General features: G+C 40.5%; 11 protein-coding genes across 20 annotated transcripts; 6 read left to right on the top strand and 5 right to left on the bottom strand.

The window, feature by feature from the left end:
• The first annotated feature begins 9756 nt into the window (after positions 1-9756).
• On the top strand, positions 9757-46271 carry plekhh3 (pleckstrin homology, MyTH4 and FERM domain containing H3). The gene is made up of 13 exons (XM_085271758.1): positions 9757-10381; positions 16692-16747; positions 28801-28895; positions 32685-32867; positions 34330-34487; positions 36954-37077; positions 37807-38104; positions 40059-40266; positions 40477-40604; positions 41229-41349; positions 41788-42276; positions 42394-42585; positions 44102-46271. Exons 1-13 carry the CDS (start codon positions 10247-10249, stop codon positions 44270-44272), a joined length of 2358 nt encoding a protein of 785 aa, XP_085127884.1. The 5' UTR covers positions 9757-10246; the 3' UTR covers positions 44273-46271.
• A 309-nt stretch (positions 46272-46580) lies between these two features.
• Positions 46581-54005, bottom strand: tubg1 (tubulin, gamma 1). The gene is made up of 11 exons (XM_085271761.1): positions 53728-54005; positions 53255-53367; positions 52825-52992; positions 52640-52708; positions 51335-51414; positions 51119-51245; positions 49419-49505; positions 48710-48859; positions 48469-48621; positions 48217-48378; positions 46581-47678 (listed from the first exon to the last, which is right to left on the bottom strand). Exons 1-11 carry the CDS (start codon positions 53774-53776, stop codon positions 47481-47483), a joined length of 1356 nt encoding a protein of 451 aa, XP_085127887.1. The 5' UTR covers positions 53777-54005; the 3' UTR covers positions 46581-47480.
• A 1133-nt stretch (positions 54006-55138) lies between these two features.
• retreg3 (reticulophagy regulator family member 3) lies at positions 55139-62985 on the top strand. The gene is made up of 10 exons (XM_085271760.1): positions 55139-55248; positions 55473-55749; positions 57162-57268; positions 57639-57669; positions 57789-57915; positions 58751-58835; positions 59310-59447; positions 59773-59852; positions 60504-60636; positions 60724-62985. The coding sequence occupies exons 2-10, from the start codon at positions 55502-55504 to the stop codon at positions 61269-61271; spliced, it is 1497 nt and encodes a 498-aa protein (XP_085127886.1). The 5' UTR covers positions 55139-55248; positions 55473-55501; the 3' UTR covers positions 61272-62985.
• Positions 62986-64204: 1219 nt separating this feature from the next.
• On the top strand, positions 64205-67380 carry psmc3ip (PSMC3 interacting protein). The gene is made up of 8 exons (XM_085271757.1): positions 64205-64574; positions 64938-65038; positions 65135-65224; positions 65298-65409; positions 65612-65757; positions 66546-66599; positions 66756-66815; positions 66904-67380. The coding sequence occupies exons 1-8, from the start codon at positions 64556-64558 to the stop codon at positions 66958-66960; spliced, it is 639 nt and encodes a 212-aa protein (XP_085127883.1). The 5' UTR covers positions 64205-64555; the 3' UTR covers positions 66961-67380.
• A 226-nt stretch (positions 67381-67606) lies between these two features.
• mlx (MAX dimerization protein MLX) lies at positions 67607-73764 on the bottom strand. Its single transcript, XM_085271756.1, has 8 exons — positions 73651-73764; positions 72683-72722; positions 72451-72540; positions 70719-70825; positions 70537-70639; positions 70009-70108; positions 69471-69672; positions 67607-69377 (listed from the first exon to the last, which is right to left on the bottom strand). Exons 1-8 carry the CDS (start codon positions 73762-73764, stop codon positions 69321-69323), a joined length of 813 nt encoding a protein of 270 aa, XP_085127882.1. The 3' UTR covers positions 67607-69320.
• Positions 73765-74990: 1226 nt separating this feature from the next.
• Positions 74991-89086, top strand: fmnl1a (formin-like 1a). The gene is made up of 25 exons (XM_085271755.1): positions 74991-75585; positions 79966-80049; positions 80393-80479; positions 80577-80650; positions 81308-81391; positions 81501-81644; positions 82373-82481; positions 82663-82739; positions 82818-82911; positions 83255-83329; positions 83414-83524; positions 84850-84999; positions 85096-85197; positions 85688-86258; positions 86347-86471; positions 86580-86782; positions 86913-87147; positions 87246-87314; positions 87393-87473; positions 87567-87696; positions 87780-87943; positions 88031-88132; positions 88218-88313; positions 88450-88564; positions 88686-89086. Exons 1-25 carry the CDS (start codon positions 75400-75402, stop codon positions 88748-88750), a joined length of 3333 nt encoding a protein of 1110 aa, XP_085127881.1. The 5' UTR covers positions 74991-75399; the 3' UTR covers positions 88751-89086.
• A 4865-nt stretch (positions 89087-93951) lies between these two features.
• Positions 93952-208846, bottom strand: srcin1a (SRC kinase signaling inhibitor 1a). Of its 3 annotated transcripts, none has more exons than XM_085271754.1 (21): positions 208384-208846; positions 140291-140320; positions 139042-139403; positions 132724-132750; positions 125371-125566; positions 123894-124189; positions 121446-122266; positions 121027-121128; positions 120479-120606; positions 118886-118906; positions 118065-118225; positions 115733-115908; positions 114672-114802; positions 114217-114364; positions 112988-113279; positions 112586-112847; positions 109764-109903; positions 109448-109600; positions 103404-104291; positions 100928-101065; positions 93952-94619 (listed from the first exon to the last, which is right to left on the bottom strand). In XM_085271754.1, exons 1-21 carry the CDS (start codon positions 208403-208405, stop codon positions 94101-94103), a joined length of 5013 nt encoding a protein of 1670 aa, XP_085127880.1. In that variant the 5' UTR covers positions 208406-208846; the 3' UTR covers positions 93952-94100. The 3 variants fall into 3 exon arrangements, with proteins under 3 accessions (XP_085127880.1, XP_085127878.1, XP_085127879.1); XM_085271752.1 differs by having other exon boundaries at positions 94545-94986; XM_085271753.1 differs by lacking the exon at positions 118886-118906 and having other exon boundaries at positions 94545-94986.
• An 11799-nt stretch (positions 208847-220645) lies between these two features.
• arf2a (ARF GTPase 2a) lies at positions 220646-231620 on the bottom strand. The gene is made up of 5 exons (XM_085271750.1): positions 231507-231620; positions 223614-223768; positions 223373-223483; positions 223160-223284; positions 220646-222776 (listed from the first exon to the last, which is right to left on the bottom strand). Exons 2-5 carry the CDS (start codon positions 223756-223758, stop codon positions 222615-222617), a joined length of 543 nt encoding a protein of 180 aa, XP_085127876.1. The 5' UTR covers positions 223759-223768; positions 231507-231620; the 3' UTR covers positions 220646-222614.
• Positions 231621-233664: 2044 nt separating this feature from the next.
• Positions 233665-238575, top strand: wnt9b (wingless-type MMTV integration site family, member 9B). Its single transcript, XM_085271749.1, has 4 exons — positions 233665-233848; positions 234262-234515; positions 235949-236214; positions 237585-238575. The coding sequence occupies exons 1-4, from the start codon at positions 233763-233765 to the stop codon at positions 238044-238046; spliced, it is 1068 nt and encodes a 355-aa protein (XP_085127875.1). The 5' UTR covers positions 233665-233762; the 3' UTR covers positions 238047-238575.
• Positions 238576-251356: 12781 nt separating this feature from the next.
• Positions 251357-255049, top strand: gosr2 (golgi SNAP receptor complex member 2). The gene is made up of 6 exons (XM_085271748.1): positions 251357-251556; positions 251778-251842; positions 252460-252568; positions 253715-253847; positions 253968-254108; positions 254573-255049. The coding sequence occupies exons 1-6, from the start codon at positions 251528-251530 to the stop codon at positions 254732-254734; spliced, it is 639 nt and encodes a 212-aa protein (XP_085127874.1). The 5' UTR covers positions 251357-251527; the 3' UTR covers positions 254735-255049.
• Positions 255050-255836: 787 nt separating this feature from the next.
• gpatch8 (G patch domain containing 8) lies at positions 255837-285883 on the bottom strand. Of its 8 annotated transcripts, XM_085271744.1 has the most exons (11): positions 285733-285754; positions 281760-281837; positions 280802-280837; positions 275142-275160; positions 272036-272108; positions 265138-265179; positions 262743-262810; positions 261618-261704; positions 261382-261525; positions 261157-261287; positions 255837-260880 (listed from the first exon to the last, which is right to left on the bottom strand). In XM_085271744.1, the coding sequence occupies exons 7-11, from the start codon at positions 262767-262769 to the stop codon at positions 257040-257042; spliced, it is 4230 nt and encodes a 1409-aa protein (XP_085127870.1). In that variant the 5' UTR covers positions 262770-262810; positions 265138-265179; positions 272036-272108; positions 275142-275160; positions 280802-280837; positions 281760-281837; positions 285733-285754; the 3' UTR covers positions 255837-257039. The 8 variants fall into 8 exon arrangements, with proteins under 8 accessions (XP_085127870.1, XP_085127866.1, XP_085127872.1 ...); XM_085271740.1 differs by lacking the exon at positions 265138-265179; XM_085271746.1 differs by lacking the exons at positions 280802-280837; positions 285733-285754 and having other exon boundaries at positions 281760-281827.
• Positions 285884-286185: the final 302 nt, after the last annotated feature.

Here is a 286185-nt window from a genome sequence, read left to right as displayed (position 1 = left end):
CATTAGTATTATGTACGTTGAATAATAGACACAATTACGTAGACTTGATTAGAAAAACATATGTTAACTTAACAAAAACATATATTTTAAGTAAAATGAAAATAAATAATTAATATACACTGAACAATCCACCTCATTCATTTTTTTGAGTGTACAGTCAAAGTAGAAATTTCTTGAAACCCCCTACTACCCCAAATATTCAACTGAGGTTTTAAAGTAGTGGATTGTACAATAATCAGTAATATTTTACAGATGTACTTGTTTCCGATAAGATGACCTTAATATTGAGAGGAAAATAAAGAGTTTAACACCCTCACACAGCTTGGATAATTTATAGTTCAGTATACTGTAATTTATGGTAAGGCAGCAAGCAAAGAGGATTACTTAATTTCAACGGGCATTATTTTAGATATAATGTGGTGCATGCAGTAGATGCATGCAGCACATCTGCACCTAGCTTATAGATATGGCTGGCTGGAGGCCATCTCATTCTCTAATTACCTTTTATATTTGACCTTATAGTGACTTTAGAGAGCTGATGATAGCCTAATGCTGGCTGAGGTTAAACAGTTCATCTGGATAAAACAACTCAATGTTAAAAGTGATAAATGATTAATATGACCAGTTCGTGGTGGACTTTCCAGATAATATGTGTGAGGGTTTTTTGGAGGGGGTGTTGTGATTCTCAATGGTTCTCAATGGTCACGATTAAAAAAAACTATTAAAATATTTTAAATATTTTGTTAAAATGCTCTTAATTAATCCATAATAGGGAAAAACTCCACTTCACTTTACATTTAGTTGTTACCCCAAGTAATATACATTACAACTCAGGTAACAGAAAGAGAACTTAGACTTATTTAATTAACGTGTATTTTTTTAATGTGCTCATGTGCAGCATTTTTGCAGGTTAGGTACAGGAGCAGTTACACAAGAGTAACAGCAAAACTGCACAATTCACCACTAGATGTCAGATATGGCTCATACTTGGGTCGCTGCTTCTCACAGTACAGTGGGTCTGCTCACATTACAACACTTGAGCAGCAGTTTTGCTGGTTGCCATCCAACTATCTCACACAATATGTTTGTTTTAACTCTGTTTTGCAGGTCTTTCGAAACATTTCATGTTGTCAAAAATGTTCAAAATTCTAAATTCTAAATGAATAAAAGAGGGAGCTTTCATTTTCTAAAATTAACCTGGCACACCTTAAACCATACACAAACAATTATTTATAATAAAGAAGTAAGAAGGTATTTCCATAATCGTGTATACATCAGTCTCATGCTTTTTTTTCTCTTTTCAATTCAATTCAATTCAATAAAACTTTATTGATCCTGAAGGTTGACCCCGAAGGAAATTGGGTTTTCCCATTCAACCTGAATCACAAAATATTCTCTGTCTTTAAAAAACACACACATGCAAAAACAAACTGACAATTGGAGAACTATGATGGTCTTGTTTCTCACAAAGCCCTGGATTTTAAAATAACCTTTTGTGCTTTGGGATCGCATTTTACTGTGGTCTGCACCCATTAGCACAATGTGTATTTTCCATAGGGGTGCCACTCCAGAATAAAAAGGACATGTGCTATAAGGGTACGAGGGTACACTGTCGAGCCCATATCAGAGGGCATATAAACACACATTTACGCATAAACAAGGGTCATGCCTAGATGTTTCCAAGAGCTAATTTTGCTGACCTGTTACCATAGAATAACACTGTCATGAGGATGGATGGAAGGATCTGGAAAGGTTTCTATGGTAAGTGCCGTCTTTATTTATGTGTAGCTGATATGTTAACGCAAAACAGATGTAAATAATGCTGATGGTGTCTGGTTTTCAAATGTTTGCCAGAAACCTGATAATTCAGCAAGATAGTCAGACACTGATGAGACAGGTGTTTATTTTTATCCCAAACTATGGGAACCTGGTGTCCCTCCATACTGGTGGGTAAAGGGCTGTAAACAGAGCAATTAAAACAGCTTCCTTTCAGGTGTCCATACACTAGTATGACCTCCTGCTGGTGAGGGCCAATCCCAGCTAACAGTGAGCCCAGCGGGGGATTTGCAAACTAGTACAGGGGTCCTGGAGGCTCTCCCCCAGTGTTAGCTCAAGACAGCTGCCACAACCTCTTTAACCACTCACACCAAAAGTGGATGCACCAGCTCAATTAACAAAACTAGAAGCAAAAGGAAGCACTCTTTGTCCAAAGTAACAGAGCCCATCATCTAGTCTTTGCAAAGCTCAAAAATTTGATGTTTGTTTTTTTTGTTCTTGTTAAATCTGTGCAAGCACCTCAGTTCAAAGAAAAATGTGGTTTTTGAGAGGTTGTGTAGAAGCTATACGTGCGTTCTGGGAGAATATAGTTGACTTGCAACTTGATTTTGCTAAGAAAAAAATCTGTCAAAGGGTCAGCAAAGAAAACTTGTTATTTTTGGCTTTATCTCTTTTCTAAGGATTAGAAAAAGTAAAGTAAAACAGTGATTAGTGAGCTCTAATGGTGCTGGTGAGTAGATGTGCGTTCCTCCATGTTTATAGTTTTAATGCTGTGTAAGGAATAATGTGGCCATGGAATCATGAGAGCGGTATAGATTCTGTTGAAATTTCAACAAGCAAAATGTGTTACACAACACTTTTATGTCCTGTGTTTGAAGTATTTGAAGTATTTATTCAGTATTTCAGTATTTATTTTTTCATGCAATCAATCACCAGCAACACTTCAGACACAAGCTGTGCAGTCCTGTCAAAGATTCAATGTCAGGGGTTTCCAGGTCAACCCAGCATGCACCGTGTACTATACTTAGCTAGGCTGATAGGACCCATGTAGAACCCTAAACACTGTAGTTCCACACTTGATCAACATTTACATTACCCCTTTAAAATCCAATTCTCCTATTGTTTTGTTTTTTATATATATTTTCTATTTATAGGTCTTGTAACCTTTCTGTATTACTACAGTATCTGTATTGCTTAGCAAATACCGTATAAAAGACATAGCACTTGAAGATTAGAGTACATGTGGTTTATATTCTGTTTTAATGTACTTTTATTCCTTCACTTTGAAAGAAGAAAAGGACTGATGCCAAGGGACAACATCTGTTGCGCTCCGTCAACCGTTTTTGCACAAATAGTGACCTATATTTGTGAATACACACACCTGCACATGTCTTCAGATTTGATTTAAATACAGACAAGACAGGTTGGTATAAACACAATGACAAGTCCACAAAGACAACAGTACAGGCTCCTGCATTGGGTTTAAATACCATGAGCAGCTGTGGCCTGAGTTACATGGAGTCGAGACACTTTTGTTTCTGATGTTTGCTGCCAACACGGCACACACGCAGAAGTTCACATATAGGCACATGTATAGCCTCAATGAGTGATACACACTCCTTGGCTGTATTTCCCTCACGAAGCAAACAAGCCGCAGTATTTAGTCTGCCTCCCAGTTTGTTTGCCCACTGTCTTTTTTTCCTGTGTTGCACTGCCTCGGGCTTTGTTTAATCTGAAACTGTCTGTAGTAAATGACAGTTGCAGCTGGAAGGATGATGAGTGAGGATGAAAAGGGTTTATGCCAAGTCACAACGTATAAAGGTGGTCAGGTTGGCTAACCAACAATGTTTCTGTGCTTGTTTTTTAAAAAGTGGCAACTGAATGCTTCTCTCTTTGGCTAAAAAACACACCGGAAAATACTCCAGTAATTGCAATAGTGCAATTGCTAATTCTCAAGGCCTGTTTTTCTTCAACGTTCTGCCGAACCCTCTCTACAATACACTTTGCTATGCATGCACACACTCTTTAAATATCTGACTAGACATGCAAAGTGTGTCCTTCCCTTCCACAGCTCAGCTCTGTGCTCCAGTAAAGTACCTTTGGCAGTGAGGTTACAGAACAACTTGTCCCCTCAACGCTGGGCCCCACTCCACTCACAGCTTCTAGGTGGGGTGGGGGCTAGGGCATCTGATGGGCAGCCAAAGCAAGGGAGGGCTATTTCTTGCAATGTAGTGTATAAAGTAGCCTATTTAATACTAAAAACTTAATCACTGGGGGGAAAAGACTGAAATATCCTACCTCTTAGGATCATAGACTGCACTGCTTCCTGTTAAGAAACATCATTAGTTATGAGAGATCATTAGTTATGAATATAAATGGATGCTAATGATGAACTTGAGTGAACGAGCCTAGCCAGAGGCCAGGCCCATTGGGACTTTGTGGTATACAGTGTGTGTTTGTGGTAGGGGGAGGTGCAGAAATAAAATACAACCCTGGTCCTCCTCACAGGGTTCACCCTCTCTACCCATGAATGTTGCTCTTGGAGGTCATGGCACCTAGCAACAGCTTGGCTCAAGCCCTCAAGGAAACACGAGACAACACATGGAGGGACGCCCGTGTGTTGTCTCAAGCACACACCGTTTATTTAGTAAGGCACAGTTCCTTAAATGCAAACAGATTAATCAAACTTTGTTACGATACAGTAGTGGGTTCAGGTAAGTGCAATATGTGGTGATGTGTGGGCTAATGCTGCCAGACTAAGGAAAGAAAGAACCAGTAGGCTGTTAATTAGCATCCCAACTAATGCAAACAAGTTGTAAACTCGCGTATTTACCTTAAGGCCAGGTTAAATTTTTGTGTTTTACGCTATTCTTTGTCCCTCTGCTTTAAACTGAAATACAGAAATGTCTCAAATCCCTTACCTTGTTCTTTTTCAGGTGAGCCTATGAATCGCAGACCTCCACTCTTTGTAGCATCATCGTATATTTGATTTCCTCCTAATAAAATTCAATACCCATTTATTGAAACTTTTAGCTTCTGAGAGATCCTGTTTACAGAAGTGTGGAAAATCCCAAAATCACAGGAGTGTGCAATTATTTTCTTCTGCAAAAACATCCAGATTCATACTGACAAACAGGACCAAAGGAATTGAAGTTTACTCAGTTGCTCTGTGAAGGGCCACTGCTCAGACTGAGGGAAAGCAGTGGGCACTTTTTCCATATTCAGTAATTATACTGCTTGTACTTGTAAGAGCTGCTCTCGAGGCTGATCTCTAAACACAGGAAGCAAGAGCAAGCCCTTGCACAGATGCACAGGACTGGACTCTTTTACAAACAGCAGATTGTTTCCAGTGATTCTGCAAATCCCGATGACACGTCTATGGTGACTACCAACCAACCCATTCTTAAAATGCAGAGTAATTTTTTGCATTATTTCCATCAAATAAGTGTTAGAATATGCATACATGTGCCTCTGTGCCAAGGCACGTCTTTTTCGCAAATGTATATGCTTAAGAACAGAAATTCAAGTTTGCACAGACACCACTAATGCAACGCAGGTTCAGATTTTGGCAATGTGTCATCTATTCTGCATTCAGCATACTTTCACACAGTCGGCATCCAAAAATAGCTGAAGGACTCTGGTTCTCTGCCCAGCCTTCCTAACTGTCAATATGTTATCTTCTCCCTCACTCTAACACTCACAGTGTTTAACCTACTGTATCATTGACTTCCAGACACCAAAAGTTTATAATAAATTATTTCAATTTGGATATTCCCGAGTACGGGATGATAAAAGTTTTAGAAAAACTATGGAAAAAAATAGAGGACTGAGGGAGAGCGTGATTGTCCTGTACGATTAAATTGTAAACAGCAAGTAAGAAGATATGTTCAGCACAACTATTTGAGGAGTCTTATTGGTTTTTTTGGTTTTTTTACCTCTTCTTTGATGTAAAAATACCAGATACTATGAGGGCATATCTCTGCTTGTTTGTATTGTCAGATGTTGTGTCTATTCTTCAGTTGCCCTGGCTGTTTATCTACTCCAGTTGACTATTGATTTTTATCAGTCTCCCATCTTTCTCTATGCCTCTTTGATTCCAGTACATCCCCTCCTCATTTGTTTTTTGATGACAGTTAGTGATAACCACATTTCTGCTATCATGTCTGCTCCTATTTACATTTTCACCAAAGCGGAGGAATGCGTGCTTTTCAAATATAATTACTAAGTACAGTAAAGTCTGAAGAATTTAAACAGTGAATCAGCAATGCTACAGTTAAAAGCATTCATTTATCTGCTGGAATGAATAATGGTATCAATATATCTAAATACCTAGATTGAAATCTTTCTAACATCTAGTTGACAGAAGCTGCTGTATAAAATCGCTTTAATAGACTGTGATGTTTCTTGCACATTTTCCGTACTTGGTACTTGCGACACATGCTTCGGGTATAGAATATCACCCTGTCTCTTAAAACATGAGAATCATTGTTGCGAAACTATATCTATCCATTGCACACGTTTTGCTGTCAGTTAATGCATTGACAGGTTGAACCGGTGCACAGTAATCTTGAGTGCTGAGGGTCACTGTAACGAAGCCAGGAAAGAAAGGGAAACGGGGAGGGGTTAACTGGGGCGAGAGGGTCAGAAGTTGAAGCCAGGAATGTTTTCTCTAGCCTTGCCTGTCACTGATACGATCGTGTACACCATGCAGTCCCCAGGAACAGATGTACCCACAGCCAGGGTTAGAAACACTTCCTTACCTGTGGCATTCATAACACTGTTAAACACTATCTCTGAAGTACTGTAGAACAGGAAAGGGTAAGAAGATACTTGACATGGCATGGGTGTGAGCCCAGGTGTGCACCTAAGAATCCCACTGTCTCTCTTGTTTAATGTTTGATGCATAATTTGGTTAACAAATCTTTTAACAAGGCCCCCTGTGACTGGATGTTCTGCAGTTAAAACCAGATCCTCAGGTATGCCAGGTATTCTAGTGACTTTATTATTCATTTTTGAGTTCTCGTCCATCTATATTTTCACTCATTTTTTGTACATAAACAACTTTTCTGTCACAAGTAATCTCATGCACTGCTGGATATTTCACAGTTTGAAGTTGAGGTCAACCGGCACAGGGGTTTACAGAAGCCTATCCTATTACATGGGCTAACAGCCATCAAACAGCAGTCCTCTGTCCTCTAACCTGCAGCCTAAACTTTTGGTCACCCTAAGCACACAGGACTGGTGTCAAAGGGGTTGGTGCCACAGCAGGATGAGGGTTAAGTTCAATGCTGAATACAGCAGGGAGGAAATCCTGTCTGAGTCACGAGTCAGGGCCACAGAGGGTCCGTTCCAATCCTAAATCCTTACATGGGGGCTGTCAGATAAACTTTGACCTTGGACCTGACTTTTGAACAGAAGGTGCAATTTACCAGATGCGGAGTAGCTTTCAAATACAGATATAGAGCTTCTTACTGTTTGCTCTGTGTGTCTAGAGACCCCCTTGAATGTTCAAATTAAACCTCAAAAGCAGAAAGCTCTTGAAACATATCAAAAGATTTTATCAATCATCACTCAGAGAAGAAAAAAACAACAAAAAAAACCATAACAACCACCCAAATGTGAATCATGCAGGGAGCTTTTTGGCAGGCCAGACTTCACATCTTTTTCTGTTGACAATCAATTTGTTTCACCAACATATGAGTCTGGCTGTGATGCGGGCAGCAGTGAAACAGGATCCTGCAGGCAGACACTCAAAGGGGAAAGAGTGAGAGACAGAGAGAAGGAAAGAAAAGAGGGAGAGGCAGAAAGAGAAGGGAACAGCACTCTGCTCTGCTCTGTCTCTTGATGTGTGTGATTTGTGTCTACTCTACGTCTCAGTTGGAAACCCCATATGCCAATTTCAACAAATGGTGTTGTGAGAAGTTGGAGGCAGGAAGTGTGTGTGTGTGTGTGTGTGTGTCTTGGGGATGGGGGTAGTGATTATGGGGGTGGGGTTGAAGGGTGGAGGACTGAAAAGAAAAGAATGAGGAGAAGTAAAAGAGAAATGTCCCTTCATGTTACCTGCAAGAAATCCAAATTCACACAGTGCTTTAAAAGCAACATCACATTTTACTCGTTGTTACAGAGACACAAGGAAATACTGCAGCTCCACTACATCTAGCAGCTGCATTCCATCACATTTTCAGATTTCAATGACTACCCTGTTACTCCAGGTTCACACTTTCCTCTCCTCTGCCATCTTGAGGCCAGCCAGCTTGGCTTCCGTTCAAACTGGGAGCCCTACCAAATCATCTGCCCTACTCCTGATCTGGTTCCTCAACCTGACACACTGTATCAGGTTATCTTGTTTCTATCCAAGTATGCGTGCGTGAGTGTGTGAGTGCATATATGCATACGTGCTAATAGAGAATCGTGTGTCGTCTCTTGGAAGGGGGAAAAGAGAGGAGGAGGAGGTGGATGGAGACAGTGAAAGATACTGAAAGACTGGGATAAAGTTTGTATGACACAGAATAGAAATTTTCGGATTGCTGCTTTTGTACCAAATAAAAAAAACTAATTGCAGATCATATTTGGGTTAAGTTTTTTACTGATATTTGAAAAAAATTATGCTGTAGTACTTTTAGTCTTTCTTTTCTACTTCAGCTCTTTCAGAAACCATACACGGAGGGAGGGTTTTTCTCTTTTTTTCACTTTACTAGCGTGGGCTGAGAGAGAGGGCTCTAAAAATAAAACATATGTTCCTCCAGGTCTGTGGGAGCAGAGGCCCCCAAGCGTATTGTTTTGGGATATGGGGGAGGACAGGGAGGATCTGGCCTTGAGAGCGATACTAAGAGAAAAGCTATGGCTTTCAGGCAAAGAAACATTCTCTTCTGTGTACTAATATATGCCATCTTTTTTTTGCCGTTTGTCAAAACAAAATATACTTAAAATGAAACCAGTTTGCTTCCTTTCCTCTTTCCTTTTTGACAGTGGGAGATTGGGTAAAGAGGTGGCTACGCTTACGGTCCATAATGCTAAGGTGAAAATGTGACCCCCATAAGCCTTCTTATTGATTTTTCAAAGCCCCAAGGGAGAATGCAGAGTGCAGAGGTTAAAAGTATCTGAAGTAGTGATGTTCCTTTGTGCTCACAGTGCAAAAATGACCCTTAGTTCGTATGTACTGCATTTGAGAACTGAATTAAAGAAGTATACCTATTGAGCCGATGTGGGTGAACCAGCTGCTGGGAGCTCTACTTGGTGAGGAATGAGTTAAAGCCAAAAGTGTGTGGGGGAAGTCCACACTGAGCAGCAAAGGGGAAATGAAGGCATATTAACGGAGAAATAGCCATGAGTGCTGAGGGGGCTGGATCTGTCACGTGTCTAGTTTTAGCACCAGTGCTCCTGCCTCCTACTGCTGCAGTTTTGTGGATTTTAGTAAAGTATAGTATAGAGAGCAAAGTAAAGAGAGTGTGAAAGATTCCTAATTATACAAACATGATACTGACATAATGTAGCGTAACACTAACAAGTCTGTGAAGAATTTTGTCATGATTTTAGCATATTACTATTTTGTAAAATGTCATCTTAAAATACACTTAACGGTCATTTAGAAGTGTATTATTAAGATACTTATGATTTTGTGTTCTTATTCAATATATTCACAGACTAAACTGGCTGCTGAGACATAATGAGTGTCTGTATAAATACTACAAATACTACATCAGAGAGATTTATGAGCGGTTAAAGACACTATCCCTACAAGTGAGCACTAGAGACAGTCAATATTAGAATATTATAATACATCATGTTGATTCTGGATGATTTGATTACTGTCATCTACCACAGGACATGTGACGCTGTGGATGATGTTTGCTTTGAGAGGCGTGCACCGTGGGCGTGGTATCCCGGGGAGTGTCTGTGTCCAGCCAATAGCGCAGTAGAGCTAAAGTCGATGGGCGTGGTCTATTTTCCCACACGGTCCTGTCCAAGCAGCAGCACGCTTTTGTTCAAACTCGGGACTCAGACATCGCTGAGGTACATTTCCAGGTTACTCGCTAAATGTGAGCAAACAATGCTGATCTCAATAGCGGTGCTCCTGTCAGGGTTACTCACACTGGTGTTTTTCACTTAAAGTACCAGGTTGGGATACTAACTTTGAGTTTTGTTGCGCCTCGGTTTTGTGAAGTCTAAAGCAGAGTATTGCGAATGAAGCAGCTGGAGCTCTGAAAGCGGTGGAGGATTTTCCTTTAACCACATCTTCGTGTTGGAGAACGATTGCTGTCATGTACACTTACTAGACATTTAATGTTCCTTTACATAAAGGAAGAAAATAAGCTTATGCTTTCCATCACCCTCCTCGCTGGACATCTATGGAGAGGATTTTCTGTATGCGCTCACGCAGCTTTTGGAGTTACTTACGGTCGAGACGACACCGTGAATGTTAAATTTACCGAGCTGGATAGAAGAAGACGACACACTTAACCTGATTTGAATGCCTTTGCAAGGAGTTTGCTGGTTTCTGTGCTGCAGGCAGGGCTTCAGTTTGCTCGGACGGGACTATGGGGAGAAAGAGGAGGAAGAATCTTTTGAATTGCGCAACAAGGAGGACTTGACTCCCAATGGACGGGTAAAAACTTACCACCTGCACTAGAACAGCTTCAGAGCACCAATAAATTAATAGCATGTTTTTAATGAATGCCCACACTACATTTAAAACATCAGTATTGGTTTTAAAAACTGCTCAGTTTTTAAAACCAATACTACACGGGAAATTCAACGAAAAGAATGTTAGTTCAGTGTTTGAAAATGATTTCACTTGGAAAACTACTGTCCTGTGCACAAGTCTTGAGTCACCCTTTACTTTAGCGTAGGTGCAACGGTTCATTTGTACAAACATACATGCAGTATACAAGGCAGAGACAGACTGTTTAAATATAACAAGCTTAAAAGTCAATATTTGGTATGATCAATTTCCTTCTTTAAAGCAGTCTGAACACTCTCAGCCAAGCTTTCTTGTAATTTCTTGAAGTAGTTCTCAGGAATAGTTCTCTTCTTCTTAGAGATCTTTGGCTTTGTTCTCTGTCAAGATGATCCCACACCACTAATGTTGAGGTCTGGGCTCTGGGGAGGCCAATCCAAGGCAGACTGTGTTCCGTATATGCTTTATCTGCATTGGTAGTGTGTTTGAGATAATTCTCATGCTGAGAAATGAGGTCAGTTGCCAAGTAAACACTTTCCTGATGGTATTACATGGTGGAACAAAAAATGTTTGTACTTCTCTGTAGTTGTGAGTCCATCAGTTTTGATAAGAGCCACAAACCATGACAGAGCCTCCACCATGTTTTGCTTTAGGCATTCACTGTACCTCTCTCCTGGCCTTTTCCATATGTGTTGATGAACCCAACATTTCAAATTTAGATTAGTTTTTGTCATTTGGCCTTTTGTCCTGCTTTCCTTTTGCTAAAATGGCTTCATGGCAGCTGCCCTTCCTCTGAAATCATTTCCGAAGTTTGGTGAACAGTAGATCAATCAACCAAGGGTCCTGATGCTTTTCTCTGGTCCTGTCAGATCTTTGTTGTTTTTTTAGGGTTTCTTTAGGCTTTTGGCCTCTACTTGTCAAGTTTTTCTTGCTTGCTGTACAGGACATACAGAATGCCATTCCCATTTCGGCTAACAGCTCTTTGGGAATCACCTTGTTGGTGCAAAAATACTTTTTTATGCCTGTCAAATGGGCATCTTTGGCTGAAAATGAGCACATACAAGGACTGGACTGAAAATGACTGAAAAAGCTGCCAATGTCCAAATAAAAGTTTGAAAGACATTGAGACCTGTTACTAAAGACCACTTAAAAATTACCAAGAGGGTCTGGCTTCTTGTGAGCAAAATATTAATAAATTAGACTTTTACACAGTACTGTACATATAGGTTGGAAATTCAGGGTATGATAAAGAATTTATCATGCTCCCGTTTATGGCATTATGTCCAGTGAAGTGGTGAGCTACAGTGTTCACGTGCAAGTTTAGATACATGTTCACTGTTAACCTTGTTGTCTGTTCAGTACAAGCCTCTAAAACTGATGCATGACACAGAATCTACTGATCCTTAGTTTAACGTTTAGGTTTGTGTGGTCTTTGAGGCCTGGGCAACATTGAGCAATCCCACATGCACACACTCTCTGATGTAACTTGTCGAACTCTGTGTTGAACTGATCCTGTGTATTTGGCCTCCCATTTGCTCAGTGGCAAATAAGACTGTGGCCTTGTATTCTCTGTAATGTTAGTCATCTGATCAGCCACAGAGAGTTCAGCATTGTCCACCCACTTGTAAGGGGGCATTGTTGCCTTGCATTAAGGTAGGCTCTTTCTGTACAACCCCACATGCAGCTCTTAATGTAAAGTGTCCCAGGAAAAAAAAATGCTCTCAAATATTTGTTAGGATTTTGTGCCTTTCCAAACACCAGCTCTTTTTTTTTTTTTTTTGATCATATTTTTAGACTTTGACTTCAGTGCACACTAAATAACATTATGTGCTGGTTGAAATTATAGGCACAGCTATTTTGTGCTTCTGAGATAAACTTTACACCAACACTAAGCCTTTGCAGATGAAAGTAATACCACCTGGAGCCATTACTTGCAAATCCTGCTTATCTGTTTATTGCCCCCTTTGTGTTTTTGCAGCCAGCCAGTTATACACTACAGCAATTTGCATGTAAACGATGGAAACAGATAAGTTTTACACAGTTATTGGCTCAATAGAAATCTAACAGTTCCAAAAACCACCAGATAAGAGCAACATCTGTTACTCAGCATTATCCGAAGAGGTGTTGGTGTGTAGCACACACTATCTTGGTCATAATCTACCATCTGTTCTACCATTGGTGGTCAGAGGAACCCAACGGTGCTTCATATTTGCAATCAATACAAGATCACAGTTACATGTCCCAGTGGAGATGGCTGATGGCCTTCTAAAGTGAGACACCGAGATCCTTTTTCCTCTAACTTTCCCGGATTCCCTCATTAAAATGCAACCTATGATGCATGTGCATAATTGTGCTCCTCTGGGGGCTTTGGTTTAATGTTTATTGAATTATAGCTTTTTCAGAGAAACTTGATTGAGACTTGAATCCTGGCCTTTTAAAAACATATAAAGATAACCAGAGTGCCATTATTGACTGAACAAAAAGGAACCAAGTGAAGTCGTTGAATCTAGTTTTTACTATAAGAATCCAATATGACTTATATGAGCTGATACATAACTGATAGTAACAGGGAACAGCAAAATTATGATTACAACTAAGTTGTTGCATTTTTGTTTTTCGTTTTTGAGAGTTGAACCAAGCCTACTGAACTCCTATAGTAATCAGAGAAGATAAAGGGCTTATTTAATGGCATATAGACTAACAGTCTTGTTCAAATGATGAGCTGAATACAAGACTATCCCAATAATGAAATGATACAGCGACATTTTAAAAGGTCAGCTCAAATTTGTAATCTATGCAAGAATAATTGTTTAAAAACAGCTTTTGTTATTTCTGGCAGTTTAAAACTCACCACTCTTAAGCTCATAATGCTGCTTTGTTTTTAGAGCTACTGTATCCCCAACATTGATGTTACATCACCGATTAGAGTCTTGGCTCTATTGATTTCTGCTCGTAAATATTTATGAATATGAAAGGCGTGACCTGAGTCATAAAGTATTTGCCTGTCTGTATTAATCTGAGTGATGTATTTTCTTTTGAGGGACATTTTGTCTTAATCTATCATGTGGTTAGGCATGTTCAGTTTATCACATTACTTGTAAATGGAAGGAATCAAATAGTTGACTGTTGTAATTCACAGTAACAATTGGCAGTAAAGCATTATTTTGGTCTTAGAGATCCTTCGCCTAATAATAAATCCCCCTCATGCGATGGAGTTATTTATTGACGCTTCCAGGCGCTTGACGCATTTCAGCAAATCATGTTACCTCTTATTTTGTGCCACTCTGATTGTGACAGTTGTAATTCTGTTATCAATATCTTAAGCTGAGCCAATAATTAGGAACACAGCTGAAACTACTCCAATCTCACATCAGCTGGTCAATCTTAACTGTGTTACAGTCCCCAGAGTAGATCCAGTTGATACTGTTTGGTTTTCCATAATTTCTACCAAGGGGGTGAGGTCAGTTGAAGGGTTGGTCTATAATGATTTCTAGGAAAGCCATCTGGGCTGTGTTCGATTATTAACCATCATTAACCATCCTCAAGACATTCAAAATCACGAGCTCCTGCATTGTTTTACAACATGCTGCCAGAAGACACCATTATGTGTAGAAACTGAAGTACCAAAGCCATAGATGACACACTCTTCCTTGCCAGGACTTTTCTTACTGACGTTGGGATCATGAGTCAGTGCCGATGCTTATGTAGGCTTGGCCCTTGAGAGCACAGGGCTATGCCAAAACCTTTTCTCTTCATGTTTACAGTCGCCATTCAAAGAAACTACTCTTTAACAGCTGCCCAAACAGTCACACCAGGCTGAATGCCTCCAGTGTAGGAATACTTGGGCACTAATTTTAGGGCAGGATATCCGTCATTCTCTTTTCTTTCCATGTTTCCACTAAAACCATTATTCAGTATTTATGTAATATGTATGCAGTTTTACCAATAAACTACCACCACAGAGGTTTAGGCCCAGGCAGTTGTAAGTGTGGACTGGAGTACCGCAGTGCATCCTGTTGCTCGGAACAAACAGACACAGTCCTGCTTTGCTGAGAGCAGGTCCTATTAGCCATCCCTGCTGCCCTCTGCTTTCAGAGGTGTCACGGTACGCTGGTTTATATTTGGTTTCCGCTGCGTCTCTGCCTCACCACCTCGAGGCCACACATCTGGTCTTCAGGCCGACACTGGCTGAGCCCAAGCATTTTCTCATGGTTACTCAGCCTCCCAGGAGAGCTGAAGGGAGAGAGAAAGAGAAGGAGAGAATAAACTGGGAAAAGCGAGAGCGGAAGTCAGCCACGGAATGAACACATCACGGCATCTTTCCCTATTTCTCTTCAAGCTCTGCTCTAGTCTGGAATGATTCATACCCTGCCGTCCACAAAGAGAGATCTTTTGCCAGGGCTCTACATCGCACGCTATCCTTGTTCCTCACCCCACAGCCCATTAACTCTATTGGAAAGCATTTTTCTCAGTAAATTGTAAAGACTTGTGGGCAATGACTCAGACTATTTTGACTGTGCCTACCTGTCTTATTAGTTTACTGATTGTTTGATTAGTTGATATTATTAAATTATTGCTTTTATGTCACTGATTTTTATTAAGGGTTTCCTGTCATTGATGTGATGTCTGTCTAGATTTTTTTTTATTAGGCCTGTTGGCTTGGCTAAATGATTTACCATACACACACTGTCTGTTCATTTGTTCGCATCAGTATGGTTTGACATTTACAGTACTTCCCTCTGAGTTAAACATTAATGAGATCTCATTATCCAAACTGTAATCTTTTCCTTATTTGCATATGGGTCCGTCTGCCTTAAAAATATAACATAGATTCCAAGCTAGCCTATAAATTTGCAGTTCATGTTTTCTTTGTTATTTTTGAACCATCTAAAAAGAAGCCTAGACTGTTTTGTGGGGCAATGGTTAAACTTAGGATAGTTTGCCCTGTAGTAAAGTGTGGTGTGTGAACTGTGAGGAGCCCAGAACTGACCTGGATAGTGTTTCAGGTAGGCCAACACCCCTGAGTTGGGTCAGGGCAGCCACAGGAGCTGGCTCAAGGCTGTGGTTCACAGAGACAACAAGTCAGGCCACAGGGACACACAGTGCTGCTCTGCACACCAGGGAATCTGTCCAAATTGCACACAGGCAAGCTGTCTGATGGGGTTTTCCAAGGTCAGGTTGGGAATCTAGGGGCCGGAGCACTGTGAAAGGAAACATCCTCTTCCATCTTCTGCTTCACAGGGGAGTCCTCGAATGAAAAGTTCATTGTTTCACCCATGAAATCTGATTTTACATGTCTGCCAGTGGTAGGCTCATTTTAGTCAGTAGAGGAACTAATTCCAATTTCCACACAAAACTAACGTCCAAGAAGGTGTTTATGTGATTTTTAAATGAATAGCTGGCTTGCAGTTTAATATCCATCCTTCTATCTATTCTCTTCTGTTTTTCCTTATCGAGGCTATCAGCCTATCCCAGCTTCAGTTTAATATTTAAGTAAATAATTAATCTGTTCATCAGATGATTATTAGGGCACAATAAATTTTACTAGGTAAAGTGCAGTTAATCAGGAAAACCTTGGGTCTTTAAGGCTTCTCATCTCTATCATAATCACTGCTATTGTTTGATTTTGTTTTCTGTCAATAGCATAACCGTAAAGACTTTATCTTTACACTTATGTGTTTATCTTTAGTGTAAAGATTCTGAAAGGCACTTTCTCAATGCAAGCTGTTATAATTAAGGCTAAAGGGTCTCTTTGTCTTTCTTGCTGTTTTTTTTTCCTCAAACTCTCACAACTTATAGCAATCAACTCACAGATAGAAACGATAAATACAATTGTTCTGGCTGTCCATGAATTCTCAAAAACTGATGTTATTTTTAGGTTAATCTTCTTAGAGAAACGAATGGAGAGAAAAAATCACTTTGGGTTGCGAATGTTGGGGTGCACTCAGCTTAAGCATGAAAAATTCCTCTGTTCCCATCACTTATATTAAATTAGCCTGTTTTGCATGCCCTATTTCTCCCATCAAGTTTACTCCTTGCAAGTAAAAGCCAAGCATTACAGGAATAGTGCAGCTATGTGCTGAGGCTTGCCAGGAACAACTGCATGCCCTATTGTAACATGGCTCCTGAAGGCAAAGCATTGAAGGATCACTTCAAACTGTGGCCTATTTCTGAAGCTAAAGCAATGTCTGTGGTGCATGATTGTCGATTTACCCTTTTCTCTCTTTTCTGTTGACAGACTCCAGCTGAGGTGATTGTTTCTCAGCCATCTTGCACAGCCAATGGAACAAATGGGTAAGGAGCTACAGAAGCCAATTTCACACTTGAACGTTGGTCAATTTTGGGAGATTTGGATCTGGACATTGTCCAGCATTGTCTGATTTTTGTCCTTTTTCACATGTAGCCAATAGCAAGAGATTGTACATGTCAGCTGCATTATCTGTAGTGGAAATGGTCCATTTCCAATAGAGCGTATATAGCTTCTGGGAAGAGCATGCCGGAGACGGGGCATGTGACACCCAATCTCTCACTATGAATTCTCCAGGAAATTATATGCTCTATTATCACATGGGTTTGACTGGGCATTACATAGAACTGGCAGGGTAAAGTCCATTTTATGTCCAATTCGATTTGTTCCCCCATTCAGCTCGACTTGGTTGCAGGCTACAGTGCAAACGACAAGGGAAGTAGTAGTTCCGTCTTTTACTTGTATACTTCCTCTGAGCGCCGGGGATTTCTGTATATATCCGCAGGCGCATGTGTTAATACTTGATTTCTTTCAGTTCCTCTTCAGTATCTCATGGTGTTGTCATGTGTGCATGCAAGTGGTACAGAGTCATATACATACTGACAGATGATCTGTTATGTGGTGATATTTGATTTCTTTTAGGTGAAATTAGTTTTCAGTCTTTCAAACTGGTTGAGCTTTACCATTAAGAAGTTAACCTGGCTGTTATTTGGGGCTGTTATGGCTGTTATGTGTTATTTGCCAATAATTTTCCATGTGAAAGATGTCTGATGGAGGTTTTTGACATGTTTAAATTTCCAAACAATTGATTTTCATAGATAAATCGGGTGCATTCAAATAATGGGAACATTAAGGAAAACCATACATTTATTACACCCCCAACCTCCTGAGGCATTAATAGATGGAATTTGTCTTATTTAAATTTCGGATATCTAGGTCATTTGCTATTGTAGTGTGCCCTGTCATTCGGCTAAGATATAAAGGCCCTCAGAGGGGAAAAAAAGAGATTATGGCTGCCTATGAACCCAGCATTATTTGTTGTATCATAAGAGAAAAATGGGCTGAATTTTAAACAACTTGCAATTAGTCAAGAACAGACTTCACCAGATAATTAGCTGAAGAATAGACTATTTGTTGCAAGCACATATACTATTGATGTCAAAGTAAATGTTTTTATAATTAGACAAATATAGAACATATTGGACCTCTGTTCAAGACGTGTCTTTTCTGAATAGGCAAAACCTACAGTTTGTTAATGATTATATTCTGAAGACCAGGCCTTTTGCACAGACAAATCAAAGACTGGGTTGCTTGGCCACAGTGATGCTGGTTGATGCGCTATGTTTGGACCTGGGGAGCCTGCATTCAGTAATTATGAACTATGACTCCTGCATCATATCAAAGGGTACTTGAAGATAATGTGTAGCCAGCAGTCTTAAACAGATAAAACTTTAACTGGACCTTTCAACAGGTTTTCATCCTCCCTGCAAATCCACTGAAGAATGGCTCAATAAGCCCATTCAAATTCCTGATTGGAATCCCCTTCAGATCTTGTGTGGGGTTTTGAGTAGAAAAAAAAAACAGTGCTAAGGATCGTACCACTGAATGAAGCGCAATCAAGATTTTTAGCAAGCCTACACCAGAGTGAGTCATTATGAAAAATGCATACAAGAAGCTAATTATTTCTGCTAAAGGGAGCAATACTAGTTTCTGTGGCTTCCTGTATTTACTTTTTCCACAAAAGACAAGTAATTATTTTTCAATTGGATTGGATTGAACTTATTTAAAGATATTGCTTCAAAAGGGATGAGATGTTTGCTTATCTGCATATGTGAATGGCAGAGGATTTCCTTGGGATGTACTTACTTTTATTACATGGTTAATGTAATCTTCATCTTAGATGACTTTAACCAATCACCCTTTCAATATCAGGGCATCTTACTGTAAATGACATTCAAATGGCCATGTGGATTACATGTTAATGCAAATGAGAGTCAAAAGTGATTCATGGAGGGCTTGATCCAGACTATTAGTGCATGGCTGTGATCTCAGACAGTGATGTAGCCAGGCTGTGCTTCTCTCTATCTCTGGCATCGTGCCCTTATCACCACCCCGTTCTCCCTTCCACAATCGTAACTGTACATCTGCCGACTCACAGGCAATGAATCACAAAGCTTGACTTGTAGGCCTATCGCCCATCACAAATGAACAGACGAGGATCTGCAGAAACTCTCAACAAGAATAGAGCTGTCCCAGGAAGTGGTTATGTGAGATGAAATATTTTGCTGTAGTCATACGTGACATGGTGTCTTTTGAGGCTTGAGGGGGGAAAATAGGACGGAAAGAAGTAAGGACTGGGTGACTCAGTCCTGCCTCAACAGCACTCCTAAAAGAGGTGTGGCTCGGGTTCATGTGCGTGTGTGTGTGCATGTATGTCATTTCTGCACTGTTGTGGTCCGCATGGCATGATTAACTACTAGTTTGAAGAGTCTGTGTGTTTGCCTGGCTGTAATCATCACAGTAAGTGCAAAGATTAGAGAGCATAGCGCTTGCTCATTACCTGGCCAATGAATGGACACACCCAGAAGTTCAGCTGTACGGAAGGAATGCCAAGTTAGGCTCTGATAAGCCAGAACTTTGCTATTTTAACAAATTGAGTCATATCAATTCATCTTAATTGTTGCATAAGAGGAGACGCAAGCTCTGATTTACATCGGACTTTGACCAAACTATTGGATTGCATTGTGCACAAGGAAATGTTAATCTAAACAATTAGATGGAATAAAGGTGTGACTGTGATTAATTAGGGTTTTTTTTTTTGTTAACATGGCTATACTCTGCTAATTAGCCGTGCTACAAGCCTGATGCATTAGCTGATTTCAGGGGGTCTCACAGAATCCATGCCTGCAACTTCCTAACATATTTCCTCAAAATTAATTGGACAAACTAACACAATTTGAAATGAAGTAACTGAAGACTATAAGCCTGTTTATAACTGTTTATGTGTTGTCCTTCCTTCTTTTAAGATGATCTGCTAGGCCTTCACTGCAGCCACCTTTGGTTGCTGCTTGTTTATAGGGCTCTGCGTTCAATCAGATGATGAGATCAGATGATGTTGACTGCATCATGAAAGAATATCCTTCTTTTTGCCTTTAGAAACTCTTTGGTTGCTTTTGCCGTATGCTTCGGGTCTTTATCTACCTACACTGTGAAGTGCTGTCTGATGAGTCTTGCAGCATATGTGTGAATTTGAGCAGAGTATACCCATGTGGACTTCAGAAATCATCCTGCTACTTGTATCAGCACCAATCGAATATTTAAAGATGGCCTCCTTCAATTGTATTTATATATCTTAATCAATCTCAATCATCAAGAAATCCCAGAAAGATGATTGCGTTCATCTGGACGTAGCGTTTCCAGTGAGAGAAACGTTTTTGCATGCATCCAAGCAACTTCTTTAGTCTCAGTTTCCCCAACTTTATAAAAAGTCCATTTGCACAATGACCAAAACCAGCATGATTGCCTAACAATGGACCATGTGCTCAGTTTCAGCATCATTAATATGCAAATTGTCCTGACCGCTGAAGAAAATGTGTCCAAGCTGAGGATCGGGGTCCCCAACGCAAACAGGAGGATTACTGTGAATTATACATCAGTGAAACCAAACAACCTTAGCTACCTTGTCAGGCCAAGACTCCACAGTCTATTTACACTTACAGACCAGTGGCCACTCTTGAAATGATGAGGATGTACACATCCTGGACAGGGAGGAATGATGGTTTGAGCAGGGAGTCAAGGAGGGCATTTATGTGAAAAGGGAACGGCCATCTCTGGACAGAGGAGGGGGCCTAAGGGTAAATCCTTTACCATATTACAATACTATGATTGCAGCCATTTCTCATTTGTTTGTAGTCATGACAATTTGCATATTAACAATTGTGAAACTGACCTCACAACACATTGGTAAGGCCCCAGTTGTTACTTTGCGTGCTGCCAGTAACTTCTTCAAAAGCAACTTCTGTTTTTGCTCATTGTTAAACCTGCAGTTAGTTGAGACTGCAGAGGTCGCCTGGATGGGTAGCAAAGTTCCTCTTGAGGTCTCGTGAATGGCTCCCAAGTAAAAGTCGAGTACTTGGAATCAACTCTAGATCTTTCATCTGCTTCATTTGTCATTGAATTACAAGGAAACGGATCGAACCTGGTCATGAAACTACTTATCACTCAACTGTCCAGTTGCTTTTGAAACTTTAAAAATGGGAGACTGTATTAAAAAAGGGCTGTAATTCCTAACCAGTTAATGCAATACTTTTGTTAATCTCCTAAAGTTAAAGTTGAAAATTTCCCAAAACCTACTTGGGTGGTGTGGAGACACAAAATTACATAAAAATGTTTAATTGTCCAAACATGGGTCTTCAGGCAGATGACACGAGGCGTTGGTGTTTCGGTCAGTAGGAAGTGCCACCCAGCTGCCACCTCCCTCCTTGCTGTTCTCATGCTGAAATCCATTTTACATTGTCACTATTTATTTATTTATTTTATTAATCTTCCCTTTCCTCACTCTCAAGTTCCTTCTCATAGCTGAGGCAGGGGAGAGTACAAACTGTTCTAAAAAGAAAGTAGACACTTGAAGACTTTTCTCTGTTCTATCTGTTCTGGAATTAGCTTCTCCTCTTCTTCGTTGACAGCTCTCTGAAGTAGTCAGAAGCTTGAAGTTTTTGCCACTAGATAACTAAAAGAGAACAGTATTAAGGAATGTATTTCATGTGTGTAAATGTATGTACATGCAGGACAGAGGGTGTGTATGCATAACACAAGTGAGTGTTTGCGTGAAGAGCTTAGGAGTGGGCCCCCAGTAATTGCCTGTCTGGATGTCTGTCGTCCTGTCTGTCAACCATCCAACCATCACAATCTGGACTTGTTTACAACATCAACAAATATGGAAAGTTTTAATCCGCGTTACTAAGTTTCACAAGTAGAATGGCTTTATTCAAACTAAAGAGTCACTTACTCTCTATCATAAAATGCCTTGCTGACAACACTTCTTCAGTCACAAACTCAGACTTCCTGTCCCTCCTACTCAGGTCTCATAACATGACTTTGTTTTCCCTCTCCCCTCTGCCTAGTCCAGAGCTTCTTGGCAGTGGTCTTGAGAAAACAGTGTATTTTTAGCTGGGAGGTCATATAGGCCCAGTCTTAATCACCACATTCCCATTTTCCCACCAGCCCAGTTTCAGCCAGAGGCCCATGCAGTCAGCCTATGCACTCTATGGAGAAGGGAAGAGAAATAGATGGATTTCTACAGGAAGAATGATTATTAAGCCTCTGATATGAGCATGATTTTAATAAACTTTGGTTTATTTTACTTGGTGCTTTTTCTAAATGCCTTTCTGGGCACATCCTGAGCTATTTATCCATCAGACAACTCTCCCAAGTATTCCTGTGACTAATCAATGCAATGGTCATTTTTGCAACCGTGCATGTTCTTTTGGGTTACAAGGAATGTTTCATTTCACTGCGGTCATGCAAGCCCGAGAGCAAGGACAGTGGCTCTTTAGCTTTAATTAATGTCTCAGCAGTGTGATTAGATCCTGGACTGAAATCAATTACTCATTGCCACAGAAACTAAAACCAGGCAGACAGACACAAACTAATTAATTCACTGTGCTGCTCACACTGCTGGATGTGTGTCATGGTCATTGTACAGATTTCCTAAACGTTGGCTGCTTTAAAAAAAAAACAGTGAAAAAATCATGCACAATATTGGGAATCCTTTTCAAAAATTTCTCTTTAGAGAAAAGTTAGAGAAGTGACATTTGGTTAATTTGTTTAATCTTTAGACTTTTATAATATTACGCTGTTTAATTTTTTTAAATGATGGTTACCTTTTTATCTCCATCTCTGCTCTCTATCTCAGTTAGAGATCAGAAAGGTAATCTTGGTTTAAATAATTCCACAAATGTCCATCTCCATATCTGTACACACTGAATATTCACATAGTCAGCAGCATGTTTTTAAGAGTATTTTGTTTTTTAAGGCATTCTTACTTCCTTTAAAATGCATCTACTTCTATAAGATGGATCATCTTGCATGCATGCTGCTTTCAGGTCTATCTGGAGATTTTGTGGCATTTAGGGCCAATGGCAAAAGCTTGAACTTGTGTCTCTTCAGGTAGTTTATTGTTTAGTTTGAAATATGTTTAGGATCATTTTTATCACCAGCTTTTAAAAAAAAAAATTGCTGGACATCCTTTCTTCCGGGATTTGCTGGCATTTAAATGAATCTAATATTCGCTCCAGCAGTAAAATATTCCCTAAGCTCAGTGTTGTGCAAGGTCACCCTTTGCAAGAGCTAGCTCAAAGTTCAGTTCACACAGATTAAATTGAAGTAGTTCACATTTCTCATACCAGCAAGCTGTATTGTTGTTCACAGAGCATCATGTGCAGTTCACGCACTCAACTGCACTCCTTGGCTTTAAGGAACACTCACATCATGTACATCATTTTCTTCAGTTGAAAGAACCATTTATTTGGGCCAGGGATCACTGAAAATATTTGTGTTCAAAGACGTACTCTTTTTAGTAGGTATGCAAACTTTATGGTCACAGTACCGATACATTATATGAATAAAACCTACACAAGGTCAAGGCTTGCATGCAGTAGGCATGCCTAAAGAAGCAGCTCGGCCACGGAACTTTGTAATAGGAAGCTCCCGACACACAGTTTTTGTGCTGTTGTTAAGAGCTGCGCAGTTATTGAGTCACCAGAGCATTGGCAACTTTGACACACTATGCACCTCAGTACTCCGCAACCTCACTCTGTAACTTTACATGATCTGCCACTTAGTGCCCGAGTCGCTGCGGTTCCTAAAACACTTCGGCTTTGCAAATACTACTTAAAGATGATTGTGTAATATGTTGGAGGAAATACATTTCATGAACTAACATTCTATTAAAGTACTGTGCTTGGATTCTTTGAGCTTTGTAGAATGGTCCATTCTTTCACAAATGTTTATAAAGGCAGACTCAATTTTTTTTTTTTTATAACTGGAAATAGGACTGAAAAAAATGAATCAAAGATTAAGAGGTGGGGCCCACTTTTGTCCATAGTATACCTTTGCTTTGGATATCTGCTGATACAAGTACAACTTTGATAGCACTGCTTCATTTATAGACTGTTAGAGACCAGCAATCTCCCTCTATGTGTCTTTAATTTCCCAACTTTGTAAAAGAAAATAGAAGAAATAAAAATATATAAATGTACTAAATTGCTTTTGGGACAAAGATGAGCAGCAATCTATAAAATAAAAAAAGGGTATTATTGTCTAGTTTATTTGCAGTTGCTCGGCTTAGTGCGGGACTCCTTGTGAGTCTTTTCTGTGGTTTGCTGTCATTAATGGTCTTTCTAGTTTTTCTCTGCCTCCTCTCAGTTTCACTGGGTGTGTGTCTGGCACACACTCCACTGAAGTTCAATAAACATTCAATCATTGTCAGCTTACTTCATCACTGTTTGCTGTTAAGTCACAAACTGTTGCAAACACACAAAGAAAATCTCTTGGGATATCAAATTACTGACCCTTTGCTGTTAGCTACGTCCCCGGTTAGCTGTACGACTAGCATTAAAGTGCAAAGACATGCGGTATGGCTTGATGTGATGTCGTAAACACGGAACAAAATAGAATAGAATGGAGCTGAATAGATCATATACCATCACAGATACGTGACCTATCTCTTTAAATGAGTACTGGACCAAAATCGAATTTAAAAATATTCGACTGATGGCTTGTTAGCACATTCATGCAGCCGTGCATGTTTCTTTTCAGGAAATAATTCACTTTTTTGTTGTTAGGAACCAAAACTGTATTTCTACTGATGACTTATGCATGAGGATAATTTTTGTGTTGGTGCCACTGCACTTCAGAACAGTGGCACCGCTTCTCCAGACTGTTAAATATTCCTCACGTCCTTTGGCAGTCAAACCGGGGTTTTCCTTTCTTTCTAGCAATGAGCAGTTTTTTCAAAAGGTTATTTGGTCTTCCAGACTTCCTCTTGACTATTCCTAGCATTGCTATTCCTATATTACATTTACTTTACTTTACTTTAATTCGAAGTGAGGTTGTGGTTAGGACAACTTTTGATATTTTATAAACCTCTGAAATTTGCCTCAAGTGACCTAGTTATACTATGATTGTGGAAAACTAAAATCAAAACCCAAATTAGGGTACGAGATCTTACAAAGCAGAGCACATAATCATATATGGACAAGATTAGCAGGTAATGAAGTTGCTGGGAGGAAGCTAAATTCTCATATGGCACTGACTTTACCTGCTTTGGCTTATTAGATATCTTCCTATTGCCTTTGTGGGTGTGTACACACCCGTGGCTGTTTGACATGTTCTTGCCTCTCCTTTTAGTCTTGTTGCACCTGTAAGGGTGAGACATTTGAGACAACATTCAAGTTTGTCTTTCTATTTAGTGCATGGAATTTGGTGACCTCATTACTAATTACTACTCAATCTCCACCCAGCTAAAGAAGGTAGACAAATTCAACTGTATACACCTACATGAGTGTTCAAGACCTTTTATTATCATGGGTATGACATAAATGGTATTGGCATAAGTCATCTTGCTAAACCTTTATAATTTCTTGACGTTTATTTACCCCCTGAGATTTTCAGGCCCTCCAAATAATCATTTGTAAAGCAAAAGAAGTTACAGTGTTGGTATTACTGGTACGATGTGGCAATTTTCACCCTATTAGACTCTAAAGCATGGTGTCCTTGATCCTACCAATAAAAAAATGTAAAATGGAAACACATTTCCAAATTGAGGTGAAATGAGTTCTGCATTAGTTCAAGCTATATTGTACTCTTAATCTTTTTCTTCCTCTTTTCTTTGGTATGTTCTTCTCTATTATTTTGTTCCCATTTGTCAAATACATCACAAATAATTTGCTGCTTGTAACCACATCGACTCCTGAACTGTGTATTGACGTTGCCATTGTGGGGATTAGGCATAAAAGAGATGGCAAAACAAAATTTGTTACATTGGAAGATTTGGGATACGGCAAACGCAAATTGTTACATAGCCCAGTATTTAAGGCCTCATTGGCTTTACATCACGCAGGCAATATCTTCTGTACAGAGGACAGAAGATATTGCCTGCATGCAACTACACAGGTTGTTAAAACGTGCTTTGTATTCGCTGTGGAGTCAGATATCTGTGGTTGTGTGATAATAGGGAAATATGTCCCTTCCTCTCACAAATCAGGTCTCTTTTTTTCTGAGCCTTATTTTCATAACTTCTCCCTCTTCCACTTCACAGGATAGCCAACAGTTTTTATTTTCTAGTTGAAACTGACCTGTGTGATGTGAATCCTTTTTTTTTTTTGCTTTCTTTACTTTTCACTTTAACGTTACATGCGCTGCCATATTGGTTTTAAAAGCAATACTGCCGTACAATGTGTTTCTCTGAGATTGCAAATGATTATAAAAAAAACTGAAAAAAAAGTCCTCTCCTTGCCTTCTAGGAGAGGACAAATGAGAGAGAGGTGCGGTCTATAGAGGTGTGGTCTGTAGATCTGCGTTAGCTCTATTCGTCGTGGTGTCTAATCCCCATGTTAAATTGCTTCCTGCACTCAGGAAGTTGCCTACCGCCCCACCGTCACGGCCTGCTGCTGCAACCTCTGGGAATGTGGGGGGTGGTAGTATGGGGGCGAGGGGGTTGGACTGGGGTTGTACTGTAGGGATGCTGGACAGCTGTGGAGATCCAAAACTCCCACATCAACTTTACTTAGACAATTGCCCCATTTGTTACACCATAGATTGCCATGAAGAAATAGTACTTTTTACCCAGTTTATGTATACATAGACAAAATGGAATGTCCACATGTGTCTGTACCTACACTTGCAAAATACCAGAGTAATAAATCTGTTGAAGCAATTTTTTTTATACCTCCAACATGTGGTCAGAGGACAATGATGGTTATTCTCTGATATAGCCTACAGTGTTGTTTTTTTCATATCTTATAATGTAATTCTTCTTGAGTTAGAAAAAATGTTAGCCACAAAAACAGCTTGTTATATAGAAATAACAGTAGTAATAATACTATACCGCTGTGGTCTGCAGCCACAGTCAATGATGTATAGATTTCGATGTTAGAGTGGGTTTTGGGACAATAGTGGCCCTGCTTATAAATCATTTATTTTGAAAGTCGGGCTTTCGGTGACGCTAAAGTTCAAAACGTTGGACAGAAACCTGGCCTCCTACCTGAGTTTCTGTCCTCTTTTAATGTTCCCTCTTTCTGTACATGACCTTGTAGCAGTGACTTTTGGCTTGTCTGGTATTTCAGGTTCATTGTGGGGGATAACACCATTAGGGGTCAGAGATAATATATATGAATGTGCTTGAAGTGTAGCAAAAAAAATGCACACAAGAGCCAAGTTTTCTAAGATGGATAACCATTAGACATGACCTGAATGTCACTTGTACTCAATTCTCTGAAACACCCCTCTCAAATCCTGCTTTTCTTTAGAGAAGCTATTTAGAATTTCAGACTTAATATTCATGTAGACTAAACTGATATTTATAAACAGAAACAATAGTACAGCTACGCACTCCTCTCATAGTTATTCTATAGATCCTTTTCCCATCCTGTTTGGGCTGCTTTGTCTGCGTGAATGTCTCTGTTATGTAGAGGGAGTTAACAACCTCAAAAAAAGAGATGTCACATTTCTGTGTTTATTTTAATACATTTAAATGGGGTCTGTAGATGGACGGGGTGATAGAGATCCCCATAGGCTGCTGCTGTGGCAGGCGAGCAGGCTTAGTTTTATAGCATGGCTGAGTATAATGTGACAGTCTCTCTCTCTTTCGTTCTCTCTCTTCTGCCTTCTGATTATGCGTCCTACCAATTTATACACACATATGGAAAAAATGGCCTGCTAGAGTTTCACGGTGTCTGGACATTAGCTTAAATTAGAGATGCCAGTTAGTTAGAATCAGCCACTGCAAATAAACATCATAAAGATAACATATGCATAAGAGACAGCATTTCAGAAATCCTTTGACCTTATCTCGACTCTCCCCTGTGATCAGTGATCAGGTCAAAGGACAGAAACTGGCAGCTGCTGTAATCTGAGCCAGTGCAGATAAAGGTATATTCTGACCCACTGATTATTGCTGCCTTCAATGAGGAGGAACCTTCCTGAATTATCTGATCAATAATGACATAAATCAGCTAGCAAATGCATAGGTAAATAGATGAGAGATAACCCGGGGAGGGAAGGAGGGAGGGCTTGATTTCATTTCCTGAGTGGTAATCCCAGGAGGAAGAAGAGGTGGAGAGGACAGGAAGGAAGGAGCGCTTCGTCACTTGTACCTAACATGCTAGTTAGATCCAGGAAATAGAGAAAACAAACGAGTAATTAGGTAAATAAATGACAAGAGATAAAACGTCTAAACAATGTAATAGAATTGAAATGGGCCTTGGCCAGAGATAACAAGTCTGAAGTTGTCCACAGCATTGCTGACCAGATGCAGAACAGTCAGTGTGCGTGGAAACGGCTGTAGACTTGATTGTGGGGCATTAAAGGGCGAACAAGAAAACATCCATTCAGCAGATTTAATTATGTTTTTGATGTTTATGCTTTAAACTATCTAAGGCGGTGACCTCTTGAACCTTCTGCTTTCCTGTGACCAGCATGAGCTGGCTGGCTGGGAGTCGGGGCCGGCGTCGCTCTGTCACATTTATTTTCAGTCGCCCCTTTGGCTCGCCGGCCAAAGTGATAAAAGAGAGACGAGCTGTCCACAGTGGCGTGGTATGTATGAGTGTGTGTTTGTGGGCTTGCGTGCTCCTAGGGAGGGAAAGTGGGAAAACGCTAGAGGACAGATATTCGTGGCACCTCTTTCAGTGTGATCCCCCTCCCCACCTAAGAGTATCAGAGAGGCTCAACGCTGGCAAAGAGTCACATAGGGGCGGGGGGTCACAGCCAACTGTGTGTCTTTGAGCCAATTAACTGTCTAATGGGAGGGAGTAGTCAGGGGAAGACTTGAGTTGAGAGGGAAGCAGGGTTATTTACATTCTCTTTCTCCTCTTCCACTTAGCCACACTGTCTCGGAGTCTTCTGAAGAGATGAAAAGCCTGATCATTGACAAGAATAAGATGGGACAGGAGGAAGAACCTGAACTCTTGGTAAAAGGTGAGCCTGACACACACAACTAACATAGCACCACCGTTTATCTTATCCTCCTTAAATAAATGCATCTACCTGCTATTATCAGATATTCATTATGCTGACATCATTACTAATTAAGTAGGCTTCAGACAGGAAAATTATTTTTTAAAATGCCAGTCGTCAGTTTAACAGAAATACTTAACTTTTTAGCATTTTTCTAGCAATGCAAATTGTATCTGGATAGTTGTTTGGCCAAATGGGGGGGGGTGGAATGAGCTATTTTAAGACTTCCCTTTGGTATATTAAAATTTTTCATGTAATATTTACTATTATTTATTTTTTAAGGCTAAACAGTTGATTGAAAAATCCAAAACCTAACATGAAGAACAATCACTAACAAAGTGAAAAATCTCTTGTTGTAGTTTTGTTTTCCAGTTTATTCACCAACTCCCTGCAGGGCTTAGTCAGTGCTGTTCATGTCTTTTTGTATGGTGTATATTTCATCAGGCTAATTGCCTCCTGTCGCAGCTCCATACTGGGCTGTTGCCCTGTAGCCAACCCCTCTCTTACCACATGTGGCGCACAGCTGCCCCCACCCTCCCCTCTGTATATATTAATGCAAAGACAGCTACTGGCATCAGGAGCTCTATCCTGCATGTCTGATGCTTTTGAGGAATGATCTCATAGGATATTTCTGTGCTATTTATTTTTTCCTTTTTTTTCCGTTCGGCCTGCTGCTGACAGGGAGCAGTAAAATGCCAGTGCTTAGATATGTTACGTCCTGCTGGGAATGGCGACAGTCAGATTGCCTAATTCTGACAGCAGTTACCATGCACCCTTGGCTATGGCCTCCTCCCTTACTGCTGTCCCCACTGTTTCACTGTTAGAAGAGTTTCCCTGTGAAACTGAGGATGGCTACAGTCTGTGGGCAAATTTCATTTAACATTTCAGCTCTTGCACCACATAGCAATCCTTCACTACACTTCACTAGGCACCACTATTACAGCCAACAGCAGGCAACCTCAGGGTGTTAGATAATTCACTCTGCATACTGCACAAGAATATGTTTTGAAGGATGCCTCCATTAGGACTCTCTCTCTTTTTTTTCTCCCTTTTTTGTAGGGCATCCCGAGGCTACATGGGCCGAATGTTGCCCCAGTATCTAAAGTAGGCCAACAACATTACAGATATAGACTGACGAGTGCTGACAGACAGAGATGTTGACATTGGTTTATTGATATTCCTTTGTTGATTTAAAGTTAAAGTTGTTCCTCATGTGATGCAGTTTCTCATGCTGCAGTCGTCTACAGCTGAATCTGTCTGCTGCTTTATGATTCAAAGCAGGGGAAAGGTTTAGCTTTACATTTTTTTTAAACTGTTCCACACAAAAGTAGTTCAATGCCAGTTTGTAACGTATTATTTTCCTGAAATGCTGCTCTGCTTCCGGAGATGGTTTTTATGAAATGACGGCAAGCACAACACTGCGACCCATTTTCTCAGACGTATGTATTTTTATCATGGAGTTCAATGTTCAGTATATTGAACAAACTTTCAGCGGTGAGAGCAGCAGGAGGCTTGCAGTAAAAAAAGATGGAAATACACAGAGAGAGTGTTTTCTCAATCTGTGTTTGAGGGGGCAGGGCACTGAAGGGTCAAGGGTCACAAATGAAACAAATTAAGGGCGAGCTGTGGCCCTCGGGGGAGGCATTAGCTGGCTACAGAGATGAGATCCAGATGGAAGATCATCAGTGGGCTATACATGGGGTCTCCAGCTTTATCTCTGTCCTTTTCACATCAATTCTTATTGCATTGTTTAAAGTTGCAATATTAAGTGCAGCCTATGTGGTGTATATCCCATGCCTGCGACAGAGCTGCGGGGCGTGCAGGCATGCCTGTGTCTTGTTTTTGATCCAGCCAGCTTGTCTGCCTCCTGTCCTGCGTGTCGTCCCAGCTTTCTTTGTGATTTTTATTTATCCATTTCACATTGGGTTTTGATGCTGACCCTCTCTGATGTGGTGTTAAGTACCTCCTGGGTTTTCACTTTGGGCTATATTTGAGGGTTGGTTATGGTAGGTTCAAAATCCCCTCTTATATCATATTGAGGCCTGAACCTTCACCCCGTCCTTTCTTTCTTTCTTTTTTTCTTTTTTTTTGTTTATTTGAAGCAGGAGCAAAGCAACAGTTTCTCTGTACTTCCTGGGTAAACCACATTTAAGCAAGGTTAAAAAGAGGGAGAGAAGAGAAATTTGGGGCAGATGAAAGTAAATGAGAAGAGAATGAGAGCAAGAGGAAGAAAGATGCAAGCAAAATTATCTCTGGGTAACAGGTGACACACAGCTCGCTGACCAGAGAGGAAGTTGTGATGCTGGGGAAGCGTTATTACAGTTTCACAGGGTTAGAGGCTGAAGATGTATTGCCTAATTCTTTCTTCTAAAACCAATCTCAAGAATGCATATGCAAGCCATATGTATTGTCATGCACAGGCACCCCATGTACGGCTGACTGCCACTGCATCTCAATGCCCTAGCCCTGCATATAGTCCTACACAACCCAGTATCAGTCAAGGTGGCCAGCCAAAAGTAATTTAGTTTATTTATCTGCTCAGACATGAAATGCTTATGCACTTATGTAATTGTTCCTTATTAAGAACAATTTGTACACAACTGGGGATGCAGAAGAGATTTGGGATCAGTAGATCTGGGCTGTTGCAGTTTTCCCAGTCCTCAGAACTTTAGGAACACAAGAGTCTTTTATTACAGAGAGAGAGACCTGACAAAATTAGCAGACATGCCTAAAAACTAGCTGCCTCATTCTCTTTGTGTCTCTCTCTGTCTCCTTATCTGATTCTGTCAGCCTCAAAAGTGGCAGTTATGGTGGCTTTGTGCTGCCTTTAATGCCTATGCTATTATCTGGCCTTATTTTTAGCACCTAGTATTTATTCCAGCAAAACTTTTACTCATAGATTTCTGCGAACTTTAGGGACAGTTAGAGCCCTTGGAGATTATTCTTTGTGAAGACAGGGTGTAGCAGCATTTATAGACTTACAACCTGCCCCCAAAAATCTTTGAAGGGAAATGCTTGCCTTAGTGTGAAAGTCCCATACTTATGAAAGAAAGTTGCAGAGCATTGTTCCTTTCTGAGAATGTACAACTTGCTTGGTGGTAGCAAAGATTTCTTATAGGGGACACAATCTAATGGGTTTTTTCTTTTTGTTTTTAAAGTCATGTGAAACTACTGCCAGAGATTGCTCTAATAAAAAGGAGGTATTTATTCTTTACTGAAAAAAATAAAATAAACAGGACAAGAAGCTGCAGGCTCGCTTGCTTGAAAATTTGAAAACATCACATTTCAAGATTAATTTTCTTTTGCTGGACTAATCAGTTTAAAAAATCCTTTACTGCAGCTGAACTGGCGTGTGATCTTTCATTTCAGGGTTAAGTTGTAACATAATCCCTTGTGTATATCCTTTTTCAAGCCACAGCAGACAACTTCAAGCCCCCTTTCCTTGTATCTCTTTTGCAAAGATTGAATTGTTTCTTATTATTCTTGTGTAAATGCAATAATAAGGACTGAGTTTGCACAGTTACTCAGGTTTTCCACCCTGTCAGCTAGCTGTGAAAAGTCACCAGTAGCTACCAGTGAAAACAAAAGCACTATTATCGTTCGGCCTTGATTATAGGCGGCCAATCTTTGGACCCATGATGTCATCATTCTGTAGCCACTAAAATGCACTATATACTTACTATATTTTACTATATATTTACTTCATATTGATAAGTAAAAGCCAAAAATATGCATTCTGCTTGTTTAAAGGTTGGTTGTTACGGGAGGTGCGTGGCAACTGGATTAAGCAACGTCGATACTGGTTTGTACTGACCCAAGACTCTCTTGACTACTACACCGGACCGGAGAAAGGTGCCCGGAGACTAGGCACATTGGTCCTCACAAACCTCTGCTCTGTCATCTGGCCAGACAAGCAGACATACAAGGAGACAGGTGAGCAAGACACACTTATATTCCTAACCATATGCAGACGGGATGAGACATAGCTGACTCACACTCATGCAGGCTTTCCTGTAATCTCTGTAGAGTCCAGTTAGTTCTTTGTGTTAATTCCCTTTGTGGTATAGTGATCATAGGCATTATTTTAAAACTTCCCAGTAAATTGTTGGGTCTTTCAATATGAAAGTGGTGACTTGTGGCTAGCTTTCCCCTTCCCATGAGTACTGTAATTCTTAGTAAGTTTGGGAAGCCCCGGCTTTGTTTGGTCAGAAATGCGGGTCAAGGTTGGCCTACAAGTGTCTCATTCGCGTAACCAGCAAGGCAATCTCTTGGATGCAGGAAACAAATGACAAAGATTTATAAAAAGAGTTGCTTTTGAAAAGACACAGGGATGACTTGTGTTTTTTCAAATCTGTATTCCTCAGATACCCTTTATCTATGTTTGTCTGCCTCTCTGTGAATGGAGATTATGCCCTGCTAACTTTACCAAACCGCTTAAAATGCCAAAACCATAGTGCAAACCCAAACATAGTTCTAACTCAATAGGCCAGGGAACTTTTCTGGACAGAGGAGGACTTTCAACAGCGACTTTGTCACAGACTCCCGGCTGTTTCACTACTGAGTAGATCTGTGTTCCTCTTAAGCAGGGAAATTTGTCACAAAAGAGTTGCAAGAAATCTTTACTTCCTCTGTATTTTCTGGTTGTTGCCATAAAATAGGAGTTCACTTTAAGGGCTCCGTTTTTGGTCTCATAGACCCTTGAAAGCAGTGGTTAATATTATATGTGAACATATTCAAATTGGTCAGTGGCAATAGTGCAGTGTAATGATTTGAGTAGTAAAACTTTTTCATTTTGGGGTTATACTTGACTAAGAACTTTAAACAAAGAAGGATGTGGTGCCAAGTCACGTAGCAGGAAAGCCTGATAACCGCCACGGGGCTACAGATCAAGCTAGGCTGCCTGGGGTATGTCTAATACTTCCTCTGTAGAAGGAGAAATGTTCCCCTTTTTTAGCTTTTATTATGTTACCCGAAATGAAACTCACTAAGGGCTTTCGGACTCGTGTCTTAAGACATCTGCAGAATATCTACTCTTGTTTGGTTTTGGTGTGGTCTGAGGTTTTTTTTTCTGAAGTTGACCTTTGATCATCAGTGAAGCTGAGTGAGTAAAGGAGAGAGAGTCTGTATGGAAGATGTGCAGGAATCAGTTTATTGTCTCACATTGTAGGAAACTGGATCAGGCCTAAATCCATGCTGTTTACTTTTAAAAAAAAAAACAACAAAAAAAATCAAAACAAAACCATCCCACACATGTCTGGAAAAGTGTCAGGTCAGATAAGGTCCAGTTTAAATTACTAACTATGAATTATTACCATTACATGTCATAAGATTTGCAATGGTTTTTAAATGTGTTGCTTTATTATTATTATTATTATTATTATTGGGTTTTTTTCAGGTTACTGGAGCATTACAGTTTATGGTCGGAAGCATTGCTATAGGCTGTACACCAAGCACTTCAATGAGGCTGTGCACTGGGCTTGTGCCATCCAGAAAATCATTGATAGTAAATCACCCGTGGAAACGCCAACACAGCTCCTGATTCGAGACATTGAGGTGGGCCACGCAACGCAGACACACAAACATACACAGGGTTGCTGCCAAACTACCTATGATTACAGCCACCAAACACAAACGGCCATCAGGCTACATAATGCTCCACAACCCCTGCCCCGTTACCATGGAAACCACACGACCACATTGCACCAGGGAGTCCAAAGTTTATTCTGCTTGCCTTTCTCTTTTGAATGACCTCATTTCATTCTGTCACACAGGGACAGGAAATAATACCAGACCTGCAGTTGAAAGGTCATTCCAAGATAAAGGCATTTCCAGCTATTTGAATATTTAGAAAAACAGGATTTGTGGCTTTTGAAAGATACCTTAGTTTGTGCAGGGAGTGTGTTTACAAGGGATCGTCATATTTTAATGCACGGTGTGCTAGAGAACACATTGTGCTGGAATGTCATTGAGCAGAGAGACGACTCATCTTGCATCAGTCTGCCTCTTGGGTGTAGAGAAGGGCAGTTCTGGCAGAGGAGATGGAGGAGGGCTCTGCATGAAGCAGCAGGACGAGATAAGCAGTCCTTTGCCTGGCCTCCTCTCTCAGTAATCTCCCAACGAGAGTCTCTAATCTCAAAGAAAGTGGTTAGTCTGCTCCCTCTACCCTCATCTGGTTTGCAAAAAGGGGTCAAGCTTTTGTAGGAATAAAGGGGTCTGCTTTTCATTTATTGCTTTGACAGTCACTCATCCTTCCACCTAAAACCTTTTTCTCAGTCTCTTGCTTTCTCTCTCCCTCTCCCTCACCTTTATACATAGGCACTTTTCCTCAACTGGACAAAGTATTCTCTCTCTAAAGTGTGAGGCCATGACTGGAACTGTAAAAATCCAGAGAGACTAAACAGAGGCGGCGTTGTGTGAACAGGACTGCTTGCTTATCTTTAAAGTATAGAATCAGGTTACAGACACAGAGGGGCGAAAGCCTGGCAGTTTTAGCAATGGATCTATAGCCAGAAGTCATATTTGAAAGAGATTAGGTGTGTGAAATGTTTTATTTAAACTGTGACTTTATCAGTGCTTAGATCATAAACACATTCATGCTCTTAACCATTGTCATCCAGTTCAGGGTCACAGGTGGCTAGAGCCTAGCCCAACTGTCACAGGGTGAGAGGCAAGGTATATCCTGGCCATGTCACCAGCCTGTCACCAACCTACCATGTAGAGACAGGAAGCCAATTTAGAATCACCAGTCAACCTAACATGCATGTCTTTGTGACTGTGGGAAGCTAGAGTATCTAGAGTCCACACAGAAAAGTCTAAGGCTGCAGGGGCATTTGAGCTTCTTATTAGCTAAACTGATAATTGAAAAAGCATCTTGACACAACCGTTGTTGTGATTTGGTGCTATATAAACAAAATTGAATTTATTTGAATGAGGCATAAAACACAAGCAGCCCAATAATATGTTAGACAGACCTTTTAGAACCTTACCTTGATAACTGTCCATGAAAAAAAAGTGGGAAACCCTGTTTATTTTGTCTTTTCTTTTACCACACTCTTTAGTCGTGCTTGGTATATGAACACTCCAAAGTAGTGTAGCGTGCTTGGTGTATTCTGGAATATCAAACCTTTTCCCAACCTGGCAATGAGGCTGACAGAGACCAGAAGAAAAAAAAACAATCGTGCTTTAGAGCTTGTTATTGCAAAGCATTTCTTTGTAATATAAATAAGATGAACAGATTTTGTTGCCGTTGTACAGGCTAGCTGTTTGCCCCTGTTTCCAGTCCTTCATAATTACCATTCTTGCTTTTGGCAAGACGGCTAATAAGCGTATTTCCCAAAATGTCAAACTATTGCATGTGGCAGTGGATGACCAAATGGAACAAAAACAATCTCTGGCCCTGGATCAGTGGATGAATGTCATCTGGGATGTTGAGTTGCTGCATCCCACTGCACGTGGTCCATAGAGCAACATGTCATTCCCATAGTTCAAACAGACAAGCTTGTCACCAGTGTGCACCAAGCATTTCAGTGGAATGTGTCAACTTTGCCCCACTAAGGAGGGAGAAAGCTGACTTGTCTCATAGCCAGAGAGAAAGATCGGGGAAGTTGCAGAGTCAGGAGAGAGCCAGAGCAGTGGCAACGTTACTAATGAGCAACAGGTGCTAGGGCAGTAGCATGGAAGCCATCTGTACTGCTTCAAGGTATCTATCCACATACCCAGTAAAAGGCACAAACACACGCACACCAAACTCATTGACACCAGTGTATAAAATATAACGTGTCAGTCATGCTAGTGTGGTTTGCTGGGTCATCACTTGACCTTCCTGCTGTTTAAAAGATGCCAGAGCTGGATTGTGACCCCGGTCAAATCGACCTCAGTTACCCTTCATAGACAAACACACAGACACGCACTCACAGAGTGTTCTCAGGCTGGCTTCGTGCTTGTTGACTGCACATGAACGTTTATTTTCAAATGTGTTTGTTTATTATAGATTGGTTTTGTTTTACTTGTGTGTTTTAGGAGAATAAGTTCAACCCTGAGGTAGTGGAACACATCTACCAGCACAACCCCATCCTGAAGTACACCCAGGGACCCTTATATGCTCCTCTGCTGCCTTTCCCCTATGGCAGTCTGGAGCACACATGTAAGTGCTTAAGATTTTTACACTGCCATATCTATATGTATGTGAAAGTACCGGTTAAAAACAATAGCATGATTAGCATTTTTTTTAGCACTGTTTGAGTAAGTGTCAACTGGCCGAATTTACCTTGAAGCTCTTACGAAAGAGATAACCAGTGCACATGGCCACTCGGTGTGTGTGCAAAGCTGGCAGCTGTTTTCTATAATTGCAGTGTGGCTAAGTGGAAAGAAACTGTTTTAAAAACTGTGATTGCTCTGCAGTTTGATTTGTTTAGCGGAAGAATAAAGCTCAATGCAACGCAGATTGCTTTTCATTTTGCTTACGTATGCTTCCTTGCGTGCACTCTCCTCCTGTGACCCTGAAATCGCTCTTTCTTCCACCCTAATGGACAATCTTCCAATCACTTAAATGCACTGGGAGGAATCTACCGTGGGAGCTTAGTGTGAAAATACATGCCTGCAGCTCTCTCTCTTTCTTTCTCTCTCACGCACATCCTCTCTGAGAGTTCAGGGAACACACTTTGTTTTATTAAGCTAAAAAATCATGATACGATGATAAAACTGATGAGATGCTAATGTAATAGGTTGCTATATTACAATACTTTACATGATTAAATGTTATACCATTCCTTTAAGATATCTGCAAGGTTCAAATGTCTAGAAAAGGGGTGGGGGAGGAAGAATATGTCCTGACAAAAACTTTTGACACACTGTTCTTTGTTTATCTCTCCAGACCACAGTGGGAAAGGCTACGGCTCGGTGCGTGAGGAGGCCGTGAAGCTGTTCAACTGCCTGCAGCAGCTGGAATCAGCAAGGGAGCCGGTTCCAATCATCCAGGGTGTGCTACAGACCTGCCTGGACCTGCGGCCTCTCCGCGATGAGGTCTACTGCCAGCTAGTGAAGCAGACCAGCTACACGCCTTCCCCAAACACTGCTGCGCATCTCCGTTACTGGCAGCTTCTCACCTGTATGAGCTGCACTTTCCTTCCTGGGCCAATTGTGCTCAAATACCTGCGATTCCACCTCAAAAGGTGAGATGCTATGATTGAGCCAAGACTAAAATCTAATGCTGCTTGCTGGGAAGTCAGGTGCAGCGCTTTGTATTTACCTTGCAGTATTTCATTACAGTACTATTGTAATGAAATACTATTTAGCTCAAGTAAAGCAGTTCTCACAAGTGACCGCTTCAAGATTGTTGTTTTGCTTTTGCAACAGCATTCAGACAGGATTTTTTTCACATTCAATTAAGCACACACAAATGCTCCGAACTTGAGAAAGCTGCTCACCTCGTCATCTCTTACTTAGAAGTGGAAAACTTTCTTGCTTTTTCTGGCTCTGATTTCTCCGACTGGGAAACGTGGCTTGTGGAAGTAAGGTGGAAAACACTACAGCGTATCCACCCATGTTGACAGTTTGAGGTAACAGACTGCAGTTGTCAGTTAATAGAAAAGTTGCATTAAGTCGTTTATATAGTCATGCAAATTGTTTTACATGAGTGTTTCAGCAGTACGATGCCCTCAATCCCATATGAGACATCAGACCTGGAGTACACTGTAGATGATAGACAAGGGTATAAGAGAGGAATGGCTTGACCTGGGAGATAAAGGTGAACCAGTGTTGCGTGGTAGCAGCGAAACATGGGGTCTAGACATCGGACAAAAAGCAGGCGCCAGCATCCCTAAACACTTGTTTAGATATAGTAGCATGATATGCCTTCACATTGTTAGCATGCTTCCCTAGACAGATCCAGTTTTCAAGGGCTGGATTTACAGGTCTGAATTAGCCCTTCTGTCAAGAATGCTAATCTAAGTTATTAGAAGCACTAATCTCCTGCCCTTGATTTTCTGTCTAATGCCATGCCATGAAACCACTACAATTTTCTATCTATATTTCTGTACTGGGAATCGCGCTCTGGCTAATGGAACAGTTGCATGCAACGGCAATTCATAACAACTCTGTGGAACTCGCTGGCTGTGTGTTTTGATACGTCTTGCTGTCACTCTCACGCACTCTCTCACTGTTTGGACCACTGCTGAGGCTGCAGCTGGGCAGAGCTAAGACTGGAGCTGGGCATTAGGCCCAGAAACCATCCTCCACTCCCCCAGTGCCCTGAGAAACCCCCAGGGAATGTCTGCTGTCAGACAGATTAGGCCAAAAGAAAGAAAGCAAGGGAGAAGGAGAGGGAGAGAAAGCAGGAAATGGTACAAAGACACAAACAAAGGAGAGTATAGGAAATCTCACACAGATCAGTGGGACATTCGTAGTTATGTTTCAGCCACCCTTATGAGACAGCAAGATGTTAAAGTGAATAAGCTCGTTTTCTTCTTTCTGCCCTTGTTTTTGCGTATTTTGGGACGAGTACTGGAGTGTAATTGTTTCCTTCCTGTTTGTCCCCCCCCTGTGTTTACAAAGGGCTTAGCTAATCACTCAATCAGGTTGTATTTCACACCTTTCACACTCGCAAACCTCAGCCTCCCGCTAGATTGGTTTGCTGCTTTTTTTTGTCCCCTCCTTTAAAACAACAGCACACAGACATACACTCACCTTCCACTCCTGGACACTCCGTTGGGAGGAAGGAGGGGGTCACTCTGGTTCACAGGAGCGGAAACGCCTTTTCCTGTTTCGTGCACTACCCAATGTTTTCTTTGCCATTTTCCTTTTCTTTGAAGAATTAAGGGATGTTGAGTCTTTTAAGTTCCTAACAGCTAAAGTGAGAACATTTGTCATTCTTCGCCTCATTGACTTTCTAGCACTGCCAGCCCAAACAAAATAAAAACTTAGTTGAATCAATGGAGTGACGCAAAGTCCATAATCACACCGTAACACCTAACAGATTTTGAGTCGCAGGCATGAGTAAATTCTCTCTTTTATGTGCTTAATATTTTCATCTTTATGACAAATTGCTTTCACAAGTGCATGCACGCACACACACAGACACGCACTCACAGCAGTATCACTTTCTCACACATTTAATCTGTCTTGCAGAATCCAGAGCCAAAGTCCTGAGTCTGAAATGGATAACTATGCGTCATTCATCAGTGAGGCTCTGGAGAAGACAAAGTGTCGGGAGTGCGTGCCATCTTGGGAGGAGATCCAGATGCTGATGAACCGACAGGAGATGCTGTGCACCGTGCACTATCCAGGCCCTGGATCCTGCCAGCTCTACATCAGCTCACACACTACTGCCAATGAGGTTTGGAAGCATTTCCCTGTATTCTACTTGGCAGCACAACTTTTCTGAGCTGGCTTCGGAGTCTTTCAGCTACTCACTAGTTCCAATTCAAAATTTCACAGTGCAATCAAGAGCCTAGTAAAATGCTCCCTCTTCTGCCTTCACCCTTGAAGCCCAATAACTTATGAGTCCATCTGTCTTTTCAATCCGCTTCTCCTTCCTCCTCACCAGGTGGTTCGAAGGATGCAAGAGAAGCTCGGCCTACAAGAGAGCAAAAATACATTTGCACTATACGAGCAGAATGCACTGTGGGAGCAGCCAGTCACAGGAAGCGCTCTGGTCGCAGACATCCTAACCAGGTTTGAAAAAGTGACTTGTCAGTCTTTACCTGGGAAGATAGAACAAAGAAAAAAGTCAGTCATAATAAAACCAAGCAGACGTGCTATCAAAACATTGTGGCAAAAAGCCTATTTGTCACTCTATAGATGAGTATGGACAGAGCAGCACACTGTTTATTTATCTCCCCCCTAGTCCAAGTGCTATGCTGAATGTTAACCAGTGTCCTTGATATCTGGTGACCTTGTCTGTTCTTGTTGGTCAAACATGACACTATGCTGGGAAACTAGATTTGTCTCTATGTCTGTCAGCAGTGCCAGCCAGGTGCTAGTCAAGGTAAAGATGATGTCATTTAATTGTACAAGGCAATAGTCTCAAAACGAAAACAATGAGCCAATTGGAAAAAAGGGCGCTATGCTTTATTTTTTTTTCTTTTTAAACAGGCATGGGTGTGTCTGTCCTCTCAATGTTGAGTGACAGGGTAAACATGAAACTGTCGGGTTACTACACAACGGCATTACACAGCAGGGAAGCAATAGCTTGTAACATATTAACAGAAGGCTTAAGATTCTTTGTTTGTCATATGTGTCTTTAGTGTATCTTTTTTTCTTGACCCAGATTTAACTTTCTGTCCCTCTCTTATGCAGCTTCTCTACTAAAGAGTCAGAGTCTAAATCCCAGTGGAAACTGTGTTTCAAGCTCTACTGCCTGTTGGATGCAGACAGCATATCAGTGGACAGCATAGAGTATTTATTCCTCTTTGAGCAGGTAATGGAGTGGAACATGAGCCTTCTCTTTTCACTATTTCTTTGTTGTGAGTGACCAGTGATGGTGTTGATGATGGCATCTGATTTATTGTCATTCAGTGATTCATCACTTGTGTTGTTGTTGAATCGTGTATGCTTTTACTAAACAATCTGCAATCACAGTCTGTAATTTCCCACTGGCTGTGAGTGTTATAAAATGGACTGCATAAAAAACATGACTAAGAGCACTGGCTGGAGTGCAGAGGGGGCAAAAAGCAGCCAGCATTGGCTTCATTATAATTTTTTCCTGGGGAATTCTATAAAAGAGTTACGGGATGAAATAAAACAAGGTGGGGTAGAAAGGATGGATGAGGGGACTTGAAGTTATTACTGACGACCTTTACCTTCTTTGTGTTTGGTTCTATTTCTCTCTGTCCTGGTTTTGACCTTTGTGCTGCAGTGCCATGAGATGGTCGTGCGTGGTCAGCTACCAGCCTGTGAAGAGGACCTGCAGGCATTAGCTGCCCTGAGGCTTCAGAGCCTAATGGGTGACTTCAGCACACATGCCCCCTGCCCGCCTCTGGATGAGCTTTTTCCAGGTCATATGCTTGAAACTCGGGTTCTCATGTCAATTTCTGCACCGCAAGATATGCCTCCTTGTCAGGTAGCTGCTCAGGGCTGTCCCACGACGCAGCGCTTCCACACAGGACTCCTCGCGGGGACTCTGTGGAGCCACACAGCTACAGCAGTACACAAGCAAAAAGTTGAGCAGGACATGCGTCTGCGGACCCGCCTGAAGGAGGAGGCAGCGGCTGTCATGACGTCCATCTTGGAGCGTTGGAAAGGTTTGGCCGGCTACAGCCGCAGGGACAGTATGGCCGCCTACCTCACAATTGCACGCCAGTGGTCCGGCTTTGGATGCACTCTTTATGAAGTGGACTTTTATATTGTGAGTATTGTGTGCTTATGCTTTAGTATCACTCTTAAACGTTTTTTTTCCTCAAAGCTCAAGAGCCACTTGGATCCTGCAGTCTCTTGACATTTGCACGCCTCTTTCTGCCTGCAGAGTTCAACGGGGAGTTTTTCCCAGAAGTTATGGCTGGGTGTAGCTGCTACATCTGTATCCTTGTATAAGCAGGGAGAATCAGAGGCCCTGGAGTCCTTTCCTTATGGCCAGATCTGTTCTTATGGTGTATCTGACAGCAACACCTTCAAGATTACAGCTGGGGACCGGGATCTGCTCTTTGAAACCACCAAGGTATAAACAGAGTGCAGAATTGTTTAGTTTAAGGGGGGAAATGTCATTCTTAGTTTAAAATTTGTCATTTTTGTGATTTATTTAGATAGTAAAAGGTTTTATTTTAGCTTTTCTGGATCTTGGTCTGTGAAGAAAGAGTTATGAAGTATGAAATTAGAGCCACACCTTTGGATGACTTATTGAAACATGAGCTGTGTAGCAGCAAATAAACTTTCAAAGTAAAATATTAAAAAGCATTACAATGTCCTAAACTGAGCTAGTTCTGACTTTGCCCTGTAAAACCAACTGTTAGTCCACAGGGTTAGCATCTCTGAGAGTATGTGTCACCCTAGTATAATGGCTCACCTCCCAGGATGACACATACAGGGTGAGGCTGAAGGTGACTGGAAGGAAAATATTAATTGAAGCTGGTTCTGCTCTGACCTTAAACATAATGTGTGTCAGCTGTAGGCCGGATTCAGTTTATGTATAGTGCAGAGCCAAGGGGCCTTATCACTGTGCAGTTTTCTGCAGAGTAAGAGAAAGACACACAGTGTCTGCCCATGATACCCCCTTCCCTCCGCCTCTTTGACCCACTTTAAAAACCTTCATTAATTTGGTCTAAATAGAGAGCACACAACCTGCCCATATTCCCCAACAGATGGTAACCACCAAAAGTCTCACTTCCTGGCATTTAATAGCATGGGGGTAAGTTTTATTGCAGTGGTTAGATTAAAATATTAGGCAAAACATTTCTCAGAAACATAGATGTGCCTTTTTCTTCTCCCCCCCAAATCAAGAACAAATCATGCCTTTCATTGGGCCGCTTTGCTTGCATCTTCCCACACACAACACAAAAGCTCTCTGTGATCTCTCTTGAGGCACAAAAGTGACTTTATTTATTTATTTATTGGACACACAGGCAAATTGAAGTAAGGTTCAGAAAGACTTCTACTTTATGAACTTAAAGCCGTCGTATCCTTTTGACATAAAAGTGGAAGGTTTTCAGCCGATGGGCAGAGGGGAAAAAAGGAAAGACCAGATTTGCAGGGGGTGATTATGATTAGGCCTGGAGTTGAGTGTAAGATTAGCAGCTGATTCCAGGGTTATAGTTGAAGTTGAAAAGCAGGTTGAAACTCAGGGACTTGTCTTATGCACAGACTATGTTTAGCCAAGAATCAGTAGGACTAGAGTAAGGGTAATTGTTGCTTCTGGTGGTTTGGTGGTTATGTCCTCTGAGGTCTGTGTAATGGAGAGACACATGAAGAAATGAACTCCTCCATAGTACCCTCCCTTAATTTTTCTGCAACAGCTGCTGAACAGTGTGGTGTATGTCAAAGTGAAGAACTACCCAGACACAGTTAAGAGATGTGTATGTCCCCTTAAATCTGCCAAACATCACGCTTTACTTCTGGAGGATCTAGTTTTTCTGGCAGCTGAATGACATCATCTTTACCCGCCCTCCTGTGACAGTGCCAGACAGACACTGAGACTGCCACCAATTTGACCTCTCTCTCTCTCCCTCTCTCCATCACAGCTGACTGAGATCATGCAGCTGATGAATGCTTATTTCAGTGCCATCCATCGCCAACGAGGAAAAGGGGAAGATGCAGACATCACCATAGCAGACAGCACAGAGGTGGGCTTCCGTCACCTCCGATCAGCGCCGACACCCACACTCCTAGAGCTGCCCTCGCACCCTGTTTGAGAGGGACCCATACCCGGACACTCACTCCCCAACCCCTCAGCCAACTCCTCCGTGTGGTCCCCTGTGAGGCCCAGTCCCAGGCCCAGTCCTCAAGACACCTCAATGCCTCCTCCGCTGGGAATGGCGCAGCAGCCAAAACAAAGAGAGAGCTGTTTTCATTCCCCATCTTTGAAAATAAACCCTCGCTGAGCTTTCCAGCTGAAGGAGCTGGCCAATGTAGGAGAGAGGGGGGTTGGGGAGAGGATGAGAAGGCAAGGGATTCTGTTTTGCAAGTGAAGCCAGAAACCCACAGAAACCAATACGGCTGCTGATGAGGTGTCAAACACCCTCCCCCCACCCAGTCCTGTCACGCAATCTACTAGGTTACCCTAAATGGCAGTATCTCCCACTCCTCCTTCACACCAGCCTTCAAGACAATGTGAGTAGTTGGGGAAACACAGCAGCTGAGAGCTGAGACTTACGGCAACAATAAGCTGTGGTACCCACCTCATAAAGGTATGGCTTAGAATAAAGACACTACTTTGTCCTCTTTCTTTCATGAAGAGTGCCATATGTGCGCTGCCTTTTGTAGAAGGCAGCGATCCCTCACGCACTGCTGGCATAGTGCTGAGAATATTCAGTGACACAGACATCTCCCCTGTCTTTGCTGCTCTCCGTCTCTGCCACACACATAGAAACCCGCTCACTCTCACATCCCTTTATGCTGAAATGTTCATCAGAGACGTTCAGTTTTCACAAGGTCCCGGCTGAGCTTGCATTACCTAGAACTGTTGATGCAGTGAGCCATGTGAACTTGGAACTGGAAACAGATGTTGAACTCTATAGTTGAGTCATGTCGGCCGCCACTGCTACAAAACCCCTTACCTATGTGCGCTATTTGATCGAGAAATCAGAAAAGCCGTGTCATTTTCTTCATGACGCATTCAGGATCCGGATTAACTGTTTCTTCTTTCACAGAAACCAAAGGATTTTGGAGTCCTTTCTTCAGTGTCTCTACCAAATGCTCTGATTCGTCCTTCGTTGTGCTGCTTGTCTTGACTTTAATCCTTGAACTGAAATTTGGTTAACACTTGACTGATTAGGTAATTTTGCTTATGTTGACAAATATCCTAATGCAGCTGTAGTCTGCTGAAAAAAAAGGTGCTTTTATGTTATACATATATAAATATAAAAATCTCAGCCCCAGTCGGCAATGTGGATCATCGAACAGTGCCCCTACTTTAAAGAAACACTTTTCTAATCAGGCCACAGATGCTGTCTTAGTATTATTTTGTTTCAACGCTCCTTTTATGTCTTAATTTCAGACCCATACATATATTCATTTGAAGTTTGCTTTAACTGATCAGAGCTGTAGATGCTCCCTAAAGCAGCTCTTATGTGTAAATCTTATGTAGCTCCTCCTTTGTGTTCACTGGTTATTCTGAAGCCAAAGTTTCACCAAGTCGTGGGTTTGAGCACGGACCAAAGATGTGCGTATTTTAATAAGCTTTTACAAGAAGAAATTAACCAAATGCGGACAGATTCCCTAATTTATATGCAACTCTTTCCACTTGTATTAACATTTTCCTGCTGTACACGTCTTCTTAGTGTAGTATTTACAATGTAGGAATTTAAGACAGTAGATGCTTTGTAAAGATAATAGTCCAGTACTGTCTGCTACACTGCCCCATGCAATATAACCAGCCTAATTTTCTTTTTTTTTTCTCACCATGGAAGGCCTTGACAAGTCATTGCAGTCTGCCCTGTATCCTGCTCAGAAGCAGGTCTTTGCTTTTTCTACTGCAGCTGCAGGCAGCTCCAAGCTGTATGAAAAGGAAAGAAGAAAAATCAAACTACACGTTTTTTCTTTGTATTACGCTTGTTTGTATGTTGCATGGTACCTTTCTATTTGTGTATAGTTAATTGCACTATTGTTTGTTTTGAAACTAACTTGAGAGTGCAATAAAAAAAACTATAAATACTGTATGTAATTAATAAAATTTTTACCATATTGTCTTTGGTGCTGTTTTTCAGCCTCATCTATCCTTTTTTATTTTGAGAAATGTACGTATGTGGTGCCCAGACTTGTGAAGCATTAGGACTATTGTCTTCCTGTAGTTTTGAGGTAACTCAGTTGTGCTGTTAGTGCCAACGCTTTTTACTGGTTTATAAGAATAGCTGGTTGAACAAGTAATGCCAACTGTCTTTGTTGCCCTGTGGTTATGCGCCGTTTAATTAGTCGAATGAACAAACATCAGGAGCACAGCTCTATTCCATTCTCATACAACCGACCAGGTGTGTCTTCAGATAACATCTGAGACATTTCAGGTAAGAATTAAAATAATAGAAAATGTTTTTATTCAGTTTAAAACAGGTCCAACAGGCAAGCGAAATGTAGCAGTATATTCACTTTTAGACAACACAGGGGAAGCCAGTGAATCAAGAATATTTACAGGCATAGAGATGAAGTGTTTAAATTAGATATATCCTTGTACTGTGTTCAGCTGCACAAACTCATTTTCTTTAGAGGACAAATGCTGTTAAAATGTCAATGCTGTTTTTATGGCAGGTATTTCAACACCATTTATGGCTCCAATCCAACTTCAACTTGACATTCTTGTTGGTCATGTACTGTGATAACAAATGAGCAATGTGTATCAGCAGCATACAGATGGTACAGCGCACCACATTAACCAGCATGCTACTGCTTTCTGTCAGTTCCATCTATATGCAAGGACACCTCTCTGCCTACCAAGTGCACAAAAACTAAAGTACAGTACTTTGTATAAAAATAGACCAAAACAAGGCAAAATGTTGATTTAGACTGAGGATAACTGTAAATAACATTGCTGCAAGAGATTAACAATAAAAATACAGAAACGGGTATATTTACAGATGTTTTGGAGACAACAGCTGTTGATGCTTTGTACAGGATTTTCTATAATTAGTGCTCTTTTATTTCACAGAGCTGTTAAGGTTGAGAACACTTCATATAAACTGGGGGTTCAGAATCTGCAGGATGTGATGCATTTACTTTGTCTGGTTAATAGTCATGAAAGTCTCTAATTTGGAGACACAAACACTATGTTATTACATGTTAAAGCAAGCCAATAAATATCGTTTTTATCCAGAAAAGCAGTTATAGCCAAATAACTATTCTGTGATATCTGTGTGAAAGAAAACTATTTTTGTCCAGAAGCGAGAATTAAGTATAAAAGACAAAGTCTGTTCACTGTTCTTGCGTGCCCCAGGAAATATAGTCAGGCCTTGTTGCTGCGCTGTACTCGTCTACCAGCTGTTGGACAACTTCCCTCGAGTTGTCCAGCTCATCAAAGTTGTCCTTGAATATGTCCTCTTTGCGGAACTGCTCCAGGAAGGCCTCGCGCTTACGCAGTTTGTCGTACTGCCTGCATGTCCGCTCAAACAACTGCGGGACAGCAAAAAAGAAAAAGTGACATCAACGCTAACATCCCAAAGTGAGAAAAGAACCAAAAGGTTCTTTTTCAGATTTTTTTTTAGAACAATCACACTTTCTGTTTTGTTTCTTTGCCTTGGTGTTACGGGAAAGAAATGAAGTCTATTGCATGACTGAAACTTCTGTGTAACACTAATTTCCCCTTGCTTTAATTTTGGAACCTACATTCATGAGAAAACAAAGCACAGCAATATAACCACCAGTAAAGGCTTTCTAAATCACCTTAGATTGAGTAATATAATGAAATGACATGGCTATAGCTTCTTTTAGTTTTACAACTCGTTTTAAACCAGTAAAAAGATTACTTAGTTTTGAGGAAATGTCTTGTTTGGCAGCATGATAATCCAAAACCTAATTTTTCCTGGAATCCCCCATGAAATGCTGCTTGGGCAGCTCACTGCATATCCTCAACTATGAACAAGGACAGATTAAGGTCTCCACTACATAGCTACACACTGGAACTGAACATAACTTTCCAATATGCACTTACAGAGGAGATACTTGTGTGGTTGGCCATCATCAGGCCGCTGACTCGGTGAGCTGAGGGCAGGTACGGGGACTTTCTGGACAGAGCCACCTGGATGCTGGCGGGACCCCAGGGAATAAAGCTGGCAAGTTTACGTTCCCGGATCCTTTGGAGGCTTTTATGTACCTAGAGTCAGTTCACATATGTTTAAATATAGTCCTAACATAATTATGTTGGATCAGTTCAACACCTCAGACAACAGATGTACAATTGTACCTGTGTTGGGTCAACCTCCCCCTGGATGATGTTGAGGATGGCGATGTAGCAGTGGCTAGGCTGCCTCTCTCTTCCTGTGGACACCATCACATTCTTGGGTTGTAGGAGTCTCCTCATCACGTCCAGCACTGTGGTTTTCCTCACACTAGCAACCTGAGACACAGCAGGGTGATTGATTTCAAACGCAACACCATCGGGATTATTTTCTAATTTCACACGCATCACAAGGGACGCAACTCACCGACTGGTCAGTAGTGAGAGGTGTGTATCCAGTCATAAGGAAGTGGAGACGTGGTGTGGGGATGAGAGATGCGATCAGGCCAATAAGGTCATTGTTCATATAGCCTGGGTAGCGCAGAGTGGTTGTGCTTGCAGACATAATGGTGGAAACCTGCATGTATGAATGTTAAAGCAGACATTGACAAATTAAGCTCCTTTGAAATGTTATTTGTGCACTATATGCTCAATAGCTGTGTTTAAAAGACAGATACTTTATTGATAGAACAACTAAAATTATTGATCAGCTCTAGTGAAAACACAAATTTTTCATCTTCCCACAAAATAATAAAAATATATTATAAAAAAAAACAAACAACAACCACGCACCCAAATGTAAATCAAACCCTAAGCTTTTCTTTTTTTTTGCCACTTGGCCCTAAAAAAAGTGTAGCTCAAGTCAAGCACTTTTAAACTGTTTGGAAAGTGAAGCCAAGTGTGGTTCTTTTCAAGAAATCTGAAATCCATTTTAAAGTTCAACTAACTTGTCAAACTAGTTTGTGCATCTTGTAATTTCTGCATTGGGCGCCACGTCTCGCGCAGTCTGTCTCAACATTTGTCTTTGTTCAAATACATCAAGGAAGACTGCAAACTACACCTATAACTAAGACCTGCTGACTGACAACCAAAAAGAGAGGCAGAGGCTCTAACACAGTGTTATATCACTCACTCACCAGCTGATTGATCTGGGAGAATGAGGGGTTCTGGATATGCAGCCTGTCGGTGGCAATCCGATTTAGAGCGGTGTTATCCAAAACCACCTGACGCACAAGCACAGTTCACATACAAAGGGCAATGATTAGACAAATGAAGAGGAAAAACAAGGGAGAGGGAAAAACTCTCCAGCAAAACAGTATAGTGAAAGCCAATACACTACTACAATGTTAAAGAAAGGGTGAGAGGATATCGCAGTAATGATGCAGTAAAGGAACCTCTTAAGAAGCAATACAGTGTGCTGTTGTTAGAGGAGTTGAATATAAAAGACACACTGTACAGTCTCAACAGAGGGACCAATTCTTGGGCAGATTCTATTAGCTCTGCGGCTAATTTAATCAACATGGGGGCCTTATGCAAGACCCTGGAGGAAGTAGGTATTAAAGGGGAAACACCATTAGACTGTCAGAGCATCTCAGACTAATACAATCACCAATTCAGGACTTAGATTTAATAAGTTCGATATTAGATAGGATTTGCTAGGGCTCAAGGCTGGCACTCCAATTTGCTTCTTTATTAGCCTGCTAGACAAGTAGTGAAGCAGCCTCAAGAGTAGATCTTCAACAAAGGAAAAGATAAGAGTTAGACAGTCTCTATCTGTCAGTAGCATCATAAAACAAGATTGTGCAATTCAAAATATAAACAAAATGCCATAAAAAGCATCCATCAAAGGCACCGTCAGCAATTAAGCTGTAGTGCTTAAAGCCAAGTGTCACATAATTTCACTTTAAAAGACAAATTCCAACAGAGTAGTCAAATTGGGGGGAAAATATTTAACAGTTTTTGTATCTGTGTTATAATGTCACACTGAAAAGTTAAAATTAACATAAAACAGACCTTAAAGAAACCTTTTCAGTGAAGTATGGGTTCCTTATAAAAGGAGATAGCTACAGTAGTATACAGACTTTAAGTACTCACTGGCCACTTTATTAGGTATACCGTGTTAGACTCCCTCTGGCCTTCAGAACCACCTTAGTTCTTCATAACACAGATTCAACAAGGTGCTGGACACACTCCTCAGAGATTTTGGTCCATATTGACATGATAGTGTCTCATAACTGCCGCAGGTTTGGCCTAGCCCTTCTTCCTCTGACTGCTGACAAGGCATTTTTGGAGAACTGACACTCCCTGGATATTTTCCTTTTCTTTTTGGGGGGGCCCCATTCTCTGTAAACCCTAGACATCGTTGTGTGGGAAAAAACCCAGTAGGTCAGCAGTTTCTGAAATACTCAGATCAGCCCATTTGGAACCAACAACCATGCCGCATTCAAAATCACCTTTCTTCCCCCATTCTAACTCAGTCATGTTAACCAAGTCTAGATGCACAACATGCATTGGGTTGTTGCCATGTGATTGGATTTTTAGATGTCTGCATAAACAGGAAACTAAACAGCTGTACCCAATAAAGTGGCCAGTAAGCACATGTTAAGACATCTCATCTCAACATGTTAAATTTTATTGGGTGGAATAGCTGAACAATTTGGTTTGTTTTAACTTTATTTTGCATGGCATGGTTATAGGGTTTCCAAAAATGCTGATTGCTATATCCCTATGCCATCTTGTGAGATTATTTATGTCATTGGTGTGTAATGATGCCAAGAAAGCAATGGGATTAATTAGTATCCTTTCTTTTTTTCCTTTTTATAATGCTGCTGCTCACCACGCAGTCTGCATTCTGAGTGAGTCTCTTCAACGTCAGCAGTGAGTTGTATGGCTGAACAACCACATCACTCATCTCATCCTGGTTTGGGAAGACTGAGTAAGTCTGAACCAGCTTCTTTGGGTACCTGTGGGACAGAAATTATATATTATTTGCTCGTACTATACTGCAAGAAAAAGAAATACAAGGGATCAAGTCGAGTATGTGCATGCGGACCTGTCATTGAGCCTCTCCAGGAGATAGGATCCAAGCCCCGAGCCTGTCCCCCCAGCAATCGAGTGACACAGGACAAATCCCTGCAAAGACAAAGGATCACTCAATACCTTCAATTTCAAGCTACAGAGTGCGCCACACATGTGCGAACCTTACTGTGAACTCTTCTGAAGCAGAACGTTAAATGTGCCTGTGGGTGTGCAAATGCCTCTTTTCCTCTGCAGTTATATAAATGGGAACGCAGCCCCACCTCACAAATAGGCTCCCTCACCCCCCCAAGACAGCCCAGTAATACCTGCCTTCTTCACTCGCCCGGCTATTATCACCAGACATACCGCACGCCACACCCTGCCAACATACACATGCCCACAGCAGCTCGGCCCACCTTCCTATCCAATGCACACACGAGTGCACACACTAAATAATAATGTGGGGTCATAATGTGAATGAGTTACAGAAATTGCAGACCTTCGAAAGGAAATGCGACTGTTATTTTATGGGAGGTTGGCAGCTGAAGAAAGCTCACCCCAAAAAAAAAAAAAGGACGCTAAGAATAATAGTGAGGCATGGCTAGGGCTGTGCTGGTTTTAAGATGACAGGCTCTGGCACCATTTTAGCATGCCGTTTCTATCAAGTCATTCATTTCTACATGCATTTTACCACAACAAAAACAAAACGCAAGCCTTAAAGACTGAGAGAAATCATGCCTGAGTAAAATCCACCACTCCATAACAGTATTCAGACAACGAATGGGTTTACTCAGTCTAGACTGAGCTTCACCTCCAAAAAGTCACTGAAAAGAAACACAAATCAACCCCAGAGACACCAAAACTGCCCACGTGACCACAAAGAAAGACAAAATGATCGCAAAATGACAACAAAGAGACACTGAGACACCAACTGCTCCACTACAAAGAGACACAAAATGACCACAGAGCGACACAAAATGATGACAGACATTACCAGTTAACCAGATCACAAAGAGACAAATGGAACTGCAGCATGACCACAAAACTACAAAGAAACACAAAACAAGCTACAAGGTGTAAGTATATCCATATCAGACAGAAAATCCCTGTAATTTCAACAGGTTCAAAAGTAATCCCCTCACATTAACAACAAATACCTGACACTTTAATGCATGAATAAGGTTTAGGCTACAGTTTCAAGCTGCTCTTAAAAATGTAATATTTCTACACACATCCATATCAATTTACTCTTAAATCAATTTTTAAAATTCCACACTGCCACAGCCTCAATCGTCCCAGCCCTCTGGGATAGTCAGTATGTGATAAAAGATAAACTTGCCTCCAAGCTGTCGCTGCCATCTGCCTCTCTGTCAATAATGTCGAAGATGTCTTCTTGAATTTTTTTTCCCTAGAGGTAGAGAATCCAGAGCAGATTTTAGATGTGTTATTAAATTTTTTATTGAGATTAATGGGGTAAGGGTAAAAAAAACAAAAAGAAAAAAGTAGGTTATATCAGGTGATCACCTGTGCATAGCCACTAGCCCAGTTGTTCCCAGCACCTCCACCATGCTCAGACAGGTAGATGTTCTCTGGGTTGTACAGGTTTGCATATGGGGAGTTAAGGATGGAGTGGATCACGCGGGGCTCTAAGTCGAGGAGAACTGCACGAGGGATGTAGTGCTCATCGTCAGCCTTTGGGGTTTTAATCAAAAACAAGCGGTTAGATGAAAACACTGCAGTGTTGAGCTTGTCGTCTCCCTGCAGGAGCTTGGTTCTTACAGTTTACGATACAAGCATGCCACCTAGTCGCAAATAATATGATTGCACTTCAGCTGCATAGAAGCATCATCACACTGGAGACGTTGTACACTCTGCGGTGCAGAAAATGTAGGCTGATTGTAACACATAGCAAGAGACTATGTGCTACGAAGCAGAATACTTCTGCTCCACTTACCTGATAGAAGAATACATCCTTTCTGTCGGTCCCTTCTGTAGCAAACTCCTCAACAATCCCCTCTGGACTTATGCCATGCTCAGCACACAGCTGCTTCCAAAACTCAAATCCGACTGAGTAACAGGGAAGGGGCACAAGTAAACAAAACATGTTCATTTTGACTACTCAAACTGGTACAACTTTACTCTAAATGCACGGATGCCCGTTACCATAAAATGCATATCATAAAGGCACCTGATGGTAACCACACAATATGCACAAGTTAACATTATGTTTATAGACACTATTAGTCAATTGGTAAGCTAGGATACAAGGTCGTTGTTTCTGTTACATTTAAAGTTAGCTCGACTTATTATTAGCAGTTAGCTACTGTCGTTACACAGCAGAATACATGGCAATCTGATGACATCTCGCACAGCTAACAATAAAAAAAGCTGTAGCGGTTTCAACGCTATCAACGTCTTTGCACGTACTTTGGTTTCCGCACTGTCCGAGCTGAAGCGTTATGATTTCCCGCGGCATGTTCCGTCTTCAGTCGCCCCTTATTTAGCTAGCTCTTGTAGTCTGCCTGCTAGCTAAATAATAGAAGAAAATAGCCACTGCTTTCACACCGCTTCACCTCTGCCCGCTCCTTCCCGCTTGGTCCTGCGGTGACGCTTCAAGCAGACTTCTTCTACTGTTGGTTAGCGAGTCGCAAGGCGACTCTAAACGTGTGCTGCCACCGGTCGTGTCGGAGTGTGTAGTGCTGTAAGGAACCGTAAAATATGCCTTACATCATCTGTCAACCTGTCCATCACCAATGCAAGCAAGAAGGGGCTCAGAGACACTCTTACTGCACACCCCAGCTTGCTTTGTTGCCTGGTCTACACAATGCAACTCTTTCTGACCGTCTATATGCTTTTCAATCAAGACTCTGAAAGCAAACATCGCATCTGTATTGTTCTTTTTCATTTTTAAGCCAGACTGCAGCTTCCTGATCATCACCTTTATTCAATTTCTCTTTCCCATAGCTTCATTGTATGGCTTATCAGCTTTTCGCCCAAGTAGAGCTTTGAATATTATCCCTTGTTCTTGAAAATGTATACCAACACACTTCTCCATTCCTCAGATTCTCCATTCTCCAAGATTGTGTTAAACAATATGGTTAAAAAATTCCACTCTCATAGACATCTCCATACCTCCACACTTATGTAATCTTGGCCAACTGCCTCTCCACTCTTCATCCCCTTCATTCTCTTCATAGCTACTTCCTCCTTACTAATCCTCTGCCCTTCCTGATTCACTAACTGTCCTCCATCTCTCCCCTCTGTTATTTTCGTTATTCATTAGCTCTTCAATGTACTCAGCACACTCTTTAGTACAGCTTCCATCTGTAATCAGTCTAACCTGCTGCACATCCTTTCATTATAAACATTATATAATAATAATAATAATAATAATAATAATAATAATAATAATGTTCCCCTTGTTTGTATTCATCAATGTCATTATAGAATGTGACCACAAGGGGACAGTGTAGACACATTTTAAAATGCTCAACTGTAAGCCCACTGTCTATGAGATAAATTACAGTAGCTAAATAAACAGGTATACAGTTAAATTTAGATAATTTAGACAGGGAAGTAAAGTTCTTTTCATAACAAGCCGTTTTCATTAATAGGTCGTAAGTAATGAATTGTACGAGATTATATTTTTAATAGGCTTAAAATCATGATGAATAAAGAGGGAAGAAGTGGGTGGTTGTGGACAGCTTAATCGAAAATGGGTTAGGTTTTTGGTGTGGAAAATTACAGTCGCAATAGCGCTTTCATTTTCAACTTTGCCGACGAAGTGCTTCAAAATAAGCAAAGATGTTCCTACTGCACCTGAATGCCTCATGACGCAGGGCCAAAGTGTATTGTGATTGGGCCGCTGACGGCTCAGAAAAACAGGTGACGCCATATTGTAAGTTCTCCGAATCGAGCGCCGCATTTCTGCAAAAAAATGACAAAATAGTAAGTGTTAGCTGCTTTTGAAACGTTTATCCATTTGCTTTGATAAAATATTTTATTTTAATATAGTCAAATGTGTGTTGTTAGACCATAATAAAGTGGTTTGGCTGGCGTCATTTGCTTTTAGCTTAAAAATCCGTTAGCATAAATGTTAGTGGAGCGGCGCTGTGGCGCTCCTTATGAAGCTGTTTACATGGTTCCACTTAGCTTAAATCTTTATTTTACAGGCTTACTTTGTCAGGAGTAGGACGCTGAGATGACTCACACTGGAACAATGCAAGGGGCAGACGTGGGGGATTGCTCTGCTAATCAGAGCGCTGATATCTGCCTTCGAAGTCGTTCATGCTCTAGCGAAAGAGATGGCCAAGTACGAGCTGTCAAAGCTGCTCTCCAGTCCAGGCTGGGGCCCTATGAGCCTGTCCTGACCTACCTGCAGTCTGTCCTGGTCTGGGAAAAACCCTTTCATTGTGTCCTCCTCTACATTGTGATCAACGTTGTGTTCTGGTAAGTTTTAGCTTGTGTTAGTTTGTGAGTTATGTTTCCTCAGTGTCTCTGTGTTACAGTTGCCGACATCCAGACAACACCAAGAGGCAAGACAGCGTGACTGGAAGCAGATGGTTCTTATACACAATGCAAATATTTTGCCTGTCAGTTCAAGATAAAGCAGCTGGCTGAGTGGCGGTACTATTTTTATGCACACTCTGCAGGGACTTTTCACTCAACTTTAATGCTCCAAACTGTTGCTTTTAATCTTGAAATCTGTGTAATGCTGTGGATTATCTCTACCAATTTTACCAGTGAGCCTGTAAAGGTCAAATCTACAGTTAGTGTCATGGGGATAAGAGGGGAAGTTGTTTCACTATATGAATATGTAAGTATGTTTGAGTGTTTCACTGGGCCAAATTTTGGCTTACTTAGTTGACCTGGGTATTGCTAGATGTACAGGAAGGATCATTGACCTGACACATGGAAAGAAAGCCTGACTGGTGGGCATGTTTGCAGAGTTCTGGCGTTCAGCCTGAATTTGATTAGACCACCAAGCGTTTCAGAACGTTTACACTGCATCTGCTTTATCTTTGCTTCTGCACACACATAATGGTGCAGGCCATTTTCAGCCCAGAGTGATGCAGCTGTAACCCCAAAGTGACTGAAAGTTAGACATTAACAAGGGCAGCCGCTCTCACAGTAGGACAGGGTTGTCCTGATTTTCAACATACAGGTGGCGGATGACAAACTCGTGAAACCACGAGCTGCATTTTCAGTGCTGAGCACTTGTTGTGTTCTCATTTTTCAGTGACCCAACTTTCCATAAACATTTTCACATTGCTTTTGTTACTGTCACTTCTAATTACAGCATTAACCCAAATACTGACACCCCTTGTTCTGCCAGCAAATTCTTTGTTAGGTTAATCTCTAACCGGTGATTGGCAGAATCCTGCAGCATTGTTGTTCCCATTACATTTTGGAGTCTTGTGATCTGAAAATGGAGCAGCAGTTGGGATTTAGTTAGGGTTGTGTGCAAGACAGAAAGATGGAAAAAACCCTGAAACCTTATGTATAGTTAGACCACATTTTTTACAATATGAACATCTGTTAGTCTGTTGGATTAATATCATCTAAATGTTTATTGATATAATTGATATTACAGTAGTGTGTGGAGTTAAAAGAAATGGTCAAATACTCTACTTACTGCCAACCTTCTTGTTTAAAATACATTTGTGTAAGACACCAGAGGGTGGGCTTTCTTTCTTATTCTGACTTTGACAATAATAAATGGAATTTGCTCAGACTGTCTTGCGGTTTAATTAATTTTGCATTAACTTTTTAATTACATTGCTCTGTGATTGTTTATGCCTATGAAAGCAAGAAATAGATGCACTGTGTTCATGTGTTTTCTGTGGTTTATCCCCTGCCAGGTTCTTCGCTCTGACCTCACTGCGCCTGATATTCCTGTCGGCATCTGGCATGGTTGTACTCGTCTGTCTAGATACCTGGAGAAATAAGATCTGGCCAGAGATTAGAGGTGCTAAATTTTGTCTCAATGTATATTTGTATATTTAAGAGAATACATCATATTCTGCATTTTCCTTTTTTTCCGCTTCTGGAATGTCATAGATTGTGCAAAATGCAGCCAATTCAATCCCTAATGTACTGTGGCTGTAGCAAATGTACTTTTGTTCCTAGAATAAATGTGACATCAGTCAGCAGCCTTGTACTCTGGACTTTGAAAGTGATCTGTATTAGTCATGAAACGGTTCATCTTTGGCAGTGGTTTTTAAAATCCCGAAGACACTGTAGATGAAAGCCAAGCAAATGTCTAAATAATGTATACATAATGTTACACAGTGATATTTAATGTTTCTTAAAGTGATGAATGTTCTCTCCCTTTACAGTCAGAAAGCTGGATGAATCAGAAAATGAGAGGTTTGTAGCCACTGTTGTTTTTTTTTTTGTTGTTTTTTTTATTCTCATATTGCAGCATTAGTTGAATGATAAGGAGTTGATTAAGCAGTAAGGAGTTAAATGATTGTGTCCCTGTCTAGCTGGGGTCTGGTGCATCCTGGCACCCTCAGTGTGCCTGAATTGTGCCACCATATTGCTGAGGCCTGGGTCAGTGGAGTGGTTGTGAAATCCAGTATTGTGCAGTACAAGCGTCAAAATCCTGGCACAGTGAGAGCTACACACAATAACACAATGACTTCATTCTGTATCACAACACCTATTGTATGATTTTTAAGTTATCCCTGTTTGATTTACCTATTATCCTTTTCTAATTTTTTTTCCTTCACTGGTTTATTAACTCGGTCACACTAGAGGAAAAATAGGCGGTTGACCAATGATTGCGCAGAATTTTTTTCACATTGGGCGAGCAACTTGTGGTTGAGCATGCAACCTTTGAACATTCAACCATCAACCTTTGGGAGACCATTTTTTAATCACAAGGCGACCTGTTGGGAGGCAACACCCAGTCACAGTCCAAGTTGGACTTATTGGAGTCGCTCAGACAGTTTGGCAGAGGCTTGAAGAAAATTGTTGTCTAATTTGTAAACACAAACAGTTGGAGTCGGTCTGTAACGATGGACACAACTTACATGTGACGATTATCTTTGCAATAGATCGTTCTAGTCAGCTGCTTGTTTTCTTGTTATATTCCTGTATAATATCAGTTACTGAGCAGCTATCTTTGTCCAGTTAAATCACAGTTATTGCTGTTTTATCATTGTCACTTTAAAGACTGCAACTGACTGTGATTTGTCATTGTCCTGCTCGCCATCTTTAAAGTTACCATTTCGAAGAGATTCCACATGTTCATTGCACGGGGTTGGAATACTTTTGGTCGTGATACGGTCTCCTGTTTTCCCTAGTGTGACTGTAGCTGTGGATAAGTGCACCATGGTCAACACGATATGGTGTTGTTGACTATTTTCTGTGTGTGTGTGTGTGTGTTTTTTGTTTGTTTGCTTGTTTTTTGTTTGTTTTTGTTTTTCCGGCTCTTCTGTGACAGTTTTGCATCGTGACCTGTGGAGTGTTCAGCTGTTTGGCTATCATTGGACGCTACATTCCTGGATTAGTGCTCTCCTACTCTGCTTGTGAGTCCGAGCAGTTTATCCAGTTCTAATTAAAAACCCACGCCTCTTCACAGAACTATGTTGGCAAAGAAACTCTGCCTGACTAGTCTAATTAAAAGTGCATGGGTGGGGAAACCAGATCTGTGGGGGCTCAGTACCGGGGCCTGATCTGTGAGGTGATTAAAATGTGGATGAGGCAGACCAGGCAGGAGTGAAAGAGCCAGGCAGAAAGCTAAGGAGGTCAGACAGAGACCAAGCTAATCTCCTAACCTTCAACCAGTAGGCTGCAAAGCTGGGCAAGGAGGACATCTGACGTCTGAAACAATCCAAACATCAGCTTGTACTCTACATATTAAACCTCTATTCCCTGTCCCTCAGTTTTTCTTTATCACAAAAAAAAGTCAACAGGCTATCTTTCTGTAGTGAAATACTGCACTTTAATAGAAATGTCCCTCTTCTCTATCTTAACTAGTATTCTCTCTGCCCCTCCTCTAGTGTTAGCTACTCTCCTGACTCCTCTGGCAGCCTATCACAAGCTTTTCCAGCATCTTGGCATCAAGCTGGAGCCAGTCCTGCAGCGGCTGGACTTCAGCGTTCGTGGATACATGATGTTAAAGCCCATTGACAATCAGTGTAAGTTGTAAACCAAATTGTATCGTGTATATTTTTACTAGAATTGGCAGCTAACTGGATTTTATGTAAATTTATTCGTTTGAGATGAAACTGTTGTTAAGACAATTTCCATTCCAGTAAATGAGACCAAAGTGCAAATATCAGAGTAGAGATAGTGATGTAAAGTGGGTTTTTTTTCTTTGTTTGTTGATTAATCTGTTAATCAGTTCTAATTTTACAAACCATTTCTAAAACTGGTTGTCCTGCACACTGTGTATTTAACTACTACAGTTAAAATAAGCTGGACTCAGTAATTATTTGTTGTCTTGGTCACTCCACTCTGCAGTCCTACGAAGACCTCTACATGGTGCAGCCTCGGGTGAAGCCAGTGACAGTGAGGAGGAGTTGGCCGCTTTTTGCCCAACAGTAAGGCTGTTGCACTTCTAAAGCTCTTAATATTTTAATCAAACTGTTACTCACTATGCCTGCCTTTCTATTGTTTAAAGTCGGGGACATCATTCCTGAAATTTGTCTTCAAATATAGTTTTTGTTCATATTGCGATCTAGTAATTATGTCAACATACACAAAATGCTTCCTAAAGCAGAAGTAAACTTTTATATTTAAAGTGTTCATAATGAGTAATGTGAATTTGTGAAAAAAATCTTAGTCTTTACAATTCTATAAATTAAAATTTAAAGTCTGTCCAGGTTTTTTTTTTTTTCTCTTTTAGTGAACATGAGTTGTTGTTAGTCAACAGTGTTGGTTACAAGGTTATAAAATGAAACGAAAGATGAAACATTCACTGCACCTATTGCTTTTTCAGCACACTGTTAGCTACAGCAGCACGTCAGCACCATTTCCTGTTGTGGTTAGGAACGTCACAAAATGTACCTGTTTATTTTTGTGTTAATGTGTGTTTGTGGCAAAGCCTGCAGACGGTAAAAGGATGAGAAACAAGCAGAGAGTCAAACTAAGAATGTTTCTCTGTTTATGTCAGAGTCGGAGTTACCAGCTTGACTGCCATCTTAAAAAAATGCACCACAGCACAGCCTAAACCATTTCATTTTGTCTCCTAGTTTGATGATGCTGTTGTTGCGAAGGAGCTTGCACTGACCGACTCCGAGCATTCTGATGCTGAGGTTTCTTATACTGACAATGGAACATTTAACCTGTCACGTGGCCAGACCCCACTGACTGAAGGCTCTGAGGGTATGTATGCCAAAAAGACGGACTTCTTACCTCGATTTCCTGGTTAGTTCATGCTTCTGATCTTCTCCCTGTCTGTATTCCGGCCAGATTTTGACAGGCATAGTGATGCTGAAGAATCCTTTGCCCAGGACCTCCCAGACTTCCCCTCCATAAACCCTGATGCCACTCTGATGGATGATGATGATGACACGAGCATTGGACTGCCTAGCCTGGGTCTGTCTGGGCTAGCTAGTCACCGGGCTTCAGTGCTGGATGTGGAATCTCATCTTGACTCAGACCAAGAGGATCTAGATGCTGAACTTTCTCTTAGCAGCCTGCCACCTGCCTCTAATATCACTGGAGACTTGGCTGGAGTCATTGCCAGCAACATGATCCAGGCAGCAATAGTCGGGGCACTGCAACCACGGCCTCCTGCTGCCCAACGCAGAGAAGGTCCCCCCAGGGCCGGGGCCCACCGAAGCTATCGCAAGCAGTCCAGCTCTGAGCTAGACACAGACTTGGATGGAGAAGACTTTGAGATGCTGGATCAGTCTGAACTAAACCAGCTGGATCCCTTCAGTGAAGGTGCAGGTTCTAGACGGGGAGAGAGCCAGGGGTCTAACTTTTTGTCTAGCCTGCTTGGTAAACCACAGTAAGGTGTGTGTGTCTGTGTGTGCACAGCTTGAATGTGTGTTGATAAAGTATGAGAATGTGTGTGGGAGATGGTTTTAGGTTCCAGCACCCCTGCTCCTGATTAGCATCAGTTTATCACTGTGAAGTATTTCATATTTTCTATCTTTTCAGACTCTCTTTGCTGTAGTTTGAAAATGTGATCATCCAGAAAACTTTTACTTCGTAGGCTGAGCAATAGGTAACACAATAACATACATAAAACACATTCAAACATTAAATATACCAGCATTATTGAGCCTTTTTGCAGTCTTGTAACTTTACACACCACTCAGTTACAAGGTACAAGTACTTGTTGACTTCAAATGAAAGCCAGAGGCCATCAGATCTTTTCTACACCGAGGTCTAGACATACAGGGCTATTAACACAGGACCAAATGTGACATTCCTCTTGGTTGAGCTGAGCCATGTTTTAGTACTGATATTGTGCAACAGCCTTTTATATAAAAGCTTATTTAGGCATTGCAGTATTTGGATGTATCAGCCCTTCAATAAGTAGTAGCTCATGTTCATGTTGATACTCGGCTGTCTTTAACACGATCTGATGGAAGAGGATTAATTTGATGGTGCACCATCGAATTCATTTAGAGAATCATTTAGACAATTTAAACACTTGACAGCAGTTGCATATTTAGTCAGTGATTATGTTCTTCAATGAAGGTGAATGATATCTGGATAAAGTTCAACATTTTCTATTTTCCTTTTCTCTTGACTAACAGGAACGCATTCAAAGTTTATTTTGTCACAATAGTCTTATGTGGCCCAAAGTAGCTCTGTTACATTTGTGTTAATGAATTTGTTCCTCACATCAGAACATGCTTCTTTTTCGCGTGTGAGTAATTTCTGATTTTATTTTTTTTTCCATTTTCCTGCCCTTTAAAATGGCTCAATTACCTTGTGTGCATGTTAAATACCTGGAATGAGCCCTCGGGTTTGTTTGCGATTCAGTTTTTTGTTTGTTTTTGTTTTGTTTTTTAAAGAAAAAATTTAAAATAGTCTCTTTATGTCTTACCACTCTTGTATTCTATCTGGTTGACCTTCAAACTGACCTTCTTTTTTTTTTTTTTTTTAAAGAGAAAATTATATTCTCAAGGCTCTTTTACAATCTTAATAGGCGACCTTGTTTACATCAAGTTTGGATAGGAAGTTAACCTCATATCTTTTTTTAAGTGTTATTTTATAGTGGCTTTTGCTGGTCGGCCTGATTTCCTATACATGGACAAACCATGTCTGTATAGTGTTTTAGAGTGGAAATGGCACTTGAAATTTCCATGAGCCACAAGTGAGATTTACTGAAATGCACATATGAAAAGTTAAAATGCTGGTTGTTTAATAGAGGGAAAAAACATCACTGTTTTCAATTGTGTTATTTTGAGAAGAAAATCGTAGCTGCAATTTTAGCACAGTATAGAAAAAAATCTGCTGGATTCAGAATTTAAATAGAACAATGTAAACTGATGGGAAATTGCAGAAAATAAATGTTACTAAATTAGTTGGACTTGGTTTGACCATATCAGTTAACAAGAATGTTTCTGTAGGCTGTTCTATGAGAAGTCCTCATCATGAGGGATTTGTAGGCTGTTTGTAATGTAATGTGCATAGTAGTGCATTTCCTTCTGTGTAACTGGTTTTGATATGTTTTGATGTGCAAATCATATTAAATAAAATGTTTGCAATTAACTGTCTCTCTGTTTATCAAAGGTGCTCTTAAGGCAATTCAGATGTACTTCATTTAATACCGAAAAGCTCTGGAACAACTAGAAAACCAGTCACGGCCTAATTTGACATTTGTGTTTTATTCCGTTTTAGATGGATCATCATAGCTGTGGACTTCAAAGAGCTGCAAGGGAATTTGATTTCTCTAAAGCAGTCTTTGGATAATAAAAACATTTTGTGTCACATTTGGTCACATGTCAAAGGTGTCCTGTTGGCCATTTAAAGTACAGTTGACTCATTGCCATTGTGGTCATAAGGTGATAGACATAGTCACTAACAATACACAGGTTGGCTGTGGCATTTAAACAATGCTCAGCAGGGGAAGTCTCAAATGTCCCAGGAAAGGGTGGACCAAAGACCAGCTTTTCAGTGTCATTATGTTTTTGTTTAGGAATTTTTTTGTTCTTCAATTCCTAATTTTTCTGTTTTGGAGCATTATTTTAGGGTCCCCCCGTGACACGTTTGTTTTCATTTTGTTAGACATGGCACAGTTGAAAATAAAAGAAGACCACACTAGTTTGTCATGTTGTGATATTTTGATATATTTTGATGACATACTTTTTGTTGATCTTATTATATAATGGGTAAATATCACCTGGCAGTAGTGATTGTGTTACTATTTATTGCGATAGTGTTCTAGGGTTAAGCAGCCCAAACTGTGCCTAGAAAATATGCCACACATGATATCACCACCAGCACCAACATTTGTTTTAATGTTTAGATCAAATTCTGATCCTACCATCTGAATGTTACAGCACAAATTGAGACCCACCAGACCAGGCAACGTTTTTCTAACCTTTTAATTTGATGAGATACCCAGTAAGATTTTCTTCTGTAGCCCATCTTTCTTCAAAGTTCAACATTTAGAGATGCTCTTCTGTATATCTTGTTTATTGCACCCTGGTCATTCTCCTCTGACATTGAGACATTTTCACCCAGAGAATTGCAGCAACTCTTTTCTGATCATTCTCAGTAAACCCGAAAATATGGTTGTGAGGGAAAATTCCAGTAGGTCAGCAGTGTCTAAGATTCTCAGACCAACAACCATGCCACGTTCAAAGTCATCCAAATCTCCTTTTTTCCCTCATTGTGATGCTTTGTTTGAACGTCAGCAGGTCATCTCGACCATGTCCACATGTCTTCATGTATGAGTTGGTACCATGTGATTAGCTGAATAAATATTTGCGTCCGGGAACAGGTTAGGTTTTGGACTGAATTGACTGCTTCTGAGAACAGCCAAATAAAAAGAGGTGTCACTCTACTTTTTTTCGGGATATCGCTAACGACATGGAATGAAGAAGGAGATAAAGTTCTACTAAACATAAAATAATTTAAGTAAAAGAACCATTGAGATACTTTAAACCTGTCATACTTAATAACTTTTGGGGCAGAATTAACAGAGGGGCGCTCAAACGCGAAGGCAGAAGACGGATTTTGTGCTGGTGTGTTGCATCTTTCAGCATGAACGATCTTTTCCGTGACGTACGTTTTGCGCGAAACTCGGATCTGGAAAGCTAAAGTGGAGTAGTTGGAAATGAGTAAAAAAGATAACGGTAGGTAAAAAGTTTATATTCTAGGCTATAACAAGTTAGATGGCTTGTCAGTCGCTTGCACTGAGCGAACTACGATTGTTAAAAGTCACAGATAAAAGGAAACGTTTAGCCAAACGGCTACAAGCTAGCGTTAGCTGAGACGAGCTCCGTGTTTTTATTCTTCTTCCACTTTTCCAAACGATATACTTGTTTTAAGGAGGGGAATCATATTTATATTAAAATAGATTAGGATGATGATTGTGGCCAGCGATATTACACTATTAGATATTAACATAATCATGAAAATCTACTTCTAGTATAAGTTAAGTGTAATGTTATGGTAAGTTTAGATAAACGTTAAACTTGTCCTGCTGTCATTCACAGGGGCGGGCGTCATCCTTGCCTACCTAAATGAGAAGAACCGGCCCTATAGCGCTCAGGATGTCTTCTCTAATTTACAAAAGCAACATGGTCTGGGCAAAACGGCGAGTTTAACACTTCAATGAGACAATTAGATGCCTAAAATTAACCTGTTTTTCATAGCCTACAACTAAGTGGTTTTTACACATTTCTTCCAACAGGCAGTGGTCAAAGCCATGGAGCTGCTGGCCCTGGAAGGCAAGATAAAGGAGAAAATATATGGCAAGCAAAAGATTTATTTTGCTGACCAGGTTAGTCTGTTTGTCTGGAATATTATGCACATATAATTTATAAGTAACCGGAATAACTCAATCTGTCCCACAGGCTCAGTTCAAAGATGTGAACGATGCAGACCTGAAGGCAATAGACCATCAGATCTCAGAGCTCAGTGAAGAGGTGCAATCCCTTACCCAGAGCTGCAGGCAGCTGGATGCAGGTGACATTTTCTGCTAATCACTGACACTATCTTCTCAGATTTTGCGCACTGTTAAGCCACAAGATGTGGCTGTTTGATACAGTAAACGGTTTACGATGAGGCTTGTCCCCACTTCTCTTTTCTCTACACGTGTTGTTTTTGTTCTACTGCATATGTTTGAAAGGGGATGTTCTGTAAATTTGTGTGAAATCTGTGATGACAGAACTGAAGGTGCTAAACAGCTCCCTTACAACAGAGGAAATGGTGTCAGAGATCCAGGAGCTAAAAGCAGAGTGTTCTGGGTACAGAGCCCGACTGGAGAAGATAAAGTCGGCCTCAAATCACATCACGCCAGAGGAGAAGGACAAGGTGAGGAATCCACCAGGGATCTGTCCCATGGCCTCTCTTATTTATAAATGCTGTGAAAAAGTATTTCCCCCTTACCGACTTTTTTTTTTTTTTTTCCATATTTGTCATATTCACACGTTTCAGTAAAATTTTAATTATGGAACTAGGCTATGTCATCGCACCCATTTGCCAATGAATCCCCATCTCGCTGTCCCTTCTCCCTGTTTGAGTACCATGGTCTACAGCCTTCAGTTGTCCTCTGTCTTCCACAGTGTCATAAAAATCTTAATGATTCATGAGTCAACTGTGCATATACTGTTGTTGACCTTGGATGGGGCTGGGGTTTTTTTCCTACAGAGTAGGGTACTGCTCCCATGTGGCTGTTTAACATCTCATTTCACTGTAGATCAGCTTGTTAGTCTCGGTAATGGTGGCGGCATAGTGCTGCATTCACATCATCTAGTAAAGCCTCTCGGGGTACTTCACGTAGTCTTGGTAACGAAGGATCCAGCTTGCCATGATCTCTTGCACTCAACAATCCTTCTTCTGGCGCACTTGGGGCTTGGTACCCAATCTCTGGTGGGGGTGATAATGATATCTCCCCCCCAACCTGTTGTACTGGCTCCCCCTTGCCATAGCATTTTTTTGTACCTCATCAATCTCTAACTGTGAGAGCAGTCCCTTCTTCCGAACGTTGGACCTGCAACGTGGATGTTGGGTATTGAACTTGCCACTCCTGCTCCAAAGGTGTGTAACCTTACCACTACGCTATCCAGCTGCTTATATATATTATTATTTTTAATTTGCAGGTTTATAAAGAACGAGATCTCTACGTTAAAGAGTGGAAAAAGAGGAAGAGACTGGTAATCTTTTTCACTTAAGTTCCTTTTTGTATTCGTAGCTCATGTTTCGTATTGCATGCCATGTATTTAAAAAATGCCGTACAATCCCTTTCATCAGTGTGAGTGAAACTGCATATGGATATGTTATTAAAGTGTTTGGCACCTTGTTTGTGTTAGGCTTCAGACATGACAAATGCAATCCTCGAGGGTTATCCAAAGAGCAAAAAGGAGTTCCTGGTGAGTTTAAGACACTAAAAAAAAAAAATCTTTTTTAAGAATAAAATAAAGTTCTTGCTATTACCTGCAATATTCTGCTTCCTCACAGGAAGAAGTTGGAGTGGAGACTGATGAGGACTGTAAAGTAGTTCCTCCAAATACTTGAACAAGAAAGTTCTTTTACAGTCACCTTGCCACTAATCTAAGCAAATGGATTACACAGGAAAGCAATCTGAAGCCCAGAGAATACTTTATTTATGGCCCTTTTTTTTTTTTTTTGAATAGATAGTTCAACTTTAATAAATGCTTTAATTGAAAAAAAGTTCATAACTGAAAGTATGTTTTTATAAAAAACTGCTTTGTTGCTTGTGAAACTCTTAAGACTTTCACATCAATTGACAACACAGTCATGCTCTTCACCTCAAAGGCAACGCTGGTTTAAATTTTCCCTTTTAAACAGATTTAACCAATCCTGAGCTTTCCAGTGAAAATGTCAAGGCTTTATTTAAATGTTTAAAATCTGTTCTTGTTCAACTCCATCTTGCTTTTATTTTCTGAAAGCATAAATTAAAATGTATAATGTATATATCTGTTTTTGAATTACAGTTGCACTGTTTTCTGCTTATTAAATGGTCAAGACCATAAATTCTGATGCTGAAGTGCCACAATTGTTTTAGTTTAATTCTTGTGAAGCATAAATAAAATAAGTTGCATTAGCTGCATAGTTGGGAACCACTGCCTAGCTTTATGATTTTTCCTGTTATTGTTATGCACAGATGCTCCATTTCCACATAATTTGGATGACAAAAAAACCCCTCAGTGGCCACTTTATTAGGCAAACCTATGAAATTAAATACAATCAAATACACAGTGTTCTCTCAGAGGTACAGATTTAAAACCTATTTTAAATATTCAACCTCCTTGGATTGTCAATTAAAAACGTCAACATTCAACACCACAGCAAACTACAACACTAACAGAGCTGTACATTAATGCATAGATGACACCCATCTGCTGGTGTACATTTAAAGAAAGAAAAAAATGTTATAAAGCAGAATTTAAGGCTCAGATTTCAGACTGGATTTTACAGGGGGGGGGGGGGGGGGGGGGGTAACTAAAAGTGGCCACTGAGTGTACATGGCTTGTATAATAGAATTATTAATACACTTGAAACAACTTAAGCCAGTTACAAAAACAAAAACATTTCCATGAATACAGCTAACACAGGAAAGGATGTTTATAGAAACAACAAAAAAACCTTCATTAAAATGAGCTGTCACCTACTTGAAATTCACTCATAATTCAGCACACAGCAGCTGTAAATCTCAACACACAGCATGAACTTGGCTGCTGCAGTTCAAAGGGACAGTTTTTGGTGAGAAAAAAAAAAAAAGCAGGTTCTGGCTGATACACAACATGGCATGAACTGCATCTTAGCCACTGAGAACCACTGATAACAAAAGTAAACAATATTCATTCTGCTGGATTTGGACCAACTGAAGCTGAAATTTTAAGCTTTTTGATTAAAGGAAAATCTGAAAGTTGCAGAAAGATCACCACACACATTGCTTCATAGTGTGATGTAGCTCAATTATGAGAGAGAATACTCATTACATTTCCTGCCATTGAAGCCAAATTGAATTGAAATACGACAACTATAAAATTTTAAATGGCACACTGTAAAGACATTTAAATTTATACATACAATAATTTGACATTTCAGCACTTTATCAGCTTGTCACAGCTCCATTTATGTACATCTCAAAATGTGTCGGATTACAAGCCAAATCTCAGTGATAAATTGTTGAGACCTCATATAGCATTTTCCTGATAACACGCTTAGCAATGATTGTTACTCTGCAGTAGTTTCCATTATCTGCTACAGCTGAGGAGTGGCTCAGTGTTCGTCCACTGAAGCTGAAACAGCTCCTTTGGTTCAGCATTAAGCTACAAAGTCATGCTTGATGTGACAGAGGGGAACGTGTTGGCTCATGAGTTCCCTTCCCCTCTTTTCTCTCTGTTGATTATTTTAAAATGCACCATAAACTTTACCATCAGTTCACTCAATCTGTAAGAAGAGTTCTCGCTATTAAGATCTAATCTCCCCTCATGTTTTTTATCTCAGTGTGGGCAACTATGGCTACTGCAGATGGTGATTACCATTAGTTAAACACAATATTTTGCCTGCCTGACACATTGAAAACTGCACTTTCAGTGACTTCTGTACTGCTGGGTTCCCAAATCAAATAACAATCAGAATATCCTGAAATACACTCAGTTAAACATGTATGTACATTTCAAAGCTTAAAGTGATTTGCATTAAACTTATATCTGCTCATTCCAATGCCACCTTTCACCTCTGCCACGTGTGATGAGGTAATCAAATTGCAGCCAGGGAGTCACTGATGAGTCAAAGTGAGTAAATACTGTGGCATAGCTTGAGGCTGATCAACATTTTTTTACTCTTAGAGGCCAGAGTAAGCTCAAAAAGTCCATTTTTGGGAGTTAACTAGAGGCCAGGTGCAGTCAGTAAAGCTGACCGTTGAGCTGCCGCAGCACTCCAACAACAAACTCCCGCAGTGTCTAGGAAAGAACATAAGCAGAAAACAAACTATAAATACCTCAACATACACAAAATAATAAAGTTCTCATGGGTTTTTTAAACATACTCCTTACCTGTGGCTTGCAGTGTTCCTCAATCCAACTGAAAACACAGGCCGAAAGTTCTTGGAAGCTGCTCACTGAAACAGAGTTGCTGAAAGATTGAAACAGGGAGTCCATGATGCTCTGAAAGATGTTGAACTTGACCTGGTCCGACACCTGATCCTCTCCCTGCTGTGGGTTGTTCTGGTGAGCCTTCACTATGTGCTCATAGTTCCTATTAAAACATTTAAAAAAAAAATAAAATAAAAAAAGGGGGGGGGGGTTTAATATAATTTCATAAACAATGAATTTGAGTCATTCTTTTGAGAACATGGATAAAAGCACACATCAATGCATTCCCTACTCCAAAGTTTTCTTTCTTTGCCCCCAGACCAGCATTCTTTTTACAATCTGTCTTTTCATCGGTCTGGATGGAGAAAAGATGCGACTTGCACACAGTGCAGGTATGTTGAGAGGATTTAGGGAAGTCTCAGATCGCCAAAAAAAAGAAGACCTGTGAAGTACACAGTGTGGAAAAAGCAGTTTGGCTTATGAATTTTAAACCACTCACGTTTTCATAATCTTAAGCGCCATCACTTCTTTTCTTAGGACAGAAACTTCCTCCTCTTGCTTCTTCTTTTCTTTGTGAAGGAAATGGATGTAGTCAATTGCTAAAAAAAAAACCAAAAAAACAACAACAACAACCAAGAAATCGTCAGTTGGGGATTTTTGCCTTATACACAAGTTTTAGGTACACTGTTGAAAGTTAACCTTTATACTGAGGGTGTTGGTACTGTTACTTCCCCTTTTGTTGGGTAAAGGAGCCCCTGCAAGACAGGAAATATCTGTTCTTCCTTGAACTTAGTCTATCATCTCTTTTTATTGTTAAATGTGGCCAAGTGAGATGTAACTAAATGAAAGCTAGCACCATACAAAACAAGTTCAGTACTATTGTTTTGTGCTCTTTTCTTATCAAGATGTCAGATGTATTAATTAATATATAGATTATCTCAAACTAAATCTGAAGTCAAGGTTACTCAGCAGAGGCAGTCCAAGTTTGTTCAAATGTTAACAAAGGTTATGTTTGACCACATCTTACTTTTTTGCAGAATAGTAGCCTTGCTGATCTTCTGTGCTCCCACCGCAAATTCAGACTGCTGCTGGCAGGTTGGAACGATTGACTGGAGGTCATCATATCCTTTCTAATGTTAAAAGAGAGCAACTAGTAACTACTGAAAAAAGTTAAAGCAAATCTCCAACTTTCAAGATGTGTGTCCTTACTTTAATAGCATCTCTACGCTTCTGCTCAGCTTGTGTGTGTGCTTGTCTCCGACGATCTTTATACGAGTCCTTATATGTTTCATGCCTGTAGTCGCTGTCTTCATCATCTATGTGGGAATAGTTTAATACTCATTAATGAAAAAATAAAAATCTGAACCATGACATTAGCAGTGTTTTTGTTAGCCAACTTACAAAATGCTGAGGTAGCTATTTTTAAAAAGTTGATCAAATCAATTCATAACTGTACAAGATTATTAACCCTGGAGTCATTCCTGTGTTGGCACTCATTTCACACATATAGGCAACCTCATTGTTTTTCATCAGTATGAATTACTGTGATGCACTTAATTTACAAAGTAAATTATTATTTAACATCTCATAAAACCCTCAAAGAATTTAAGAAAATATTGTAAAATACGAAACACATGTTTCCATAATTAAACATGGAATGATATAGGAAATATTTTCTACCTCACACAGCAATCCCTGTGTTTGGGAAGTAAGAAAATTGTATGTATAAAGCAGTCACAAAACATTGTACAGCAAAATAGAGTAAAATAAATGTGAAAATTAACTGCTGGAATAGCAATACAAAATTTTTTTAGATCTTTATTTATATTTATTCAAACTGTGTTTTTGTTTTTTAAGACATATTTCAGGGCCATGTTTACTGTTTTGTTAATGTAACATATACATTTTCTAACTTCTGGAATAAATAAAAATAAAAGCTTTAGAGCTAAGCTTAATATATATTTTTTATTAATCACAAGCAAGAGAGATTTTTCCTTTTGTACAAATCATGGAGAAATATAAGCAAAGCTGTCTCTATGGCTACGTTCACACTGCAGGCGAAAGCGCATCAAATCCGATTTTTTTGACCCTATGCGACCCATATCCGATCATGGTGTGACAGTGTGAACGGCACAAATCCGATATTTTCAAATCCGATCTGGGTCACTTTCGTATGTGGTACTGAATCCGATCCATATCCGATGTTTCAGAAAGCGACTGCTGTGTGAACGGTCAAGTCGCATTAAATCCGTCTTTTACGTCACTGACATAAGACAGACGCCAATTATCAGCGCCAGAGAAGCGCCCGAGAAGACATCGCGAACGCTTCCCGGCCATCCGGTGAGACTGCTGGGAAGACAACGTTGGAGAAACGTGAACATTTTATTTGTACTGCATAACCTGCAGATTCTGACAGAAATCTGCAACTATCCTTTGAAGCACCGCTCCTCTAAAACAGCAATAAGGATCATTAGGTTATTTACATTATTATGTAAATAACAAAATAACTTAAAGCAAAAATTGGGAAACATGAAGTCCGTAGTCTTTATATTAAGGGCCATCAGTCAAACAATATAGTTTGCTCTGGGTCTAAACAGAGCGCGTTGTGTGTGACGTCTTCTTTTGCGCATGCGGGCCGCTTTGAGCGTTCACACTAGAGAGCGTTTGCTGTCGCATTTTATTTGTAGTGTGAACGAGCAGACAAAAAAAATCGGATTTGATCAAAAAATCGGAATTGAGCATTAAGACCTGCAGTGTGAACGTAGCCTAAGTCTCATTGTATTTCGCTTTTACACTAAATAAACAAAAATGAAACTTTTTTTTTATAAATATCTGACTGGCTCAGGCTACAACAACTAAACAAGTAAACAATTAACCTACACTACAATTACATTACTAGTATCAAACTATCACATAAATATACAACATTCAAACCCAGTACCTGTATTTGGCACTGAAGAGGCACTTGTTGAGCCGATACTGTTGGCCCGGGACACTACAGTACCCTTTCTGATTGCTTCAGAGATATAACCTAGACAACAAGACAGCAGTGATCAAACATAACTCACAACAAAATCAAAACATATTTTGATGTACATCTATAATCAGTATCATGTGAGAGATCAGATTACACTGGTGATGAAGTACAACACAAGAACTGACTGAATACTCACTGTTGTCAAAGCCACCATCGCTGAAAGCACCATCGGATGTCTGCCGAGCCATCACGAGAGAGCAGAAGACAGAAAAAGGCAAAAAAAAAAATAAGAGGCTGTGCAGCTAATGACAAGGGAAAACGCTGTGCTGCCCTACATTTGTTTGACAAAAGAGCAATAGCCAGCCAGTTAAGCCCCCACTGAGCATTGCCCTGATTTGTCCAATTCAGGAAAACAGGTGGGTAAAAAGCTGTAGAAAATAAGAGCCTTCATCACAGAACTATTGTTTGATGTAGGGCACAGCTATCTAATTTGTGGTTTCCAAAGTCTCAAAAGCTCAGGAGGGGGAAAAATGAATATATGTTAAGTTTAAACAATAGATCCTACTACATGTTTACTTACGTACTGTAAAATTACTATACCCAATTTATTTCAGAGACATATTTTTTTAAAATGGGGGCCCTGAACACATGTTAATTATTTTTAATTATTTATTTTATTTATTTTATTTCCACAGACTCCATATTAAGGAATCGGTGGAACGAAGACAATTTCAATTTCTGTGGTCTGGTAATTAATTATATACAGTATATAGTAGCCTATCAGACAAGGTAATGTGAGCTTCACAAACACTGATGCTGCACTGTAGATTTGCAAGAAACAAGCAGCTACTCAGACCTTTTTTCTTTTATTTAACTTTGCGTGTGTAGGTGAAGACATGTTGTATACACCATAGGGGGAACAATGGCTGATTTGTTTACATAAGTAGGCAATTGGTTAGCTAACCAATACAGCTTTCTAAGGTTATCAAAACCTCGGATGCTAACGTTAGTTAGCCACGGAGCTAACAAACCGTGTACTCCCTGCACTTTACTAAAGCTTCAACTTTAAGACAGCACAGCTTTTGCCATTTGCCAGTGCTGCCATACGCCTAACACATGAGTCATTTCAAACCAAAAAAGAGGTTTCTGATAGCAGTTACTCACTTTCCACTGGTCCTCTGGAGATGTTGTCGGGTCCGTCATTTTGGAATGCGACGAATTTCTTCTTCTGTGCACCATGGTAGTGAATTGTAACTGTTCTTGAAAACGCCACCCCATGGTTTGAAAGTAATACTGCAGTGACTGACCGCATAAAATGTAGGTTTATGTCACAGAAAGACTGTATTGAAAAGAAAAACCAAACAAACAGAAGGCGTATATAGTAAGAGAGGAAAACTAAAATAATATTTTTTATCAGTTCTTTGTCTCTTAAACACTTAAATAAATCTGCTTTCTTTCAACTGCTCTCTAATCTTGTTCATCATGGCCAGTGAAAATCTTAGCATCTTCAACTCTGCCACCTCCAGGTCTGCTTATCTCTTTTTTTAGCGATAACATTTCCTATCTCATTTTTGCAGCTATCTTCCTGTCACAAATCACCCCTGAAACTTGCGTCAATCCTCTTCTTCAGGTATCTTGTGTACCTACTGTTGCTTTACATGAAAAACACCAAGTATTTAAACTCACTTTACTTCAATACCTGTGCTCCACCGTTACACCTGTAAGTAAATGATTAGCTTTATCCTTTTGATGATTTTTCCCCAGCATTTCCCAGATGTCTAAACACCTCTCCAATCTTCTCTTTTGATCTTTTCTTTTCACTCAGCTGATAACACGCCTTCCCGTGAGTCTCAGAAAGCTTTGAAAATGAATATCCTGTTGCATCAGAGCTAATAATTTTCACTTTCTCGAAGAAATGCATCTGTGATAAACTTATTATTCTTTTCCTCAATAGAAATCACAAAAACGTCTTAAATTACTGAGCCAACGAAAGGCTCAGTAATTTAAGTAATTCCACTGGATAGATCTCACTAGATGCAGTAGTCATCTTCACCCACAGAGGGGTGTTGTTTGACAATTCTTGTCATGCTGAAACCACCGTTACCTGTCTGGATTAAACCACCGTTACCTGTCTGGATTAAACCACCACATGAAGGGAAAATACCAAAACAAATGTAACCTTTGACTCATGTCAAGCTGACATCAGTAAAATGACTAAATCTAGTACAAAAAGGTGGTTTCTTTGTGAAATGTTGCAAAGTTTCCTTTAATTGTGTAGTTGATTTACATCTAAATCGACATCTGTTAATCTTACAAATCTGGACAGAGTCTGCTCTCCTTCATTCCTGTAGTATCTTTTCTTTATCATCACCCACCTACTGCATGGTTACGTGTTTATCTTCCACCATGTCCTCCGCCCCAGGTTCTATAGCTGTCGTGCACAGGAAGTTACTCTTCTGCTTTTGTGCTTCTGTGGTTTCTGACTGTGTCACACTCCTCGCCCGCCTTCCTCTCACGCGCAGGCTTCGATACTAAACTATTTAAGGGAGTTCTCGGTCAACTAATGTAGACAACAGTGCACGAGGCATAGGTGGACTTTTCTTTCTAACAGGCTTTAACAGGACTTATCACCTCATTTTCAAAAGGAATTTGAAGACAACTTAAGGAGAAGGGGGCCATGAGGATAAACTTTCTTTTTCATTGCCCACCCTGTCCTCGGGTGTGAGGCGGATTTTGTAAAGCTGAGAATTAATGTAGACTGCCCTAGAGGCCCTAGACTTGGTTTGATTAGGCCTTTTTGCTATTGTAATTCAAAGTGACCATCTTTTGTCACTTTGCTTGTGGATACGGTGATTTCCTGGAGGAAACAGTTTGCGTAAATCAGTCCCCCTGGATTACTTGTGGAGATTAGTGATGGGGAATGCGGCTGGTGGGGGATTGGAGCATGAACCGGCCGAAGGTCGAGAGGCCAGAAACTCAGTCAGTGCAGCTTCAGCAATGAATGACTCTGCACCAACCTTGCAAAAAAAGCAGCCTCCTCAACCCAAACTTCCCATGCCACCAGAGAACGAGCTGGAGGAGCGCTTCAACACGGTTCTGGTGAGTGAGAGCATGACACGCCATACACCCTTACTGGATATGAAATCAGGCAGATTTTGCACAAAGTTTTGGTTTGTATATGTAAGGGCGATTGCGCAAGTAAGTAAGTGATTAAGAGGATCACAAAAAACACGTATCAAATCAGCTTTCATTTTACATTGTTACATTGTTAAAGTAATAACCCAAGTTTGAAAGTGACTGGTCTTTCACTCTTTGGAAATTTACTTTGCTCTAATATAGACTCCAATATGTACTTTACTTCATTTCTTATACTCTCTAGGTATATCTATAATATATATAAAGCTATTTGTCAAGTGAGAAGAAAGAGCTGAACGTTAGAAAGACCGTTAGACCCTCAGTCAGAGTCTAATGGTCTGTCATTTTGTCTAGTCAAATTTGCACAAATACCATCAGTTACTTAAAATTTTACTTTAGTGATAAAAACAATGACAATCCTGTCAACAAGTTGCCAAATTCTTCATGGTTTGATTAGAAAAATTCAAGCCAGAAACTGCTTGATAAATGCATGCACAACAGCAGGCTGAAATGGGAAGTTGAGCAATGCATTTACATGACGGAGGCCACAGGACCGGAAAGGAACTGTTTCACCATTCTTTCAACAGTCTCACAACAAGTTAGTAAAGATAAAACTTCAAGTATTACGATCTTTTAGATTATATGTTGCGCAAAATATCAAACCATGATGCTTAGACTATCTTAATCCTGGCTTATTCTTTACCTTTTTTTAAATGAAAAAATAGAGTTAGCTATAAGATTTTTGATTTGTTTTTTCTTCAGTAATGCTAAGAAAAAAAATACAGATCTACAAAAGTGAAACAAAGACACTATATTGTAAACAGTCATGTTAATCTGACATATCTTAGCCAGTAACATATATGAGTTAAGAGTTTTACTTATTCAAGGCTCAAGTTCTCCAGATTTTTACATCTAAATAGTTCAGTTTCTCATTTTTAATTTTCTATAATGTCTGGCATTGTGGTTTATGTGCTAGATGATTTACAGCATTAAGTAAGTAAGTAAGTAAAATTTTATTTATATAGCACATTTCTAGATAGAGATCACAAAGTGCTTTACAAGATATAACAGATTAAAAAGACAAAAATACAAACAAAGTTAGCAAAAGGCAGTTTTAAAAAGATGTGTTTTTAGCTGTTTTTTAAAAGTAATCAATGAATCAGCGGATCGTAAGTCCTGAGGAAGAGAATTCCACAGTCTGGCGGCCACAGTAGCAAAAGCTCTATCACCCCTAGTTTTCAGTCTCGTATACTGAATGACAAGTAGGCCCTGACTACTCGACCTCAGAGACCTACTAGGGGCATAGGGCTGTAAAAGTTCAATGATATATGGTGGTGCTTGTTGTTGAAGAGCCTTGAAAGTTAAAACCAAAATCTTAAACTGGACTCTAAATTCAACAGGAAGCCAATGTAACTGCATGAGCAACGGTGTTATATGTGAAAATTTAGAAGCTTTCGTCAAAAGTCTTGCTGCAGCATTCTGAACGATCTGCAGACGCTCCAAAGAACCTTTATTTAAACAAGTAAACAGGGAATTGCAATAGTCCAGTCGTGAAGAGATAAAAGCATGAATAACAATCTCCAGTTCGGTATAGGATATAATAGAGCTCAATTTAGAAATATTTCTTAAATGATAAAAGCAAGACCGAACAAGAGATTTAACATGACTATCTAACGTAAGAGCAGGATCAAGGATAATCCCCAAGTTCCTGACAGATGGTTTTACAAACGTTGAAAGAGGACCAAGAGCATTTATTATACTGGGTATATGTCTATCTGGGGCACATAAGAGGACTTCGGTTTTACTTTCATTTAGTTGGAGGAAGTTTTCAGCCATCCAGCCTTTAATGGTTTCCAAGCACACATTTAAAAGCCGCAGCTTAGAAGCCTCTTCCGGTTTAAAAGATATATAGAGTTGGATATCGTCCGCATAACAATGGTAACAAATATCCTCAAAAGGGCTCAGAATGTGCTGGAGAGGGAGTAAATAAACTAAAAACAGTAATGGCCCTAGCACAGAGCCTTGTGGCACACCAAAAGACAGGGACGCAGAAGATGATCTATACTTAGAAACTGCCACAGAAGAATATCGTTCAGAGAGATACGAGGAGAACATAGATATACATTTTAACCACACTCATTAAAACCACTAGTCTGGAAGTGGGCAAATCTACTTAAAGCCACTGAAGATTCTTTGACCTGTCAACCCCTGAGGTTGTCCTGCCGCTGAACATCTGGATGTTGGTATCAAATCCTTTGAGACCCATGAGTTGTAGGGTGTGGCTTCCATGAGTCTGGCTTATACCACAGAGGAAAGCACCTGCCTGCTATTATCAATAATATTGACACAAAGTTTAGGATGGTACTTTAACATAGGCTTTCCCAACAAAACATTAAATTACAAACGCAGGATCAGTGTTAATCAGTGCCGTTTTACATGGGTTTTAACCTTTCAAGCAAATATTTAGCATACATACAAATTTAGTGTATATAAAAATAATGATTTTGTGTTTTTATAGAAGGTGGGGAGCAATTAGAGAGTTATTTTTTATATAGTAAAAAACAAACACTTTACACAGCAAATATAAATCCATGCAACTATTCCAACTAAAACTATTCGCCTTTTCTCAAAAATGACATTGATTGGAACAGCATACCATGATTATTCTAAAAACAAGTCAAAATTCACACCATGTCTGCTTCATATGACAAACCTTGAATGGAAACATCATTATAATTTCATGCAAGATAATACCGTTTAGAGCCAGGGTTAACAGTTCATCAATATCTACACAAAATGTGCTCTCCGGAAAATGACAACACCCTCTCGAGTGTCTTCCTTCTTCAGTAAAATACTTGTCACTTGTCAAACCTCAGACTAGAGATTATATGGTGACCTCACCAGCAAGGAAACGAGAAGTGAACCTTCTTTCTTTTTTTTTTTGCATTACTGAAAAATGTGAGTACTTTTTATTTTTGAGCAACTAAATCAGAAGCTATAAACTTCATAATGCGAGGCACTCACATTACCATTTTTTTAAGCACCACAAAACCACAGCAAGACCTCTCCCTTACATCAGCCAAGGAAGGAGCCTCATCTCCTCGAGCACCAATGCATCAGATCATTTCCGTTTTCACTCCTCCCTTTTCAAAGAAAAAAAAAGTGCACAGAAGATGTCAAACCACTGCTCGAATGTACACAAAACTAGATTCAAAAGCCACACCCAACATCAACTGAAATTATTGAAACTTGCTGTAAATGATCACATTGATTCAAGCTTTTGATCAGCTACATGAAAAATAGTACCAGTGCAGAACCAGCTGCAATAATGTGAGAGAAGACTGTGAAAAAATATCTTTAAGCGAGACATAAATAATTACAGGGAATTAGTGATCAAAGCAAGTAAGTTCATTTTGTGAGTGAAGCCTTTTCCCTTGATGCAGGGGCATAATTCTTAATTATGTTATGACCCCCCCCCCCCCCCCCCCCCCATAATCAGACCCAACCAATATAAATAGGCTGTTAATTTTCTTTACTCATTTCAGTTATTACCAGCAAAATAGTTGCATGTTTAATCATCTAGAAATTTACCCTGATTTATTTAGACAGAGATCTTGACCCCCCCAATGTTCAGCACAAAGTTACACCAATGCCTTGACGTATCTTCTTCCTTTTAATTAGACCTTCTTTAAAAAAAAACAAACAAAAAAAAAAAACATCAACAACAGCCTCCTCTCATTCAGTTACTGTGAATGGGGAAATAACCTTAGCACATGACATGTCCCTGTAGGTTTGATAACTCAGTGTGAAACTGCCCTTTTGGACAGTTGTATGCCAACTCAAAAGTCAACCTACACTGGAATCATGGATACTTGGTCTGTATAAAGGTCTTTATGAATTTCAGAAAATAACAGAAATATTACGTGCAGTTTATGACCGAAAAAGATATTTTTACTAAAGCCGAAACAGACTGCACAGATAATGTCTAAACATGGGTCATATTGTTTAAAAAGTCAATAAAAGTGTTGCTGAAGCTTGAGTAGACACTGAAAGCGTGTAACACATCGGTACCTATTGGCAACGATCAATGCATACACGTAAACACTGAGTCATCTGCTACCAGTAGGAGTTACCGCCTTTCAGTTTTATGCTGAAAGTGCATCTGAGGTATTGTTGTTTTGCATATTGTTACATGAGCAGGAAACACAAAGAAATTATAACATATAGTATAATATCTCTCTGCTAAATATCAGTGGAGATGGAGTTGATTTTTTTTGTACTCCAAATACATTTTCATGTAAATTCTAAAACCCATTTTATATCTTTACATCTTTCTTCTTTCAGAGTTCCATGAACTTGCCTCCAGATAAACTCCAGCTGTTGAGTCAATACGACAATGAAAAGAAATGGGAATTAGTCTGTGATCAGGTGAGAGCTTTTATTTGTTTTTTATGAGTGACATATGCCATCAAAATGGACACGATTCTTGCAGCGTTGGCTCCACTGGGGGCAGAGTTGATATAAAGTGCGCAAATACACAAAGGGGAGAGTCTTTGCAAACCTTGCAACATAGTTTCTGTGGTGGCAACTGATAGAGGCGTCGGCATGGAAACAGAGAGCGGTTTGTGCTCGTTGTGTTTACTAGAATAACTTCAAATGCAGCTTGCTGGTAAAATATGGTTCTGGATCAGTCATTATTTGGGGTCGCTGCTTAAATTAATTCTACTTCAGCATGTGCTGACTCTATCCTCTGTAAAATATTCTCCCACAGGAGCGTTTCCAGGTGAAGAGCCCCCCATCCACTTACCTGACCAAGATCAAAAGCCTCTACCAGGATCAAGGAGGGGTGTCTCGTAGGGTCAGTAGAAAGCATTTTTGTTCTTTCAAATGTATCACCTCCATATGCGTGCATCATGTACCTGCATCAGTGACTTTAACCTCTTCTGCTTTTTTAGTTGAAGAAAAGGATCCAAGATGCCACCCAGGTCCTTAAAAATTTGGAGATATCCCTTCGGACCAATCACATTGGGTGAGCCTGTTTGTTTCATGAGCTTCTGTTTGGTTTATGAGTGTTTAAGGTTTAATGTATTTTATTTTGGTTTTTAGTGCGCCACAAGTATGTTTTCCAGATTTTTATAGCAGTTTCATGCAATCCAACCTGAAAATCTTTATCAATCATTAACGCTAAAAGATGATTTAAGGTGAACTTTAGTGAAACTGCAAACTGTCTGTGCACTTTACCTACATAAACCATTTAGCTGTTTTAGTTTCACTTGATATTTTTCAGCTGCTGATCAACAACTTTGCTGAAGTGGTTCTTCACCGCATCAACAGTTATATATAGTTTATATACAACCTTTTACAGAAACAGTACTTAAAGCTTCCATGTATTGTTACATTTGTACATAAAGTGGAAAAGTTGATAAAGCCAGTGCAGAAATAGTCTGGGGTTTGTTTGTTTTTAGCCCTTTGACTTTGTTGCATTTTTTTTTCCTTCATAGTGCAACTTGTCAAAAAAAAATGTAAGATTGCAAAAGAAAATCACCTGACTGTGCTGGATTCCATATTTAGAGTAGGACTGTGTTCTGTTTTCTTTCTAAAGTTACAATCTTTGGCTATAAATCCAGTCTGGGCACAGAATCTATTACATATGGTCACTCCTCATGATTTACTTTTCTTTTTGAAGATGGGCCCAGGAGTTTCTCAATGAACAGAATAAAGGTTTGGATGTTCTGGTGGAGTACCTGTCCTATGCACAAAGTGACAGCTCGTGAGTACTAAGCAGACATGAATGCTATTTTAGAATCTGACTGTGTTTCGAAACATAATTATTCTATTATAGATTATGTTAAAAAGATGTCTATCTTTACACGTTTAAGGTTTGAGGTTGAGGCTATAGAAAATGGAGGCAGCCTGTCAGACAGAGGAAAATCAGCAGAAAGGTCAATGGAAGACTTGACCAAGAGCTCCAGCAGCCATCAGTCACATGGCATGACCAGAGCAGCTCGTGCACTGACTGTAAGGTAAGAAACTCGAGACTTGAAAGGTTACTGAGGTAACCTTCAGCGATGGTTTCAGAGATGTTGCACCGTTCAAATCCCTTTGAATGAAGAATGAACTTTAAACATAAGCAGCTCTACACACTGTCAAAAAATAGACTCATGCAAAGCAGAAGTGGTGTGAAAACTCCACGAACTTCTGCGGTACTGATAAGTACCACAGTGGTTTCCACTGCTGTGAGAACTGTGCCATGCTACACCTCTCTTTCTTTTAAGAAGTTGTTGATGTATAAATATTTAGGATTGAATTTGAGGAAATCTGTGAGCCCAGAAATAGAAATACTGTCAAATAAAGTGACAGCTCTAACTGATATATAAGTTAGAGCTTATAAGATTATAACTCTACAATATGAAACATAGGTTTAGGTTTAGTAACTTAACCGAAACAGTGCTACAGCACAGCCTCCTCTTAAAAAAGATAACCCTTGACATTCTCATGCTCTCATTCATTCAGATCCCCTCACGTGGTCATCTAACTGTTTGTTAGTTCGTCTTTGATCCTTTATCTTCATTCCATGTTGTGCTACATAGCATCTGTCAAACACAGTTACTGTCCCAAACCCTAGAAGTCAAAGCTACAAGTATCTCACTGCATATCTTACCATATCCTGGCATCGACTTCAAATCATTTGCACATGCAGGAGATTCTCTTCCCTCAAACATGTATTCCAACATGTATTACTGCTTCACAGAATAAGCACCACTCTGGTAAACAAGATGCATAAGAAGTCCCACATAAACAACCAGAGAGATGATGTACATGTGTGCATAATGTGCCTGCGAGCCATCATGAACTATCAGGTAAAGCTTTAGCACACAGTCTAATAAAGTCACTTAATTCCTATGCTGTCTTTAAAATGGATTATCACAGTATATGACATGTTTTCTGGGTTGCTAAAAGAAACAGTTCTTGTTTCTTGCACATTTGATCACATTTACTCTGGAGTGAACAGCTGTTTATATATCTTCCGTCTGCTTTTAGTCTGGTTTTAATTTGGTGATGACTCACCCACGCTGCGTGAATGAGATCACCCTCAGTCTCAACAGCAGGAATCCCAGGTGAGCGCATTTGTCTGTGAGATAAAGTGTGTTAACTGTCTGCATCCACATCTCACCCATCCTCCTCTGTCGTGGCAGGACCAAAGCTCTTGTTTTGGAGCTGCTGGCTGCCGTGTGTCTCGTCCGAGGAGGACACGACATCATTCTCTCTGCCTTTGACAATTTTAAAGAGGTGAAATAAAAAATAATAATTTCTGGCAATTTCCTCATATTGCAAGAGCCCTATTTGACTTTGACTGTTCAGTCATCTAATTATTTCAGACTTCTCCTCTTTCATTGCTCATCTTCTGACTAACAGTCTACTGCTCACATGCACTATGGTCGTAATTTTAGCACATGTCTAGAAGTCATGCATGTTTATGTTTAAGACTGAACTCATGTACCGTACTTAGGTGCAGAATATACTCTCAGTATTAATGTTCTCTGAGGTGGGCTAACACATTATTTTTAATCCTCCCATATTCACAATAATAAAAATACATATTTAGCAAGCTTTTATTTGTTTTGTTTTTTAGGTGAGCAAAGAAAAGAACCGCTTTGAGAAGCTCATGGAGTACTTCGTCAATGATGACAACAACATTGACTTCATGGTAGGTACCACGGCCACTGGATGCAGCTTCACCAAGAGATCGTGTGCATGAACGACATTTAACTCTCATCGTTTCTACCCAAAGGTTGCCTGCATGCAGTTCATAAACATTGTGGTCCATTCAGTGGAGAACATGAACTTCCGTGTCCATCTACAATATGAGTTCACTCACCTTGGATTAGACAAGTATCTAGAGGTGTGTATATATTTTGTTTAAAGTCCCTCATAAGACCAGGAAAGCTACAGCTAATAGAAATGTATCTTTTGACACTGTATCTAAAATGGGCTGTGTTATTTCCAGATAAACAGATTCAGCTTCATGAGATTTTCTTAACTGGTGATTCTACATTGGTTTTAGGATTGATAGAGAGAATAGTTGTCTCTCCGTGTTAGTCTGCAGTACAATAAGTGTTAAATGGAAGCACAGATGCTGACCTAGTTAAAAGTTTGGTAGATAACTATTAAGTGATAATGATATACAGCAATTGTATTATATTTTTAGATTCACAAGAGGTCAGTCGCTTAACATCTTGTTAAGTTATTAACAAAGCCAAACAACTTTCATGACAGATACCATGTACTCTCTCTTTACAAGCTAACACCGCATGGAAAATATTAGCATTAACTGCTTTAATTTTACCAGACTAGAAGAAGCAGTGCCAGTTCAGTAGTCGAAGTGATCATTTATTCCTTTGCACTCCAACAGCTGTCCCAGCGGTAGAAAGCTTGTCAGATGTTTTTTCTTGTTTTGCCGATTTTATCATTTATAAACCAGACATAGTTTCTTTTCGGAACTTCATGCTGGTGATGATAAGGGTCCATGAATCATTGTTTGCCATCCAGTTCACTAGACACCTGTCCTTTTACAATCTGCTTCTTTGTTGGCGTTTCCACACCCCCTGGTGTTAACTGGAGGTGACAAAGACTTGCTACACCATCTTGTGGTACAAAAGGGGTATTAGTGCATGCACCAGGCCTATGGAAGTTTAACTTATGTGCACTGTGTTGGAGAAAGAATTCATAGGGGGTTTCTTTGCTTTTAATTTATAATGTCTCTTTCTGACAACTTCAAGCCTATAGTGAGAAAGAAAAATACTTTAATATAGCACTTAAATATTCAGTTTTCTGATAAATTAACAACTTCAAGTATCCAGATGTTCAATTCTAATGCCCACTTTCTTCCTCTTTTACTCAGCTGTCGCCTCTTCATCCTGAATGACTCTATTTATACTTTTACTCTACTTTTTTGTCACACACTCCCTCACTTCACAGTTAAGGGAAATGTATTCCTTTCTTTGATTAAAAAAACAAACAAAGTTTAATTAGTGCTAATATTAAGATAAATGGCATAGTGACATTTTGTTTTCTGCCATTAAGATATTAAATTTAGCCTTAAAACCTCATGTTTCATTCTCATAAATTACATGTTTTTTTTATTAAAACAGAATCATGTTCTGTGATATTTTGTAAGTGATAATTTATTCCTATGATGTACCAATAGTGTGTATCTTTGTGTATTAGACTCTGAAGCTAACAGAGAGCGAGAAGCTGCAGGTCCAGATCCAGGCCTACTTGGACAATGTGTTAGATGTGGGAGCTCTGCTGGAGGATGCTGAGAACAGAGGAGGGGTGCTGGAGCATGTGGACGAATTACAGGAGCACAACGTTCAGGTTGGCATAGAAGAATCTGAGTGAATACACGCAGGCAATGTTGTTGCACATTACGTGAAATCGTGCTGAAGCAGTGTTGCTTGTGTGGTGTTGCAGCTGAGTGCACGGCTTCAGGAGATTGAGAACCAGACAGCAGACAGAATAACTGAACTGGAGACTCAGCTCATGCAAGCCACAAAGGAGGCTGAGCTGCTCAAAGTAAGTGCTGCCTTCGAGTTAGCCAAGGAACATATGTAATCTTTACACAGAGTTGTTTAAATAAGGTTAAAAGCATGTAAAAAAAAAAAGAAAAAAGAACTTGAATAAATGTCGAAATTACTTTTTTTTTTGCCATGGTATGAGCATAACCCTGAGCATGGTAACACCAGGTGGTCTCCCCCCTTTATTTCAAACTACAATATCAACTTAATAACAGCTACAGGAGAAGATGACAAAATGTATCAAATGGTGATCATTTTTTATTTAACAGCAGTATATGGCTGATACTTTATTTTGCCCAGTAGTTATGTCTGGAAAAACCCCATCATTGAATTTGGATTTAGAATAAGTCAAAAGAAAATATGATGGCATAAAACCATATAGCAAACTGTCTTTTGTTTATGTTTTTGTCACCACTTTTTAAGGTTTAATCCAAAAGTATTCAATTAAACTTGACCATGCTACAACTCTGCGCACTTGTCCCTTGTAGGAAAGCCTGCGAGAGTCATGCTCCCAGGTTAGCACTTTGCAGCAGAGGGAAAGAGAGCGTGAGCTGGACAGGGAGAGGGAGAAGGACAGGGAGCGGCTGGGTATCACTGGCCCTCAGGGACCTTCAGAGCTAGAGCAGAAGATCCAGGAGCTGCAGGACAAAGGGCTAATCCGAGTGGGACGCACAGCCTCAGGAGGTCTGGACGTCCAAGTCATGCCTGTCACAGTCGTTGAATACATTCAAAGCCCAGCCCCAGCCAACCAAGCCAGCACTCCAGCCCCCCCGTCATCTAGCATCCCTTCGCCACCACCACCGCCTCCTCTTCCAGGTGGCTCAGAGCAGACTGTCTCTCCACCTCCACCACCTCCATCTCTACCAGGAGGTCCTGCACCACCACCACCACCCCCTCCTCCTCCACCTCTTTCTGGCTCTGCAGCTGCCCCCCCACCTCCACCTCCTCTCCCTGGCCCCCCACCTCCTCCTCCACCCCCTGGAGCTGGCCCCCCACCCCCACCTCCCCCACCTGGTGGTGGACCACCACCGCCTCCTGGAGCACCATCTGCAGACTCTGGTGAGGAGAATCCTGAATACCCCCCCCAAAAAAGAAACATGATGAAAGAAAAGTGTTAACCATTCCTCTTGTTTTTCTATTTTCTCAGGGGCTAAGAGCAGGAAGCCTATTCAGACCAAATTCAGGATGCCTCTGTTAAACTGGCAGGCATTAAAACCAAACCAAGTGACAGGCACAGTCTTCAACGAGCTAGATGATGAGCAAGTCTTGGGGGTAAGAATATGCTTTCTGCATCTTTTACATACAGCAGAAATTATATCCTGAAAGAAAATGAAATTCTAATGTGAGCACACTCCCTGGCTCTTTTTTTGTCTACCTCAGGAGTTGAATATGGAAATGTTTGAGGAACATTTCAAAACTAGGGCCCAGGGTAACCCAGCTGACCTGTCCAAGGTTAAGAAGAAGATGACCTCGAAAGCCCCCACCAAGACATCTTTGATTGATGGCAATAAAGCCAAAAATCTGGCCATCACTCTACGCAAGGGGGGAATGAGCCCGGCCGATATCTGCACGGCCATAGAAATGTACGTGCTTACTTTTGCATTATTGACCTTCAGCAGATGTTTTTGCCATAATGGCATATTCTGTTCCTTCCTTCACCCTGCCTCTTACACTGTTTATTGCCTACACTAACTCTAACCCTCGTTTGTACAGGTATGACCAGCAATCTTTGTCCATAGACTTCCTGGAACTGCTCGAACCATTCATACCATCAGATTTTGAGATGAAGCTTCTTGCTAACTATGAGAAAGATGGCCGTCCACTGGATGAGCTGACCAACGAAGACCAATTTATTTTACGCTTTGGGAAGATTCCTCGCCTCAACCAGCGAATAAACACTCTGACTTTCATGGGCAACTTTCCAGACAGCGTCAAACGGCTGCAGCCGGTTAGTCTGTTAAATGCTTTGTAACTTTGGCTGAAAGGGATTATAAACACATACTTACTCACATACATACTTCTTTTTTTTTAAAACTCCGTCCACAGCAACTGAACTCCATCATTTCTGCATCCATGTCTCTCAAGTCTTCAACCAAACTAAAAAAGATCCTAGAGGTAAGTAAAACAGTATGAATGCTAATGAGGCATCTAACTGTAACATTTGGTTCTCTTAACCCATTTATTTCCTTTCAGATTGTTCTTGCATTCGGTAACTACATGAACAGCAGTAAAAGAGGTGCAGCTTGTGGTTTCAGACTGCAGAGTCTGGATCTCGTAAGTAGTGTTTTGTTTTTGTTTTTATTTTATTTTGTTTGCTTTTCAATTTATGGAAGCTCAATGACATTTTTCACCATCTTCATATTTCAGCTGTTGGACACCAAATCCACTGACCGCTCACAGACGTTACTTCATTTCATCACCAATATTATCCAGGAAAAATACCCAGACCTGGTCAACTTCCACACCGAGCTACACTTTGTAGACAAGGCAGGCCTTGGTACATGCACACACTCAGGCTGACCAATCAACCTTCTTTTTAATTTGCTAAAAAGTTTAAACTCACTTGTGTTTCTTTGCCAGTCTCTCTTGACAGCATTCTTCAAGATATCCGCTCTCTAGAGCGAGGAATGGAGATGACCAAAAAGGAGTTCCTGGTGCAGGATGACAGCCCCGTGTTGAAGGAATTCATTAAAACAAATAGCGAACAGTTGGACACTTTAATCAAAGATAGCAAGACAGCACAGGTTTGTCTGAAGTTCTTATCAAGCTCTCAACTCTAAATAATGTCTCATCATATTCTGAAACATATTCATCTACTGTTCTGCGTGCAGGAGGCTTACGGCTCTGTGGTGGAGTACTTCGGAGAGAATCCTAAAACCACGCAGCCCTCAATGTTTTTCCCCATGTTTGGGCGCTTCATAAAGGCCTATAAAGTGAGTTTCTGTGGTAGCGTTCTGATATTTGTCCTTTATAACTCGTGAGCTATATTTTAATCCTCTGTCCCTTGTCTGAATGCAGACGGCACAGCAAGAGATTGAACAGAAGAAGAAAATGGAGAGCGAGAGCCGTGAGGTTAAAGAGTCACCATCTCCAAACAAGGCTGGACCACAAAAGGTAAGAAACTATACATACTGCTAGTGTGCAGTCATCTATAGGTTTTTTTTAAAGCCTATATTAAATAAAATAGTGTAAAATATGAGTCATTCAGAAATGTACTTCAAAATATTCTTTAACTTTGTGATTTCTAAAGGGCCCAATGATGCCTAAGATGCCCCAGATGGACCTGATTGCAGAGCTGAAGAAGAGGCAGGTGAAACCACCAGTACGCGAGGGGAAGGACGGTGCACTGGAGGACATCATCACAGGTACAGTAACATGCTTCTTGCTTGAGAATCATTTTTAGTTTGTCTGCTGCAGTCTTGATGTTTAAATGAAGGGGAAATTCCACCATCACGTTTATGCACGTCTGTCTTTGTTTTTCATTAGATCTGAGGAACTCACCATACAGGCGGGCAGACGGTCGTCGGCCAGCCCAGCGCCAGGACACTTAAGCCAGTTTTTTCTTTTCTTTACAAATTTCCTTTTGTTAAACAATTGTAACTGGAATTACTCATTAAAATTCAAGCAGAAGACAAGTTTTAAACATTCTGTATATACAACTGTGTTACAATTAGCCATATGGCAGTGTGTATTAACGACATATTAGTGTCGTTTTGCTCTGTAAATATAAAGTTGGAAATATTTTAATAATAAACAGTCCATAAACTTTAATTGAAATGTTACAAAACATAACCATTTAAGTATTTCTAATGGATTTGTATTAAACTTGTATTACTGGTATACTGTTACCCATTCAGTAATAAAAAATACTTTGTTTTTAAAAGAAACCATTTTTTAACCATTGTGACCATAGTCTCAGAGGTCTGTGATTACTGGATCTGTCATATAATACAATATTTGATATTAGGTTGAGCAGGCAAGCCATATGCCACAGGACCATTGCAGAGGCTTTGGTCTGAACCCACTCAGGGGCATTTGTTGCCTGTCTTCCCTCTCTCCCAGCTTTCCTGTCATAATAAAGGCTAAAAAGCTTCACTTGCTGACAAGTCAGTTTAAAGCAAGATCAGACACTACGACTGTACAAGAGAGCTGCACTTTATTTGACACACAATCACAGCAACTTATGTACAAAAGAAGGCAGGTTCAACTGCCTGCTGTCTTCTCACAGGAAAAACACACACATTTCTCACAGAATATCATGGCATCCACACTGATAAATTAGTATCTCCAGTATCAGTAGGCTTTTAAATTTATGTATCATTATATCATAGATCTATTTTCTGTATTATTTTTGTTCTTATATCACACTACTCTACAAATGGGAGAGTTACTCTGTGGAAAGAGGACACCATCACTGGTGACTTCTCTGGTTGGGGTGCGTTCAAGCATTCCTGACTCCTTTTCGCACTCTCAGCCACTATCATCATTGTCACATAACGTCACAGTAAGACTGAACATGCCCGTGTCACACATACCAAAATAATGTCTCATCCTTCATGTTTGTAAACCTATAACATAGAATCCTTCTCTGCTTTATTCTCACATTTCTGAGAAAACATGTAGACAACATATTTTTTTTAAAATCACCGTGCGATTGCTTGAGACTATACATGCATTGTTTTGTATATACCTTTGTACCCATCGTCATAGTTTATTATTTAAACATCTTCTTTTGGACATAACAATTTGTTGAACTCGCTAGGAATGACTTGGCCTATTTACAAGTCAATTTTGTTTTTCTACTTTTGATGCCAAGAGTTTGGAACATCCACACATTCATGTAAAAATCTCATATACATACTATAGAATGTAGATTCATTATATTTAAAAAAAAAAAGATACAATGGCAAAAGAAAAGATAAAAGGTTAAATTCATAAAACTCCACATAATTTCCTTATTAATCCAACTTTCTGGTTTTTTTACATTTATGGTTTAGCATAACTGCTATGTAAAGCCACTCAGAGGAACAGGTGGAGCAATATAAGCAACAAAAATGAACTTCCACCTGCCTGAATCTGTCTGCGCTGAGGATCCACATTCCTGCCATCCCTGTTCACAGCCAAGCATGACACAGAGATAAATTAAAGCCAAGTAATATTCCTTTTTTTTCCAAAGCAGCAAGGCCTTGTATGACGCTTTCAGGCCCACAAACTCACAGTTACTACATCTGTTTCCGACCATCTCCAGTATCATTAATACCAGGTCAATCATCACGACACAGAATGGGGAGAAACGAAAAAACAAAATTAAAAATAAAACAGAAACTGATCGCAGTTACAGAAAAAAGTACCCTTCCCAAAATAAAACAACAGTAGCAAAATAAGCCCAACACACAGGCACCGGTCCAGCCTCTTATATCATAAAGTGACCTTTCACATAAAGAGGCAAAGGTGTACACGAGCTGGACGAGTATTTGCAGGGAAAAGCTTTTTTTTTTTTTTGTGTGTGTGTGTGTGTGTTTTCTTTACAAATTAAAATTACATAAAATCTAACTTGGTGTTCGTAAAGAAAAATTTAGAATTTAAAAATGAACTAACTTCAGAGTATATTACAGAGGCTAACTCTTATCTATACAGAGATTTTAAACAAATATAAAAATGTTCTGCATATGAATAAATAATCTCAGTGTGAAATGCAATATCTCTCAATGAATTAAAAAAAGAAAAATCTGTACAAAATGATCACTAATATATAAAACAGAAGATATGATGACATTTTACAGTATATAATTTAATCTAGGCCTATATATATATATTTATATATATATAGGCCTGTGATATATATATATATATATATATATATATCACATTTTCTTCACAATTATATTATCATACACAAACATCTCACTTAGATATATTTATATATGTATATTTCTTGTATGTTTCATTTCAAGTTTGAGTTTTTCTGATTGCCAGAGGCATCCACTGTGAGTTTTTTTCGACATGCCCTCTAAACCTCCAGCCATGTTGAAATCACAGCCCGCTAACACTTGTCTTGAAAAAAAAAAAAAAGTCCAGAGAGCACTGTCACGCAATTCTGGGAGGGTTTCATTTCAGACTTTACTTAGGGGAAAGCAGCCAAGCGTGCATGCTTCCTCCCCATTGCTCACCAGACGCAAATGCAGCAAATTTAACTTGGAGAGTTATGGATTTGAGTGTGGAACAGCATGAGTAAGTGAATTTCTTTCATTTGACTTCACTCAATATGAAACCCGGGGCTTGAACCTGCCTGGCAGAGCTACAGAGCACCCAGGGGTGAGACTTAATTCGCTGTGCTGCGAGCTTGCAGTTGTGCACACTGTTAGAGCTGGGGATTGTTTAGTCAAATGCCACTGCTGCAACCTGACACACTGCATTTCAAGTGCCGTTTTCTTTTATTTGCGAAAAATGGGAACAAACCAGCTCTCGCAGCTTCTTCTTTGGGTAAAAGGGTTATTCTGTCATTGCTGCTGATCTACTACTGTAATACAAGATCATTTGGGGGGTTCTGGCAGGAGCAACGTCTTAGAGGCACTGGGAAAAACATGGTTACAGGTCCTTGTAGATAAGCAGGCAGGAGTATGTCAAAGGCAAAGAGCACTGCCTTGGTAAAATTGCAAGAGCGCTAATTATATATTGCACACATTGTTCATAATTGAAGCTTGTCAAACTTTGTTCTTGGATAACATCAGCTGAGCACTTTTGACTTTCAGAGATCCTTCACACCAAAGAATGCAAAGTGAAGAGGGCAGGGAAAGAAGTGCCCTCTGACTGTCAGACCCTTCCTCTCATCTCTTTGGGTCTTTTATTTCACAAGCGCTCTCAATGGATACAGGACGAGTTAAAGCCGGCCTTATTAAAGTATCCTTCAAACACATGTCCCCAAACTAATCCCCTCTCCTAAAGCTGCCTACTCTTTGACATGAGCCCCTTTTCACATGTTTTAAACCTCAATGCCACAAAGCATCGATTTCACACAGTCATGCTGGAGAATCACTGAGAAGAATCACTTTGTCGGTTACGGTCCATTCAGCTACTTCACATCCCCAGCAGGCTGCCTCAAGGCAAACACGCAGGACAGGCAGCTTCCAAAGAGGTTCCTCGTGCAGGGTTCACACTGACACACCTTTGATGTGCTTGAAAATAATCCCAACTTGAGTTTCTATCATTGAGAAACACTGAAGGCCTTCATTCATAAAAGTTTCATGACTCAAAATGCAGGTAATATAACCAAAGCAATACTTGGAATCTAATGTGTAGCATATCAAATGTATATGCGAATGCTTCATCCTTTGTGCTTGTCATAATTAAAAAGAATTACAAAGTTAATTCTCGTTAATTGGGGATTTTGTGTTTGAGAGTCAACTGTGCTTGCTTTAGATTTCAATACTTTCCTCTCGTGTCGCTCTTGGTTTGTAAGACTCACTTTTAGGCTTTTTGTGTCATCTGCTCGTTTACAGAATGTGTTATATTTTACAATAAGGCCTAAAGTTTGATGTGATTAATTTTGAACTCAAGTATCCCAAAAGAAAGAATCTATCAGTGTAGATCTGGTGAGATCAGATTAATATAGCATAATTTACCAGAGTGCTCTTTATAAGTGGTGAAACAGATGTGACCTACGATGATTATTCACATGAGGTTGGCTGAAAGAAAAAAATAAGTGAGTCTGTGCTGTACAGGTTGCTTTTTCAAGTGTGTGTGTGAGAGAGAGACTGTGTATTTGTGTGTTGTTCATCAGTGTGTGTGCTTAAGTCTTTGGGATGGGTTGTGATGTCAGGCTCTGTAATGCCAGAGCAACCTAGAAGATGCTACTGTGGAAACATCCTGATTGTCATAATTAACTAGTTAATACACACATATGAAAACCAACATTTGAATACAATTCATCGTTTGCACTTTTCCCTTCTGTTTGCGTAACCGTGCCTCTTTGTCGTTTCTTTAAAAAGACTTGTGCTATTTCAGGACTGCTGCCTTCTTTGCATTCTTGTGAATGTGCTGCAGTTTCCAGTTTTCCAATTAGACATCTACTTTAAATGTCCCTAATTGCTGATGCAAGTATTTCGTTTGTAGGGTTGTAAATCTAGATTAAAATGCAAAATTAAATTAAAGCCGACTCCGAGACAGGAGGGGGAGGACAATTGTGTAAGCTCAATTTGTACAAACAGAGGGGAAAACATAGCACCAGTTTAGAGTTTAAAACAGGCGATTTAAAAAAAAGCCACAAATGCCCTTTTAACACTAAACAGCTTGAAACCTCGTTCATCACCATGGCCACCTTCTGATTTTTTGAATTTTTTTTTTTTTGTTTTCCGAGTGGAATCACATTCTGTCAGGTGATGCAGGTAAGTCAAAACATTACTATCCTGAACACACACAACTACTGAACTCACTTGGTGATTATTGCAGCTCTTTTTTCTATATGATCAAAGTCACCATCTAGATATTTCAACTATGCCACTAACAACCCACTGAGAGTATGTATGTGAGAATGGTGCTGTCAGCAAATACAGCCAGACCACATCAGCTTATAGCAGGTAGCTGGTGGGAGGGGAGGCCTGTTTGTGCACTCTCTATCTGGGAAGGTGACAGAAGGACTTTGTGGGAGAACTGCAGTAGATCTAAGGTACTGGATCAGAGTAGGACACTTGTCCATGAAGAAAACTGTGACTCCATTTACACTGTGGTAGACTGTGCAATAAAAGGAAGCAGAAAAAACAAGAAAAGAAAAATTAAAAAATCTTATAAGAACTGGAATATAAAGAATATTGTTCCATAATGCAGCTAGTTCATCTTTATGGTTCATGATGTGATGGTTGTGGTTGAGAACTGTATCCAAAGTCCTTATCCTCCTCCTATTCATCACTTGTTGCCAGGGTAAAGGTCCTTTTTCACAGGCTTGTTGCCACCATCCTTGGACCTGTTGAGGCTGGAGCTGTCGAGGCTACGCCTGCTGGGCTTGAGAACTCCAGAGGAGAAGGCAAAGGAACCAAAGGTGGGAGAGGAGGGAGATAGGGATGGAGTCGGGGTGCTTGGCGAGGATGAAGAGGAGGAGGTAGCAGTTGGAGTAGGGGAGGAGGATTGGCTGCTGGGCAGGGGCAGGGAGGAGGCTCGCTGCTCACGTAGGAGGCGGTGATGACGAAGGGCGGAGGAAAGCAGCAAGGCCTCAGCGCTCAGGCCGGAAGCAGATAGGCTTGCCAAGAGGGCCTTTGCTTGGCTTGAGGAGGCTGTAAGTGCAGGCATCGCCCCCTCCTGGGGGTACTTCCTCAGACCAGGAACAAATGCTGCCGCAGGAGAGGCCACTCGGCCTGAAAAAATGCCCATTTTGACACCAGAGAGGTATGGCTCAATGCTGCCACTGGTGCTGTAGGTCCCTTTCGCCTTCAGGTAGAATAGGGACACAGAAGACAGGAGGGAGCAGAGGAGGAATGTAAAGAGATGAGGTTTTCAGGGGTCGAAGGGAAAAATCATGAAAAATGAAAGTCTTAAAATTGGTTGTGGTTGGGTACTGTGCCCTGCAGCACCTTCCCTTACTATTACACTCAAACATTTCTGCGCAAGCATGCTTGCACACGCACACACACGCGCTTACACAGACTGGGTGTCAGACCATATATCAGAGTAAACATTGGGGATATGAAAGTAGTTGATAAGGTACAGGGAGCAGATGGTTGTGTGTATCTCTGGAGTCAGGTGAACAGGAGAAGAAGGAAACTGAAGATGCTGGACACGGACAGGTTGCTCACTGCTGCAGGTTTTATAGGTAGGGTATAGGTAGGGTAGATGGGCAGGCCAGAAGGTGCAGGGCAGCACAGGTTCACACGGGGTGACGGGGTAGGTGAGGTTGCACCGCAGGAACAAGTGTCAGAAGAAACATGTAGTGAAGGGGAGGGGAGTGAAAACAGAACAGGAAAAAAACACAGGAAATTGTTATTCAGGTTGATATCAGATTGTGTGATGCAAGCCACGACACAGGCTGCCATCTACACGTGATAAACAAAATCACTGATACCACTGAGAAGGTGCAACAGTGAAAGTGGGCAAATGACACTGTTGACCACCTTTATTTTGACACTTGTTTTATTAATGTTGACTCATTAAAAATGTACACATTCACTTTCAGTCCTTTTGTGTAATGCAGAAATGAGACACTAGATGGCACTGTTTCAACAGTAGATTGAGACTTGTGAGCAATACGTTTACAACATGTATTTGTCCGTCTTTGTTAAGCAGACTACATCTGAGAGAACCGTTTCTGTGTTTCATGTGCAAATCCATTTAAAAAAGTAAATACTCATTTTTTAATATATGGCAAAAAATGTATTTTTGTACTTTTCAGATGAAGCAACAGGAGAAAAGTTGATTTCTGTGGCTATAAAAGTTTTATTCTGTTTGTTTTGGGTTTACGGGAATTAGTTCTGCTTGAAAAGACAGCAGGTGTGCTAGTCTAGACTGCACTGCTGGGAGGCTTTCATCTGCTCTGTTGCAGCTCCAGATCCTGGGCTGCCAACCGTTCCCAGAGAGCCGGGCTGTTCCTTCTGCTCAAGGAACTCTTCTCAAGCCTGGTGGACGCATTTTTTCCTGATCTGCGAGTACAGGAGAGCACCCCTTCATCTCACGCACTCAGACCTGCCTGCCAAATGATAACCTCCATGGATAGTCCCCTACTAACCCCAACTCATGCCCAACACCTTTAACTAGCCTGCTTTACTGCCAGAAGTAATAAGTGCCCAAATGGGAAATGGAAATAGGGTTTTGCAGCGTGAAAGTGATTCACATTGTCATGCCTTCCTTGATCTGTGCCAAAGCAAACGGAGAGAAATTGTGGCTTTGAACTGTCTGTTCTTATCCAACACATTGATTTGAAGGATCCTCATGCCTGAAATGGTCTAAGTATGTCTCAGTATAGCTTTATTGAGCAAGCAGCCCGAGTACAGCGGCACGAGGCGCTATCAGAAAAGCTCTGTTAATTTTAACACCTGCAAATACACATAGATAACGCTAGAATTAAATCTAAAAAAGAAACTAATTCTCCAGGGGGAATAAAGCTACATTTTATACTGTGGTAAGGTGTAGCAAGTCCATTACGAAAATCTGACTGGCCAACTTTATCCCTACCCCATAATTCTAATTTATGGTGATTGAAATGCCGCAATGTTCAATCAGTATTTTTTCTTGAAACGGCAGGACCCGCGTTTAACGAAAAAGTGGTCTCGTTTTATCTTAAAAATAATAAACTATCCTTCCAGCTGGCTTTTAGTCATGACGAGTGAATGAACACCAGCTGCCTTTCATGCAATCTGGAGGAAAGTGTCATTGTGCGGTAAAGATATTTAAATGTATTCAGATAGTTTGGTCTATTCGTGTAGTAGCTGGAGCAGGGGACAGCAGACCATCAGGAGACTCTGAAGTGCTGTCCTCGTTCCTTTGGTTTGGACCCTATTTAAAATGCCCCAGAAATGTCATTACGGTTTGGCAAGAAGAGACAAAAGAGAACAATCTAAAAACACCAAGGGGAAATGGAAGGAGAGGTAAAAGTTTGGGACCATTTAGGGAGCTACGAACAGCAGATGTTTAAGAGAATAGCCCATTTTACCTTGAGTTCGGTGCCAAGGAGCGAGATCACCCAAGCTGGGCACATCTGATTGTTAAAACAACAATATTTTTTAAAAATTAGCAGTGAGTTTGGTGGTGAAATGTTGATGGGAAGCACTGTGATTAACTGTAGTCATTGCCACATTTTACACAGTTCAAAAATATCAGCTAAACTTTAAGGTTTCATAAAATTAAAGAATACATCATATTTTTGTTTTTGCTTAGCAGCTGCAAGTCGAATTTCTCTTCAGAAAGATGACACGCCAGATGTCACTGAGGGGTTTAAAAAAAGATACCAGGTAAAGTAAAATGTGGATTAGGCAAAAGTTCTTAATTAGCTCTTAAAGGCAGTATGCAAATCAGCCAGCCGCCTTGATAATTTGATGAGATGAGCAGCAGATAATCAGCATGTTTTTTCCTGCCTAGTCTTTGCTCAGCTGTTTCATTATACTGAATTTAAAATGATTTAGTAGATAGATTTTGCCCCATCCATCTTTAAACTAAATTATCAGGTTCTGCACCATTTTCATTTGACATAAAAAGATTTCAAAAATATGTATAGAGTTAATGATGCAAGGACATTCAGACAGACAGATAAGTATCACTAGTATAGCCTTAATGCAATTATTCACCAATTTGAACTCTTCTTTTATATTTTTGTTGCTGTTATATCAGACCTTTTACAGTAAACACAGTCTGACAGCAAGTAGAGCAAAAACTGTGTTGCACTGATATCCATCCATCTATTTTCTTCTGTATACATAGAACCTAAGAAACCAAGGGGAGAACATGCAATCGCTACACAGAACGGGCAGTGGAACCCTAGAACCTTCTTGCTGTGAGGCAACAATGCTAACCACTGCACCACCATGCTGCCTTGTTTACTGATTACATTATTACAATGACAAAAATACAAAAAACCCCAAAACACTTTCAAGTAGCTGTTTTTTAAGCAATGAAATTTGGTTGAGAGTTATTTTGTTATGGTTGTAAACTACGCGAGGTACACTACACTGTACATGCAAAAAATCCATATGCAATTTTTCCACATTGCAGCATGAACTGGTAATGGTAACCTCACTTATAGGGATTGTCACAGTGCGTAACAAGAGCAAGGGGTCACAACAAAGATAAAAAGTCCATTTTTGTGCTAAATTTCCCCCTGGCAGCTTCCTCCCACGGTCTAAAACAAGCAGGTTAATAAGTGTTTCTAAATTGGCCAAAGGTGTAAATATTAATGGCTGTCTGTCGCTCTGTGTTAGCTTTCAAGTAGACTGGTGACATGTTCAGGGACTACATCACCTCTCTCCCGATGACAGCTGAGAGAGGCTCCAACACCCCTGCAACCCTGAACTGCATGAAGAAAATAGACGGAAGAATAGATGGAAATTTTGGCTCTGCTAGGTAGATGAAGAAGAATGCTCGACAATGTTTATGAAGGAAACCGAGCAGATAGGGAGGTAAGAGTGCAGATGTATGCACAACTTTCACGATAGAGCTACTTTGTGACCAGTAGTAGAGGTCCAGATTACAAGTAGCCAGTGTTTATTTCCTCAATGATTGTTAACTGTGCATCAAAACTGTTGTCAAACTGCCAGTTTGCACATTTACGCAAGCCCGTTTGTAAATGTTCATCCATGAGGATCGCCACCATTAATGAATATTAGGATATTTAGGACAAGTATCTGACCAACTAACCTCTTTAGCCTTAAAGCAGCTAACAAACTATGGCAGCATTTTTAAAAATGGAGGCCTACCAACATTTTAACATCAATTTAATAAAGTGGCCAATTATTATATCAAGTGCACTTTTGCATTGAATAATTGTTTTTCACTTGTCTTTATACAACACCTGGAAATGTACAAAGGGACTAGTAGTCCCTCATCGTTAAAAATAATACAAAATAGAGTTATTGGCTGTTATAGCGCCTACCACAGCTGACTCTTTATTCTCCTACACTAAACCAGCTGGTTATTTGTTCCTCTTTGTTATTCATCACACAGTTGTGGTATGCTGCTACCCTTAACTGCTTGGCACCGACTTCCCACGCCGACAATTAGCTTTGAGTGTCCACCGTCCCTCGGAGGATAGCGCTTTCACTCGTACAGCATCTTTTCACAATGACTGTTTTGAAGTTTGTGGACAAAGAGACTGTGCTGCCTGTGAGTGTCATATTGAAATAATGGGATTAATTTTGCTTTCATTACACAAGTGTAGGCATCCACTCAGCTTCCAAATCTCGGGGAATGAGCGAGACTGACAGAGGAAGAGTGAAACGGAGAAAGGGCCAGCATGCATAAATTGCAGAGTAGAGAAAGCGGAAAGGGGAAGAAAAAGACATAAAGAAGAGGAAACCTGAAAGACTTTATGGTGGAAAGAGAACTGCCCTCTTCATAATGAATAATCGGTGATTGCCAGTGACTCAAGGGGTGATTATTACATGGCTCTGTAGAGATTCTTCTCAATCTTCTCTCAGTATGAGGCAACCAAACCCCTCCATGTCTCAAGTCTCTGGCTGTCTGCCTAACGCATTCATTTTTCAATCTTTAAGACTGAATTTGTGTCTGAATGCTCTGTCAAATTCTGTGGGTTATGAAGGTTTAGGTGCACTTCACTGCTTCGGTTATTTTTCAAATTACATTGACATTAAGCCTTTTTCCCCTCCTGTGCACCGGCATGCTGTAAAAATCTTCTCTTGGCTTTACTTGACCGACATGCTCCAACAGTTCAATTTCCTTGCCTCTAGAGGCCATCTAGCATCCTTATGTCCAGTCTTTTGCTGTACTTTAAACCTCTAAAATGCCAGCATATTGGAGACTGAAAAAAGAATGAAAAGCCAGCTGTCAGGCATATGCATAACAACAAATACTTAGAGAGAGAGTTTATGAAGTTTTATAAATTAAACTCAAGCGCTTTTAAGAGTTTCTTCATACCCAATTTTCTGTCAGAGTTCAGAAAAAAACAGAAGTGAAGACCTGTTAAAGATGCAAGCACGTCCATAATGCTAATACATAACAACACTTTAATAGGTTTAAATTATATAATTAGAAGCCACTTAAGACTTTCAGACATGAAACACTGCTTAGGTAATTAAAGTGCTAATCCTTCATCACTCTAACCTGTGTGACATGCATCTCTCTGTGGGACAGTGCCTGCAGAAAATCCTTTGATCCAATTGAGCATTCCTGTGATGATGAGCCTGTCACAATAATGTGACATTAAAAGGTTTATGGCAAAACTGGCTTTGAATTCAATTCATCGCTTCTGCTGTCTGCTAAGTTTGCATCTTGAATGTTACACAGACTGTAATACACAGAGGGCGAGGAATGTATCACGCTGAAAAGTGACAGTGGTTCTGCGGGGCACAGAAAGGATCCAGTGGCAGTGAAGAGTGGTAGTTAAGGCCCATTTAATCTTGATCTGGTGCAGAGTGGATTACTTGAATGGATGCACACACACTTGCTTTCGAGAAAATAACTCTGAACGAAGGCTTGCTGAAGTTGTTGGGGAGGTGGCGTAAACATTAACGCAAAATATGTCTCTATTTGAGGAAGAAAGCAATTATATTTGCTTAAATACAGAACAAAATCAATACTATCCTTTCTATCTTGATTTTTGGTAGGCCCAGATTTTTGCACTCCAAAAAATATTTATGCCCAAAATGCTGATATGACTACATAAGTATAATGTAAAAGAGGAAATTTAACAGAATCTGGTCAAATTAAATGTACTTTATTGGTATACATTCAGTATATATGGCATTTTTCCCTAATAATTACATACTTCAATAAATAAACCTTTGATTTTATATATTTCAGTTGCATTTTACTAAGAATGATAGTTTCATATTTCTCTTTGAACCTCTGACAGTTTCAACTGCAGTGACTCTGTGGGCATAAAGGCAGTACGATTCAATAATGATCATTATTGTAATTTTCATGTTTTTTATATCTCAATTTTGTTATATGCCTTCATTAAGTGCTTAAGATGGTTATACCTAAAAGCTAACTTGTCCATCTTAGGGATCATGCACAGACTCTGCCAGATCAAGTGCGTTTTGGCCTCAACAGCGCAAAACAAAGGCAAATTGTACCTGTTGCTGGCCCTGGACCTTCATGAAGTCCTCTCTTTTGCCACTTTTAGTCTTTTCTGTGCTGTTTTGTTGCAGGTGCTTCAGTTTGGAGGCAGCCGAGGAGTGGAGAAACTTCCCGCTACCTGAAATAGTTCCTCCCTAAGAATAGAATAAACAAGAGAAGAACAGAGGAGAACCATTAATAACACTTTGTCACACATCAGATGTCTGTAGATTTCACTTCCCCTCTACAGTGTATTCGATTTAAGCCTCAGACACACATCTACTTACTACAGAGTTTGAGTCCAGCCTTTATCAAGTCTTTCTCTTGAGACTAATAAGGTTTTTAAGACCTCAGCTTATAGTTGGTATAAAATGGAACTATCCACTTCACAGAGTTTCACTATCTATCAGCAGAAGATGACAAAGACCAGAATATAGAAATGCGGCATCAAAACTGACGTTGCGTAGCTTAGCCTCACCACAGGATCCACGAGGCAGCGTGCTTAATGATCTTTCCTGCTGAGTTACTCTATTGACTCTCTCTAATACACAGGAAAACAAATACACATCCAGTCAAATTTCCATCCAACTGTGCCTCATCTGCACACAGAGACATTAGCTAAAAGGAAAACTAACAAAAGATTAACCCTAATATCAAATAGTCAGTTACCCCTACTACATTAAATCAGAGAAGAAAGACTTGTAACCACCTTCCTTCTGCGCCAAATCCTTTTTTAACGAGAAGCAGAATTTTAAAATTAGATCATAAAATTTGCAAGTAAACTTGCTGTTTGATGTGCTAATTAAAAACTAAACTCTAATGGGTTCTGAAAGTAGATTTCTTGTCAGTGTGAATTTGGTAAGTGTGCCAGCAAATGTTGGACAAGAGTTGGAAGAAGGGTCATGTTGAAATGATGAACGTGGTTGAAGTTGGAGTGATGAAATAATGTGTGAAGACTCTGTAATCCGCAGCCGTGCCCATGGGAGTGCTTTCTGGCTCTACATCAGAGGGCTAAAACTCACCATGACAATGTGACTGTCAAGTATTGCAGCCCTGCCCTGAGTGGTAGGCTACAATCAGAGTAACAGGGAGTGCTACGCAAGCTGTCAAGACCTCTCAGACGAGTGGCAGCTGACACAGGAATGCTTTTGATAATTACTAATCTTTTGTTGTGTAGCGGTCAGCTGGAGGTGAGCTAAAGCCAGGCCACTGACAACATCTGGTAATAGAGTTCAGCACATAGTCAGTACATATTAATGTGAAGTATATTAGACATGATACTAGCCTTTGGTAAGAAATCTTTTGTTTTTTAAACTTATTAGATCGAATTTTCTCTTTGTAGTTTTACCTCGTTATTTGAAAGCAGCTAAACAGTTTAAATGTCTGTTTATGTCCTTATGATTAAACATTTTGGGTCAGCTGTTTACAAGCGTTGTAAATTTATGTGGATGGATGAATACGCACTTAATCAAAACAATGTCGCAAAAGTGCTGCATCTGCATTTGTCAGTGGCTCTTTTATCTGTGACGCATGTCTGAATAGCTCCCCGAGAAAGGATTTCTCACATCTGTTTAGGGCAGAAGTTGCTGTAAATGTGTTACTCTTCATTCCTTGCATTGAAATGATTTGAAAGGGCAGCAATTAAATTGAGCTCATTAAAAAGCCTCGTCCTGTTTATTGCGCTTGAGGTGTTCATATGGGGAACTTCTACTGTGTTTGGTCTTTTAAAGTGAACATTCACAGAATAGAAATATTAGGCTCCATGTAAGCATAGCCACTCTGCCATTCTGACTTGTCACAGCAGGGCATTTAAGTAGGCCAACATGAACAATACCAGGACCTGGCCTATGTACAGATTCTTAAACTCATTAATAATGTGTCTGTTTAGCTTGCAATGACACGTCAAAACAGCTGCTGCAAAAAGAACATAATTTACAACAAAATGATGCTGGATGATGGAAGATACAGCTTAATGTAAATATGTCCTCGCGCTACCTTTTAATAAAGTACAACCGCAGTTGTACTGCTTTGTGCTTAAGACGATTAGTGAGGAAAAGAAAGTTGGATTTCAGGGCAGAACTAAGATAAGAAATTAAATGAATTAGATCGTACTAACCAGTAAAGAGCAGAAAAGGAGAAGAGGAAAATGCATTTATTTTTTATTGCCTCTTGGTGTAACAAAAGGCAAAATTAGCTAGACTCAGACAGATAGGAGATACCGGGACAGATCAATAAAAAACAATTAACAACTCTGAGCTCAGCAGGAGAGCAGCCCCAGCACTAATCACAGAACAGACAAGTAGGTAGGAAGTCTGCTGTCTGTCCCCTCTGCACGGTTTCGATTTCAAATACAGTCGCATGCCGATTTAATCAGGGAGCAGACATCAGAAGCTGGAAAGTGAATTTCCAACTGCCATCCACAGAGAAGAAGTGAAGGAAAAAAGAGGATGCTGCTTCAGAGCAGGAATGGACACAGGAGGTGTAAGCAAAAACCTGGATTGATGATGGACTCGAGGCGGATGGCTTGGGTGGGAGTGGCGGCTTCTTCGCCTCAGTTGGACTACCAGTCGTCGGTACAGGGCTACTGTTGATGATTGTCTGACTGTAGAGCTGCTCTCTAGTAGCATGACCACTGATCTCTATCAATGTGTTTTCCAGCTCTCGAATAGTCTCCTCCAAGCTGTCCAGCCTCTTGTAGGTGGTGCGTCGGACATCTTCTGTCATTCTCCTCTGAGTGTCCGCAGACCTAGTTGACCCATTAGAGTTAAGAGTACTGCTTACTGAGCTCAGCTCAGGCATTAACCTAATTTCAGGTTTGTGGTGAAATGTCAGCATGCTAGCCCCTGTCTCTATGCCGCTTCTGAGAGCCTCAGCTAGAGGCATCTGCTGGTCTGGGGCATGGGAGAATTTTAATTCGAATGATGCCACAAGGGAATACAGTAGTTCGTAGGCCTCTTTGACAGTTTTTTGTACCCTGAAGAGCACTAGCAGAGGCCGGTGACTCAGCTGAGTTTCAGACAGTTCCTTAGTCTGCGGTGAGATGATTAGAGTGTGAAGAACATCTCCTTTAGTCTCACTGAGCTCTTGGGCTTCAAGAGGAGACACCACTCTCATGCCCAGATCTGTCACCAGCAGGGCAACTTCCTGTTTGAATTCACTATCCGAACACTGTTCTCGCTGTGGAGGACTTTCAAATCCCCCTGAATGCTTTCCCCTTGAAATTATAGTCTTGCCGACTGAATGATGACCAGTCCAATCTTGTGATTGAGTCCCCTCCACAAGGTCATTCCCCAAATCTCTGACAGGATCCTCTGAGTTTGTGAGCGAAGCAGGACAGCAATCTGTCAACACGATGTGGGGGACAGGAGACATGTGCCCTGCCTATAAATGAAGAAAGCACTTGAGTTTTCAATTTAAACACACTCCAAGCACAAACTTCAAGTGAGATTACAAACCATGGCATTAAAAACACCCAAGCACATCAGAGAGCATGAAAGAAATATTATCACATTGTATCTAATACCTTTGTAGTAGGGGTGCAACGATACTCGTATTGATATTGAACCGTTCGATACAGTGCTTTCGGTTCGGTACGCATATGTATCGAACAATACAAAATTTGTAATTTATTTTATCAACTTTCCTTCTGACGATGCTGTCTGTGTTGAGCGCTCAGTGAATCTGCGTTCGACTACTCCGCCTAGGCTGCACTGTCGAGCGCAGATCCACTGAGCGTTCAACACAGACAGCATCATCAGAAGGAAGAGCGCAGGGCAAGCTAGCGAGACAGAAGTTAAGCTCTCCTTGCAACATGGCAAATTGAACCTCCCCCACCCTCATTCAGATCTGGCGTTTGGAATTATTTTGGTTTTCATGTGATGTATGACCCTGAAGGTAAGCGCGTCATGGACTAAAGTAAAACAGTATGTTGGATGTGCCACGCAATGCTCAATTACATGGGTGGGAACTAGTGTGTTAGCGCAGTTAGCTCGTTAACGTGTTGGCCGTCTAGCCCCACGCAGGGGTAGCTCGTTAACGGAGATTTGCCGTGTTGTGGCGTTAACGTCATTTCAACGAGATTAACGCTGACAGCACTAGTGGGAACACAACGAATATGACTGCACATTTACGCCGACATCATCCTAGTGCAAAGACAAGTGGAAGCAGACAAAAACAACAAGCATGCATGCTACAAACTTTACCCGAGTCATTTAGACAGCCGTTAGCACATGATTCTCCTTATGGGGACCTGATATGTTTAATATTGTGGCGAGCTCAGACAAGGAGGAGACGGAGATATCGTTTGGTCTTGCTTCCCGTGAGCTAGCCAGGGAGCACAGCCGTTTATTGACATCTGCAGAAGAACACTGCCGCTAGCTAACTGCTCAGCGCAGCAACCGCACAGCAACAAAAACACACAGAGCGCCCTCTGACCCCGGAAAGACACATCGTGGCAGCGAGAAGGCGTCACCCGTCACTATGGCAACATAAACAAAACATAACTGTACAAACAGAACCCCGAACAGCGCTGACCCGCTGCATAGCCCCCACCTAAGGGGTCAGTCGTCCCCGACGACCCCATTACCCCACACAAAGTCCTGCAAATGTCCAGGTGCCTTCTTTTGGCGCACCGGCCGGTCACGACAGGCGGGGGAAAAGTCACTCGGGTCAGAACATGGGGTGTCACCATCATCCCACTTCTGACACCAATGTGGCGAGCTCAGACAACGAGGAGACGGAGGTGTCCTTTGGTCTTGCTTCCCATGAGCTAGCCAGGGAGCACAGCCGTTTATTGACATCTGCAGAAGAACACTGTCGCTAGCTAACTGCTCACCGCGGCAACCGCACAGCAACAACAACAACAACAACACACAGGGCGCCCTCTGACCCCGGAAGGACACACCGTCGCAGCGAGAGGGCGTCACCCGTCACTATGGCAACATAAACAAAACATAACTGTACAAACAGAACCCCGAACAGCCCTGACCCGCTACAATATGCTGCTGAGAATATAGCCCAGAAGAAGCGTATAGTATAGCTTTTATTTTGGAAAGAGCCATTTCTCTGTAATAAACTCTCTTTTCCAAAGATGAGTGATTCCTCAATCAGATACAGGTGTTACCGCGCCAGATCCGCGGCCCCGAACCGTAGTAAGGAAACCTCTGGCAGTTACTTGAAGGTTCCGTAACTGACTCATAGCCGGCAACAGCTTACTATACAGGTCAACTCTGCTAGCAAAAAGATCGAAGGAGGCGTAGGAAACTGCTTCACCGAACTTTATTTCTTCTCTAAGGCATGAACACCGCGTACAGTGGGCTGAAACAGTTTACTCACAGCGAGCATCGCCGACACAACTCTGGCTGTCGAGGGAGTTATTATATTCCTTTTATTTATTTTCTTTTCGTCTCTTCTGTAGCTAGCCGTTACTTACACACCAGGCAGTCCCGACACACATCCCGAATACATTTCCCATCAGGCTTCATCCTTAAAGGGCCATGCCTGTAACACAGGGTTTGCAAAATTTTTCCAGTCGGGCTACCAAAATCTATCTCTGCCCTGCCCGTCGGGCTATTGTAGGAAGGAAAAATATATGTCAATGCTTTTGCATTCTTTCGGAAATGTAGCTGGGTAATTATGTCATTGGCATCGGTGAGCCACTGTCAATATGTGACATATTGAAATCGCGTTTGAATTTGCGCTTGTTTTTTTGCTTTCACTTTGTAAATGTCCAGGTGCCTTCTTTTGGCGCACCGGCCGGTGGGGGAAAAGTCACTCGGGTCAGAACATGGGGTGTCACCATCATCCCACTTCTGACACCAATGTGGCGAGCTCAGACAACGAGGAGACGGAGGTGTCCTTTGGTCTTGCTTCCCATGAGCTAGCCAGGGAGCACAGCCGTTTATTGACATCTGCAGAAGAACACTGTCGCTAGCTAACTGCTCACCGCGGCAACCGCACAGCAACAACAACAACAACACACAGGGCGCCCTCTGACCCCGGAAGGACACACCGTCGCAGCGAGAGGGCGTCACCCGTCACTATGGCAACATAAACAAAACATAACTGTACAAACAGAACCCCGAACAGCCCTGACCCGCTACAATATGCTGCTGAGAATATAGCCCAGAAGAAGCGTATAGTATAGCTTTTATTTTGGAATGAGCCATTTCTCTGTAATAAACTCTCTTTTCCAAAGATTAGTGATTCCTCAATCAGATTATATTTATTTTTTTAATTACTTTTGTTTCAGCAACATTAAATTTAAAAACTGTACTTTTGAGTTAAAATATATATTTATAATTTTAATAAATGACAAATTAAAAAGGCATGAACATTTTTTTGTATCGAAAAAATATCGAACCGTGACACCAAAGTATCGAACCAAACCGTGAATTTTGTGTATCGTTGCACCCCTACTTTGTAGATAATGCTACCAGGATGCTCAGTGTATATTCTTTACATACTGACTCTCACGCACAAAAAAACACAATATTATTAATAAGTGCAAATACCTGTTAAGGACTGATGACTTTTATAAACATCTCTAAAAAGTTGTGTAACAGGTATAAATGGAAAGGATTAGAAAGATTGTTAATGAACATACTCAAACTGAATCAAATTACTCACTGTCAGACAAACCTGACTCTTTCAGTTATTGCTTTGGGTTTGCAGCGCATTATTGGCAGAAACCTCTGTATAGCTCCTGCCCAGAAACACTAGACAAAAGACAGCCTATAACCCCAGTTCCGAAAAAGTGTGGATGCTTTGTAAAATGGAAATAAAACCAGAAAGCAATGATTTGCAAATCATAAAACCAATGTATTTTTCTCAAAATTATTTAACCTGAAATAAAAAGGTGCAAGAAAAGCCAGAAAGAGCATCTTAGAGATGCAGACCTTCTCAGAAACAAAGGAGGGCTGAGGTTTGCCAATCTACATAAACCTGGATCTAAAAAATGTGGAACATGTTCCTGAAAATAAAATGAAAGTCTTTATATAGCTCAGCCTTTACAGTATATCATCAAAGGATTTAGACAACCTGGAGAAATCTCAGTGCACAAGGCCAAAAATCAATATTGGATGCCCTCAGGTGGCATTCTCTGTGAATACAGTTCGCTGTGCTATCCACAGCAAACAAGCGGAAACTCTATGATGCAAAGAAGAAGCCAAATGTGAACATGCTCCAAAAGAAAATGCCACTATCGTTTGGCCTAAGCTAATTTAAAATCGACTGAGGCAAAGTAGAAAACTGTTCTGTGGTCAAACAAATCGAAATTTGAAATTGGATTTGGAGAACATGGTGCCGGATCCTCTGGACTAAAGAAAAGAGAAATCATCTGGCTTGTTATCAGAGTTTTGTTCAAAAGCCTGCATCTCCGATGGTATAATGGTGCATTATTGCCATGGATTCAGCAGTTTGCACATCTGGAAAGTGTAATACTGATTTTTAACGCACCAATACTACTTATTGTGCTCTATTCAGTTTGAGCACTTAAAGCATTTTCTTACATGCCTCATTCCACACATATACATGTGCTTTTATCTAAGCCTAAACACTTTTTACCTAATGTTCACACACTCTTACTTTGATACTGCATTTATTTCAACAGTAAGGCTCATAGAGTCCGTGTGCTGAACTTGCCTGCTTGCAGTTCAGATATTGTACAAATACCACAAAGAAGACCCATGGCATCAATATTCAAGCAACCAGTCTACTCAGTTCCCACATATATAAGCTTACATAGTTGCAAACATTGCCCTGTCCCAACTTCTGAGACATGTTGCTGCCATCAAATTCCAAATTCCTTTTTATTTTTACCTTAAAGTTTTAGTTTTTATTTGCATTTTATACAGTGTCCCAAGTTTTTGGAACTGGTGTTGTAGTTAATAATTCTTGTGTGTGGTAGCAGGTGTAGAAGTAAAGAGATGGAAACTTAATAGGTAGATAACTCAGGGTAAGCCAAAGGGTTACCTCACAGCCTGAGGCCTCAGGGGGCCACAGGTCCAGTCTGGATGGGTGTAAACTTTTTATACTGCATGGGCTAACTAGCAGGGAAAGGGGAGCTGGCATAGAGAGCCTGTGTGGGGCTCTCTCAAATAGCTGAGGAGGAAAAAAGAAAGTTACAAACTGTCATTATCTGCAAAATAAAAACACAGCAGCAGCTGAATGATCGAACTCAATTACTGTTGAGTCTTTACTCTATTCAGTTTCAGCAGGTCATCTCTAACACAGTCCAAGCAGCTATCAGGATCCATCTGTCTGGCTGTGATCTGTGAGCCCTGGGTGATGATGTGTGTGAGTGAGCAGTATGTGATCTTTGGGCTCTCACAGTGCCAGGGGCTGGGGACATATGGCACCTGCTGCTTGAACATGTGGTAATGAGGGTGAGCATATCTGAACAGACATTGTCTGCCTGTGTGCACACAAAGACTTGCTCCAAATTGTGGACGTAACATGAATACTAAAAACATTCCTTTTGGTTTTTTTTAATGAACAACGGACTATTGGGGATATTATTAACCTTGTGTTTTCTTTACCTCCAATTCGGCAGCAATTTTCTCCCCCTCTCCCTCCTCTTTGTCTTCAGAAGCCAGTGTGGGAGGTGTTGATGACGGACGAGGGTTTTCGGACACGGTCCTCCTCAGTTTTATGTGAGGTTTCTGTCCCTCTGTCTCTTCAGATTCAGCCTTCTAGGGCCACAAGAACAAAAAGGGGTAAGAACTTGTCCAAAGCTGGTGTGAGAAGCTTGCAATTTTGTCTTAAATATATCAATAGGGGAATTTTAATATGATGACTTGTAGATTTGAGAATTAAAACACTGGAATTGTTAAATGCACTATTTTTTTCAGTTACCTTTATGCTTTTTCCAGGAATTAGTGGCTCCCCACTGCGAGTGGTCACACCGGGAGATGAGGGGAAACTGCGTCTAGGCGGTGGAGGTGGAGGGGACTTGGAGGGTTTCTCTGTGCGATACCGAGGTACTGTCAGCTCATCTGAAAACACAGTAACATGTCATTAGAAAGAATTATTACATTATTAACACAACACATTTAAAAACAATATCATGCCAATAAATCCAATTCAGCTTATGTATGGAGGAGTAAAGGTGAGGCTTTTAAAAATATGATCACTGTATCAACTGTAAAGCTTGGTGGTGGTAGCATCATGCTCTGGAGCTGTTTTGCTTCCAGTGGTACCAGCACATTGCACAAATCCACAGCTAGAGACAACTGGGTGTTCCAACAGGACGATGACCTCAAACGTGCATCAAAACTGGTTTTGTAGTGGATAAAACATTAAGCTTCTGGAATGGCTTTCCCAAATCTCTAAACTCAAAGAAATGGAAATTGAAAATTTTAAGCCAGGTCTGTGGCAAGAAAACAAACAAACATTTGAAATAAACTCTATCAGTTCTACCAAGAGGTGTTCAGCTCCTGTGTTCACTGAGATATTCAACATCTCTTTATCTCAGTCGGTGATCCCCACATGCTTCAAAGAGTCCATCATTGTTCCTGTCCCGAAGAAACCCCACCCTGCTTCTCTCAATGACTATCGCCCTGTAGCCCTCACCTCAGTAGTGATGAAGTGCTTTGAACGCCTGGTCAGAGACTTCATCATTTCTTCACTACCAGACACACTGGACCCACTACAGTTCGCTTACCGTCCAAATCGTTCCACAAACGATGCCATCTCTCATCTCCTCCACACATCACTCACTCACTTGGACACTAGAAGGGGGAATTATGTTAAAATGCTCTTCATAGACTACAGCTCTGCATTTAACACCATAATTCCCTCCACACTCACCACCAAGCTGGAGCATCTGGGACTCAGCTCATCTATGTGTCAGTGGATCTCCAACTTCCTAACTGGCAGACCACAGGCAGTAAGGATGGGCGGACATGTCTCGGCCTCCACCACTCTCACCACTGGAGCCCCCCAGGGGTGTGTTCTGAGCCCCCTGCTGTACTCTTTGTACACATATGACTGTGTGGCCACTACCAGCTCCACCGCCATCATCAAGTTTGCTGACGACACCGTCGTGGTGGGCCTGATCTCTGATAACAACGAGACGGCCTACCTGAAGGAGATTAGGAATCTGGAGAACTGGTGCCAGAGGAACAACCTCCTTCTAAACGTCAGTAAGACAAAGGAGCTGATAGTGGACTTCAGCACTAAGCAGGAGAGGAACTACCAGACCCCCGTCATCAACGAGTGCCCAGTGGAGAGAGTGGACAGCTTCAAATACCTCGGAGTTCACATCACGCAGGACCTGTCATGGTCCTGTCACATCAACACCGTGGTGAAAAAGGCCCGTCAGCGTCTCCACCACCTCAGACGCTTGAGAGACTTCCAACTGCCCTCCAAGGTGCTCAGGAACTTTTACTCGTGCACCATAGAGAGCATCCTGGCGGGAAACATCTTAACCTGGTTCGGGAACAGCACCATGCAGGACAGACGAGCTCTACAGAGGGTTGTGCGGTCAGCTGAGCGCACCATCCGCTCCGAGCTCCCTGACCTGCACTCAATCTACAGCAGGCGGTGCTGGACCAAGGCCAGGAAGATCGTGAAGGACCTCAGCCATCCCAACAACAGACTGTTCTCTCTGCTGAGGTCAGGAAAGCGATTCCGCTCCCTGAAGACCAACACAGAGAGACTGAGGAGGAGCTTCTTCCCGCAGGCGATACGGTCTCTCAATCACACCACCACACAGTACTGACCCACACATATGGTTCTTACACACACACTGGACTTTCTGGACTTTGTTTTTGCACAACACTGGTCACTATATTCTTCATTTCCGGTTAATACTTGTACAGCTGCTGTTATTGTGTATATATTTATTTATATTTAGATTTCTTCATACATTCTTATATAGTTCTATACTGTGTATTGTGTATTTTGTTGTACAGTTATTTTATTTTCAACTTTAATTTATATATTTTATCTTATTCTTCCCAGTTAAATTTACCCTTCATTCTAATTTGTGTTGTACAGTTATTTCATTTTTAACCTTAATTTATATTTTATTCCTTCCTAGTTAAATTTACCCTTTTTAATTTTTCATATGTATTTCCTTTCTTATTCATAGCCTTTTCCTTTTTTGTTTTCTTTAGGTCATGAGCAGTTGTCCAAGCATTTCACTGCATATCGTACTGTGTATGACTGTGTACGTGACAAATAAAATTTGAATTTGAAATTTGAAATTTGAAGAGGGATGGCCAAATATCCAGCCAGAATTACACCATATGGTATGCTTTACATACTTGTTGATGGCTACAACAAGCATAAAGTTGAACTGCAACTTTTAACCTTTAAAAGGAAAATTAACAAGTATTAGTGGAGTGTTTGTATATAACTGAGTATGTATATTTAATTCTGACCCTGTGTGAGGGTCAAAATACATTCAAATTAAATTCTTTAAGTCATTAAAGATGTATACTCTTCAATCAATCAACCCTGGAAAAAGAACAGTTTAAAGAAACAATTAAAAGCCCCAAATTACTATAATGTAAGCACAACCGTATGTTTTTAACATGCAGTTTAATAAACCGATTACATAACAGGGATTGTTTATTGAAGAATTAAAAATTAGATTCATTTAAAAAAAAAAAAGGATGCCATGAAACAAAACTCTGATCTATCATACTAATGCAGCCTGAGCCTCATCTCACCAGAGCCACGCCTGGACCCTCCCTCTTTCCCAGAAAGCTTGTGCTGGGGCTTGTTGGCACGGTGGTCTGGGGTCGCTGCCCCACTCTGGGGGGTCTGTGTTGATGGTGTGTTGGAGGAGGGCTTAATCTGCTTGGCAGCAAAATCCAAATCTGGAATAGCCTTCATTAGTTCAGCCTGGGTCTCTTCCAACAAACGGTTGATGTCCTGAGCACTGTACTGGGTTAGACTGGCCCGCTTCTCCTCCCAGTCCCGCTCTGCTGCCTGTGAAGTTGAGAGGTGGATGTGAGCAGTGTATGAACACAAAACTATAGTCATGCCTCACTGGTTTATTGGTTTGCATCACAAAGTATTTACAGCAGATGGTGAAAAACACGTAAATAAACAACAGAAATAATCCCTACCAGTCGGACCTCCATGGACAAAGCTTTGTCAGCAGCAGCACGACGCTCAAGCTCTTCCAGAGCTTTGCCCTTGTGGGGAACAGGAGGATGATTATCCTTGTGAAGGCCGGATGGGTTGCCATGTCCACGGCTGAGGCTGGTGTGAGGGCTCCAATTGGACAAGCTGTTGCCTCCCCCAAGATCATTGATGGTGGGGATTTCAAAGTCTGCAAACTTTCGCAAGTCCTCGTTGTGCTTGGATGATGAACTAGTGAAGTCTTCTTGCTTCTTCCATACTCCCTCATTTGCTTGTCTAGCAAGACAGAAGAAGAATTAATTAATCAACATTTTTAAATGTAACACAAACAACAAACATGTATTATACAGATCTCGAAATGAAAAAGAATTGCAAATGCTAAAAAAAGACCCCAAACACTAAACGCTGAAGGATAAAAACTTCCACTGCTGCTGAATGCATTTGCCAACTTACTGCTACCCAAAAGATGAAAGAAAAGAGCAACATTAGATGAGCTCTTTTATCACTGAGATTAATTAAGCCTGAGAGTGAGGCGCTTTTTGGACACAGGGCTGATTAGGAGATAGACAATGGCATGCTGAAGGAAAAAGTCCTTCAACGTCCTCTAGTCTATACTAACCGCAAAATTAAAACTGTTACTCATGTGACTAAAAAGGACATTCATCAGTGTGACATTCAATAATGCCAATTAAGTACAACAATACTGGAAGCTTGACTACACACTTAAATACTGCTTTTCTTCACACTTGATGGATTTAAATCACTTCTATATCTCTTAATGAACTCAGAACTCTGACTTAAAACAGCAAATGTTTAAGCATGAAAGTTTCTGATCTGGATCAACAACATTATCTAATAAATTTTCTTGGTCAAAGGCCTCTCTCACTGCCTCATTTATGAAAATCCATAATGTTCTACTGACACACCAGCACATAGGGGTGAAAACATTATGCCTTTGGCAGAGGTGCAAATGGAAAAACTGGGCTGACTGGAATTGATTACAAGTGGATACAGGTCAGTCAGTGTTCGGCATATTTAACAGCTTTCAGATCATACTTAAGAGCTTAAGAATTTACTGGACAAGTGCTTCCTTGTCAGTATTTAAAGGATTATTAAAATCTCAAACTCAGTGTAAAGACAGCTATTAGACTTTAATGTTGTTTTTTTACTGGAATACAAACAACCAAGTAGGTATTGTTGTGCTAGGTCATACTTGCGCATGGTAGCAAGGGTATCAGTTATAGTCTTGCATCGTTTTAACAGGGCATCAAGTCTGTGTGGCTCTTCCTTCAGGAACTTGACAGCTTCCACCTCCACCCGGAGCACCACCCGCATCTTGCTCTGCAGACCTGGAAATTGATCTTTAGGGGAAAGCAACAGATTAATACAGGGAGCCAACTGTGATCACACAAAAAATATCTATTACATTTGTCCAAAATGTTTTGTGGTAGGCAACCATAACCTTTTTCAATTTAGGTAAATGGTCACTGAGTTCATTGAGACAATGAGTAATCTGAGGGTGATTAAGTGCTACAGATTGGCTGTTCATGACTACAAGTTAGTCAGTGCATTGATGAGTAACTAGGGCGTTATAAATGGTCTGCCAGCATAAAGGGCTGTGTTTTCCTTTTTGCGCCAGTGTACAGTGAATCCACCAGAATGACTCACTTTTCAGCTCCGTGAGTGTTTCTCCCAGCTTTCTCAGAAGAGTGGCCTTCTCCTCCAGCTCCTGCACTGTCACCAGCTTGTGGTTGACAGACGACTCCTTCTGGATCTCCTCCACCGACTTCTCCAGGTCGCTGAGATGGAACAGACAGAAGGCTGAACACCAGGGATTCCTCCACCACACTTAGATTCGACTGAATATTTATCTCAAAATCGTGATATTCATGTTTCAGCCATGCTTTTGCCAATAAACTGTCTCTCAATCAACTGGGAACTAGATCAACAGTTTGGGCAAGCTGAACTGGACGAGGTACAGATTAGTTTTCGAAAGTTTCATGCAGCAACTGAAGTAAGAAACTTTTAAAATAGCTATATAATATGATGCCTTCAATAAAACGTAAACTACGCAAATATAAATTCGTTAAGCGCTAATGTTGAGTTGATCTAGTCTGGTCCTCAAGACATATGATGAATAAAAATTCAGTGTATAATTAATCAAAATAATTGGCTGCCACTAGCCAGGAAAAGTACCAGACATCGATTAGCAGGGATCATCTAACAGTTCAACTAATTATTCTAAAATCCAAGTGCAGAAACGAGTGACATTCAATAAGTCTTCTTCGACTCACAGAGCGATCCAGCAAATTTCCACATACAAGACTGAAGCAGGTTATCTGATTATTAAATCTCAAGGTAGCTCTTTGCTCTCATTTTGCAGTCAGTTTAATTAGTTGTTGGACAGTCGTGTAACTCAGATCTTAATAAGCATCTTGCTCTGTGCCGGGCTTAATTATAGCGACAGCTTTATCCTATCAGTGTGTCGTAAAAGAGACATGAATTTTGCTATGTCTGATATAATTATAAAATACAAGTTAAAACGCATCTTAAACTACACAAATGTCAACCAGTATTCACCTACAGCACAGATTGCATTCATAGATTCTTCTATATTTGGAAACCCCCTTTTTTTTAAAATTATCACTGGTTTCTATCATCAAGCGTGTACTGCTCAACAACTGTTATACACTGCACTGCCAAGAAACAAATCGTGTACTGTAACTGACTGGAGTTGCTGAATGATGAGCTCCTCCTCGTTGAGATATTTGAGTCTTTCTTCCTCCACCAGGAGGCGCTGCCTCTGGAGAGGATCCTCCTGTTTCCTCAGGGCATCAGTCACACGCACGTTCAGCTCCGCCTCTGTCCGCTTCAGCAGCGTTCGCACTGAATCCTGGTTCTCTAGCTGCATGAAAAAAAAGCCACACGTTAAAAAACAACATCACAGAAATACACGTACACTCAGCAAATATTTGGAAATTAGCTGTGGGAATGTTAGCCTTCTTGGTCTTTGGAGCATTGCTTGCTGGCGTTATGAAAGCTGCTATTTCATTTATCACAAAATACTATCGCATTAAGGAGGAGAACTGGAGCTGACTAAGGCTTTACAATGAAAACTTCAGTGATTTGCAACAACTGCACACCTTTTTCTACCTTGTCCTTGAGGGGTCAGGTTCTCTGGCATCTTTACTCCATGACCTTCCACATGAGAAGAACACTTAACTCTGTCCTTTAATGTATATTAATTTTCCAGTCAATATTAGTGAGTTTTAGCCTTCATGATGTAATGAACAATATGTTCTTAAAACCACTCTGAGATGCAGCCAATACTTCACTTTCTGCTGTCTGTATTTGCATTAGCATGTGCACACAATATTGTTCTAAACACAGAGGGCTGAAATACCCTGAGGAAAATGAAACAGATGCACCAAGCATGAACTCCACTTGCTTTCAGTGTTATGAAAGGAATATTCTACAGGACTATGCATGTAACACAACTCCCCAAGATGAAATCACCCAGTAAGCAAGAAAAAATTAATAATTGATTATTCTTTTGTTCCAGGAAGTGAAGCAAGACAACAATATCGCTAACATTTATAATTACCCAGTATTCCCTGATATACTGCCAGCAGCAGTGATGTAGATGCATGAGTCCAAAAGCAAGGAGTACAGTAACACATTAAAGAAAAATGTTTAATGCATCAAGAGAAATAGCATGCTCTGCTGCCTCTGTCTTGCTCAGTTGCCTGTCTCTACTTTACCCTCTTGCATAATTCATTCACATGTAAAATTAAAGCTGTTGGCCATCGGCACGGGCGGCAATATAGGCCCAGGTGCAGAGGTCACACTTGGGCACACTGACACGCAAACAGCAAACTGTTCTCTCTTCGGTGCATCACAACCATTGGTGTTTGGCTCGCCATCTCACTGTTTCGCTAGTTGAAAGCAGCCTTGCAACTGCTCTTACGGAACAAATAAAAGCACCACATGCCTATCATCTCTCACTTCCATTACTCAATTTTTCACTCCTTTTCCTGCAAGAAACTTCACTCCTCTGAAAGTGAGAGCATTTATCTCATCTCTTTCTAATTCCTCCTGCAGTAACCATGGCACCACTTCAAGCGGAGATAAATGAAACTCAGACAGAAAGGACTTAATTTCCACATTTTGGTTAACTCTTCTTGTGGCTTTCTGTCTAATTCTGCATCTATCTCGACAGGTCTAAGGAGCGAAACGGAAAAGGATGCTCCAAACAAATGCTACTAGCACATCATTCACGCTGATCAAGATAATGCCAGTTCGCTTCAGTAAAAAATGGGTTTATCTCAACCCAGAAACAGTGTCCTGGTTTCTCTAAATAATCTACTCAGCATGCTGTCAACACTCTTCCTAAGGACTACTTCTTCAGTAGAAACTTGTTAATAACAACTGCTCACAAGACTGTGTAATATGCAGAGTCATCAGTAAAGTGTCTCAGGCGAGGCATGCTGCTGCTGATTTTTTTAGAGCGTACATTTGCAAAGCCTTGAGCAACACATACAAATACAAATAACCATTTGCATGTTATTAGGGTAGAGGTGGGGGTGTTAATAATTGTTCACCTTTTACAATTTGTTTTGATGAGTTATACCACTGTCACAGTGAATTTACATTTCAAAATATCGCATTAATATCAGATGTCTGTTTCTTTTTATCCTTATTACATATTTATATGCATTTGTTTTTCTGCTGTGCAATAACAACAATATAACTAACAAAAAAGATGAAAGAAAACATTATTTTCCTCCATAGGGAGGAGGACTAGATGTGTCCAGATAAATTTTATGTAGTTCTTACATAGTGGGATTCATTACACAACCACAGAGAGCTCGGTTCACAAACACAGAGTGCCATTGGCAGCTACGATAATCATTTAGATGAGACAGGAAACATTAAATATAAACTCGAATATCAAAGGTATATTTAGGAAAACAAACGGTGTTCGTAGAGCTAGACAATAACCAGTTTTCTAATCTGAAAGGACAAACCAATTAAAAACATTTAATCGTGGATATTAAATACCTGGATCTTGCGTAGCTGGTTGAGCTGTTTGCGCAGGTCGCTGGCGTTTTGCTGCAGACCGTGAAGATGGAGCTGCATCTGCAAGCGACCAACGCTGTTCACCTGGATTGAGTTAGAAGGTGGCGGCGGCATCAGAGCTAGAGGTGCCGACGGTGTATTTGCTGCCAATCACAGAGCAGGAAACGGGGGTCACCGGGAGGTCGTTGGGAAACAAAGCGGTTAGTTTGTTGGGTTATGCTCCGGTGAGAGTTGCAGCCAGCCAGCATCACACAGTAAAACAATAACACAAATACACACTTGCCATAAAGGCCAAAAAAATTACATATACAGAAATTCTGGGCGCACACACACAGAGGATATAGTGTGTGAATACAAAAAAGTCCCATATTCACAAAACTCTAATTGCCCAGTGGGAGAAATATGAGCTCATGCTATTAGTAACCCATAGAGAAGTGCAATTAGTCTATTCAGCAGTGACACACAGGGATAACCATGCTCTTATCTGAACATAGGCCTTTGTGAGTATGGTCATTGACCCACCATATATTCTACCACATATTCACACACCCTCACAAAAGAGTTTTCCACTGTGTGCCAGAACAAACCTCTGAAATTCGCAAAGGAATAACCAAGCAGAAATTTAAAAAGTAGAGACAGACAGAACGAGGGGAGTCTGCGTTCTGGGAAACCAACCAGGAGATAAATAGGAGAATATACACTGCCAGCTACCCAGCAACACCACACACCCATACAGAGGTCAGGGAGCAATGAGAAATGTCTGGAAGGAGTAAAAGGGTGATAGAGTAGGAGATGGAAACTACCTTTCTTCTTCTGTCGTCCGGCTGGAATATAGAAAGAGTGAGCCAGTTACCAAGAAATTAATGAGTAGCAGAGAGACAAAGAGGGAGAGGAAAGTTTAGATTTACAGAATGGTGATCCCGGAGAACATTTTATTGACTATAGCAGAGACAATGGCTGTGATGATGGCATAAGTCTTATGGCAGTGATCCAATGCATGAGAAAGCTTCAAAGACAACAGGGTTATAAAATTATGGAGAGACAGGAATGACTGTACAGTATCAAAGGGATGCATCCAGTGTACCTATCGGGGTACAAAAGCTCCTGTCAGTATTTAACAAATTCTATGATTAAATATTTATTTCTTATATAGAATATCTGATATTTTGAAAAATACCTTTGAACACAAAATTGAATTTACATGCCGCCAGCAGAGACAGTCACAAGTGAAGGAATAAACCTTCCAAAGACTTCAAAGCTGTCTTATTTCCTCTTTCTGGAGGTTATGTTTACAATTTGGCATCTCAGTTTATTTAACACATTTCACGAGCTGTCACCAGGTATATTTTTCAATCTCTGACAGATCCGTCTAGCATTTCGCCTCTGCTTTCCTGTATTTGTACTTAGCAATGCAAAAAAAACTTTGCGGTACAATCTCAAAAGAACCAAAGAGTAATTTTCTCATCTGACCGAGCTTTAACAATTCTATTAACCCGATTTGATGCTTGATTTGATGCTTAATTTTGATTATCAAATGATATATTAGACATTTTAAATTAAACTCTTCCACTTAAGAAGCGACAGAAAAGCAAAGACAGTCAAAGAGAAAAAGAAAAAAGAACTATGAAGGAGGTGGAAATGTAATGTCTCAGAGAGTGTCCAAAGAGACTTTAACACTGAACTCACTTGGTTCAATTAAAATGAACACTGGCAAGTTTTCCTGCGTAATGCAGTTAGTTTTGGATAGCTAGAAGAAAAACTGTCCATGAGAATTATTATGACTTCATAAGCTAAATCTGCTGTTAGATTTGCAATGCTTATAATAAAAAATGCACAGCCAGTGTAGGATCGCTATTTACGATACATGGAAGTATTACCATATAACCTATCATACCACTGATTTATTAAAGATATTTCATCTGACTCAGTGTATTATGCACTATATTTGGCCCATTAACATGTCAATATACATTCCCACTAGAGCAAAAATGAAATAAAATTCTTTGAATTCTGCTTGGGACAGGACACTATTACTGTTTATGTAGATAAACATGTTTAAGTTCCAGGGTCAGACTGTATAACTACATATTCACATGCAGTTTGATAGCTAACACATTGTTTGAACAATGCTGGAGTAGAACTAAAAGTTCCAAACAAACAATTACCAATGCTACATTTCTTAACTTAACCTCTTATCCGCCCTCTTGTAAGAAAGTTACCAAGTTGGCATATATTAGTCTTAAACCAGGAAGTCACCGCCATTGCTAGTTTGTGTACATTCGGGTGCGTGCACAGGGAGCAGGGAAATCGAGCCATAAAAGTATTCTAAACAGCACAGGAAAGGAAGTGTTAGTAACGGTTGGGTTCACAGGTAACAATTACGCTGCTTTACTCACTTCCAGTGGCGGAGCCATCACTGTTGGTTTCGGTCTTCTCGCTGGAAGAGAAAGGTAATGGCCGTGAAAACTCCGTCCCTTGGTCTGGAGGGCAGCCCGCCATCATGCAGAGACGCAGCAGGCCACATCTGAGGATCAACGGCCACAGGGCAAGGCAATTACAGTGCTAACACTAGAAGCACCAGTGCTGGATACTATCAGACTGATTACATTAACAAGTTGTCACCTTTTTAATGAAGTCTACTGCATATGTGAGAGTAAAGTGCCCTGATAACAATGGTCAGTGTAAGGAATCAAAATCTACTGAAAGACTCTAGGAGATGTCTGTATTTATCAGTGCACTGATCAGCATTGTGCCCTGTGGCTAATGTTTAGTGCTCTGAATTTGTGCTGTGCTCACACAAGGTAATGCACCACTTCACAGCTATGGAGCTTCTAATGGCTCTCATAATAGATAATAATCCTGTCGATCATCCTGTTTTTGTGTCCAAACTAATGCTGTATCTGTGACTTTCAGAGGGTTAATGGGCTGTAATGGAGAGTCTTACGTGCTGTCACTGTCTGGTGCTCTGGTCAGCACACTCTGGACGAGGCCAGTCAGACTGGCTATCTGCTTCTCCATGGCCTCCATACGCTCCAGGCGATGATCCCTGCGAAAATAACAAACAGCACATCTGTGAAACAAAACCCTGAACTCAACACAAACGAAGAGCTGAAAAAACACTTGGAATTCTTTGCAAACAGAAAAATATTTGTTCTTAGGGGTGTGAAATATGCAAATTTGAATAGAAGATTGTTAAACATGAATTAATAATATCTGTAAAATTTTATCAGGCAGAGAAAATATGTAACTTTGAGGGTTTTGTTTTTGTTTGTTTGCTTTTTTCCCCTGATGCACACTGCATCAGAAGATACAATAAAATACATGAATAAAAACAGGAAAACATTCACACTGATTCTTACTGACCTGCTACTGTCAGAATCTTGCCCAGATAACGAAGACCCAAAACCAGATGTGGTGCGGCTGCCCTCTCCAGGTCCAGCTGTTATACACAGAGGATCAGAACTGGAGCTGGGCCTGGATTTCGGGCTCTCCACAAACACAGAAGAAGAGGCAGAGTCCTTGCGGAAACTCTGTCTGACAGGTGAGGCTCTGGGTGTGCTGGAATAAGAGTCCCTGTCCCTCAGCTGCATGTCAGGGATTTTCTGTGGGGATGACGGTGGCATGCGAAATCCCATGCCCAGAGTGGCAGAAGAGTATGTGTCTGAGTATAGTGAACCTCCAGGCTTGTAGAGCGAGTCTTCCAGGTCTCCCTGGAGAGCAGCAGCTGAGTAGGTGCTGAGGGAGCGCACAGAGCCACGTCGGTACAGGCCAGCGGAAACAGGGAAGCTAAAGGGGTCTCCGATCGCAGCTAATGACTGGGTGGAAGCGATGCTGAGGCGGCCTTCGTGCATCAAGCTGTAGGGATCGGCATATAGCCCCTCATTTTTCATCAGTGCCATGTTTTTAGCAGAAACCTCTTCATCAGGCTTGACATCGCGGCGCTCCAGGATGGCACTAGGTGAAGGGGAAAGACCTGCGTTGGCACCATGGCCGGCTGAGGGATGGTGTGGGTGTCGGGGCTGATCATGTTGGGGATGGGATCCACCGAAGGATGGAGCACGGCCCCCGCTGTAGGAGAGGCGTGAGCGAGAAGGAGACCCAGAGGATGCTGAGGCGGTGGAGGAAGGAAGGGTATTTAGGCGGCGAGTTGGGGAGGAGTCGCGGGAAGAGTAGACCATTTCCCTCTGAAATGAACAAAGAGGGATGAGAGTTACCATGGAGACCAACAGATGAGTGTGCTGTGATTCCCATGCTTATAATGACTATGGCTATGACTTTGATCTGGCTGACACCAGACAAGGTGTCAGGATCTGCAGATGCCAAAATATGATGATAAATTTGTTAAACAACGAGACAAATTATTGGTCCAATGGAAGAGATCAGAGATGCTGCCTGTGATTTTGTTTATTAGACTAATGATAAAAGGAATAAAATTGATTGTGTCTATTCTAAATGGAAAGAATCTGCGAGGCAAAACAAGACCATGTAGTCTTAAATCTGTATCTTTATCTACAGCAGGATGATAACATGATGCAAAAGCTCATTCAACCTGAAAAGCTCTGAACGTTTCTTCACTGAGCTCTTCTTCCCTGCATTTTGTCTAGTATATTATTGTTAAACATGCCCCAGTGCTATCTTTAACTTCACCTCTGGCTGTGTTCCCCTGCTGCTAATTTACTCCTGTTGTGATTTTTCTAATTTCTGAACCTTTTAACTGTCAAATAGTCTGCTTTTCCTAGTCGCATATCTACTTTTCTAACTTAAGTCATTCCTGTTTTCATTCATTCTCAGCATCATAGCAAACAGTTTATTGCAGAGAATATATTAGACAAAGACAGAGTAATCTGTGATGTTTAGCCTTTGTAACCAGGGATAAATTTATTTATATACACTGAAAAACCATGGCATTAAAACTAAGCCAAACCCTGTATTCCCTGACCAGTTGACAAGTGGTTTCTGATTTTCAGTGGAAGAAACTGGATGTACCAAGAATCGCAAACACTAACTAACCACTGAGAGGTACTGAAACTTTAAAAAGTGCAGTAAAAACTACCTCCAGCCTGCAAGATTGGGGCTTTAGCAATAGATTTCACAGTGACTGTGAACAACCACTGGCAACCACTAAGGAATACTTATTTTTCCTAATCAACTGTTGCCAACTGGTTGCCAGGTGGTCACCAGCTGGTCTTTAGGCCTATGTGGATACTTGTTGATGTTTTTGTGGTGTACACATACTCGTTGACCACCCCTTCCCCTCTTTTTCCATGTCAACTTCTTGTATAAAATGTTTACGTAAACAAGCACAGTACATGCACTGAAATCATTTTTCATTCTCTGTTTGCATGGTTAACAAGAGTTGTATTCTTAGTATTTTGTGAATAATGCAGATTGTAAGCAGAGTTTTGTATAAAAAAAAAACTAAAAAAAGATCTCCCTCAGGCTCCCTTGATCTTTACTGAAGCAGAAATAGCTTTGAATGTTAAAATATGCTCATTTCACACAGGAACATTGTTCTCTGGTGTCTGCACAGCAACAGATGGCCTACTTGAAGATAAGAAAATACATTTCCAGGAGGAATACCTGTTAAATTACTAACCTGAATATACTGTAATAGCCTGTAATAGTCAAAGTAACCACTAAAATAATAAAAATAATAAAACAAGGCACTATTACCTTACCAAAAAGGCACCCAATTATAGTTTTCATTGACAGTTCAGTTGTCAAACTTGCCAGAGATCAGACAAGAATTTTGTTCTGTGAAATAGCAGAAAACAGGCTGGCCTTTTCACCTCCCAGCTCCATTCTGCTTACCCTCAAGTCCCCGTTGGCCAGGTGTGCGGCAGCGGGATAAGAAGCATAGATGGGTTCTTTGCGGTAAATCTTAATGATGCTGCGATCCTGAATGTCTCTGACATCCTCCAGCTCGTAGAAGACATTACGGGCCTCGTCCTTGATCAGGATGGCTGTGTTGGGTGACTTCAGCATACCTGCTGTCAACTTCTGAGGGAACATGTGCACGATGAGAGCATGCAGCGTATCCAGGCTGGTGAGCTCATGGGTGATGTGCACCCGACGCGTCTCATCTCCATATTGCAGAAACAGCACGCCTAATAGAAAGCGATGAAGGAGAAGGTGGCTGAGTCAGAAGATGCTGGCTTTAGTGGATGGAGAGAACTAGCAGAGACATTTTGTTGGCTGCAGCTGAAATGATACAAATGTTCTGACTCTTGAGATACGAAATCTAGATAACTTTTCTCATCAGATGTCAACATGATTAATGGCTAAATGAGTACCAAACCCACTCTTATTTTCTTAATGTTAGATTAGGATTGTGAGAGCTAGTTGAGAATTCACAGATAATGCACAAAGATGCATGCACAGGCTGAATTTTTTGCAAGGTTTTCTTTTTGAGTATTAGTTGCCCCACCTATGAATAATTAAACTCCAAAACATCCCAACTTCATAAAAAGCTTTCAGCAGATTCTGCAACGATCATATAAATAAAGATGTGTTTGACGCCTGACTAACCTGAAAATTCATCTTCATACACCATGGGACAAACAAAAAGTCATACACCATGGGACAAACAAAAAAGAACAAACAAAGCAAAGAAAGACCAAGAGTTAAAAGTCAGGCAAAATTAAGTGTCAGTTAATACTGCAGACAAGTTGGGAAGAGAAGAAAACAAAGACAGTAGTTAGTGTAGAGACAGGGGAGACAGGCAAGCCTGGTGTGCCACTTTTGCTTGAACTTCTTATTCAGGAATGCCCTAATCAGGTATAGCTCTTTAATTTTACACCCACTTCTTTTACCTGCGCAAGGTAACTCCACACCTTGCTCTTCATGAATCTGCACCACCTTCACATTAATCCTCTCTACACTCCCAAGGCCCTTTTAATATAAAACTGTCCTCGAATGTTCTGCTTGCACACAAGGATATACTTAATCCAGTACAGTATGAACTCTGTTACAGTTAAATGAAATGTCACTAAAATACCTATCCTAAGAAAAAAATATCTATGTTTTTTTGTTGCATTCTAAAAACTACAAGACATTTTTGAGCTCACAGGGAGCGTACTGCATCGACACTGAAAAACAAAGTCATACTTTATCAGGTTTGAGTGTTCTGTACATTTTTATAGCAGGTCAATTAGACTAAAGACTGTAAATTCGGTGTGAATAAAACACAATTCCTTCAATTCCTTGTAAGCACAGTGGTTCCCTTCACCAGCTACATGAGGTAAAGAGAAAGCTGCCTTGAGTCCAGCTGGTATGCAGTGATTTTAACCTGGAGATCGTAGCTTATTCTGGCTGGCTGAGCGGGACAGCGGCAGACTCTGGCGAAATCGGTTCATCCGGTTAAACCCAATGGGGATGTCGGCTTCTGACATAGTCTCCAAGGATTCAGCGGAGGCAAAAGAGAGCTTGGCAGCCTGGTCGGCAAGACCAGACTGGGTAGACTGGGAGTGGCGTGGACTGCGGCTCTACAGAGAGAAAAGGGACGGATTAATTCACTGTGAAGTGAAACTGAAGTGGAAAGAATGGATTGGACGGGGCTAGTGGTGTAAGAACAACTCGAAAACAGAAAGCAGGCACACAGTGAGACACCACACAATGAAACACCTAACAAGATTATTGAAGCCCTGACAATGGTTAAGCTAGCAGCCATTTACAAAGAATTACTGGCGTCACAGTCTCTGACATTAGTTGAATGGTGCAGCAACAAAACATTATATAGCTGTACTCAGTTGGCACAGAATGCCAGGACATCAGCCTTTATGAATCACTTGTAAGGAGACGTATTAAGCAGAAACTCAGAAAAAGTTAGTGAGACTTTGCACACCTCCCACACGCTCTCATACAAACTTGTCCGTTTGCAGCTACGAACTTTAAATGAATGCTTGTGGGATGGGAGGAGAAGCTCATGCAAATCCCAGGCTGTCACTGTGGGTTTATCCTGCTGGCCTATGCCCAGGCGTCTCTCACTGAAAGACTGTTAGCGCAGCTGGGGCTGAGCTCACTGAACTGTCTCTCTGATCCCCCACCACTGCAGAGTCTCCTCCAGCTCAGAGGCTGCTGTAATGAGCTCCCAGAATGCTGTCTGCTCATTGTTTGGACGGCAAAAGCAAATGCATCTTTGGCCACAGCACAGGAGCCATTCCTGTCTCATCCTCCTTGAACCACGAGCACAACAGTCGTTCTGCTCGCTTAGAACAGTCCTTTCTAAGAATTTCCCTGTCTTCCTTTCGCTGCCTAAGTCAAGCAGCAGCATGGATCTACTGCTCCTTCCATTAATGTGGTATTTAATTAATGGGATACTGACAGAAGCAATATGGAGGGCCATATCTGCGCTCATTAAGTCTCAGCAGTGGATTGTTTGAATTCATTCATAAACACACAGCACTGCACAGAATACACAACCACTGTACATCCATTTATGGTTTTGTTAATTGGGTAATAAGCCAGGAAAGCATGCTGAACAAGAAATGAAAGATGCAAACAGAGAATACTTTCAATATGGATTTTTTTTTCAAAATAATCAATTAACTACTTAATCAGTAAAATGAAAAAATAGCAGGGAAGAAATCCATCTCAATATCCCAGACAGAGAATTTCAAAAGGGTGGGTTTTGTTTTTACCAAAAGGCAGCATGTGACAATATACTGTCACAGTGGGCAAAATGAATGTAGCACAAGATTAATTTTTTTTAGCCTTGCAGGTGGCACAGTTCAATGGATGGCAATGTCACCCTGTCAGATAGTCGATCGACCACCTCGGTGCATACTCAGCTTTTAGATCGATTGCTACAGAATTTTGCACCGACGATCATAGTTCAATTTGTCCAACACTTCCAAGTGAACACCAGCCTAGCTTTAGCTTTAGTAGATATCCTTAATATGTAGATGCAAATGATAATAAACGTTGCAGTACTCATGCAACTCAATGAGATAAATCTTTTTTACTTATTAAACTTCTGGGAATCGAGTAATTATTCCAGTAGGAAATGGAATAACCAAACAGCAATATATGGGACCTTATATCATGTTAGGTACTGCAGTCATTGGTAATTTGGTCTTTTAATTAGCTGCTGCATGCATTCACGTGTATGTTTACAAGACGAGTTACAAACCTGCAGCAAGACTAAAAATCCCAACGACCATTTTTTATAATGTAACCTTACATTCCTTTTGCCGCCATCATACATAATTCAATCACGCAATCATACACAGTGAACCAAACCAGTGATGGTAGCGGCAGACAGTGTCTGAGCGCACTGAGAAACTGCGATGCTGACAGATAACCCACACCATGTTTTCTAATAGGGTCATTTATCTAAGCTGTGACCACACCGAGGAACACAGCCAACAGCATCACAGAGGAGGAGGAGGAGCCCACACTGTAGCTTGCCTCATTCTGGCCAGACCATCCTACATAGGGACATTAAGGGGTGAGGAGGGTTGGGGGATCAAAATAAACCCTGGAGATTTTATTTACGTTTCCACTGTTTTAGGAAGCAAAAGTTGTGATTGAAATGTTGAAACGTGCTTTCGGTGTTATACAAGCTGTTTGATGTGAGTCTTCTGCTTAACTAAGAAGCTATGATTAGCAGACTGGCAACACTGGTGAACAGTCATCCCAGCTCTGAGGTAACAGCAGTATAATTCTTGGGCTTCGTGCACTTGCCAGACTACTATGTAGGCTGGAGTTATTTATACATGACCTTACGTCAAAATAGGCAAAATAACCAGTTGTAATTTTTACACTTTACAGGCTAAACAGTAAAAAGGTTACTTACTGAGCTAAAAGGTACTGATTTGTAGATTTTTGTTACTTTTTAGAATGAACCAGCGTAGTGAGGTGTGCTACTGATAGTGATGTTTTCATATATACTTTACATACATGAGACGGATAGCAATCTTCTCAACTAACTCTAGCATATTTCCTAACTATTACATTTTTTAATGTTAATTTTTGCTAGACTATTTGTAGACTACACTTGACGTTCTAAATGCCAATAAAGAAGGAGGATGATAAAAAGCAGTTTTTGGACTCTGTGCTTAACAAATTCAGGTGTTTAGCCAACACAGAACAGGTGCTGAACCAGCCGTCTAAATGAAATATTACTCAGTAAAAGTAACACCCAGGAGCTGATTTGGCAAAGAAATGCAGCTTTTTCTATGAATGGGAATATGAGCAACTCTGAACTACAGCTTGACTCATTCTAGCTGTCCTTGTTAGAATATAATTTAAAAGCGAAATAACCCACTGAGCTTTCTAGGAAATGGAAATGGGAGAGTATGATCCTGTATGTCTGAACTAGCTTTCCTGTCATCTTTTTAAACCCAAATTTACCTCCTTATTCACCCTGTATTCTCTCCGCAACTCCTTTCAACATGCTGCAAAAACAAGACAATGAAATCCCCATGTATGACTGGGTATAAGATTACTGCCGCTGTTGTTACATGTGGTTTTACTCAGATCGTCTTATTACAACAGTCCCCAAACATTGACTTCCATATTGGTGGTTTATGTGATATGTAAACTGAAAATGTCTCACTGCGGTAATTTTGCATTGTAAATAATATATGTGAATGCACCATCTGGTCATGCATCTGGTGCTGCTAGAAATGCCAGCGTTACATCACGGTGTTCACAGCCTTTGAGGAAAACTGGTTTTACCTCCTCATTTTTCCTCCACACCCTCCCACCGTCCACCCCCTTCCCTACACCTCAACCTTTTCTTTTAGACTTTTTCCAACAGCACTCAATTACTGTTGCAATCTCCACACTGCTATAAGGGCATTGCAGAAGAGAGGAACAAGAGGAGAACAGGATGATCTTACATGTGAATAGAGTGGAAAGTGGGACAAGGCAACCTAAGGCTACAAACTGCATTAAACTCATTGCAACCTCCCACCATGTCTTTTCTTGTTTCTTGCTTGTAGACACTAGCATGCGTGCATACACACAGAGACACACACACAATAGTCTACTCTGCTTTAAGGTCAAAAGCCTTGTAGCCTTGGTATATGGCTTTCTATGTTTGGGGGAGCATTTCTCATCAAACTCCATCTTGTACTTCAGGGTCGTCTTATTTAGACTGCAAACTAGTTGTCAGATTTTTTATCTCTTCTTCAATAAAAATGGTGAACTTCACTTCAGCCACAGAATGTTTTAATCAGGCATACTGTAATTATACTTCTGGGGCGATCAAAAATTGAATGCATCTGCAAAGTTATCTCTCTGTGAAGATTACATTTAATTTAAACCCTGAACTTGTTTTCTGATATTGTGCTCAGTTTGAGGTGGTTGATGCCTGATTAACTAACTGCCTGAAGGTTCAGTGATCTGGCCATAAAAGTGAAGTGAGCTTGTTTTAAAAATTCTGGAGTATATTTTGAACTTGAACTCTCTGTGTCCTTATATATTCCTATTTTCCTCTTGCTCATAACATAACATGTAGAATGTGAATAAATATGAACCGTGTGATGCACAAGCTTAAGTTAAGAGGAGTTCATGTGCGAGGTGTCGGCATTGGCTACGATACAGCTGAGCATCCAACAAGACAAGAAAATGGCTGAACACTGCTGTAACAGTCTAAAACCAGAGGCTGGCTTATTACATGATGGTTGCTGCCAGCCTCTTTCTAATCTTTTCTGCAAGAGCAGTAATTCTCCTCTTAAGTGACATTAAATTCTGTTGGATTTGAAAATTACTATATATAAAAATGCCAAACACAGCTTGATGTGAGTGAAGCCTTTGGTTCCCGAGGTGTAAAATCTTTAAATTGCAAACCTCACACCTTGTCCACATCTCATACTTTTTTCCCCCCACCAGCTTATTTTGTTCGCCCCTCCTAATAATATCTTTATCTTCCCTGGATGCTTCTGTGTGTCTTAGCCTCCAGTGATATGTCCTCATTTCCCACCTTTTATCCCCTGTCACTCATGTGTCCTCCTTTAATTCTTACTCGACTGCTTTGTGTGAACATATCTGCTTCCCCCTCAGTCTCTGAGGCCAAAGCCACATCCAGGTACATCTCTCGTGTTGTTTCTGTCTACATCTTGAGCATTTTTAATGTTTTTCCTCCACCCACAACCTGGCTCTTTTCCCACACAAAAAAAAGTTCACAGCTCTCACTTTTAGAAAATGGAGAGAAAACAGCCCCCTAAATCGATCCATCTCTCACATCCATTTGGCTCTACTTGCTTTTTTCCGTTATTATAGCTTTTCATCTTTTCACACAGTCCCCCAATACTCTCAGAGTCCTTTCTCTTTAGAATACCAGGAATCATCAATGCATGGAACAAAATGCTTTGTAAAATTGCTATAAATTGTAAGTTGTTGCAATAGGTTTGCTTATAAAAGATAGTGATAATAACGCAGTGTTCCTCAAGACACCATATTATAACTGAGAGTGTTAGGTGGGTTTCTGGCCGAGAGAAACAGCAGTTTTGAAACTTTGACAGTTTCATTTCAGGGATATGTTCAGTCATGCGTCACCCACAACTTGTTAATTAGACTTAAAAATGTGTCTATATTTAGCATGCTACAATCCAATAAGATCCCTGGAAAACATATTTATGCCAAAGATGAAACCATGAGTGTATGCAGTCCTTATACTACTTCCATTTGGGGGTTTAATTTGAGCAGGGAGGGTAATTCAGGGAGAATTAGCCTTAGATTAGAGATGATAGCATGAGGGAGCAGGACATGGCTTTCAGAAGCTCTAGTGCAAAATGGAGAAAATTGAACAAGATGAGGCGCCGACATACAGTAAAAGATGTCAACAACAGCCTCTGTGTTAAAATCTAAATATATGATATCTTTAGATTTATGATCACTTGGAGTATTTTGCTTATTTCATTTGACACTATATTAATGCTGCTGCATCTCTGGAACAAATCAATAAATTCTCTCTTTCTCACTACTGTGTTATTAAAACAACCTAATTTAGTGCAAAGCTGCAAAACAACAATACGTGAATAACAAAAAAGCAACTTGCACTAATAAATGCAAAGAAATGAAAACAATCTCTAGTAAATCACTGATAAAGAAAATGTTAATCATGAACTACTTTGACTAAAGAAGAGTTGATTAATTTTAGTTTTTTTCTAAAGCTTTTCTTCTAAACACTTCACAGTTTGTATAACGCAGCTTTCAGTTTCTCATTAACGGTTGGAAAAAAACTAAACATCCCTAAAGGTCAACTTGACTTTGGGGAATACCGATGAGCATGTCATGGCCTTCATTGCTAATCAAGAACCCACATTTTCAAATGCAAATATAATTATTAGTTTCAATTATTATTATTTTGACATCATTTTAACATTTTCATTGGGAATGAGCAGGATGGATAAGATTAGAAATGAGTATATCAGAGGGCTAGCTCAGGTTGACATGATTTGCACATGTGCAGAGGAGAGATAGTGGATATGTTGGGTAACAAATGGATAAAGGATGTTGAATGTGGAGCTTCCAAGCAGGAAAAGAGGAAGATTCATGGATATAGTGAAGGAGGACAAAGGGTTGGAGGCAGATGAATAGCATTCTCAGTATTTCTGCAGAAAATCTTTCAGTCTTGTTATTTCATTTCTCAAAAGTCATAATTGGTTCAATTGATTGTTTCAAATGCTATTTTTCTTCCTCAAACACCCCCGAGCTTTGGCAGCCCACCTGTATGTCCTGCAGAGTTCAAAATCGTTTACTTGTGTGGCACATTTATGTGACAGACAGAACTCTAAATTCATGTTATTCAGAATAAATTAGTTGTGGGAATAGGGGATAAATTGCTTACCCTTCCCCAAGGGTCAGGGCATTTAGCCATTGATATTTAGTGACATTTCCACCTGGTCCAAATGATGCTGAGAGCACAGACTGAGGTCAGAGTACAACTCAGACAAGCCCTGGGCTCTTCCCTCACACATATCAATACCTTCTTTAACCTCTTCTATTTAGATAGTACAACTCCCTGCCTACCACTATGATCTATAAAGTCAGAAAGTGATACACACAACCTTGCATGCAAGCCAGCAATTCAGCGTAAGTGATTTATACAGTCAATATCACTGCCTGTTCTCCAGTGTATATAACCCATGTTTTTCCTTTATAAACCTGTGGATAAAATACATTTAGCATCTTTAGCCATGACTCAAGCTTCTGTGCTAATGCCAAAGCATTATTTCAGTAATGCTTGAGTAGCACATCTGAAATGCATTCTTAATGTCTCACTCAGTAATACGTCAGCAGTGTCACATGGCTGCTATCCATTAATGCCAGCTGACTGAGGTATCATAAATCCAGAGAGATTCATCTTCTGCAGATTAAATGGAGCGGGAGAAGTTTAAGCTGTTGCCACCCCCTGACACCTCTGCCACCACACACACACACCCACACACACCCATAAAGAGACAAAAGTCTCACACACATGCACACACACAGTGCACAGAGAGCCAAGAGATGTCAAGCGAGTTGGATACTGAAGCCAAAGTAGCATGGAGATAGGCTAGTGATGCCTGAGGGTTGAAAGTGATGCCACAGCACAAAGCACACATAGACACATTCAAATGGACACACTAACACACACAACGGACAGGAAAAATGACAAACACACAGGGACACTTGAACTAGCAGCACTGACCTTAAAGCTCCAGTAGTTGGGCTGTTGCTGTGAAGTTTCAGGAAGGGAGACAGAGAGAATAGTTAGATATTTATGTCTCTGCTTATAGCTTAAGTTAAATATAAACAGAATATTGCGCAGAGCAAAGTAAACTAGTTACAAGACAGAGTCACGCTGCAGGCCACAAAAAGTTTTGCATTTTCCTCCAGAAAGCGTCATTTGAACTCATTAATATTACTGACAGCCTCATCTAATAGGGCTCTCTGGAGTATTAAATGATTGGTGTTAATGCAAGTGGTCTCTGTGTTTTGCAAGCACTGGGTTCCAGCGTACCTAAAACAAGATTGCGTTGTTGGCTGTAACTGGTGAAGGTGAGGAAATGAAAAGAGTGAAATCGAATCAAGCAAGCAACCCACTCTGTAGCGGCAACGCTGGCCTCTCTCCCAGACTTCACCACCACAGGCAACCGAGCACTCTGCCTCCCGCTTGCCGTCTCCTGTCTCATCCATTCCCAATCCACCAGCTGCGCTCTTTTCATCAGAACCTCGAAATCTCACCTGCTTATTTTCGCCAGTGCATGCTGTATTTCTCATCTGTCCATTTGCCCTTCCTGCTGCTCTGCCACATACTAAAAGGCGCTCGCATTTTGGCAGAGGTCTCTGGCTTTCTATAAAGCCATAATTACCCCACAGTCAAATCCAGGCCAATCCACTGATGGCTCCAAAATACCTTAAACTGACATGGAAATTAAAAAAAAAAAAGATTGCAAAAGTCCATGAATTTTAATTCTAATCCAAACTGTTATTCTTGTTCTTATTCTTATCTGCAGGCAATTTTCAGTCCATTCAGTCCCCGTTCTCCAGAACCCACATTAGTCTCCTGGCAGATGAATTTTTTTCTTTTTCTTTTTTTTTTAAGCGACAAGTTTTGATTTATGATAGTTGGTGGTTTTTCATTACCCGCCTCCCATTCTAATACAGTCTCAACAAAAGCCAGATTATTTCTGTAAACACGAGAATCAGGGCCAGTGATTACTAACTTATTGCAACCCAAGCTTTCACTTAGTGTTCCCTCACTCTTTTTCAGCTCAGGTGTTTCTGTCACTCCATTTCCTTCCGTCTTCTCTTTTCGTATCGAGATGCAACTGTTTGCTTGGCCTTGACACAGAATGAAGTGCTATAATTAAATTAATACAAAGCAGTAAAGTTTCCTGGGCAAGAAGGTAGCAGCAGTAAACTACTGTGTGCTGAAACCCCCTTTGCAGCTCTTTTCAGTCAGTATACAAGGTGTTTTATGGCTCTGATGAAAACAGGAGAGGAAAACTTTAAATGTTTTGTAGCTACTTTACATAAATGAACAGATAATTATTTTATATTATCAGTTTTGAATTAAAGTGTGAATCTTGAACGCCACACCAACAAAAAGAATAAAAAAAAAATAAAAATCACAAATGCACTAAAAAGACAATAAATGCTTTTTACTTCTAGAGCTATTCTACTAAAATTTTATTATTCTAATGATCAATTATTATTATTTTTCCCAGTACTTTGACTTTTTCCATCAATAGCACACATGATGGCTCGATGGTGTAGCGGTTCACGCCATCTAACAAGCAAAAGATCCCATCCCAGCAGGAGACAAATCCTTTTGAGGGTGTGTCAGGAAGTGCATCCAGCGTAAAAAAAAATCTGCCAAATCAAACGTGCCGAGTGGGTCCCTTGTGAATAAAGGAGCAGCTGGAAGCAGCCACATCTACAGCACTCACGGAAATCATGTCTATATGGTTACCTAAAAATAAAAAGTTGCCAGAATAGCAAAATTTAATTGATTTTTTTTAGACAGAAGATACTGTATATACACACAAACAGGCTGGAGAGGGGGGAGCTAAATATCAAAATACATTTCCATGTTTCCCTGATATCTACGCTGCACTGATTGTACACTTCTCTTGAATAATAAAAGTCCATTTAATATGTTTTGGAAGTATTTTGAGACTTTTGCAACATATTTTAAATCTTGCTTTTCCTGACGTCTGGCAGGAGGTTCAGGCTGCTGAGGTCCCGATAGACTCAATAGACTCAAGGACAGCTTTTACAACAGGGCAATGGCCCTAATCAGTGCAAACAGCTGACCTGATTGACTACCTCCCTGGACTTTTTTTGGGGGGGGAACAACAATAACAATAATAATATTTATAAAAAACAACGTGCAACAATAATTAATGTGCAATAATAACAGTGTGCAATACACAAAGACTTATTCTTCATTTTATTACTAAGTTAAGTTACTGTGATGTGTTGTGTTGTGTTGCATATAGTGCCAACGTGCGACAGTTTTCCAAGTTCATCAAACTATTGTACTATGTATGACTGTACAATGACAATAAAGAGTTATCTTATCTTATCTTTAAATCAGCATGTAGTTTGGACTCAGCATTAGTCTTGGGATCGACTGCACCAACCTACCAGAACATCCCAAAAAGGGAAAAATATCCATAGCTCAGAATATCTGCGCCATTCATTACAAATCTGTGTTTTGTTATATATGATAGTCAACAGCTTTAGAAGGCTGCTCTAAAATTATTCAGGTTTCGTGAAGTGGCTGCTGTCTTTGAGTTCATCTGTGCTTGTCTCTTCTTTTTTTATACTGCATCTCCACTATATAAACAAAACCTGCTTGGAGCTTACACAGTATACAATACAAAAATGGTTTAATAATCCTGTGATATGGGCCGAACAACAGTAACAAACTAACCACCTAAAAAATGAAAGACTGAAACCTTTAAATCTCACTCAAAGCATTGTGTGCCATTTTGTTATTTTATTCTCCAAGTAATGTTTTGCTAGTGTAGAGTGGAGTTGTTCTAAGTATAATTTTAAATGTGTATGACTGTGCTTAGGCTCACTGGCTCTGAGACAAGTGGGACGCAAATTTATATGGCGCTTAATCTCTACCCACGCTTCTTTTTCCCCGTGGTATATAAATTTCTACCAACATGTCAAAGCAGTTGCTAGAGAAAATGACTCTTTGGTGTGATGTCCCCTGCCAAACTCTAATGCCTTATATTGTTGCTGTCCATAGAAAACCACTCATCTTCAAAGTCCACAGGATTAAATTAACCAACATTGGTGATAATAAAGAGAAAACTCTTTGTGGATGATTTTAAAAAGTTCTCGTTGTTCACAGGAACACACTGGATTTGTAAATCATCTGGTCAAAAAGCAGACTCTCAGTTAGAGATTGAAGGTCAGTGATAAAGTGGGTCGCTTTTGGGGATATGCCAATACACAATCCTTCAGGACTGGACTTAAACTGAACTTCAATACCTGATCATGAGTCCATCATTTATTAACTGTAGCCACTGAGTTTTGTCCTTGACAATTTGTCGAACTGACAGGAGCTCAGGGGCAGCACCGGTGCATCATAAATAATTGCTGTTCATTTGTTCTGACAACCTTAATGATTTTATTTTCCCACAAAGCTGAATGACTCAGAGGCTTGGCTTTAATGGTGCAGAAGTGATTTGTGGTCTTGTGTGTCTGTCTCTTCCCAGTGTTTCTCTGTTTGTTGCTTTAATGAGGCTAACTCACACTAAAGTAAACACATTTTTATTGTTCTTTAACCGTTGCTCTGCTCTGACAGCTGCAGATACACTTCACTTGGACTTTGATTTGCAAATATTCGAATGTGAATGTGAGAGAGAGCAAACTGGAGAGGGCTTATTTCAATGTAGATTATTTCTCTTTAGCAGTTCTCCATCCAGGCAATAATCACTGCCATTAAAGAACATCTTCTGGGAAGAAATCATATTCAACACCTTAGCCTATAGTGCCAGTCGTTATCACTCTAATCCCAGATGAACAGATGACAGAGTAACTCTTGACTGTAGCTCTGCTACTTAGCTCAAATCTACACATTGTCATTTTTTAACTTCCACTTGAATTAAATAGGCTGCAAGCCCCACTTAGACAAAGTTACTGATAGATGTTTGAACTTAGGGCTGGAGGGTTAAATGCATTTTTCACTGCAAAGTTAAGACATCTATATATTTACGCATAAGCTTGTGTTTGTGCACTTACTGGGGTTAACCACAGAAATCTAACAGAAGGACTTAGTCTCGCAGAGTGGAGCGCTGCATTACCTGACCTGCATGTAAAACAGGCTGCACTCGCTCCACCCCTCCTCCACCTCTGTCTCTTTCTCATGTCGTCATCCTCTCTGCACCCCCGCCCCCCTCAAATCAACCCTTCTTACTCTTTCTCCCTCGATCCTCCTCCAGTCCGGTGTTGTGTCTAAACATCACAGCAGCTTCTCCGTCTCTCTCTCTTAAAAACGCACACATTAATCAGCAAATTACTGCTCAAACAGAGACACAAAGGACGCTGTGAACAGCTTATACATCAGCCCCCGTGTAGCTTGCTTTGTGAGCATATGCACGCCGTCTATACAACCACAACAAGCACAACAGGTATGCACTCTAATCCCAGCGAGCACATGCCCTCCCAGAAACACACAAACACACAAACTCTCTGCGGCAGCCTCCAGTTTCCAGTCTCATCTCACCTGCAGTGCACCTGTGCCTGTCCACCACTCCAGTCATCCCAGGCTGTTCGTCAGGTACAGTGAATCCTCATCGTGCTTTCGCCTGTCTCTCCCTCCCTGAGCTTCTCTTACCCACCTCCCTCTCTTTCACTCAATCTCCCTCTCTCACTGTCTCGCTCTACAGTTGCACATGCGGCGGAAACTCTTTATTTAATTCATTACAACACCAGCCGATTAACTCCTTCGCAGATGGGTGGCTGGGTCCTGCTGGTGCTGGCTAATTGAGCAGTGGGCTGCTTCACAGGCTGCTGCGCTCCTCTCCAGCTCCTCCTCCCACCCTCCCTCCTTCCTTGCTGTCCATGCTCTGCAAAACCACAAGATGACAAGAAATCCTGGGCTCTGCTGCTTCCTTCCCTGAGTGAAAATGCCCTGTCACCTATGGATCTGTCCACTCCACAGGCTGACACTTAATTTGAGAAAAACACCTACCTTGAGCTTATTATTCCCCTGTCTCTTCTGGATTCATTGCACAATTCATCCCTCTCTACACAACCTGACCTTTGCAATGCGATATCCCCACCTACCATACATGGGAGAGGTTACCAAGGCAACTACGGACTCCACCTGCCGTTCAACCACCCTCCCGCTCGCTCGCTCACTCCGTCACTCTCTTTGATTCTTTCCCTTCGCCCCTGATGTGCTTTTCTTGTCACATCATTACACTAAATCTACCCGGTTTTAACACAGCAGCTGCACTGGAACACAGAGAGCATGTTTCTGCGTAGTGTGTGTGAGACAGAGAGCCATGAAACTGGTCAAAGCATGAAGCACATTTAGAAAGGGGAAAACAAAAAGCGAGGAGAGCAGAGGAGAAAGATTATTTCGATGTGTCCGCACCTTAGCAGAACCCCTGCTCTGGTCTGAACCCCTCTTCTGAAGGCGGCACCATGCTGAGTAGCATCCTGTTGCAGCACCTCCGGCTCGGTTCTTTGATCATTGTATTTTTTTAATCAGGGTTTCAACATTTTGTGCTAATTTGAGAGGACATCTCTCATCTTTAACTCTATGTAAAGTTTTGCTACTTCTTCAAGAAGTAAAACAAAACAAAGCATTTTATAATGACACCTGTTACACCTACAAAACTACCTGACGCACCTCTTTCACGTCTTTTCTATCTAGGTCGGTGTCAAACTGCGTGCTCGTTTCACTGTTGATATCACCAGCAAGATGCTTGTTTTTTTACCATTTAATAATCCATTTAACTCCACCTAAGTAATGGGGCATTCTGTGTGTACAGACAGCATGGTTTTTTTTTTTGTTTTGTTTTTTGGTGATGTCACCCACTGAGAAAACAGTAGTATGTCCTGAATTAAAAGCAGCACCTGCCAAAAAAGCACCATAAATGGAGTAAAACCCTGCAAGCTGGTTCAAGGCAAGCAACTTGAGCTGCGCTACGTCATACAAACGTAACATGATTCACGTCCTGCTGTCGTATATCAATAACACTGTCCCCATTTGATGGTGTATTTATACTTTTCTCTCCCTATAACAAATCAGTGCTGCTGGAGCCCTGCACCCACCTGTTGGCTCCCCTATCACTCCCAAATTTCTGCGCGTGTGATATTTGTGGGGGAAGAGATGTTCTCTGGGCTAAGATACCAAATTCTAGCTCTGCTGCTGTAATAAATTAGTCATTTCAAGCTTGAGTTGTCTTTTGGAAGTATCTCTGGAAATGGCAACAAAGTGAAAAATAGAAACAGTCGCAAGTACATTAACTAATAAATTAATATTAATTACTTGTTCTCTTGCAGATCGCTCTGATGTACCCCTCATGCTGGCGTGGGAGGGTGAGGGCGACGGTGGGTTGTGGTGAGGGCTGTGGTGTGGATGCTGAAGCTGCTGCTGCTGCTGCTGCTGCTGTTGTTGGTACTTGCTCTTCAGGTGATCCATGAAGGCGTCCCTCTTGCGTTCCATGTCAGCTTTGTGCAGGTTGGTCAGGGCCTCCAGGCTCTGCGCCGCACTGACTGTGTGCCGGTGCTCAGACGTATGCACCAGACCAACATTGGAGAAGCGCCGAGCATTGTTCCCCAGCGTCCGGTATTCCCGTGGATATTCCAGGTCATCTCTTGAGATCATGTGACCGCCAACACGCTCGGGATCTAAGAGACGAGGAAAGGGAGGACAAAGGAAAGGGAGAAAGGGAGGAAAGAAGGGTGGGAAGTATGCAGGAGAGAGGTGAATCATCACCCACACAAGCATGCAGAAAGATTTTAAGGTGGAGACGTACATACACACAGCAGGCACACATAGGTGGAAACAAATGAAGCAGAGAAGGAGAGTGGAAATATAAGGTACAAGAGAGAGCGAGAGAGAAAGAGAGAGAGAAATGGGATGGGATGTTAGACTATTTGCCACCAGGACAGAGCAGTTCCTTGCAGAATTATTGATTTCAAATGCTGAGGGAAGAAAAATTAGAAAAGTAAAATGCTTCTGCGGTACATCAAAGGAAGAAGCTCAAACTGAATTTGTTTTGCTGGATATTCCATTGTGATATGCCTGCTTGTCATCTTAAGTGGCTTTCATTGTTTTCTTGGAGAAACAGTGAAAAACAAACTACTGAAAATTGAGGTGACTGAAAGTCACATGGGAACATGAAGAGAACAGCATTTTCATTTCTCTCACTGTTCTTGTCCTTCCTCACCAACTCCTGTCGATCTGTGTGAGCATGCCCTCCATCCCATAACCCCGTGAGACATTTTCTCTACATATTCTTACTGTCTCTGCTGAAAGGTACTGATCCGGCTGTCCATTTTTAAGGAGGTGCTTCAAACTGACAGCCCTTGGCCTTTTGTCAGCTCTCTAACTGACAGACAACACAGCCCAAGGTGGAAGGAAAGAAAAGGACAGAAAAGGAGACAGTTGGAAGAAGACAGTGCGATTACACACATACACACACACACACACACACACACATAATTGTGTGACTTGAATCATGAATGAATGATGGTGCGATAAAGAGCAGAGAACCTTTCAACCAGTAAGTTACCTTGCTTAGGAAAACAGGCCCCAGCGTTGGCTAGAAGAGAAACATGCCAAAGGTTAATATATGTGTTTGTGCACAGATGTGCAACCAAACACACCAGAACACATGACCATCAGAAAAGGGCTATCAAGAAATGATAGCACTTCGTCTGAATTACGATAAGTTAATGCATTATATATGCATTGTGATGTATTCATAAGGGTTCACATATGGTGAAATGGCTTTCTATGAATGCTAATAGTGTCTGACGGTAACTTGCAGAATGGTGAATGACTACAATCATGAATTTTACACAGAAATAATGTTTCCTAAAACTCCAACACATTTAACTCTAACAAAATATTAAACGTCAGCAGGTAGACAAGCATTTTTCTTTTCAACTCGATAATAAAAACTAATATTATTTAAAGTAAAAGCATGAAAAGTGCTGAGGCTTAATAGGGCTGAATGAAGTGCACCATATGTACATTAAATTCACATCAGCAACATTAGCACGAGCTGAACAAGTGAGCAGCGGAGGGAGGCTCCTCGGGGCAGAAGCAACAAATGGACTGTTAATGAACGCACAAGTGACGAGAAAGCCGGCCAGATGGAGGCTCCGACGCTCTCTGGTGGAGAAACCTTAACACAGAAGGAGTCTGTTAAGAGCCGAAGGTCTGTGATCACTCCATGGCAGCTGCAATCAAACCGTGCACTCATTGTGAACCCATTTCTCACTCTCTTCGTTCGCCGAAAGATTCTGCACTTAAGTGTGAACTGCTGTCTCAACACCCCGCCCTACCACCCCGCACGTTATGAAGTGCTGATAAACTGAACAAGCAAAAGGCAAAATGGACTGACCTCCGAGCTAATAGCATTAGCATTGAGCTCTCCACTGCACACCAAGGCTGACGGCCATACTCATTTGGCCCCCTCTCAGTTTCCCAGATCTCTGGTTTACACCTCATTAGGCTGGAGCTTATTGTGCATCAGCTAACAAGGACCTGACTCAAGGGCCCCATTACAATGGCTGGCAAAGCTGTGCCTATGTAGTATGGCTTATTATGCAACTGAGTAGCAGCGTTGACAGTGAAAAGCTGAGTACACTAGGCTGCCTATAGACAGGCATAAAACTAAGAAGAGAACGAAACATCAGCAAACATTTATAGTACAGCCAAGAGTTTTATAGAGTCCTATAGACTGACTGTGAAACTTTTCACAGTGAATACCCCCTCAAAAAACATTTGGCTCTTCGAGTGCCATCATTACAGCCAGTATTAAAATACAGTAGATATATAGTATATCTACTATAATTAGATATATAGTAATAGTATTTTTACTTGAAGTTAAGACAACACATGGGAAAACATTTAGGACATTATCACTACACGGTTGTTCTCTAGAATGATGGTGTAAGCAACTAAACTGGCCTGTATATGATTTTCTTTCTTTCTCCTGGAAATTAAGTTTAAAAAGTGGGGATAATTTTATGATACTCCTTTGCTAGGCATGTTTTCACGTCTGATTATCAAGAATCTGTCAACTACAGAGGAGTTTCCTTAGGCTTATGTATCTCAGGGAAACAAGATGAGTGTAGAAATGTTTCCTATCTTCAAAATGAGTTCAACAGATGTCAGATAATTGGAAATTCTTTAATATCAGGTCTGTATTCAGACCAATATGCTATGTGGCTGTGCATATGTTTTAGTAAGATTTTATGTCATAGCAGAAGTCAAATGGCTTGCAAACGTCAGCCAAAATGAATAACTCAGTATTTCTTTGTAACACTCGTTTCAAATCCAACCCAAAAACTTTCCAAACTGCAGTTTGTGGATATTCTTTGCAAAGCTGTACACAAAGCCCTCCATCTTAAAAACAGCGGGAGTAAAAGTTGTGTGGGCAGGAGCGTAAGAATAGAAAATGGAAACAGGTTATTCATCTTTACTTTCGTCATTCTCAGCCAATATATTTCCACATAAGCTGGCAGACAATAACCCTGACAGCCAAAACAATCTGTAAAAGCCCACGCAATGGCAGCATCATTTAAACACACATAAAAAGACGGGTTGGGGGAGGATTTCTAGTGTACACTATATAACAAGAAAGCACTTTCTGTCACAAAGTCTGGGTCTGCAGCACACCAAATTGCAACTACAAAGCGCCTCCGGGAAAAGTTGCAGGATGTTGGTCAGCTAAAAAACAGAGGACTTGAATGACAACAGGAGCCTGCAATGAGAACTGATAAGATCTGTGAGCCCAATGAGGCCTGAGCTGCATTACCAAGATAGAGGCCACAGTCAAGTGCATTAACCTGTCTAAATAAAAAGAGCCTGCTGCGGCAAGCTCAGAGAGATAACACAAGACAAACAGAGGAGAAGAAATTACAATCCTGGAAAAATAGATACTATAATACAGTCCAAAAAATCCCAACAAAAAACAACTAACAACAAATACAGCCTGATTGCACAGTCCAACTCCAGTGATGTTTCTCCCGGTTTATGCAAAATGCATGAAGTCTGAAACTATCTTCCATCAGTGAAGATTTTTCTACAAATTACAGATTATGCATAAAAAGAAAGTTGCTTAAAAAACAGGGCTCATACTAGTCATTTCCCCCCCATAATCACCTCATCCTCCTTAACGTTTCTCATCTATCTTTAAATGTAGGCAATTTCAGTTTCTGATGAGGTATTTGCCAAACCACCCACAAAAACTATTAAGAGACATACATGCATAATATTAATCTCTATCACTACAACCAAATTCTGGACTGTATACGAAAACGTGTTCTTACAGCCACCCACTGAGCTGGAGTTTCAGCTCAGGAAGAGAACTTGCTACTCATCATATGCAAAGACATATGGTATGGAGAATCAGGAGAAGGGGTTTGGATTCGCTTTTTGCTGGATTTGGAAGAGGCAGCCTGTGCAGCTTTATATTTTCGGGATGTTAAACATGTGGGTCAGAGAGAGCAGGGGGTGTATGAGAAGTTTTAAGTCCCACAGCATGATAAGAGAGCTGCAAGGTGCAAATAATCAGAGCTCTGGATTCCTTAATAGCTAAATCTAATTTCACAGGCACTTCAAAACACTTGAGTCTGCACATATTGTGCCATATGCAGGTGCAATTTAAGGCTTCTGAATAAGCATTGTTTGAGAGGATACAAATATGAATAAACATTCTTTTGACATAAAAAAAAACCATGATGCTTGCAGTTAAACAGTATTTTGGAGATGCAGTTATTGATAAATGTGGAGCATTTCTCCTTTAATCAATAATCATTTGGTCTGCACAATGTCAGAAAAAAATGAATATTTCTACTATCATTTCCAACAGTTAAAGGTGATATCTTTAGTTTTCGAAAGTACTCTGGTGAAACACTAAAGAAGCTAAAATGCTATCATCTAGCTAAACAAGTTAATCAGTAACTAACTGAGGGATTGCTTGTCTACTTATTTAGGTGGCAGTAAGAAACAGGAGGAAAGAAAGCTATTTTTCCTATCTGTGAAATGTGAAATAGTTAACCCTTTAAGACCTACCATAGAACCAAGTTCGCCAGAGCTTATATTATATTTTTACATGCTGTGGAGCCATTTTTGGGAGCATTTCAAGTTGCTATACATCAATACAACCATTATAGCCCAAACTTTAATAATATGTCTGCATTAGGTGCATAGTAATTACATAAATTGCAAAAAAGTGCAATAAACTACAAAAAAATTGAAAATCGTTTTTGTTTTTTTAACATATATTTCTAGTTAGAGAAATTTAAGAGGCTCATCCCTCAAAACTGTAAATACAAAAAAGTTGCACAAACTAGTTTCCCACCACAGGAAATTTATTTTGAGTGTCTTCATAGTTTTATTTTTGAAATACACCAATTTTTATACACTGCAGGAAAAACGAAAATAAATATTATAGTGCAAATTTGCAAAATAACAGCATATGCATCAAAATAAACTATTTCCAGCAGTGCAATATGAGTCCTAAGCATCCCAGAAACGACACAGAAAGTCATAAACTCAAACATAACTTTTTAAAACACAAGTATAGGCTCATAAGGCCCCGATCGTAAAAAAACTACATTTCCGCAAAATGACGTCACTTCCGGTTTCGGGCAGGTCATGCGGTCATGTGATAGTTCGCGCTGATGGACGTAGGAAGTGTTACAAACAGCTGATCGGATCGGCGAAGCGTGTTTCTGGAATATCATGTTTTTGTTGCTGCAAGTGATTTTTATGCAGTTTTTGCAAAGCTATATGTGGAAGGAAACTGTGACCTAGGACAAGCTGATGGCATAAGATGTAAGTACAACTCCTCCGGTTTCATATGCAAAAAAAATTATTGCGCTAGCTTACGTGGTTGCAGAGCTACCGGGATTTAAAAATAGTTACGCAAAATGGAGCGTGCCCGCTCCGATCGGCTGTAAAGGGTTAAAGTATGAAGTATTTTCTAAGTTACTTTGTGTCTGAAAACTCTGGCACATGCTTTTTTCTAGTGTTTTTCAATAGTCTCGACTGTGCATTTTCAGACAGCAAGAAGCAGAAGTGGCAAGAGGGAATAAATTAACGAGTAAGTGTAGCAATAGCTAAGAAAAACTCAATCATCTCTTCTAATTGGCCCTCTGGCCCTGTTGTTGCTATCAAAAATATTTTTTAGAAGTGAAACTTCTTTTGATTTTTGAAGTAAGTATTTATTTTTATAACTCAATGTCCTCCCTATGCAGACGGTTGGGAAAACAAGGCGAGCACTTCCCTGTAAAGGCAATCTAATTTACTGCTACCAAGGCAAAGCTCTTTGCGGAATGCCGGCTGCGGCAGGACAGACTAGTTGATTATTAAACCTGTGAAAAAGTGGGGAAGATGTAAAATTAAGCAGAAGTAGGTAAAAAACTGCAAATTGCAAATCCGGCTCGTCTGTTGAGGCTAAAGGCAAAAGGAAATTTGCAAAGCCTAAAGCTGTTAGCAATTTTAACTCGGTGCACTCCAGTGGGAACACTTAAAACAAACAACCAGAAGGAAAGAAGGGCATGTCAGGATTAACTATAACCTCATGAAAACCCAACAATCAGGACATTATAAACCCTGCAGGTCACAACTCAAGAAAGAGGCTATATCTCCATAATGAATAAGCCGTAAAAAGAGTACTGTGAGCTGCATTATCAAAGATAGAACAAGGGTGGTTAAAAGTCAGGTAAGGTTAAGATGAGGTAAAATGCAGTCGCTACTGATTTTCCAACTGCAACAAGTGACTTGTGTCACAGTGATTGCAAGCTGTCACACATCTTGAAATCTACCGTAGCTGATATGAAGGCAACCATTTGAGTTTCATTGAATACAGCGCCAAAAAATGACTATGAACTTGTAAAAATAACCCCCCCTTCTCTCTTCTCTTGCTCTCTCACTGTTTGCGTCTGCTATACACTTAGAGCGATCAGGCTCCGGGTTAAAACACACACACACACATATAACCCAGCAGGCATGTGCTATTCAGTTTTTTCTCTCCATTAAGGTAATCTCTAAAAGCTCAGAGGCACTGCTGTGCCAGGAGAGGAGAGTTAAAAGGGGTGAAAATGACGGCTGGGCAGAGAGAGCAAGCCATCAGGAGAAAGTCAGCCTGCCTGTCTGAGCTGCTGGATGGAATAACAGGCCAAGGCAATCATAAGGCTCCAGACAGCCTCACATATAACTGACAGAGACAACTGTAATCTGTTGCGCCACACAAAGCGATGGGGGGGACGCCTACTTGATCATTAAAACATGTACAATACAAAGCAACACGCCCATCTTTTCACCTTTTGCCCTCCACTGTCTATCTATTATCTGTGCCTCTCTCCCACCCACAAACCCAGCAGCCTCTAACTTTGTTTCCGTGTCAAACTTGGGAATACTACAGAGGCAGCCAAGTTAAAATTGCAGCAGTAATGTGGATCCAGCAAAACACCTGTTAATACACAAAGGCACACAATCGAGCAATTAGAGCACGCTACGGCTCCTCTGAAACATCTCCGGGGCCGTCTGTGGCTGCAAACGACAAATGTGTGTGTACTCAACTGGAGGATGAATGCGAGAGATGGAATATAAGTGTGACAAAGACATTCTGGAAGGGGAGGAGAGACCTGGGGAGAAACAGGTGGTGGTAGCTAGCGTATTGCATCTCTTTGTTTCACTTATCGTTCTGGTAAAAGCTGGCTGTCTTTTTTTTTTCTTTCAAAAATAACAGCAGTCCAGCAGCAGGTGAGAAAGCCTCTTAATTACAGCCTGTTGTCGAACCCGGTCAGGCAGCATGGTATTGCCACTGGGTGTGAGGAAGACACTCCAAACACACTACATTACATCAGTGCTGCTACATTTACCTCACTGGGGAGCTCTACAATAGGTTGCCAGATGGAGACAGGCAGGCGTGTTAGAGTTAAGAGAGAGCTGATGAAAAATACGTTTGGCGAGAGATACTTCAAAGAGCTGCAACCTAACCTCGAATCTCAACAGTGTTTTAGCTCATTTACAACAGCCAAACAACAATTTTAAGTAAATCCACCACACAGTATGTCTGGTTGCAGTTACAAAGTTTGATTTAAAGTGTGTACATCACCAAAATGATCCTTAAACTTATCCTTATAGGCCATAAAGAGACACTTTGGGAAAAGATTTTCTACTTCTTATCAAACCAGAGTGCGATTAGAAAATTACATATTTTAATTCCAGTGAATCAAATCTGTAAATTAAGGAGTAAATAGCAACCCTATACCAATGAGTCCAGTCAACACGGACTGTGATTGAACTTGTTATAAAAATCCCCCGGCTGCACTGCTGCCAAATGAAGCAAATGAAATCCTACAACCATTTTAGTCACAGCAGTATGAGGCCGCCTCTTCACTGAATGTGCCACGCTCAGTAACCTTCGAAGGGTCCAAACCACCGGAGAGGAGATAGAGATACATATAAAAACTAACAGTGAAATGAAATTGATAATATTATGGTGACAACTGATAGTCTGGGTTTAGAGACACATTACATCTCGAGTAGAACGCTAGAAAAAAACAACAATAAAAAAACCCAAAGAGGACATTGTACACTCTCAGTATGAATGACAGAGATGCCCGAGTCATCATAACATCTTAAACAAGCTGCTGCTGACAATACAACCTCTGGCAGGGCGATGTAATGAGATTGGCCCGTTGCCACATATACAGTGTATAAACACTGGGCACAATCAGCTGCACACACATAGCAGAGCTTGGCACAAACTGGTAGATGGTGTAGAAATCTGCAGACCACCTTTTAAAGTATCTGCATGGGTCCATCCTGTAAATGATGATGCATTATTATAGCTAATAAGATTCCTCATTGATCGCTGTTGCAAATGTGTCTTCCTGACTGATCCTGCCCACATGGAGATCAGAGTACAGTTTCAGTAACAGAGGAGTAAATGGTTCAGGTAAGTTTCTTCAGACATCAGGAATGTGGACTCCAGTTGAAACGCTAAAATCCAGGTCTATTTTCTTTTCTACTGATTTAAGGAGGAGTGTTAATGTATAACCACAATGACCTGACTCTACTGTATGCAGAGAGCAAACAACAGGAATTGTGTGGACCACATCTGGTTTGGTAGAAAAGGTCCTGTATACACTTTTCTCTCGCTTACTACACTCTCTAAGTGGCACCTGAACAGTTAAATACCAAATGGAGTTTTTGCCTTGTCCCTCTAAAATAGCATGATGCAATACACTGCTGAGCCTTTGAGTCAAGTAATGAAAGGAGCAACAAAACAAAGCATAAAAAAACAGCATCGCCTGTGGCCTTATCCAACTGTTTTTTCTTGTTTTCATTAGACGAATGCAGCACACTGAACTTTGAAACAATGGACGTCACTGCATGCAGAATACTGAATTTCCTTTTAAGGATTTAAAACAATCAGTTATTTTCCACGGCTGCATTTTCCTTTTCTTAAATTCATAACTGGGTGCCAATTTAGTTTACCGATTAGTAGCAGGTGACCCAAATGCTAAAAGGCTATAATGCAGTTGCCTGGGTGTGAATCGGCCTCAAAGACAGTCACTGCAAGTCTTCCCCTGGTCTTTCTCACATTCTTCTCTTTGCTGTTCTATCACAATAAAAGCCAAAATGTCTCAACTTTAAGAAACCAGGTTCTAGGTTTGAACCCACTGGTCCCCTCAGGCCTTTTTCTGGGGATTTGGCGTGTTTTCTTATTGCATGCACTGATTCAAGTGGAGTCCAAAGAAAGGTCCTCAAATTAGATCCACTCCGTGTGCCTAAATTGGCTTCAGGTGCAGCAGCGAGCATGAAATGTTGTCTGTTTCTTTATATTAGCCCTGTGATGGACTGGTAATCTTTCACCCTATGGCATCTGGGATAGGCTCCACTCCTCCTGCGACCCTGAACTGGATAAGCAGCTAAGAACATGGAAGGAAATAAAGATGGAAATGAAAAACCTCGAGATATAGTGGCATAATAAATCACGCCTTGAAAAAAGTAAAACTGAACACCAAACCACCAAACAAAAACATAAAGGATGGAGCTTTATACAAGTTAATGTGATTGTAGAGAAACAAACTATTTCGGGAGAGAGAAAGGGGACAGAGGCAAAATCCAAAGTTTTCCTGAGGGTTTCAACATGACTGTTTATCTTGCAAACAGGCCAACTCTGGCAAAGGCAAATGGATGACAACACTCATCCAATCAGGATCTGCCAGCTGTCCTCTTATCTTGCTCTCATATCAATAAATAAATCTCTCTAAGAACACACATGAACCGCTTGAAAAAAAGAGGTGCTCCCACTAAAAGCATTCAAGCTGCTGCATTGCACAACCATGTCTGAAGGACAGGGGGAGCCATAGTTAAAAATTAGAAAGCGGGAAGTGAAACGTTGCTAGAGGTCGCAGATAACAAAGGAAGCACCATAATGGCTGACAATAACTCTATCTTAAATTGGTTAGGTCTAATGGGTCATTATCTGCCCCACAGGCCCTGTTTTATTAACAGCAGGACACACCTGCACACACACAGTCACATATCCACATATCCAGATGCTTGCTAGAGTTTATAATGCAGCACACCCTAACTATAACATGACTGATGATGTGAAATCTGGTCGAGTAGCTGAGGCAGCAATGAAAATCTGAGGATATAAAAGGAAGATTTAAGAAGCCTTCGCTATCTGTGTTGATAACCTGAATGTTTACATATTCATAAGATGAGCAGGGTTATAATAACAGAGGGGGCAAGACGGGATGAGAGCAGTACTAAGAGAGCTATAAAGCTTTTTACAGCTGTGCTTCTATGTGTTCCTACTTTAGACAATGCGGACTGTAAAAAGCTATTAAAACATACATAAAGACCACTATAATCATGGTATATATAATAATGAAGCAAATAACTGGTGTAATAACTAAGAATGACCACCCAACCATACTGCTCTACAGAGCTCCTATTTTATATTGCACATCATTTTCCTCTGATCTCAACTTTCATATTCTCCTGGCATCCTGGATGTAAAAATAATGTAATGTCTGAGTGGTAGTTCTGTCAGCTTCTCTCCCTGCTGCCAGCGGCCAAAAAAATCTATTATCCCAGCGTTAAAGGAGAGCGCCACCCATATTACTCGTAAAAGTCTTTTCAAATGTTTGTGGGAGTACCACTGAAAAACACAGAGGGGTCTAAACCCTATAACTTAAAAAAATCTGAGGCTGAGAAGCTAGAAAGGCTATGTAAGCTGTTGGTGGTCTAGTTGCACGATAGGTAGCGTTCTGCTGCATCAATTTTGATGTATTTTTCCCCTCCTTCGTGGCAATATAGGAGGGGAATGCTGGATTCACTGGCGTGCACTCTTATGTAAATACACCTTTGTAATCTCTGAGGGCCACCCACAAGCACAATTATAGGAAGTAGTGTTAGAAGCACATACATTTTTAGAAATAGATTCAAGCAGAAGAAGTGAATTTCTTGTTATAGTACAGACTGATGGTTCATTAAGTTTGCTTTGGACAGGTCAGCGTGCTTTCCTGTTTCTTTGCTCCACAGGCTGGCAGCATCAGGCTGATTTCAAAACATCCATCTGCAGGTATGTCAACAGTCTCGGTAAGACACCCGAGGTAAAAGTGAGAGATGTGGAATGGCTCTTCAAAGATACCGCAAGAACCAGCTTTCAACTTCTAAAATGCTCCTTTGGGTAAAACCAGCAGGTACACAATGAAAAGAGTTGTGAAATAAAAGACGACTAACATAAAAATGCTTGTACATGATGGAAGTGTTGAGGGTATTCTTTCCTCGGGCGAGAAATCATTCTTCTTCTCTGCAGTGATCAGACAGGATGAATAATATTAAATTAAATAAATTACCAGATTGTTGAAAGCTCTTAAAAGGTAACAAAGAAAATGCATGCTGAGGTGACAAAGACAAAGGAATTTACCCATGATATTGTTTGAATAGAGCTAATATACCTTCTCCAGTAACAATGAGTGTGATCTTTTAATGACTTACAGTTGACTAGAATAGAATAGAATAGAATAGAATAGCCTTTATTGTCATTGTACAGAGTACAACGAAATTGGAGTGCCACTCCCTTGGTGCAAGTTTCAATAATAAATATAAATGTAAAATATAAAAAGTACAAAAAAAACAATCGTAAGTACTCAAACAATAGTATGTACAATATATACAGGATAGCAGCATTAATATAATGACAGTATGAATAGCAGCATAATATAATGACAGTGACGGTATGGAATAGGTTCAATTGTTTTTGTGCTTATTTACTACGGTGATAGCTCTGGGAAAGAAGCTATCCCTGAATCTGTTTGTCCTGGTTTTATGTGACCTGTACCGTCGGCCTGACGGTAATAGTTCAAACAGTTGGTTGCTGGGGTGAGAGTGGTCCTTGATGATATTGCCAGCTCTGCTGAGGTACCGAGAGTTTGCAGTGACCTCCAGGCTGGGCAGAGAGCAGCCAGTGATCTTCTGGGCTGTGTTGATGACCCTCTGCAGTACTTTCCTGTCTGCAGCTGAGCACCCTGCATACCATGTTGTTATGCCGTACGTTAGGATGCTCTCTATGGTGGCTCTGTAAAATGTCACCAGCAGCCTCTCCTCCAGGTTGTTCCTCCTGAGCACTCTCAGAAAGTGGAGACGCTGCTGGGCCTTTTTAACCACCGCTGTAGTATTTGCAGTCCAGGAGAGGTCATCAGATATCTGCACGCCCAGAAACCTCATGGAGTGTACCCTCTCCACACAGCTACAACCCTTATTAATTTATTTACACTGAATAAACGCTAACAAATGACGCATTCCACTGCTAAAGAAACACAGCACTGCATAGGCAAGCAGGGTAACTGCAAGCACTTACTACTGTTTCTTCTTGTTATTGTATCTAATTAAACAGTCGGCCCCAAAATAACATCATTAATAAGATTATGCCTATTCTAATATCAATTTACTGGAATGAAAGCCAAAACCTAATTTGCAAAGCTGAGGCTGTGTGTCTAAGTTTTCCAAATGATCATGTAATGATGTGTAATTTACACTAAATCTTGTCACCACAGCTCTGGTAAGGTTACTTATTTTTATAGGGCAGGATTACTGAGCCGGTTCTGACATGTAGTTGCCGTCACCCCTCCCAACAGACCTGCTGCCAAGCCTCTTGTAGTATTAGCATTTTCATTCCAGACAGAGCCAACAGGCTAACCTAACGAGCAATCTCCCACAGGAACACATCTGTTGTCAGATTAGTTAGGCTCTGACCATGGGTCATCAATCAAAGTGGTGGATTACATTATGTACTGGAATTCATTCATTACTTACATCAGCTGATTAAATGGCATGAAGAGATGTAGAAAGAGCAATAGAGAGATGCCCGAAAATTGAGGGGGGGGGGGAAGTTAAAGCATTCAGCTCCACAAATCAAACAGGATTAAATGTGAGTACAGTGAAACTGAGAAAAATGTGAATTGGCACCGAAACAAATGCATGCCTTGCTGCCTTTCAATTGGCAACATTATCATTTGTAAATGTCAAAGTGCTCAACTTGATAACAAATCTATTTGCTATTCTTCATTTTTCTCAAACGGCACACATGAAAACATAGGGTACTTTCTGATACAGTGGCGTTTTTTAATGCAGATTTGCTCAAATAAGTCCTTTGTCTTAAATTTGGTTGTAAAAATATTAATATTTTGTTATTGCCTAATAAATAACAGTGTATAACAGGTTTTGTTATTTCTTGTTTATTTAAGACAGGTGGTCTAATGAAATTGTTAGGCACTCTTATGGGAACAAGAAGCTGTAGGGCATCGTGTTGGCACCATGTGAAGCCAAAAGGATCAATGATGAGGCCCTAACAGCCTAAGGATAAGCTAGACCTTTACCACAGTCATCTTTGTCTCTGCTAAAGTGTTTTCTGGCTCCTAGATAGAAGCTACAATTAGCTTTTCATGTCTTCTACCTGGAGGGGCAGGCATGCAGTCACAGTCACAGAATTGCTGATTTCCTTCAAATTGTGACAATAAACAGAAGCAATTTTCCTCTTTGATGGGAATTATCCTGACAGTTTAATTGGAATGCCGCTGCCAGAATTTTTTTTAATTGGAGGAACAAAACACACACAAAACTTACCTACAAGAAACTGGAAAAGAAATATAAAGGATCAATCAAAACAACCAGTACTTAGCCGCTATGAGTTTGACAGCGACTGTCACTGCAGATCGGTTACCTTGGCAACAGGTCAGCTGTTCTGCAAAGCCGTCAGCAGTTAGCTAACCCCCAAACACACGCGCGCACACACACACACATTTGTCCAACAAGCATATGGTTAAAGATTGCACAAGCATTATGGTGTGAGACGTAGCTAGCGACAGATGTGGCACAAGCAGGGTAGCGGAGATTACAAGTTGCTGAGACAACATGGCACATGAATCTGTGTTATGATACGGATCATCATGTGTCACAGTACAAACTGCTCTCTGTCAACTGGATCAGAGAGAAGACAAATAGAAAATCAGAAGATAGGAGGTAGGAGGTGGGTTTTGCTCCAGATGTCTGGTAGGAAACGGCTTTTAAAGGGCTAAGTTAAAGAAAAAGAAAAAAATTAAACACGCCTCTTTCATCTTCAAATCACATTTTCAAGTCGTCTGCTTTTGTGTTAACAAAACCCCTCATCTATTAGGACAGTCAGATCAGAAAACGCGCATGCTGAAAAAGTGTCACAAACACAAAGACGCCATGTTCATTTGAAGTCAAGCGAAAACTGTGACACAGATCAGAAAGGAATTCCCATATCTAGGATTTCAGCTTATTTAGCGGGGCTTTGTCATGACTGCTGTGATCCCAGTAGTAGAGGGGGGAGATGAACGGCACACAGCAGTCCCTAGTGGGGTGTCAGAGTAATTGCTTATTTTTAACCAGTCCCCAGAGGGCATCACAATGTGGGTAGCGGAGAAGCTCGACTAAACACTCCAAAACAGCAGCTCCACCTGCTCCTCCATATCTCCGTTGTCTGTCTCTTTGTCTTCATCACAAAGGTCAAAACAACAAATTCAACCTGGCAGGCTGAACTTTACCATTTACTTCAGTATGTGTCCCTCGGTAGTGTCAAAAGCCAAGCACAGTGTCTCTAATATACTTTATATTTTCTGTCACAGTATAACTGGGAATTATGGTCAATAAAATGTTTGCCATTTTGTGTTTATGGCAGGATTTGTCGATGTAATGAAATGACTTCACTGTACAGTGTACGTGAAGGAGAAACTAAAACTCAAAGATCCCCAGGCGTACATTTATTTTTAAGTTCACTACTTAAAAAAACAGTTTCCCCATCACTGTGCAAGCTTTTACACAGGTGAGGATAAAATCAATTTTTAAATGTTACTGTTCTTTATATTATATGGTATGATCATACCGTCTGTCAGTACTGATGATGCTTCTGTTTAGGGAATTATAAAAACTTAAAGCATGGTTTTAGTGAATTTTATCTTTATTTTTTTTGCTGTACATTAGAGACTATTTTCCAGAATTTCTTTTTCTTTTCATGAGGAAAAAAAGGCATGACCTGATTTCAAGTGTTTTTTGCTCCAATAATCCACAGAGAAGCAGAGCAGCTTGCTTAGAGGGCATCTGAAAGACATTTCATCTAGTAAATAAGTGGATCCTCTGTAGCTGGTATTGCTTCTGTTCAATGTAACTTACAGTATTATGCTTTAATAGTGGGATGCTGCATTCTCTAGATAATGCACCATTATTTCATGTCGCTGTGCTTTCCGATCGCTTTTGAAGTACAGCAAGATTGAGTTACCTTGTCTTAACTAAATAAAATTTTGCATCTTTCTCATTCATCTTCTCTTGCGCTTGAACAATTGTCCTTCTAGGCATCACATTAGTGGAGACAAAACTCTGCAACAATCTATGCTACTTGTCTGTTTTCCCTATTCATTTATCATGTGCCCTGTGATCGTCATGCCTCTTAAAGATGTCTCTTTCCTCCTTTATCTCGCGTTTCTACTGCATGTCTCTATGTCTTTCATTTGGGTTGGCGTGCAAAAAGATGAATGGGGTGGGGCAGTTTTACAGATGGATGCGTGGGGTTCTGTTGTGATGTACTGTAGGTGAGCGGGGAAGAGCAGCCAGTTGGCACGAAAGAGGAGGAGGAGATGACGAGTTAGACGTTAACAAGCTGTCGCTGCCAACACAACACAGCGCCCAATGCAACAACAAAAACAACAGAGACAACCCCCCGACAAGCCCGGTGCTATAAACAGCAATCAATATGAATCCAACACCGTTCCACCCACAGAGAAGAGGTACCCACTTTAGGTCAAGCTTGGACCAATTGAAACAAAATTAATGTGCGAAATCAAGCAGAAGCCTCCGGGTATGCAGAGATGCCAAGACCGGCAGTTCCTCAAATGGACACTTGAGGGTGGATCCAAACGAGAGTCAATCCCAACAGACTCTCACGTTAAAATGACCATTAAAAAGCACGTTTATGGTCTGGCACAAAAACCCCCTGAAGAGTTCTGATTTGAGATCGTTCCTCCCTTCACAACAACTGCAGGTGTGATTCTGTTTCTTTATCTCACTAGTTTAGATTTTATTTTTAGCATTTAAGTGGCATTACCTGACAAATATTATGAATTATGTGGTACAGCACATTCAGATGCATGTGCTATGGTTTTGGTTTGAAAATTTTTTAGTGTTTTAATAACTTAGTTAGCATTCAGCAGTCAACTGTGTGTTGTATCCATACGAGTCTAAGAGGAAACATTTAATAAAACATTTTCATAATTAAGCAAATATTTCTTAACTTTTTCAAAGGCTTTTTATGGCTTATAGCTCATATAAATTAGAAGTCACGTGTCTCAGATTATTTGAAAGTTTCCTAAGATCAACCAAGAAATATAATACAGAATAATCCAACTTCTTAAAAGTACATGCATTTATAAACTCAATACTTTGTTGGCGTTCCTTTACCACAAATGGCAGCTTTCAGGTCGTCTGCACTTTTGGTTCAGGTGTTCCTCATCTTCTTCTGATGACAGACCACAGATTCTTTCCTGATTCATGTCAGGTGAGTTAGCTAGCCAAGCAAACACACCAATAACATAGTGAGCAAACTAGTAGTTTTGGCACTGTGGAAAGTTCGAAGATGTAGGCAAATGGAAGCATGAAGCATAGTCCTGGTAGACAGTATATTCCAAACACTGTAGGATTCTGATATCAATATTTGGTGAATATTGGATTTAAAAATCCAACATTCTGATATAGCAGCTGATATTTGTTTCTTTAGGTACACGAAATATTAAACAGATTTCCCTAACATCTGTTAAGCGTAGAATTTACTGTCTTGTTTCTTTATGTTGTTATGGGTTCTTAAGAATGACACCATTACTTGAAGAGAAGGTATTTTATCGAACTGTGGTTCACATGTAAACAAAGCTTCGCCATCACAGTCTACTCAGAGGTAACTCCCTCTGCTCTCTAGCTCCCCCTGCAGTCTAGGAGTATTAACAACATAAAACATGATACTAGGCAAATAAGGATTTGCTGTTATCATTACATCTTCCTTTTTTTTCAACAATAAAATAACATACCTACTTTCACAAACATAAACAGTCTCTATTTGTTTTTTACTTGTTAAACCAGGCTTTATCAAAGTAACGTTAACAACACAACTCGTTTTCAACAATTATGGTCCATTCAACACTAGTAACCAAACATAGTGAAACTTGCATAGATACTATGACATCATCTTCCAAACAACATGTCAACACATTACATCTGTTCAATCAGTCTCATAGGTGGCTTTACTTGTCTTACAGATCTTCTCAGTGTTTGTTCTTGTGTATGCATAGGTGTTTCAGGTGATAGTGTCTCATGTGTGTGTTGGAGTTGTTCAGCAGCCTCCAACCTCTGCTCCACTACTACTGGTCCCTTAAGAAGATCTCGGCGATTTCTTCTCAGCATAGCTCCATCTTCTCTCTGAATGATGTATGATCGTGGTTGATCTTTCCTTAGAACAGTTGCTTTCTGTGCCCATGTGTTGGTTTTGTCTTTGAATCTCACTTGATCCCCAGCATGCAGTTCAGGTAGGTTTTTTGTTCCTCTGTCATAATAGAACTTCTGCTTTGCTTTTTGTTGCTCCTTAAACTTCTTCACGCTGTTTCCCTCTTTTGTTTTAAGCAGATTATCCTGAATGGGCAGGTTTGATCTCAGGCGTCGTCCCATAAGAAGCTGTGCTGGTGACATACCACACTCAAGTGGTGTTGTGCGGTATACTAGCAGGCTTTGGTAGAAGTCAGCACCACTGTCTCTCGCCTTACTCATCAGCCTCTTCACTGTTTGGACGGACTTTTCCACTAGTCCATTAGATTGTGGGTAGTGCGGGCTTGATGTTGTGTGAACAAAGTCCCATTCCTTGGCAAACTGTCCAAACCTAATATTGGAGAATTGTGGTCCATTGTCTGTGAACACTTCACTTGGCACACCGTGTCGTGCAAATACAGCTTTCATAGAGGTGATTACAGCCTCTGCTGTTGTTGTTTGCAGTCTACATACTTCCGGATACAAAGAGTAGTAGTCTGTGACTGCAATATAGTCCTTTCCTCCAGACACAAAGAGGTCAGCCCCCACTTTCTGATATGGTCGGTCTGGCACTGGGTGCGGCTTTAGTGGCTCGGCAGGATTGCTTGCTTGATATGTCAGACATGTTGAACAGTTTGACACTTCATTTGTCACATCCTGATTAATCCGTGGCCAGTACATCACCTCACGTGCTCTCCTTTTACATTTTTCCATGCCTAGATGCCCTGCGTGTATCTTTTTGAGCATCTCTCCTCGCAGGCTCTTTGGGATGACAATTTTACTTCCCTTGAACACCACATCATCCACTACAGACAGTTCTGCTCTGCAGTTCCAGTACTCATGAATAACAGGTGAGCAGTTTTGCTTACAGCTGGGCCATCCATCTATGATGGTTTTGCGCAGTGCTTGTAACGTTCCATCTTTGCTTGTCTCCGTTCTGATGAGCTCCATCTTCCCTTCTGCGACAGGAAGTGCACTTGTGACCATGCTCACATATGCTCTTACATCATCATCCATCTTGGTGTTCGCTGGCTCATTCGGATCAACAGCTCGGGATAATGTGTCAGCTGTGTACATCAGCTTGCCAGGTGTGTACATCACGTTAAGCGTGTAACGTTGCAGCCGGATCATCATTTTTTGGATTCTCAGTGGACAGTCATTTAGTGGTTTTTGGAACAACGCTATCAGTGGCTTGTGGTCAGTTTCAACACTGATGGCCTGCCCAGACACAAACTGGTGAAATCTCTCACAGGCGTACGTTATGCTGAGCAGTTCTTTTTCAATCTGTGCATATCTTGTCTCTGCGTCTGTCATGGATCGTGATGCATATGCAACAGGCTGCCACTCATCATACTTCTGCAGAAGAACAGCTCCAAGCCCACTCTGTGATGCATCTGATGAGATCTTAATAGGTCTCATTGGATCATAAAACTTCAGAACTGGTTCCTTTGTAAGCAGATCTTTCAAGTCACGCCATGCTTTCTCATGTTCATGATTCCACTCCCATTCGATTCTCTTTTCAGTTAGCTGTCTCAGTGGCGCCATTTTTTCTGAGAGATTGGGTATGAATTTTCCCATGTAGTTTATCATGCCATTAAATCTCTGCACATCTTTCTTGCATTGCGGCCTTGGCATGTTTTCAATTGCAGACACCTTTTGAGGATCTGGTCTGATGCCTTCACTGCTCAGGATATCTCCAACGAATGTCAGTTCCTTCGCCCCAAGCTGACATTTCTCTTTGTTCAGCTTCAGATTGGCTTTTCTGGTTGCTTCAAGAACATTTCTCAGTCTCATGTCATGTTCAGCTTTTGTGCTACCCCACACAATGATGTCATCCATTGACGTGTCGACTCCTTCCAGGTGTTCATAGATCATGTGTATTGTCTTGTGATACACCTCAGGTGCTGAAGCAATGCCAAACGGCAGTCGCCGGAATCTGTACCTGCCAAATGGGCTGTTGAACGTGCACAGTTTTGAACTTGCTTCGTCCAGCTTCAGTTGCCAAAATCCTGATGAAGCGTCTAGCTTGCTAAAGTACTTCGCTTTTGCAAACTGTGACATTATCTCTTCTCTTGTAGGTAGTTTGAAATGTTCTCTCTTTATTGCTCTATTCAGATCTCTAGGATCCATGCAAACTCTGAGCTTTCCAGTCTTTTTCTTCACAATAACAAGAGAACTCACCCACTCCGTTGGCTCATCGATCTTTTCAATCACTTCCAGGTTTTCCATCCTGTCCAACTCGGCTTTCAGTGGCTTTTGTAGAGCAAATGGTACTTTGCGGCATGGATGAATGACTGGTGTTACACTTTCATCGACTCTGATTGTGTGTTCTCCAGCAAGGCAACCAAGTCCCTGAAATAGGTCACCATATTCCTTCATCAACTCATTATAGTCCATGTCATCATCAGTTTCCACAACGAGCACTCTTTTCACTAGGTTCAGACTCTCACAGGCATGTAACCCTAGTATAGGCTGCACAGTCTTCGGCACCACAATGAATGTTAGCGTGTGCTCCTTGTCTTTGTGTGTCACTTTAACCATGCATTTTCCTTTCACAGGTATTTCTGCACCTGAGTATCCACTCACTTTCACCTTCGTTGCATGCATTTTAGGTCTAGGTCTGATTTTCTTGAACTCTGCTTCTGATATGACATTCACTTGAGCTCCAGTATCCAGCTTGACTTTCATGAGTGTGTCATTCACTTTGAGTGTCATTATCCAGTCCTTTTCACCTGTCTTATTGTCTGTCACTGCAGCTACATAGAGTTCCTCTGTGTCTTCTTCATCCACAGTATGGACTGCACTTTGTTTCAGGGTTTGAGCTTTGCAGCACCTAGCATAATGGTTATTTTTGTTACATGTATTGCATCTTTTCCCATATGCTGGACATTTTTTAGGAGGATGTTGCATTCCGCAGCGACCACAAGTCTTTTCTCTTCTGTCCCTGTTTGCTGGTGATTTCAATTGCAGTTTCATTTCAGCGGCAGCACTCTCCTTTTTGACTCTGTGTGTGTTCTTATTCACAGCATCCACTCTGCAGCTGTCACTAAGCAGTTCTTTAGCTTGTGCCCTCACCGTTTCAGCTGCTCTGCACAGTGTTAATGCTTTTTCCAGGTCAAGATTTTCCTCTCTCAGTAGCCTCTCTCTCAGACCGTTGTCTGGAATCCCACACACAAGTCTGTCTTTTATCAAAGAATCTGTCAGTCCTCCAAATTCACATGTTTTACTCCTGTTCTGCAGCTCTGTGACATACTGATCTATTGTCTCCCCTGTCTTCTGTACACATGTGAAGAATCTGTGCCTCTCAAATGTCACATTTCTCTTAGGTATGCAGTAAGCCTCAAACTTTTCCATTATTTTATTCAGCTTCATTCCGTCACCATCAGTAAACGTGAAGTTATTATAGACTTCCAGTGCCTCATCACCCACTATATGCAAAAACACTGACGCTTGCTTTTTATCACTTGCCTCGTCAAGTCCAATTGCTGATAGGTACAACGTGAAACGTTGCTTAAATCTTCTCCAATTTTCAGCCACATTTCCAGTCAACTGAAGAATCGGTGGTGGGTGTAAGCCGTCCCTGCTTACGTCGCTAGGTCTCTTTTCTCTCCCTCGGCGAGTTAGCTACACTACGTTCACTGCTAAGCTGATCCGTCGGTACTGCTATATTGTAGTCCGTTACCTTTCTTCAAGTCCATCTTCTGACACCATGTCTTGTTTCTTTATGTTGTTATGGGTTCTTAAGAATGACACCATTACTTGAAGAGAAGGTATTTTATCGAACTGTGGTTCACATGTAAACAAAGCTTCGCCATCACAGTCTACTCAGAGGTAACTCCCTCTGCTCTCTAGCTCCCCCTGCAGTCTAGGAGTATTAACAACATAAAACATGATACTAGGCAAATAAGGATTTGCTGTTATCATTACATTTACCTATTTACTTAATTAGGCTCTGCCAGATTATACTTGTGTTTCTGGCGTTCCCAAACATCTGTGTTGCCAACAAGGAAATTATGGAGTGCCCTCTGGTGGACAATTTATTTAATATCAGCAATAATAACATGGTTGAAGGGTTTCTCCCATCTGTCTTTTACCCTTTTAAATGTCATTTATCAGGATTGCAAATGCAGATACTGATAGATAAGCACATAGCCAATATTGGTTATAATGTCTAAAATCAATCGGACATTAGTAGACAGCTGCACTGGCTTTGAGTGGACCAACCAGCACGAACACCAGTAGATGACATGGCACCCCAAATCATCACAGACTGTTGAAAATTCACTCTGGACTTCAAACACCTTGGTTTCTGTGCCTCTCCACTCTTCATCCAGACTCTAGGACCTTGATTTCAAAATGTAATGTAAAATGTACTTTCATCTGAAAAGAGGACTTTGAACAACTGAGCAACAGTCCAGTCCCTTTTCTCCTTAGCACAGTGAAGATGCTTCTGATGTTGTCTCTGATTCAGGAGGGACTTAATAAAGAATGCAACAGTTGTAGCACCTTTCCTGAAGACGTCTGCATGCTGGCTCTTGATGCACAGACACCAGCCTCAGTCCACTCCTTGCAAAGGTCTCTCAAGTTCTTAAATCAACATCTGTTGACAAGACTCTCAAGGCTGCAGTAATTTCTGTTGATTATGCACCTTTTCCTACCACACTTTTCATTCTACTAAACTTTCCCTTAATATGCTTCAATACAGCGCTCTGCGAACATCCAGCTTTTTCAGCAATGACCTTCTGTGGCTTACAGGGATTATGGAGCGTGTCAATGGTTGTTATCTGGACAGCTATCAAGTCAGCAGTCTTCTCCATGATTACAGCTTTATGAGCTGAACTAGACTGTGAAATACACACTATTTATACTGTAGAATATTTCATTTGAGTAAATTACTATTGAAAGAACAAGATACTGGATTTCCATTTTTCATGAGTATAAGCCAAAATCATCAAAATCACAAGGCTTTTGCAATTCTTGTGTTAAAGGTCTTAAAGCGGTAAAAATGAACCTCAAAAACCAATAAATGATGTCACTTTCTGAGTTTGAGTTTTCTTTCTTTCTTTTTTTTTTTTTATTGTGGTGAATAGCAATTTTAGTTGATGAAACTTAGAAATAGAGCAGTAAAGTTTACTGTGCCCTTCCAGGCTAACCTCAGTGTCTCAGCTCACTCCCAAATGGCTTACTGCAGCAAGACGAGGATTAGCCAATGTTGCTGCCACCACTTCAAAACACTTTAACTGCAGCAGTCAAAATCAATCAAACCAAAGGAGAGAGAACATCAAATGTGTTCTGTTGCTTTTTGGTTAGTTTGCTTTTTTTGACTTTAGATAGCTTATCGGGATGTACATTTAACATTTAGTTTCCACTAATTTAAATTTACAGGAAACCTTTTGATTCCATATTATACCATGTAAAAGCTCTGAATGCTACAGTGCTCCCTATAGTATACTTTTAGTCACTTATTGTATTATATCATGGGACTAATAGCTGCAGGGCTTGGTACAGGCATGCCAAAAACACCTACTCCCTAAAACTCAAGAGCACCAAGTAACATTTACTCAAGTTAAATGTCAGTTATGATGAGTCCCAAGGCCAATCTGACTGAATGTTTTTCCTTCAATCTTAAGGCCTCATGCTGCCAATCACACCCACAGAGAAGCTGCCTCTCTGGACACACATAAATAGGCAGGGTATCACAGTTTTAAAACTAAAGCAGGCCTCTTTTGGGATCCTAGGTCTTTAAGGGAGAATACAGAAGTATTTAATATTAAAAAAAGACATCAAAAATGTCTCTATTTTAGCGATTGTTCCAATCTTTTCTTCCTGCCACCTGCTAGCTGAATGAAGCTTGAATCTGACAATTGTTAAATGTTCTGCCCCACAGCACCAGAGCACTTGGCAGAGCCGCACATGGCTGATCCAGTAAGAACTAGCACTGACTCACAACGAGCTGGGAGACAGAGAAATAGAGATGGAGATTGACAGAGAGACAATGGTTGCTACAGATAGACAGGAAGAGAACCTAAGTATTGAGGTAGATGAAACTTAGAGAGCAAAAAAAGAAAAATGGGAATATAGAGGCCGGCAGTAAGAGGGCAGTGAAGAGAGGAGTAATTGATGGTTTTCAGGTAAGCGTTGAAAAACAGCTGAAAAGTGAAGAAAGAGAGTGGAGAAGTGGGCTGAAATGAGGTGTGCACCGAACAAGACAGAAAAAAAAGAAACAAAAAAAAAATCAACCGTTAGAGTCGGGGGCCAGAAAGGCAGTGGGGAAAGAGCAGAGAGCAGAATCCAGGTTGTGAAACGTCCAAATCCATTTGTTACCCAGAGACTCATTAGCATTTTTGAGTGAGTGTCTGGTTATAAATAGGATTGGGAGTGTGTGTTTGACAGGAGGGAGTCTACAATTTGACAAGAAGACATTCATCTCACCAGAGAACTCCCAGAAGATGGACAGAGAGACAAACAGACGGATCTCCCACAACAAAGCACAGTATTTCATCAGTCAGCAACTCACATGAAAAGTCTTTCCTACCCAAGCCATACCCTCATCACCCCATCGTATAGTACAACAGTGAGTACAACACTGAAACGAGTGCAAATAAATGAAAACCGCATTTTTATTTTTTATTTATTGTGAAAGTATTAGCAACACTTTATAGTACAACCCATAACTAGGGGTGTAAATCCCCTGTAATTAAATGGAATTTCAGTAGATTTTATTTGATTATATTGATTATATTACATATTACCACAAATATTTAAAGGTAGAACAACTAGAATATGGCAGCAACAAGTCAGGCTTTTACAGGAAACAAAGAAATTACTAAACAGTACATTAATTTAAGCACTACATAACTAAGTAGTTTTTTTTAAGTAGTGTGCACTTTTATGATAATCAATAATATTTTCCCATCTTACATCGTAACTACGCTGTACTTTTTGGGGGGAGGCCATATTATGAAGTTGACTGAATGAAGTTATGCAATAATTAAAGTTACTCATGCATTAGTTTTTAAGCATTACTTACTTACCAATGACTTACATAGTCTCCTGTAAAAGCCTGACTTGTTACACCCTATTATAGTGTATCTACCATTAAGTACAATTGCATTGTAATTTAAAAGAAAATCACAGGTGATTTATGCACTTGGGCATGGGATATATTATAAAGTGTTACAGACTTCTTGCATTTTACTTTACAAAGTTAGGAAAAAAATCTTTACACCAACCCTAATATTGTATTAAATCTAAGAATCATCCCCATTATCTCCCTTAGAAGGAGGAATACGGCTTAACAGCAGCTGAATTAAGGTATTGATATCATTGGCTCCCTAGTTTCTTCAGACCCATGTTATACCATAGCTGCAAAGACAGAAAAAAGAACTTGGCGTCCCTATATGTGGACATCACATTTTGGGTTGTCGACACCAAAATACTACATTTTGCTCTACAAGGGCCTGATATCCACTTACAAGGACATTATACTGCCACTGTTCTATTGAAATTTTAAACAAATATCCTTATATGTGGATCTCATTTTTCTCAGAAACAAAAATTAGGAAAAAAAAAAGAAAAAAGAAAAAAATCTGGTAATTCTTTGTTTTTACATTCATCAGGTGCCAATCAGCCCAAATATCAAAGAGAAATTTAAAATGAATGTTATGGAAGAGTTTGGGTCTTAGGAGGTTAATGTTCAAAAAACACCTGAAATATCTTGCTTCCACCTTACCATCCAGCAAATATCAACTCGGTGAATAACCATCGTTGCTCCTGCAAAATACTGCATTTTGCAATCGATTAGTTGACTTCAGTGAAGTGTATTCACAAATTGGTACATCTAAGTAGAGGCTGTCATCTTCAGTTAGTCCTCATAACTCCTACATGTCAATGAATTAGTGTTTGTATACATCACCTGCATATTTCCTTAGCAAAAATGTGGAAGATAAACACATGAAGAGAGCGTGATTGAAAGATTTAGTGCAGGATTTATTGGTCACTGAATTTAACAAATCAGGGGATTTTACCAACTTGTAATCTGATCCAAAACAGAAAGGCTTCACAGTCTCCTGCTCATATGGTTTTGGCATACACACTAAAAAGACCCTGATTCGTTTGATGCCATAAAGAGCACTTTTGTTTTTGATGTGACAGGTTTTAACTTCAGTTTTTCAAACATAGAGCCTTCCTCCATTCTCTCTTGCTATCCCTGCTTCTTTTTGGCCATATTTTGTCTTTTTCCTCCAACTTGAGACTGTGGAGCTCTTTATGCTTCGCTAGATGCTTTTGAGATATTTCTAGTTCCAGCTTAAAAGCTTGTCAGTCACTCGTGGCATGTTCTCCAACTTCTTTGTCTCTTTCGGCCTCGCTCTGCTCTTATATGCACATCTTCCCTACAGTCAAAAAAATGCAACACTGGCTTTAATTATATGAAGAAAGAAAACTAAGCACTCTCATCTCCATCTGACATCTAGTTATATTCTGCTTTTGACCTGCTGTTGCTCTCACCCTGAAGCCATTTGAAGCATGTGTGTACAAATGTTCCATTTTTTTCTGTCTGTAGATGGCGCCTCTGGCTACAGCACTGCTTTCATGGTCTCCCCCACCCCCCAACACCGAAACCATCTCCTGCCCACGACACAAATAGTTTCAACCTCCAAAAATCTAGTCTTCCTGATTATCAGCCCAGATCCACCATTGGCATTGCTACACTGTGGCTGGTCAACAGGACATAAAGCTGCGGCAGAGCCCAGGGAATGAATGAAGAAGGCCCAGAGCCATGCTTCAATCATGACCTGGAACCATTAGAAAACAAACTGCTTTCTAAGTCATAAAAAAATAGATTAAAACTGTTTTCACACGTGCAGTGCAATCCTGAATAAGTATAGGATTTATGGAACAGTAGATGGTCAAAAAAAAGACCTTTGTGCAAAGGCCAAAGGTCACTTTGCATATATGCTGACATTCACTGAAGATTTCATCATAAATGTCATCATACTCTCAGAGCTAATAGGATAATAGAAAATTATAAAAAACTTTCTTATTGCAACACTTTCAGTGGTCCAGCGCCACAAACTGTGTTTTCTCAAAAAAGGGTCCCAAGGGTCAATATAACAAGTTAACTTAAGAGACAAAAAGCAATGCTGACACATGACCACATGTCAGCATGTTTTTCACAGCTTTGCAGTAAATTTTGATCGGATGTGATGGAAAGAAATAATCTATTTGATAACTTTTGGGTGTTTTTATTTTTAATGGATATTAAAAATTCATGTCATACGGTCATTTTGTCTCCTAGCTGGAGCCAAGCAATCCACCAGTATCTCAGGTCTGAAAATGGTTAAAAATGTACATCCATCATATTTTTGTGACCACTGGTGGTGGTATAGCATTTAAGATGCAGCTAACGGGATGCTCAGGGGCTTGGAAAACTAATGGGGTCTTCCTCTGCCGATGCTGTACCTTTCTGCAAACTTTCTAACGTTCCTGCTGGCAGACAAACAGAGAGAGATGGCAATTTTTCTTTGTGGAGTAAATGAAAAATAATCTTGTTTGACAAATACTGGATTTATAAATGAGTACAAACGCAATATCTTTAAGAAGGTTATTTTTGGTTACATTTACATGTTACTTCAGATTAACTGGTCTAGAAGTACAGGGTGGGCCATTTATATGGATACACCGTAATAACATGGGAATGGTTGGTGATATTAAAGTCCTGTTTGCGGCACATTAGTATATGTGAGGGGGCAAACTCCTCAAGATGGGTGGTGACCATGGTGGCCATTTGAAGTCGGCCATCCTGGATACAACTTTTGTTTTTTCAATAGGAAGAGGGCCATGTGACACATCAAACTTATTGGTAATGTCACAAGAAAAACAATGGTGTGCTTGGTTTCAACATAACTTTATTCTTTCAGGAGTTATTTACAAGTTTCTGACCGCTTATAAAATGTGTTCAATGTGCTGCCCATTGTGTTGGATTGTTAATTATGTAATGTAGTCAGAGTATGTTGTTGTTACTTTGAGAACATTTAGGGATTAGTGTGATTTGCTATCATTTCAAGGATGAAAGTCCTTCCTAGTTTTCATTATGCAGACTATCATATTAGGATTAACAATTAATCTAGATTGTCATAATTCCCTGTTAAAGAGAGGCTGGTCTGGCTTTGAAGTGTCTCATATACAAGGCAGTAAGATTTAGACATTTGTCCTTGTATGTGCTATAATTGTGTTATAATGCTTAACAGCTTATAGCGAAAATCCTTGATTGTATGGGTTCATGGACACGAGGTTTTCCAAATAGAAAAAGATAGAAATGTAGATGTTTCGACTCACTCTTAGTTTCTTTTTGGCCATAAGCAAACACACCAAATAACTAAAATTGCCCTGTGACCAACCGTAACTCCACACTTCACTGTAGGTTTGTGATGTTACATCATAATTTAGCCATGACAATGGTCTTTATGTGATTTTGCAGTGTGACAACTAATGCCTAGAAATTCTTGCATTATCATGCATATGTTTCCAAGTGTGGAAAGAGGAGGTTAAACGCTTTTATATTTCAGAAAATCTGCCATTGCTGATATTCTAAATATAACCTGGACACTTGTGGTGAGAACACATCTCCACAGAGAGCTGCTGCCAGAGGTCGACTGTTCATGTCGTGTCAATGTGACTGAAAAGGAGGAAGAAAATGTATCAAAAAGAAATATCACTTTGAGGGTAAGATGGGGCTCTCAAAAATGCTGCCGCAGCCCTTCATCATCTCCTTTCTCCTGTCTCTTCACAAACAATTTTACCCTTACATCTCTCTCCTTTTTTCCATGGTAGTGACAAACAGTGCGCTTCCAGAGTTTCAAGTGCTGTTTCAACTGTGCCTGGAGAATAAAGGCAAAGCAAAGCTGCATTTTTTAAAGTGAATCCTAACTAACAGGAGCAATAACTCGGTGTAGTGAAATACTAGTTGTAAAAAACAAAACAAAGGGAAAAAAAACTGTCAAAATGCATCGAATGATTAACTGTCAATGCCCTTCATCAAGGACAATTTTTGCTGGTCTCTGGTGCTGCAATGTGAGGATTTGCTGCTTTTCACCACTAAAACCCCCACAAACACTTTGTTAAGCAATTTTCTGTCATCAAAGAGCATCATATCTTGCTCCTCAGAGAGTCCACAATATAAGACAAATGCATGAAAAAGATTTAGAAAAGACTTGTGCTGTAATCAATATTCACACAGGTTAACACCCTATAAATGGGAACTCTGTCTCACAGTCTGTCTTTTGGAAAGAGATCAGGTTGATTCTAAAACAAATTCCACTGTAGCCAAAAAGCTGATTCGACAAGGTTTATAACCAGAGAGTATATTTACAATAAAAATGAACAAACATTAATCAACCCGGCTTTTTAAAATGCAAAAACACTGTAAGGAAAATAACTCAGAGAACAAGTGTTACATAGTGTATAATAGAAAATAAACCAGAATGACATTTTGTTGTAAACCATACAATTTACAAGAAACAGTACCATCGTGATATTTTTGAAATGACAAAAAAGTGCAAGGTACTGTATTACTTGTTTTTTTTTTTAAACATTTCGGATTATCATGTGTCGAATGTCAGGACAAGTTGTCATTTGATTTACGATGAGTAGCACATAACAGATTAAATAAAACATGTTAAAATGCCAAACAAGCTTACTCTTTCCCTCCTCACACACACACACACCCACATACTATCTATGATCCTTCACATAACATAGATCTTCCACACAGAAATCCCAGCACACACAAATGTCAGCTGCCCACTTTTAATCTCCCACCGCCTATTGTCTAGCTGTCTCGAATCCTTTAAAAACTCATTTTATGAAGACGACAGACTGTAGGCGTTTTTAGAAGACGTAGAAGAAGGAAGTCGCTTATTCAGGAAGAGTTTGCTGCGTTTTAATCTCTGCAAAGATGTGTGTATGTGTTTGTGTACTAGACGGTTTGACTCTGTGAACCCTGCATCCTTCTGGCATTGATCCTAAATGCACGCATAAGCACGCGTACAGACACACATTAACTCGCTATTAAGTGATGAGATTGAACTAAGGGCATGATGAATAAATAATGGTTTAAACTCTTGGGGTTCAGCTGACTAATTAACAGGGAGAAGGAGCCTTCTTGTAAAGCAACAATAAAAAAAAGGGAAACAGAAGGCCATCTTGTAAATCGGGGATTACTGACCAGGTTGCATACACACCAGTACACGCACACCTGAAAGATATACACACTGCAAACATATCCCAATTTGTGCTATAGTGTGCTGTCAGGAAGAGACAAAAAAGGGAGGAGAGGAGCTGGCCTCTATTGACTAAAACCCAGTGGGCTAATGAGAACTCCAATACACAAAAACACACACAGACCCCACACCCTCATTACTGTCATATCCCTGCTTTGGAGGGCGAAGGTGCCATGTTAGCATCTCACCACAATCCTCTTCAGCTGAAGTCGTCATCAAGGAATATCTAAAGAGAAGTTGTAGTTGCTTCACAGTATCATTGATGCTCTCACCCGACAAATTCTCGCACATGCTGTCACTAAGGTCATTAGAGTGGTATAATTGTGAAGAATAACTGGTCTTGCTGGCCCAGCTGTCCCGTTGCATCATCCAACTAGTTTTCCCTGGATCATATTAGTACTAAATATGTGCAGACAGCAGAGGGACAGAGAAAGGAATATGAGAAAAATGAAAATGAAAAAGGAGTGGCAACACTGACTGAGGGCTTTTATTTTGGCAAGCTGACATCTCCTTGGAAACAGACAAGTTCACTATTTAAGGGATTGTAGGAGCCCTCGTAGAGTCAGTAAATACAAATCAGCATCAACAGCAGCAAAAGAAAAGTTTTTGCAAAAAAACCACAAATATAAACCAGCATGGCAGCAGAAGACGCAAGAATAGAAATCAAATGAACTACAACTGACTGGCTACAAATGACTTAAAAACTCCCAAAGGGCACATGGGACACAAAAGCAGAGTTTATGAAGAAGCTTCTCATGAATGAGGCAGCAGTGGCAGCAACAGCAGCAAGTCCTAAAGGAGCAACCAAGCTCAACAGCCTTTGAACATACAGGAGGCAAGCAAAGGCAGACAGCAGAGCTACGTGACTCTCATGACAACCAACCACAATCAAACAGATGCACAAACACACTGTCAAACACATCCACAAAGTCCCTCAGTGCTGCAAGTTATCAAGATTAAAAGCCACAAGCATCCAAGCAAATCCAACAATGCTCAAAGAAAACTCTGTAAAGAAAGAGGGAAGAAAGGAAGGAGATGGACAATAGACAAAAACGAGCAGAGACCAGGACACACAAACGGAGGAGAGGAGTGAGGGGACCACTCCGACTGCCCACCTGAGGGTTTCCCAGCATTCTCCATCCGTGCTCCTTTTAGCTCTCTATCCCTGACTCTCTGTTTTCTTCTAGGTCACTCCATCCCTCCATCCATCTCCTCATTCATCCCCTGCTGCTGCCACCTTACTGGGACACTGGCTTGGGCGGACATTTGCGTACAAAAAAAAAAAAAATTCAAAGCGAGGGAAGGCGGGGAGGGACGAGAGGATTGTGAAAGAGTTGGGAGAGAGTAGGAGTATTGGAAGAAATGCAGCGAGTGAGAAAGACACACACAAAGAAAGCAAAGAGGGCGAGAGAGAGAAAAGTGAGGCTGCCAGTTCCAAACATTGTCTCTTTTCTCTCTGTCTGATTGTGTGTCCCTAGCTGTCTGTCTTATTTGCTGCTCTCTCTCGCTCTCTCTCTCTTCATCTTCCACATTATGTCCATCTGAGTGGCCGTGCCAGGGTAGGAGGAGAAAACATGGCTCGCCCTGGCCCTAAAACACCTTGAAGACAGGCCACCGACTGCAGACCTGTGTGCACTGGTTGTGCGCTTCAGGCCATAGATTGAGCAAGGGTATGTGTGCAAGTGTGTGTATGACTGTACTGTCAGCCAGCCAGAGCCCCAGATTACCGACGCTCCACTGGCACGTCCCACTTCATCCTTCTCTTCTTGTCACCCCGGCAACACCTCCGCTCCCCACCTGCTTCCCCCGTCCTCAACTCCTCATCTTCCCCTCCTCCTCCTCTTCACCTCCATCTGCCTCCACTTTTTCCTCCCTTTTTTTTCTCCTTTGCATAAACTGAGGGAGAGTGTATATATTTATTTTCCTCCATCTCGCAAATCCTTACCAGCAGAGCCCACAGGAGAAGAAAAGATCGTCAATCTTTGCATCTTTATGTGCTCTGATAAAAAGAGACCCATCAGAGTGGTGTATATATATATATATATATATATATATAAATATATATATATATACACACACACACACACACACACACACACACACAGATACACACAGTCCCCACGGTGCATCCTTGCTCAGATAAAGATAGCCAATCACAGGCGGGGGAGGCGAGAGGTGTGGTAATTAACAACACTGGGCCTGGGATTAGCTCAACAGCTCTCAAGAATCATACAGAGCAACAATCAATCAAAATCTTAGATGAATGAAAGCAAAGCCGTTGCTTTCTTCCCCTGTGAAACAGCAATAATGTTTGATTAACATGTTAGATTTAGTCAAGATCGGCACCTGAGAGACCTTCATAAAAAGCAAGAAAAGGTCAAGGCAGCCCTCAGGATGAAGATCGCCCTCGAAAAGCAATGCAAGTAGCTGCTTTTTTTCTTTTGAGTGCATCTGAGTCTTTTGTTAGGGTTACTGTCTTCCATGATGTACGATACGATTACTTCATGTCTCCCATAGGATAAAATCATACCGGATCTGACAGCTGCTGCATCAAAATAATGTGCAGCAACAGACTGTCGCCATAGCGCCTGCACGACAGCGCAGTGTTGTCATCGAAAAATGACAGCTGAAATTAAAATAACATAGTCGTTTAATATATATTTAATATATATTTAAAATAAAGCTTATCATTGCGAAATCATATAAAAAATACTCATGTTTGACATGTAAGTACAAATGTATAAATAAAAATTAACGTATGTTATGTTTAGACTGTCAAATGACAAAGATCCAACAAAATGTTAATACAAATGCGTAAGGCTTAATCTGAACATTTTTAGAAATCTTTTTGTTTCCTTTAAATTCTGTATTCTGTAATGGACTGACTCCAAAACATTGTAACTTTTATAAATCACCCATAGAACTAACCACATCTTTGGGGCTTCCAATCATGCACTGTTTTCCCCCCCATGTAGTAACTCTGGCTCTTTGTGTTTCAAAACCAGATGTAACAAGCGATGAGCGATATCTGACAGAGAAATGGAGAGACGCTGCACATCTTCATAGGTTATCCACTTGTCAATCACGAATTAGAAAGTGTGTGCCTTTTCTCTTGTTTTGCATGTATTCCATGACTTAACTTTTTAAACCTGAAAGCTACACACATTTTTATCGAGCCATGTTTTGCAGTAAAAAAAAAAAGCACCCCCGAAATGATTATGCAAATCTCACTAAAGTAAGTTGCCACACTTCAGGCTTTAAGTTTTTTAAAGCACATGAAGTAGTCCTCTGTGCTAACCACATTGGCATATCTCCACACTTTTCAATTAAGTGTTTGGGATGGTTAGACAAAGGGCAACCCCCCATTATCACTGTACTGAACACCCACAGATAATTTACCCTGTGCAGCGGGACACCTGCTGAGCGATGCAAGGTTAACAATGGCCACATAGGGATTGACAACTGCTGAACACGCAGCTTTGCTCCCTGGAGTTCACAGACTAAAACACTTGCACACACATTAAAGTATTCACTGCATTTCCATTGTGCATGTGTATGCATTGTATGGGACATGAGTACTAGCGTTCAAGCTCTGTGTTTTTGCCAATGTTGATAAGTGACAGGAAAGAAAAGTGTGTTGTTAACCTAACGCAGAGAGCTAATGCCTTGCAAGGACAAGTAAACAACAAGCAACAAAAAAGCGTATCCTCTACCTTTGAAAAACAACCCTCTATCCACCAAGCAATTTAGCACCAACAAATACATACAGATGAGATTTTAATGGCTTACTGAGTCCTCTTTGACCTTTTAATTATTCTGATTTGTGTACAGAGCAAGCGTGCCGTAATTGCATTAGCATCTCTGCAGGTTTACTTAATGTTCCAGTAGAGCGGGAATTGTGATTCAGCAAGCAGAGAGGATAACACTCCCTTCTTTTCGTGTACACTAAATGATCAGTGTGTGTGTCTGTGTGTGTGCATGCTCGTGTGACTGCGGTAAATCATCTGAGATTTATTAGCTCAGTTACCACTAGTCAAACCCTCTGACGTGCAATTATGCTCTATCAGCAAATAAATGATTTGGCCATTACAGACCATAATTGGTTATGGAACAAAGGGCCCAATATATTGTCCATCTCTTTTCCTGATGCTTAACATCTTGTCCTACTTTTTTCCACTTGTATTACCGGAAAACTCTACTTGCCCTCTGTCTGCCCCCCTCTTCCTATTCCCCATTTCCTCTTCTCCTTCCTCTGAGCATTTCCCTAGAGAGGACTCTGGCTCCTTACTTTCTCTTTATCTTCTGGCAAGGCATCTGGAAACCAGCTCTGTCTCCACCTCTCTCGATCACATTCAATCATCCTGATGCTTATTCAGTTCTCTGCCCTATCCACCAACCCTCTTCCTCCCCATCTCCCACCTCCTGTCCCACCCACCCTCCTCTTGGCTTGTCACCAAAGGATTGCTTATAACAATCCTGCATCCTTGTCTTTCTGTCATCTCTCTCCAATTGTTTCCTTCCTCACCATCTTGCCTGTACATGATTCCTTTTCCTTTTAAATTTCCCCTCTGTCTTAACAAGCTTCTGTTCTAGACTTTGCTGCATCCTTCGTGATATCTGAGTGTACTGCTGAAACTTTTGCAAGCTCTCCTCTGAAGCTGTACTTCCATCATACATTTTGTAGTCAAGTTTGAAGGTGGTAGTCTTCGGGTTCTCACTCTAGTTAAAGCTAAACCATACACACTTTTAATCACTTACGGGCTCAGCTTCTGCACCCAAAGATGAACGAATCCCATCCTTTTAAATGCTTTTATGTTTAAATGATTTGATGCAGAGAAAGTTCACTGATGCTTTCCTTATAAAATTGTTTATGTACTACCAGAAAAATCCTAATTTCAATGTAGTCAGAAAATGATGACATAATCCATGGGCCACTAACTTTTACAGTTCATGAAAACATCTGCTCAGAGTCTGTATGACATTATGAGCATTGTTACATGCTTACTATCTACCTCACAAGTTAACTGCCTTAACTTACCTATGTCCTTGGCAAAGAGGACGTGCTTCCAGCCTATTGCACTGCACACACCTATAACACAGAACAGCATGCCTAACTGCAATAGCATCACCATGTTAGACCAGAGTAATTCAGATCTGCAATAACAATTTTGTGAAAACACTTAGAGGCTGTTTTGAGCTCACCGACTAGGAGATATTCTGCCAGAGAAGGGAGCGAGACCTGAACTCAATAATTCCTTCTGCCTGTAAATGTCATTCTGCGGTAACGATGCTATTTCAACTAAACAGGTCAGATTGTATCCTAATAACAACCCCAGAGAGCTGAAAAACAGTGTGAGATCAGAGGGAAAAAATATGCCAATGAACTGAAAAGGCAGCTGAAGCAGACTTCATCAGAGAGGACCCTCCACGACCACTTCACCATTCCTTTCAGCTACTCTCATCAGGCAGCAGGCAGAATTCAAAAAAACTCTTCACCCATCAACAAGTGCACTCTTCCTTTGCTTACTTGTGCGTGCGTTTATTTCGTTTTATTTTGCATCACTTTTAGACATTTGGAATCAAATGGACATTGCACCTGCACAGCAAGGTAACAAATAGTCAAAAACATCAGCAACATTTGTTACATGAGGTGAAAATTAAACACAAGAATTTGCATGTGCATCATTTGCACATGTTCAAATGTAAAGCAGAAAAGGTGTTCTGTACACAAGCTAGAACTACTCTCTTTAGGTACACTCCATAGCTTGATGCTTTTAGACAAAGCACAGACTGAGAGGATCTGTGATATGAGTGAAAACCCACATCACCAAGACATAATTGCTGTGCACAAGCTTGGTATAGGCCAAATAAGTGGAGCTCACCCTGATGCCTACAACTTCTCCCACACTGCAGTTAATTAATTCTATCCTCTCTCTTCCTCTCTGAGAGCGAAAAAGAAAGTAAATGTAATGACAGCACAGCAAAACAAGTGTAACCTTTTGGGTCAGATCTTATTTTGACAGGGCATGTAAACAGTCTGCTCCACAGAAATATAGAAAGAGGTAGTGTAAGGGAGATGAAACTCGTATCTCTGAGTGAGAGGGTAGCTGAGGAGGAAGTACCTGTGTCATTATACCCCAGCTTGGCCACACAGGACATCTCTGCCCCGCAGGGCCAAGCCATGCCACTGATAAGAGGAAGTCCGGGCGGGTTGAGCCGATAAGAACCGGCTTTAAAAATCGCAGACATTGACAAAATTGAAGAAAATCTCAACAGAAGTGCAAGTGGAAAGAGAGCTAAGAGAGCCAGAGATGGATTTGCTGAGTAAATGGCTGCAAGCTAATCAAGACGCTAACAGTAATGGATAGGCAGGGCTGTGCAGATTGCCTCATTTAAGGACACTTGAGTATCGTTTAGGTAATCTTTCTGACGTCCTTGCCATGCATGGAAGTCACTGACAGAATGGTCAGCAACGCAAAGACATTTCACTTCTTTCCCATAAAACGACAAGAACAAACAAAGAAACAAACAATCGCCTTTGTATCTTACTGTTCCCTGCAATGGTAGCCAAAACAATTGCCCTTGGGTCAGCATTCAGGTAACTGACAATGTTTGTAGAGTAGAAATACCGTAGCTTCTTCCATCTCTCACTGAGCCGACATGGAGTCAAGGAAGTAAACTAAATCAGAAAAAACTGAAAGTGTTTCCCCTTCCTTTGATCCTCAGCTGGAGGCACGATCATCAGCGACCCTGAACAACCTCTATTGGGATTCTTGCTTTCTTCTACACTTAAAGCTGCAGACTCTTGTATAGCTGCACTTACTTTTTACCTAGTTTTTAGGTATCCTATCCCTTCAGTGACTTTGCCATTCAATATATTTTCACGCATCTATTTCCTATCTTTTCTCATCCCCGACAGCATCTAGGTTTTGTACCTACCCTCCTTCCCTCAATACCACTCAGAGGATCTCTCAGTGGTGTTGTTGACTGTACTATGGCCCACGCCGCAGTAATCCGATGTTATTGGGGTGCTATAACTCAGTTTTATGTGATCAGGAACCACACAGACCTGGCTTCTGCACCTAATGACAAATGACCCAAGTCAGACATATCACCAATGAGTCAGTCAAACTGAGAGGCACTGGTAAAACCAGCTTTTGAAGCCATTTGTATTTCCGCTTTTTCCAGGCTTGACTGTATGTTGAATGTGTGTCAGCCAGCGTTCATCACTGTGTGGGTGAGTTTCTCCATCAGCGAAGAGTCAGCTCTGCAGAGCAGCATTAACATTAGATGTGATCAGACCGCAAGGAATTCAAAACAGACAGCGGAGACGTGTCGGGATGTTTTCTTTTTAAAATGCCACAGTGTAAGAGCATGAGAGAATCATGGCGGTGTGTGTTTAATCTGCTCTCTCAGAGGGAAATGTCTGTCAAAATTTCCTTCCATTTGTCTAAGTGCTTCCTCAACAGTACACTGCAAGCAAATGAAGACAGGCATTCGAATGCTGCTTGTTGGATCGTGTACTAAACAGAGTAAGAAGACCTCGGTTTTTGTTTATGATCATTTCTTATCTAACCGTTCTATGACAGGAAAGCAAATAGCATTGGTTAGATTTTATAAAATAAAACCCGCTAATACCCTTTTACAAACAACAACCATGTCATTTGACCTTGTATGCATCTGTCTCTGAGAGAAAATAAAGAGCAGTCATAGATTTGTGCTGTTTGCTTCAGTTTGCTATTTGAAAGGAAATCTTTACCTTTTAAAGTCTTTAGAAGAAACTATAAAAAGCTGTCAGAGACGTTAACTAACTCTAGTTCACACTGAAACACAAGACAATGTAACCTACCTCTGCAACTGACCCCAAATAAATCTAAAAAGTCTTATTTCTTCTGCAAGAGGGCTCGCAGCCACAAAAAAACGAGGTCCTTCTGTATGTAAAAAATCTCAGAGAATACTGCGATAATAGAAAGTGAAAAAAAGGGGGGGGGGAATACAAATGAGCTGCTAATTATGCACCAGAGTCCCTCTAAGTATGTGAAAAACTAACTGTTAAAATAAAGAGTCTTTTCTCAGCAAATGGTACTTTCAAAAACCAATTTGCTCATGGATTTTTGTATGATTTTTTAAAAACATCAATACATTCTTGAATTAAAAAAAAAAACAATAAATCAAATACACCACTATCACAAAGGCTTCCAAATATAGGGAGGGCTTTACATTAATCCCGTTGCTGTACTACATCAGCAGTTCTGCGAAGGTGCCCTCTCAAGGTCTATCCATCAATCCTCCGTCCCTGATGACCGCCTAGTTCTATGACGAGAAAGAGCGCAGTCTTAATTCTTCAAAAACACGGTAAAGGCTGTGATTGGATGAGTGTCTAAAGAGAGCAGTCACTGTGTTCTCGTCTGTGTGTGAGACAGCTTCTCTTCGTCCACGTTTTTCGAAAAATCTTGCACAAAATCCCAAATAGGCATTAAAGTTTATTAAATATGCAGAAGTTAGACTAAAAACACATTCACTTCAGCATCAAAGAAAAAAATGGAGCCCAGTGTCCTGTGACGTCTTAAGCAGCTTTTAATGACTGTAAGAGAGTGCACATGGGACCTCTGGCACAGTGGATAAATTAGCATTCAGCACTGGAGGACACAAAGACTCAGTCAGGTCTGAAGGAGATCTAAAGGGAGTAGGCCAGCCGTTTCAACTGTAAGCTGGACAACTATGTGACATATTGATCGGATATTGGCTACGCAGTACTGCACTTGAGCTCCATCACCATCAAGGCTGCACTCTGTCACTCCCCCTTTTCAGCTGTTAATTTGTTGCACCCTGAATTTTAACATTTTGCCCTACACTCTGGCAGCCATCACATTCAGGAGAAGACCACTACATCAAACTGCAGCTATGACGACAGGAATTTTAACTACACCGGAGAGGGGAAATTAGAAGTGCTCAAACACACACTAATGTTTCTGGGCATCAGCGTGTGCGTACCTGGACTTACATTCGCTGACTCCATACAGTATTATTAAAATCTCTCCTTGTGTTATTACCCTCAACCCACCTTTCCTGCTCTGTTTTAATGTCCAACTTAAACACATTCATCAATCATTTAGCCCATGCTTTGATACTGATGTGCTGAATTATATTATTAATATTTCCAGAGAGGCAAATTATGAGCACTTTGTATTTAAGAGGCTTTACGGCTTCAGCAAGCAGTTTTTTAACTACCCAGCCTTATCAGTGGAAATCCAGACGTCCTTGGAAGAAAGAAAACAAGGTTCTGCTGACAGTGAGATGAGAGTTTCACCAGTCTATTCAGCTCTTATCAGGTGCAGAAACTTCACTTTTACAATGTAAAAGTGAAGTTTCTGTAAAGTTTTGATTCGTGGATAATCTGTGTGCAGAAGAAGAGACAGTATCACCAATGAATCCACTAATTGGCTGTTTAATTGGCTGCAATTAGAGAAATCTGTATCAAATAGCAAGTTAAAATAGCAGTAATAAGCTGCCATATCTGTCAAATCCTGCTGCAAAATTGTAGAATACTGTATGAATGAGGATGGGTGCAGTAATAGAGGGGGGAAAAGTGGCTGTGCAACAGGAAAAACACAGCAACAGAATACTAAACCACTACTTGTGTGCTTTATACGAATGCACCTCTCCTCCGATTTTGTCCACGAGGGATTGAAATTTGTGTTTTATGGAGGTATTCAAGGATTTATGCTTGGTCTCTCAACTCAACAGGGCAGCTCTGGGTCTTCTGGGGGCCTTTCATGAAATTTAATTTGGGCTCTTCATTCCTGGCTCTGTGTCAACCATCAGCACACACCCACATCGGTACATCTGCAAAGCATGAGTCAGATTCAGGCAACATATGCTTGGGTATCAAGGTGAGATAAATAACACCGTATACTACAATCGCAAAGAGATTATAATTCAAAAATGTTTGATTGTGAAATGAAACATGTCTTAAATAGATTTAATCTTGTACGCTCGATTTATTAACTTAATCAAAGCAGCCTAATATATGATTAAATTAGCTGTAAAATATTTGTCTGTTTAATCGCATTTATCAATCACTGGTTTAATGATAACTGTCAACACCACAACTATGATCGAATCGTAATTAAAATGTTGTGTATGAGTACCACTGATATATTTATTGCAAAACTATTGGTAAGGTAGTATAAATAGTGGGGGCAGATTCAATCAAAATCCCATTTTTAAGTCATGCTGCAACCAGTCTCATCCTAAAGAAATATGAAATTCATTTTTAAAACTAATGCCAAAACAGGTGTTTTCTAACTTTATTATAATGGAGTCAAGAACTCTCTAAATTAGGACTTCTTACGAGTTTTAAGAGTCTGTTGTGATAATGGAGAGGAAGCCATAGAGACTGCTGTAATGCTTCATGAGCCATACAAGTCTCTCTTATTATAGAGAGCCAAGCTGATAGACAACATTTGGATAAATATTACTCTGAAAAGGCATAATTAGATATTACAGCTCAGTTTCCCCAGACATGGATTAAGCGTAGAGTTGGACTAAAAAAAACTTTTCCAGTAGCAATCTCCATCAAAGTTTTCTAGACTAGGTTTAATCCAGGTCTGGGAAACTGGCTGAAAATGGTTTATAATAGTAGCTTAATCACAGCTGATGGCAAAGTAGCTCGAGCTGCTCACACTCATCAAAAACTTCCCACAACCCTGGACCCACATCACACACCGGTTAATAAGAGGGGTAGAAACAGAAAAGATTATCACTTTTGTAGATATTACCTCATCTCATGAGGTAACCGTGAGCACAGTTCATGCTGTTATGCAAGTAAACAAATGCTTGACTTCATGAGTCTTTGTTTTATTGATTTATCTTTGCTGTCGCTTTGATGCATTACTACTTCAGCTTTCAGGAGGCAGTCCTATATAAAACTGTGTATTTTTCATAAATATACTGATCACTAATAGCACTTTATGACCAAAAACAAATACGGATTTCAGATGTTTTCTGGTTTGTTTGTTTTTTCTAAAAACCGAGACAATTCAATTAAAAAAAATCAAGTCTGGCAGATAAACTATAAAATACTGACACACTTTATGAATTTCTTCCGGCTTGTTCCACCAGAGTTTATTAGACTGTTCAAAAGAATACACTTACAATACATATGCTTATATCGGCTGATATTACCTCAAACTACAGAGTGAGAAATTAGCAGCTATAATACATGCAGCTGCATGTTCTAAAGGCAGATGCGCCGACATCATTAATGCAGGAACACTGACTCGTACAGGGAGTCTGTACGCTGTGTGTGAGGAGGTCAGGGCTGCTGTTGCAGAAAGCATCAGTATGGGCAGAGCCTTTCTCCTGAGCTACTAGCTGTCTGCATCTACCAGCTACTGTGAGAAGAGCTCTATAGCTTCACATCATAAGACTTGAGCTTGCAATTAACAGAAAAAATAAAAGCTCACATTTTAATGCTGAGGTCAACAGCTTGACTTTATCCGATGCTGTCCGAGTGTTTTTCTATTTACAAAAAACAAATAAATCATTTTGCAGCACGAATCAGTCCACATTCAACACCCTGATATATAAAGTATCTTGCATATTCTTTCATTGGAGCATTAAAACTGTACGGGAATGGAACAGTTCTAAACTTACTCAGTTATATTTGCAAATGGATAAACACACACAAACACGCACGAACATGAACACTGATCCAAGCAAGCATTCATCAAAGATCAAACTACGGTTTTGTTTTTCCTGAGATACTGTTTTAAGCTCTCGGATATGTTGGGTCCCAGGGGATTTTTAGAGCTGCCTTCTCAGCTAGTAATAAGTTCATGCACATGTCAGTGATGATTATTTTGATCTTTTTTTCCTTTTCCTATTTTCATGACACTTCTATTTATTTTACAAAAAGACACATAACTGAAGATTTTACTATTATTCCAAAACAGCGAAGAGAATCAAAGGAAACTCCCCTGCTAACAGGTGGGTAAGAAACAAGTAATCCTGACCTCTGTCAAGGGAGACGTGTGGATTTACTGCTTTAAGCCCAACTGATCCACAAGGCACTCCTAGCCTTTATCTAAAACCCTACTTTTAGTTGCAGCCTAGCCCTAAATAGATGGAATCATTTGCACTCCTTAAGCCTAGCTTGCTAAAGTCCAAGCAATTTAAGGAAGGAACTGCTGTTGTAATATATATAATGCCAGATTTGAAAAGTAATCAGTCAAATATACCCCACAAGCTTTTGCCAGTGACTTGGAATATTTGGAAGTTTTGTTTCCATTTTTTTTTCTATTGAGATAATTCATACACAGAATTAAAGACACCTCATTGTCACCCACGGCAGTGGATTCAGCATTTTTAGAACTTCAGTGTAAGGATTTTGGCTTCTGCCATGCTGGCTTTTTTGGAGCTTTTTTGGAGCCCTCCACAACAGTCCCACTTTCTCGTCTGGCCCCTTGAGAAAATTAATCGCCCATCCCTGCCTCACATGGATGAAAGGATGGAGTGCAAATTTATCAGCTAATACAAATAAGCTTGGTTAGCAATAAACCATATGGGATGCAACATGGATGTAATATCAGCTAATTACTAATGGACTAATAACATACTAGAATTTCACTCACGAAAACTGAAGCACAAACTTCTTCTACCCTGTACGACAGAGCAAGCCTTAACATTAGTCAGGTAATCCATTAAGACAGGCAACAAATGCATACACACACACTCAATGAAGAAGTTGAGTTTAGTGGATGAGGTCTAGCAGACTCTGAGGCTCCAGTTACCTGTTAGGACACGTGTCAATCGCTTGGCCACACCCCTAACTTAATTATGCATCAACCTCACTCGGTTCCTGAAACCATTTCCCTATTGGTTGAACACAGCACTTTCTGCCAGCCGTGCACCCGAGTCATCTCACAGTCAGTCTCCACAACATCTTAACATCTTTGCTACTACTTCGCATCTCTTTCACAACACTGCTTCACTGAAACCATTCGCAAAGCTGTAAATCACAATTAACAGCACAACATAAGTGATAAGTGCTGTGGTGTCAGTGGTCTCTCACTCAATTAGACTGTTATGTAATTGAGTTTTTTTTATTACAGGACTGGAGAGAAGCAGTCTGTTGTATATCCAACGCCATATTCATGGCTGTTTTTTTTTTGGGCCTTGAGACCATGGTGAAAGAAAAGAAACTGGTAGACTGGTGGAACAGATCCTAAACAAGAAAAAGTTCCTGATAATAAAAATTCCATGTAGATTAATTTAAATTACTTGCGCTGTACCGACACAGCAGCCGACACCTAGAACAGATCTGTGATGCTTTATTTGAAACAGATGACAACAGTGTAAAAGTGTAACTCCAACATACAACTGCACAAAAAACAAAACCAAGGTTGAATTAAAGGTCATATTTGTGTAACTCACCACCAACAAACACCTTAATATGAACAAATTTCCACCAGTGTCCAACATTCATTATCCTTTGGCCATCTACGCTGTTTGTAAGACATATTTAATGGGCTCCAATCAGAAGCAGCCATCTATTCTGATCCCACTTTCAGGTGCTGCGATTCCTCATCAGTCTTCATAAAGTCTACTGATCCCTGTGGGACCCTGATGAACCCTGATAGGGTGGTTCACCTGACAGAATAACAAACAGGACATGTGATTCCTATATTGCAGAGAAGCTATTGTCCTGGAGCTGACACGTTACAGATCCACGCATGTGATTCAGAAGCAATAAGGATGCACAAAACAGCATTCATGTGTTCCTGTATTTATTTATTTTTTTACCTGGAACACCAATGCAGGTATAATCAAATCCAAATTCTTCAGGTCAGTTGAAAGACTTGCTATTTGCTTTATTTGTCTCTTCTACTTGACTACACATCAGTGTCACTAGCAGAACAAATTAGGGAGCGTGCAGTGTGTGCTGAATGAAAACAATGACCGTGAGAGTGAAATGGAGGCAGGAGTAAAAGCCAAGCCATTTAACATGGTTGAAAAGAAATGGAGCACACATCAAAAGAAAGATTTGTACAAATGAGGGATAAATGAAAAATTGAAGGGAAAACAAAAGTATCATGTAAGCTGTGAGGGAAAGAATAGAGGGAAACAGGGAGTCTAGGTCCGGGTGTGACCCCTGTCAACTGGTGACAGCTTAGAAAAAGAGTCGGGGCATGTTCCCCTACCACCTTAACATCACATGACGACAGCTCGTGCAGTGACTACAGGTCATGGTTAATACAGTGAGAATCACCCAAATGAGCCCCCGAACTTAAGACCTGTTCACAACGGTTTAGTGCAAAAGAAAGCCAAGACATCATACTCTCATTGCCATACTGACTTTCTTGGCTCCGTCTTCTACGTATGTGCATGTCTGAATTTTTTTTTCCTCTTTCAGGGATGATGGTAGAGTGTGAATGTGTCAAAGGGACACAGGACCAGACACCCATGGGAGAAACATTCAATCCTGTTGCACTGCCAGAAGGACACAACAGGAAAGCACTCTCTACCCTCAATCAACCCCTCCCCTCCACCATCCCAGCACTTTCCAGCTCTTGGCCTTTCCCTTTTGTGCATCTGAGTGGTAGTGATAATGGCGGGCTGTCTGTCACGCAAAGTCTGACCCAGATTCACTCTCTGAGAAGAACAGCGAGTGGAATAATGGGGATATCTTAGTCCTGTACCCATAGGATTGGTCCTCCCCAGTCGGAACTGTTGGCCTGGAAGACAAGAATGAGCAGGAGAATGCAAAGCCAAGGGCGTACGCTAACCGGCATCTACTACTGGATTCCAATACAAACCCACAGCAGCCAACTCATTAGGCCAGTAACCAGCAACAGGGTGTCAAGTTCCTCATAGACAGCTCCATGAAATAAAGGCCACTGAAACCTACTGGGCTGTGGAGGGCAAAACGAAAAGAAAAAAAAAAATAAAACTGAACTTTAAAGCATACTTTTAAATGTGATTCATGATAATGGAAAAAAAAGTCAACATTTGTGCCAATCAGAGACAATCCCCTGTGGCTGTGCACACACTGTTGCATGGATACAGCTACACAGGGCGGTAAGAGAAATCACAGAGAGCTGGGTGGGTGGGGGCCGAGCACACAAAATGGCTGAAAGGGAATCTTAAGAAATTAAGGCTATTTTTTTTTAGATTTAGATTTTTTCTGCTGGCTAATTGTTCAAATTCAAAATGTAATTGTGATGTTTGTAAGGAGATAGTGACCGGGGAAAGATCACAATGTTTACTGATTAATCAGCCTTGTTCAAGTGGTTCTTTTTAATGTTATTTTTAAAACAAAGTTGTCAGACTTACATTATCTGTCATCAGCTTAAACTGCAAAAAGAACTAGATTAATCTAAATACACTGTTTAAATATTGGGTTCAAACTCACCCTTATCCTTCTGGAAGAACACAGCATGAAGATGTCTAACTGATGCTTTGGAAAGTTTAAGAAATGCTTGTACACAGATACCCAATTTCATGTCATTATGTCACAATAATTCAGATGTCCTGATTGAGTATACTGGCAGCATTAAGCTCAGCGGGGCTCGTTTGTTAATTAACACGTTATTAAGATCAAACAGGTGAAAATAAAAATGTAAAAAGCCAATCAAAATCTCGATGAGTGTTTCCCATCTTACAGTCTCATAAATATCCCGTTCAGGAATCAACCACAACAAGCTACTCGAGGCCCCAGTCACACAGTCCAGCTGATGAACTCCTGGCAGCCACTGGCTGTTAGGGAAAAATAAGTATTCTTTGGCAAGTTGTGAATATTTGCTGAAAGTCGCTGTGAACAAGATTGCTAAGATTCAGAGCAGGGTTAAAGACCGGTCCATTTTTCCTTGGTAACCACCTGTCACTAGGGAAAAATTCATATTCTTCAGCCAGTTGGTGAGCGGTTGCTGGCACTTGCTAGGTCATACTGGTTGCAAAGAGGCATATGCATTTGCACCTAGCAGAATGATGCAATCAAGAGAATACCTCCGGTTTTGTAAAGTTAATTATACAATCCAAATAAGCATGAAATAATAGCTTTCTAAACAGAGACATTCACTGAAATCCATGATTTTTCCCTTTCTTTATATCTCATGAAGATCATGTCTTTATAACTCTTTTTAAACGTCTTTATGTTTGCACATTGCTTCAACTCCACACTCAAACTGTTTTTAAATTGCACTCCAAGCACAGAAAAATGAAACCTTTCGCACATTCAAAGTTACCAAAACCTCTTAAATTATAACTTGCTTTGACTATCACCTGGCAGTTCATTATTTTTTGCTCTGAACAGAATTCGTGCTGTTTGGAATTCCACTAGATCTGCAAATTTCAGTGTAATAGTGAGTTTGTATGCTCCCTATAACCTGCATTGTCGATGACGTGAACTACTTTTTTTTTTCAAAGTGAGAGAATTCTTTATCTCCAGTATGTGTTGCCCTACTAGTTTCACTACCGCTCGTTTGGAATAAGTCGATGCCAACGGGTGATTACAGCAATTTGCTAGTGACTAAACCAATAACACACCCTCTTTGTTACTGATTTCACCTGGCACCAGCACACAACCTCCACAACCACTGCCAGCCAAGAATACACATTTCTAATTGGTCTCCAGGCCCGTGTGACTGAGGTCTAACATGGCAACTTTACAGGGACATGAGGAAGAAGACTGTAGCTCCAAAAGCAGGAAGAATCCCAAGAAAAATGAATGCTAATAAAGATGCAGTTCTTATCTGAGTCAATGTGTTTTGATTCAGCTGGACCTCATTTTTTTCAAGAACGCCTGAACCTCCATTCATCCATTCTCTTCCACTTATCTATTTCACAGTCGTTGTAGCCTATTCTTCCTATCATAGGGCAAGAGGCAAACAACCATCGACACTCACATTCACAATGGGCAATTTAGAATCACCAATTAACCTAACCCCACTAACTGCACGCCTTTGGACTGTGGGAGGAAGCCGGATTGCACAGAGAGAACTCACACAGACACAGGAAGAACAAACTCTACACAGGAAGTGTGGATTCGAACCCAGGACCTTCTTGCTGTGAGGCAACAGTGCTTAAGCTTAATCGCTTAATTCACCTCTTAGGAAAAGTATCCCTGAATAGTACTTAGCATAACATTTAGACTGCCGAAAGTCAAGAACATGTTTGAGCATTCAGCCTCTTCTCTTTTTTACATGACATTCATATCATAGTCATAGTTTCCTTTGTTTGTCAATTCCCTTTTTACCAAGTAGTGTGGCAAATAAAACTGTACGCACAAGTCATTAACAACCACAAAATCCATTCACTAAGGTTTAATCTATTTAAAAGCTAAAGTGTAGTGCCCTTGCTCACTTCTTCTGAAAAAGGATGGTATTACTTTTCAATATATCCTTTCAAATTGGCCAATAATACGTTTTTACGATGGAGAGCATGAGCTACAATACTATTATTCACTAAAGGAAAAGGTCTGACGTTTTCGCTCGCTTGCTCAGTTTCAGTGCTCTCTGCTTCTCTCCCTCTCCCTGCGTCCTTCATGTGTCCTTGCGTGACAGTGCAACCGCAGTGTGCTTCACCGTTTCTGTGGGAGGCATCTCTGGGATCCCAGTGTGTGGGAGAGGACTTGCGCCTGGCTCCCCATCTTTCTGTCGCTTATCTCAATCATGCACACTCCTGCCATCCCTCCTACTGCCTCCCAATCTCTCTCTCAGCTGTCACACAAAGCCCTGCTTCACTTTGTTTCTCACACAAAGGTGCATTTCTCAGTCTGTCACCAGGATAATGACTGGTGGGGAAGTGAGGCATTTGTTTTCTTAATTCCTCCAAAATCTTTCTGAAAACCGCTTTGACAGCTCTGTCATCAGTGTGACAGGCAGGTTGTTTAGGTTAACATAGGGTAACCTGTTCCTCCTCACAGGGTATCCTCTCGTGACAACCTTTTCAGCTGCATTAATTATAAAGAAATAAATAATTTAACATAAAAATATCTCAAGCTGTCAATACAAGCTGCCAAAAATGCAGGACAAAATCCTGCTACTCAAATCATCAAGGGTAATAATCGTGATTAATAATTGTCATAATTATCATCCAACAAAATAAGCAGGACTATCGAGCAAACACACGTACATACACACACTTGGATTTTCTCTATCCCGGCTCGTAGCTGCAGAGAATTTCTCCTGATTGAGAGTGCTACCAGAACTAATTAACAGCATTTGATTGTCTTGCCGCAGAGGTGGAAGTCATTACCATCATATTTCCCTGTGTATGCAGAATATAGTGCTTAAAAACTCCAGCAGATGTTCACAATGTGGACGCACTGTGGGTGAGCTTAATATACATCTATAGTCCATCATCATACTGAATCACACTGGGAAAAAAACATGACATCAGTGCTGGTCCAGTTAATCATCTGGAGTGTGTACATGCACAGGAAGACATCGGCTCAATCTCTCCTTTCTACCTGCGTTTTGACGCTTTATTATCATCATGATAATAGTGGAAGGAATGTGCCTTGCGATCTTTTTTTTCTACCACTCTTTGCATTAGTCAGTGGTTTTCTATTGCTTCAAAATCTTTTGAACATTTTGAATGGGATGGAGCAGCCTAATTAGCCTTCCTGCCTATACAACCCTGGCCTCTGGAACAGAGGGGGGCAGACAGGGACTCTAAAAGGGAAGGAAGGCAAACAGGAAGTTTTGCCTTCTTTTTCCATTCTTTCTTCACTGATCAATCACAGCTTGGATTTTTACAGCATATCCCCTGTTCACCCCCACTCAAGCCTCAAATTATTCTAGCGGACATCAAATGAGCTCCGTAGCTCACACAGAAAGCTGCCAGAGCATAAAAGACCACACCAAATCCAGACACACAGTAATGGTAGAAGCACAGAGGACTATGAATACAGGAGCAAAGAGAATCCAAAAGCAAAAACTGTTTCGCACGACACACTGCTGTGTGAAATGGTATCCCGGGCTCCACTTGGCAGACAAAGTAGGTCTGAATGATTTATGAGCGACAACAAAGCTTGCCAGTTGTTTGTTTTAGATAAATGCTACACAAAGCAAAAACTAACAAACGTGATGATGGCAAACAAAGAAAGACAAAAGTTTCTTGGCCAAAGAAAAAAATGCACCTAGATTTCCTGAGTTTCAGAGTACTCTTGATGAAGTGGTACAAAGTTCAAACCCACAGGCTGTTTAAGCCTTGGCGCAGGTAGGGCTTTCTGCAGCAGTGCAACAGATCCAAAAAAATAAATAAATAAAACTTTTCAAAAGCAAGAGCTGAATTTCTGAGAGGATTTCATCTCTGAAGCTGAACCCGCTTACCTCCTCCAACAGCATCCATGGGTCCCAGCACTAACACCTGGCCAACTGCCCGCCCATCAGGTGTGAACACCTGGTAGTCCTCACCAAACATTCCCTCCCCCTGGTCTGCCAGCAAACAGCCTCTATCCATCCACTAAAGCTGCTCAGCTTTACTCAGCTCAGCGGAAAACCTGTAAGATCAACTGAGTGATGCATCACAGTACTATACTGTACTTTAATGTAATCTTCTGTATTCAAAGTGTACAACACCACTTCCCTCCCACAGTAACATTACGCCTCAATGATTACGACTTTAAAGGACACTGAAGTTAGAGTATGACAAAGGCCTAAATAGGGTAGCTGACTGATAACATAGTGAACGTGCATAATAGGGACTAACAGCACCTCTTGCTCTCTTTTACTACTATACAGTCTTTCAACATCTGTGCTCTTCGTCAGCAACATGCTTATTCACAATCAGGATCGGAGACAAGCGCTCGGGGCTGCAGAAGCACTTCCCCTTTCCTCTGCACTTTCTCTCTGCCTTGATCTACCCTCTTTCCATCTCTGCCTTTCTCTGTCTGAAAGGTTTCTGTGAAAGGCCCAAGATGAAAGGCTGCCCTCAATGGGAGCGTGATTGCAGAGACAGTGCTGCCGGCACAAGGTGCTACCAGAATTGCTCACTCAGAATTGCTCCGCCCTGCAAAGATGCACACCGCCACTGTCCAAAGTTTGTGCATGTGCAACAGCAGAAAGATGTTCCCCTTAACAGCCTCTTACTCAAAAAGATTTATCCCAGCAGTGTTCAGACAACATGTGCGTCGTGTCACATGGAGAGGATGTAATGTGCAATGACACGCACACACACAGAGGGGAAGCGCTATAAGATAAATACTAGCTACACCTTGTAACATGTAGATAGATCTGCTGCATTATATCTGCTGCTTTCTGTGACAATGCGATTTGTTTCAGGATATTCACACAGCATGCACATGCACAAAAATAGACACTTTTTTTGTGATGTGCTGGTTTCTAATCTGATAATCTAAGAGCAAAAGGCCTAGAGACTTGTGCAGGGAACAGCCAAATGTCTGCTCATGTAAAGATGAATTCTTGGAGAGAAAGCGGGGCACATTAAACCATGAGTGCTAAAAAGGTAAAACTGTACAAGAATGAGACATGAACAAAACTCTAGACAGGAACAATCTATATTTACGTAATTCTGTGTTGACAGGAAATGTTCTAGGATATTAAAATCTATTGAGACTTTGAACACCAATTTAAAACATACATGTTTATGTGTAAATGCAAACGTGATTCACTTGGAATAACTTCAGTTATAACCCAGTTATAACCCTCAATATCAGAATATGAAGGGAAAGATACTCAGGAATGCTAAATCATACATTTACAGTAACAATTTAAAAACAACCTACATATAAATACAAATACATCACTAAACAACAAACAAAAACCACATAGAAGAAGCGAGAGTCCTCCTGTAAATGCCTTGGATACAGCAATAGTGCACCGTTGTCTGTTCTGTAATAAGCAGGACTGCAGATCGATAATGCAGAGTGATGTTGCTGTAATGTGACCAGAAGCCTACTTTTCCTCTCATATCAAGATAAATACAAAAAGATGTGAAATCTGATATTACGCTGCACGTGTACAAAACGGATTCACCAAAGGCCTTGTACCAAATTTAAGAGAGACGATTGACCCTCTCAATCCCAAAGATAATATTAAAACACACACACACAGATGTAACCCCTAAACCTATTATATATATACCCACAAGAGAAAACAAAGGATTTTCAGTTCAGTTCTACCAGAAGCTCCTCTCATGTCACCTTCACCACAAAATTACCAGTTTTATGGCTACAGTCCAATTAAAGTGATTATGTGTCAGAGAAGAAAGAGTAATATGATGATTATGATAATGACAGATGCAACACTTTGGGAATGAGCCACAGGTGCAAAGCTAGACCCAGGCGCAGCCATCCCAAATAGGAGATTTTGTGGAGCCAGTAACCGCACAGGGTAAAGAGGTGAGAGATAAAAAGCCAACCCTTCAACTTGCAGAGACGGTAATTTATGTGGAAAGAATTTACAGGTGTCACAGCCCAATATCTCTTAACGGCTCTTTGGCTGATTTAAACAGAAGCACTGGGGCTGATACTAGTCCCTTCAAATTAAGTGGTCTACAGGGATTGAGCAGTGAATGGAATTCATTATGTTGGTTGACGGCTGTGATGTTAATTTAAGCAAAGATAACAGAAAAGTAACAGGATATAGGGAGAAATGTCCTACGACCAGACCACTGTTTTTCCCTTTCACCTAATCCCCTCAACTGGTCACAGCCTTTATTTGAGCATTTTAGCCTATAGTATACAGCGATGATTGTTGGTGTGAACTGGTGCAGACCAATCCCCCTTCCTACCTTGTCTTTCTCCCCATTGCCAACAGCATGTTGTTGTTACTAATCAGTATAATCGAAGCTATGGTTTACTAAAAAAACTAAAAAAAGTGAATATCTGACCTGGAGAATTTAGGGCTAACATTTTCAGTCATCAAAATTACAAAGATACAAAAATGCCAGTCTAAATAACTTAAGATTAGCTGTACAATTAATAACTTAATTGCGTTTAAACATCGTGAAAACTGTGAAAAATCCTAGGTAATCTGAAATTTTCTTGGTTTTCTTGGATTGTATTTAATACTTGGATAAAAACTATTTGCAGTCAATGAGTGCCTGAAATCTAGAACCCATGAACATCACCACGGGCTGTGGTTTCTCTCTTGAGATATTGTGCCCAACCTTTACACTACAGGCACTTTCAGTTGCAGCTCATGTATGAGTCTCTCTGGATTCTGTTTCAAAGCAGGCTATACTGTGTTGAGATCAGGTTACTGACTTAGCTATTACTTGGCTTGAAGAATATCCAATTTCTTCACCTTGAAAACCCATAGGTTGCTTTTGCAGTATGCTTTTGGTCATTATACATTTGCACTGAAGTACTGTCTAATCAGGCTTGCAGCATTTACATGAATCTCATAGTGTATTTCACAATTCACCCTGCAGTCGCACTACCAATAAACACTAGTGGCTTAGTTTCACTGACAGTCATACATGTCAATGCTATAATGCTAATATCATTTAAAAGATAATGCATTATGCAATGAATTATGAGTTTTCATGTGTTTCTTTCCTCTTCTATACTTTTCTTTTTCCTGCTCAAGTTCATCTTGATTTTGTCTGTCCAAGGATTTTTTTCAGACCACTGCATGCTCTTTTAGACTTTTCTAGCAAAGTTGAATCTGACCTTCATGTAAGAGTGTAAACAGTTGTTTGCACTTTGTTGTAAGCCCTCCGTATTTCCATCCATGAAAGTGTCTCTTAATTTTAGTCTTTAACAAGAATGCCTACTCAAGAATGTCCTTGACTTGGTGAGATGTTGTGAAGTTTTTCTCAACCATGGAAGTATTGCTGTCATTATCCACTTTTGCTATCTTTGTTTTGCTCTTTTTTGAACGTGACTGCTGATTCGGCCACTCCTAAAGTTCCTCCTGTCTCTCTGGGAGCTTTGTTTTGGTTTTCCAGCCTAATGTTGGCCTCCCTCACTTGCACTGACATCCAAAACTACTATGAAAAGTTAAACTCAACAATTTGAATCATCCATCCGCTTCCACTTTTCAGGGTCGTGGGGGACCCTGGAGCTTATCCCAGATGTCATAGGGCGAGAGGCGGGGTACACCCTGGACAGGTCAGCAGTCTGTCACATGAAAAGACAGACAACCATTCACACTCACTCATTCACACCTATGGGCAATTTGGACTGATCAATTAACCTACCCCTACTAAGTGCATGTCTTTCGACTATGGGAGGAAGCCTGAGATTGTGGGGAGAACCCACGCAAACACGGGGAGAACATGCAACCTCCACACAGAAACCCCACCCTGATAGTGGAATTGAACTCAGGACCTTAGTGGTGTGCAGCAACAGTGCTAACCACCATGCCACCGTGCTGCCACAAATTGAATCAACTTCAGATATTGTGTCTGCTTCATTTTTCATGAAATAACAAGGGGAAATGCCTCATCTGGCCATCTGGTCTCTCAACTGTCCCATTAATTCTGAGTATTTGAATAGTTTTGTAAAAATCCTTGAATTGAAGTTGAACATCTGCACTTCAAACATATATCGATTCTCTGATTTAAAATCCACTCTGGTGGTGTACAGAGACAAAACTAGAAAAACTGTGTGGTTGTCTAACAAATTATGAACTTAACTGCACCTGATAAAGTTAGTGGCCCTCATTCAGCCAACCTGTAATACCACTTTTGTACACCTAGATTGAATAGTGAGTATTTGTAGCAGGGTCTGCCCTCCATCCAACATGGGAAAGAGTATTTCTGCCTAGAGAGCACAGTCTATGATTCTGACCCTGTGTCAAAAAATGAAACCGTAAACACAACAGTGGCTGAAGCTGTTGGCAAGCATCCTGAAGCGCAGGGCGAATAGGAGACCTGACCATCTAGGGTTTGTTTATGTCTCTACATGCTATTGTCTTGCAATGCTCAGAATGTGATGTTTACTTATCCTCACTCAGAGCAGTGAATAACACCTTATAGGTACTCTGAATTCAAGTAACTATATCGACAGCCATTTTAAACTCTATTACTCTATGTCTGGATTTTCAAACTGTTTAATATACATGGATTTCTAAGGGGCTCTAAAATAAATCACTGGGATATTTTTCTCACCTTATAAAAGACTGCTGTGAGCGTCCTGCTGCTCCAGTGAAAAGTCATACCACTGCTGTGGGGTTCCAGACAGCTACCAGTACAGATAGTGTTCATGGGGCATCCTGACAGCGAAAACAATAGGACATTTTTGTGATGTATGGATAGGATGGATGGACTGAGGACGTTGAAAAGGATCAAAGGGCCACAACAAAGCCCTGCGTGTCACTGAACTCCTGCGTCAAACACCCAACAAGAGAGCAGAGGGAAGAGAAATCAATAGTGACTCATGCTATGCTCAGGCTGCATCAGGTATATTCGACCGTGAAGATGAAACAAGAAAAGAAGGGAGAGAGTACAAAAAGGAGGAGATGAGGAGAAGAAGAGAGCGATGAGGCACATTTTGAAGGCCAACTCTGCTCCCTATTGTTATTAGACAGCTCCCTATAGCCTCCCCTCCACTGCACAACTCTGATGTGCTTCCTCCCCGTGACCTTCGTCTGCTAGATCACATTGTGCTCTTTCCCATCTATTGTAGAACATCTGAGGAAAACAATCTATTTCAGTGTGATCATCATTTTGCCTTCAATCATGTTCTCATTGTGCGAGTGTCTTAAATTACCATAACAACGCAAAGTTGTAAAGGTTAAATTAAGCCTGGAACAAACAGGAAATTAAGAACTCGATGGATCGGTTCCGATTTTTCATGAAGTTGTGAGAGCGAGTCGTGCAGGTGACCAGCATCCCAGAGCGCTGAGTGACACCTAAAGGGCACAGCTTGACTTTTCCAAGACATCTGCAGCAGGTCTCATTAGTATTCAGCTATGAATCATTCATACAGCCGGCTGTCATTACCACAAACAGCATCAGGGGGGACTTACAAAGACACACATACACACTCTCGTTCACAGTTAGGGGTCCGTACAAAAAATATGCACACAACCAAAAATGCTCAAAATGTAGAAAAGTGTGAAGGAACTGTGTTAAAAAGAACTAGTTAGATGATCTGATTAGTTCATCTGCAGAAAACTGATATGTGAATAAAGGCATGTCTCAATTACAAACTGACAGGAACCGATTCAAGTTTCTCCACTAAGGATTTGCTGCTTTTCTGTCTCCTTTACTTCTTTTATTTTTTATTTTTCACAAAGTGATGATCTAAAACTACTGGCTGGACAACTGAGAAGACATTAACTCTACTACAGATTCACGGAAGATGAAAAAGAAATCAATTTTTGTACATTTTAAAACACTAAATTCCATAATTTTAGGGATTTTTGCTTATTAAATAATCAAAGAAACAGTTGTCACTTAGCTTGCTGTTAAAAATAAACTAATTAAATTATTACCTAATCATTGCAGCTCTAGTGGCAGCCCCTGAATATTATAAATGATACGCTGATTACCAACACTCTATGTAAACAATACCACAAGGCAATGCAGTAACAGAAACATGCAAATCACAAACAATAAGCCCTTTGTTTGCCTCCACAAGGTGAGACCTCTTTCCAACAAAAACTCCATTTGCATGCTGTGTGCAACAACTGTTTGTGGTTAACAGGCTTACACACCAAACCAGAACAGACTACTAATGCAGAGAGGATCAACTTCAAAGATACTCCTCTCCCTCTCTCTCCTTCTCTCCGTGTGAGGAAGCAACGGTGCTCGGAGATGATGCACGACTCCGGGAGCACAACAACTTTGTGTCCTCGACATTCCGTCTCCATATTTGACATTGATTATCTATACGTTTGCATTACAACACGCACTGTACTGTAACAAACAACAGGACAGTCAATGATAACCCAGTGAGCCACAACGGAGTTGTCATTATGTACGAAGCCAGGAATCAGTATTTATTAACCACATCACATTTAATGTGTGCCAAGGGCTCTATTCGCTTTAAAACACTACTTTAGCAAATGTGTTTTCATGCCAGTGTTTGCAGTGTGAGTATTACTGTTTTGTTTTTTCTTGTATATATCCATTCATTCATCTGCCCATTTCCTTAATCGCTTACATTAGGTGAGAGGCAGCCATTCACGGATAAACACATCCTAAACTACAGCCAATGCACGCTCACCGATTAACCTAACACGCACGTCTCGACTGAGGGAGAGACCTCTTGGCGCACCCGGCAAACCCAAAGCCTTCTTGCTGTGAGGCAACAGCGCAAACCAGTGCATTTACAGTATACAGTTTAACACAGATACACAGATGCACTTTATGTATTGATGCAATCATAAACACAATTTAATCTTTTCTTCCAGCAATGATCCAAATTGAATCCAAGGGTTGTGATCTTTCCTTCAAATGTAGCTTCTCCATTCTCGAGTCGCACTCAACACATCGCAGAAGGTGAGAAAAAAGACAAAGCAAGCAGTTGTGTAATTTCAAAAACCACACCGGGGAAGACACAAAGCAATAAGGGAAAGTCCACAGTGTCTTCAACAACCTTTTTCTGGCATTTTCCATCGCTGAGAAACAGAATGTCTTTTAATGAAACCAGTAAAATAAAACTCCCCCCAGAGCACACAACGCATTAATAATTCTATGAAGGTATGAATATTTGAAGCTCAGTTTCAGGGTAAGTGTCAATGTTACTTGTGAGAGCAAGAAAAGAGCGCTTTATATTGATAAAAATGAACTGATGCCGAGACATTGCTTGCATAATCTGAAAGGGCATTATAAGCGGCAAGCAATCATATGAAAAATAAGTGTAAAATAAGCGGTTAATAAGCATCTTACATAACATACCTTTTCATAAACCCTATAACTTGTGTCTGAGACTAATGAGCAAGAACCATCCGTTCAGGTTTTAGAAATGACATTTCATCTCAATGAACAAATATCACAGCGGTCTGAATGACAGGCAGCAACCCATCTGTGTATACGCCACCATCTCCAGAGCATCTGCTTGGCAGTGGGTGGAAGTGGGCTGGACTGGATGAGCTCTGCTGCAAAGCCCTGGAGCTTCTCTCTGCAGCCAGTGGTGCAGAATTCCTGCTGTTATCTAGAAGGTGGAGCTAATATTTTATCATGATGGCCTCTTGGCGCTCCAGTATGCCAAAAGGCAGAAGGCTGCAATACAAGACAAATGACAAGCTCCAAATTCCCTGGCCAACAAAACCCACATCTGCCAAACCAACAGGCTGTATGAAGCACACTATCACAGCCACCTCTGCAGAATGAATGAATAGTGCTGAAGAACATTAACCAAACCGAAAACAAAACAAACACAAGCAGATGCACAAATACACATTTGTACCAGTAATACACCTGTATGCGTGCCAACACAGCGGCAGAGATTATAAGTTCAAGACTGCTGCACTCTGTTTCCAAACACGTACTGGAAGATCAGCGGGTTGATCTATGGGTGGGTGATCCAGCATGCATGCACAATGAGCCTAATACATTGTTTATCAGTGTGAAAGAACTGGTAAGCAGGGTCATTAGAAATGTGGACACATTTATCACAGCAGAGATAGCAAGAATTAAATCTTGGACTCAGAGGAAACAAAGCAAAAAGATGCAGAGATAATACGTGAGCTTATGTGTTTATTCAGTAAAATCTATTGATTGTCACTGAAAGAAACTAACAGCCAAAACAGAAAATGCAGAATGGGTGCAGGTGTCACTGAAGCAACGCCAATAAACTGGATGACACGGTAATCTTTCAATGTATACAAAATTTGGAATTTGTGCAGCATTTAACCCCAGAGCTTCACTTCTCATAATCACGTTAACACTTGCTGCCAGTCTGCTGCTTCGCTGCACCTCCACAGCCTCAACAGCCGGCTCTGTGAGCCTCCTGTTTCCTAGTAACTGTGGCAGGGACACAGGGCTTGGTGAACGGAGGAGCTTCTCTTTTTTTGTCATCTTTCTGACAGTTGGGTGCATGCATGCACTGATTTTTAAATAATTTCAGGACTCCTTGCATACATATATGATTTTTCACTGTAGAGGTAACTATGTCTGTCGGTCCGACAGCTGGTGCACGTTTTGGTCCAAACTAAAATACTCCAACCGGTGAAAACAATTAGTAAAGAAATGACAATTACCAGATGAGAAAATATAACTTTTCAACATCTCGATATTTAGTAAAGGCTTTAGTGGTTTAAAAGCAACTTCTGGTTGGATTACCATTAAACCTAACACAAACAATCATGACTCCCTCAGGATAAATTATAATAACTGCTGCCCCATTACCTTTTCATCTAACAGCAGCTGCTTGTAAAAATGCAAATAATCTTATAATTTGGTTTATGACCCGAAACATGTAAAACTAATCAACATTTCCATGCTGTCCCATCACTTATTAAGCCTCAGCTTTTTTTGTTTTGTTTTTTTGTTTGTTTTTTCTCTATTTGACTGAAAAAAAATAACTTGCTGAAATGTATTCAGATGCAGCTACACTAAAATGAGCAACCTCAGGCTTGATGTATAGGAGACACCAGGGAGAAATATGAAATATAGTAAATGTCTATCCTCATTACCAGGCTACAGTAAAGGAAAAAGCAGGAAAAAATAATGCAAAAAACATTTTACCTACACCTGATTATAAATGTAAATTACAAAGTAAATAACAGCCTTATAATAATGAGTCAGTAAACACTGACATTAACTAAGCTGTTCTAAAAATTATCATTTGCAGCTCTGCCAGGTTTGATGCAACTGAAATTAAGCACATCAAATCCTACACCAGTTTTAGTCATAGAAGTACGAGCCAGTCTGTTCAGGAAACGTGTCATGTTATGCAGCCTTAAAAAATTGAGAATTTTTGTAAAAGATATGGGATGATTCTGGTACAGACTTCCAGGGTGGAAGACGACGAGTCTTCATACTGAAAAGGGATATCAATTAATTTGAAGAGCCTACTGAGAGAAAATTAAGCTGCAGCTCATTACCTGTTATCAAATGAATATATAGCATATCATACATTCACTGGGGGATAAAATTCCACGTGTGAATTACACTGGAAACTAAGAGAGGTGGACAAGGAGTCTAACACCTTGGGAATACTGCTTGCAATTTGACTGAAGCAACAAAAGCTCTTTAGTTAAAAAAAAAAAACCCTCATGGTTTTGGTAGCATCTTAATAAACATGTTGTGTCCCAAGACACTGAACTCTGAATCAGGCCATTCCAGTTTCCTGCTGTTAACTAAGCACTGCCAGTGGCAAAACATAAAACATAACAACAAAAATGTTAATTAACAACATTTAGTCATTATGTTGATAATGAAAGAGTAATGCAGCAGGCATTGCATTTCCTTCGAAATGCATTTGCAGTTGCAAACGAGTTGCATATAAACAGTTAAAAGCGTCAAAAGAAGGAACACCATGACAACCTTCAAACACCCTTGTTACAGGCTGAGCTCGGGATTCAGCGGCGATTACCTCTGTGTGCAGTCCTCAACAGACCTATTGTTATTGAACAAGGTCGGGCATTAGAAGGCAACTCCTGGCTTCGGAAATCATGACCCATAAGTGACTCAGTACCACCAGAAATAATAACTAACCTCCGCACAATCACTGACCATTCATGACACGCAGTCATATTAAAAGCAGCCATTTTCCACTCTCAGTCTCGCTCTCTCTCCGTTACCACTCATAACACTTCATAAAACATCTCTCCTCCTCATATTGAAAAAAAAAAACAATCTCAGCACATCCTAGACATCTCTTCTGCCATTTTTATATTAAGCTGCAGAGTGCACACTATAGACTGCGTTGCAGAAAAAGCCAGTGAAATTTGCAATATGAAACCCACTGGTTTCCAATTTAAACCTCCAGCTGAGGAGATGGATGCTGCCCAGTTAATCGATCAAGAGACACAAAACACAGGAAGAAGCGCTGGAAGAACCAGAGGGATACCGGTCTGTCTCAGGGTAAAACACATCTGACCTTTTCAAACTCACTGCTCTAATAGTTTATGGCGGCGAGTTTGGGCTCATCCGCGAATTTCACATGCAATGTTTGTGACTGCACTGATCCCCCGTTACAGAAAATCCATTTTTTAAGCTTGGCTGGACTTCTCAATAATGCAAGTCCGTATCAGCTTCTCAGCCGGTTACAACTCATTACATGTATATTAGTGGGCGATAACGCAGGAATTGGTTTCCTTGTGAGAAGGGTAGCTCCTAGTGGGGAAAATGAGGAAGGAAATGAAAAGTGATCCACAAAGTTGCAGCAGAGCGCAGCCTTTCTGACAGCACAGACTTACAATCACATGAAGAACTGCAGCATGGCTCACACAAATTATACTAAACTGAACGAGCGACTTAAGAAACTGGTTCACAACTGACAGTAAATATGATGGAGGTTTAAATTTTGACTGGAGCAGAATCACGATGGCAATCTAAAATCGCAGCCAAGCCCCAAGGCAATGCAGACATATTTGATGGTTCAGTTCGCAAAGTGATACCCCAACGAACTCTCGTTACAGTTTGATAAATCAACATTTAGTCTGAACATGGGGACAGTGAAGCCGTATATTGAGACCAGGGCTATAATGAGATGAGGGATATTTGGATCCAGTCATAAGCAGAAGAAGGATAATCTGCCCATAATCACTAGAGCCTGCACTCCCTGCTTTGTATTCCTGCCTGAACATCTTTAGAAGGAAAATCAGATGTGCACGTAGGAGGAAATAGTCTGAGAATAAAGAACACCATAACCACTTCTGCTAGCGCCTCGCTAACACCACCACGTTCATTTCCTCTAACTGCCTAGCTTTCTTTGGGGGGAAAGTTTTTGGGGTTTAGCAGTTTCCATAATTTAGTCTTCTCGTGCTTCACAGTTCAGCGCACTCTGTGAAGTAACACAGATTCCAGAAATGAATCTTTAGCCCACAGGTATCTGAAATGTAAGTTAGATCAGTCTCACCCTACACTCAGGAGCTGACTTATTCGTAAGTGATTCAGCTCAAAACGCTTTGAGCCCTTTTAAGCATTCACTTGGTCATAAATGTTTAATAACGACCACAAAAATATGTCTACATAACAAGACACAACCTTGTGCAATATGATCTGCATCTCATAAGTTTAGGCTATTGCTCTCCCATGCAGGGGAGAAGTAGATGTACTTAAACCTGACACAATGTTTCCACTGAATATTAAAAACAGAGCATATGCATGCTGCTATTTCAGGGACTGCAAAACACCAGGTGAGGCTCGTGCAGTTATCAGACCTCTTTGTTCCATAGGCAGAGAGGACATTTGGTTTTTGCAGGTGTGGAGAAATGAGAAGGTGCAGATGCATGCACGAAATAACCTCCTGGTAAACAAAGCTTATCTGTAGTTTCTTGTTTATTTGTTGCTGCATTAAAGAGAAAAAATGGCAAAAACCTACACAACAAAATCAGGTTTGTGCTGTTGTTTTCAGACAAAAAGTATTCAGATAAGCAATATTTTAACAGGTAAACAAGTCCAAACTTTTACAATAGAATATTTACAATTTATTAGGTATACCTCACTGATACAGAATTGAACCCCCTTTTGCCTTCAGAACTGCTTTAATTCTTCATGGCACAGATTCAGCAGGGTGCTGGATACATTGCTCAGAGATTTTGGTTTATATTGATAGCATTGCACAGTTGCTGCAGATTTTCCTGCACATCCATGATGGGAGTTTCCTGTTCCACTACATCCCAAATGTGGCTGACTGGACTGAGATCTGTGGAGGACATTTGAGTACAGTGAACTCATTGTCATGTTTTCAGGGAGGCTGTGGTCTTTAAACGACGCTCAGTTGGTTTTAAGGGGCTCAAAGTGTGCCAAGAAAATATCCCTCATAGAATTAAACCACCATCAGCAGCCTGAGCCATTGATGCAAGGCAGACTGCATCAACTTTTCATGATGTTTTTGGTAAATTCTGAAACTACCCAAACAGAAAAATTGGAGTCTAATCAGACCAGGCAATGTTTTTCCAATCTACTGTCCAATTTTAAGCAACCTGTGCAGGTTTTAGTGTGAACTTCAGTGGGTCATCTTAACCATGTCTACATGCCTAAATGCACTGGCTGCCATGACATAGACTAATTAGATATTTCCATTAATGAGCAGTTTAACAGGTGTATTTAACAAAGTGGCAGATGGGTGTATATATACTCAGTGTCAAATTAAATATGAATATAATTGATGTAGCAGTCTCCAGTGCTGTTGCATAACTTGGAGGTGTTTGGGATGTTTTATTAAAATTACAGGGGAAAAATATTCATTTCATTAATGAGATCAGTGCAATATCACCACTAAACCTACAACCTCAGTAACAGCTGAATTAGTACCTCGGATGCTGTCAATAAAGCTAACAGAATTTGATTCACACACCTTGCACTAGTTGCATTTTCTGTCCAATAATGGACCGAAAAAGAAACCTGGCTCTGATAGACACGTCTTAAATCAAAGGCTAAATTGTAAATGATAGCTGTAACATGGTGGAGGTAAAAAATTGAAAAAAACCAGCAGAAATGTTAAAGCCTCTCTGCTCAGTCATTTCACGCTTGAATTTTGTTTTCATAGATCAAACAAAAATTGCATCTGAAACATCAGAGCTTATCTGATTAAAAGCTAAAATCAAAATTTACATGCAGACACGCAACATTTTTTTAAACTGTTCACTACAGACAGCTGTTATAAGTTGATATCTTCATCCAGTGAAAATGCATGGGGTGAAAATGAATAAGTAAGATGTAACTACCACACTGAAAATACTGACAGCAGGATTAGTGTGCTTTGCTGTCAGTCATAAAAGTGCTGATCACCAGAGTCTGAGTGAATCTGGGAGTCAGATGAGGGGAGAAACTCTGCAGCCTCACATTGGGTGAATATTTCAGTATAAGATCTGACCATCAGTGATGGAACTGGTGACCTTTTATATCTAATGTCTGCACAACTGAAGATCCCAAAACAAAAAAATGTGACTATTAATCATTGCAACAAAAAAGCTGAGTTCTGACATAAAACAGGTCCTTTTCTCCCCTAACAAATTTGAATATTTACCTCATTATCTCCTACTTTTTCACACATTGATCTCCACAGTACCAACTGTCACTGCTGCAGAAAACAGATGTTGCTTTCAAATGCTGTTGAGACGTATTGTAATTACCAGGATTGCACATTTTAAATCGACCGATATATTGTTAAATAGCCAACAAACCTCCCTCTTTTTTTTTTGCTTGCATTGCTAATATGCCAAGATCTTGTATTCTCATTACCCTGCCATCACAACACCACTGCTTTCTCCTGCCGCAGCACAAAGTAGCTCTGTACCACTCTGTCTCCAAAAGAGTCAGCAGAAAGCTACTTTTGATTTAGAGACCATATTGTTATGTCTCACTACAGAACACCTTAATATACGACAAGTTGTTTTTATGACTCACAGGCTGTAGCTTTTAAGGGCACATTAGGGCAGTACAACTTTTTCAACAGATCACTGTGGACCAACTAGAGCTCTGTGACGGGGGGAGGAGGGGGGGATCTCGAGAATAATGAAGTAAATATTGCCCTCTTGGACCCACAGTGCAATCGCTTCAGGATCATGTTGTACAAGCTGCTGTGGAGGAATTTTACTCAGTTTCTGCTCTTTTTGGAATTACAAGAAAGTAGCTGCAAGCACTAGAGAGAAGGCTGAGTAGGAGTAGCACCATTCAACTTGATTAGTGTACAGACTTTACCAGCTGACAGGAGGTGATTATACCCTGCAACTGACAGCAGCTGGAGGACAATTATAGAGCTGTATTCGCTTTAAAGTAAGAGGAAAGTGGTGGAAAGTTTAATATAGATTTTCAAATAGATGCACTTTGAGTATGTTTTTTTGTTTGTTTGTTTTTTTAAAGAGTACAACTCAAAATCTATGGGTTTTTTTTTCCTCATCCAAGATTTTTCAAGGTCAAGCAATCAAACCTGGTTTATGGTTGGTTGCTTGAAACCCTGTTGTTTCCAAAGTGCCATTTTAAAAGCGTTAAGTTAAGCATTGCTATCTTAGTTGTAAAAACAAAACAAAAACAAATAAAAAAACAGCTCTGACTGTGAAACCAGACCCTCATTGGCTGATGAAGTGTGACAACCTGTTAACTAAAGAGTTATCTGTATACCACAGATAATCCTCAATTTCAAAACATGGTATGACCAAGATTTACAAAACAGATGCTAGGTACACCGATGGAAGCTACATCCATGCTATATACGGTCTGTAATCTATAAACAGTATTGTATGACATCATCATGTTGCCTAGTAACAGTCTAAAATGGTTTTGTGTTAGCATCTACGCACCTATAAAACCTTAAAAATGTTGTTTCGTTTTTCTTTCACAACAGTGAAACTTCACTTTACACAAATGCTGAATTATGCATGATGATCATGCAATATGACGCCACCATGTTGCCTGGCAACCACTCAGAAATGGGCTAAAATGGTCTGTTTTTAGCCTTTATACACCTACAAAAAATGTATAAAAGCATCATATCATTTTTATTTCACATTAATAACATTTATATCCACAAAACCTGAAATATACATGATTAGTAATCACATAGCAACTGAAATCATCCAGGCCTAACAATAGCATGGGCATGTACTAGTCATTACTTTGACTTATAATGGTAATGCAAGTCATTGACAACCGCCGTCTTCATGCTGAGAAAATATGTGATCAGACTTATGTTCCCATCATAAAAGCTGTATCCTACTGCATAGGTCTCTGAGAAATCATTTCTAATATAAGACAAGACGAGACAAAGAATTTCTGTGGTGCAGTATGGCTTAATTAATGTGACTGACAGCAGAAACAAAGACCTTCATGACACAGAGAAAAAAACACAAGAAAGAAAATGTATTTTAATTTTGGACCTGTTACATCACTTGCAACAAGCATTTCATATTTAACTCCACACCCAGCGGTGGTGGTTAAATAGCTTCACTTTTTAAAACCTGACGTCAGTTTAAAAAACTAAAATCATAAATGAAATACAATTTTTTGATTGAGTTGTATTTGAGTTTACCATTTGCTGAGAATTTCATTCACACATGGTAAGTTTAACCTGCTTTAATTACTTATTTATTGTACTGGTGTGCTTTCAGAAAACTAAACATCCAACACTTCATAGCAAGAATAAATGTTTAACATCTTTCTTCTCTTCTTTTAGTTAAAATTCTCCTTGAAAAGCTCATTATTAAAGGAACCTACAATCAGATTTTTTTATACTTATAGTTACCCTTGAATAAAGCAATAAGTATTACCCCCATTTTATTGTGTCCATTCTCATGCACAGATATCAAACTCTACCACGCACACAGTTGTGGCACGGAAACAAGGACCTTTGATAAATGCATGTAATATTTAAACCCTTGAATCATTAATGACCTTGAGAGCTTACTAGTGTGCTTACCACCGCAGCTGTGAGAGACTCATCATATACCGTCAACAACAGACCCCCTGGAGTAACAGCACAAAGATTCGCAAAGATCTCTGACTTGCAACTTCATTTCCCATTAAAGCAATTCTTGACAAGGGTGAGAAACCTGAGCAAAGATTCCGAAATTCGATGTGAACGATTTTTTGTTGTTTTTCTCTTTATATAGTGATCAACTAGAGAACAAATGTCATCGCTTGAGCACGATCAGTTGCCACATATAAAAACTAAATGCTGCATGTGTCATCATCATCCTTCATCCATCCCAAAGTACATATTTGAACATATGCATGTGGGTGCACATATGTGGTGAGGACACGGCGTGAAGCAAATCTAAACAGCTTGCAGATTTGGGCAGAGAAGCCTGGGATTTTATCATTGCACGATCATTAAGTGCTCAACCCATTTTATCAGCTCGAGGTTGTGCCCCAGAATGTGGGGAGTGTGTATATCATATAAATATTTTGTTTAGCACATTTGCGTTAACATCAGAACAACTCTGGTTACGCTATTCCCAGCAGGGTCAATTACTTCAGAAATCCCCTCCAAACATGCAGCTCCTCTGCCATAAAACATTGCATCATCGTCAGCCAATCACAAGGCAGGAATCATGGGGCTTTGTGTGGCACAGACCTAGGGAATAAGCAGGTGCCCAAGTACACTAACACACTGACATCCACACTGTGCTGCTGTCAATGGCAGGCATTTAAAGCTTAGAACAATGCTTTGGTAAAAGAAAAAGAAAAATCGCGTTACTTGTGATCTGATCCGTGCTCAAATAGAATTTAACAGGGGCCAGGATATAATGTGGTTCAATGTAGATTGTGCCCTTGCATGCAAGATAAATATCTGGCAGGTGCATAATGACATGACCTCGTACAGTCCACCTGTCTTTGCTTTCAGTATTGAAATGAAAAAATGGTAAACAGAGCAGCTCGGTGACTTGTTCCAAAACAAAACCTGTTCCATCAAATGCAAATCTTTACTGGAACTGGAACTGGCCTGAATTTTCCTAGCTGTCGTTAAAAGCAGTTTCATGTCAATGCATGACATAAATTTACTGTCTTTTTACAGGTTTATCCTTTCAGATAAATCCTCCTGCAGTTTATCTACCTCGACGCCCAGAGTATGTCGTAATGGCGCCAATGTGTCTGCACCAATGTCAAGACAAAGCCTCTGTATATCAAAGAAAATCCACCGGGCTAATGTGGCCAAAGAGGTCATCACACTACCTCACACCTAACCCGTTACTGTTCCGAAGAGAACTGGCCTGAATTTATGCCTAGCAAATCACAACATGTAACATCCAGTCAGCAGGTTACTTGTGTCTCTTTTGATGAACTATAGAATTACTTCAGCAGTAAAACAGCATCTCAGGCACTGCGGGCCCTGCTCTGGCTTTGCCTCTCTTACAGAGGATCATAAGACAGACAGGCATGCATGTTGACATAACCCTCAGCTGAACATACCAGGGTAGCATGGAGATAAAAAGCTACCAGGATCTACAGTCTCTGTACAATGGCAACATTACGATAAGTGTTAGCTCTCCGGCAGGCTAACACTGGCTTAACGCTCGACTCTGCTAATCTATTCTTTATGGTTTAGCCTTGTGAGCTGGAAAAACTCTGAAATAGGCTTATGAAGATGTTTCCATTTACAGTTACAGGAAGTGTGACAACCAAGTGTAAGAGCCATACTTCTTCACTGGTTGAGTTGGGAAAGTTAAGCCTGGTTTAGGAAATTGTTTTCCAGCTGGTGACTTGAATGTCTTGAATTGATTCGGTCTTGCCAGCTTTTTAATAAAATAGTGCTGTTAATTACCACCAGCAGTAATGACAATCCTGAATACTGCAGGTGTAATGCAAGTGATTGGAGATCTTTTGTTTCAGCAAATTATCCAAAATTGCTGATGGTGTAAAAAAATTAAAAAACCCTAATAGCGCAAACATTCAGTCAAATGTAATGTCTGCTTTTAGAAGTAATACACCCAGGGGTTTGTATTCAGCCTGATACATCTCTCCAAGACAGACACTGACTATACAGAGCTCCAAGGCCAAGCTTTATAGCGATAAAGCACAAAAATCCAATATACACACAGGTCGTATGCCACTGTACCTTGCCTCTGCCTTCACCTAAGCTGCAAACTTATTTCCCTCCATCTGAAGAGCCAGATGAACGTGTCTTACAAAGAATTCAACCTGAAAAAATGAAACTATTCAAAGGTCATCTGTAAGCAAAAAGTAAAAACAGACAAGCTAAAGGTATCAGTATTCAACACCAAACACAGAATAAGCTCACAAGCCAACAAGTTGGTTTACTATTCCACTGTTGAGCTCTCACAATCACTGCAACTAATGACCGATTAAAGGTACTCAGCACTTTTAAAAAAAATTATGTTGCCTCTGCCCAAGCAAGACTTACCTGTCCACCTACGAGCAAACCCCTTTTTTGTCTTTTCTTTTGAGTTTCCTTTCATTCTCTCCCCGTCTTTCATATCTTCTGTCACTTGTCTCCCTGCTCTTCTCACCACTAGCTACCAGACTGTCCCTTGGTGAGAGGCAAGTGAGGATGAAGAGGAGGGGAGAAAGAAAGGAGAGAGAAAAAGTGAGGGAGAATGAGGACTTAGAAAGGGAAATGAATGTGGATGAAGTCCCGGAGCTGTGTCATGTTGCCCATCTCTCTGAGAAGTGAGCATTTATCCTGTCCTTTCTTTCTGTCTTTGGATCTTAAGAGTGGATCTTCTGCTGCCTGTCAGACAGCCTTGCCATCCCAGGAGTGTTTCAACATGCCTCAAGTACATTCTTCCTACTTTAATCCCACACCCTTTTTATACTCTCTCTTTATCATGTATTTTTACCTCGTTTATTTGGGGGTGTAAAATCTGCAAACAAATAAGGCGCACTGTATTTTGCTTGAGAAACTCTGGTGCAAACTGTAGATACATTTGCCTGCTTCTCAAAAGAAGACTTTAAGATCATTTTCAACGATTGCTTTTTCAATAATGCAAAAAAAGAAGAAGAAATAACGAAAAAAGAACGATAAGGGGCGGAAGGAAATAGCAAGAGGAGCTGACCCACCCGATCATCCGTTTACAATACCATCCCCCATTCACTGATAGCAGAGCTGCCTAGTCCCTTCATTAAGCTATCATTACATTCACCGTTTTTTCTAATTTGTCTTTTTTATCTTTGTTTTTTTATGCATTTCATCATCTTTCAAACACACACACACCCACCAGCATGCACACACCCCTACACTTTGGAGTGCTTCACTTCCCAGAGGTTGTCCATGTGGCTGACAGCAACAGCTGCAACCAACACACCAATGCAATCACACTTTCCAATCAACTACACACAAACATCTCTCGAGTCGTTCTCTCTCTCTTATGTACACATACACATACACAGACTCACACCCACCAGCACCACCTGCTTCACTAATGGTACTTCTGCTCTACACCGGTCCCCTCCCATATCTTGCGCTCACACATGGTGCCACCACCCTGTATTTCCAGCACCCTATCCACATTCAACAGCCTCCCACCTCAAGCCTTTTCCTGGGGCACCTCACTCCTGACTTACTGCCCATTAACTGATGCTACCTCACGGCATCACTCTCCTCAAGCAGCGCCGCTCTCCACAAGCCCTCAGCCCAACCCCCCATCCCTGCTTTCACAGAGTGTGACAGGAGGACAGCCAGCTGGTTGGGTAGCACAACATACAGAATCAAAAAATACCTGCCACACAAGTATGCATAGAATTAGGGTTGACATGCCTTGGGATGGTGCATTGCCCATGCTGCGACACGGACCGCTGCAGCTGAAAGTGATCGCGTTTCCTGTTCCCCCTCCTCTTTTTTCCTCTCTCCTCCTCCCCTCCTCCTGTTCTTCGCTTTCTGTTCTTCACAAATCGCTGGGTCTCTCCTTCCTTGTGCCGGTCCCCGCGCTCCTATTCGCTCCTCGCCTTCTACCGTCCTCCTTCCCTTTGTCTCACTCTGGCTTTCTCTTCCCTCCACTGGAACCTCCTTGGCGAGATGGCTTTGGTCCAGCAGCGGCGCTCCTGACAGCACTGCGCGTGTGTGATTGCGAGCACGTGTGTGTGTGTATGCGAGTGTGTGAGGGAGAGGCTGGGTGGGAGCGCCTGGGTGTGTTTGCGTGAGGGAGAGAGAGGGAAGAGATGGGCGTAATCTTCAGCAGCTTTGGGAGACTGTGCATGCCGGTGCAGGGATGCTCAGCACACAGCTAGGAGTGAAGCACAAATTTTGCCCATGATAAATTCACACTCCCTCACCCACTCTCTCTCACTTCCTCTCTCCATGCCTTATTTCCTACTGAATACACATTATACTCTCGCTCTCCTCTTAAAGACACAGGCGGCACGCTGCATTGCTACATGTCTAAGGCGTATCTCATGATATCGTAATAAAGGGGAGTCCAGGGAGATGGTCCTGCATGGGGCTCCTGAGCTTAGCCAGCAGGAGGGGTGGGGGTGGGGGGTAGAAGTGCTTGAAGCATCTATTGTACCAGGAAAGGTGGGGAGGGACTGAGGTGGGTGAAAATTAAAAGAAAAAGAAACAGTGGAGGTGAGAGAGACAGAGAGAGAGTGAACACTTGAAATATCCTTGTGACAACATCAGCTAATGATAAAGCTGTGTAAGGCCAGAGGGGAGGTTATAGTGGGATTGCTATGACAACCGGAGCTCGGCGGCAGGTGAGAATGACGAAAAGGACGCCACAGGAGGGCAACCTCAGCATCGCTCTTCCCTGCTGGATGTTTGTATAAATTATTACTATTTTTAGTCCTGATAAGTATCACCCAAGTCCAACATTATCTCAGCTATTTAAGAGCACCCTTGAATGTGGGGGGGGGGGGGGGGGGGGGGGTGGGACAAATCCACACTGAAATGAATCTTGTGTGTTCCTGAAGGAGGACAAAATGAGTTAAAAGTAGCTCAGAGAAGAAGGCATAGGGTGTGAAATCGGGGACAAATATTGTATAAGCCATGGATGATTGAAATCCAGAATACTGCTGTCAGGCAGAGTGAAGCAGCCTCTGGGTGCTGATGAATTAAGAAGTTAAGAGCGGGGGAAAGAGAGACGGAGAGAAAGTAAAATGCCAGGAGATGGAGAGATAAAAGAGGATGGAGGGCCTCTTCATGATGAGAGTGATGAATAATATATGATCAGCCTGCTCATGACTTACACAGCACACTGGAACGTCCGTCATGTCCAGCTGGTTTACAGGCTCAGAGAAGGGATACATCAGCCTGCCTTGTGTAGCCTGTCCACCTCAGCTAGAAGCCTAACCCTGTCACAGTGTTTCAGTGATCAAAATGTCATCATAACACTTCCATTGTGTGTGTGTGTGTGTGTGTGTGTGTGTGTGTGTGTGTGTGTGTGTGTTTAAGATATATAAATATAATATAAAATGTTCTTCAGAGAAGTAAAACATGGGAAGGGGGAAAAGTAAATGCTGTTTTCGGCAGTCATGCTGTCGATAACGGTGCAGATGGTAAGAATTATGTTCCCCAGTAGACACTAAATCCAGCACAGAACATTTTTAATTATCTACTTTTAGCTTTATAGAGCCACTTCACAAGATTTAACTTCCAACTTGACATGACTAGCGACAGGCGATCCTTTAAAGAAGATTTTGTACAGATATTTGATTTCCTACTTTATATCTGAAGCAAGATATTGGTCTAAAAATATTCAACATGAGAAGGCCGTATGGAAGGACCTCAAACTCACTGTGAAATTTGTTGGTGGAATATTAAAGGAGAACTAGGGTTACTAGGAGAAGGAGAACAGAAGTGTTTGGCTCATTTCCATCTCCATTTTTATTTTTCGCTACTAGTTCAGCTTCTGCATGATAAACATTTCAAAATAATCTTCATTCATCTTGTACTGGGAATTTGTGCAGCCGACTAGAAAGCACAGAAACCGTCTGAAACAAGCAGCTATAAGCTCCTTTACCTTGTCTTTAAAGTTGTTTTCTTCTGATTAGCTGCACCTTGCAAATAAATGTAAACAGCTGGTGGGCGGGGCTCTTCTGTTCACAGCTAGTGCTGCCAAAGACACCTGCTTTCACTGACATGGGGAAAAAATAGCTTGAAACTGAGCATTTAGAGCAGTCTGAACTTTTGGGTTTTAGGGATTCTTTGCTGATCAGCTTAAATGAAACTTAGTTTATATAAACTCCTTCGTTTACATAGTTTTCACCTCAGACAGATATTTATTTTTATTGACCTATTATTCCACTTATAGAAGCTTTTTTTTCCACAAAAATAATTCAGGAATCAAACCGGTCCTAGCCTAGTTTTAATCCTATCAGAGGCCTTTAAGTACAGCCATCATCATGAACCCTACAGAATAACTATGAACTTAAACTAAGCGAATTCCAAACTTAAATGTAGCTATAACCACAGCAGTTACAAAAATATAACATTTTAAAATAAAATTAATATGTACAATATTCTCACTGTCATGTTTTCCTCTTCAGAATAGGTGATCCAAACACAGCAACAATATAAACAGCTTAATGTGCCAGAATGAAATCTCCCTTCCGCTTCACCCTTCCACCAGCAAACTCAAAATGCAGCAACACAAAATGCTGTCACGTTTTTAAAAACAATTATAAATAAATATTCTGGTACAATATATTCCAAAAACTGCTTTGATGATGACTTTTTTTCTGCTTTCCTGCAGAGCACTGCCTCTCTTTCACACCCACATCTGCAAATCTCTGTACAGGAGGAAGGCAACCCTGTTTAATTTAGTCAGCAGCAGGCTGTCAGAGTTTGAGAGTCAACAAATATGAGAAATTAACTCAGCTCTGTAATGTGTTCTACAGCATCATGGACCGCAGGTGTTAGAACCTGTGAAGGACGGTCAGATTAGGGATTGGCTTTTCACACAGGATTGTGGCTGCTCCTCTTTATCAGCCGATCAAAGCGTTCATACCAATACTTGCAAAGCTAGCTAACCATACAGGCACTTCAGAGACCATTTCATATCAAGGCCTTCTAACAGCAAATGTGCAATTGCAACCGTGGTGCATGGCTGCAATTTAACAAGTGGAATTAAAAAGCCGCATGTCTCATATTGTAGGTAATGTAGATGTAATGCAGGGAGTGCAGTAGGAATGCTTCTAGGATTTTTTTTAAATTTTCATATAAAATCACTCTTTTATTTCGTTAGTGGTAGTTTTCAGGTGGAAACATCAGTGTTTTGCTGTGTGACTATATTTTTCAATAGGTCTAATTGAGCAAAAAGATACTGCACTTGACATAATGAGATAATTGCTGTCATGTGCATAATAACTATGCATAATAACTTTCTGTCTACTACATTTAAGAAAAATAATGCTAAAGATTGGGTCAAGCTGGTGTTTTGCCTCAGGGCTTGTATATTTCACTGAGCAGGAAGCTGTTCATATGCAGAGATGGAACTTGCTGAGCAAGTAGCTCCGAGGAGACAATGACCACCCTGTGCCACTGTTTTCTAATAAAGCGACAGCTGCGGTTTTAGTGTTGGCTCTGCAGCTGACCATATTGTAGAAAGAATTATCAAGGCACTTAGTCTAAAAATGATGCGCATTTTCATTTTCCAAGTTTCACACTCATGTTCTTAGAAGAAATTGTCAGTTGTCCCGAAGGAGTTTAAGGAAACCCAGTTTGTCCTGGCTGTCCTCTTTCCTTCTCTCCATCTCAGCTGTGCGAGCTCATCGACCCAGAAACCCTTCAGCACATTCTGTGGCACAATAGATCTGCCCTCGCTTCAGTGGAAACTGGCCATCTGAGGTTATTAGAGGAGGGGCTGGGGAGGAATGTCAATGACAGCGTGACTTGGATGCAAAAATATAAGACAACCTTAGAAGGCAGTGAACACAGGTTTTCTTACTGTACAAGAAAGACAAAAACATGTCACTGCAATCATGTAAACGCTTCATTTGCATTTACAGTATGTGTACTAATGCAGAAACCTACATATGCCTCATTGCAACCTTCAAAGCAATACCCAAAGGCACTATACATTCAGAGCTATTAGAGCAGAAAGTTGGAACCTCGAGGTCCAAGGATAACAGGTAAGAGGTAAGGTCTAGAGATTAATGTCTGCAGTAATGAATATCACTTTTCTTCATCTGCCATGAACCTCCAATACATAGTGAACCAATTCTACAATAAGCATTTATCATTAAACCATTTTAAACATTGCACAAATCCAGCAGTGCTACTGGTGCTAAAAGACTCTTCCTGAGGGAACAATAAAGAACAATGCCCGCTGGAGAAAATGAGCCACATTTAGTGAGGCAAGTCACAAAGAACGATAATAAATCCCTGCCAAAATCTTGCACTGGACACAGAGCCTGAGAACACAGATCATTCCACTAAGAAACATCGCATACCACACTGTAAGTGATCACTGCCTTTCATCTCTCTTTAGTTTGTCAGCAAGAATATCCAAAAACGATCAGGTCAAATTTATGACACTTGGCAGAAAGGTCGAGCATGACCAAGGAAAAAGCTCATTAAAATTTGGTTTAGATCTGGGCAACATTTTATATATTCATCAAGATCGTCTAGTCAGAGACATAATATGCCAACATGCAGAAGAAACTGATTTAAAAACCAATTTGTCCCAACTGACAGTGGCCTGTTAAGTAACTCAGTGTGAGTGTAATGCTGCATGGTGAACTTCTGGTTAGCAGAGTTACCTCATAGCAAGAAGATCCAAGAGCAAAGTCTGTGTGAAGTTTGCATACTCTCCAGGTCCTTTGTTTTCCTCGCACGGTCCAAAGATGTGCATGGGAGGTTCACTGGTGATTCTAAATTGGCTGTCAGTGAATGGTTGTCTGCCTCTCTGTGTTAGCCCCGTGATAAACTGGCGACCTGTTAGGGATATGCCTGGAAGAAAATGGGTGGATTTTAATGTATGTTTCATATTGACCTTTTCAATCTCACTGTGCTTTTTATAACTCCTTGCTTGATGGTTGTGTGATTTCTGCTGTGCAAAAATGCCAACAAAGGCCAGAGATCAACCTTTACTATGAAAAGACTCATTTTTGAGATATTTTTGCCCAGAAAAACAAAACAAAACATCAGTATGGATTTGCAAAACATATTTGGCCTTTTTAATTATTTTCGCACACCTGGTTAATTGCAATTTATAATCTATCGGCATTTGCAGTGGGCTTTATGTTATTGTTATTTAGCTACTACTCAGATCCTGATCTTGTGGTCAACCTTGCAGAAGTGGCACCATGGGAGGATGCAGTGGGGGAAGCATACAAACACAAAAGGCTAAAATAGACAGACCAAGGCAAGGCAGAAAAACGTGGCTGGTGTACCGAGGTGTTCCCTGTACAGTAGATGTGGAATGCAGAGCATTTTTGGCCACATTAACAACAAGGCTCCCGAAGAGAATCAGGGTTTTTGAATAGCCCTTCTGAAAAGCCATCAAGTCACTATGGGAAATTGCTCATGACTTACAGATTGAGCAAAGCAGCAATCTGCTTTAGAAGAAGAGGAAAAGCTCCAACTGGACTGGAAGACATCTGACACGCAGGGATAAAAGCCTAGGGGGACACACCTGGGACACCAGATATTGTTGCTGAAACACCTTCCACAATTCGTAACACAAGACATCGATGCCAATTATCCTCAGAGATTCTGATATCAACTCCTATGAGCTTAATTAAAAAGGCTTTCTCTGAAATAGAGTAAAGCTATGCAGGGCACCTTGAGTCCCAACTGTGGTTGTGCAAATAATTCAAATCCCTTAAAATTTAACAAAAAAATAATTTTCATCAACCGAATTGTGTGAAAGACCACAGATAATTATGTCTTTAAGGTGGCACACACTGTCACTCTACAGTACAAATCAAGGGTTGAATAATTTAGGGAAGAAAACCTTTAGGGAAACATTCGGCTAAATAAATAAATCACAAAAACTATAAACAGTAGCAAAATACTAAGTCTTGTGCTTGTCAGGATTTGCATGATAAGGTCCCAATTGAAGACTCAGGAGACAAGCAGGATTAAACAAAAACTGATCCACAAAGGAAAAGATTAAGTCCAAAAAGCAAAGACACAGAAAATCCTCAAGGACACAGAGAGAATCGCACAAGTGACCAAAGAGACAAAGCAATGACAGGACTACATATAGACACAGAAACAGCTGTACACACAAAACCCAGGCTAACCAGGGGAATGAGTCACTGCTGTGGAACAGGTGAAACTAATTAGAATAATGCACAGGGGAAATAAAAACACATGCAGAACACAGGAGTACCAAAATAATGGAACTAGAGGAACTCAGAGACTAGAACTTAACAGAATGAATTACACTAAAGGACCACATAGAGGGAACAGATAAGCTAATAACAGAGAATAAACACAGTGGCTCTGAATAGAACTCTAGAGAAAAATCATGAAACCAAACTTTCACAAGAAACAACAACAAGAAACCAAAAACCCCGAAGAAAGGATAGAAATCAAACACCAAGCCCTAAATTTCAAAAGCCAATAAAACACTCGGATCACAAAAGCCATTAAGTTCATGGAGACAATATTTTTGGAGCTCGTGAAATATTGGTTACAGTAAGAGACTCATATTACATTCATAGCTAGCTAGATAGCAAGATAGATTTTATCGGGCTTACTGATTCATCTCAGTTCACTTGGAGCAAAAACAAACATTAAATAAAAGTAACTTTATTTTATTTTGACAAGTGTTTTGTCTTTATTGTGAACTCGAGGTGTTGTGTTTTTGAAATTAATTTATTAACCTCACAGTTATCCAACTAGCTTTGCTAACCCATCACTGTGCAATATGCTTGAGCAAAACACTTACCTTCGGCCACAAATACTCGGTTAGGCATTAAAGCTGGGAGCTGAAGCCAGGGATAATCTGGGAACTGAGACAAGGAGCCCAGCAGTCCTGTAACAAGTGTTACTTAATGTGTTAAACAACACAGTTGCTCAAACCAGGGGTGTCAAGCATAAGGCTAGGGGGCAAGAATCGGCCGCAAAGACCTCAATCCGGCCGCTGGATGGTTTTGCAAAATGTGAAAGAGAGCATAAAGTTTTAGAATTTTGAACTGTATTTTAACAGGTTTTACAGCTTTTCGGACCCATACAAACCTCCCTTGTCGCCATTCACAATACACCAAAGTAATTCAATTACAGATTTCTGTAATTTTATACATCACTTCTTACAATCTAAGCCTAAAGAGTCATGTGGACATATACTACAGCAGCATTTCTTTATCATGTAGAAAAACTAAGACACAAAGTTGAAATTGCTCTTATTTTATGTTGTATTAAGATATCTCATTACATGTGCAGTTAAATATTTACACTGACAGAAATTGAAGTTTCATCAGTGCATCCCACATTATAAAGTGGGCTGTATGTGGCTTATGACATAAAATGAGTAAGCTGAACATCTAATCTAAAGGGGTGCGTTGAATTTATGTTATGCTGTGTAGGACAATAACTGTTATAGCCTACATTTACCTAAGTCCTAGAGTTACAGAGGTACCTTAGCGCTTTAAGCTGAAGCATCAAATCACACTTAATATTATGATTTACTTTACTGCACCCTTAAACGTATTTTTGGAGTGGTACACTGAATAATTTAACTGGACTGTGATGTAAACAAATCAGAAATAATGCATTATTAAATAGTAAACCAGTGGTTCCCAAACTTTCATGTGACCACTTAAAATCAGCAGTATCCTAGTACATCTCATTGCGCTCTAAGTTCAAAGAGAGATTCAATTTCTCTCAAAAGATGTTTTTCGAAAATCTTTTCTAAGCTATATTAAATAGCTACTTGAGTTTCAAGCAAAAGATTAGAGAATTTTTAAAAAAGAAAGAAAAGCGGTTGCTTGATATTCTTTCTTTCCTACCACATGAGTCATCTGAAAACCCCTTTGATCAACTATGACCCTTTGAAGACAGCCAGATCTCCACATTTTACTGACTATATTTTTGTACTTTTACCAAAATCTGATTATGATCAAGGACTTTTATAATAACAGAGTGTTTTTTTCTCTTTCATTGTTGACACCTCCACATTTGGCAGAAAGAGCCTCTTGAGCTGGATCAGCATGACTGCTCATATATGAAAACCTCAACGAGAGGAATGAAAACAAAGAAATATCATGAACACGTGTCAGAAATCTATCTGTTTATTCTAATTCCGTTTGTCTATATGAAATACTTTGTTCACGTTAAATAAGCTTCATCGTGCTCTTTACCAATGTGAAAATGTTCTTGCCCTCAGTGTTAATCCGCTGCCAATCAAGTGGACCAGCTCTGTGTTTCCATGGCGATATGAAAGGCTAGAGATGACTAGTCTTTTAGAAAGGTGTAGTCGCTGGTGAACTCTGTTTTCTTTGGCGAGTGTGACTGTGTGGGAGGATGGTCAGGATTCAAAATACCAGCCTTATGTGCAGGCACACTGCTGAGCACCTTCTGTGACTTCTGCACACCAGCAAAACGCAAGGGACCCTTAACGTTACACATGCATACGTCTATGGTGGAAAAGACTACATAGAAATGCAAGTTCAAGTATTATATGTACTCGAAGCATACAACCTTTTTAACCTTAAACAGACGCGTACTTTTCCTTGCCTTTGTGATTCATTATCAGGTGTCTCTCGATTGCTCCTCATTTGTGCAGCTGATCGATGAAAAATAATGGTGCAGTCCTTCTCTCCCTTGGGATGGAGGTCATCAGTGGTCAAAGAAGTAGATCTTGTACTCGGGTGTATGGATGATTACAGTGTAAATTTACTTGATTGAACATGAAGCTCTTTAACATTTAAGAGAAAAAAAACAAAACAACGAAATGCACTGAAAGCACTGAATCTGCAGAGAAATAAACTGTGACGGATCCATTATGAGATTGTTAATATTGATGCATCTTCCCTTATTCAGCACTTTGCTGCTTTTTTGCTTCTTTTTTTTTAAATTTATAGATGTAGCAGTTTCTAACTCCCATGCGTCAGAGGATAAAACAGAGGAGCAGCAAGATGATTAATGTGATAGGAAAGAAGGAAAAATAAAGTCCTCCTGTACAAATGTGTAAGCAGCATTATTTGGACTTATCTCTCAATTTTTTATGAAATAAGAAAGAGGTTAGCCCTGCATCAGACTGGCAGCTAGTCCAGGGTGTACCCCACCTCTCGCCCTGTGGTAGCTGAGATAGGCTCCAGCACCCCTAATAAGCATCAATAAAAGAGAATGTTGGATGGAAGAAACAGATTCTCGTCTGAATCTTGGTTTGAGAAGGTTGGAGGAACCTGTTTTTTTGGTTGGTTATTTCATTAAAAAAATGTCAGTGCCTCCCACCTGACGCCCTCAGAATAAGCTGTTTTGTTTTGTTTTTTAATTTAATTTAATTTACAGCAACTTCAGTATATTTAATGAAGGCATGAACAGATGGAGTCAGAGCAAGAAGATCCTGTTATCAAAACGGAAGTGAAAAATAGACCTTTCACATGCTTTTACTTTTTTTGACCAACCATCTGTCCCACATGGTTGTACTGCATGACTCTTGAGAGTTTACACAAACTGCACTTTTCCAAGTTTTTACCAGTCAATCAAAAAAACAAAACAAACACACAACAACAACAACAACAAAAATATCAATAGGTAAACTCGATATAACATTCATACCATCCCTTGTTTCTGTTACTCTACTTTAAATCGATGGGGGTTTGCTTTTGAGATTATGACATAATACATGATATTTAGCTTCAAAGTTAGTTATACTTAAACAAAATAGTACTAAGAAAACGTATGTGCGTTAAATGGTTTTTGTTGTCAGTTTAACGGAGCTTAAATCGATTTTTCATCTAGCCAAATGGCATGTGGCCATCTCCTGTACGTATGAAGTTATGATGGGTCAAAAATGCTGGAAAATATACGTAAAATTTGTGTACTTTGTGTGGAAGAAAACTGACGAATGGATGGAATGACAACAATGACAAATAATTCAATAAAGAGTTTTAGATTTTTCTCCATAATGAGACACAAAAATATAAAATAGCGTTAAAATGGAAACATGTGTGAAGTATAAAATCCTGCTTCTGTGCAGTTCTTGATTAGATACACTTTTTTACAGCAGGAGGTCAGAGAGAAGTAACAATGTTAGCACAAAGAGGCACGCTGAAAAGTGGACGTCATGCTGGGGTGAACCAAGAGTTAATGTGCTGTGAAACTACAGAGTGTGATGTCACACTTCAAGGTGAGATTTAGTGGATCCACAGTGAGTGCCTACCAAAGGTCAAGTGCAGCTCGATGTGAGTGAGAGGGGCAGAGTGGGAATCTACATATCTTGTAGAAATTACTTCAGGTCATTTCAGCTTTATTTGATAGTCAGAGTGTGGGAGAGACTCTGATAGACTATGGCAGACGAGATGATAATGATCTCAGCTCAGTCTCAGTTACAGAGAAGGACCTCAGAATATAAAAATAACCAGATCTAGTCATTGAACATCTTGCAATTCTAAGATAAAGGGCAACAGCAGTTAATACGAGTTGACAAATAGTGCCTCTATGAAGCCGTGATCACGGATCGCCCTTTATGTTCTAAATGAAAACCTGGATCACAGTCCGTGTCTGGTCTCCCGCGCTCCTTTTCCCATGTTTCTCAGTTGCTCTCTATAAGGTGCTGTTTCCAAGGTAACAACTCTATGGAGAATTGGCCACCTGAATTTCAGATGGAGTGGAAAAGGAGGGTGAACAGTGGTCTGCTGGCTCTCCGACTGTAAGGAATACATCCTCGTCTTCACTGGTGCTGTCTGTCCTGCAGTGAACATTGGTCTTCATTATGCCATACTCAGCAAGCTGAAATTAAGCCTGTGACAGTTTGGCGTGTTTAAAAATAATTTCTGTTATTGTCAGAATATGTGATTAATGTCTGATCTGGGTAGGTGGGTCATTAGTTTCCCTCATATGCATGTAATTGACATGTGTCAATTACATGCATTAGTGTGGTTAGTTAGGTTTTAGTGTGTTTTTTTACACTCATATTTGTATTCATAAAAAATAGAAATATTTAAAAAAAATTAAATAACAAAGGTCTAATTTCCATACCATAAAGATATTTATATCATTCCAGCAGGAGCATGAATCATACTGCCCTGAATACTTTTTCCTCCTTTGTTTTTGAAGTAACTAACAGGAGCTTTAACAGGTTAGTGATATGGTGTTGTAAGTGTGCCCTCCAGCGTTGATATCAAGGAACTGCAAGACTACGTTTCAATTTAATCTTGAAAATTGTGCACTAACCAGTTTATTAGGTACTCCTTGCTAGTCCAAGGATGGACCCCTGTTTATTTTTTAACCTTCAGAACTACCTTAATTCTTCATGGAATAGATTCAACACGTCTCCTGAAATGTTTCTAAGAGATTTTTGTCCATACTGACACGAGAGCATCTGTGATGCAAATATGCCTTTTTCACCACGCCCCAAAGATTTGGTTGGATTGAGATCTGGTGACTGTGGAGGCCATCTGCGGACACTGGCATCGTCATGGTCAAGGAGCCAGTTTGATATGATAGGACAGTGTGGTCAACAATTTTCATCATACACCGCTGTGCCACCAGTAGTCTAAACCATTGATTCAAGGCAGCATGGATCATTGCTTTCATGTTGTTTGCACCAAATTCTGACCCTACCATCTGAACATTGGTAGAGTGAGGCTACTTAGCATTTGTGTTAACGAGCAGTTGACACACCTAATTAAAATGGGACTCAAAAAGAATTACAGTTCTTGACATCACCATGAATAGAAATGATTAAGGCCATAAATATTTCAGCAACAAGCTATTATAACCCAAACTATGCCTGCGATTTTGACTAAAGTTCATATTGTGCTGACCCTCAGAATTATGTCAACTAGGTTATTTAATCAGTTTTTAATGCAATATTAAATGTGACATTGCAGCTTTTGAAGAATTTAATCACACCGACTTGATTTGTAAAAAAAAAAAAAAAAAAAAAGAAGTCAAGAAGAAAGACTTACAATAGAGATCTCTTTATTATAGTGCATTTATCAGACGTTACAAGATGGGTTTAAAAAAAAAAAAAAAGCATAAAAAGGTAATTAAGAAATACATATGCACGTACCATGTAATTTTCACAGAAACGAAAATTAAAGCTTCACATCTGAACAAGAGCAGGTGGATGACATTAAAATACATTTTCTTACAGGTTTTTTTTTTTTTATATATATATATACACACGCACACACACATCTGTATTTCTTGCTGTTTAGTAAATGATACATAGGATGAAGAAAGCTCAAAGGTTAGTCATTCATTTAAGCAAACTTTATTTAAAAAAAAAAAAAAAAAAGGAGTCCAGTTTTAGAAAAACAAAAAGGGAACATTAATTTTCCCTTTTGAGGTCAGTAGGTATGACCTTAGAGTTGTCTTAACTCAGTAAGGAATGTGGGGGTGATTGGTTTCTTTCTAAATGTGGGATCCTTTAGAATTAGTGGGTGTAAGGGAAAAGATGATGTCACTGGTTGAACTGCTGTAACAGTGTTACTGGGACACTTCAGCTGTCTGCTGGTATGAGCAATTGGGAGCGTATTTGTGTACGGGTTCTCTGTAACAGCTGAGAGATAAACTGCCGTCTTCGCACAGTCCTGTGTTGTGCAAGCTGATGAGGTTGTGCAAATGGCCCGATGTGACGTAAATGACACCAAGAGAAGCACCTCAGCTACATGCAGAGAAAACACTGAAGCATTAAGAAAGCATTTACAGAACTGACTGATACACTTGTCGTACAAATGTACCGTCTGTCACAGTGCTGACAATGTGGTCTAGAGCATATGCGCGTCCCCTCTGGTGACCTCGTGCTGAACCAAACACAATGAACCCTTCCTGAAACCAACCAACTGGTCCCGAGAGCAACAAAATAAAAACCCACACCAGGCCATGCGTGGATAAAGACTAACAAAAGAAAATATAATAGAAAAGAGACCCTAAACCAAGGAGCTACATACAAGAGAAAATAAATCTACCAGTAAATAAAAAGCCAGAGTGGGAGCAACTCTAAAAAAGGCCTTGTTGTTCCAATGAGTGGGGAGTATATGAAACCCACACACATCCACCAATGACCTAGTAGCTACAACACTCTCCTCCACACATGTAAACATGCAACATTTATTGCCTTTTGTAGACCCAGTGATGATGCTTCTTCTAATCCTCTGCAAAAAAAAACTTAAGACCCCATGAAAAGACAGACGCAATAACAGATAACTATCAGAAGCAAAATGATGTGACCTGAATTTTGTAAAATCTAAGGAAGTTAATGTGGAAGATTCACAGACACACCGACTCCGATTACAATCTGATTATCAACAGGATCTACACGTTTATGGAATTAAAAGATTTTTTTAATGTAACTTTATCCAGTCCCTAAAAATGTCAAAATGCATAATTTTCAAAAGAACATGAACTATTCCAGGATGTAACACATTATACTTTATTTTACCAAAAATGACACTAGTTACATAGCACAGTGCATCTTGCAAGGTTGAGAGGAGAAAAAAAACAGTTGTGAAAATGGTCTTAATTCTAATATGACAGGCTGATGTAAAAACCTAATTGTTGTTACCTTTTGGTTTTTGTGATTCTAAACATTCTTGACAGATGACCCACAGCAATAATGTTGTGTTGTTCTCTGTTTTGTGGGAACCAGTGCCTCTGGATGTGCTGACACTGGAGGAATGAGATGTCTTGAGAGCTAACTGTGTTCAAGGCACAGCAGGGCTGCTCCGACTTAGCTCACACGTACATGCACAGTCGTTCGTCCGTTCATCCAAAAATACTCAAACACACACATACAGTACAAATGCAGGGGAGCACTAGCCAAAAGGCCCGACGCTTCAGAAAAAATAGAGAGGGAAAAAAAAGAGGAGAGCGTGAGACCAGGACCAGTGCAATCTCCCAAAACACCGCACAGAGCTGGCAGTGATTGATCATTTTGCGTTCCTTAACTGGCTTGAAAGCCAGTCCAGACCCTCGTAGAGACCGTCTCCAGTAGTAGCACATGTGGCCTGGATATACCAGTTACGGTGACGCAGGGAGTGCAGGGCCAGTTTGTCTGTAAGCTCAGCTGCATTCATGGCGTTGGGCAGGTCCTACAGGTGCAGAAATTAACCGTTAATAACAAGCGTCCCCTGGATAGGTTACCTCGAATAATTTGCCTTTGCTTTTATTTTGAAGTAAAAAAAGGAGAGTTGAAACCACGAACTGTATCATTATTGACCTTACATTTCAAAAATGTATAAGATGTTTACATCTTATATATTTTTTGCAAGTAGTTGTGAGGTAATGCAGCCAGATGTGTAGTTTTTACCTTCGAGTGATTTTAAATTAAGATGTATTCAAATAAATACAATAACCTTCACCTGATACAAGTACAACTGTAATTTCTAGTAATGAATTCTGAATATCCTGCACAGTTTCATCTGAAAGGGGGTTAAATATGGTGACTTCTTTGACTTCTCAAACACAAATTCACCTGTTTATTTGCAAACACGAGCAACACGGCATCTCTCAGCTCATCCTCAGCCAGCATTCGCATCAGCTCCTCCTTCGCCTCACCCACTCGCTCTCTGTCATTACTGTCCACTACAAAGATGAGGCCTGAAAGTAAAGTAAAAAGGGTCAGTTTTGAGGGCAACCATGAACTAATTCTTATACACCAAAATGGAAAAGATATAAGTTATCTCACCTTGTGTGTTTTGGAAGTAATGCCTCCAAAGCGGCCTGATCTTGTCCTGACCGCCGACATCCCACACTGTAAAACTGATGTTTTTGTATTCTACCGTCTCAACGTTAAAACCTAAAGTGAGAGATGGAAGGTTTAAACAAGTTTCAACCGTGTGTTGCCTTTTTTTCTTTTTTTAATGCCAAAATTTCAATGTTTTGTATCAAGCAATGAAATTCTCATTACAATGTGGGGGATGACTCACCAATGGTAGGGATTGTGGTAACAATTTCTCCCAGTTTGAGCTTGTACAAGATGGTGGTCTTTCCAGCAGCATCCAGTCCTACCATCAGGATCCTCATCTCCTTCTTTCCAAACAATTTACTAAAAAGGCTAGCAAAATTTCCCATCTTGTCTCACCTGCAGGAGGAGAAACTGTCAGTTTGCAAGGTCTCTGATAATGTGATACCAAACTAAAAGCAATTTCACAAACACAGCTGAAGTGCTGACATCAGAAGTAGGAATGTGCGAAACTAGTCAATTAACCGTTGCTGCTGTCAGTCGTGCCAGACGTTCTAGTCATTTAATCCAATTATTAAACGTTTCCACTGACGCCAAATGCTGGTAAATTGTTGCGCAACGTTATGCAACCATCTGCCACAAGATGGACCATCGTTGATCAGAAACACCATGAATCTGTTAGTCTAGGCAGAGTCTTTTTGTTAATTCTTTTTAATAATTATTGTTGGTTATTTTAAAAGTGAAAGAATAAGATCGTGGATAAACGCGGAAGAAACGTGCAACATTTGGAAACCATGATATAAAGTGCTGCACAGTTAAGTGGCTCGATTCCCTACTGAAGAATGCGATTAATGGTTTCAAATGCTTTTGTTTCGAGAGTTTTTGGCATTGTCCTATAAACGGTTCTCAAATTAATTTGATATCCAAGTTTTTCTTGTTTTAAATTAGTCATTTAGTCCAACTGATTTCCCCTTGTTAAGTGAACTTAGAAATTAGTCACCACAAACAAACCTAATCAGAGGGTGATGTTAAGTTTCTACATTTTGAGCCCCTTTGAGGACATTCGCTACCACTGCTATGCAGACGACATCCAGATATATGTGTCTTTTAAACCTGAAGATGTTTCTAAGCTGCAGATTCTAAATGTGTGCTTAGAAACCATCTAAGGTTGGATGGCTGACAACTTCCTCCAACTTAATGAAGAAAAGACTGAAGTCCTTGTATGTGCTCCAGACAGACATGTACCTAACATAATGAATGCTCTTGGTCCTCTTTCAACATTTGTGAAATCATCTATCAGGAACCTAGGAGTAACCTTTGGTTCTGCTATTACCCTGAATGTCCACGTCAAATCTCTGGTTCGGTCATGCTTCTATCATTTAAGAAACATTTCTAAACTGAGCCCTATAGTATCTCATACTGAACTGGAGATTGTTATTCGTGCATTCATTTCATCACGATTGGACTACTGTAATTCACTGTTTACATGTCTAAACAAAAACTCCCTGAAGCATCTGCAGATTGTCCAAAATGCTGCAGCAAGGCTTCTGACAAAAACATCTAAGTACTAGGGGTGCAACGATATTCGTATCGATATTGAATCGTTTGATACAGTGCTTTCGGTTCGGTACGCAATACAACATTTGTAATTTATTTTATCAATTTTCCTTCTGACGATGCTGTCTGTGTTGAGCGCTCAGTGAATCTGTGTTCGACTACTCCGCCTAGGCTGCACTGTCCAGCGCAGATCCACTGAGCGCTCAACACAGTCAGAAGGAAGAGCGCAGGTCAAGCTAGCGAGACAGAAGTTAAGCTCTCCTTGCAACAGGCAAATTGAACCTCATTCAGATCTGGCGTTTGGAATTATTTTGGTTTTCATGTGACGTATGACCCTGAAGGTAAGCGAGTCATGGACTAAAGTAAAACAGTATGTTGGATGTGCCATGCAATGCTCAATTACATGGGTGGGAGCTAGCGTGTTAGCGCAGTTAGCTCGTTAACGTGTTGGCCGTCTAGCCCCATGCACGGAGCGATCGGCGGTAGCTCGTTAACGGAGATTTGCCGTGTTGTGGCGTTAAGGTCATTTCAACGAGATTAACCTGAAAGCACTAGTGGGAACACAACGAATATGACTGCACATTTACGCTGACATCATCCTAGTGCAAAGACAAGTGGAAGCAGACAAAAACAACAAGCATGCATGCTACAAACTTTACCCGAGTCATTTAGACAGCTGTTAGCACATGATTCTCCTTATGCTGCTGAGAATATAGCCCAGAAGAAGCGGATAGTATAGCTTTTATTTTGGAAAGAGCCATTTCTCTGTAATAAACTCTCTTTTCCAAAGATGAGTGATTCCTCAATCAGATACAGGGCTTGCAATATCGCTAGCCCGACGTCCCGGAGCTAGCGATTTTTTCAGTCGGGCTACCAAAATTCTATCTCTTCCCTGCCCGTCGGGCTATTGTAGGAAAAATATATGTCGATGCTTTTGCATTCTTTCAGAAATGTAGCTGGGTAATTATGTCATTGGCATCGGTGAGCCACTGTCAATATGTGACATATTGAAGTCGCGTTTGAATTTGCGCTTGTTTTTTTGCTTTCACTTTGCAATCGTGCGAACTGTGTATAGAGAGCGACAGCACTGATCTGTGAGTGATGATAATTTGTGCACCAATTCCTCTGACATCGTCTTATTAATCGTTAGCTTACTATGCAAACATGACAAGTGAAATCTCCCGCAGCTTAAACATGTGAGAGGTTGATCGCGCAGAGAATCGCTGAGCTTATGTGAGTGCGTGTGTAAAAGCATTTCAGTTCTGCTGAGCCAAATAAGACAGGTCAGGGTGAAGAAGTGACAGCCAAAGAAAAGCTTACCACAAAACGGAGAAGTTATGACAAATCAGACTATAAGGCAAAAAGAAAGTGCAGCTTTATGGTTTCATGGACAAAAGAATTTCTGTGGCTGCAATATGATGAGCTAAATAACCAGGGCTGCACATAAGTGGTCCGCAGGTGCGCATTCGCTGTCAAAATAAAAAACACGCACAAGGGTTAGGGTTAAATTTAAAAACTGTACTTTTGAGTTAAAATATATATTTATAATTTTAATAAATGACAAATTAAAAATGCATGAACATTTTTTTGTATCGAAAAAATATCGAACCGTGACACCAAAGTATCGAACCGAACCGTGAATTTTGTGTATCGTTGCACCCCTACTAAGTACTCTCATGTAACATCGTTGCTTATACAGTTGCACTGGCTCCCCGTTGAATTAAGAGTCCATTTTAAGATACTGGTTCTGACATTTAAAGCTCTTCAAGGACAAGCACCAGCCTACATCATTGAACTTTTACAGCCCTATGTCCCCAGTAGATCCCTGAGATCTTGTTTTATACCTTGTGAAGCACTGTGATCTTTTTATCTAGAAATGTGCTATATAAATACAATTTTACTTGCTTACAAGAATCTCATGCAGGAAAGTGTCATTATTATTGTTCCCTATATTCCTTATTGTGTCAGTGTTAATGACCGTAAAAAGCACTTCTGTAACATCCTCCTGGCCCTAAAATGAAACAATATTTGCCCTTCAAGTAAACGGCTGCTGCAAAACACACCTCCCAAGTTAAACAGAGGCCATAGTGGCAGTGCTGCTTGTCCTGGGTATCCAACAAGCTTGTGGCTAAGGTAAACAAGAACCAGTACAAAGCATTACACTTAATAAGCTGACAGAGGTTGTCTTAATAACAAAGGAGTAATTGGTTAACTACTTAGAAAAGACGGAAGAGATTTCATTTAGCTAATATAGTTTAGTGAAATGTCGCACAGCACATTTTTAACCTAGTTAGATGACCTGATCAGATGAACTACTGAGGTGAGGTTTCACTACATACAGATGAAGAGGGAAAACATTTTTATTTTAATCCTTTTGAAATGCCAGAAATTCTGCTTTTTCTCATAAATTGTGGTCTCATCTTCAAAGTCTGAGGCACAGGTGTAAGCACATAGATTTGATACTGTTTGAAAAATAATATGTCATCGAAACATTAACCTGTAAACTTACTCTTTACCCAAACCATACAGGAAACCATACACCCTTACTAGATATTGTTTTCATAAAGTAAATTTGCAGCTTAAATAATTTTTTACCAAAAATTTCTTTTATTCCTCATAAACCCTGCTTCTTGATTTAGGGCTTTTACAAAACGTTTCATGACGACTATGAGACAGAACAAACCAACTTGTGCTGCTCAGCAGTTTATTTGGTGTAAACTTGGATGAGATCCATTTTTATACCTTTTTTAAATACCATTTTTATACCTTTAATAGGGATAAATGATATATACTGGATAAGGGTATGTATAGGATTAATCACCTAAAAAATTAAAGGTCACTTTAATAGCTGGGAGAAGAAATACAAGAGTTGCAAGAAGCCAAAATGTTCTTAACCAGCAGGGTGGAAAGTTGTACGGATCACACCTGTTCTAATCAGTGCAGTTTAGTGTTAAATTCTAGTATTTCTAGTCAGTAAAATTAAGTTTTTCCCTTGAAAAAAATAAAATACAATTTTTTAAAAAAGGGAGGCTTAAGTTGTTTTCACACAAACTACTGAAAAAGTCAGATCACGGTGAGACACTCCCCAAAGTTGTTATTTCTCACATGTAGCATAAAGCTGGAGCTTGTGAGCATCTGCTGTGTTCTCACTTTGGAAATGACACAGCCAAGAGCACTGTGTAGCGTCCAGCAGGCAGAACACAGGACGACCACTCAGTAGCTTTGAAAACACCAGGCTTAGGGCTGTGCACTCTATTTACATTTTTATGTGCTATAAAAAAGAAAAAAGAAAAGGGAGAGATAAAAAAAGAAAAAAAAAGATCTCATGTACCATGTGTTTACATTCCTAAGTATGCACAACAACAAGCCCAGACATATCTGAAAGCGAGAGACATGTGTCACTCACGGGTTATTGGCTAAAAAGGTGAACACTTACACCTTCTACAGCACCACTACTGCAGCACTGGCTTGACAGACTCTGTATGACAGGAAACAAACAGTGGATGAAACCTGCCAATAAGGTTACATGGTGGAAAAGCAGCGCTTTAACCAACTTGCTAAAAAGCTGTACCATACATATACAAATACATACAACATACAAATAAAAATAATGTTCAAATTCAACTGAAGAGTTACTTTAAAGTTAAGTTCCTTTTGTTACTGTGGAACTAAAGTGCTAAGCAATTATATTCCATTGAAAACACTACCATAGGTTTACTTCTGTTATTATATTTGACTCATGTTGTGTCACTAGATGTAATAAATTGCCATTACAGTTTTTCTTTAGAAAAGAAAGACAGTAAATGCCCATCATTGTCTTTACACTACTGCAAGCTGTAATCACAGCATACATGTGAGCATACAGCGCAAGTAAAACTTGAGTTATAATGTGGCCAGTGGCAACAGCTGGATTAATATGAGCACTTCCGTTTGGTCAAATGTACGCCGTTTGTTGACTGTAAGCGTGAACAGTATTTTGTAGTCATTTCACAGCTACAACATGTACTTGAGACCAGCAGCTCCTGCTGATCATCTGGCAAGAATGTGGTAAACCCAAGACGCGAATTTAACAGTGCCAAAAAAAAACTTCCTCAAAACGCCCACTGAATGCACACGATAAACACCGACTTTTTGCATGCCTGAGGCTTGATAAAAATAGCGGTAGTCTAAAAACAAGAAAACCCCCCAAAACAAAACACCAGAATCGAGTGTTACAAGCTCACCGCGACATTAATGCATCGGCCTCCAGCGTGAGGAAAAGAAAAGGACCGATTTAACAGAGAGATTTGGAATATGTGGATTTACTGCCAACTAAATTTACTGTTATCTTTTCAGCATTGAGCTCTGGGATGCATCCCACTCTCAGTTTCACAAACAGAAAGCATTAATTATGTTTAGAAAACCGATATTTAGGGACACTATAAAAAGTGATCGATTTCATCAACAAATTAAAGTGCTTTTTGAGATGAGCACTAAAATTTTAAATTTCAAAATATTAATATGCATGTTTGGGGAGAAAAATAATAATAAAAAAGGAAAGATAATAGGATCTCCTAAGCTATTATGAACTGAGAAAAACAAATATTAGAGGTAGAATAACATACTGGAATCAGCAAGCAGCCTTTCAGGAAACAAGACAGCTTTACGGTATCACATCAGAGGTCAATATTTGTCTTTTCTCTGTTATGTAACATTACAGTGTTAGCTAATCATTCAAAGACTGAAGGTTTTTTGAAGAGCTGAAAGACTGAAAAAAATATTAAAGATTAGTTTATTTAAAAATACTGTGGGAAAAAATATTAATTATTATCCTACAGTAAGTAATTATTGCTGAAAGAAAAATTAGCAATGGAACAGAATCTTATAAAAATAGATGAAAGTAACATTTTTTCCAGCTCTATATTAGGCCAGTTAATGCACACTCGAGTCTTGTAATGTTAATGAAATGAATAATTATGGACCTAAGGGAGTTCAGTATCAATTGATGCCTACTGTCAAAACCGTTTTCATACATCAACTCTAGACTTTGTGTTGAGACGCTGACTCATACCTGGTCACTTTTGGTAGTTTAAAGGTAGGTGTGGTTCTTGGGTTGAGCACATGATGCACATACACACCCCTGCAAGCAGCATTAACGTTAAAAGGCTGGTGACTTGTGCTTAATTTTATAACCGCAAAAAATGTCTGTGTTTACATGTAAACTCTGGGATAAAGTTACAAAGTGCAGAAGTGCACTTCACTTGGATTCTGCAAGAAAGTTTGATCCTCCCTCACAGAGGAGCACTGTCTATATGTGCTTTACTGGTTGCTTAGAAGGCAAGGTTTTCCATTTTTTAAAGCAGTGCATTACTTAAATACACCTTTTCAATCAATTAGTCATAAATAGCAGGAAATTTGACAAATTTCTGTTAAGTGATTGAAGACAGACTCATCACCATTACTACAAGTGGACTAACCATGCTCTTGAGCTTACTCAAACCCACACAGGGTCATTATGAGCCAGGAAAAGACAGCTAACGGGGTATTAAAAGTCACCAAGTCTAGTGACAAAGTTGCTTAGTTTGCAGCAAATTAGGCGAACTAAGGAGGGATGGTCACTGCTGGGTGGGAGAGTGACGTCACCACTTTAAAAAAAAGAGGAAAAAAAGATGAGTTTGAAAATTTCACAACTCACTCTATCCAAAATGGTCCAGTTACTGTGCTGTGACCTTTCCAAGAACCTCATGGGAAGCAGCAGTGCATTCAGCTTCCTATAAATCCTCAAACATCATGCTTTTGGTCCGAGGAATGAGGAAGTGATGTTCAGTAGGTGTAAAGCAGTTCTTTGAGTAAACAGGACTGACAGGATCACAGAGGTGAAGCGCCACCCATCCTTCCATTCAATGAAAGAGGTGCGACTGTTTCTGCGAAGTTTTTTGGGGTTTTTTGGGAACCTTTGGGTGACAAAAACTCTTAAAAGTGTCTTTAAACCACTGACTATTATTACTCTGTGTTTCAAACCTGTCCCTCAGTTTGGTCAGCCGCTCAACCCCCGTAAGACGAAACGTTTTGATTAACAAAAAATAAATAAACACAAATTTCAGTTTCAGTGCTCTGGTGCAATTTAAATGGCGCTGGTGGCAACTTTAAGCCACCAAGCAGTAGAAAAGAAATTATTTTAATCTCCTTTAAGGTTTTATGGGTGAGTTGGAGCTGTGTGACGTTAACGCTAAGTGACAGCTCATTGACGCTAGCTTGCTAACTGTGCTATGGTCGAGAACCAGCGGAATAACGCGTAATATTAGCCATTTAGATCACAGTGAGCTCAAAAACGCCACCGCCTAATACAGTTATTGATTACTGTTTAATAAGGGTGTGTACCCAGCGATCAAAAACTTCTTAAGTCAACACAATGGTGCTAAAGTTAAACTGCTAAGGAAACAGCTTATGAACTTTAAAGTATCCTGCTCAAAGCGTCTACAACTTCAAACCAACCGAGCTGCAGGACTTAAACATCAGCGGCCTTCTTCTGTGTTCAAATGAAATACATATTCATAAGGCTTAACTATATAGTATTATTCAATGAAAAGAAAAATGTTACCTTCACTGGCGCTTCTCGATGCTTCTACACCACCGATCCGGTTCAACAACAAAATGGCGTTTTCCGGCGACGTCGTGTTCTTCTTCGTCACCATTTTCTTCTTCGTGTGATTTGAAGCGGCTGAAAACATTAAAATCGAGGGTTTGCTTCACCAAATGGTGAGAAGGTGACATTACAAGCTTAGTGCAGGACTGCAAAAGTCTTCAGTATCTTAAAAAAACATAGTCTTCAGCAATAATCCTCCAGGCTTTCCGAGGTCTTTAAACTTTTTTTTCCTTTGGACATTTGGCTGCCTTTCCACTCATTTTAAATAAATTTTAAATAATAAGTTATTTTGTGTAGCAAGGTTATATTAATAACCTAGCAAATAAATAATTTTGAACTATGTCTATAGGCACTTTGTTACTAGCAATCTGTTGCAAAAGCACATCTGTTACCACAATTCTAGGTGAATCTATAAAAAGTAACAAAGAAAACACATAAACAATCACTAACAAGGTGATTCCCAAAAGATTATTATCCAGAAATCTGACATAACCTGGGTTGATGTCCTTGAACGAATTTGATGAAACTAGACAAGTGGAGGACAGAAGAAGTAGTGGCTGGCTTGAAAAAAAAAACCCCTATAAAGAAAAAACTATCTACGGCAGATGAAGAGTTTCTGAAAGTCATGTCCTTCAGAAAAAGAAAAAATCCTCCCAAAGACTGACACAGGACCTGAGAGATGGGATTGAGATGATCCTATAATTGATCCATCTAATTCAGGAAACAAAGACTCAGGTATGGCAAATCAGGCAACAGCTGGACTCAAGATTTATTGATTTATTTGAAGAGAAAAAAAAATCAAATTAAACATTTTTGGTTCAAATCATAATTAGTACAGAGGAGTTCAGGAGAGGAGCATGTACAAAACATAGTGGAGACTCCACAATGATTTGGAGCTTCATTTTAGCCAGTGGCATTGGGAATCTTGTCAATATTGATTGAACTATAAATTCAGTATCACCAGATTCTAAACCAATACTATGGGGAGTGTCTGGTTGGCAACAGCTTCCCTTTTCAGCATGATGATTTCAGGCTGCATTGAAGAATAAAGGCAACCATCCCAAATATTGACTTTTCAGCTGGTCAGTATTGTGCAAATTCAGTTTTTCCCGTATAGACTGTATTCCTGTGTTTGCAGACATCACCTATTTTTCTCGCAAAATATAAAAAAATTAGGGTTTACTCAAGACTTTTGCTGTTGGCCTCTGGATGGATATATCCAATCATATAATTAATAAAAAATTGATAAAGTAATATTATTGAGTATTAAGCTATAATTTACAACATAATTTGACAGACTTTTCCATTAAAGGATGGGACTGCCTTAACAAAAAAAAACCCTCCATGCCTCCTTCTTTAGCTTAAACGTGAATCAAATGTAGATACACAACCAAACCATTAGTATTATTGTCTCTACGTTCATTTGTATTCCCAGATTTATTCTTTATTTCAAAAATCCTCTAGATGGGGCTCCATCCATGCCTGTTTTTTCTTTTTCTTTTTTTTTCCTTTGACTGTTTGGGACCAGATGGAATAGGTTTGATTGGAATAACAGACTTCAGTGTCTGATTCTGTCCTTTAATTTCAGAACTATTTTCAGACACGGATCCTTTGCTTTCTAGCCATGCGGGGGTTTTTTTAAATCCTTTTTTTTTTCTTTCAGTGTGTTTGCAGGATCACTGAATTTATACTCTTTAATAATACAATATAAGAACTTATATGTTAAGCAAAGAAAAAATCTTTTTGCTTTCTGAGCCCCTTTGATCAGACAGATGCTTGCTGTTAGATAACCATCATCATGCATATAGACCCTATGTCTGAACAGTTCTACTGTTTATTCATTGCTTCAGGTAACTGACAGTCCTACTCAAACTTTAGATTCAATCACGACTTTAATTAAGTTTTAATTGTATTATTATTATTATTATTATTATTATTATTATTATTATTATGAGCTGATCTTGCATCTTCTGGGTGGCGTTACAGTGGGAGGGAACATACAGTAGCAATGTTGAGAGAATCCAATGACAGTGCGGCAGGATGATGTACCCTCCCCTAAGAGTCCTGCCTCCCAGCGGACCAGGGCGCCTGGCGCAGCGGATTGAGGGTCTGAGTGCATGAGGGGCCCCTTAAAGAGAAGCGCCGAGCAAACGGCACGGACTTTCTCTATTGAAGAATCAGCGAGATGAGGAACAGCGCCAACCCGGCATCATGCGCTCCAGGCTCCCGAGGACCGCCTGCCTATTGCGAATCATTGCACTCTGCATCCTTCTGTCGCACACTGCAGCTTATTTTGGGTCAGGCAATGAACTTTTACTTGTACATTTCATCTCGGTTGTTTGGCTTTTCTGTTTAAATCATTAGAAGTGACCACAGCCACAACCTTTACAAGCTTTAGCTGAATTACGCACGCGTAATTATATTTTTATAGGGCTGTTCGAAGTCCATGTACACGCTAATATGTTCCACTGAAACAAAAAAAAAAATCCATATTCGCAATTTCAAATGTATTTTAAGGTAAATGAACATAAAAGTTTTATTCCTGGATTTTCTTCGAGGGAGAAAATACCGTTGTGGGAACACATTTGTAATAACAACATATGCTGGAGTGGTGACAGAATAGTTTCATTACTGTGGACGCAGTGTTGGTGTATTTTGTCACACACATACAATTTCTAATGTGATTTTTCCCCCTCTTCTATAATCCTAGACTGACAGGTCGGGAACCTCTGGTGTTTTTACCAGCTCCGTTTTCCAATGAAGCTCCATCAGGAAAGGCCCACCTGAAGCAGTGCGAACAAATGACTCTGACGAGGAGACAGAAGAGACTCTGTCGCAGGGAGCCGGGCTTAGCCGAGACGCTTCGGGAGTCGGTGCGCCTCAGCCTCCTTGAGTGTCGGTATCAGTTCAGAAACGAACGCTGGAACTGCAGCATGGATGGTCGGGGAAGTCTTCTGAAAAGAGGTGAGCCACTTTAACACTTTCCTCAATTTTGGGTTCTTGCTCAAGGTCACTGAGAAAGTCGGAAATTCTCTTTTATCTAACTACAAATTATATATGTCTTCGTCTTTATTTACCTGCAGTGCATGGCTGAGCAGTAAGAACAGGATGTTTTATAGATAAGCACACCTGTAGTGCTGCAGGCATGTTTTTGTCGACATAAGCTCATCAATCAAAAAGTGAAAATGAGAAAAATGAACCAGTAAAAAAATTTATGCGTAAACGTTTTACCACCAGTTTAACAGCTGTAAAAGTTTGTAAACAATAAGGTTTCTTGTTCAAATTTAACGAAATAATTAAACTGATATTTTCTATTTTATTTCAAACAATACAACATTTTACAAGCCCCTTTCTCACACAGGGAAGCAACTTTTTCAATAAGATGTATTACATGCTGTACAAGATAGAAACTGAATATACACCCGTTTATAAGGTTTTACAGGTTCTTTGTTTTGTTCCTAATGGTCGTTTGTTGCATTTCTAAATAAACAATTGAGACATGAGCTTCAACTATTTGCAGCAAAGTGCTGAAAATGATTCCTGTATATAAAAAAAAGCTTGGTGAGTTATTTTGCTTGAGAAAACCAGTGACAAAATTAATTTTCTTCATCTCATTTAAAGTTAAAAATGTTCCTAAGTCATTCTGTATACCAAAGAATGTGTCAAGATAACACTCGGTAACTCCTCTGAACCCCTTGACTTGATACAACCTTTTAAAGTTTTTGAGAAGCTGCTTACTTGAATACTTTATAATTTACATGGCTTGATACACCTATTGATTAGCTACCGTTGGATCACCATATTGCATATAGCTCAAAATCCCTCCTGTGCACATAAACTCCTTTAGGATCTTCTAAGCTTTATGCATATGGATATCAGCGTGTGGGAGAACATGAACAGGTCAGCACAGAGGTAATGAGGGAGTAGAAAGCCAAGAAATGTGGTGCGGTGCAGAGTGCTCAAGCCCTGTGGTTATTTTTATCTCGGGAAAGTGGCCATTCCCAGAGGAAAAGGGTGGCGTGATTACCCACTTTCATCTGGGAAAATCCTTCCTAGTCAAAATAATAATTAATTGGATCAAAATATACCATGGTGATGGCTCTGGGTGAAGCAAATAACAGTGCAAAACCAAAAGGAAATGTCAGGAGAGGAATTGCAACGTAAGAAAACTTGCAGAATTGCTGATGTTGTTGTAAACCCTGACAACGCATCGAGTCCTCTGTAAACATTCTGGCTTAAAAGGTTAATCGGTGACGCAAAAAGCATTTTGTCGTAAATTTTGTTCTTTCAGAGCAAATGTTTCAGAGCACCAATAGCTTTTGCATCCAAAGCCTTGAAAAAATGTAGCTTTAAATATTTTTTCTTTTCTTCCACCTCCCCTGATCCCTCTGCCACAGCTTTCAAGGAGACTGCATTCCTGCTGGCTGTGTCCTCTGCAGCACTGACCCATGCACTTGCCAAAGCATGCAGCTCAGGTCGAATGGAGAGGTGCACTTGTGACGATTCCCCCGGGATCCAGCATCAGGAAGCGTGGCAGTGGGGGGTCTGTGGTGACAACCTGAAATACAGCACCAAGTTTCTCAAAAAGTTCCTCGGCCAAAAGAGGGTCAGCAAGGACCTGAGGGCTCTGGTGGATGCCCACAACATCAACGTTGGAATTCGGGTGAGTGTAGAAATATTACATCAATTATTCTGCAGCAAAACAGCTTACTCCTTGAAGCCTGAGGCGACAAAACGTACGCCTTAGCAACACTCAGTTCGATTAATTGTTCTGCGATTTTACCTGACAATTACACCTCTGACGCAGTCCCGAGTATCAAATGTTATTGAACTGTAATCCTCGCCTCTATATTTTTCATGGTGCCAGCCAGATAAATGCTCTCTGATTTGGTGCTGTCATCGGCCCGAGCGGATAATACAGAGGCAGAGGGTGAGGCAGTTGTAGTGAGGAGACAAGATGGCTGTGGGATGGTTGGAGCCAGGTGTTTTCAGGCATGATAAAGCTTGCTGTGCGGGCCAGCAGAAAATTAAAGGTCTCATTTCAGAGAGAACGATTATAACCGTGGCCTCTTTTTAATATACGAGCAAGCATTTTTTTCCACTTACTGGATCACTGTGCTCTTCATAAATCCACCTAATGTTCATAACCACCACTGTGTAGCTGTGAAATAGCAGGCCCCAGGGTCCTACTCCTGTAGCTCACACCTAGACAAGGCTGATGTGGAGAAAAAGGAAAAACACAACTATCTTATCTAATCTTTACTGAGTTAAATGTTTTCCTCAGTTGACACCAGTGTGGCCAGAAGAGACCAGGAGCCATGTTAACAAAAACTTAAAGTGGTCGGCATCCCTCATCTCACATTAATGGTGTTCTGAAGCCCCCGAGGGGTTCATGCCTGCAAAAGGAGGAACTGAGCAGAAGTACCTAGAAGTACCCTCTGGGTCTCTCTGTATGACCTGTCTCTGGCCTCTGCAAAGACAGCAGCTCTCAGGCTGAGTGATTGCTCTCATCACTGACCATCAAGCTCAGTGAACTATTAACCTAAATGAGGGGCACCACTACCAAATGCTGCATTATGTTTTTGGCACTTCTTGCGCAGAAATTCTTATTGATGTTTTCCATGAGCAGGCATGTACTAAAAACAGGGTGGAGAGATTCCACTCGCCCCTGTTTGTCACCTCTGCCTCAGGCTTTAGGAAAGAGGCAGGAGAGAAGCCGACAGAGCTAGTTTCAACACACCGAGGAAAAAAAAATAGCAAGAGCTGTCCAAGTGAGAAATGCGGGGTGAAATATGACATGCTGAACAGCATCTTTCAATCCATTATGTCAAATTTTTGACTGAGGTGAGCTAAAGGCACATATTGGCGGACCACCACTCCTAACCCCCTATGCACCCTGCAGGAAATTGTCTCACTCTTGCCAGATAGACCTCCCAGATAAGAGGCCAGGTAATGAATCAAAGTGAAGGAACTGACATTTCTTCCCTTTTTCCCTCCAATTCCTACCCCCCTCAACCTCCCATCTTATCCCAGGCAGTGAAGAGCGGACTGAAAACAACCTGCAAGTGCCATGGTGTCTCCGGCTCTTGTGCTGTACGGACTTGCTGGAAGCAGCTGTCTCCTTTTCACGACACTGGACGCCTGTTGAAGTATCGATACGACACTGCTGTGCGAGTGCTGAGCGTCACCAACGCAGCCACCGGGGAGACCGAACTCGCAAGCCCCCGTCGCCAAGGTCAGAGCCTCCGGACTACCGACCTGGTCTACCTGGAAGACTCCCCCAGCTTCTGCAGGCCCTCTCGCTACTCCCCTGGTACAGGTGGCCGTTCGTGCGCCAAAGACACAAGCTGTCAGAGTCTGTGCTGCGGACGTGGTTATAACACAGCCATGCGCCTCACCAGCCTGTCTTGCCACTGCCAGGTACGCTGGTGCTGCCACGTGGAGTGTCAGACATGTGTGAGAGAGGAGGAGGTATATACCTGCAAAAATGCATAGCTGCATGATGAGATAAAGACATTTGCAAAGACCTGAATAAAGAATGATCCTTTGAGTCAATGGAAAATGTGATTTAAAAAAAAATGAATCACTGATCATGGACAGGACTGAACTGTAATCTCCTATAGACACTTAACACTAAGGGATTGTGAACTGCATGGAATATACAAATGTAATAATATTATACTGCTGGTTATAGTCACTAAATTGATATGCAACAGCTTACTGTAGGTGAGGATGTTTTCAAACTACCCTGCTTTTCTCTCGCTGAATGCACTGAAATCTCACTCTCCTGAGGATGAGGAGGGAAAATGCTCTTACAGCAGGTACTGGACCGGACTGGAAGACACCGGATGCTGAATCCTGTCTGCAAGGAAGCTCTAAAAGGGATTTTGTTGTGTTGTAATTGTCTCCCTCCATTTCACTATTTATTGTGCCAGTTTTGTTGTACTGCTGCTTTATATTTTAATTCTTGGAATCAATTGTTATCAATGAGGCTAAAATAGCCTTTAAAGGAACCTACCTGTCTGACTTTCTGTCTGCTGTGGTGAACTTTTAGCTAAAGTTCAGTCCTGACTAAAAAGCACTTAAGTTGCTCTTGCTTCATGAGATCCTATGTGCATTATGAATTGTTTGTCTTTAGGCCTAAATATATGATTAGAAAGAATCACTGGAAGCTTTGAGCAGTGATTAATGCCACACAACCTACATTGTAACTGATGCATGAGAAGCTTATTGTGCAAGCAGAGAAGCTGGCTTTCAGTTGCTCTTATGGAAATGTCTATGGAAATCTTTACATGTGGACTAATGTGGGCTCAGTAGAACAAAGGGAAATACCTGGGGCAATAGTGAGGGAAACACCAAACACTGTGGTTAAAGATCACTTTTTTGCTTAATTTATCAGCATACCAGCCTGGCTCTTCTAATTCTGCTGTTTATAGAAACACACACTTTGCTATGCTTTCAAGTTTAAAATTATTTGGCCGAACCATTTGGTCTTCAAAGTCTAATTTAGCCACGTCTTTGTTCTGACTGCCTTTGAAGTGGGCTAATCATGCTCCTTATTTGCTAAAATTGCTAATCAAAGACAATCACCCAGTTTACTACCCTTATATATTCAACTTCAATGTGTCCATGTGTGCAGGTCAAAAGTGCGTGCCGGACCCCAAAGGTTTGTTTTTATTGGCCAGTTAATGTTTTCTCTGAGGGACTCTGAACTGTATATATAATCTGAGTATAACTCATGTCAGGGGTCCTGGCGTCTGACAATGTGGAATCATAATTTTCTACCTCACTTCATCTTTTGGCAAATATCAGTAAGATTTATGAGCTATGCAGAGTTATCCTCTCTGTAGATACATGTTTTCCCCTCTGCATTCGTTATAAATATCATATTTGAGATGTTTGTACAGCTCTTTTTAATTTGGTAATATATGAATACTCATTTTTCCAAAGCAAGTTTTTATAAAAATCTAGTTGCTTTACATTCTTATTTAAAACAAATAAGGTTAATAAATGGACAACGAGTCACAAGGCCTACGTGTTTGTTGTGTCTTGCTCAGTTGCTGCAGGCAAACACACTAAACCATGCGCACACACACACACTTCACACGCAACAAGGAAGCGAGCGCAATACACCTGCCCGAAACACGGCTCTGTGCATCGACTGAGCAAAAAACCACTTCCTGCTCATGGTGGCCTGGCCTCCTTTTCATCTGAAAATCCTGTGGTCGTGCTGCATCGCCATCAACCGCCCAACCGAAAGGCGAGGGCTGCGTGCGCGGAGAACACGCTTACAGGTGTTGTGCCTCTGGCCAGCGCACCAGCCGCGATGACAACCATAATGCAGATGATGACAAAGGTGGTGACTCAGAGGAGCGCTGTCTTTCAGAGCATTTGACCCCCAATTCACCATTAGAAAGTTACAATCGACCGCCCCACAACGATGATGAGAGCAGTTTATGTGCTATTATCCCTGAATCATAACTTTCCACTCATTTGCAAGGCATCAGTGAACCTACAGCATACAGAGGGCTATTGTATAAGGTATTTATAGTGTGCTCTCTGGTGCTTTTGATGTTGCTCTCTAATTACTGTGATTACGCATTATTATTCCTTATTAGAACATTCACTTAAAACCCAAAGCATTGCAGTAAATTATAAGATAATTTTTTTTAATTACTTTATATTATTGATGTAGAGCAAGTTATTGTTGGGGCAAATTAGTTTTTAAGTAAGATGAGTAAACTTGTCTTGGCTGTTCAGATATTTTAATGAATTTTTAGGACTACCTTGCATAGAAGAAAAAAACAGCTGTTTGCTTTAATGGCAAAACTTTATGGAGAGCCAAATGTCACCTTGGGGAAATAGGGAAAGGTTAGCTTGGGTAATAGAGAAAAAAAATCTTAAATGTTTTCTTGTTTTTGTCGAAAACTATTCCAAAACCAAACATATGTATGCAAATATTCAAAGTTTCAGTTTTACTAAACTTCATGTATTTTCACTATGATACATATCCGGCTTTAGTGATTTGAATTCTGACAGCTCGTTAAAGCCACTGCAGAGCCTTTAAAGGTATTTTACCTCAAGCAATAAAATGCACCACTGCTTACTATGAATCACCAGCGGCTTACTCTAACTCTGACTTTATGATATTTCACCTTTTTTGTTTCCCATAGTCTTTAGGACAGTTTCACATACTTTCCCAAAGCCTTAAGCTAACATGATCATTTAAAGAATCACTTGGTTAAATAGGGCAGTTTTGTTTTTTTTTTAGATATTGAAGAGTTCATACTTTAGTGATATGTGATCTCCACTGGACCGCAGCAAGATTCTTTGGTCTGTCCAGCAACTATATTGTATTGCCTCTTTGAACTTTTGAATGTGTCCTTTGCTGCAAAACTAATTTCCCTTCTCAGACAATAAAGTTGAAAAATTCAGTTCAGCAGTACACAAAATGCGTCAGCATCTCTCCAATGACTGAGGTCAAACCAGTTCGTGTGGTCAGACTACTGACTCACCACATTAACTCATCATATTATAATAATCCAGATCAATATTTAACTTTATTCATCATGAATGTCATGTATTAAAAAGCTGCAGGATAAAGAGCAAGACGGCGGAGTGTGTCACGGAAAGAAAGGTGGAGCAGGGTTTAGATATTGAGGGACATGAAGGAAAAAGATGAGGATGGAGGGATGAGAAGGGATAGCTTGTGGCCCCGGGAGGCCTATCCCCTGCTGCTGCTCTTGTTGTTTTATAATGAACTCCTAAAGCTTTCATTTCCCTCACTACCCTCACTGGAGGGGGCGCGGCGATGGGGGCTGCTGAGTCCACGGCCGGATTCGCACGCACAAGCCCCAGGGGTGGGGAGCTTTGAGCTGGGTGGGGAGGCTGGACTGAGCAGAGGTGCAATAGCCAAGCGCCTGTGTATGTGTTTGAAAGAGTCCTGACAGCAGACAGGTGAGGGCGAAACAGTTTTTGCATATGTGTGTGTGAGCATACTTGACGAGTGCACACCTGTGGTCACTTCAGCCGTGTTTGTAGTGAGGTCTTCATGTGCGGGTGTGGGCTATAGTCACCCTGCCATGTGCCGGAGCTTCTCTCTGTCTGCCTGAGACACTGAATAACATAGATAATGTAGGTTAAGGCTGATGGTAACACTATCTCCTGTGTCTTCACCGGCTTGGTTCAGGTAAAGGTTACTATGCCGGGTTGGGCTGCAGCAGTGCACCATGCTGTGATAGATGAAGATGAATTGGCAAATCAGGGCTGGGGCATTTTTTCAGATATGTATTATATTTGCGTTGCTTAGCAAAAAGATATTATCCATAGAGACTTACATAGCTTTCAGGTTTATACATCACTCATTTGTGTAAGAACAGTAGATGTTAACTCAAGCGTGGAAGGCTTGGTAGATACTTTGCTCAAGGACACAAAGCGAAGTCCTGTCCTGTAATCGAAACCTCTGAGCCCCAGGTCAAACATCTACACCCTACAAGACTTCCGCCTCTGGAGAGGAGACTCTTAGACAGCATTGGAGCTGTGCCTAATCCCCACACCCTGACATCACACGGAGATAATTAAATAATGAAGACGACGAGGAGAGGAATGGATTTGGTGAAGAAGAAGAGGAAAAAGAGAGATACAGAGAGTTGTGAATACAGCATGGGGTAGGAATTTGGAATGTGAAATGACTAATGCAGTTGCTCAACCCACAACAAGAACATGCACTGCCTAGAGCTATGACAAGGCTGAGTGCATACCTCGAACTCAGAGGGCTGGGTTGGACTGGGATGGTGGCTGAGTTCCTCGCAGTAGGTGATGAGATAGCGCATGCCTGTTTGATGGTCAATTAAGCGGGCACAAGGTTTAAATGATGAATAGTTTGGTTTGTTCACCTGCGGATGGAGAAAAACAAGAAGAGCTGACAGGTATTACAATACAAATGATTAGTTCATACAAATTAATATAGGATACTAAATCAATCAAAGGAAAAATATGAAACTTGGAGTACAGGCTTTGCCTTAGAGCTGAAATTTACTGACAAGGTAATCAACTGAAGAATGAATGAGGATCTATTTTGTCTGTCAATAAAACATTGAAATCATTTTCTTTTCTTTTTGTCTCTCATAAATCAGAGTTGGAAGGGATAAGCAGCCTCATGGTTCTTAGAGGGAACCGATATCATCGTTGACCGTTTGTGGATCTTCACATTTTTCAAAAATTAATTTCATTTCTTCTAAACTGAACTGATTTAATTCCAATTTAAATCCTTCTAAGCTTATGGTGTTTTTAAGCATGTTAGCACTGTAGACAGTTTAATAGATGGATGTAGCTTGGTCTAAAAATTGAAGATCACAGGCAGTGGCTTAAGCCTGCATTCTTTTTCATCGTCACCGAGGGAAGACTCAGAAAAATTATCCGGTTTTAAATAAATTTGCAGCAAAATAGTCCCGTCTCCCTTGTTCAGTGACCTCACTAATTGATCCTGATGACTTCATGAGCTTACACACTGAATAGAACATTAGGTCCATTAGTGCATTCATTTGCTCTCTTCTCTTTCCCCTCACCCCCAACATGGGTTGATCAAAGTGCAGTACAACTAAAAGGAATAGACAACACATTAAAAAACAAAACTAAAATGTAATAAACTCACTCCCATTTAAATGCTAGGGCGTAAAGATGTGTCTTCAAGTGGGATTTAAAAGATGTGGAGAGTTGGTGAGGTTCTATCCCCTGCAACACATGCAACTATAGCAAAAGCCTGTGTCATCTGTGCTTTAGGCTCAGCTCACCTTAAAGTATGCATAGTTTTAAGTTCAGAAAGAGGGTACGAATTGCAAGAGAAGATCTGATTATTGGGCTTTTCTCTGTAATATTGCAAGGACTTTACCTTACAATATAAAGCACCTCAAGGGGACCGTTCTTGTGATTTGGTGCTATACAAATAAAACTGAATGTAAATCGACATGAATTGAATTCATTTTATGCAACTTGTCCAGGTTGCAGGGGGAATGGTTTAAGCAGAAACACAGAGACTTTCCTCTCCCCATCTACCTCCTCCAGCTCTTCCAGTGGGACCACAAGGTGTTCCCTTGCCGGCCAAGAGATATGATCTCTCCAGCATGTCCTGGGTCTGCCCCGGGGTCTCCTCCCATTAGGACATGCCTAAAACATCTCACCTAGGAGTTACCCAGAGGGCATCCAAGTCTGATGCCTGAACCTTCTCAATGGTTCCTCTCAATGTGGAAGATTTAGTGTCTAAACTCCTACTGAATGACACCCATCTTTGAGGGAGAGCCCAGACACCCACAGAGGAAGTTAAATTCCTTGTATAGATCTCTACCAGTCACTACCCATAGTTTGCAGCCATAGATTTTCCAGTAAGTTTCAAGCTTTGATTTCACTCTAAGATCTTTTGTTTCCAAATATCTTCAAAACATCATAAAAGACACCTCACATCCTGGCCACTCCCTGTTCGAACTGTTGCCCTCAGGCAGACGGTACAGGGCAATCAGAGCAAGGACTAATAGACTCAAACACAGCTGTTATCCAACTGCAATAACACATCTGAATACTACAAAAAAATGTCCATCACGCCACTCTTGTGTTAATCTATGCACGGTCTGAAGCATGTGTGTGGGAATGTATGTGAATGTTTTACTGTTATATCTTATTAGTATTTTAAGTATTCTATCTATTTTATTTATTGAATTTTATTGTTTTATTTATATTTCAATATTGCTAGGGATGATGCAATGATCGGGGACCATTCTTAATTTCGTTGTTCTCGTGACAATGACAATAAAGTTTCTGATTCTGATTCTGATCTTCCTTCTCCCTGAGGTTTGGGTTCTCGAACCTGTTGAGATTCATTTGTTTTTGTTTGAGCTACCCATCTGTAAAGTCTTGAGACTCCTTCACAGGTTGTGATTTAATGGTTTGGACAAAAACATTCCACAAACACATACAAACACCTGCCAAAGTACTGAAAACTACAATGACAGCGCCGATGACACATTCACAGGCAGACTCACACAGAATGGGTTGATTTCTGGTAGTTTAAAAAAAAAAAAAAGTATAACACAGGAGTGCTGATGAACTGGTTTTACATAACAAAGATACCTGCAGATGTTTACCCGATTCCTCTTGAACTGTCCATTCTCAAGCCCCACAACTACCCACCCATTGGGAAGCTCCTGTGGGAGGCTGTTCTCATGCTACTCCACAGAAACACCTGCAGCACCAACAGAAGAGTTTACATGGCAGCTGCTGTGATAAGAGCCCACACACCTACATAACTGACTCCTCTGCTCGATAAATGGCACTCCTCTTGCTTTTTCTCTCACAGCCACATGTGCACACTGCACACACACACACACACATGCATACACTCACTGACCTCCATCACAATCAAAACTAAACTTTCCCACATCAACTATGTCCAGGAAAGAAAAACATAGATAATGTTCTGAGCTATGTCTTCTCCCCAACCGGCAACATCTCTGAAAGAGAAGTCTGGTATGTTGCCTGTGATTATTTGTGATACCAATACCTACACAATTATGCTGTCTGCTGGCTTTATTTCCACCAGTGTTCACAATTCAATCATGATTCTCATTAAAGGGATGCAGGTAGACAAAAACATTTCTTTTGAGCTCTGTACACCACACAATTTTGTTCACACACACACAGCGTGATGATGAGAGTGTGGTTTAAAGTGGTTGCATGACTGTGGGAAGGGAGCTGTCAGGCCGGGGAACCCCGGTGCAGTACTTCGTGCCACTGCTGTTTTTAATCGCATCCTCGCAAAGATGAAATCCAACCACAGGGGTGGACAGCATCTCTCATCCTCAGAGGTCTTAGTGTCACAGGTGGTTAACCAGAGGGCTGCATATCTGTGGGTATGTGTGTATGGCATACAGCATACCAGGAACCAACAGAGGGAGACAGTAATGCTGATCACCTGTGCTCATTTCAAAAGCTTAGTCTTCTCCACTGAAGAGAAAAAAGGTTGCTGGGAACCGCAAATCTATAGATTTACAAAAAATGCATTTGACTCAAATCATGTACAAGATGTCTGTGAAGGTTCTCAGTCATCCAGGTCATTGTAGTCTAAGGAGCTTGGAAAGAAAAGTGAAAAGTGAAAAGTGAAACGTCTTCAAGCCACCTAAAGAAGTCCAGACGCTTTTCTTTCCAAGCTCCTTACACCATGTACAAGACCTTAATAGACCAATTATTTCTTAAATAGCACTAAATCAATACCAAATAACAAATACAAACTTTAGAGCACTTTGAAATAAAAAGAGTAAAGAGGGCAGTTGTATTTCCACACAGCCTGCAGCGATGGGCTGATGTAAGACAATCACCCTGTGGTTTTATGCTTATTTGCGGTTGTCTTGCATCATTATGTTGTTGTCCTTTATCTGTTTTTAGTTTTATTTAGTCTCTTTGTGGCTATTCGCAGACATTTCATCATTAAAAGTAATATTGTCGCAGCAACTGGGGTGGTCATATAGACTGTCCCTGTGGGAGGAGGGGGTGTTGCCCTCTGGACCCCCAGCTGGACTCCTTTCACAGTAAAACCCACTGAGATGTTGGGAGCTTATGAGTTTTTCCTGTCATCTCTGACAGGCCCTCATTTGCTTTCATTCAGCGCCTCGCCACAGCTTCAAAGACGAGTGGCTCACCTGCCTCAGGGAAGAAGCGAAAAGATCAGTGTGCCTTTAAAAAAATGACTGGTATCCAGAAATTGTTGACCCTGGGCAATTTTGCTCCTCATAATTGGCTTCTTCACTGTGTCTGTCTTGGGCAATCATTGTAGAGTTATGATGTGTTATACTGCCTGGAAAACATCATTAAGTACATTGTAGGGAAGTGATTCAATAACATATCATTTTCCCTTGATGAACAAAACAGTGTTGGGGTGCGGGGGTGGGGGGTAAGTCTCTGAGCACATCCAGTGCTTTCATTTCTCTACTGAACAATAACCAGGCTGCTGTGTTTTCTAAGCAGTGCAGGGAGACTGATGCAGCACTAAATGTTGTTTGGTTACAAGACCTCCAAAGGGGCTAAGATAAATCACATTCCTAACAACAAAGCAGCAACATACATGCATGTTCTCATATAAATATATTTAATACATACCCGTGCTTCTCTTAAAATCATTGTTAACATACAAGTCTTGAGCCACCTCGCATTTCTTTATGTTGTATTTTGCTTCCAAGTAGCCAGAAATTTTTACAGTGGTCGTGAGAAGGCTTCCTGAAGGACTTTTAGAGTTTTATTTGGACTCAAAGTGATAAATCAGTGTTGTCTCTACACATAACAGACAACTTAGTAGTGAACCAATTAGAAATTGTATCTTTAGACACTTTGTTTGTGTCATAAAAACACTAAATTATTTCCCATTATTTAGGTGAATCTGTGAAAAATGCCAAACACAACACAGTTTGACGGGAAATAGCATTTTTGAACCAACAAGGTGATTCCAAAAGAATTATTTGTTGTAAACTTGGCGTTTTTCGGCATGGTGTGCAACGTGTTCTTAAAAAAATTGAGGATTCACAACAAGTGGAGGAAAATGTATGTATAAAAAGTATGTACATCAGATGAGCAGTATCTGAAAGTCATGCCCTTAAGAAAAATGGAAAAAGAAACCTTGAGAACGAGTCCTAAAGACTAGTTAAAGAAATTACAAAAGAGAGTTCTGGCTACCTTAAGAAATAAAGGTGGTCATTCTAAATTGTACTTTTCAAGATCATCAGTATTTTGCAAACAATTTTTTTTTCTTATTTACTGTATTTTTATGTATGTTTCCTGTTTTCTTTGCCAAATATAAAGGTTTTCCACAATACTATGCAAACACTTTTGTGCAGTAAAATCTATACATTACCCCTCAGTAGTTCAGTTATCTGTTACTTTATACTACAACTGAGGGTAAATATTGTAGTGCTGTAGAAAGCAGAAGTACGTAACAAAATTGTAATACAGTTTTCTTCTAAAGCAGTATCTCAATAAAATAATTCTGTTCTGTATCATCATCCAAATTCCTTAAAATTACAAGAAAATTAATTAAAATGGGAGAAAAGGATGAATGTTACACCAGCTGTGCTCCATAGACATGTGTATTAAGGTATGACAGTGACAGTTGGCGCTAACTCGCTCAGTCAAAGTGATCAAGGCTCCACACCTGGAGTCTGGATTCCAGTTTGCGCCCGTGGTGATCAGGTGTGGATGAAAACCAGTAAGCTCATCTCATCCTTTCCTCAGGGCTGAAACATAAAGGACAGACGGAGAGAACCCCACGACCTCCAGAGATGTGCCTCATGTATTGCTCAGAAATGGTTTAAGAGGGTTTATTCCTCCTTCTCGCTACTTCTTGTCTATTCTGAGCAACAGGTTAAAGCCGTACGCATCCAGCCACTACCCCGAGGATATGTTATGACAACCAAAAATGGTGAACTGCAAGAGCAAGAAGTGGCATGAACAGATCTCAAGATTTCTGACATGTGGGGGTGGGTGAAAAGGACCTCTGTTCAGAAGTGTCTTGCCTGAAGATACAACCATCAACTCATGTAGCATCAGGCAGCCGTGGAAAAGTGTCTGGGCCAACTTCTGATTGCTGTGCTGAATGAGGAAAACAAATACAGGTATCACCTCCAAACAGGAGCACAAAGTATGTTAATGTTTATGTTTCCCTTGCTTTCCCTTGCACTCATTTATTCTTTCTTCCCTAACAGGTAGACACCACACTGATGGAGGGTATGTATAGGGTGATTGAGATGTGGTTTTATTAAGGCGCCAGGCAGCGCTCCAAGGTGCTTTCCTCATAATAAATCACCAAGGAACTATTGTGAAATTTAGACAGTTTTTTCACACCCTACTCCATGACAGAGCCAGTTTGTGGCTGGCAAATCTGACATCTTCTCTTCAGTGTTTGTGAATTGTAATCTCACTATGAAGTTTAATAATATTAGTTTTGGTGACTCTGGCTGCAGGCAAGAAGAGGAGAACAGCTTCTGGGTGGACAAACAGGAACACTCTGACACCTGACTGTGGAAAAAGAGGATGGCCTAATTAGACCTAGTCAGGGAGAGCTGACAAAAGCTCGCCTTAGGACATGTTTCTTAGAGTCTTTCCTGTGACATGTCTACGTGTCAACAGATTATGCTGTATCTTCTCAAAGCTTGTCTTTGTAGGCCAAAGACCTCTGTGTCCTAAAAGAATATCAAATGCAATGGAAAATGTAGCCTAAGGCTCAGATTTATACGTTGGGAGTTTAGCATTGTCCAATTGCAGCCTGTCCAGAAACAGGAGTTTCATGCCCGGTTTTCACGTTATTTATGTACACTTATGGTCAGATGTTTACATACATTCATCATAAGCATGAATGTCATGGTAATTTTTGGCCTTTTGTGGTTACTTTGAACTTTTATTTTTACAGAGTGCAATGATTGTACGGCATACACCTTTGAAAAAAACAAACAAGAATTGAGTTCATAAGTTTGAATTTAATTTGGATAAACCACACGGTCAAAAGTATACTGACAGGCTCAAATATATCTATACACTCCCACTAATAGTGTATGGCTAAATGTCTCTTAGCAAGTTGCACGATAACCAGGCTTTTGCAATCCATCAACAAGCTTCGTGCATAATTCTGCCTGGATATTTGACGACGCTTCCTAGAAGAAGTGGTAGAGTTCATTAAAATTGGTTGATTTCCTGGCACAAACCTGACTTTGAAGTACACAAATTTTGAATAGGGTTGAAGTCGGGTCTTTGTGAAGGTCATTTCAGAAGCGAATAACCTGCTTTATCCATTCCAAAACCATAATTGAGGTGAAGTTGAAGAATTTAGAGGTTGTCTTCTTCCTCAGCTATTCCATCTTCTTTGTGCAATGTAGCACCAAAAGCAAAACTGGCTAAGACCATGACCCCCACCAGATTGACACCTAATAACAGAGTTATTAGGTTTGAAAGCCTCACCTTTAGTCCTCCAAAGATACAGTGCAGGAATTCAGTTCCATTTGACTCAATTCAATTCAACGTAGTTTTATTTATGTAGCACGAAATAAAATTAAAAATAAAAAAAAAATAGTCCGCTCAACACACTTTATGTTGTAAAATAAAGACTCTACAATAATGCTGAGAATCATTTTGCAGTCCTTTAGAAATTCTGTCCAACAGACCTTTCCAACTTGTGTAAATCTACAGTTTTCTCTCTGAGATTTTCACTGAGTACCCATGACTATTGTTCAGTCCAACTGGCAAAAAGAAATTACCCTTTGTTTTGTAGTCAGTCATGATTCTTGTTTTCTAAAGTCATTCAAATAAATTACAATTTTGAACTGTATTGTATCGAAATGTTCTATATATTTACTGAGCTTGAGTCTGTGAGCCAACTGTATTCCCAACATTTTGTGTTACTATACTATCTTGTGTCATATATTTATTATTATCATTATTTATGTACTATCATAACAAATAATATTTTAAAAATATATAAAAGTAACAAAAGTAACTGGAACTAAACGGAATTTAACACACACAAAAAAGAGTAAAATTAAAGCAAAAATACATTAAAAAAATATAAAACTATAACATTATTGTATATAAATATAACATTATAATATATTATAAATATATTTTGGGAATATAATTTTAGGAATTAAAAAGACTGGTAGACGTAAGGGATTACATTTTCAGCGTCCAAAATTGAGGAGGAGTGAGCAGTCTTTTCTCCCATAAAATTTTCTGAAACATAAACAGTGACATAATAAAAGTATCAGTACATGAAAAGGCTTCCAATCAAAAAGAGGTGAACAAAGTGCCGGGGGAATGCATAAAACATAATACTAAGAGAAGAACAGGAAAAATAAAATGTATTACATATTAACCTTTGACAATTATGAAATAGACTGTACCAGTATTCCAGGTACAGTAGTGCATCCAATTTGATTTGAACAAGTGAATTAATTAACATAAAATATTATATATATATATAAACAACAACACTTAAATCACATGAATAATCAATATACAGTAATACAGTATAAACCTTTCCATGACATGCTTTACATGGTATATCCTGGACACTGAAAAAATAAAGCGTCTTCATTTCACTGTTAATGCAGTATTTGTCGTATATTATCTCAAATTCAAATTCAAATTTTATTTGTCACGTACACAGTCATACACAGTACGATATGTAGTGAAATGCTTGGACAACTGCTCGTGACCTAAAGAAAACAAAAAAGGAAAAGGCTATGAATAAGATAGGAAATAAATATGAAAAATTAAAAAGGGTAAATTTAACTAGGAAGGAATAAAATATAAATTAAGGTTAAAAATGAAATAACTGTACAACACAAATTAGAATGAAGGGTAAATTTAACTGGGAAAGAATAAGATAAAATACATAAATTAAAGTTGAAAATAAAATAACTGTACAACAAAATACACAATATAGAACTATATAAGAATGTATGAAGAAATATAAATATAAATAAATATATACACAATAACAGCAGCTGTACAAGTATTAACCGGAAATGAAGAATGTAGTGACCAGTGTTGTGCAATCCACAATCTATGTCTATCTATGTCTTTTTCCACTTTTGGTCAATATAAATAGAGGAGCAGGGGTATTCTGGGTGTGTTCATTTCGTCACTTTTTAAAAAAAGATTTTTATTTAAAACATTAAAAACCGCAATAAAAACACTCCTCTTACAGTCTGCTGACAGAGATGTGTAATTAAGAAGGAGTGAGCTCTCTTCTATATTTCTCTCTGTGTGATGACGTCGCGCGGCTTCCGGTTTCCTAGTTCCGTACACAAAAGCTCCGCTGATGACGTGTAAACTCCTCTAACGTTAGCTACCAAGCTAACAGAGCCGCTTGTCACAATTAAAACTATTATAACAAAAATAACACGATAACGTAAAGGGAGGGCGAAGCGTTTCTTAGATCGGGAAAAATGGAGACGCTTTACCACCAGACCAACAAGTGAGTTCTCTTGTCTGATGTGGAAACGGTGCCCGTTAGCTACCACTGCTAATGAGCCTAACTTATTATCACTTTTACTTCTGCTGCAGCAGGCTTATATCAGCATAATACGATTATTAAACTATAAATATGGCGCATACCAATATGTTCATGTACAGTAATAATTAAAACAAAAATTGTTTTTATTGCTGCTCACTAACGGTATGATCGTTGTGGATTAGGCAAATCCAGGAGGTTCAGTCTCTAATGGGAAATCTGGAAAAGACAGACCGCCAGTCAGTTCATTGTAAGTGACCAGCTGTCATGATTGTAAGGGGCTCTGCCCCTGCTCTGTGTGGGAGTGTTGTTGTGGTACAAAGCTGTCATTCCTAATGGCACCACCTCTGATGAAATCCCCTTTGAAGAGCTTCTAATTTCTGCTCAGAACCGGGTCCTTGTTATGGCTGCTTCTTCCTCTCACATATATAATGATAAAAGCCAGAGCTAATTGTTTTCTGTGGATAGTGCCTGGCCGTTCAGTTCTGTGCCCAGCTGTTGCCAAGACAGGAAGTAGTAGGGTGGGTGGTATGGCAGATAATGGTGGGAGCCGGGCAGTGAACTCCCCTTCACAAATGATGACATAAGGTTTATTTTAACCCCAGGGGAGGATGTAAACTTACGCAGCTACTAATGAGCTGGGGTCGCTTAAGTGATGAATGCTACCCTGTGACACCTGGGTATATTATTAGAAGACAAACAGCATCCCACACTCTTTTCTTTATATATATTGGAAGACATGTTTGAATCAATTCAGTATGTAAGTAAATTAGCCAGTAAATTTCAAAATTATGAATTGTAATTTCACAGCCTTAACTGATGTCTTCCCTGCAATTCTCTCTTCTTCATTTCTCTCTGTTTTACAAGTGTTAGAAAATGAACTGCAAGCTAGAATCGACCAGATCTTCAATCATTTAGAACGCCTTGAGATCCTGGCCAGCAAGGAACCGCCAAACCGCCGCCAGAATGCCAAATTGTGAGTTTGGATTTAAACAATAGACGGTGACCATAAAGACACAGAAACAGCTGGATGTATCATATGCAATAAAGGCAGAAGGAGGGTTAGATGATGAAGAGGCAGCCGCGTCCTGCCCTGTGGCAACGTGGCTCTGTGAAAACATTTCCTCAGAAGCCCCCGTCATCACCAGCATTCCTGCTGCATTGGGCAAAGATTCATTTCTGAGCTGGATAAACAGGCCTTAGGGGGGACAGTGCACCCCATTCCACAGCGCTCCTTTAATCTTAGCAGGTCTCTGGTGGGGCCTGAGTGAACTCAGGGAGGGGAAGGGGGTGGGGGGTTGTGGGGACTCTTCAAAACAAGCACATAAGATTTGAGAGCAAAATAAATGTTCTCCTTATTCAGTACAACTGCTGATACACTGAATTGTGAAAAAAAAAAAAACAGGGTGCAGTAAGAGTTAGCACCACTGTCAAACAAGGGTGGAGAGACAGTACATTAAATTCCTCAAATCTGTTAAAAGTTCCTCTCCTGTCCTCTTCATAATCAGCTGATTCTATTTATTTATTTGGTACAATTTAACGAGGATGTCGACAGACAGCAGCCTGGTGCATAGTTGCATATGTAACTTTTGTGAGTCTCCCAACACAGAATCTGGTTAATTTCTTTTATCTAGTTAAAAATAATTTTTACTAAAAAACCCAGCAGGATTTGGTTTAATGAAATGATCATCCACTCCATGCAGTGTGAACCTTACTGTAACAGGGTCTTGAGTGCTGAAAGTCAGTTCCTGATTTGGCTGATGCGGTGCTAAAAGTCAGAGGGAGGAATACATTGTTTTCCCCTGCCAGGGATGAAAAATTATTTAGCAGAGACAGGGATGTGTAGACCAGAGTGGGAGAAATCCCTCCCTGACAAATCACACCCTGGCTATAGCACTTGCACATTATAGGAACTGCAAGCTTAAATTGAGAAGTGTTCAAAAACTCCAAGTAGCCTGTTACCTCCCACAGTGGGCAAAAATGCATTTGAAATCTCTATAGATTACTCTTTGAGGTGACTGGATTGCTTTGTAAAGATTTGCAGGGACCCTCAACTTTAAATTGGAAAATGTTTGTTGTAGTTGTAAAACTGGACACAGTTGAATCCTTTTCTTTCTCTCAGACGAGTGGACCAGCTCAAGTATGATGTCCAGCACCTCCGGAGTGCCCTGCAAAATTTCCAGCACAGACGCTATGCCAGAGAGGCCCAGGAGAGAGAGAGGGAGGAACTCATGAGCCGCACCTTCACCACGAATGTATGTAAATTGTCTAATAGTGATCAAACTGGTGATGGGTATTGATGTGAATGCAACATTTTAAGCTAAAAAAAGAATCTAGAGTTTGTGTAAATTACAGAGATTCCTTTTGTTTAATAGGACGCAGATACCTCCATCCCCATAGATGAGACCCTACAGTTTAACTCCAACTTGCACAATGCACACAAAGGCATTGATGACCTCATCGGCAGTGGCAGCAGCATCCTTAATGGTCTCAGAGATCAGAGATCTACGCTAAAGGTTAGTGATTTAACACAGCAGAAAAACAAGTCTACATCTGTAGCTTATTTAAACCATTTGTTAAACAAGGAAGCGGAATAGAAGGTGGACTGAATTAAATTTCCTGACCCACTTTCTGGTGTCCACGACGATCACAATAGTCGTATTGTTAGTGTGCTCATGCTCAGAGGGCGAGTCTGTGTTTCCAAGGAGGAGATGGGCTTCCTGGTTTTGCTTCAGGCCTCTTCTTATCAGGGTGTGTCTGTTGATCAGCACTCTCAGCCTGGTTGTCTAGCCATGAGAAACCTCTGACGGAGTGGCGCGTCAGGGAGGGCGTTGGCACTCAACGTCTCTCAAAATCAGAGGAATTAGTGGAGATAATTACAATGTGGTCATGGAAACATTTCGTTTATTTATGGCTCTTATAAACTGTCACATGTGATCATTACTGTTGAAATGAGTGTGGCTGTTTTGGCTCTGCACAGGGAACTCATAAGAAGATGCTGGATGTGGCTAACATGTTGGGGCTGTCAAACACAGTGATGAGACTTATAGAAAGGCGAGCCACTCAAGATAAGTTCATCATGATTGGAGGCATGCTGCTGACCTGCGTCTTCATGTTCCTGGTAATCAGATACCTGGGCTGACCTCCAACCATCCACAAGGGCGGCTTTTTGATCAGTCGTGGACATTTCTGCAGCACATCGTCCCTCATGATATGAATTTCTAACATTAAAACCAACTTTCATAAGTTGTTCCCTTACATTTAGTTTTCTTTTAATGGCTTTCCATCATGTTTATTGATAAAATGGTGACGTTGGCAAAGACCTTAAACTACAGACAGTATTTTTAATCCATGTGAAGCTCAGTGTGCCACTTTCCATTTTTACCAAAACCACTTTGAAACTGTAAATTTCTCCTGTGATTTTACACAGATGGTTTCTTATAAATACTTAACTGTTCCTCAAGTTGCCGTCAGTGTTCTTCCGCCTTGATAAACATGGTTTTTAAAGAAATACAAGTACGAAAATGTTATGTTCAGTGTTTCATCACAATGCAACTTAAGAATTCTCACCAGAAATTCTTGTTTTATGGTGTAAACTCAGTTACTAGCTTATTAGCTGCACCTGGTCAATACAGTCTAATGTAGTGGACAAAGTAGGATCGAGTTGATGCCATACAATTCTAATACATTAGGCACAATGACCAGAAAATTAGAGACTTTCAACACAAACATTATATCCTGTATTAAGGCAGGACTTAGTGGACAGCCTCATTAGGTTTAGCGAGCTGTACCTAATAAGCTGGGAACTGATAATATATGTAGGTAATAGTTCAAAGAAAATCAATGGAAGCAGCCCCTTTCTGTCACATGCTTTCTTTCATTTATTCTTGGTCTCGTCTCACTATGTGAGTGATTTTAAAGAAATTAAATCTATAATTTTCTTTCTACAGCCTCGTGTAATGGTTCTGCAAGTGCTGACAGGACTGTTTCCCCTTTTACAGTAAACAGTATTAATCATAGCCTGTGAACAGATACACTAAATGCATGCTGCATTCACACGGATTGACTGTTTTCGCGAAGCCTATTCCAGGTAACTCCAGCACCATCTACTGTTGGACATTTACATCTGCAGGGGTTGTTTGACCGTCAGATGAAGCTTATGGAAATAAGGCAGGACCTTCATGTGACCATCTACAGTTATTTACATGGCAATTTCAATAATGAAAAAAATATGGAAAAAGACACACAAACTCAGGATTTTATTTGGTGAAACAGAGTTAAGTCTTTAAAAAATACAGAGTTGCTACTTTTCTTTTTAAACAGGTCACTGCTGTTTGGCACCCCAGCAGGGATGAACAAACCACCGTGATAAAATACATGTGTCCACCTCCCATCCAATTTGTCATTTGTCTGCTTTTTCCCCTCCCCCCAACAGCAGTGTCAACCCAGTAGAACGTTAATAGGTTAATCTACAGCAGTTTTATTTACAAAATTACACACAAAAAAAGCCAAACACAGCTCTTCTTTTGAAGAGCATTTTGGAAAATAATTTAAAAAACAGAAAAATACAATTATTGCAGTATACTACAATCTTATTATATGATGCACAGGCACCATCTTGATGTACAGATTTCAGTGCAATTGATTCAGATGTACCCTCATCCCAGGGAACAAGAGCTTTGCTTCAGAGTATTCAGGAGATTTACACCCCTTCATCACATTTCCCCTGATTTAGAGAGGGCTTCTTGTATGACAGTGTCATACTTGTTTGGACACCATATCGGTTTTGTTTTTTCATATGGCTGTCACTGGTGGGTTTCTTCACATTACACACTGACCTATGTACAAGTTACTGCATTACAAATTACTTTTAAACCAAGAATCCAATAGAGAGTGAGTAGTCATTTGAAAACACAACAAGAGATCAGTAATCATGAAAGAGTCCATCTCTGAAAATTAGATTACACAGATTAAAATGTTCACCTCTAGAACAAAACCACTTCCTTGAATCGTAACACGATTCTGCTTACACCTTTAGCCATCATGTATCTCTTTGGCTGCCAAAATAAGCAAAAAAAACAACAAAAAACTCCAGTAGTTTCTGAGGCTGTTACTATTCCCCAAATTGGAATATAAACCAATGGTCTAGAGGAAGTGTCTACAGTTTGTAGAGGGGGGAGAAACAAATCTGTGAAAAAATGAGAAAATAAAAATCTCACATGTACCAGAAGAAAATGTTAGTGTTGATTTTGAACCCAGCAGTCTTAACCACTTTGTGGTGACGTGCTGCACTGTGAAGGCCAGTAAAGTTCTCATAAGATCCACATCTTACAGCCTGCATGATGTAACAAAGACTTTATTTAAAACCCTAAACCAAGAGAGTTCAGGTTGAGTCTTTCATTTAGTGGTTGGTTGTTGTGAACACACTACTTCATTTTCATTTGTTTTCAAGAGCCGTGGTTAGGGGGGTGCTGGAGGTCCTGTCCTGAGAATATTGGGTGTAAGAGTGGGTGGAGCTGAAGTGCTGCTGCTGCTGCAGCCTGTGAGGGTCGGGGTGTGAAAAGTGTGGGGTAGAGGGCTGTGTGTGGAACATGGTGGAGAGCTAAGGGGGTGTGATGAAGTGCAGAAGCAGGGATAATATGTATTGGCTGACCAGAGAGGAAGGCTGTTGGGTGGGCAGGGATCAATCCTGCATGCCCCAGTGAGTGTCCCAGAGAATGACCAAGTGATGGCCCCAAAGGAGACAGGGAGATGGGGGTAAGGTGATGCTGGGGAATGTGATGTACCTGGGCCAGCTGGGCATGTGCCGGATGTGGGTGGTGGGGATGAGCTGGGTGGATGCCCATTGCCGCAGCAGTGGCTGCATGGTGCTGAAGGATGGCGTGTTGCACTGTGGTGATGGATGTGCCAGAAGCTACGGACACAGTTGGCTGCTGAATATGGATCTGCTGCAGGGCTGGTGGAGGGGGCGCTGGGGCCAAAGTGGCAGCTGCTGCGGCAGCGGCTGCTGCAGCAGCTGAGGGAAAAGTCTTGACCTGCTTGGCTAAAAGCTGCTGCTGAATATGCTGTTGTGCAGCCTGTTGCAGCTTGCTGTATTTCTCCATCTCCTCTGGTGTGAATGTAATTGGCTGACTTTCCAAAGGAGCCAGTCCATCCTCCTCTGCCTCCATGCCATCCTCCTCCAAGCTGGGCGGTGGGTAACCAGGGTAGGCATGCATGGCAGCCTGCTGCTGCTGCTGCATTTCAGGCATCATGGACTCCATCATTTGGTTCTGGGAAAGGTCTTGTCCTGACTCTCCTTGGTACTGGGGCATCATCATGGAGGGCTCTTGTTCAAATACTGGCCGGGTTTCTTGGTGCCCCTGGTCTTCTGTTGCAGGCTGCTGTGTCTCTTCTTGAGTCACTGTGCTCTGTGGGGCTTCCTCAACCTTCTGAACTGGTGGAGCTGGAGGTGGTGGTGGAGGTGGGAACTCCCTTATAGGCTCTACTAATATGACCTCTCCTTCAGGTTCAGAGCTCTTCCCCGTCCCTGATTTCTCTCCCTCTTCAGGTCTGATTAAAGGAATTGCTGGCTTTTTCCCTGCCTGCAGCTTACCAATTAGTGGAAGCATGGCTTTGTTTCCAAGGGATGGGGGTAGTTTTGGGCCAAAATAGCCCTGCGGTGGGTCTTTAATCTTAATCCCAGATTTTGTTCCTGTGGTAGAATCTTCAGAGCTTTTCTTGGACTGAACCTTCTCCAACAGCTGTCGTGCAGTTAGAGTGTTTTTCTGTTCTCCTGCATCTCGAGACCCCCCTGGTCTCAGACCCAGCGAGCTGGATGAATGGGTGTTACGGTTAAGGCCTCGTGAAGAAGAAGACCGTGGAGACTGGGAGCGGTAGATGCGTGAGCGGTTGAAGTCTCTGCGATGGGTGTCACTATCCTCTCGACCCCTAGTGCTTCGCCTGTGAGGAGACCCTTTATTTGAACTGGAGGAGCGGCTAGCAGAGCTGTAGCTACGACTGTAGCTCCGCCTCCAGGATCTTGCACTAGTGCTGCGACTCCAGCTGCTGGAGCTTCTGGAGCTGCTCCGATGATGCCGTCTGTGCCTCTTCCTGCGGCTGTAGCTGCGTGAACGTGAGCGTGAGTCTTCTGAAGAGGAAGATGTGTACTGATGCCTCCTGGATCGTCTACGTCCTCGGCTACTCCTGCGGTCATACTCTGAGTCGGATGAACGTTTGGAGCGCCTACGTCTGCGACCTTCTGTGCTATAGTCGCTGTAGCTGTCTGAGTAGCTTCGGCTACGGTGGCTGTAGGCACTGCTGCCTGCTGAGGAGCGCTCAGAGCTGCTGGAATAAGAGCGACTACGGGAGGTTTGGCCACGATGACGTCGGCGACTGCTACCTCGTCGTTCCCCCCGTCTCGATGAACGGCTGCAGGATCGCCCTGATTCTTCACTATGGTGGCGGCGCTGTTCCCTCGGGCTTGACCTGTGATGACGTGAGCGCTGGGTATTAGAGCCCCCTTCTTCACTTTCACTGCTCGGAGGTCTACCAGAGCCAGGACTCTTTTGGGCTGAGGTGGAGCACGAGGCACTTTGAGATGCACTGGTGTCAGTCTTTTGTCTTTTGTTGCCACTGTGCTCTTCAGATGAGTTGGCCTTGTCAGTACTTTTTCCATTCCCTCCTTCTGCTCCAGATTTGCAAGGCACTTCCTTAGCACCACGTTTCCTCTTCCCCAGTTCTGCTCCTGTAGCTCCTTCCCCTCCAGTTGTCAGCTGTACAGAGGAGGTAGCAGCTTTATCTTCCGACTTTGGTTTAGGTTTTTCCTTTTCTTCACCTGTTGCCTCAGCTTGATCTTGAGCCTTGTTTTTGCTCTTCTTACGTTTGTGTTTTTTCTTTTTTTTGGGCTTTTCTTGTGTTACCTCAGTCTCACCTTCTGCATCTTCTCTCGCTCCTTTTTCTTTTCCTTTGCGTTTTGAATGCTTTGCAGACTTCTTATGCTTCTTCTTTTTCTTTTTTTTCTTTGCACTATTACTTCCACTTGTGGGCTTTTGTTCTTCACTTTCTGGCTGCCCAGACTCTCCTTTTGACACTAGCTTGTCTTTGTCAGCACTAGTTCCAGGTTTAGTAGCCATTTCTACTTCAGATGGTGAAGCATTCACTTCTTGTCCCTTGTCATCAGTGTCTTCACCAGGCTTGGGGGACTTTGCCACTTTCCCACCACGCACTCCTTTGTTACGGGACAGTTTGAAGTCAAAGTAGAGGGGATTGCAGCTGTAAGACAGGGAAGGTTGAGCTTTTGTAAATTCAAGGAGCTCTGATGGCCACTGCAGGGTTGTAGTCTCATCTTTGCTCAGGACTGGAAAGAAGGGACCAGTGGGCATTTTCGGACCAGCGTTTGTATCCACAGTATCACGCGTCTCTGCTTTCTGGGTGGGTGAAGCTGGTACAGCAGGAGCTGCATCTTCTGCACATGAAGGGGTCTCCTCTTCTGCCTTTACGTTAGCTGATAGAGGAACTAGGTCTGGGTCAGCATCTACAGTAACATTGCCATGTTCCTTTTCAGTTTTGCACTCTGTCACACCGCTCTCTGTCTGTTCTGGACTTTCTTCGGCCTTGTTCTCCTCTTGTGTCTCTTCCTCATCGTCTTCATCTTTGCTCTGACACTGTTCAGAGGCTTTCATGAACAGCAAAAACTGGAAGTGTGGCTTTACTCGACAGTGAGCTGGTGGTACATAGTGGTAGTACTGAGGCTCTTGTCCAACATATCCTTCATTGGTTTTCATCATCATTTTCAATTTGCTAAGCGTTGATGCTAAAGATCCTCCATCATCAGGCTGCTGCACCTCTTCTGTACCTGCTGCATCACCTCCTTCTCCTCCTTCACCTCCTCCAGACAGTCCCTTAGGGCTGTCTGTGCCACAGCCTGATGTGTCATCTTGTCCTCCAGCCTTTTCTCCCTCTTGACTCTCCTCTGTCTCCATAGCTTCCTCACCATGATCAGCAAAAACAGCAGCTGCTGTCTCCAGTTTTACTGGTGCTTTCTTGGCAAAAGAGAATGATACACTGACTTTTGATGCGTTGCTGGAAGTTGGCGAGGATGAGGCATTCTTTCCCAGAGAGAAGCTAAAGGTTGGACCAGACTTTGGGGAGGCTTGACCAGTTTTATCTGACAGTGATCCTTCCAGGGCAGTGTCTGCCAAAGACTGTGTCATACTGTTCTCGGGTGTCATGCTGTTGCTGTCTTCTCCTTTCTCTCCATCAACAGCGACTGTAGTTGTTTTGAACATAGGTCCACTTCCAGGAGTTCTGAAAGAAAACATTACACCAATGTGATGCTGGACAAATTTTTACTATCGAGGTCTTTGACGTTAATTTTTATCATGCTTACTGGAAAAGATGAAAATATACAAAAATATGTTTTAACTTACAGTAAGTGAAATGAAATACATTTTGTTGAATTTGTCTAGTTTGGACTAACATATTGAACCAATGACATTTATAAAATAAGTAATTTCACCATGTCCCATTAAATATATATACACAACCCATCCAGCAGATGGCACTCCAGGAACAAATACTTACCGGTCTTGCTGTTTTCTCTGCTCAGCAAGCTCATGCAATCGCCGCAGCATCTTTTCTTGCTTTTTTCCATCTTTCCGGGAACGTGATGACACATTACGAGCAAACTCTCTCTGCTTCAGCTCTTTAAGCCTCTGCAAGACAGAGAAAACGGGAACATCATTTCATCGTGTCTTTAATTAAAGACAGATCTACATCAACACCGCAATGCTTGCTAAACAGCAGTACCTGCTTGTGAGCGTGGTCATAAGAGTTAATGTGGTTGTCAAATTCCTGGTGTTTGGTGTACTGTTTGTCACACAGCTCACAGTAGAAATTGGCTCTCAGGTCTTCCAGAGCTTTTGCGATGGCTTTTTCTTTTTCCATCTGGTCCTGTTTTTAGTGGGAAATTTAAAAATACAGTATCAAAAAAATACAAGTGATAACAATTATTATCACTGTGACAAAGAGATAAACAACCTCACCTTGTATTTTTGTCGCAGTTCTTCTGTATCTTCCTTTTCCACTTCGAGGACTCTCCTCTTCTCTGTGGCATCCTCGGCATAATCCAGCTAGGACAAACAAAAAAGTCACATCATAAAGCAACAACATTGTCAAAGCCAGTCCAAGTTCATCTTATATACCAAAAATGAGTTTAATATGGTGCATAGAAGAGCTGATGTGACTTGAACGCATCGAGTCCCTACAGTGACTATAGAAGACAGCACATGGAAACTCCAAGAAGAACAGTTGGTCAGTTTGTGTCGCTTGTGTGCTGTTACACACGTTTATCATGCTACACGTTTATCATGCTGACTGACTGTTTGCTGTAGAAACATCTATGCGACCAAGGTAGGTGAATGTTATTTCAAGACAAATATCAAAGACTAAAGGCAGGAGCTGAAATAACTGACAGTGATGCTCGCTGAAAATTTAAGCATAGTTTTATTTAGCTGGGCAGTGTTGGTGTCACATTCTTCTTTGTGGTTTTTACATGTTTTGTTTTCATTAAATAGAATCATTCATCATTCATGTCTGAAGGTATTTGAAGTGGTTAAGACTGTCCATGGCAGTCAAGATCTTTAATATGTTGAACACAGAACACCTCTGCATGAACTGCGTGTTGTGAACAGGACCCGTTATACTTAAGTAGTCCTGTAGGAAGTCACTGTGCCATAGCCTTGAGACTTCTCTTAAGGGACCTAGCAAAGGAATGTATCCCATACTATGAGATAGATAGATATACAAAAATTTGTGCTAATTATTCACTCACAAAGTGTTTCTTAATACTTAACAGTATGGTTTTTATGCTATGTAAATGTCTTTAGAGCTCCTGATGATTGGTCCAGAGGCTATCTGGTTGACTCATCAGGAGCAACCCTGAAACATGGGATTTTCAAAACCATGCGACCTTGTATAACACAGCATTTTAGCTCAACTGCTCATTTTCAAAGTCATTTCTATTTCACAGTCAAAGCACTCACCCCAGTGTCAAAACAAGTTCATAATATTTATCTAAACACCATAAACTACTACTTGGGCACTTAAGGTGCAAAAAAAAAAAAAAGAAAGAAAGAAAATGTACAAATCGATAAAAATGAGCATCATACCTCCATCTCCATTCGTCCCATCCCCATGACATCATACTTAAGGATGATGGGCACAGGGTCAGTGCGTCCTAAGGGTAGAGAGAGAGAGAGAGGACCAGGTGAGCTTTTTTTAATGCTTGGATGAAGAACCAACTCGGAGACAGCCTGCTTTTAGAGCATAGGGTGCTGGGGTTAGAGAATTTTGCCTTCAAGTGCAAAGAGACCAGAAAGCTACAGTGAACCAAACACCAGCCATTCTCACAGCTTACTGCAGCCACCAGCTACAAACCAATTTAGCCTTCCTGTTACATTTGACCGGGCTGCTGGTTTGCATTATGAATGAGTCAAATTAGCTGCACTGGATTCCTGATGGAGTAAATGAAGACAAGGGGATCAGGATTGCTCAGTAAAATGTCTTGATATAGAAGTACACTACAAAGCATACTGATCTTTAAGCCGGTATGTTTTCATTTGTGCCTCTCTGGCACCCCTCCTCCATCCTTTCATTCCTGCAGTCCTGTTAAACCAGAATGCCAAGTTTATCAAGGACGCTGCAGCTCGAGGGACTGTGTGTGTGTGTGTGTGTGTGTGTGTGTGTGTGTGTGTGTGTGTGTGTGTGTGGAGCTGCAGCTGCTGCTCACAAAACACCACTGCGACATCCTCCTTGAGAGTAACAAAGGCTCCCAATATTATCTAAAGGCTATTGCATCACTTCTTGCTGAACTGTCTGTCTGACCATTTACTGTCCTGAGGTCCAAACCTGTTCCCTTGTCAGAGGCCCCCCTTTCCTCATTATGACTGAAGCTGAAAGATTTTTCTTCCGTTTACTTAACCTATGTTATGTAAGCTGTGAAAAGAGCTAGATCAGAAGGAAATTAACTTGTAGAAAAATAAACAAACCAAAGACAACCAAAAAAACAAAAACAGAATGAAACATTAAAGATATAAAATATATGTAAATCAAAACTACATTGGAGATTGACACTGAATTGCTTGATCCACTCATAATCAGCCAAACAAAGCAGAGAGAAAGAGTCAAATTAAAAAAAAAAGAAGAAGAAAAAAAGGACACAAGCACTGAACTACAGCAGAGTGACGTCACAGGCCAGGTATCGCCATGGTGACAGTGCAAGGGATGGGGGATACTTACCTGGTAAAACATGGGCATGAGTAGGAGGAGAAGGAGGGGGGGACAGACAGACAGACAGGGGAATCTCAAAACAAAAGGCATAAAGAGAATTTGGACTAGTCTGCTGCTCCTGATGCCAGCCAGATGTAATAATTAATCACACTGATAGTGATTATCAATTCAGTTTGGTTTCAGTTTTTTTCCCCTCCCACAAATCCAATAATCCAATGTAGGTTTTTCCACAAATTAAATTTCTATGTATACCATTGGGCATATGGAAAAACTACTAATATTTAATTACAGTGGCGCTAAATAAGATGTAACCTTACTACCAGTTGGTGCCATATATAAAGAAGAGAAAATAGAATTCTCCTATTCGTAAATACAGATGATTTTCAATCAAGAGAACGAAACATAAGTAATGGAGTAAATAATATGTTCAAAACCTTTTGGTTTTGATTAAAATTTCAAAATTATCACAACCGCAGTGGCTTTCTTACACATTCTTACTTTCCTAGACAGGAAAGTAAGAAAAAATTTATTGCAAATCTCTGTTTCTTTTAGCCATCATAGCCCAATGACATAGTCATTTTAAAAACAAATGCATGGGCATAGTAGCACCCTGTATAACAGTCTGCCTGCACTCTCAGTCCCACGGCAGTGTCTGTCACCTAGGCAGGCTTTTTTTTTTCTTAAACAGAATACCTAACAGTGATTGGATGATTTTTCTGGCCATATTCAAACTAAGGAAGTGAAAGAAAACTGCTGATTTTGAGATCACAAGACTACTGATAGCCTGGACATGTAAGTTCATGCCCTTTATCAAGCAGCAGCAGAAGTGAAACCAAAAACAGGGTTTAGTCTGTTAGCCAGCCACTGCAGTGGTCTCTCTGACAAGTCACAAGTCAGGCCTAGAATTATAGATTAATGAACAATTACAGTCATCCCAAACTATCACCAATCTTTAAACACAGTGACAATACTTCCACATTACCCATTCCAGTGAAAAAGAAAGGGACCAGACAAAAACAATGTGCATCTAAATCACAGGGTGTGAATCACAAGGTTTTTTGGAGAAAAAAAAACTGAAAACAAACAAAATGACAATGTTCTAAGAGTAATACATATGCATGGTAATATACAAGCAGCAGAATGAAGACTAATACAGAGAGAATTAAAGCCTATGTAGCATTGGTGCTCTGATGAAAGGAAAAACAAACCAAAAAAAAATTGGAGAAATAAAAACAAACAGAAAACAATTCAATTGGGGGATAAAATAACATTTACCACTAAGTTTACCATCAGCACAACATGGGCAGGATCAAATCGCTGTAAAAAAGAAACACCAATTGGTTAAGCAGGAAGATTGAGGCACATAGAGAAGGGAGGGTGGGGTTGGGAGTGTGGTTATGGGATTTAGGGGGGTTCATTACCAGAGGGGCTACTGTGTGTCAACCGCCCCACCCCCCCTCATCCCTTCATTCAGGGCTAGGTGCTTACAGGGATTTCCTCTCACCACTCTCTCCCAACCACTTATCCCAGTCCCCAGGCCCCTAGCCTGATGTCATCTTGTTTCTCAAACAAAATATATCCCAAAAAACAAATTACCACCCCTTACATCTTTTCCACTATGGGAACTTGCGACCTGTAACTGAACACAAGCTAAAAAATGGGGCAGTGGGAGTTGCGGAAGCAAAATCTGAGCTCCCCTCAGGAGATTGTGCTAAATGAACCAACACTATAACATAGCGCAAACAACATGGTTTTAAACTTTATCATGACGAATGCTACCATTTCACTAATACATGCATGTATGCATTCTCATATGTCATTGAGTTCCTGTAGTGGAAAAGCAGGTTGGTTTTACATCTAGTAAAAACCCTGGAAATCCCTCATATTTTAGCTTGGGAAATAAAAAAAAGTGAAATCTCATCAAATAAGAACTGTTAAAGGAGCTATTCTGCGTAAAAAGACTAGAAACTGCCACGTCTGATAGTATTTTGGGTCTAGAGGGAGGCTTACCGCCTAAGAAAAGTAATGAATCAAAAATATACTTTTGCCTTTTTAAAGATGTGGTCAAATATCTAGATTGAGACAATAGGTGTCTCTAGGGATGACCACCATTTTCCCCCTCTGAGCTTTTTTCCTTGCAGATGCTTGTCAGCCCAGTTAGCAAATCTCCCTGAGATTCCTTCATTTCCTCGCTAGCCTACCGCCAGCAAGCTCATTTTGGGATGTGCTTAACCATGGAAAAAGTGAACACAAACTACACATAAAATGTACCTGAGGGAAGAGCCAGCAAGGCTTTGAGCAGTGCTTAGAGTAGTTTCTTTATTGCTATGGAACAGCAACGTTACTCAAGTACAACTAAAGATGTTAATTGTGCATCCAATCGTTTTGTCATATAGTCCTATATCATGTGAACGTAGTCGTTTAGTGTGCTACCTCCAACACTGCTTAAAGCCCCAGGTGAATGACAGTTGGAGGCAGGCAGAAGTGCACCTCTGGGACAAACATGCTATGCTGAAGGGGCAAAGAAACGGGGGGAGGATGGGAGCCTGTGACCATGGGGACAGAGACAATTGGGGTGTAAGAGGTGGAGAGGTTTTCCCTGCAAGTTGACTCTATGGCCCGGTCAGTAGCAGACACACACGCATCTCAGTTCCACATAATGACCACACACATACACATGAGTTTCACAGGTTTGGAGGTAGAAACAGGCAAACAAGCAGAGGGGAGAAAACTTGTCTACTCTGCAAGCCATTCACAGTCTGAGCCATGGTTACAGCCAATCAGATTACCCAACAGCAGCCACGGAAATTCTAAGAAGGGGGGGAAAAAATCTAACATACACGGAGATGATGATTCTAAGGATTTTGAATGAATCATGGCTTCCTAAATCTACCTTGATTTAAAATGGATCGTCCTTTGTTCAAATTGAAGCACATTACTCATAAGCAGATTGAAATAAAGGTTTAGTGATTATAAAGCAAAGAAGAGGAAGCTGACAGAGGCCATTAGCCTATGATAAACTGTAAAAGGGGTGTTACACTGAGGTCAACTGCAGAGTGGGAAAAGAAAACACACCCACACACACACATACCCACCCACCCACACGCACACACACACACACACACACACAGACATACAGAGGATCCAACAAACCTTACCTAAAAAAAGGGCAAAAGGGACAAAAGAAGAATAAGAACAGAGTCAATACAGTGAAAAACTTAAAAAAGGGGACACAATGCTTTAATGTCAAATTTCATCAACCGTCTCTTCAGGCAAAGAGGACAGGAAAGAAGAGGAAGATTATAGTGATTATCCAGCAGACTTCAATGAGATGCAATGGTTCACCTATGTGATATGCCTACTCCTAAGTATATTAGCAAAATTCAACAGGAGATAGCGTGCTCCAACACTGGGCCATTAATTCCAGCACAACAACTGGACACAATTTGCCGCAGTCTCATCTGCCCACAAAGCAGGATGCTTACATAATCTCATGACTGGTGCCAGCGGCAAAAACAAGAGCACAGTCAGCCTCTGCAACTTGTTCTCTCCTCCACACAAAGCACACATCCTTATCACATCAAATAGTCTGCTATTCACTGGTTCATGGCCAGATGGAAATAAACAATGATGGTTACTGAACGCTAAGCTCTGAAATTTCTGCTGTTGTTACCCTCCATAAACTTGTCAGCCTGCCCAGAAAGAAATGAAGCAGCCTCTTGGCCTACTCTGGTCCTTGGCCATGGTCAGCCTGAGAATACCTATGAGAGACAACACTAGGAGCCAAGGCCATATATGTACATGTGAGAGCTGCTAGGGTGGCAGCAACAATAAAACTCAACAACCAGAGCTCACGAGAGCTCAGTGTCTCTGGAGGACAAGTGATTCCTAGAAGCAACATTTTAACACTGATAGATCTAATGGAAAAGATAACGGAATGTATGGATAATAAGAGGTATGCGCTCGGAGTTTTCTTAGATCTAAAGAAGGCGTTTGATACTGTTAATCATGAAATTCTATTAAAAAAACTGGAAAAGTACGGGTTTAGGGGAGTGGTTTTGGAATGGTTAAAAAGCTATGTAGGGAATAGGCAACAATATGTACAAATAAATGAATATAAATCTAATTTGATGGATATAGCTTGTGGAGTACCTCAAGGTTCAGTACTGGGTCCAAAAATGTTTATTATGTACTTAAATGATATCTGCAGAGTATCGGAGATTTTAAAGTTTGTAATATTTGCAGATGACACAAATATACTGTGTGCAGGTGGGGAATTGCCACAGGTTTTGGAAATGATCACACAGGAATTAACGATATTAAAGAAGTGGTTTGATATAAATAAATTATCATTGAATCTAGATAAAACCAAATTTATGTTGTTCGGAAACCAAAAGAAAAACATCAAAGTAGAAATATGTGTTGACAATGTATATTTAGAAAGAGTAAATGAAATAAAATTTCTTGGGGTGATCATTGACCACAAGCTCTGTTGGAAGCCAAACATTACTTATGTTCGGGGGAAATTGGCACGGGGCATTGCCGTCCTGGGGAAAGCAAAGCATATGTTGGATCAGAAAGCACTGCACATTTTATACTGTGCTTTACTACTGCCATATATGAGCTACTGTGTAGAGGTCTGGGGAAACACATACAAAAGTAACACACAAACAATAACTATAATACAGAAAAGGGCCATTAGATTAATAAATAATGTGGGGTACAGGGACCATACAAATGCACTCTTTGTCAAAATGCAAGCTATTAAATTCCAAGACTTGGTGAAGCTTAAAACAGCGCAAATAATGTATAAAGTCAGAAATAAATTGCTTCCCAAAGAAATCTGTAAATTGTTCATAGAAAGAGAAGGTGGGTATAACTTAAGAGGGAAATGGAATTTAAAAATACAAAGTGCTAGAACAACTTTAAGAACTATGTCAATCTCAATTGCAGGAGTTAAATTATGGAACAGTCTAACAGAAGAAATAAAAGACAGTCAAAACATAAAACAGTTTAAAGTAAAATATAAAAACCTAATTTTAAATAAGTATAAGAATGAAGAAAACGGGGTTAACCCAGGATGGTAATGTTGCTGGTAATGGTGTTGCGGTTCTTTTTTGGTTGTTTTTTTGTTTTGTTTTGGTTTGTTGTTTTTCCATAACTTGTGTATCTGCAAATATACACATTCTGTATTTTTCATATGAAAGAAACTATACTGTGGTGGGGCTTGCTAATTTCTTGTTTTTGATTTATGTATGTTATGTTTTGTTTTACTTCATATGTTTATATGTTTCATATGTTGTTTGTTTAATTTAAGACAAAAAAAAAATTAAATGAATGAGAGGTAAAACTTGAGGGGGTAGGGACAAATAAGTAAATACTTCAGCCTACTCCTTTTCAAACAAATAATGGAATGATATTTTGTAATGATTGTGAAGGCACATGTTTGAAATGTTTGAAATAAAAATGAACTGAACTGAACTGAACATGGAAAGAACAGACCATGCATGCTGTAATTCTGCATGAGCAAAAAAGGTAAAGACTATAGTGATTACCTTACTTTAATACCTTTCTACACTCAAATAAAACCAACAAAAAATACATAACAGCTCTATGTTAACAGTAGAGAGAGGATTCATCATGTTCGTCTTCCTCTACTGGTCAGCCAAATGTCAACACTTACCATTATTCTGGTAAACTAAGGACACTGTTTAGTTAGGCAGTCTGTGTTCAAATTTTGTCAAGCACACAGTCCAAGACATTTTCAAGACCCCCTTTTCTCACTCTTTAACTTGGCAATACAGTGTACTGAAAAATCCTATTCCCAGAACCATGTAAACAAGGAAATCTGGATTAGATGAAAACAATTAAGCAGCACTATCCTGGACACATGTTTATAGATCTGTATATATAAGACAAGTAAATTTAAGCAACCCAGATACAAGCTCTGCCTAAGCCCCAACACATTTAAGACAACTATGTAATTTGGGCGTGTGCTTTTCACTGTTTTGCAGTATTAGTGGTGTTTCTCAATAAAATGCCAATATTGAAAACAGATGTTACTGCTAGGTTTACAGGAAGGGCAATGCACTTGAGAAAGCATTGCAACTGAGCAAGACTAAGTGAGCGAGGGAGATGGATAAGTCAGACATGACTAAAATGTTATGGATCCAGTGGACAGAAAGGGACATAGAGGAGGAGGCAGATAAGATTAATACCAGAAGCTATGTAGAAAAACAAGCTCCACTCTTAACAGACTGCAAGGACTCGCTTGCCCTGAAGGCATTGACATCACTCATATAGAATGCTATACATCACCCTTTTTGGGCAGAATTCAGGGAAGGGTGAGGCTACGAGTAGAAACAGAAAGGGGAGGAAAAGGAGAAAATGAAGATGCTGATGAGAACAGGAAAGCCAGTGAAGAGACAGGAAATGGCTTGGTGGAGACATGCCAAGGCTCTGCACCACTGCCACTGAGCCAATGAGCCTATGAGCACAGCAGGTCTGAGCTAATGAGGTGCCAACGTCGGCCAAGGTCTAACCCGCACGCTCAGCTATGTGCAGCCTTCTAAGTTCGTGCAATTCAATATAAACAAGGCCATTAGATTACTATGAATGGCCAAGAGAAAGTAAACCTCTCTTAATGCAGCTTTTTAGTCTAAAGCCTTTTACATCTTAGAGAATTTGTTCTAGTGCACAGGTCACTGAGCATTTCAGAGTCACTCTCAAAATACAAAGCAATCCTTAAACTAATAGAGTAATACAATGTAATATGTTCTTGGGCATGCAGTTAGAGTAATAGAAAAGCAGATTTTTAGATTAAATGCTGGACTCATCAATTGTATAAAGTCATAGGTATACAGGGTAAACACTGAATTTAATGATACAAGAAGTGTTCAACTAATGGGACTGTCCAACACAGTGTCTGATCAAATGTCTGCTAGCTACTAGTGGACCTATGGTCCCTATTTCTAACTTCTGTTTGCGGTCTCAGAGCTGTAGGTCGTGTGATGACCAGCACACACACAGCAACCACACAATGGACAGCATAAAAACTTCTTTTTGATTACAAAAATATGGCAATGCAGTGCATTCCTGTAGGGTTGTGGAGGTGCGCGGAGGTGTAGGCATGTTTATTAGGAACTTAGAACATAATGGCTGTAAAACCATCTTTCTTTCTTTTTTGCATTTCTCTGAATCATCACTCTGTTCAATACTAGCTTGCTGATTAACATATTTATAAACTGCCAGCTTATGAGGTTCACTTTACAGTAACAAAACTGGTTTTTACCATCTATGTGACCGAGAGATGAGCCTGGTCAAAGTGCTGGTTAAAATGCTACAAGTCAGTAACTAAGTGAATCAGAAATAATCAGTGCTACAAGTCTCACTCCAACGTTCAGGGACTTGTGGGGTAAAATAACTCCCCCAGAGGGTCTCTGGGCCTCTGTAGTTAAAATCAAGAGGTCCTTCAAAAGTCTTTAGTCCCTGGGAAAGGTTCTTGCAATGGAAAAAACCCAGCTAATGTGTTCTCATTTATTTGCACCCCTATCCAACTAAAATAAATAAATACTCATGTTTTAACATGTTTTTTAACAGAAATCCAATTTAGCTAAAAATGAGATAAGATAAACACTTTATTTATCCCATATTTAGAAAATTCTGATATGATCAGCACATGCTTTCAAGTTCAGGGCATGATCTGAAATAGATAAAACAAATATGTCCCCTGGAGGCAACAAAGAAACCACCATATCAGCAAACTGTATGTTCAAAAGCACTGAATCTGAATGTGAACAAAGGGCAGATTCAACTTTGCTGTCAACTAAAGCATTATGTGAAGATGACTAGCTCCATTCTAGTTCCCAAGCCCCAAAGTCCCTTCCCTAAGTCTTAATCAAGGTCAAGAATATTTTCTTCCCTCTTTCAGTTTAAAGTAACAGCAGTATGAGAGCAAAAAAACAACTACAATGTTTCCTTGAATAACAATCAATTTCACACTACCAGATACAAAGGAAGAAGGCAGAGAAAAGATAAAGAGAAAAGAAAATCTAGCACAAAAAAATAAAATAAAATAATACAAAAGGGGGAATGTGAGAGGAAAGAAAATGATACATAGTGTTCCAATACCATCATACATTGAACTTAAGTGTAAAGAAGAGTGTGCCCTTACCCTGCATGGTTTTGCCAAGGCCTTGGCCCAACTTCCAGCCATGTTTCTGAAGCAGCCGGTGCCCGATGTTATCCTAGCAGAGAGAGAAGAGAAGAAAAAAACCAAAAATATTCCAATAATAAGAGGAGCTTTACCCGTAGCACGGGTGAAAAATAAAATAAAAACAAAATTAAAATAAAAAAACACTAACAAAGAAAAAATAAATAAATAACACTCAGATCACGCTACCATCATCAGCACAACCACCACCACCAACACCATCGTCATTATCGTCATCACCTACAGCGTGTAATAATCAGTGTCTTCCAGCACAAAGAGTGGTAAGGGAGGCTGGGTGTGGGGGAATAAAAAGTGGGAGACTGAGAGGAAGGGTTGAATTCAACTATGAACAATACATGAGGCTATATGTAATCTGTAAACTACAAGATATCCTCCTGAAGTAGGAGTGCATTTTAAAAACCTTTATTAGGCAAAGAAACTGGGCGTGATTATTTCTATATTTTTCCATTGATAAAGGTAACACATGAAGTCACATCCACTAACTGAGAAGTTAAGAGGAGGAGGAGTAGGAAGGAGGAAGGAGAGGGCGATATATGTATCACACGCATACATATATGAACCACTACAGAGCAAGATCTCAGTACACAAAGAAAAGTAACACAGAACAGGTATGGAAATCTAGCATAAACAAAACAAAGACCAGAAACTCCAAGCTTGCTGTGATTCTGTAACCATGACGAGGAGAGCACCATGAAACATATGCAGCTGTCACAAAAAATTATAGCAACAGGAAGAGACAGAAGTGGAACTAGTGGGCCTTGGATTACCATTACAAGGCCCAGGGTGGATAGAATATGCATGTGTGAGGGGATATGCGGGTGTGCAGGTGAAGAGAGGAACACATTGTGTGCATGTAGCCCCACCAGATATACGAAAAATAGCTGTTGTGCTTGTTTTTGGACATCCTTAGCGGCTCTGGTCTGTTATCAATCGTCACATCCCACCAATTTCAACACTTATAATTTGATATTTTCATAGATACCATTAGTATTCAGAAATGAGAAAACATACCTTCAAACTACTTGAGGCCTCTGAACGTGCGTGCAAGGCTTTTCTTTTAATACTAATGATTTCTATGACAAATGCATCACAAGATCAAGCAACTGATAATGAACCAAAGAGGCAAGAGGAGTGCAAAAACATACACAACAGGAACTCTTAGCACACTGTGGGGCCAAATGTGCATGTCGGAGACCGTTATATCACTAGTATGGGTCAGCAAGAAAACAAAAACATTAAGTGAAATGCAAGACCGTCCCACCACTACACACTACAGTACATCCTCAAGCACAAATAAACAGGTAACGATGAGATTTCTTAATAAGCAGTGTTTTGCTGTTGTGATTATAACTATTCCAAGCTTGTCTAACATTCACCAGAGTGCTGCATTCTACCAAAAAACATACAAACCAAACAAAAAGGATATTTATAATCACAAAGAGATTGACATCAACTTTCACAAACAGAAAGTGAAGGGGTTTAAACAGAAAAAAAAACTGCATGCAGCTTTTTGTTAAAGAGTTTTAACAAAAAGGATCGTCGGTGTTAGTAGCGCACTGTGAATGGTACACATACAGAGGAGTGGGGCGGGCTGAGGGGTGTGGGCGGGTTAACAAAACTCCAACTGTGTTAGTCTCAGGTGGTTCAGGCACAGAGAGGAAAGTGATGGCTCAACGGGGCTCAATTAGTTCTCTTTGGTAAAAACAGGAGGTTGGGAGCAGAACAGAGCAGGCTGAGCCATGATGAGGGTGAGTTTCTAGGGTGGTGAAAGTGAACTGGGCTTGTATGAGTTAGTGCATGTGAAGGGGAGTGGTACTCACACACGCAGTGTGCATACTGCATCTCCGCCCACGAGACTTTAATTGAGATACATCTGGCTGTAGCCCTTTTTTAAGGTGGTTTTTCAAAGCAAACTGTTGCCTTCCTTTGCCCTATTTTACAAGTGACATACTTGTACAATATGACATACTCAGGAAACTTAAAAATACTTTGCATTTTGGTGACAAGAATAACATATCCAAATCATCTGGCTGATGTTTGCAGCAAATGCTCAAGAAAGACTCAAATTCTTCACGTCTTGTTTCTGTTACAGTTTGATGGGTTGGTTTTTTTTTTTTTACTCCTTTACTGTGCAAATGTCAGATCCTTTCCGCTGTAGAATGAGATAAGAGAGAAATATGCGCTGGGACTAACATGGCAGGAAGGCAACTGGAGACAGACTGCCTGAATCAACTCCTAAATCAGGACACTGAAGGCTAAATTAAAAAGTCTTGCAAATCACTGTTTATTACTTGTTGCTGCCTAGCAGTTGGGCAAGGACTTATATGAATTAGAGGCTTTATGGCCACTAAGGATCATTTCTTCATGCCTAATAGACAAAATGTGCTCTGAATTTATTGTTAGGGGAAAACACTGCAGAATTTGCTGCAGTGAAAGCCACTCCTGTTCTTGACACAGGACCTGCTTCTGTCCTTAACTGCAATATTGGAGTCTGACAAGACTCTACACAGAAAAGCATTTATTGATGAGGGGAATTAGCTGACCTATGAAGAAGGAATTGAGAAAATAAAATCCACCCTGAACTAACTGCTGAGAAAGGCACTCCCTCATCCCCTGCGCAATTGATGTTAGCTGATTTATTTTTCCAGCACAAAATGTGGTTGTTAGGAAAAAAAAAAGACTCAGACTCAAGTGCCATAAATGTATATGCTCCCTTTCACAAATCAATCTTTTGAGTTTAAATCAAGTAATTATACTAGGAACCCCCCCCCCCCCCAAAAAAAACAAAACAAAACAAAAAACAACTAAACAAACAAATAAAAAAAAACCAGCAAGGGCATGTTGGATGAGGCAACAGTTCCAACTGCTGACAGTAAGAAAACGATGCGTTCAAAATGTGTTCAGCAAAAGTTAGAGGGCGGAGATGAGGAGCAGACTGGGTGTTGAACAGACAAGTGCACCAAAAGAATAGACAGACAGACAGATGAAAGCAACGACGGCGAGTCCAACAGCAGTGCAAGTGGAGTGAAGGCATTTCCATACGAACCTGGCTTTAAAATACTGGGCTGTCAAAAAAACAGTCACACGTGACACAACGTAAGAAACCGGCCAAACGCTTTCAACTGCAATTCTGCTAGCTTCTCTAGTTCTTAAAAATACAAATCTCTCTCTGCTTTAAAACAAACATAATACTGTATACAAACAGAAAAGGTAGGCATTTCAATAAATCCACCAACTGACTGTTAATATAAGAGAAAGAAAAAAAATAGAAAATGTTATCCAAACAAAGACCTCTACAAGAGGAGGTGTTCAAGAGTGTGCAATGTGCTTTCAATGGCACAGTGCATGGCAACATATATGTAAAAAGGAAAGTGATATGCAGGGGACCCCATTTAGAGACCTCAGAGTATTTACTTTTAGTGAGAGCCTATGCAGCCATTTTAATGAGACAGTATGTGTGTGTGTCCCTGTCAGGGTGTGAGAAATTGCTTTAGCTCAGATTAATAAAGACATGCCAACACTGGACAGGCATACTCATAAACGTATGGACTGAAGCTAACAAAAACCACGTATTTTCAGTGGTGGTAGACAAGATTGCTTTCTGCAGCTCCTCGTTCATTTTAGCAATTGCCTTGAAAGTGAAGCTCTGTAGTTGTCAGTTACTCTACGTATGACTAAATGAAAACAACCATCTAAGAGCATGAAAAGGCAAAAAAATAAAATAATAAGCCTATTTGTATGTGTAGATGTGGCAGATTTTAAAGATTTCACTTACTAATTTAGGGAGAAGGGGGGGGGGGGGTCAATTTTATTTCATTTATTGAAAATAAAATAACTAAAAACACGTACTTACCTCATAATTCTGAAGCCACAATTCAAGGTGAGGGAATTTAGCAGTGTAGTTAAGAAATAAACACCTCCAAACAGATAAGTGTTCCTGTTCTTTTTGTGTGTGAGAGTGTGTTGATGTCCAATAGCTACTTAAATCATTTGTGATAGTCTCAATTATGACCCCTTTGGTAGCTGTGGTAAATTTAGAGCCTGTGGTGTTGTGAAAATGTGGGTCAGTTGTGTTTGACCTTTTGCTTGTGCTGTTGTTCTTCCTACCTTTTATGTGACAGACGTCAAACAAGGACAAACAGCTGTGTCAGATACTGTCTGGCTGTAATGCAAGACCCTACATACTTCAGTAACAGCTGATACACTGTCACCCAAATGTTCCTCTTAGAACCTTGGTAACTTTGAGACAATCATAATGTCTACAAGAAGCCTAGAAATACATAATAAAGAAATAAATCTCCCTGTGGCCTGAATACTCATGTTTCTTGGATTGCACATCTGTGTGGTTTCTGTGGCTCTGAGGCTGCCCACTGCATATCGCTCTGGTACTGGGTCAGGTCAGGGAAGGAAGGAGGATGGTAGGATTGAGGGACTAGGAGGGTCAAGAGACGTGGGGGAAATGAGTCTGGGAGAAAAGGTTGTAGTTGTGATTAAGACAGAGTGTTGAGCGGAAATAGTACTGAATGCTATCAAGTTAACACATGCAATGCAAAAAACAGTGTTAGAGAAAATAGCAAAGACCAAATGGGAAAGATAGGAAGAGAAAAAAAGATCCCAATAAAGTACCACAGACCTCTAGCTGCCTATAGATCACACACAATAAGTGGCTGGAGAGGGGCTCCGAGAAGCTGGGCCAAAGCATTCACCAACAGCTCCGAGATGTAACACTGGTGATCAAGTGCCACAAATTCTACTGCCTTAGAAGTTTTCACTAAGGAAGCTGTGATAGAAGTGTCAACATAAAAACTTCGCTTAAAATTTAATGCAGACTTTTAGATCTACTTCTATTTATGTGTTGTTTACATCCAAGTATGAAATTCTGTTTTTAAAACATGCTTTTGGGGATTTGGTCAGCGTAATATAGTTACGTTTTTTGCTTTAAAAACTGTACTACACCTTTTTTTTAAAAATTTAAAATTAAGAACAGCCTCATAATATCTTCTGAATCACCAAATATCATCTGATATTTCCTTGCATTGCAGTACTGTGCAAAAGTCGTGAGTCACCCCTCGGTTATTTATATTTTGCTAGCGAATGGGAAATAGGTGAAGCGACTTATTGAAACATCTGCAAAAAAAACCAAAAAAAAAACAGTTTGTACAATTCTAATGAGTATGAAAGTCAAAATTTGGAATGAACACCTTTATTCATCAGCACACCCTGAACCTTCTTAAGCTTTCTTATCATTTATTTAAGCAGTCCTCAGGAATAGTATTCCAGGCTAATTAGAGGTCAGTTAAAAACTCTTCTTTGGATGATGGCTGCTTTTTGAACAGAACAGAAGTTCTGTTCAAAAACAGAAGTTCAGCCAAGATGATCTCACAGTGCTTCAATAATGTTGAGGGCCATGGTCTGGGGAAACCAATCAATGATTGTTAATGTTCCAAAGTGTGCATTTCTATAAAAAGGCATGCCTTTACTGCACTGCACCGTTGTCAGGCTGAAAAATGAAGGTGTTGCCCGTATTTTTTGTGATCATAATTCCTTAAATTTAGAAAAGATCTTAAACAACACTGGTTGAAAGGCAGCCCCAAACCATGACAGAGCCTACAACAGGTCTTACAAATGGTTGTACCCCTCTCCTGAACTCTTCCACACATATTGATAACAATATCATGTTTCTTTTTCTCACGTTTAATGTTTTCTTTCAGATAAATTTATTTGCTTTTTTTTTGTTAAAGGCCTGCCATTTTGTCCTCCAGTTCTTGAAACTCAAATATTTTTTTAAAAAAACATTACATGGGGCTAGTGACAAAGTGCCTAAGGATATTATTTAAATGTGGTTCTTTGCTACATTTTCAGTTATGAGTAGAGTAGAAACAACACAGGTTCAAATCTTGAAAAGGTGCCTTTTTTATGCTCCAGTGACTCACAGGTAGGGATGGGTATTGATAAGATTTTAACGATTCCGATTCCATTTTCGATTCTGTTTAACGATTCGATTCTTTATCGATTCTCTTATCGATTCTTTTTTTTTTTTTTTAAAAAGGAGAACACTAAGGTCGATTAGCTCAGAGCTTTGTTTTATATCTTCTCTTTGAACAAGATAGAAATTTAGGAGTAACATGGCCTTACAAACCCAACAGTGAGATCTTGAGAGATCCAGCCTACGGCTCTTCAATGGGGTGTCACAGGGTCCCCAGGAAAAAAAATTGTAAATGTAAAATAATAAAATAAATATTCTTGTGAGACATATCACATATTGACGGGGTCGGGTTATGTTAAAAAGTATAAATTGTTATACTTTGTTCATTGGTTCAAAGGTACCCCACACTTCTTTTTTTGTTTGCTTGTTTGTTCTGGTGTATTTTTCATTTGAACTGTTACTCTGCCAGAGTACTTATATTTACAAGATGGCATTGAACGCCCCATTGGTGTATCAGGAAAACTATTTTGTACGTATGTTCCTTGAAGGGGATTGAAGTCGTTCTTTTTTCCACCGCAGCGAAGGGCTAGGAGTAGGAGAGGAGCTGCTGTATGTTTTTGTTATCGAATCGATCTGATTGTGAAATAAAGCATATGCAGTGAGAAAGCAACTCCAGGAGTCATCCCTGCCTTAAAGCTGCAACATTCTTCTGTAGCAATAACAAAGTATAACATAAATTGTTCTGTGGCAATTACACAAGAATATCCAGTAATGTCCCTGCCCACAATTAAACACATTCACTTACCAAAAATCGGGGGCATCTGCTGTAGCAAATGGGTGCAAGCCTTTGACCACAAACTTAGACACTGCTCGGTGACATTCGTCTATCCTGGCCTGAAAGGAGACGCTACCGGTAGACTGCAGCGAGAACTGCCAGCATCTGAGCCAGACTCTGTCTGTCTCTCTCATCATGGTCACCTACATGTACAGTAATGGCAGGTCTTGTAATAAGGCAGATTGCGCTAACATAATATGCACTGTTAGTTGATTATTTACCTGCCGCATTAACGGGAGAGGACGTGCAAACGTTAGCGCTGCTGCTGGGTTGGGAGTCACGAGTCCGGAGCGGAATTAAAAATGCGTGTCATTGCGTGTTTTGTGAGCAAATGCTTTTGCATATTCGTAGTGTTTCCTCCCTTAAATGAAATATCTACTTTGCAAGTTGCCCTGTTGTCATCGGTTCTCATAAAGTATAATCAAACTTTTGAGCGTTTGAGCCGCTTAGGCGCCATGTTTCCTGCCAGGTAAATGACGCTCCGCAACGTGGTGACGTCATTCGGGGCGACTGGAATCGATAAGGGAATCGTTTGCAAAAATGGCAAACGATTCCAAGGAATTGAAACAGTGGGAACCGGTTCTCAACAAGAACCGGTTTTCGATACCCATCCCTACTCACAGGTCAGTGTTAAGTGGCATTAAAAAAAAGAAGAAGAAAAGAAACAAAAAACAAAGAAACAATAGCCTCTGAAAATGGCCTCTCGTTTTAAGAGCTAGTCTTAAAATACATGAAAAAGTATTTAATGTCCAAAGAAAAACCTTTAAAGACCTTCAGAAAGACTGGAGAGCTATTGCACAAGGCCACTTAAAAAAATTACAAGAAGGTCTAGCTATTTGAAAGGAAAATATGAATAAATGGTGGGTGCCTAAATACTTTTGCACAGCACTGTCGGTAAAATCACCTTGCTTTTGAGCATGCACCATCCAAAACAATTATGTTCAATAACACTAACGGTACTGGCAATTAAGTGACAGTTGACAACACCTCTGCTGACGTGTGAGGAGCTGTGTGATGCTGCAGCATGGCCCTCAGGACCCCTCCACAAATAATAGCGCAGGAGCAAAAGAGCCACTTAAGCCGGGTGAGCAGGCCACCTCTCTCCCCCTCACTGTTTTCACCCTCTCTCACCCACACGGTACAATCATTTTTGTATCTGTGAGGAACTGCTTCATACATAAAATTCTACATAGATAGAATCTTTTAATGTTCTTGGTTAACAGAGTACTACCTACTACCCTTTCTTAAAAATTCAACAAGGCTTGGTCAAATCAAGGGCTCGGTAAAATCCTTTTATAGCATACAGCTATGTTTAATCCAAAACATGCAGGTTATTTTTCAAGCTAATATTGAGGTTAGAAATTATTTTACAGTACTTATAATTCACCTGAGTTCATAATTTTTCATCCATCATTATACTCATTTACTATTGTATACTCTGTGATTAAAGAATTTGTTTCTGTTTTTATAATAATTTAATTGTATTTCAGAGTTATTTAACTCTATGTGGTTACTGATTCTATCTGACATGCTTCATAAAGTGACCTAAAACTGAAAGTAAGCAGAGTTTGAGCCTGCTCACCACACTGCTTGAGAGACAGAACGGGGGTATGGAGAAAGTAAGAAAGACAGAAAGAAGACAGCTGCCTGCGCTATTATCGAAGTGCCTTTTCAGCGAAAAATGCAGTCCCAGTTGCACAAGCACCATGCCAGCACAGAATGACAGAGGGTACTGTACACCGAATCACTGTGTAGTAGGGAGGGAGCGAGAGAGAGAGAGAAACTGAGGTAGAGAGAGAATAGATGTAAAGTTTAACAGTAGTGAAACAGAGATAGCCAAAGAGAGAGAGAGAGAGAGCAAGAGAGAGCGAGAGAAAGATAGTCAGAGAAGCGTTACAAGGACCCTAAAGATAGGAGTAAGAAAGCAGAGCGTGCAAATACAAACCGGGTCATTGCTGCTTAGCTAATAGGGGCCAATTCGCTGCAGGAGAGAAATGTCGAACACCCCAAGTTGTGTACAATAAGATAACTGTCCTATAGACACAAACACTAACACACAAATTCTAAAGCTACATAGACACACACTCACTCAAACACAAATGTATCCACTCACACCATCTAATGTGCACTCGCTTGTTTGCTAAATGGGGTGGAATAAGCACTGCATAGTTTTCATAAACATAAATTTGACAAACTGCAAAACAATCAGATATACAACTGTAAACTAACTAATGTGGTCATTTTAAAAACATATCTGCACTGCAAAATGCATTCTATTGGTCTTCCTTTTTTTAAGACTTTATTTAGGACTACATAAATTAAATTAAAAAAAATACAAATTTAAAAAAGCCTTGAAATCTCAAAGTGACTCATAAAAAAATATAAGTGACCAGCTTTGTTTAGCATATAAACTCATGCTACACCTATGTGTAACGTGTATGCAGTTTTCATATTAAAATATGTATGAATTTTTCTGTAAGTACTCAAAAACCAGCCACTAATGACAGTGCTTCATCCACTCCATGGTTTCACAGCAATTTCTTCTCCTAGCGCTTAGATGACTAACAATGACTAATGGGAAACTGATACAAAAATCTAACGATTATCTTTAAGCTCTACATAAAACAGGAACATCTAGCCTATACATACTTATTTTGAACTGTCACACAAGAAATGGAGTAGGCATAGGACATGGGAAGTGGGGCGGGGGGACTTAAAGGATATTAATGCACATGAGACAAGTGATTCTACAAGTTAGGTGGCAATGTGTTCAAGAAAACACTGGATGCAGCTACACGGACAGTATGAATGGAGTAAAAGGTGTTGTTCTTATTGCTCCCTGGACCAATCATATCCACTCTCACAGCTGGTCCAATGGTGCAGGATGATGGATGCAGCCTTACCGATTCGATGGGCTTGTCCAGGGATGCCTGCTCCAGCTCCAACTGACCCTCTTCATACTGGTCAAAGTGATTCCCACCCTGATGGACACATTTAAAAGTGTAAAGTAGAAATATATCAGAAAGCAGAAAAGTAGAAAACTAGTAGAAAACTGGTCAATTAATAAAGAAATAATTGGCAACTACTTTGATAAAAGAAGCAGTTTAATATTTTTATTTGAAAATGACTTAACATCATTTGGTCTTCTGACTAATAATTTGACAAAACACGCTTTTTAAACACAGACGAAGATCTGTAATTTTTCACAATTTTCTCACATTTCAGAGATCAAATGATTCATCTGAATTGAGAAAATAGCTGTTACTTAGACACGCAAGTGAAAATAACCAATTAGTTGCTGCAGCACTGATAGCAGTTCACAGGAAGAAATTTGTAGGAAGAACTCAGGAATGAACATAAAATCTGCATTTCAAGACAACACATTGCTTGATTCTTATGTCTGCACTTTCAAAACAATGAGACAGCAATATGAAGGGAGGAGTGTCCTGTGCCTGGTACACCTTTACGCCGCCCTTTACACTGAGCAACAGACCAGCACACAAATAACTAAAAGATCTGATAACCTTGACTAAAAACTAAAGTGACAGCTGAGTTCCATTTCTTTATTTCACATTAAATTTCTTCCAGCAGTTACAGTGACTTAATGCTTCCTCAGGATATCTGACTGAATATGAAGCATAGCTTTAGAAATACAAACTGAATCTTGGGTCAGGCTGAGAGTGAGTAATGGGCTTACCACCCCAACTGAAGGAGTGAGCTTACAGAGCAGTTTCTACTCAGAGACAGATGGCTTCCTTTCTCTGGCAGCAGAGGAGAGACAAAGGTCATGTTTATGAGTTTGCTTTATTCTACCCTCAGAATTATGAAAGACTACAAAGATATTGGACGGTGTATTACTTACTAATTACTTGTAGCATCTACAAACAGGTTAGTGTGGACAGGTAAATCAAAAGCAACTATTAAAAAAAATAGAAAAGAAAAAGAAGCAAAGTTTTGTAAGCAGAAGAATATTTAGTTTCCCTCTATATTCCTAAGTCTTCTTACACTGGATGATAACTGTTAATACTCTACAGCATACATCACTTTGGTCATTTTGTGAAACTCTGAAAAGAAATGTCTGTTTAAAAACAAAAGAAACCAATGCTTATGTGGCTGGGCAATGGAACTGCAGCACTTTTTTTTCAGGAAGCCTGGTTTTGCAGAGATAAGCAACTATTTAATTCAGCCTACTATAATGAGGTGATGAGATGCCATACTTGCTGTCATTAATTCAGACGAAACAGGACCCTGCATCAGTATGAGCGAAGCCGGGGATTATGAGAAGAAGAGCTGCTTGGGAAGCGCAAAGGGCTTATTTGTGAACAAATCGATGGCTCCCTGCAGTTCCCCCCTCATCTCCTCTTCTACTGACTTTCTGTCCAAACCACTTAATGTGCTATCAACACTGCCTCTATCCACCACAATGACTTCTAATTTTCACTGCCGTTTGCTTCCTCATCACTCTGACTCTTAATACATGAACCCCACACCAGTGCTGCATAGAAATGACTCTGACCATGTTCTCCAATCTGCATTACGAGAGTAAACTGCCACTTGTGCTATTGCAGTTAAATAGATGTCCCATACCACATCGCATTAGGAAATGAGAGTTACTCTATGCAGGAGCTCATGAATTGTGTTATATTATTCTGCAAGTCAAGACTAGTCATGTTCTACAGGTCCAACAGCACTGCTAAGTCATTAAAGAGGACAGGGTTGTTGGGCTAGTTGTGCTATAGATATTAGGTAGACCATCTGTGGGTGTTTCCTGAATAGTGTTGCTTGGCAGCAAGCTTTTATCCATGGAGTCAGAGAGAAACTTTCTGAATACTGAGCATATGAATGCCTTCGCAGCAGTTCTCACATACAGAGCTCTACTGTGCTGTGCTGGAGCTGCCCTCAACAGACTCATTCAGACCACACAGCAATTCATCTCTCACTGACAAACCAGCAAAAAAAACAAGTTCCACAGTGGGTGCAGAGGGGGAAAAAACAAAACAGTTTCTTATATGCAAGCTTATAATTAGAACTTAATTGCATGTCTGGTAGTTTGTCACAACACTGCTCAAAGAAACAGCTGATTTCCAACTGTAATTATGTTTGATACTATTACCAAAATACACCCAACTTTAACCAAAAAGCTTAACACCAGCCCAAAAGATTACATGCTTTAATGTCATTTTTAAAATGTATCTTAATAACGGAACAGAAAAATCTAAGAAATACGAGCAGAAATCATAGATACAAGCATTCATCCATGGATTAGCATTCAATTAAAAGCTTTAAACTCATAAACTAACCCAGCCTGAACACTGCTATCAACACAGAAAGTCTCCTGCTTTTTTACAAAAAGTATAAAATAAAGGGGACATAGACATGACAAAAAGAACTGAACTATGTCCATGTATGTACAATGAGGCAATGCAAGTTTTTCAAATAGATAGGGTGATGCTTCCTAGAATCAGTGTTTTGAAATCTCCATGCTAAATGTGTTGGTGATGGGCTTGTTTTATTTATTAAAACTCCTTCCACATTAGTGTACTGTAATTAAGAACAGAAAAGCATTAACATGTGCATCAGAATGATATCTGAGATTCAAATCGCCACTGCCATGTATCCACTCTTTTGAAGTATCTTTGAACCAGATAACACATTTCAAACAGATGTTAAAACAGTTACTTTATTCTCACTTGCAGTAACAGCTTATAGACCGCCCAACAACAACAACGTCAAAAGTGGGAAGTCCACAAGAATTTAAAAAAAAAAAAAAAAAAAGGTTTAGATGTTTGAAAGAATTGAGTTACACAGTGGACGAATGACCCTCTAGCGAAGGGTTTATAATTAAACAATACCAACAGTCAAGATGCAAGTTTATTTTGTAGTCTAGTAAGCATAACAGTATTTGGTTTCTACTGGGTGCGGTCTTAGATCCAAGATGGGCTTGTGGGGGACAAACAGCTCAAACAGAGGTTGTGAAATTAATCTATTCAGCTACAGAACCAAGCCAAATATACAACCTGAATAACGTCATGTGACAAACATAAGATTTTTAACTGGCATCGGAGATGTACTTATTAAGATAACGCAAAATATTTACAAAGACTCCCAGTTACTGTGTCAATATTCAGCCAGACGTTTAAATGCGGGTGGAAACAAAACAAAAGTGTCATCGGTGTGAAACCAATGCTAAAAGACAGTTCATTTACACAGTTACATTAGCAGATAATCAGTATATGAATGACCAAGGACACTGTACTTAAAATGTGTCGCTAAACATGCTCCTAACTTACACTCTGTGTTTTCAAGTCGATACCGGGGGCAATTTCTGAATAATATCCGACAGCTATCTGTTGCTAGATTCATCTCGACCTGATGATGACCAACTGTGGTGGAATTTCAGCTGTCAAAATAATACAGTCATTTATGGCTATTAATGCTACAACAGCTCAATGTGCGTACAAGCTAGCTATGTTAGCTCACTATCCATCCTTAGCATATGTCGAAAAATAATCAGAATGCCCAAGGTCACTAATGAGCTAATTGGGACTCCAGTATCTATTTTGCTGTTGCGTGGTTAAATGTTTGTAGTTTCAGAAAGAAACGGTTGATAATGAAGACGATAATCCAAGACATGGGTCAAATATAGCACTCAGGCGAACACTGAGCCGTAAGGCAAGTTAATATCAAAAGAGCCGCAGTGCACTAGCGTTAGCATAGCTAGCTTGCAGTGCTAGCAACGGGGATCTAGAGCGAAATGCACGATGGTGTACACGATACGTCAAAACTGTCCTTAACCTTCAAATAGATATTAACTTACTGAAACACCTCGACACTTTAAAAAATATGGAGGTGGACCAAATATTTAACATGCATTACCTGGAAATCACGCTCTTCGTTGAACCTAGAAAATCTGTCGGCCATTTTCTGAACGCAGCAGCAGTTGTGTACTCGCTCAGTCTGTGTCCAACAGAAGCGCGCTGTGGTGGGGAGGACGTTCTGCGGTGAATTTACACTTCACTGCCAATATCCACCAACAACTTCCAGCGTTGTACATGGAAAGCTAGACCGTATCAACATGACTACGTCTACACAATGTGTATTTTACTTGTGTGAATGTTGAAGTGTTAGGCAACCGGAGAGCAGAGTGACCTAGTGTCCCACTTTTTGCGAGACAACACAAACGTTTTTATCTCAAATACTGAGACAGTGACCGACATTTTGATTGAGTCTAATTTTAAACTTACGCCTCAAAGAGGACAAATGGACAGGACATTAGCTAAAATTATTAGTTTTTGTTGTCACTTTAATTTGTTAGGTTCTACAGTGGGT

Source organism: Mchenga conophoros, linkage group LG4, assembly GCF_057382185.1.
Source record: "Mchenga conophoros isolate Kocher_MC1m ecotype Shallow Benthic linkage group LG4, M_conophoros_male_GT1.1, whole genome shotgun sequence".
Lineage (NCBI taxonomy): Eukaryota > Metazoa > Chordata > Actinopteri > Cichliformes > Cichlidae > Mchenga > Mchenga conophoros.
This window is presented reverse-complemented; position numbering and strand designations above follow the sequence as displayed.

Bases quoted from the DNA above. Each gene is read 5' to 3' on its own strand.
- plekhh3 (XM_085271758.1), top strand. From the start codon at position 10,247: ATGCCTTTGCAAGGAGTTTGCTGGTTTCTGTGCTGCAGGCAGGGCTTC. The intron at 42,277-42,393 runs GTGAGTATTGTG...TTCTGCCTGCAG, and splicing joins ATGAAGTGGACTTTTATATT to AGTTCAACGGGGAGTTTTTC. The intron at 42,586-44,101 runs GTATAAACAGAG...TCTCCATCACAG, and splicing joins TGCTCTTTGAAACCACCAAG to CTGACTGAGATCATGCAGCT.
- tubg1 (XM_085271761.1), bottom strand. From the start codon at position 53,776: ATGCCGCGGGAAATCATAACGCTTCAGCTCGGACAGTGCGGAAACCAA. The intron at 52,709-52,824 runs GTGATCACCTGA...CTCTACCTCTAG, and splicing joins GGGCTAGTGGCTATGCACAG to GGAAAAAAAATTCAAGAAGA. The intron at 51,415-52,639 runs GCAAGTTTATCT...TTGTCTTTGCAG, and splicing joins ATGGCAGCGACAGCTTGGAG to GGATTTGTCCTGTGTCACTC.
- gpatch8 (XM_085271739.1), bottom strand. From the start codon at position 285,777: ATGGCCGACAGATTTTCTAGGTTCAACGAAGAGCGTGATTTCCAG. The intron at 262,811-272,035 runs GTAAGGGCACAC...CTCTACCCTTAG, and splicing joins CCTTGGCAAAACCATGCAGG to GACGCACTGACCCTGTGCCC. The intron at 261,526-261,617 runs GTGAGGTTGTTT...CACTAAAAACAG, and splicing joins AACTGCGACAAAAATACAAG to GACCAGATGGAAAAAGAAAA.
- arf2a (XM_085271750.1), bottom strand. From the start codon at position 223,758: ATGGGAAATTTTGCTAGCCTTTTTAGTAAATTGTTTGGAAAGAAGGAG. The intron at 223,484-223,613 runs GTGAGTCATCCC...CTCTCACTTTAG, and splicing joins TACCACAATCCCTACCATTG to GTTTTAACGTTGAGACGGTA. The intron at 222,777-223,159 runs GTGAATTTGTGT...CTGCACCTGTAG, and splicing joins TCGTGTTTGCAAATAAACAG to GACCTGCCCAACGCCATGAA.
- fmnl1a (XM_085271755.1), top strand. From the start codon at position 75,400: ATGGGGAATGCGGCTGGTGGGGGATTGGAGCATGAACCGGCCGAAGGT. The intron at 86,472-86,579 runs GTAAGAATATGC...TGTCTACCTCAG, and splicing joins ATGATGAGCAAGTCTTGGGG to GAGTTGAATATGGAAATGTT. The intron at 87,944-88,030 runs GTTTGTCTGAAG...TTCTGCGTGCAG, and splicing joins AAGATAGCAAGACAGCACAG to GAGGCTTACGGCTCTGTGGT.
- retreg3 (XM_085271760.1), top strand. From the start codon at position 55,502: ATGACTCACACTGGAACAATGCAAGGGGCAGACGTGGGGGATTGCTCT. The intron at 57,269-57,638 runs GTGCTAAATTTT...CTCCCTTTACAG, and splicing joins GATCTGGCCAGAGATTAGAG to TCAGAAAGCTGGATGAATCA. The intron at 59,853-60,503 runs GTAAGGCTGTTG...TTTGTCTCCTAG, and splicing joins TGGCCGCTTTTTGCCCAACA to TTTGATGATGCTGTTGTTGC.
- gosr2 (XM_085271748.1), top strand. From the start codon at position 251,528: ATGGAGACGCTTTACCACCAGACCAACAA. The intron at 251,557-251,777 runs GTGAGTTCTCTT...GTTGTGGATTAG, and splicing joins CTTTACCACCAGACCAACAA to GCAAATCCAGGAGGTTCAGT. The intron at 252,569-253,714 runs GTGAGTTTGGAT...TCTTTCTCTCAG, and splicing joins CGCCGCCAGAATGCCAAATT to ACGAGTGGACCAGCTCAAGT.
- srcin1a (XM_085271754.1), bottom strand. From the start codon at position 208,405: ATGGGCAATGCACCATCCCAAG. The intron at 112,848-112,987 runs GTAGGGATTATT...TCAACTTCACAG, and splicing joins TGTCCATGGAGGTCCGACTG to GCAGCAGAGCGGGACTGGGA. The intron at 94,620-100,927 runs GTACAATTTGCC...TTCTACCTGAAG, and splicing joins AGGTCCAGGGCCAGCAACAG to GCGAAAGGGACCTACAGCAC.
- psmc3ip (XM_085271757.1), top strand. The intron at 65,410-65,611 runs GTGACATTTTCT...CTGTGATGACAG, and splicing joins CTGCAGGCAGCTGGATGCAG to AACTGAAGGTGCTAAACAGC. The intron at 66,816-66,903 runs GTGAGTTTAAGA...GCTTCCTCACAG, and splicing joins AGAGCAAAAAGGAGTTCCTG to GAAGAAGTTGGAGTGGAGAC.
- mlx (XM_085271756.1), bottom strand. From the start codon at position 73,764: ATGGGGTGGCGTTTTCAAGAACAGTTACAATTCACTACCATGGTGCAC. The intron at 70,109-70,536 runs GTAAGATGTGGT...TTTTTTTTTTAG, and splicing joins GGCTACTATTCTGCAAAAAA to CAATTGACTACATCCATTTC. The intron at 69,673-70,008 runs GTGAGTGGTTTA...ATGTTTTAATAG, and splicing joins GCGCTTAAGATTATGAAAAC to GAACTATGAGCACATAGTGA.
- wnt9b (XM_085271749.1), top strand. From the start codon at position 233,763: ATGCGCTCCAGGCTCCCGAGGACCGCCTGCCTATTGCGAATCATTGCA. The intron at 234,516-235,948 runs GTGAGCCACTTT...CCTCTGCCACAG, and splicing joins GGGAAGTCTTCTGAAAAGAG to CTTTCAAGGAGACTGCATTC. The intron at 236,215-237,584 runs GTGAGTGTAGAA...ATCTTATCCCAG, and splicing joins ACATCAACGTTGGAATTCGG to GCAGTGAAGAGCGGACTGAA.